Genomic DNA, 206,348 nt, shown 5'->3' with positions numbered 1-206,348 from the left:
CCTTTGTGCTTCGACTCTCAGCTTAAAATCACTTCCTCAGAGCAGCCTCCCAGATTTGGTCTGACTCATCCTTTGATGAAAACAGGTACTTTATGCTAGGTGACATTGTGTTAAACATTTTTTTTAATTTATCTAGAGAGAGAGAGGGCACCAGCGAGGGAAGGGCAGAGAGAGAGAATCCCAAGTAGGCTCTGCACTATCAGCACAGAACCGTGAGATCATGACCTGCGACTAAACCAAGAGTCGGACGCTTAACTGACTGAGCCACCCAGGTACCCTATACTAGGTGATGTTCTAAAGCACGTTAAACATATGAACCCACCTAATCCTCAATATTTTATGAGTAGGTTATACAGTAAAACCTTGGTTTGCAAGCATAATTCATTCAGGAAACATGTTTGTAATCCAAAGCATGTATCAAAGCAAATTTCAAGAACCACTGGCTCAGTTGTGATCATGTGACATTCAGTATCACATACTACTCACTCTTATTGCAAGACATCGCTCGTTTATCAAGTTAAAATTAGAAATGTTTGCTCGTCTTGCGGAACACTTGCAGAACAAGTTACTCACAATAAAAGGTTTTACGTAGGTGTCATTGTTGTACTAAGCCAAGACCCAGGAAGGTTATACAGCTAGTAAGTGGCAGACTTGAGATTCAAACCCAGATAATGGGGATCAGATGACTACAACTTATTACTTCTTTATAGCACTCCACCAGGGCTTGAAGTTCTGTATTGGCATCACCATTTTATGTGTGAGCCCTTTGAAGGCAGGGGCTCTGTCTGGCTAGTTCTGCAGTCTGGCAAATGGCCCACAATAAATACTAGTTAATAAATAAATGAATGAATCCCATGCTAAACAAAGGGGATGGCCGAAAAGACACAGTTCTGTCTAAGGACTAACTCTTATCCTTTTTTCAGACGCTAGCTCATATGACCCCCTCTTCCAGGAGGCTCTCCCTAAGACGCAGGCTTGGTCTGGTGCTTCCTCTAGGTTCTCACAGCCCCGTTGGGCCCTTCATCCAATCCCTGACCACCCTGGGTTGTCCCTGCCTGGTAACAGGTCTTTGTCTTCCATCAGAGTGTGAACCCCCTGAGGGCAGGGCCAGAGCTATCTCAGTCACTGTCGATGTCTCCAGCACAGGTCCAAGCACAAGGCAGGGTCTCAGGCAGTATTTTGCTTGAATGAACAATTGAACTATCAAGGAGGGTCTTCCCAGCTCTGCAATTCTTCTTTCCAGTTTGCCAGAGGGCCGGTGTTAGCAAGCCAACCACAGGAAGCAGGCTTCCCTGGGGGCAGCCGCCCCCTCACTGCCCTGCTAGCCTCCGCTCCAGGATAAATAAACAACCGAGTAAACAATTAGCTGACAGAGAGAGAAGTACCAACTGCTGGCCTGGGCCGCTGCCGAGATTTCCCAAGCATCTCCCAGAGGGGCTCCGAGGACTGGAACTCAGACCAGCCAGAGAGCCGGAGTAGGTACGAGGCAGGCGGAGCCTGGGGTTCTGGACCCCGCTCGTAGAGATACACAGCCAGAAAAATCCACTAAAGAGTTTTGCAAAGAGGTGAATGTGCTGGCGTATATTCTCTGTACATTCCTCAGAGTCTGAAAAAATCAGACAGAGGGTGGGGACCGGGTCTGCGCTTGACCAAGAAGTCAGTGAGCTCACAGCGCCTCCTACAAACCGAACAGAGGAAGCTGCCGCCGGCTGATGCCGCCGGGAGGACAGAGAGCCGTGAACTCTTCCGCCATTGGTCGGCAGGGCAGCCAATCACGAGGAAGGAACGGGAGGCGGGGATGCTCGGATCCCCGCTCGGATTCACTGCTGGATCCCGTCTCCAGGCCAGCGGTTGAAACGAATTGGTCACGCACTTAAAGGCTCATGGAAGGATGGATAATGAAAGAACCTCTCAATTTCTACAGACTTCAAAAATGGAAATATAACATAGATACGGAGAAGTCCACAAATCACAAGGGTACATACAGCTCCATGAGTAATTCACAAGGAACACACCCCCTGTGGGGCGTTTGGGTGGCTCAGTCCCTTGAGAGGCCAACTCCTGATTCCGGCTCAGGTCCTGATTTCGAGGTGGGTTAGAGTCCCGCGTCTCCGCTCATCACATTGCGGAACCTGCTTTGGATCCTCTGTCTCCCTCTCTCTGCCCCTCCTCTGCTCACGCTTGCTCTCTTTCTCAAAAATAAATAAACGTTAAAAAATGAAAACACACCCCTGTAACGTTCACCCAGGTAAACAGAATGTGACCAATCTCTCAGAAGCCTCCTGGTGACCCCTTCCAGTCACTCCCTCCCACGAGGAAAATCTTTATCCTGATTTCTATGGCCATAGATCAGTTTCGCCCGTTTTTACACTTTATAAAAACGGAATTATGCAACAAGTGGCCTCTTTTAATCAACCTTGTGAGATTCCTCCAGGATACTGTGTGTACTTATCGATCGTTCATTCTCAATGCTGTGTAGTATTCCACCATGTGGATGAAATACGATGTATGTAGCCATTCTATTGTCGTGAGCATCTAGGTAATTTCCACTTGGGGCTATTATGGGTAGTGCTGCTGTGACAGTCTAGAATACGTCTTTTGGTAAACATACATATTCATTCCTGCTAGGTATGTACCCAAATGAAATTGCTGGTTACAGGGCGGGCATGTACTCACCTTCCCCAAAGTGAATGTACCAATTTCCATCCCAGGAGTCAGGTGTAAGAATTTCAGCTGTCCCACCTTTTCCGTCTTTTTAATTTAATTGTGGCCATTCTAATGGTTGTTCAATCGTATCCTTTTTAGTCTTAATTTGTCTTCCTCAGTGATTTATGAGGTTGGGCGTCTTTTCATAGGTATAAAGTCCATTTGAATAGCATCTTTGGTGAAGTGCTGTTCAAATATTTTGCCCATACTTATATATTATATATATTATATATGTTATATAACATATATTATATATATATTATATAACATATATAATATATAACAATGGGCAAAATATGTTATATAATATATATTATATGTTATATAATGTATATTATGTTATATAATATATATTAAATGTTATATAATATATATTGTATGTTACATAATATATGTTATATTATATATTATATATTATATAATATATAAATCATATTGCCCACTGTTATATATTATTTTCTTTAATTATTTAAAATTATGCAATACTACATGAATTTCTTGTCCTTGCAAAAAAATTAAAATACTCTAGATTAGGGGCGCCTGCCTGGGTGGCTCAGTTAGTTGAACTTCAGACTTCAGCTCAAGTCTGATCTCATGGTTCATGAGTTCAAGACCTGCCTCAGGCTCTGTGTGGATGACTCAGAGCCCAGAGCCTGCTTTGTATTCTGTGTCTCCTTTTCTCTGCACTCCCCTCCCCCCCCCTTAAAAATAAAGAAATATTTTTTTAAAACCTCTAGATAAAATTCAGTTTCCATGGAGAATCTAAACCCATCCCACTTACCTCTCCAGAAATGTGTTTGTTTTGTTTTGTTTTCTCCCCCAGATCTCTCTACACGCTTACATGAACGTAGCATAGTATAGTGGCTTGAGGCATTGACTCTGGAGCTGGAATGCCTGGACTAGAATCTCAACCCCACCATTTACACTAGCTGTGTGACATTGGGCAAGTTACTCAACTTCTCCGTACCTCAATTTCCTCATCTTTAAAATGGAGTTGATAATATTAATACCTACTGCACGGGGTTCTTTTGAGGTTTCAATAAGCGAATCGCTTAGAAAAATACCTGGAACAGGGGTGCTTGGGTGGCTCTGTCAGTTAAGCGTCCAACTCTTGATCTCAGCCTAGGTCTTAATCTCAGGGCCATGAGATCAAGGGCTGGCTCTGTGCTGGGCATGAAGCCTGCTAAAAGAAAGAGAGAGAACTACTTTCTGTCTCTATACATTTGCCTGTTCCAGGTACGTCATGTAAGTGAAATCATACATTTGTCCATTTGTGTCTGGTTTATTTCACCCAGCATGATGGTTTCAAGTTTCCTCCACGTTGGTTGGGGGCATGTATCAGGATTTCATTCCTTTTTAAGGTTGAGTAATGTTTCAGTGTATATCTTACATCTTGTTTATCTATTCACCTGTTACTGGACATTTGGATTTGGGGCTATTGTGAATTGTGTTGCTAGGACCGTTGATGCACAGGTATTTGAACCCCCTTTTCAGTCATTTGGAATATCTACTTAGACATAAAGTTGCCGTGCCACGTAGTAATTCTACATTTAACTTTTTTGTGGAGCTGCAAAACTGCTTCCCACAGGGCCTGCACGATTTTACATGCGCAATGTGCGAGGGTTCCAGTTTTCCCACATCCTTGCCAACCCTTGTCATTATTGTTTTGGCGGTGGTTGTTTTCTTTTGTTTTTGATAATAGCCATCCTGATGGTGGTGAGGTGGTATCTCCCTGTGGTTTCCATTTGCATTTCTCTGAAGACTAGTGATGTTGAGCGGATTTTCCTATGCTTATTTGCCATTTGTCTCTCTTCTTTGGAGACATTACTCTGGATATCAGTCTCTTACCAGATAGGGGCTTTGCAAATGTTTTCTTCCATTCTATGGGTTGTCTTTTCACTGTCTTGACAGGGCCTTTTGGTGCACAAAAGTTTTTAATTTGGATGCTCAGCTTTTTTTTTTTTTTCTTCTTGTGTTGCTTATGCGTTTGGTATCAGATATCTCACATAACTTTTAAGAAGAAAAATGTGGGGGCGCCTGGGTGGTTCCATGGGTTAAGCGTCTGACTCTTGATCTCAGCTCAGATGATCTCAGGATCATGAGTTCAAGCCCCATGTTGGGCGTGGAGCCTATTAAAAAAACCCAAATGGTGGCAGACATTACCTTAGCCCAGTGACCAAACTCACCAAAAGATCAAACTCAAATGAGACAAACTAGCATCACACGCCCCTCATGGGATACTCTGAGAAGAAACAGGATCATTCCTGTCATATTTCTGCCCCAAAATGTCAAACCTGGATCGCATCATGAGGAAACAGCAGACAAACCCAAATTAAGGGACATTTTGCAATATAACTGAAGTGGACTCTTCAAACTGTTCATGTCTTGGGGTACCTGGATGGCTCAGTCATTTAAGCTTCTGACTCTTGATTTGGGCTCAGGTCATGATTTCTTGGTGGTGGGATCGAGCCCCGCCTTGGATTCCACATTGAGGGAGAAGCCTGCGTAAGATTCTCCCTCCTTCTTCCCCTGCCCCACCCCGTTCACTCTCTTTCTCTCTAAAATAAAATAAAATAAAATAAAATAAGGAATTTAAGAAACACAACAGCTGAACATAGGGGAAGGAAGGGAAAATAAGATAAAAGCCTGGAGACTGTGTCTCCGTCTCTCTCTCCCTGCCCCTCCCCTGCTCACACTTTGTCTCTCTCTGTCTCTCAAAACTAAATAAACATTAAAAACATTTTTTTTGAATCGCTCCAATACATACGTACATAGAGTAAATGGGGCACGATGTCAGCTAATCATGAATCTAGGCGAGTAAACACTGGAGTTCGTTGTCCTAATTTTACAACTTTTTTTTGTAGACATGAAAATCTTCTACACACAAAGCTGGCACAATGAATTTAAGATCAAATGGTACACTGTGGAGATACCTCTCCACAACATCCTTTGTGTCTCCAACAACGTGTCAATGCATACACGTTTCTCTCATTCCTTTTTTTTTCTTTTTTCTCTTTTTTTAATTTGAGAGGGAGAGGGAGAGACAGAGAGAATCTTAAGCAGACTCCAACTCCATGCAGAGCCCCACGTGGGGCTCAATCCCATGACCCTGGGATCATGACCCGAGCTGAACTCAAGCGTCTGATACGCAACCGACTGAGCCACCCAGGCGCCCCTCTGTCAACTTAACTACTGCCTAATATTTTGTTATGTAGCTGCACATAAACTAACTGACTTTTCCCCTCACGATGCATACTTTGACTCTTTCCAGTTTTTCCCCAGGGCAAGCATACCGTCATGATCTTGCAAAGGGAAGGATCATTTCAAAATCCATACGAGAGTGGAAGTGTTAGGATTGCTCCTTCTTTCCGTGTCTCTGGAATATCACCTTTAGACTCCAAACCACCCAGGCATGAGATTCCTGAAGGCACAGACAGAATCTGTTCCCCTGCAAACCGCACGAGGGACCCAGGCCAGAATCATCCAGCTGAACTCCCGAACTCCTGACCCACAGAAACTGTGTGAGATAAAATAATATTTACTGTTTCCTAGGTGATTTTAAAATTCATGGATACAATGTCCTTTTCCCCTGCCCGACCGTGAATGTCGTCAGAGTGGGGACAGTGTGTTTTTCTTGATAACTGTTCGTTCATTCATTCATTCATTCACTCACTCATTCATCCAGCAAATGTTTTTGGAACACCGGACTCATGCCAGGCACTCAGCTAAGCGCTAGACGTCAAGGCTGGGACTAAGGTGAGCCAGGCAAGGTGTCCAGGGAACAAACCTCAAGTAGGTGCTGACTTTCAGACTCTTGCAAGGGCAGGGTCATCACCTAAGAGTGAGTGCCTTTTTTTTTTTTAAGGTTTTATTTATTTATTTATTTATTTATTTATTTTATTTATTTTTGAGAGAGAGTGCGAACAGGGGAGGGGCAGAGAGAGAGGGAGACGGAGAATCCCAGGCAGGCTCCAGGCTGCCAGTGCAGAGCCCCACATGGGGCTCGAACTCAAGAACCCGACAGACCATTACCTCCGCTGAAATGGAGAGTCGGACGCTTAACTGACTGAGCCACCCAGGCACTCAAGAGTGCCTCTTTAATTTTATATCCTGGGCACCTTGCTTACCTTCTTTCAATCCCAACCTTCCTAGAGATACAGCAGTGCACCAGATAGAAATGATCCCTAACCTGTTCGTGCCAATGTGTTGGTGCTTCTGCTAATACCACGTTTTGAGTTTACATTGTTCTATGATATGTGTTTTTTAAAATATTTTTATTTCTTTTTGAGAGACAGAGCAAGGGCGGGGGGGGGGCAGGGAGGGACAGATCAGGGACTCCCAGAACCATGGTACTCAGGCTCCTCTTATGAGGGCTTGTGACAAATATTCAGAGGGGGGGATTTTAACATTACAATGAAACTGAGGTCACTGTTGAGCACTTTCTGATTCATCCGCACAGGCATCTCATCCACAAATGTTTCTTTCCCCAGTCCAGCAACTCCTTAGTTAATTTCCAAAAGATGAATTTGACAGTTAGGCGGAAGCTCTGGGAGCTTGCTGAGCTTAGGAGGTCAGTCCTGAGTTCAGGGAGTCAGAGGGTCTCACCACTGATACTATAAAAAATGAAACTTGGGGCACCAGGGTGGCTCAATTGGTTGAGCATCAGACTCTTGATTTTGGCTCAGGTCCTGATCTCATGGTTAGTGGGATCGAGTCCCTTGTCGGGCTCCATGAGAAGAGCATGGAGACTACTTGGGATTCTCTCTCACACCCTCTCTTTCTCAGTCCCCCTCCACTGCTCTCTCCCTCTCTCTATCTCTGGAATAAATAAATAAACATTAAAACAAAACAAAAAAGAAACCTAGAGGGGCACCTGGCCGGCTCAGTCGGTGGAACATGTGATGCTTGATCTTGGGGTTATGAGTTCGAGCCACAGGGTGGGTTTGGAGATTACTTAAAAATAAAATCTTAGGGGTGCCTGGGTGTCTCAGTCGCTTAAGCGTCTGGCTTCCGCTCAGGTCACGATCTCACGGCTCCTGAGTTTGAGCCCTAGGTGGGGCTCTGTGCTGACAGCTCAGAGCCTGGAGCCTGCTTCGGATTCTGTGTCTCCCTCTCTCTCTAATGCACCCCTGCTTGTGATCTGTCTCTGAAAAATGAATAAATGTTAAAAAAAAAAAATCAGGGGCGCCTGGGTGGCTCAGTCGGTTAAGCAGCTGACTTTGGCTCAGGTCATGATCTCGCGGTCCGTGAGTTCAAGTCCCACGTCGGGCTCTGTGCTGACAGCTCAGAGCCTAAAGCCTGTTTCGGATTCTGTGTCTCCCTCTCTCTGACCCTCCCCCGTTCATGCTCTGTCTCTCTCTGTCTCAAAAATAAATAAACGTTAAAAAAAAACATTAAAAAAAATCAAACCTAGGGGCACCTGGGTGGCTCAGTGGTCATGATCTTGCAGTTGGTGTGTTCGAGCCCCACATCAGGCCATGCACTACAGTGTGGAACCTGCTGGGGATTCTCTCTCTCTCTCTCTCTCTCTCTCTCTCTGCCCTTCCCCCCTTTCCCTCTCTCTTTCTGTCAAAGTAAATAAGTAAACTTAAAAAAAAAAATCAAACCTAGAGAATTTCGGTGACGGGAGAAGAGGACTTTGTAGGCAGGCAGGGTCTTCTACACAGGTCTGTGGAAGTGTTGTTTAAGGTAAAGGAAGAAAAGGAGCCAGCCTCAGGATGAATGCGGAAAGGCCCATGGGCAATAGCAAAGTACAGAGGAAAAGTTGCTGAGTTAGGAAAACATTTGGCCTATTTGAGATAACTGAAAGGAGACAACTGTACCTCTGGATAGGAAGTAAGAAGATCCTATTATCCTGTGGACGTTAACAATGAGCATTCGTGATGTCAGCTAGTATTTATTGAGCACTTACTATGTATCAAACACTGTGATAAGCGCTTCGGAAACTTATCGAAGATGTGAAACAACCCCGCCGAGGTGACCTCTTGATTACTCCTGTTTACACATGAAGAAATTGAGCTAAGAGGTGAAGTTGTTGTCCCAAAGTCACACAGCTAGTTAATGCAATGGCCGAATTTGCACACAGTCCTCTCAAAATCATTCTCTTAAACCCCTGTCAATCTCCCACAGGGAACCGCAATATATTTCAAAAAAAGCACTGGGTGAGCGCGGTCAGAGTCACATTTCGAGTTCCCACAGCGCAGTTTTTTCTCCTTCTTCTTTTTTTTTTTTTTTTCTGCCCCCAGACCCACAGATCAATTTCTTACTTAAAACTACTGTTTCCAGCATGCCCTTCTCGCCTTGGGAGGATAGGGAATGGAGGGAGGACTACCAGAACTACATTTCCCAGAATGCAACTCCCCGTTGCGGGCTGTCACGCAATTGTAGTCCTCGGAAGGGACCATCACCCGCAACTCCCAGCATGCATTCGGGGTCTGTACCGTGGGGTGGCAAAAGGACAGTCGCGCAGCATGTTGGGAAGGGGGACCAGCCCTTTTCCCAGGCTTGCAGCCTGGCCGGAGGAAGGCATTCTTGAGACTACGGTTCCCAGTGGGCTGTGCGCGAGAAGGCGGGCGCGTTCTTCTGCCGGAAGTCCGCTCTAGCCCTGGGACCCCGGACTGCTGCGGGAGCCGGAGCTGCCAAGTAGCCGCGGGACCGGGGCCGCTGGGGTCCGGACGGGGGTCGCCATGGTAACGGGGGCGCGCCCACCTTGGGGACGGGCGCGGGGTGGGTCCGCGTGCAGGTGTTTGAGGCTCGCTTGGGTGCTGACAAGCGTCCCCTGCCGCGGTGCGATGGTTTGGGCCGGGCGCGGGCTCTCGGGATTGGGGCCGATTGGAGGCCCGGGAAGGGGGCAACTGGGTGGTGATTCTCGGCGCGGAAGCGCACCGGGGGTCTCGAAGCTGGAGGACATTGGCGACCGAGTGCCAAGGGGAGAGGGCTGTGCGGGAGACACTGGAGATGGCGGGGGCGGGGGGTTGAAATGCGGAGGCGATTCGTGAAGCGGGACCTGGGAGGTGGGGAGAAGGAATGGGAGGTGGGAAGGGGGCGACCCAAGAGGAGGGATCTCTGGGAGTGTGGCAGGATAATTGGAGAAGAATGGAAACCTCTGGGACTGCTTCAGAAGGGGTCTTTAGAAGGCGGAAACTGACACTGAAGGAAGAGAGGGGCTGTTGAAACGGGAAGAGTACTGCTGACGAGAGAGAGGGAGAAAGAGAATGAGAGAATCTCAAGGGGAAGAGCCTGGGCGCTGGAGACGGGAAGTAGGCTGCTGTAGGGAATGGGGTCAGGGGAAGTGGGTTGCAAAGCAGAAGGCTTGGAGGTAGGGAGTGGGTATTAGAAACGGTTGGGGGGCAATGGAACAGGTCTTTCCAAGAAGAGGGGTCTTGGGTAGGGTTAGACATGCAAGGGTGAGAGATGTGAATGGAGTTTTTGGAGCAAGGACTGGGCATTGGATTTGGCTCCCCTCCCCCAGGATGGGTCTTTGGGCAGGGAGCTAGAAAACAAGATCAATGGAGGTGGGTGTCAGAACGAGGGAGTCTCCCCCATAAACAGGGTCCTTGGAGGCAACACGGACCTTTGGAACAGGGGAGGAGGCCTTGGCGTCAGAGAAGGGATGTCCCCAGTAAAAAGCCTTCTGAGGCCTAAAAGAGGGGATTGATCGAAACCCAGAAATTGGAAGTCAAAATGGAAGAGCTCCAGGGGATGGGGGCTCAGAGACAGGGAAGGTTGGGGGGCATCCAGAGGGAACATCAGAGGGGTGAGGGTGCAGGAGGGAAGGGACCTCTTAGGGCAGATTCCCAGAGGTGGAGAGATTCTAATACAGAAGAGGTGTGTGAGGGAATTTGGGGGTGAGCGGCAGGATTCTCCCTCAGCTCTTTTAGCTCTCTTCCCCCATATACCCTCTATATCTCTGGCTCTGCCCACAGGTTGTGGCTGCCTAGTGAGCCTCCCCCCAGCCAGGCCCAGGCCCTTTCCCTTTGTACCCAGGACCCCTGGCCTGCTAGGAAGTGGTTTTCCCTGGCTCAGCAGATGGGGTTCTTGGAAGGAGAGTGTAATATCCTGTTCCTGTCTGTCTTGATTGGTTGGGGGAAGGGGGACTATTGGAGAGTGAGGCTTAGGAAAGAGAGTGGACTCCCATGAACGGATAGAGGCTCCCGGAGCGTCAGCCAGGGTAAAGGGGTCCAGAGCAAAGCCTTTCGACTCCCAGGCGTGCTTTGTGGCTGTGAGACTTCTTTCTCTGAGCCTCAGTTTCTTCATCTATAAATGGGTATACGCATGCCTGTCTCAAACAGAACTGGGCCTAAAGGCGGGCTTCCTAGCTGGGTGAAGTTGGGCCTTGGTTTTCTTTTCTTTTCTTACTATTTTTTAACTGTTTATTTGGGGCGCCTGGGTAGACTCAGTCAGTTAAGCATCCGACTTCAGCTCAGGTCATGATCTCAAAGTCCGTGGGTTCAAGCACTGCGTCGGGCTGTGTGCTGACAGCTCTGGAGCCTGGAGCCTGCTTCTGATTCTGTGTTTCCCTCTCTCTGCCTCTTCCCCGCTGTCACTCTGTGTGTTTAAATAAACATTTAAAATTTTTTTAAATGTTTATTTATTTATTTTGAGAGACAGAGTGCGAGCAGGGGAGGGGCTGAGAGAGAGGAACAGAGAGAGAATCCCAAGCAGGCTCGACGCTCAGCGCGGAGCCCGACATGGGGCTCTGTTCCACGACCCCGGGATCCTGACCCAAGCTGAAAGCAAGAGTCGGACCCATAACCGACTGAGCCACCCAGGCGCCCCGGGCCTTGGTTTTCTTAAAGTTAAATGATGGTGAATTATAATATCACTAAGAACTAATACTTGTGTAACATTTAGTATGTTCCAGCCACTGTGCTGGGCCCCTGACATTTCTTAACCCTTGCGACTATCTTATGAGGGAGGTGCTCTCATTATGTCCATTATACAGAAGGAGAAACTGAGGCCCAGAGAGGCCAAGTTACTTGCCCATGGACACACAACCAGGAGTGCCAGGATTCGTTCAGGCTCTAGAGTCTGTGTTCTTAGCCACTTGGACAAATGCCTCTCAGCCATGATCACTAATCGTATCGAGGGCTGTACATATAACAGGTACTGTGCTAAGCACTTCTGGCATTAACTTGTTCACGTTTTCATAGTAGCCCTATGAGGGTTGACCTGGCTTTTCAGAATCACAAGAACGAATTTCCTAGCCCTCGCTGATGGTAATCAGAACTGACACAGCGCATAATCCTAACCAGGCACGGTGCTGGTCTAGATGCTTTTCATACACTGTTTACTTCCCATCGTACTTTATGAGGCCCTTTCCGGGTGGATAAACTGAGGCACCAAGGAGTTCCATGACTTGAGAAGTGGCAGATGCTTTGGAAAACAGTTCAGCAGTTCCTGAAAAAGTGAGACGCACATTAACACAAGATCCAGTGGTTCCCCCCTTAGGTATATACCCTAGAGAAATGAAAACATAACGTGCACATAAGAGCTTGCATGCAAATGGTCATAGCGGCCTTATTCATAATCACCCAAAAGTGGAAATAACCCAAATGCCCATCAACGGATGGGTGGGTCAGCAAAACGAGGTATAACCATGTGGTGGAATGCGATTCAGCCATAAAAAGAAATGAAGCCTGGGGGCGCCTGGGTGGCTCAGTCGGTTAAGCGTCTGATTTCAGCTCAGGTCATGATCTCATGGTCGTTGGGTTCTGCGTTGACAGCTCAGAGCCTGGAGCCTGCTTCGGATTCTGCGTTTCCCCCTCTCTCGACCCTCCCCAGCTCATGCTCTGTCTCTCCCTCTCAAAAATAAACATTAAAACAAATTTTTTTTTTTGAAAAGAAAAGAAGTGAAGCCTGACACATGCCTCCACGTGGGTGCGCTTTGAAAACATTGCCAAGGGACAGAAGCCAAACCAAGGGCCACATAGTTTCTGATTCTATTGACACGAAATGTCCAGAACAGGAAAATCTATAGAGATAGAAAGGTTCTTGTCTCCCAGCGGCCAGAAGGAGGGGAAGTGTCTGCTACACGGGTGGGGGTTTCTTTCTGGGGTGATGAAAATATTCTGGAATTAGAGACTAGTGATTTTTGCCCAATCATATGAATGCACTAAAAACCACTTGAACTGTATACATCTCGAATGGGTGAATTTTAGGTGGCGCAGTTGGTTAAGGTTCTGACTCTATGATCTCTAGCTGGTGACATCCAGCCTAGTGGCAGGCCCCACGCTGACAGCGCAGAACCTGCTTGGGATTCCCTCTCTCCTTCTCTCTGAGCTCTGTCTCATGTGTGCGCTCTGTCTCTCTCTCTCTCTCTCAAAAGAAAGAAACATATCTTTTAAGTGGGTGAAATTTAAGAAATTGGTAAGGAAAAAGAAAATAAAAGAGTGGGGTCTCCCGGATTCAGACCACAGAAGTCTGAAACTCAAAATATTTCCCGAGCGCATGCTATGTGCCGGCTCCTGAATTAAGCTTATAAACCTCTATCCCACCGAACACTGACGAGATGGCTCTTCCTTGGAAACTTACTTTGGCCGGTGGGGAGTCTGAGGCTGAGGGGGCGGATCCTTTGTCCAAGGTCAAACAGACAAAGATAGCGGAGCCTGGGCCTCAGGGCCAGGGAGTGGGAAAAGTCACTCCCTTGGGGTGTTGGGACCACCGGGCTCCGGGGAGCAGTTGAGACCCCAGAGGGCAGGCGGCAGGAGGCGTGGCCCCTGTCTACAGGCGTGGCCCGTGGGGATGGGCGGGGCTTTGGGGCGGGGCATCCTGGACCAGCCCTCTCTCCCCGCCACGCTCACTTCCGCTTTCTCCTGCTGTCCCCAGATCCGCTTCATCCTCATCCAGAACCGGGCGGGCAAGACGCGCCTGGCCAAGTGGTACATGCAGTTCGATGACGACGAGAAACAGAAGCTGATCGAGGAGGTGCACGCCGTGGTCACTGTCCGAGATGCCAAACATACCAACTTTGTGGAGGTGATGCTCCCCTGCCCCCCCCCCCCCCCATGCCTACCACACTGGCCTGCTTCCCTCCACCCGTCCTTCCTGCCCAGCCTCCTGCCCGACGCCTACAGGCAGGAACCCCTCGGGCCCTCTTTTCCTTCCCGCGTTCATTCCCTCAACACGCTTTGAGCTGGCGATCTTCCTTCTTTGCAAAGAACTTTTCATTGTGGGAAAAAATTTTTTTTTTAAGATTTTAGTTTTAGGTCATCCCTACACCCAACGTGGGGCTTGAACCCACAACCCCGAGACCAAGAGTCACACGCTCTACCAGGCGCCAGGGTCCCCACGTTGTGAAGATTTTCGAACATACAAATTAATACAGTGAGAAGGAAGTTGGTTGAAGATTCATACACCCACTATCCAGATTTCATCTGTATTAATATTTCACCCTTTGGCTCTACCTTTTTCTTTTGGCTGAAGGATTTTTTTTTTCTCGTGCCTTTTTAAAACTTCCTATAAAGGGGCGCCTGGGGTGGCCCAGATGGTTAAACGTCCGACTTTGGCTCAGGTCATGATCTCAGAGGTCCTGGGTTCGAGCCCCGCGTGGGGCTCTGTGCTGACAGCTCAGAGCCTGGAGCCTGCTTCAGATTCTGTATCTCCCTCTCTCTCTGCCTGTCCCCCATTCGTGCTCGCTTGCTCTCTCTCTCTCTCTCAAAGGTAAATAAACATTAAAAAGAAGCTTATTTTAAAAAATTACTATAAAAATGAGGGCGCCCAGGCACCTGGCTGGTTCAGTCAGTGGAGCACGTGACTCTTGATCTCAGGGTTGTGAGTTTAGCCCCACATTGGGTGTAGAGATTGCTTAAAAATAAAATCTTAAAAATGAAATAAAACTCTAGAAACACACACACACACAAGTAGAGACTAAGGTAGCGAACTATCCCTTGCTGTAGTGTTTGAAATTAAGTTACAGAGATGATGACTTTTCACTCCTAATTATCTCAGAAAATAAAGATGCTTCCTTACATTACCGCAATATCATTAGCCGACCTGATGAAAGTAATCATACTCCCTTATTTACTCTAATACCCAATCAATAGTTAAATGTCCCCCAGATTGTCGTAGCTGATTATTCAGAGCCAGTCAAGGATCTTGTATGGCTGTTTGTTGCTATGTCTCAGGTTCGTTCGTTCGTTCATTCATTCATTCATTCATTCGTTCATTTTAAGTAATCTCCATACCCAACAGGGGGCTTGAACTCATGACCCTGAGATCAAGAGTTGCAGGCTATACTGCCTGAACCAGCCCGGTGTCTTTAAATCAGGAAGGCTGTGTCTTTAATTCCCACGGCATCAGCCAGGCTGTAAGTTCAACACATTTAATGGGGGCCTACTGTATGCCGGGCACTGTTCCTTACTATTATTATTATTACGTTTATGTTTATTATTTTTGAGATAGAGCAGGGGAGAGGCTGAGAGAGGGGGAGACAGAGGCGCTGAAGCGGGCTCTGCGCTGACACCAGAGAGCCCAACGCGGGGCTCGAACTCACGAACTGTGAGATCATGACCTGAGCCGAAGTCGGACGCTTAACCAACCGAGCCACCCAGGCGCCTCCGCCGGGCACTGTTCTGGGTGCAGGAACTGAAAGATCCAAGTCCCCGCCCTGAGGGCACTGATGTTCTGGTCAGAGGGAGCCTGGTGACCAAGGTAGAGCCTGGCGGGTGGTGCTAGGTGCCGGGGAGCAAAAGCGTCATCTGCGGGAGGTGAAGTCCTGGCGTGTGTACAGCGGGGGTCGGAATGCAGGTGTCAGGGATTTAAGGAGGGAGTCTGGAAACGGTAGCATTGGAGCCAAGACCTGAAGGGGCTGAAGAAGTGGCAGGGGATGATATCTGAGAGGGAGGGAGCCCTCCCAACCCAGGGAGTAGCCAGTAAGGAGTAGCGAGCAAAGGCCCTGAGGCGGAACCTAGTGGGGCATTCCTGGGATAGCAAGAAAGCTAGCGGGTCTGAGGTGCTGTAAGGCAGGGAGGAGGGCCGATGAGGTCAAAGAGATAACAGGGACAGATCACCTGGGGCCTTGTGGGCCTCATAAGACTTGAGCTCTTACGAGTGAGTGCGGTGGCTGCTCAGGGAGGGTTTTGAGCAGAGAAGGGAGGTGGGCTAGCTCAGGAAAGAGCAGGTTGAGGGCAAAGGCCAGGAGTGAGGTGTCTGTTCACACCCCAGCGGAGAATCCAGGACGGAGTGATGAACCGGAGTTTGGGCAGGGTGTGGTGATCTGGAAGGTTCTGCACACTGCGGGCAAGGAAGGCCGAGAGGGACTTAGCGGGGTTGCGGGGGGTGGTGATGATCGACAGAGGGGAGCAAAGGAGAGAAGAGAGGCCACATGTAGAGGTGGGAGGTGAGGAGGCAGAGGAAAGCCAGGAGATTCGGGGTTCCCAGCAGCCTAGAGAAAAGGGTTTCCAGGAGGAGGACGAGATGGGGGGCCTTGCGGGGAGCGGGGTGACGGGGCGAGAGCCGGTGCAGCAGGTGCAGGATGGAAGGAGGGGGCGGATGCCCCGTCCCCTGCTGCCAGCATAGTGGGCCTCCTGCTCGGAGTGCTGAGGGACCAGGAGCAGGTCGGTGATGCCAGCTGGGCAGGCGAGAAGGTCACAAGGGGCCCTGACGCCCAGATCTTCGGTTCCTCCCAATGTAGGCCATTCATTCATTCATTTGTTCCTTTGTGCGTTTATTTCCCACTCTCTCCCACCACCACCCAGAGAGGGCAGGGCTGGGACGGAGCAGCCGGGTGGGAGGAGGGCGCCTGACTCAGCCTGAGGGTCAGGGAGGGGTTCCCGGGGGAGGGAATGCAGTGGGGAATAAGAGAGAATTGGTGGGGCGCCTGGGTGGCTCAGTCGGTTAAGCGTCCGACTTCAGCTCAGGTCACGATCTCGCGGTCCGTGAGTTCGAGCCCCGCGTCGGGCTCTGGGCTGATGGCTCAGAGCCTGGAGCCTGCTTCCGATTCTGTGTCTCCCTCTCTCTCTGCCCCTCCCCCGTTCATGCTCTGTCTCTCTCTGTCCCCAAAATAAATAAAAGTTAAAAATTTTTTTTTTAAAAAAAGAATTGGTCCCTCCCCCAACGAAGTGGGAAGGATCAGGGGTAGGAGACAATAAATACTGTCTCTCTCAGGAGACTGAGATCAGGGCAGGCTTCCTGGAGGAGGGGACTTGTGAGAGGAAAACCTAAGAATGAGTACCCAACGAGAAGGCCCAGGCCACCCAAACTTTCTTCCCCTCGTTTGTTCATGAATGCCTATTCCTTAGCACCTATATTAGATTCCTTTTGCTGTGGTAGCAAATCACTTTTTTCTTCTGGTTTATTTATTTATTTTGAGAGAGAGAGAGCGAGAGAGCGAGCACGCACACAAGTGAGGGAGGGTAGGTGAGAAGGAGAGACAGAATCCCAAGCAGGCTCCACGCCACCAGCGCCGAGCCCGATGTGCGGCTCGAACTCGCTGACTGTGAGATCATGACCTGAGCCGAGATCAAGAGTTGGGACACTTAACCGACTGAGCCACCCAGGCGCCCCTGTGGTAACAAATTACTAAACTTAGTGGCTCCAAACAACACAGATTCATTGTCTCAACAGTTCTTGAGGTCGGGCGTCCACAATGGGTCAGCAGGGGCTGAGTTCTCTCTGCGGGCTCCGGACTCCGGGGAGAGTCTGTTTCCTTGCCTTTCCCCACTTCTGGAGGCGGCCCGCGTTCCTCCGCACGGGGGGCCCCTTCTCCAGCTTCAAAGGCGGCAGCATAGCCTCTTGAACTCTCTCTCCCACCCACACTCTCCCGTCGTCTTCTTTCCCTTACAAGGATCCTTGTGGAATTGCTCTGGGCCCCGTCGGGATAATCCCAGATCTCCCCGTCTCAAGATCCTTAGCACACCTGCACAATCTCTTTTGCCATGTAAGGTCACCTATTCACGGATTCCAGGGATTAGGGCTTGGCCTTCTTCCCGTGCAGGGTGGTGCTGGGGACACGGCGGTGACAGCCCCAGCTCAGTCCAGTGAGGAGACAGACCTGCCCCCAGACAGTGACGCCTGGAGTGGTCAGGGTGGGGATGGGGGCCCCGTGGTGGGGGCAGTTCAGAGGGGGCCTGCCCCAGCCTGCGGGAAGAGACTCATCTGAGAGTATATAGCAGGAGAAGGCGTGAAGGTGTGGGGGGCCGGATCCCTGAGAGAGAGAGAGAGAGCACACAAGGTGCCCATGGGGAGGGGCAGAGGGAGAGAGAGAATTCCAAGCAGGCGCTCAGTGCAGAGCCTGACTTGGGGCTCGATCCCAGGACCCTGAGATCATGACCCGAGCCAAAATCAAGAGTCGACGCTCAACTGAGTGAGCCACCCAGCTTCCCCGAGAAGCCTTCAAATTTAAAACTGAGGCATAGGAACAAGCCGGGAGGGTGACAGTGGGAGACGGAGAGCTTTCAGAAAAAACAGAATGCTGGGCGCCTGGGTGGCTCAATCGGTGAATCGCCTTGATTCGACTCTTGATTTCTGTTCAGGTCATGATGTCAGGGTCCTGAGATTGAGCCCCACGCCTGCTTGGGATTCTCCCTCGCTCCCTGCCCCTCCCCAGCGCGCGCGCGCGCTCTCTCTCTCTCTCTCTCTCTCTCTCTCTCTAAGTAAACAAATAAACTTAAAAGAAAAAAGGAAAGGAAACATACTCAAAGTATAGAAATTAACAGAAGGATGAGCCCCGGGGGAGGAAAAAAAGAGGCATAAAAATCAGGGACTAATGTTTTGTAGTTTCCACCAGGTGGCGACAAAACATTCTAACGCCAGACCCAGAGCTGGGATTTTTCAGATATTGGCCAAAGACGTGCTTAGCAAACCCTGATGCCTATTTGTATCTCTCTCTCTCTCTCTCTCTCTCTCTCTCTTTTTTTTTTATTTTTTTTTAATTTTTTTAAAATGTTTTATTTATTTTTGAGACAGAGAGAGACAGAGCATGAACAGGGGAGGGGCAGAGAGAGAGAGGGAGACACAGAATCTGAAACAGGCTCCAGGCTCTGAGCTGTCAGCCCCAGAGCCCGACGCGGGGCTCGAACTCATGGACCGCGAGATCATGACCTGAGCCGAAGTCGGAGGCTTAACCGACCAAGCCACCCAGGCGCCTCTCTCTCTTTTTTTAAAACAAATTTTATTTACTTAGAGAGAGAGAGAGAGCGCGCGCGCACCATGCCAAAGGGGGAGAGGTAGAGAGGAGGAGAAGGAGAATCCCAGGAAGGCTCTGTACTGTCCGTGCAAAGCCCAGTGCGGGGCTCAAACCCACGCACCACGAGATCATGACCTGAGCCGAAGTCGGATGCTTAACCGAGCCCCCCAGGTGCCCCTGTATCTATCTCTTTATCTACTTTCCCAGTGCAGACCTCAGTGCAGGCGCCCCTTCCTCCAGGAAGCCCTCCTGGATCCCCAGGCTGGGGATGGCCGTGGATGAACCTCTGTGGGTTTGGGAGCCCCGCGAGGGGAGGGCCAGGCCTGTCTCTGTCACCACTGTGTCCCCGGCACAGGGCCAGACGCAGAGCAGGGCCTCAGGGACCGTGCGTGGGATAAAGGACAGAATTTTTTGGCTCCGCTCTGCCCAGCACGTTGGGTCCTGGGCACAGCTGGGCGCTGACAGGCTCTCTGCCCTGCAGTTCCGGAACTTCAAGATCATTTACCGACGCTACGCTGGCCTCTACTTCTGCATCTGCGTGGATGTCAATGACAACAACCTGGCCTACCTGGAGGCCATCCACAACTTCGTGGAGGTGCAGGGGCAGGCGGGGGGGGGGGGGGGGGTTGGCGGGGGAGCGGGTAGGGGCGCTGTGGCCCTCGGCCCGACTCCCCGGAACCACCCCTGGTCTCCCCTCAGGATGCCCAGACCGGGCGGGTGGGGGTGGGGGGCCTCCCTCTGCCCCTCCCTGCCCGTACAATTTCCTCTTTCTCCCTCTGCCTGTCTGTCTGTCTTGTCTGCCGTCTTTCGCTCTCCGATCATCCCTGCCCTTGACTTTCTGCCTCTGACCGTCTTTGTCACCGTGTCTTTCCTCCTCCCTGCCTCCCCCTTCCTCAGTTTCTCTGCGTGTCTCTCCCTGCCCGGCTCTTACCATCTCTGCCTCCTCCCCCAGGTCTTAAACGAGTATTTCCACAACGTCTGTGAGCTGGACCTGGTGTTCAATTTCTACAAGGTGGGCTTCCGGTCAGGAGGAGGGAGGAGGGCGGGCCGCCCGGTGCCTCTGCCCCTGTCCGTTTCCTGGCTCTCTGTCATCAGGGGTTCGGACCAGCACCTGTTGGGGGGTGGGGAGGCCTCCCTCACACCGGGGTCTCCCCCCCCCGCCCCGCCACCCCACCCCATCGACCTCCCTCCGCTCAGGTTTACACGGTCGTGGACGAGATGTTCCTGGCCGGCGAGATCCGTGAGACCAGCCAGACGAAGGTGCTGAAGCAGCTGCTGATGCTCCAGTCCCTGGAGTGAGGGCGCAGGCCCCCCACCCGCCCCGGTCCCCCGGCTCCCTGCTCGCCCCCTTGCCAGGCCCGGGCCACCAGGAAGGAGACTGCACGCCACCGCCTCCGGGCCCAGCCGTGGGTGGAGGCCACCTCGCGCCTTCCGGGTAGCCGTGCCCTTGTCGTGTGACGCTGTGAGTGCACGCGTGGAGCTCCCAATAAACCCATGGTCCCGCCCGGCCTGTGTCTCTGAGCCCTCGCCTGTGCGCCCTAGAAGCCGCAGGCACCGAGGGACGCCCCGCCACCCGTCGTCGGTCGGTCGGTCGGTCGACTAACACCCGACGGCCTGAGTGAGGCGGGTGCACCGGGTGCATTCCCGCCCGCCCGACCTGGAGGGGCGAGGGACTTAGACACTGAGCACTTGCTACTAAAATAGTAATACTCCTGCCAACATCTAACAGCACCAGGCGTCACCTTCCCTAATCCTCACAAGGTCATGAGGAAGGGACTGTTAGCATCCCCGCTTTCCAGGTGAGATCACTGAGGCTCGGGAAGGTCAAAAGACTTGCCCGCTAGTGTGGCTAAGCTGGGTTTGTTCTGAGCCCTGGCAGGTGGCTCCGGAATCTTTTTTTTTTTTTTTTTTTTTAATGTTTATTTTTGAGAAAGAGTGAGCGAGCGGGGAAAGGGCAGAGAGAGAGGGAGACGGAGGATCCAAAGCAGGCTCTGTGCTGAGAGCAGAGAGCAGAGAGCCAGATGTGGGGCTCGAACTCATGAACCGCAAAATCATGACCCGAGCCGAAGTCTGACGCCTGACCATCTGAGCGGCCCAGGCATCCTGGTTGATAAGAGTTCTGTTTTGCTTTTCTTTCTTTTTTTTTTTTAATTTTTTTTTTTAACATTTATTTATTTTTGAGACAGAGACAGAGCATGAGCAGAGGAGGCTCAGAGAGAGAGGGAGACACAGAATCCGAAATAGGTCCCAGGCTCTGAGCTGTCAGCCCAGAGCCCGACGCGGGGCTCGAACTCACGGACCGTGAGGTCAGGACCCGAGCCGAAGTCGGACGCCCAACCGACTGAGCCACCCAGGCGCCCCTGGTTTTGTCTTTTAAGTTTATTTATTTACTTGAGAGAGACTGAGACCGTGTGAGTAGGGGAGGGGCAGAGAGAGAGACTCCCAAGCAGGCTCCACACCGTCAGCACGGAGCCCGATGCGGGGCTCGAACCGTGAGATCACGACGGGAGCCCAAACCAAGAGTCGGATGCACACCCAGCCAGCTGTCACCCAGGCACCCCGGCGGTCGCTAATAGATTTTATCTCGCAGGGTTTGCTTGAGGGTGAAGTCAATCCTGAGAAAGTTGAGGGGGTGCGTGACATTAGGAAGCAAACGCTCACTGCACAGACCTGAAGTGCCCGCTGCGGGCCGGGCCCTGTCACAGACACCAGAGACGTCTGCGGAAGCAGACAATGAGCAGCCGGCCCGCAGAGGCGACTTTATAGATACAATCGTTACAACAGCGTGTTAGTTTCTCGCTGCTGGCCTAACGACTTTCCACGAACTCGGTGGCTTCAAACAACGGGGATTGGCGACTGACCACCGGAGGAGGGGTGAGGGTGGAGCGTGTGCAGCTGTCGAGGGGGTGCGAGGTGAGGCCCTCCCCGGGATGGGGAAAGAGCGGGTGGGAGGAATATGCTGAGGTTCTCGGGACATGGCGAGCGTGTGAGTTTCCTGCAGCCGCTGTAACCTACGACCACAAAGCAAGGTGGCGTGAAAGGAGAAATCAAGCCCCTCACAGTTCTGGGGGCCAGAAGTCTGAAATCAAGGTGTCAGCAGGGCCCTGCTCTCCCCGCCCCGCCCCCCCCCCACTGCCCCCGACACCCCAGGGTGGGGGGATCCTTCCTTGCCTCTTTCAGTTTCCCGTGGCTCCTGACATCCCCTGGGCGGGGACCACGTCCCTCCAGTCTCAGCCTCCATCGTCACGTGCTCTTCCCTCCGTGCCTGCACCTTCTCCTTTCCTTTCTCTTACAGGGACACTGGTCACCGGATTTAGGGTCCTCCAGGAATTACCCTATATGATAATATCTATTATATCTAATATATCTAATATATATTATCTATATGATCTTGGGGAGCCTGGGTGGCTCAGTCACTTGGGCATCTCGATTCTGGCTCAGGTCCTGATTTCGCAGTTCCCGGGATTTGTGCTCCGCTGACAGTGCGGAGCCTGCTTGGGATTCTCTCTCTCTGTCCCTCTGTCTTTGCCCCTCCCCTGCTCATTCTCTCTCTCTCTCTCTCTCTCTCTCTCTCTCTCTCTCTCTCAATAAATATGAAAAAGGGGATAATTTACATGATCTCATCTCAGGATCTTTTAACATAATGACATCGGCAAAGACCCTTTTTCTGAATAAGGTCATGTTCACAGGCTCCAGGACGTGGCATATCTGGGGAGGCGGGGTGGGGGACCATCCATCAGTAGAGTGGGTTTGAGATACCTTGGGTCATCCAGGAAAGGTGACCAGGAGGCCTTTGAACACGCAGACTCTAAGGCTCAGAGAGGGAAGGATGTAGGGAGCGTTCCCTAATTTGTGCATTCAACACCTGTTTCTTGGGCACCTACTATGTGCCAGTCACTGTTTAGCCCTGGGCGGATACCACAGCGAGCAGGACAGGTCACCTGAAGGCGATGGGGCAATGCATACATAAGCAAGTCCGTATCCACTATGTCACAAAGTGACGAGTGCAGCGGAGGCAAATAAAACAGGGAGAGGAGGCAGAGAAGCATGGCGGATGCCATTTCTGTTCGAGATGATGGTCCGGAAAGCCTCTCCGGAGGAGGTGACGCTGGAGCTGAGAGTGAGAGAGGGGAGGGAGTGAACCATGGGAGATTTTAGGGGACGACTGTCCCAAGCAGCGGGTACAGCAGGTGCAAAGGCCCTGGGGCAGAACACGCAAGGAAGCCAGCATGGCGGGAACAGCGTGGGCAGAGGGGAGAGTGGAGGTGATGTGTTCAGAAGATAGAGGGATTGTGGGACGGGAAGGGGACGGCAGATTGCAGCGAGTTGCACCAGCTGTGGTGAGGACACTGAGTTGAGATGAGAGCCACAGGAAGGATTGTTGGTGGTGGTTGGGAGGGCTTGGGGGGAAGGTGGTGACGGCTTTGTTGAGCTCGACCTCGCACTGCATGCAATTCCCCCACTTAAAACGTACAATTCAGAAGCTTTCAGGGTATTCGCAGGGGTGAGTTACATCACCACGATCACTGTTATTACTGAATTTATTATTATTTTTAATGTTTTATTTATTTTTGAGAGGAGGGACGGAGGAGGGGGAAACAGGAGATCTGAAGCGGGGTCTGGGCTGACAGCAGAGAGCCCGACGCGGGGCTCGAACTCACAAACTGTGAGATCACGACCCGAGCCGAGATGGGACACTCAACCCACTGAGCCACCCAGGCGCTTTCAACGTGTGAAAATCCTCATCACCCCCCAAAAGACACCCGTGCCCTCAATTGCTGGCACCCCGCAATCCAGCCACCACCTTCCCCCAGACCTGCTCACCCACCAACCTTCTTTCGGTCTCTGTGACTCTGCCCGTTCTGGACATTTCATAGAAACGGAGTCCTACCATCCGCGCTGCTCGCGAATGCTGAGCCAGGGAGGGACGGAGAACCCCTAGCTGGGATTTCAGGGAGCCGAGAGGCCAGTGAGGTGACTGGAAGAGTCTGGGCGACAGAGGCCGCTGGCAGGGGCCAGGGCAGGGGGCACCGCGACCAAAGTAAAGGGGGGGGGGTGGCGACACCGGATTCCGGACACGTTTTGAAGGCGGAGAGAGGCCTTGCTGACAGCGTGAGGTCAGCTGGGAGAGAAATCAAGGATCCCTCCCGATTTTGCAGCCCCGAGCGTCGGGGTCGCTGGGGCCTCCTTTTCCAGGAGCGCGAAGCCAGCGGGAAGAACACGTCTAGTTGGTGCGCTCGAGTGTCCACTCGAGCGGTGCTTGGTGGGTCTGCGGCTCAGGAGAGAGGACGTTTGGAAGTTGCTAGAATGCTGCAGGTATAGACAGCCACGAGGTCGCTGAGGTCGCCACGGTGGGGCGGGGGGGGGGGGAGTGAAAAAGAGGAAGAGGAGAGATCAGAGGGCAACAGAGAGGCTGACAGGCCAGTGCGTAGAAGGAAAGCCACCCAGCGCAGAGTCATCCAATCAAGGGGACCGGGGGGCTCAGGAGGAGAGAGTACCTGTGCCTTCCATACCGTTCAGATCACTGCACGATGGCCCTGTCAGGATGGCTCGCTTAGAAATACCTAATGTGGAGGAGGGGGGCGCGGCGCCTGGGGGACTCCGTCGGTGAAGCCTCCGACTTGGTTTGAGCTCAGGTCATGATCTCAGGGTTCGTGAGTTCGAGCCCCACATCGGGCTCCACCCTGGCCGCGCAGAGCCTGCTTGGGATTCTCTCTCTCTCCTTCTCTCTCTGCCCCTCCTGTGCTCTCTCGCTCTCTCTCTCTCTCTCAAAATAAATAAATAAACTTTTTGTAAAAACAGGTGAATTTTAGGATATGTGAATATACCTCAATTCCTAAAAGAAAGAAAGTGAAAAAAAAAGAAAAGCTGCTGAGTGGTCACATCAGAGAAGGGCAGAGAATCGGCCGCTGGATTTGGTAAAGTGGGGTCAGCGGGGACCAGAGCAGGGCTGGTGGAGCCCGATCCCTGGACCAATCAGAGCGGCTTCTGGACAGCCCAGGAAAGAACAGGACAAAAGCCCCTAGAAACCCCTGGGAGGAAGTGTTGCTCTAAAAGAAAACAGTGGCTGGGGAGGGATGTGAGATCAGGGAGATGGGGATTTTTTTTTAATGTTTATGTATTTATTTTTGAGAGAGAGAGAGCACAAGCAGCATAGGGGCAGAGAGAGAGAGGGAGACGCAGAATTCGAAGCAGGCTCCAGGCTCTGAGCTGTCAGCCCAGAGCCCGACATGGGGCTCGAACCCACGAACTGAGAGATCGTGACCTGAGGCGAAGTCTAATGCTTAAGCGACTGAGCCGCCCAGGTGCCCCAGGACTGGTGTCCTTTAAGAAGGGAAAATTTGGCCCCAGGGACAGACGGGCTCAGAAGAAAGACAAGTGAGGACACGGGAAGAAGACGGACACCCACAAGCCAAGGAGAAAGGCCTAGAACGGATTCTTCCTCCCAGCCCTCAGAAGGAACCAATCCTGCAACACTTCTGACCTCCTGTACCACGGGACAATAGACTTCTGCCATTTAAGCCACCCGGTCTGTGGGCCTTTCTTAAAACAGCCCCGGGAAACTAATCCATGTGGGAAAACAAAGCTACAAGAAAAGGCAAGAACCTTTTGAGCAGGAAGGAATACGAGGGCTTGCCTAACCAGAAATCAAGTTCATCATTATTTAGCCTCAGCCACTAAGAGACCAGGGTATTTGCGTAAGATTAGGCAAGCACATTACCAAAAAAAGAACAGACGGCTCAGAAACAGACCCACACATTCATGGAGATTTCATAAGAGACAGAAGGTTGCCTTTCAGATCACGGAGGAAGGATGTGGGTTATCCACATGGGGCTGTCTAGAAAAGACTGCATTGAAAGTAAAAACCTTTGGACATCAAAAGACACTGTAAACAAAATGAAAAGATGTGCCACAAGTTGTGGATGATAGTTGCAATCCATGTACCTGACAGAGGGATTCGTGTCCATAATATATAAAGAGCTCTTGACTAATCAATAAGAACAAGACAGGGGCGCCTGGGTGGCTCAGTGGGTTCAGCATCCGACTTCGGCTCAGGCCGGTGGGTTCGAGCCCCACATCGGGCTCTGGGCTGACGGCTCGGTGCCCAGAGCCTGCTTTGGATTCCGCGTCTCCCTCTCTCTCTGCCCCTCCCCGGCTTGCACTCTGTCTCTGCCTCTGTCTCTCTCTCTCAAAAATAAATACACATTAAAAAGTTAAACAAAAAAAAAGAACAAGACAAAACTGAATGAATAACCGTGCAAAAAGGGGAGGGGAAAACAGCCCCGGAAGTTCTGGAAGATGAGGAGAGGAGGCAGGTTATGAGATGGGAGATCTCTACCTCACACCATATACCAAACATCTGCGATGTAACCTATCTGTAGTTATCAGCCCCCTGGGTGAAGACGGGCCTGGCAGAAGGGGGCGGGAGCTTCATCGACCTGGCTGAGAGTGAATTCAAGGTAAAGACGGGAGAAATTCTTTCTTTCCGGCCTGGGCAAGGGAGAGGCCGGCCCAGGCCAGAGGGAAACAGGAGGTGGAAGACAAGGGTGGCTCTGTGCCCAGCACTTGCCTGAGTCTTGTCAAGGGTGGCCAGGGTCAGCCGTGCCTTTCCTTCCCCCGTGACGCCCGCCCTTGGCCGACCACATCCTCTCTAATCGCCCTAGCGCATGTCAGGCAGTTCCGGTGTGCAGCTCATGCTCAGTGGCTTGAGTCGCCTACTTTCTCGGGCGGCACAGACATCCTTCCAGACACGCGGGCTGGAAACTTTGAAGGGCCTCATGACTCACCTCTGCATCGCATGGCCCACATCCCAGCCAGCAGGAAGTCCTGTGGGTTTGACCTTCAGAATGTATCTGAAGCCTGACCCCCCACAGCCACCACCCCGGTCCCAGAGCCATTGTCCCTCACCTTAGCCATGGCGGTCACCTTCACCGGGGCAGAAGTTTCCTTACGCGACGGCAGAACCCTTTCGCAGGAAGTGCACGATGTCACTTGCTTCTCTGAATCCCTTCTGCGGGGCGCTTGGGTGGCTCAGTTGGTTGAACATCCGACTCTAGCTCAGGCCACGATCTCACGGTTCGTGAGTTCAAGCCCCTCGTCGGGCTTTGTGCTGACAGTGTGGAGCCTGCTTTGGATTCTCTGCCTCCTTCTCTCCTCTTGCAAAAAAGAAAAACAACGAAAAAAAAAATCACATAGGAATCCCTCCTGTGGCTCTTGCCTCACTCAGAAGGACCTAACGACGCTGCTGTCCCCTCTTTTGCCTCATTCCCCATCCTCTCTGCCCCTTGCACACTCTGTTCCATGCACACTGGCCTCTTTTGCCCCTTTGCTGTTCCCTGAGCTTATCAGACACAGTCCTGCCTCAGGGCCTTTGCACTTATTCTCTCTGCCTGGGACACAATTCCCCCAGATATTTGTGTGGCTCCTTCTCTCACCTTGTTCAGGTCTCTACTCTAATGTCACCTCCCCTGCCTGGCCTTCCTGACCTCACCACAGAAAATAGTTATCCTTGGGGCGCCTGGCTGGCTCACTCAGAAGAGCACGCGACTCTTGATCTCGGGGTTACGAGCTGGAGCCCCACGTTGGGCACAGAGATTACTTAAAAACAATCTTAGGCGCGCCTGGGTGGCTCAGTCAGTTGAGCGTCTGACTTCGGCTCAGGTCATGATCTCGCGGTCTGTGAGTTCGAGCCCCACATCGGGCTCTGTGCTGACAGCTCAGAGCCTGGAGCCTGCTTCGGGTTCTGTGTTCTCGCTCTCTCTCTCTGTCCCTCCTCTGCTCCTGCTCTGTCTCTCTCTCTCTCTCTCTCAAAAATAAACATAAAAAAATTTTTTTAATAAAAAAAATCTTAAAAACACACTCAATAATGATGCGTAGAAAACGCTCAAGAAATATTAAATGAGTGAACGAACAAATGAGTCCTCTCCCCAACCCCAAAAGGTAGGGGAGAGGACTATCCCATTTCACAGGTGAGGAGACTGAGGCCCAGAGAGGCAAAGTCACCTGCTGGAGGCCACCCAGTTTCCATCTGCTGAGTTCTTGCTGCAAGGAAGGCTCGGCGCTCGGCCCCCAACTTGAAGGTTCTCTGACGGGGTCTGATTGTCCCCTGCTGGGCAGGTGAGGGCCAAGTCACTTAGCTGGCGCACAGACCCGGGGAGCGGCAGACCTGGGATTCAAGCCTGTCTGGGGTCGGGGCCATCGTTTCCCCTGTGGCTGCCCGCGAGCCAGTGTGAGAGGCCGAGCGAGATAACTCGACACCCTGATTCCATTTGTTGTTGTTTCGAACGTTTGTTTTTCATCCTCAACGTACGGGTTAACCCTGTGCTCTCATACCCCACCCAGGGCCCTGGACTTATTTGGAAGCCAATCCCAGATGTCACCTCAAGCGGCCACACGTCCCTTGGTATCCAGGCAGCCTTGGTGTCGCCGAATCTTCAAACATTGAAAACCACGACATGACAGGGGTGTCCGGGGGGCTCAGTCGGTTGAGCGTCTGACTCTTGATTTTGACTCAGGTCATGATCTCACGGTTCGTGAGATCGAGCCCCCCTCCGGGCGGACAGCTCGGAGCCTGGAGCCTGCTTGAGATTCTCTGCCTCCCTCTCTGCCCCTCCCCCGCTTGTCCCCTCTCTCTTTGAGAGTGGGCTTGATTGATCCCATTACACTGAGTGCACAAAGCCACACACATCATGGAGTTGCCTGGGTGGCTCAGTCGGTTAAGCATCTGACTTTGGCTCAGGTCACGATCTCACAGTTCATGAGTTCGAGCCTTGCGTCGGGCTCTGTGCTGATAGCTCGGAGCCTGGAGCCTGCTTCCGATGCTGTGTCTCCCTGTCTCTCTGTCCCTCCCCCACTCGGGCTCTGTCTCTCTCTCTCAAAAATAAACAAACATAAAAAAGTTTTTTAATAAAAAAAAAAAAAGCCAGACACAGAAGACCAATGTATGATCCATTGACGTGAAATCTGCAGAAGCAGCAAATCTATAAAGACAGAAAATAGACTGGTGGTTTACCAGGGCTGGGAGGGATGGAGAGATTGGGGAGTGATGGCTAAGGGGTATGGTGGTTTTTTTTTTTTTTTTAATGTTTATTTATTTTTGAAAGAGAAAGAGAGAGAGAGAGAGAGACAGAGTGCATGGGGGAGGGGCAGAGAGAGAGGGAGACACAGAATCCGAAGCGGGCTCCAGGCTCCAAGCTGTCAGCACAGAGCCCGACGCGGGGCTCGAACCCACGAACTGGAGAACAGATTAGTGGTCACCAGGGGTTCAGAAGGAGGTCAGAGCAGAGAAAATGGGGGTGGCCACACCACGACAATGCGGGGTCGGTGAGGGAGACATTGTGATGGAATGCTCTGTATTCTGACCCGGTCAGTGTCAGGACATCCTGCTTGGGATACCGAGTCGATCTTTGTTATTTGTAGATTCCATACTTGCGAATGCAAATACGGAAACCCCCAAAGTCAATACTGGCGGCACTTTCCGGGTCATTCCCAGACATGCACAGAATGGAAAAAAATAAGTCAATAAATAAAAAACTCGAGTCGCCCAACACACATTCCCAGCTGAAGTTGAACGGGGCTACAGGTCTGTCTTCCCCTTGTAGCTCCCACGCTGCAAACAAGCATCCTTTTCACGGTCTATTTAAGTGCCACATTTTTTACATTTTTGTGCTTTCTGTTCGTGGTTTTCCCATTTAAAACAGCCCCCAAGAGTCGTGCTGTCCAGAGTCCCCACGCGCAAGAAGGCTGGGATATGCCTCACGGAGAAAACGTGGACGATATTTACGTGCGTTAGAAGAACTTCCCTCAGGTGTGAGTTACAGAGCTGTTGGCCTGAGTTCAAGGCCAAGGAATCCACAAGGGATATTATGTAAGGTGTTTTCAAACAGAAACACACAGAAAACAAAGTTACATATTGATGGTTTCGTGAACATGTTGTAACCAGAAGCTGGCCAGAGCCTAACTGTATGCAGCCCCCGCCCCCCCCTCCCCGCCAACCACCGTGATTCAGTATTCGCTAACTCAGCATTTGCGGCAACTTGACATAGCATGACTGCCGCGAATGAAGAGAATCAACTGTACTATAGTGTTTTTTTTTTTACATGTATTCACTTTTGAGAGAGAGAGAGCACACGTGAGTGGGGGGGAGGGGGCAGAGGGAGAGGGGGACAGAGGATCCTAAGCGGGCGCAGTGCTGGCAGCAGCGAGCCTGAAGAGGGGGCTCAAACTCAAGCCGCGAGATCAAGACCCAAGCCGAAGTCAGATGCTTAACTGAGCCCCCCAGGCGCCCCTCAGCTGTACGCCACTTTTATAAGATGTTCCCATTGGAGAAAACTCAGTAAAAGGCACAGAGGATCTCTCTGTATTTGATTTATTTCTTTAGCATTTTTTTTTAATTTTTAAATTTAATTTTTAAAAAAGTAATCTCTTTGCCTGATGTGGGGCTTGAATTCCTGATGCCAAGATCAAGAGTGCGATGCTCCAGTGACCGAGCCAGCCAGGCGCCCCTCTCTGTGTTGTTTTTATTTTTAGTTTCTTAATGTTTATTTGTTTTTGAGAGAGAGAGAGAGAGAGAGACGCGGGGCGGGGGGGGGGGGGGTGAGTGGGGGAGGGGCAGAGAGAGAGGGAGACACAGGATCCAAAGCAGGGCTCCAAGCTGTCAGCACAGAGCCCGAGGCGGGGCTCGAACTCACAGAAGGCGAGATCATGGCCTGAGCCAAAGTCGGACTTTTAACTGACTGAGCCGCCCAGGCGCCCTCTCTGCGTTGTTTTTTAAAACTGCAACGTGAATCTGTGGCGCCTGGGTGGCTCGGTCGGTTAAGCGTCTGAACTTTGGCTCAGGTCACGATCTCGCGGTTCGTGGGTTCGAGCCCCGCGTCGGGCTCTGTGCTGACAGTTCAAAGCCTGGAGCCTGTTTCGGATTCTGTGTCTCCCTCCCTCTCTGCCCCTCCCTCTCTGCCCCTCCCCCGCTTGCCCAAGCTCTCTTGCTCTCAAAAATAAACAAACATTAAAAATTAAAAAAAAAATTGTTAAATAAACAACAATAAAATAACGCGCTGTCCTGGAATCCTGAAAACAGCCTTTGTTATCACTAGACCACACACATACACACGCACTGTGATTTTGGAGATTTATTCGTTCTTTCAACAAACACTTCCTTTAAAAAAAATTAATGTTTATTTTTGAGAGAGAGAAAGAGCATGCACAGGGGAGGGGCAGAGAGAGAGGGAGACACAGGATTAGAAGCAGAATCCAGGCTCCGAGCCGTCAGCACCGAGCCCGACGCGGGGCTCGAACCCACGGACCGCGAGATCATGACCTGAGCCGAAGTCGGACGCCTCACCTAAGACTGAGCCACCCAGGCGCCCCTGAGATATGTATCGGCTGGTTCAGTTTCCTGCTCCGAAAATTATCTGTTCAAGTCCTTCGTCCGTGTTTCTCGGCCCCTCCCCCGCTCATGCCCTGTCTCTCTCAAGATAAATAAATACACTTGAAACAAAAAATAAATCAGTAGATGGAACCATCAGGAATGAACCTGGCCAAGCAACGTGATCTTTTGGAGCCTTGGTTTGCCCATGTGTCAAGCAGGGTCGAAGAGGTCGGAGGCATTGCACGAGCCCGCGCCCCGAATGGCTTTTAGGGCCGCGCGGGGCACATCGTCAGCCCCGAATAAATCTCAGCCACGAGTCACGGTAAGAGTTCAATCGCTACAGAAGTTCTTGTGACTGAGATTTGGCTTCCTCCCTTCTGCCTTCGCTGTCTGTCCCCCCCCCTCCCCACCCCGCCCAGATGTCGCAGCAATCCACGTTAAAACCTAGGTTGATCCCATCTCTTCTCTGCTCGAAACCCACCCCCCCCACCCCCCCACCCTCCCCCCCCCCCCCCCCCCCCCGGTGGCTCCCGTCTCAGAGCAAAAGCCAAGGTCTCACAAGGCCCCACGCCGTCTGTCACCCTGCCTAATGTCCCCATTGCATTTGCTGCTGCTGTTACCCTCACTTACTCTGTGAAACGCATTGGCTCCTTGAAACCTGGTCCTGATCTGAGCTCCCCCCCCCATCCCCCTTGCCAGAATCCTTCCTTTTCCCAGAATGCCCTTCCCACAATTCCAGGGGTCTGCTCAAATGTCATCTTGTCCAGGACTTCCCTAAACACCCCATTTCAAATTCCAAACTTTGGGGCTGCCTGGGTGGCTCAGTGGGTTAAGCGTCCGGCTCAGGTCATGATCTCTCGGTCCGTGAGTTCGAGCCCCACGTCGGGCTCTGTGCTGACGGCTCAGAGCCTGGAGCCTGCTTCGGATTCGGTGTCTCCCTCTCTCTCTGCCCCTCCCCTGCTCGAGCTCTGTCTCTCAAAAATAAACGTTAAAAATTTAAAAAAAAAAAAAAAAAAGACAAATTTGTTATCTTACGATTCCAGAGGTCTGAAATGAGTTTTACTGGGCTCGAATCAAGCTGTGTTCCTTCTGGAGACCCTAGGGATGTGTCTGTTTCCTTGCTTTCTCCAAACTTCTAGAAGCTTCCCATATCCCTTGGCCCTTGACCCTCTTTGCCTCACTCCTACCTCTGCCACTGTCATCACATCTCTCTCTCTCTCTCTCTCTGCCTCTCCTGAGCCTTCCTCTTTCCCTTATTAGGACCCTTGATGACATTCGATGCCCCCGGATGATCCGGGGTAATCTTCCCACTTCGAACTTTTTGGTGGAGTTATAGCCACAGACGCTCTTGCGCATAAGGTAACACGTTCGCAGATCCGGAGAACTAGAACGTGGACACCTTTGGGGGCCGTTATTCTGCCCTACCTTAATCACCTGGGTAATGGAATATATTCCTAAAGTTAATTTTGCCTATTTCTCCTTTTTTTTTTTTTTCACGTGGCTACTAGAAAAGTAAAAAATGACCCGGGTGACTTCCACGCTGCTTCTGTTGGACAGCTCTGTTTTCCGTGTTCTGCTAGACTCTATGTTATTTTTTCCCTCCCGTTAGGAAAATCTCCGAGAGACTGGGATTCCATTCTATTTACCACGAGGCCCCCGGGGCTAGCACAGTTAGTTCCTGGCACATAGTGGGCCCTCAATAGATATTTGCGGGGGGTCTACATATTATGGATGTTTTTCCTGATGACCTCAGACGCCCTTACTTCCACTCCCCTCCCCCCCTCAGCTTCCTCCTCCCCCTCTTCTCCCAAGAGCAGGGATCCAAGGTAGAAGAAGCCAGATTGGGCAGGGGAGGAGAGATTCGGAACAACCCTGGAAGGCTTCCTGGAGGAGGGAGTCAGGCCGGTAAAGGGCTTACAGATGATGACGCTCTCCCTCCAGAATGTGAGCCGGGCTGTTCCCACGGAGACGGGCGGCAGGTCCCACCCCTTGGCCCAAAGTGATGGAGCTATGGTTTGCCGTGACGACCTGATACCCTCAGGATGGCAAAGCTTGTTCCAGCCAGATGCCCTTTGGGTGGAATTAGAGTGATGTGGAATACAAATAGCAGCTCAGGAAAGGGCTGAGCTTTCTCGGTCAAAGCTCACAAATCACAGCGCAACACGTGCTGGCTGGCACAATCAATGGCAGACCCCCAGCTCCCCGGCCCGTGGTCCCCTGGCTTCTGTCACCCCTTCCTGTCCTAATTCTCCCGCAATTCCAAATGCACGGAGATGGCTGTTCCAGTGTGCTGGCTCTTCAGCGACTTGACCTCTTGTCCCCGAAAGACCTTGCCGTCAGCCCACCCTTCACCTCCCCCTCTGTCCTGTGACCAGAGGGGACACCTGTCACAGCCGACAACCACACACTTCCTCCACCATTTCAACTTTAAAAAAAAAATTTTTTTTTTTACTGTTCATTTTTGAGAGAGAGACAGAGCGTGAACGGGGGAGGGGCAGAGAGAGAGGGAGACGCGGGATCCAAAGCGGGTTCCAGGCTCTGAGCCGTCAGCACAGAGCCCGACGCGGGGCTCGAACTCACGAACCGGGTGATCGTGACCTGAGCCGAAGTGGGACGCTCAACTGACTGAGCCACCCAGGTGCCCCACTCCTAAGTTTTTTTAGATTGCAAAAGATACATGACATGGGGGCACCTGGGTGGCTCAGTCGGTAGAGCGAGCATCGACTCTTGATCTTGGGGTCGTGAGTTCAAGCCCCATGTTGGGTGTAGGCCTTACCTAAAAAAAAAAAAAAAGAAAAAATATGCATAACACAAACTTTATCATTTTAACCATTTAAAAGTGTAAAATTCAGGGCTTGGGTGGCTCAGTTGGCCAAGTATCTGACTCCTGATTTTTTTTTTAATTCTTTTTTTTCAACGTTTATTTTATTTTTGGGACAGAGAGAGACAGAGCATGAACGGGGGAGGGGCAGAGAGAGAGGGAGACACAGAATCGGAAATAGGCTCCAGGCTCTGAGCCATCAGCCCAGAGCCCAACGCGGGGCTCGAACTCTCGGACCGTGAGATCGTGACCTGGCTAAAGTCAGACGCTTAACCGACTGCGCCACCCAGGCGCCCCTGACTCCTGATTTTGTCTCAAGTCAGGATCCTAGGGTCGTGGGATGGTGCCCCATGTCAGGCTCCTTGCTGAGGGTAGAGCCTGCTTGGGATTCTCTCTCTCTCCCCCCCTCTCCCTTCTTGTGTTCTCTCATGTGCACTCTCTCTCAAAATAAATAAGTAAACATTTACAAAAAATAAAATAGGGGCGCCTGGGTGGCTCAGTCAGTTGAGCGGCCGACTTCGGCTCAGGTCATGATCTGGCGTTTCGTGGGTTCGAGCCCCGCATCAGGCTCTGTGCTGATGGCTCAGAGCCTGGAGCCTGCTTCGGATTCCGTGTCTCCCCCTCTCTCCCCCTCCCCCACTCATGCTCTGCCTCTCAAGAATAAATAAACATTAAAAACTTAATAAAAAAAAGTAAAATAAAAGGGTAAAATCCAGTGTCATTCAACGCATTCACAATGCTGTGCAACCATCACCACTATCTTTCGGTCTCTACAGACTTGTCTCTTCTGGATAGTTCATATAAATGGACCATACAATATTCATCCTCTGGCATCCGGCTTCCTTCACTTAGTGCGATGTTTCAAGGTTCATCCACCTCGTCGGAACTTCCTGTCATTCCCCCCCCCCCCCTGAGGTATTTTATTTGTACGTACGTATTACACCCTTCGAAAAAGACTGCCGGGACTCTCCCTCCTATACGTTGTTCTCCTCTTGGTCCGAGACACCAGCCGTGGTTTGTCAGTGCAAATAAAATCAGACTAATGGGACAGGTCTGGAAGCTTCAGAACAATTTTCCCAGCTCCGTGATCGCCAGTGACTTCCGTGTAATCGGGCTTCATCATCGCAATTAGACACTGGAAAATGACTCTGGAGCGTGGCCTAATAAGAACTTGGCAGATGCTTCCCTCGTCGGCATTGTTAACGCTCTGGAGCTCTCCAAAGCCTCCGCCAGGATGTTCACACCAGCCTGATGGAGGCGGGGAAAGACGGAGGGCGAATAATGTTCCATTGTGTGGACCTACGACATTTGGGTTATCTACTCATTCGTCGGTGGACTCGAGTTGTTTCCTAGACGGCTCAGACTCCTACGTCTCCTTTCTGCCCACTCTCAGTGGGGACATTGCTTTCTACGTCACTGAGAGAAGAGAACCCACCAGAGGAAAACCTTCCCAGACTCCTCCCCACCCATCTACCTCTTGCCTCCTCCCACGACTCGGTGTAGCAGTTATCGACTGCTGCGTAACAAAAAATCCCTCTATGATATTCATGGATTCTGTAGGTCAGGAATTTGAGCAAGGCACAGCGAGGACAGCGCGTCTCTGCGCCCCGATATCTGGGGCCTCGGCCGGCTAGAGTGGCAGACCTGGGAGGTAACTCCCGGCTGGGAGCTGGAAACAGCTGGAGGAATCTTCACTACGTCCGGGAGTTGGTGCCGGCAGCTGGTGGCCGGGACCTCAGCTGGGCTGACGGCTGCCATACCTTTATGGGACCTCCCGGCGTGGGCTCCTTGATCATCCGCAGAGCCAAGCGGCTGGGTTCCAGGAGCGGGCGCCCTAATGCAAGTGGGAAATACCTGGTCCTCGGAAGCCTGACCTCCACTCACTTTACTGGTCTGCGTAGACACGAAGGTTTGCCCAGTGTCAAGGGCGAGGGAACGTACCCTCACACAAAACACCCTCAGCGGGAGTGGGGGGGGGGGCGCCCGGGTGGCTCAGCCGGTTAAGCATCCGTCTCCTGGTTTGGGCTCAGGTCGTGATCTCAAGGTTCATGAGTTCGAGCCCCATGTCGGCCCCGCGCTGCCAGTGTAGAGCCTGCTTGGGATTCTCGCTCTCTCTTCCTGTCTCCCTGCCCCTCCCCCACTCGCGCTGTCTCTGTCTCTCTCAAAAGAAACACATACACTTAAAAGAAAAAAAAACACAGTGGGAGGCACGTCGAGGTCGCACTGTAAGAGCGTGTGGGATGGGAGAGACTGTTGTGTCTATCTTTGGCAAACGCCGTGGTCGCCCTTGAGCCGGGGGACCCTTCCTGTTTTGCCTAGATATGGACAACATTCCAGCCGGGCTCCTCTCTCTCCTCGGCTTCTCCTCTGGCATCTAGGAATCTAGATCACCCCCACCAGCACTCAAAACGGTTTGATCTTCTCTGACCTTTCTATTAAAAAAAAAAAAAAAATACTGATCCGAGCGCTCGGGTGGCTCAGTGGGCGAAGCGTCTGACTCTTGATTTCGGCTCAGGTCACGATCTCACGGTTCATGAGTTGGAGCCCCGCATCGGGCTCTCTGTCGGCAGTGCGGTCTACTTGGGATACTCTGCCTCTGTCTCTCTCTCTCTCTCTCTCTCTCTCTCTCTCTCTCTATCAAAAATAAATAAATAGGGGCGCCTGGGGGTTCAGTCAGGTAAGCGTCCAACTTCAGCTCAGGTCATGATCTCACGGTCGTGAGTTCGAGCCCCGCGTCGGGCTCTGTGCTGACCGCTCGGAGCCTGGAGCCTGCTTCGGATTCTGTGACTCCCTCTCTCTCTGCCCCTGCCCCGCTCACAGTCTCTCTCTCTCTCTCTTAAAAATAAATAAACATTAAAAAACATTTTTTAATAAATAAGTAAATGTTAAAAAATACGGACTCCCCAGCCCCCTCTATTATATCCTCAGCCCTTAGGACAGTGCCTGGCGCATAGTAGGCGCCTAGTGAATATCCTTTGAGCAACATTTTGAGTGAAACTGGTAATAAGAGTTGCCTCCGGGAAGGGGACCTGCGTGGGCAGCAGATATCGTTTAAAAGATTGTGAGCTGCCAGCACCAACCTGAAAGGTACTCCCCCACCTTTGAAAATCCTAAAAATGGAATACTTTCTCTTTAGGCCTCTCGAACCTTCTGAGTTACACAGTCTGACTACATCTTACCCATTGACATGAATAGATTGTATTATTTTTTTAATTTTATTTTTAATGCTTTTACTTTCGAGAGAGAGACAGACAGAGACAGAGCACGAGCAGAGGAGGGGGAGAGAGAGAGAAAGAGACACAGAATCGGAAGCAGGCTCCAGGCTCTGAGCTGTCAGCAGAGAGCCCAGCGTGGGGCTCGAACCCACGGACCGCGAGATCATGACCTGAGCCGAACCCGGACGCTCAACCAACTGAACCACCCAGGCGCCCCAATATTGTATTATTTTTAAAGATTAGCCCAGCATGGGGTGCCTGGCGGGGGGGGGGGGTGGGGGCTCCTTCGGTTAAGCGTCCAGCTTCGCCTCGGGTCTGATCGCGTGGTTGGAGAGTTCGAGCCCCACATCGAGCTCTGCACTGACAGTGCAGAGCCTGCCTGGGGTTCTCTCTGTCTCTCTCTCTCTCTCTCAAAATAAATAAACTGAAAAAGAAAAGAAAAAAAAAAAAAAAGATTCGCTCAGCCTCTGGCCCCAAATGAGTCAGCAACTGAAAATCGCGTGCTGTCACTGGGGTGGGACCCCCCGCCTTTCAACCCTGCCTTTCAACCCTGCCTTTCAACCCTGCCTTTCATTCTCCTTCCCCGAACACCGACGCCTGGGAATCTCTGTCTCCTCTGAGCCTCCCCACGCTGGCCCGGCCCAAGGGCAGCCCTAGAAGTGTTTGATCCGACCACTTCAGAGCCCTCACCTTGGACGGCAGCCCATCAGAGGCCACTGGCCTTGTTGGGAATCCTCCCCAGAGGAGCCTTTGAGGATGGGATGGAAGACAGTAGCCGGATGGGGCGCTCAGGAATGCACGCCTGGGTCAGGAAGAGGCAAGGCTGAGGGGAGACAGGGAGGCAGCCAAGGTCAGCCTCCCGGGGAGTTTACTGATGAAGTTTCTGGGTGAAGGTGGGGGGCGTGGGGTCCGGAGCTGATGGCCAAGAGAGGATTCCCGAAGACGTCTTTGGTGCAAACGGGATTTTATCAAGCCCTGGGGGCAGGACCCGTGGGCGGGGAGAGCTACTCTGGGGTCGTGGCAGGTAACTCATCCTATCCCCTCGGGTTGGGAGGGGATCAGGGATAGAGGAAGTCTCTCAGGTATTTCGGAAGCAAGGTTTCCAGGACTTTGAGGGGCTCGCCAGGTTAGGAAAACGTCATTGATTACCGTTTAGTAAGACCTCAGTCGCGAGACCCTTCAGATGTATATCAGGGGCCATAAACTGGGAGTATCTTGGGGGAGTGGACATAAAGGAAGTTTCCAAAGGCATTTTTCTACGTTCAAGTGACTCACGGGATCCTGGGGTGGGGGGTCAGGATCATGTTGAGCCAATGAGAAGGAAAAACCAGCATAATCAAAATTCCCTTGCCAGTTCCCGTATGGCTTCTGTCATCTCGCTTCCCTTCCTAGGCCAGCCAGCCGCCAGGAAGCAGAGCTTGGATTAGTCCCGCCCACCTGACCCAGAAGCTGAGCCTTTGGAGGTGACCACCAAGGCTCCCTTTTGCCCCCAGCGGAGTGTCATCATCGAGGCAGCCGAGCCCCTGGGGGGAGGTCACTCTGCCCGTGTCAGGGACGTGCCAATGGGCTGGAGGCAGTAAGGGGACGTAATTCTTCATTTGCCTTAGTTTCCCCCATCTCCGCGGCAAGCACTTAAACCCCTGTCCTTTGTTCGTGGGGAGCCCCGGGGGTGTCCAGGGAATATCACACGTATTCCACCTGGGGGAGGGGCTGCTGCTGGCCTGTGCTGTGCCCTCAGCTTGCTCCATGCGCCCTCGTCATTTACCGAGCAACTGCTGTGTACCCAGGTATGTGCTGGACAGGGCTGGGGACCCAGGGGTGATCAGTCCTACCCCGGGCATTGCAGGAGACAGGCCGATGACTAGAGAGTGACAAGCCTGGGTTGAACAGGATCGGGATGGGGGCACCTGATGCAGCCAAGGAGGGCTTCCCGGAGGAGGGGATGCTACCAAGCTCCTGACAGAGTCGATGACTCCCATGGAGACCTGCCTTTTCAGCTGCATCTGATGACACTTTCCCTCGTTCCCTTCAATCCAGCCACACTGGCCTGCTTCCTGATTCCTGAACTCTCTGAGCTCATTCCCAGCCTCTGGGCCATTGCGCTCGCTGTTCCCTCCGCCTGCTTCTCCCTTCCCACTTCCTCACCAGGAGGGCACCTTCTCAGTCAGATCGCAGACCAATTATTCTTACAGGATTTAACTTAAAACAAAAACAAAAACAAAAACAAAAACCCTGTTCCTACTTCCACGGACTCCCTTTTTTGTCTGCCGAGGCCTCCCTTCACCCCCCAGCTCCCTGATCCCTGGCCGGGTGCCTGACAAAGAGTTGACGCCTCTGAGATCATTGTCACGTGGAGGAAGGAAGCTGACATCTCCCTCTGGGGGTGCAACTCAGTCCGGTGCTCCTGCCCTTGTAGATGGGGTATGAAGGATTCAGAGTTGCTTTTGTTGTTTTAAAGGTTTATTTATTTTTGAGAGAGAGAGAGAGAGAGAGAGAGAGAGAGCAGGAGCAGGGGAGGGGCAGAGAGAGAGGGAGACACAGACTCCGAAGCAGGCTCCAGGCTCTGAGCTGTCGGCACAGAGCCTGATGCGGGGCTCGAACCCCCAAACCGCGAGATCGTGACCCGAGCCGAAGCCGGACGCTCAACCGACTGAGCCACCCAGGCGCCCCAAGGATTCGCAGCTTTGATCCCCTGGACAGTTGGAGGCGGTGGGTCTTATCGGGATCCTTTGGTGCGGGGACGGAGGTGGCCAAAGTGCCTTTTGGGGAGGCCGTGCGGCTGGCTTGCAGAGGCCAGGCCAAGAGGGCCGGGTCTGAGGGACAAGCCTCGCCTCCCAGCGCCCCTAAGGGCTTCGTGCAGAACATTCCGTGGCGGGACCTTCTGGAACAGGCGATGAGGGCTTGGCAGCCCTGTCCAGTCCCCGCTCTCGGGTCACTGCCCCAGCCTCCTCGCAGCCCACACTCACCCTCCTCCATCCCTGTTCCCCACAGCAGCCCGAGGCAGTACTTTTTATAGAACACTTGAAAAAAACGTTAATAGGTAATTAAAGGCACAGATCTCTAAAAGCACAGGAAGGGGATGCAGTGAAAGCCTTCCCTTCCCCCCTGGGGCCCCTCCGGGTGGGGGGGGGGCCCTGGGGCCACCAGTTTCTTGGGTTTTTTCCCAGAGATAGTCGATCATATGTAAGTAAGCACAGCTAGTGAAATGTTATGGAAGTAATTCACATGCTCCTGCCCCCCTTTTTTTTTAAATGTAAGGGTACATTCAGGGGCGCCTGGCTGGCTCAGTCGCTGGAGCTGGTGACTCTCGATCTTGGGGTTGTGAGTTCGAGCCCCACGTTGGTCGTAGAGCCTCCTTAAAAAAAAAAAAAAAAAGAATATATTCACTTATTCAACGCTTGCGTATTGAGCGCCTACTGTATGCCGGGTACCGTTCTAGGCACTGGGGCTCCAGCAGGAAAGGGAGTTGACATTCCAAGTGGGGAAGGCAGTAGATCAGGAGCTCACGGTTCCTGAGATCGAGCCCCCCCCCCCCCCGCCACACGGGGGATTCTCTTCCTCTCTCTGTGCCCCTCACGCGTGTTTGTGTGAGTATGCTTTTTCTCAAAATAAACCTCAGTACTCGATCTCAAGTAGCTATCTCTCAGTGGGCTGTGGGGTTATGAGGAAATTCGATCTCACCTGCCTTTCTTTCTGCCTTTGCTTCCCATATCCGTGGTTATCTGGGGGCAGGGGTGCAAACAGCGGCGGGAACAGCACGTGCAAAGGCCCTGAGGTAGGAGCCTGAAGCGTTCCACATCCGGAAAGGAGCCGCGAAGCTGAAGAGCGGGGCTCACTCTTCAGCGAGAAGAGTGAGGCCCAGACACAGCCTTGTAGCGACTTGTGCGAAAGTTGGCTTTCTCTTTCTCATCTGGGAGATGTCTCCCTGGTGTGCTGGGGCTGGCTTGTAACCGTCTGTGAGAGCTGATTGCCAAACTTTCGGGAATTTTGCAAGCCGGTCGTTAAACTCGGCCAGTTGCCGGAAATGAAATGACGTGCACTCGCAATGAAATAAATTACATTAAACACAAAGACGATCAGTGGTCAACATGTGTCGCTCCGTGACGAGGAGGCTAATGTCGGCGCCAGAGATTATTTATGTCTGTCTTGTCCACCCGGTAGAAACACTCCCCAACGTGTGGGCCATCGGTGTCTGTGGTTTTCTTTTAAGTAGGCTTCGCACCCAGCCTGGAGCCCCACCCGGGGCTTGAACTCACAAGCCTGAGATCAAGGCCTGAGCTGATATCCGGAGCTGGACGCTTAACCGGGGCTACTGTGTATTTCTTCCGATCTCCGCTTTCGACAAGGTCATATTAGAAACCGGTAACCTGCAAATCAGGGCTGTTTCCTCCCCCAAAGAGCCAGTGCTTAACTATTTACCAGCACGCCGTTGTAATGCAAAGAGATTAGGCTTTTTTTTTCTTTCTTTCCTGTAAAGCTGTGTGCTATTTTTTTTTAAATGTGTATTTATTTTTGAGAGAGAGAGACAGAGAGAGAGAGAGAGAGCAGGAGCAGAGGAGGGGCAGAGAGAGAGGGAGACACAGAATCCCAAGTGGGCTCCAGGCTCCGAGCCGTCAGCACAGGGCCCGACGCGGGGCTCGAACTCACGAAGCGTGAGATCATGACCTGAGCCGAAGCCGGACGCGTAACCGACCGAGTTACCTGTCACCCAGGTGCCCCTGCGGCTTAAAACTCTTGGATGGCTCTGGCTGCCTGATTCTCCCTTCGGCGTTGGGGCCTGTCCCTCTGTCTTGTGACAGGAAGGTTGTTGCATCACGACCCCACCGATGATGGGGTTTTGGGGTGATGGTGGGGTTCGGAGCCGACAGCCAAGACAGAATTCTTGAAGACGTCTTTGGTGCAAACAGGGGATTTTATTAAAGCCCGGGGACCGGACCCATGGGCGGGGAGAGCTACCCTGGGGTCGTGACAGGTAACTGATTCTATCCCCTCAGGTTGGGAGGGGATCAGGGATAGAGGAAGTCTCTCAGGTATTTCGGAAGCAAGGTTTCCAGGACTTTGAGGGGCTCGCCGGGTTAGGAAAACGTCATTGATTACCGTTTAGTAAAACCTCAGTCGTCTGACCCTTCAGATGGCCGTCAGGGGCCGTCAGCTGGGAGTATGATTGCCAACACATATCTTGGGGGAGTAGACATAAAGGAAGTTTCCAAAGGCATTTTTCTACGTTCAAGTGGACTCACGGGATCCTGGGCGGGGGGGGGGGGGGGGGGTCAGGATACTATTAAGCCAAGATTCTCTTTTGTCCCCCCCCGCAAAGTGTCCTCATCGAGGCAGCTGAGCTCCTAGCGGGAGGTCATTCTGCCCGGTTCAAGGATGTGCCAATGGGCTGGAGGCAGTAAGGGGATTTAACTCTTCATTTGCCTTAGTTTCCCAGGTCACCATGGCAAGCACTGAAACTCCTTTCGTTTGTTCTTGGGGAGCCCGGGGGTGTCCAGAGACTATCACACGGATCCCACCTGGGGACGGGAGGGGTACTCCTTGTATTTTGCCCTGAGCCTGCGTTATGCTCCCTCATGACCACGACCCCTTGTAAATCGCACATTCCAAGCCACCTTGATAACCTGCTGTCTGTCCCCTGAGATGGGCCGTGTTCCCACCCGCTCTTGTTTTCTGCCGCCTTCCCCTTCTCCGGGAGCTTACCCCCAGAGCCCTAGAGCCGACTGACTCTTACGGGATCCCTTCGGTCCCTTTCTACCGTCAGGGGCCTGAGATCCTTATTGCCTCCGTCTTCCGCAAAATCAGAAACGGGTCGGCCCGTCGGAGTGAAAAGTCGTCCAGTTGGCTGGCTTCAGGCGTAGCTGGCTTCAGGGGGCTCGAACGATGCCACGAGGCCCATCTCGACCCGTCAGTTCTGTTCTCTTCCACGCTGGCACCCTTTAGGGGTCCCCCCTCGTGGTCACAGGAGGCGAGGGGCTGGAGGCAGTGACAAGGTTCCCGGCAGTGAGAGGAGCCCGGTGTGGGGTGTGCCCGCCCCGGTGCTAGAACCCAGATCCTGGCGGAGCCCGGGAAACGATCCGTAGCTACCGATCGCTCTGCGGGCCTGACTCCCAAGACGGGAGGACTTCTTGCCCACTTGCGAAATTCCTCCGGCGAGAGGCTGAGGGGGAGCACCTGCCTCAGCTCTGGAGGTAGAAATCCCGCGTTCGGATCCTGCCTGTTCTTTGGCGTGATGAAAACAGGTTTGGAACCAGGTACTGCTGATGTCTACACCGTGAGTGTGTTCAACACCACTGGATTGTACTCTTTCGAATGATTAAAAGAGCCCAGGGGCGCCTGGTGGCTCAGTCAGTTAAGCGTCCGACTTCGGCTCAGGTCACGATCTCGCGGTCCGTGAGTTCGAGCCCCGCGTCGGGCTCTGTGCTAACAGCTCGGAGCCTGGAGCCTGTTTGGGATTCTGTGTCTTCCTCTCTCTCTGACCCTCCCCCGTTCATGCTCTGTCTCTCTCTGTCTCAAAAATAAATAAACGTTAAAAAAAAAAGAGTCCACATCATGTTATGTATATTTACACAATTTTTTTTTAACGTGTACTTATTTTTTGAGAGAGAGAGAGAGAGCGAGCGTGAGCAGGGGAGGGGCAGAAGGGAGACGCAGAATCCGAAGCAGGCTCCAGGCGGTCAGCTCGGGCCCGACGCGGGGCTCGAACCCCCAAGCTGTGCGATGGTGACCTGAGCCGAAGTCGGACGCTTAACTGACTAAGCCACCCAGGCGCCCCTCAGGTTATGTATATTTTACCACGGCGTGAAAAGTAAGAAGGCCAAAGATGCTAAGAATAATAATCAGATACAATATAAAGTAAAAGGAGAAGGAAAAAGGTCTCGGTGCGGCCACTCACCGGCTGCGTGAACCCTGGGTGGGGCCGGCCGCCTCTCTGTACCTCTGTCTACGGGACTGTCACAATAAGGGTAATTTTGGCGGCTTGTTGAGAGGCTCAAACAAAAAGCAGCTGTCCCGGAAGCACCCAGGATTTGGTAAGGGTTCAATGGTTGGTAATAATAACATCAAACTACGGGTTGCTAATTGAAAGAAGTCCAATGTCAAATTCACTGTCATGGTCTGGTCGGGCTGCTTTACCAAAATACCGCAGACCGGATGGCTCGTCAACGATAGAAATTTATCGGTCGCTGTTCTAGAGGCTGGAAGTCGGAGATCGGGGTGCCTGATGGCATGGCGTGGGCAGGTGGGGGCCCCATTCTGGTAACAGACTCGTCGCCTCGCCTGGCAGAAGGGGCGACGCTGCTTTTTGGAGCCTCTTTTTTTTTTTAATTTTTTTAAATTTTTTTTGAGAGAGAGAGAGAGAGAGGAGGGAGGTGCAGAGAGAGAGGGACGCGGAGAATCCCAAGCAGGCTCCACGCTGTCAGCACAGAGCCCAAACTGCAGGGCTCGAACTCGCAAACTGTGAGGTCATGACCTGAGCCGAAATCAAGAGTCGGACGCTCAGCCGACTGAGCCAGGCGCCCCTGGGGGGGGTTAGGGTTGCTACATATAAACTTGGGGGTGACACGCACACTCAGACCTTCGCGATCACATACTGTGCGGTTCCGTTTGTGCAAACGATCCCCAGAAGAGGCAAATCCACAGAAACAGAACGCGGATTACTGGTGTTGGCACCCGGGGGCAGGGATGGGGAGTCACTGGTTAATGGGCACGGGTTTCCTTGGCTGGGGGAGGTGACAAAAATGATTTGGAACTAGACAGAGGTGGTGGTCGCACAACACTGGCATTGTACCGAATGGCGCTGAATTGTTTGCTTGAAAACGGTTCATTTTCATGTTGTGTCAATTTCACCCCCCCAAAAAATTTTTTTAAATGTATGTTTATTTAAAAAATTCTATGTTTCTTTATTTTTGAGAGCGAGAGAGACAGAGTGTGAGCGGGGGGAGAGGCAGAGAGAGAGGGAGACATAGAATCCAAAGCAGGCTCCAGGCCATGAGCCATCAGCCCAGAGCCCTACGCGGGGCTCGAACACATGGACCGTGAGGTCGTGACCCGAGCCGAAGTCAGACGCTCAAGCTCAACCGACTGAGCCACCCAGGCGCCCCTTATTTATTTTTTTTTTAAATACATTTTTTTTTAACTTGGTGCCTTGGGGTAAAAGAATAAAATGGATGGAAGGTATCTTGATGTCCTTCTCAGACTTCTGTGGTTATTCTGGATGTTTGTGCCTTCCGCTCTTCCCGGCCTGATACCCCATCTCCATCCCCGCTGACGGCTTCTCTGCCTTGGCCAGTAATGCCCTGGGGGACTTTGTGACTCGGTTTCCTTGTCTGTACCATGAGGGGATCGGACCCACTGGTCTCTAATGGGCCTTCAAATGGTAACTAAGCGTTACTTGAGGTCAAGGTGGCAACATCTTTCACCGTCCTCCCTACCCCACAACTCCGGCGGGGGGGGGGGGACTTTGCCCAGAGCCTGTTAATCAGCACTCAGATGAACTCAGATGCCCCGTCATCTCAAGCTCAAGTGCAAATCCTGACCCCCCCCCCCTCAAAGCCAGGTCACTGGCCTCACACTCTTCTCAGAAGTAAAGCGGTGGCTCTTTGGACGTTTCTCCGGGGACCCAGCTGGCCAGCCGCACAGGTGGGGAGAGCACTTGATACTCAGGGACTGCCCTAGCCTCAGGGGGCTGGAGGTGACAAAAACTCCAGACTCACAACGTCCTGGTCCTTCGCACCGGCTGCCTTCGGAGATGACACCCACATAGTCACCGTGAACAGGCTGCATGATCATTTACCCTTTGAATTAGCTCCTGACGAGGCCATGTTCCTTTTTTTTTAATTTGTTTTTTTTTAATGTTTATTTTATTTTATTTTATTTTATTTTGTTTTTAATGCTTATTTATTTTGGAGACAGAGAGAGACACAGCATGAGCAGGGAAGGGGCAGAGAGAGAGGGAGACACAGAATGTGAAGCAGGCTCCAGGCTCTGAGCCGTCGGCACAGAGCCCGACGCGGGGCTCGAACTCACAAACTGTGAGATCGTGACCTGAGCCGAAGTCGGACGCTTAACCGACTGAGCCACCCAGGTGCCCCAATGTTTATTTTATTTTTGAGAGTGGGGGGGGAAGGGCAGAGAGAGAGGGAGACACAGAATCGGAAGCAGCCTCCAGGCTCCGAGCGGTCAGCACGGAGCCCGACGCGGGGCTCGAACCCCCAAGCTGTGAGATCATGACCTGAGCCGAAGTCGGCCGCCCAACCAAATGAGCCACCCAGGTGGCCCAAGGCCATGTTCCTTTGGATTCGCCTCAGACGCCCCCCGCCCCCAGGGGGGGTATGGCTTGGTGAACGTCTGACCAGGGATCTCTAAAGGGAAAAGCTCATAATCTGATATACTGATAGACTAATGTACCATATACTGACCTCTTATCACATGGCCAAGGCCTATCTTTTGCAGCCACCTGGTTTTATTTAATTCTCCTGCCACCCTGGGGGTAAATACGACTTTCATCTTGCTTCAGAGCTGAGGACATGAGGCTCAGAGGTAGAATCCCTCGCCCAAGGTCAGCTAAGAAGTGGGAGGGCCCCTGTCGCTGCCCCGTACCCTTGACCCCACACCCTTGACCGCTATCCTATCCTGACTCCCTGAAAGCATCCAGTGTCTTTCCATCCAGGTCACCCAAGCTCTGAGGCAGCGGTGGGGTCCCGGGGCAGGCCCGGGATTGGTGGTAGGGGGCAGCTGGCCTGGGAACCAGCTCCCAGGACCTTAACTGGGTGTGGGGAGAAGTTAGGAGGGCAGCACCCTCTCTCTGGGCCTTAAGGCCCAGAAACCCGAGAGTTACTGTTGCACCACAAGCCGCAGAGACCTGACAGCCTGCAGCTGGGCGGGGGCGGGGCAGAGCAGCCCAGACAAGCCGGCTCTTAAATACATAACTAGAAAGGTAGGAAGGGGAGGTCTGGGCGAGTCTCCAGGGTCCCAGGCCGCGGCTTCCCAGACAGGCCTGGATGCCTGAAGGCCCCGAGTCTTTTGGCTCCGATGTACCCAAGTGTCCTGCCTCCTTCCTTTCCTTCCCATTTCTGAAAGAGTCAGACCGCATTCCCAGAGCCCCTACTGTGCGCCCCGGCCCCGTGCAGGGCAATGTTGGGGACTCGGCGGTGAAGACACCCCCACCCTCCAGCCCAATGGAGGGGACAGATCTATCCCCAGTGACCATCCAGAGTGGGCAGGGCTGGGATGGGAGACTCGAGGGACTGGAGGAGCTTGGAGGGACATGTGACCCAGGCTGGGGGTCTGGAGGACACAGGGGATCCCTGGGTTGGCATGAGAAAATCTTGGCTGAAAGCAAAGAGACGTTTGTGTGAGAAAAAGATGGGAGACGATTGGGTAGGGGGCCGCAGACCAGTGTTTTTCAAAGTGTTTCCGACTTGGGGCGCCTGAGTGGCTCAGTCGGTAGAGCGTCTGACTTCAGCTCAGGTCACGATCACCCGGTTCGTGGGTTCGAGCCCCGCGTCGGGCTCTGTGCTGACGGCTCAGAGCCTGGAGCCTGCTTCGGATTCTGTGTCTCCCTCTCTCTCTGCCCCTCCCCTGCTTGCACTCTGTCTCTCTCTCTCTCTCTCTCAAAAATAAGTAAAACATTAAAAAAATTTTTCAGGGGCGCCTGGGTGGCTCAGTCGGTTAAGCGGCTGACTTCGGCTCAGGTCACGATCTCGCGGTCTGTGAGTTCAAGCCCCGCGTCGGGCTCTGTGCTGACAGCTCAGGGCCTGGAGCCTGCTTCGGATTCTGTGTCTCCCTCTCTCTGATCCTCCCCCGTTCATGCTCTGTCTCTGTCTCAAACATAAATAAACGTTAAAAAAAATTAAAAACAATTTTTTCCAAGTGTGTCCAATTTACCTCACTCGACGCACAACAGAATTCATATTTTATCGGCAACGCAGTATGTGTGTGAACAGGTGCGCGCCCACAGTTAAGTTAAAATACCAGGAAACCATAATTATTTTTACACATGCCCCGATTGACTGCTTGAGACGCACCGTTTTACGCCTAGTAGGTTAACAACTGAGGTTGGGAAATTACAGATCTGGAGGGGCGCCCGGGTGGCTCGGTCCCTTGAGCAGCCGACTTCGGCTCAGGTCAGGATTTCAAGTTGCTCGAGTTCGAGCCCTGCATGGGGCTCTCTGCTTTCAACACAGAGCCTTCTTCTGATCTTCTGTTCCCCCCCCCGCCCCTCCCCTGCTCACGCTCTCTCAAAAATAAATAACACATTAAAAGAAAGAAAGAAAGAAAGAAAGAAAATACAGATGTATAGACCGTGCTAAGAACCCCTAAGCACTCCCATCAAAGGAGTGCAATTCTAGAATCTTGAGGACCGGCCACTGATACTCTCCTTCTCTTCTTCTGGGGCTGTGGTAGGATTTTACTTCCTTCTGTTTTGCCTCAGGGCCGGGAATCTGTAGGTCAACATGCAACGGAAGCACGTGATGTGCTAAGACTCCCTGAGGACAGAGTGGAACCCCCTTGGCCACCGCTGTGACGCAGCAGGACCCCGCTGCCTTTAAACCGAATTAAATGAATGATTTTGACTAAAGTCTTTTTTTTAAAGACTTTGGTTTTTTTTTAATGTGTATGTATTCCTTTTGAGAGAGAGAGAGAGAGAGAGCAGGAGAAGAGAGAGAAAAGGAGAGGGAGAATCCCAAGCAGGCGCCCTGGTGTCAGCGCAGAGATGGGGCTCGATCTCATGAACCGTGAGAACCATGAGATCACGACCCGAGTCGAAATCAAGAGCCAGACGCTCAACCGACGGAGCCACCCAGGCGCCCCAGGACTTTATTTTACACCCCATGTGGGGTTCGGACTCATGACCCCGAGATCAAGAGTCGCATGGTCTTCCAACTGAGCCAGCCAGGCGCCCCCTCCGGGCCTCATTTCTTGGCAGTTTCCAAATGGAACTCTTCTTAGTTTCATAAATTCCTTACTTCCAGGTCTTTCTGCCCGGGCTGTGTCCTCTGCCCTTCCCCTTCCCCTCCTTCCTTCACTGGTCAGCTCTGACGTCCTTCACAGTTCAGCTCAGATGCCCCCTCGTCCAGGAAACTGTCCCTGGCCTCACTTCCCAGACTGAACTCAGAAAAAGTTTGCTGAACACATGAATGCAAATCTGAGGGAGGAGCAGAGGCCGCATCCCCTGGGGGCTCCCGATCACAGGTCTGAGGGAGGTGGCGGATGCCCCCCCCCCCCCCCCCCGAAGTCAACTCGGTCTCTCCAGCTGTCAGATACCCTGCCCTCTCACGGAGCCAAACAATACCCATTTCGCGGGCGGCAGACTGAGGCCAGGAAGGCCCTCCCTGCTCCGTGCGGTGCAGATGCCACACTGCTCTGCCCAGCGTCCTCCGGGCCCCTCTCACCTCCTTCCCGGAGCCCCAGGCCTTTTCTTTTCCAATGATGAAATTCCAGTCTGGGTGGGAGGCTTGGCGGAGGGGAAGGAAGGCTGGCTGGGACTAGTTGGTATACTTTTCTTTCCAAGCCTGAGGAGGGGAAGGGGTGGGGACGCTCCACTGGCCAATCCTGGACCAAACCCTCAAACCTTCCCCTCTTGGCCCAGACCCACCCCGTACTTCCCGAACGTTCGGGGCAACTTTGAGTTCCAGGGTCCCCTGAGTCCTGGAGACTCCTCCCCACCATCTTGCCTCCCCATCTGGCACCCCCACGCTTGAAATTCAAGAGCAGGGCCTGGGCGCAGCCTGGCCCTTGCCCGTGTTGCCCAACCAGCCTGGGCCACGTTTCCATCCCCAGGGCCCTGCTCACCAGGAGGGCTGCCAGAAGCTTCCCTGCCCCCCTCCCCCTCCCCCCCCCCCCCCCCAGCCTGGCCACCTGCAGCCGCCGCACCTGAAACCCAGCTGCCAGGTCCCAGCTGCTTCCTCTCAGGCTCTGTTTGCCCAGTTGCCCCGAGACCCAAATGCTTCTTGGGTGGGGAGCACCAGCCTGGGCATGTGTGTCCGAGGGAAGGTATAGAAAAAGCCCTTTTCCACTTTGGCCTTAGATAAAATGTTGATCTCAAGAGGTCATCCCAGCTTCGAATCCCATGAGGGCTGCAGCTGGCCGGCCACCGACCAGAGCACTTGGTAGACGTGACCTTGGTTGGTCCCTCCGTGAGCTCTGAGGCCAGACGCCGCCGCTGCTGTCTCTGTTTGGCAGCTGGGTGAGCCCCAGCGCTCATGCTGAACCACAAAGCCACGCTTTTGTCTCTGAAATCAGCCACTCGGGGCAGCTTCTGTGACACCCTGCAAGAGACCGTCACTGCATTCGAGACAGAGGCGGGTAAATACTTGTTTCCCCCCACAGAAGGTGCGGGGCCCGGTCCTCTGCACCTTCTCTCGCCCCTCGTGTTTTCCTCTTCAACAATATTTCTGGACACCGGATTTATTTCTGAAGCCTGCCCTCCACCCAGGTCCCCGTCTGTCTCGTCTTATTTGACGGCTCTTCTGTGTTCTGCTCTGTGGCTGTGGTTTGTTGACTGACTGAGGGAATGAATCGCTGGACAGACAGATGCCCAGCCGGAGAATTTGGACTTTGTCCCTAGGGAAGCCACTGGAGCCATTCAGAGGGTGGAGTGACTAAGTCAGGGCCACGCCTGGGAACATTCTGAGCTCTTCTCAAGTCTGGGGCTTTGCAGGTTCTGGTCCCTTTGCCCGGAATACCCTCTCCCTGGGCTTGGTCCAACTCTTTGCTATCCCAGGCGGGATGTCTCCTCCTCCGGGAAGCCTTCCCTGACCCCCGCGTTGGGTCAAGCATCCCTTCTGGGCTGCCCATCCCAGCCCTGCTCTCTCTGTCATCACCTTCTGGGGATGAGTGGTCTCCCCACTTGTCCTGTGAGTCCCCGCAGGACAGGGCCCTAGCGCCATCCATCACAGAGCCTGACATTGTGCTCAGAATAGATGATGGTCCCTCGACAGAAATGCCTCTGCTTACGGGAGGAGCCACGTGCAGGGGTAGCCATAGTGTCCCATGGGGGTTGAGGGCGCAGCCTAGGGTCAGAGACACCCGAGTTCAAATTCCCTGCCCAGGTAGGGGGTTTGGGCCACAGCAAACCCCATTCCTCCGTCTGCTCCCAAATCAGAAAAACTAGGGCTTGAAGTCTCAAGGATTAGTGGCGACAAGATAACGTCCGACAGCATTTCTAACGGGGCGGAAGCCTCTCTTCCTGCCGCCTCAGGGCTTTGCACCTGCCGGTAAGTGGTGGAGGCCGGATTCGAACCCATGCCTCGGTAGCTTTAGCGTACATCCTTTCTCGCGCACAGCCAAGCCCAGGAGCTGAGCAGGAGTTTGTTAAATGAAAATAACTTCAGCCTGTAAGAGTGAGAAGGGGGTGGGGGCTTTCTAAAGCAGTGGAGGAGGGAAGATTTGGGAACGCGGAGTGTCTGGGAAACACAGGTGGGAGGCCCGCAAGGCCACACGTGCCTGGGGTGGCACGTGCTTCAGAGCCTGGGCAGATCTCAGCTCAGCCTGGCCCCACTGACTGAGATCCTGCAGATGTGTTCTCAAAGACAGTTCTCAAAGCTCCTTCCCAAGTGGGTCTGGGTTTAGGGCTGGTGGTGACCAGGAGGGAGAACTCACCAGCAGCACCCGGAGCTGGTCGGAGCCCAAACCATATTTTTTAGGGCTCTAAAACAAATCAACAACAAAGAAAATTAAGCAAAATGAAGTTTAAAAAGTGAATGGATGAATGGATAGGGAGATAAGTGGATAGAAATAATATAGACGAGATACTGACATCTATGCCTATAATATAGACAATACACACGACAGAGAAATTTGATGAAATAATTGTAGATATGGATGTTCCCTGCAAGATACTTTCCCATTTTTTTGTATGTTTGACATTTCTCACAATAAAATGTGGGGGGAAATATTTGGTGAAAGCGTTTGTGAAATAATTAGCACATAAGAGTGGATTCTAATTTTTAACGAGTGAATTATGAATCGCATACCCAGGGGTGAGTGGATTACCACCCTAATATGGGAACTGCCGTTATTGATAAGCGTCGGGCTCTGAACTGGGAATATTTATTTTAAAACCGTGTTTTAAGATTTTATTTTTAGGTAATGTCTACACCCAACGTAGGGATCGAACCTACAACCCGGAGATCAAGAGTCGCAGGCAGGCTCCACCCACTGAGCCCGCCGGGCGCCCCGGGAACATTGTATTTGTTTTCCTTGTTAACATTATTGAATAAATAACTCCATCTAATTGAAATCTTAACGCCAGTCACGGGTGGGATGAGCTTTTCCTAATCTGCATTTTACATTCGAGGAATTTGAGCTGCCAGAGGCGACGAAAGACTGGACTCGGGCGGAGCCGTCGCAGCTGGGTTGAGCCACCTGCCGACCACTTGCACTTTCTAGAGACCCTCAAGCCAGGGAACTGTTGTCGGTTAACGGCCCCCACCTGCATCGCGATTCCTTTGGCGGGAAAAAAAAAAAAAAAAAGCCTCGCTCGTTAGGCCCCGCCCCAACAGGGCCCCGCTCCCGTCCCCGTCCCCCCCCCCCCCCCAGTGTCCCCGCCTCGATAGTGAGTTTGTTAGTCTGCCTTCTACGGTTGATTGGCCCCACTCTGGCCTCAGCCCCACCTCTCGCTCGCAGAATGAGCCATTAAATACTGCCGCCAATCGGCGCCCGCGGTTCGCTGCCCGCCTTCTCAAGCCTCGCCCCTGCCCTTAATTCTCGCAGCTTCCGCCGTGCGGGCTCAGAGCCACGCGGCGCGCCCGCGAGCTGCCCCCGGGATCGGTGGCCGTTACCTCCCAGGGTCCTGGACCGCAGCCTTCCGCACTCAGGGGCTTGGATCTCCCCTCCCAGACGCAAAAGCCTAGCTCCCCTCTTCCTGGAGCTCTTGTCTCCCGTCCCCCAGGTTCAAGCTTCCCAGCCTCCGTTTCCAGGACCCCGGCGCCCCGGATCCCTGCCTCCCGGATCGGCGCTACCGGGACGTGGCCTCTTGAGGACCTCTGCCACTTGGACGCCTTCAGCGTTCCAGAGCCCAAGACCCCCTGTCCCAGCCTGATACACTCCTGTATTCCCATCCCTAGGGCCGAGAAACCCAGGGGCTCCCAGCTTTCGGGCGCAGGACACAACCTGGGAGAGCAGAGGAGCCTCGGCGCCCAGCTTCGGGATCTCAGACACTCCAGCTTCCACGAGCCAAGGAACCCCGGCGCTGTGAACTCCCAGCTCCAAGGAACCCTCCAAAGTTCCGGCCTCCAGGCTGTGTTATAAAACTCTCCGTTCTAAGGAACGTCGGCGTTCCAGGAAGGAGCCCCCCAAGCGCTCGCAGCTTCCAGACGCCGCAGAACTCCGGGGGGCGTTCCAACATGGTGGCCGATCCCCCGCGCGGAGACCCCAAGGGGTTCGAGGCGGCCGAGCCTACCGGGAACGGTGCCCCGACGTTGCTCCCTAAAGAGGACCCCGACCCGGCAGGAGGCCGCTGCTGCGGTTCCCGGGAGCGGGTGCGCCGCTGCCTTCGCGCCAACCTGCTGGTGCTGCTGACGGTGGCGGCCGTGGTGGCAGGCGTGGCGCTGGGGCTGGGGGTCTCGGGGGCCGGTGGCGCGCTAGCGCTGGGCCCCGCGCGCCTGGCGGCCTTCGCCTTCCCCGGCGAGCTGCTGCTGCGCCTGCTGAAGATGATCATCCTGCCGCTGGTGGTGTGCAGCCTGATCGGCGGCGCCTCCAGCCTGGACTCGAGCGCGCTCGGCCGCCTGGGCGCCTGGGCGCTGCTCTTTTTCCTGGTCACCACGCTGCTGGCGTCCGCGCTCGGCGTGGGCTTGGCGCTGGCCCTGCGGCCGGGCGCCACCTTCGCCGCCATCAACGCCTCGGTCGGCGCCACGGGCGCCGAGGAAGAGGCCCCCAGCAAGGAAGTCCTCGATTCGTTCCTGGATCTTGTGAGGTCAGACCCCGCCCGCCCGGTGGAAGTCGTCGGGGGGGGGGGGGGCGGGGGCGGGGAAGCCACGTGGGGAGGGGACCCGAGTTAGGGATGGCCGGAGCGACCACGCGAACGCTAGAGGGTTTTGAGTCCTCCAGAGCCTGGACACCCCCCCCCCCCCCGCCCCAGGGCTGGATGGTGATGGTGTGGCCCTTTGAGGGTCAGAGTCCAGCGAGTGAGGACAGACCCCTGGGGAAGGAGGCTTCGAATGGGGGCGCCTGGGGACGTAAGTGGGGACGCTGCAAGACGGTGATAAGGCAAGGAAGTCTTGTAGAGGGAAGAAAGTAATGCTTGGGGAGTTTGTGGGGGAGGGAAGGGATACAGAGGCTTTTCTGTGAGGGGCGAGGATTCTGGGGGGACTTGGGAGGGGATTTGGGGGCGCTCAGGGCCTCAGGATTTGAGTCCAGAGTCAGAGAGCTTGTGACCCCCGAGGAGTTCATAGGGGACCTGAGGAGATCTGAGTGACCTGTGCCAGGCCCTCTTCCCAGTCCCAGGGCTCCCCCACATTATGTGTCATCCCCGTTACCCGGACACAGCCAGGTTTTTTTCTCAGCCTCCCTTCCCCGCCCGGGGCTGGGCCCTGGCCACTTCCCTTTGTACATCTTCCTGCTAAATCCTGCCACCTCCAAAGACTTTCCATTCCATTTCTTGCCCCCCCCCCCAACCAACACCAGGCGGCCCAGAAGCGGGGGCCAGCGGGACCGGTTAGAAAGAGAGCAGGCTCTTTGCCTTCTAGTCTCTGCTCCCCCCCCCCCACACGCCCCCCGCCCCATCCCAAGAATAGTTCTTCCCTTTTGAGGAGGGCAGACCCCTGGGTCCACATGGCCTTGCCTTTGGGACCTCCTGATTCAGTGTCTCCAGGTGGGTTGGGGACTTCCAGGAAGTGGGGGGGGGGGGGAGGAAATGATGAGTCACAGAACAGGGTTCTCCCAGCCTCTCGGGGGGTATCAGCGCAGGCTGAGATGAGACTCTGGGGCCGGCTTGGTGTCCCAAAGCTGTAGTGGATGGTCGTCTCCTGGCGGGGCGAGATTAGCTGGGTCCTGGCCCAGCCCTGCCAGGCCTGGGTGGATACGGGCCTCCCCGGCAAAGGGCACACCCACTCGAGGGCTGTTGATGTGTATGTGTACAGGCTCCCCCTGTGTGCCAAAATAGAAGTCACTCACACTTGGCCAGCCCCTCAGAGACTTTTCTGGAACGTCTCAGAACCACACAGCTTTCTGGCCAATTGACGCGGAGCTGGACACAGGCCCTCGGACACCCAGCCACAGCTGTGGCCTCTCTCACACTGACGCGTGGCCTTACACCGGCTGTCACCCGTGCGCTCACCCACGGTGTACTAACCTCCCTTTACACGCCCACTCGCGGATGCCACTGACCACAGCGGCGCATCGAGCGTCACCTAGGCACACACTCAAGAGCACATGCGCACCGACCCTATCCCGCGAGTCCGAACCCTCACCTCTGCCCCCGAGTTTCTCACGTGTTGACATGAGAAACTGTCTAGGGACCCACAGCAACCGCCGTTCCCCCACTCACGTGGTGAGGAGTGGTTGGGACCTTCCAGCCAGCTGTCTGGGTTCCCTTTACTGTTTTTATGTTTAAGTACTCTTGTTCTTAATGTTTATATATTTTTGAGAGAGAGAGAGAGAGACAGAGCGCGAGCAGGGGAGGGGCAGAGAGAGAGAGGAAGACACAGAATCCGAAGCAGGCTCCGGGCTCCGAGCTGGCAGCACAGAGCCCGGCAATGCGGGTCTCGAACTCCCGAACCACGAGATCATGACCTGAGCCGAAGTTGGCCGCTCAAGTGACTTGAGCCATCCAGGCGCCCCTACTTTTTTTATTTTTTTTTTATTTTTAGAGAGAGAGCGCGCGAGGGTGGGGGAGAGGGACAGAGGGAGAGCGATTGAGAGAGAGAGAGAATCTCAAGCTCAGTGCGGAGTCTCAGGGTGGGCTCAGTCTCACAAACCATGAGATCCAGACCTGAACGGAAATCAAGAGTCGGATGCTCAACCGACTGAGCCACCCAGGCGCCCCACGGTTCCCTTTTCTAGAAAATGGGGATGGCGGTGCGGATCCCTGAGCCAGGATTACACGAGTGGCTTTAGATCAAGCACTGCAGGGACTGTGGACGCTTCAGCCCTTCTTTTCTTCCCTCTCCGAGACGCAAGAGGGTCAGGGTCCCGCTGATCCCCTGACACGCCCAGTGGGGTTGAATGCGGGCTGCTGCGCACACACCGCCATCCCTTGTCACCCTCTCTCACTACCCGTTTTCCAATGCACCCCCGTCCCCTGCCTTTCTCAGCCCGGCCCCAGGGCTGCAGCGTTTCTCGGCCCTCCAGGAGGAAGTTGGCTGATGCAACACGCCCAGGGTATTAAGTTTGCTGCCCGGGGTGGAGCTGAGGCCCAGGTGACCCTGCCCCAGCCTGCCTTGGGAAGCCAGCATTCCTTACGGCCAGTCCACAATCCCTCGGGGCTGGCCGGCCACACCACGGGGGCCCTGGGAGGCCAGCTCAGACTCCCCACACCCTGGAAAAGTGTGCAGGCCAGGGCTCAACTCTGCCTGACCAAGCCTGGCTGGGGCCTGGGGGCCAGTGGGGCCTCCCGAGTTTTTTCCCATCGCAAGAGGCCAACCCAGCTCCTCAGACCCCCCCCCCCGCCCCGTAACCCCCCCTCCCGTGGAATTTAATAACACGCCTCCCCCTCCGTGTCTGTCTCTGCAGAAATATCTTCCCCTCCAACCTGGTGTCCGCAGCCTTCAGCTCAGTGAGTCCTTGGGGGTGTGTCCCGAGGGGTGGGGGGCGGGCAAGGAGGGGGAGAGCCAGTTGGAGCCCCTTGGTGCCAGCTCTACGGTGCTGCCTGGCCAAGGGCACATGCCCGCATATTTCTGAACGATCTCGCAGGGTCCTTGGGGAACCTCCGAAACCCATCCCGTGCCCCTCCTCGAGAAAGGAGCATGCGGGTTCTGAGCCCCTTCTGGGTTCTAATTCCAGCAGCGTGACCCCGGGCAACTGCCTTTTCCTCTCCGAGCCTCAGGTTTCCGCCTCTGGAAAATGGGCTCCTGATAAGAAAATCCTGCCTCGGGGCGGTTGCTGGCAGGGATGGAAGGAGATCATGTTTAGGGGGCGCTTAGGGCAGGACAGGGTGGGGGAGCCTCCATGGCCATGGATACTGACCGTTCCCAACCCCACCTGCAGTACAGTACCGTCTATGAAAGCAGATGGATCAACGGAACCAAGGTGAAGGTGAGAGCAGGGGAAGGGATGGGGGGAGGAAGGGGTGCATCCCTTGGCCCGTTGTTGTGGGTTTTCCATTTTGCCCCCACCCCGGCCTTTGTTTGTCCCCTGTCTTCAGACATCTGGTGGTATTTGTTTTACACTCTCTGCAGCCTCTCCCCCGTTTCTGTCTCTTCTGGTACCTTCGTTTGGCCCCCTCTTCTCCCTCCCTGGTCCGGGCTTCTCTTTTGCCCGAATCCCATCCTGCCCTGGGATGATCTGCCCCCAGAGCCCCCCTCTCCTACCTACCCTCCTCCACCTGGCAGCCAGAGTGGTCTTTCCAAAGCACAAACCTGACGCTGTCTCTCCCCTGCCTGCAGCCCCTTTGGGCTCCCTAGTGCCCTCAGAAGAAAGCCCAGGCTTCTGGCCACAATCCCGGAGACCCTGCAGAATCGGGCTTCTGCCCGGCCGCCCACCCAGCTTCCTGTTTTGGCTCTGCCCGGCCTATTCCAGCCCCAGTGGGTTTCTTTCTGCTCTTCGAATGCCCGAGCTGCTGCCCTTTCCAGACTGTTGCGCATTGTTTCCTCTCTCTAGAACCTTCTACTGCCGCTCTTGACCTGGTTCATCCTCCTATTCTCCAGATCTCTGCCCCTTCCTCCACGAAGCCCTCCCTGATCCCCCTCCCCCCAACCAAGCCGGCAACCCCTTCAATTCCCACACTACTTTGGGTTTCCCTATTCCAACCATCGTGGGTGGTCCCTGATGACAGGTCTGTTTCCCCAGGACCTGGACCGTGAGCCTTGGGAGGAAGGGACCCAAGGAGCCATCTTGTCTGTGCTGGGTCCCAGCAGTGCCCAGAACAGGCCCTTAGTGACTGTGCAGGTTGACTGAGTTTCCTCCTCCCTTTCTGATCTGTTCCTCACCCAAAGGTGCCCGTTGGGGATGAGGTAGATAGTATGAACATCCTGGGCCTGGTGGTATTTGCCATTATCTTTGGCGTGGCCCTGCAGAAGCTGGGGCCCGAGGGAGAGCTGCTTATCCGTTTCTTCAACTCCTTCAATGACGCCACCATGGTGCTGGTCTCCTGGATCATGTGGTAGGTGGGGGGAGTGGGGGCTGGGCATGTGGGATCGGGCAACCCTCCCTCTGTTGCTTGGAGCCGCCTGGCCTGGACCCGCACCCAGCGTTGACTGTCCCCTGGCTGTGTGACTTTGGGCAAGTGACTTACCCTCTCTGTGCCTCAGTTTCTTTATTATCACGTGAGGACAGTGCTGTATCCCATGGGAGCTAAGACTGACGGGGGCACCTTCCGGACCCTCCTGGAAAGTGACAAAATGGACGGCCAAGCCGTGGCCCCGGTTTAGCTAGTGCATCTCAGTTGCAGAGACTTAAATTGTGATCGAATGTGCAGGAGACGAGTGGCATGAGGTAAAGGTAAAGCACTTACAAAGTGGTTTCTTTTTTTTTTTTAATTATTTTGAGAGAGAGAGAGACTGAGCTTGCGTGTCTGCATACACGTGCTAGCACAAAAGTGGGACAGGGGCAGAGAGAGGGAGAGAGAGAATCCCAAGCAGGTCCTGTGCTGACAGCACAGAGCCTGACTCGGGGCTCGATCCCACGAACGGTGAGACCATGACCTGAGCCGAAATCAAGAGCCGGATGCTTAACCGACTGAGCCACCCAGGCGCCGCCCCCCCCCCCCCCGCCCCAAAATGTTTTAAAGGCCTAACACCTGCTGAGCATTTACTTAATGTTAGCTATGATTATTATTATTATCAGTTTTATTAAATGATCTCACATGTGCAGAGGCCTCTGGCTTCTACCTTCCCTGGATCGAGATCCAGGATCTCGAGATCGAGAAGGTGGGAAATCAGGAGAGGGAGCAGGATTGCTGCATTTTTAACAAATCCCTCCGCCCCCCGCTCCATCCTGATTCTGGTGCAGGCGACATTTAAGAGGCTGCACAACCTCGTAAACGCTCCTTGCCAGAGAGTCAGGGTGGTGGGTGGGTAAGAGCAGGCTCCAAGCCGCTTCCCACCCGCGTGCCCTCTAACAAGTTACTTACCTCGCTGTGTCTCGGTTTCCCCATCTGGACATTGGGATTGACAGTTCCAGGCACAAATGAGTTAAAACGTGTAAAGTCCTGGGGCGCCTGGGCGGCTCCGTCGGTTGAGCGTCCGACTTCGGCTCAGGTCATGATCTCACGGTCCGTGAGTTCGAGCCCCGCGTCAGGCTCTGTGCTGACAGCCCGGAGCCTGCTTCCGATTCTGTGTCTCCCTCTCTCTCTGCCCCTCTCTTGCTTGCGCTCTGTCTCCCTTGCTCTCAAAAATAAATAAACGTTAAACAAAACAAAAGAAAAACGTGTAAAGTCCTTGGGGCACTGCCTGACCTATAGTGTGCCTCTGATCAACACTAATCTTTATCAAGTACGTCACTTGTATAACTTGTGGGCACATCCCACAGGCCAGAGCTTGGGCATTTGGCCAAACCTAGCTTTACAGGTGGCTGGGAAATGCCTCCTTTCTTCTGTTACCAAAGAGGGGAAGGGGTTTGAGAGACAACAAGCCGCAGTGATCAGAGAGGCAGTCTTGGGAGGCTTCCTGGCTGGGAGGCACGAGCGCCCCTGGGATCTTTGCTCCAGGAAAGGGCGATAATAATTCCAGCAGAAGTTCATAGATCACTTATTGTGTACAAAAAGCTTTCAAGTCTTTTTACCTAGCACCTCATTAACGTCCGACATTCCTATGAGGCTGGTAGCATTAATGTCCCTGTTTGACGGACCTGTGAGATTTTAATTCAACCATAGCTTCAAAAGACTAAAAGAGGGGCTCCCTCGTGGGATTGCGGTAAAGATTCAACCACTTTATATCTATGGGTTGTTATTAAGACCTGAACCGCGGACTGTTTATATTGCATGGACGTGGGGAGAGATTGAATCGGTTTAAATCATCCTAGCTGCTATAACCACGAACCCAGAAAACGTAAATGCCTCACGCATGGGGTGGGGGGGCACGTGTTAAGTCCAAATCTGGTTGGCGATTGTACTTCGGCTGGCAATAGAGGCTCCCAGGCTTCTTTGATCTCCCTCTGCTCTATTCTCTTCCTTTTTTTTTTTTTTTTTTAATGTTTAGTTTTGGGAGAGAAAAAACGTGAGCCGGGGAGAGGCAGAGAGGGAGGGAAACGCCAGTCTCCGAAGCAGGCTCCAGGCCCTGAGCTGTCAGCCGCGAGCCCGATGTGGGGCTCGAACTCATGAACTGCGACATCATGACCTGAGCGGAAGTTGGGCGTGTAACTGACTGAGCCCCCTGCCCCCTGCCAGGCGCCCCTCCCCTCTGCCCTATTTTTTTTTTTTTCCCCCTCTGCCCTGTTTTTAAGGGGATGGAGCTTGGAGGATGGCAGGCAGGGAAGGTGCCCGAACTCAATCACACATGGATCTGGGTGTCTCCTGCCCGCGAGGGAGGTTGTGGTCCGGCTGCGCACTGAGCGCAAAGCCCGGCCCTGGGCGGGCACGTAGTCAGAGGCTGCAGTGGGTCTCCTGTGTAATTAGGTATGCCCCCGTGGGCATCTTGTTCCTGGTGGCTGGCAAGATCGTGGCAGTGGAGGACGTGGGGCTGCTCTTCACCAGTCTCGGCAAATACATCCTGTGCTGCCTGCTGGGCCACGCCATCCACGGGCTCCTGGTGCTGCCCCTCATCTACTTCCTCTTCACCCGCAAAAACCCCTACCGCTTCCTGTGGGGTATCGTGACACCGTTGGCCACTGCCTTCGGGACCTCTTCTAGGTATGGCCTTGGGGCAGACCAATGCAGGATTTTTAAGCTAAGGGGCCCTAAGTGGACATCAGCTTTCTGGAGACCCTTGAAATTTCGTATCTGGGGACGTTGGATCTGGGTACAGGGGCCATACTTTAGTAAGTTTCTCATAAGGTCCTGGAACCGTCCCCCCCCCCCCCCCCCCCCGCATTTGGAAAACCACTGACTGCTTAGAGATTTCTTCTTCCCTTCCTGAAAACCTCTCCTCCACAAGGCCTGGCCCTAGGGGACAGTGGTCTAGTGCTGCCCCCTGGATCCAACCTCTGGGAGCTCTTTCCACCCTTTTCTAGGTATTTTGTCCACCTGTCCCCTCAGAACCTGGCTGTCCCCACAGCAGCAGCCCCAAGGGAATAGTAATTCTTAGCCAAGGTCTATTATTGGTGGAGTGGGGGGGGGTGGGGGGGAAGTGTGCTAGACATGATAGAATTTAGGTTTCAATTTTTGTGTGTATTGTGAAGGAGAGCCGTCCACACCCTCCCAGGGGGTCGAGGCCTCACACAGGTTGGAATCCTGACATTCTACAGGATCCCCCCCCTGCCTCTGGCTCTGGGAAGAGAAGGGCCGAGAACTGCGGAAGGCTGGGGGTGGCGAGGCGCGGGGCTGGCGGGGGCGGGGTCTAGGCTGGCGGGGCGGAGCATGGGCTTGTGCTGATTGGCCAGCGCGGTCTGGGCGGGGCTTCGGCAGGGGGCGGGTCAAGTGCGCTAACTGACCTGCGGCCGCTCAGCTCCGCCACACTGCCGCTGATGATGAAGTGCGTGGAGGAGAGGAATGGTGTCGCCAAGCACATCAGCCGCTTCATCCTACCCATCGGTGCCACCGTCAACATGGATGGGGCGGCGCTCTTCCAGTGTGTGGCCGCAGTGTTCATCGCACAGCTCAACCAGCAACCCCTGGACTTTGTGAAGATCATCACCATCCTGTGAGTGTGGGTGGCTGCAGCTAGGACCCCGGACCCACTTGACCCCTCCCCCGAGAAGGGACAGAGGCCGGAGGGGGGCAGGGCTCCCGTGGCAGCTTCTCCCCCTACCGAGATCTTTCGCTGACCGCCCTTCTCTTCCCCCAGGGTCACCGCCACGGCGTCCAGCGTGGGGGCCGCGGGCATTCCGTCTGGAGGTGTTCTCACTCTGGCCATCATCCTGGAGGCAGTCAACCTGCCAGTTCACGACATCTCCTTGATCCTGGCTGTGGACTGGCTAGTGTAAGTGTGGGTTTGGGGCTTCAGGGGCCCAAGGGGTACCCTGGGAAAGGAGATGAACAAGAAGGTCATCGAGAGCCTCCGAGGAGGAGAGTAGAGCGAGGAAGGAGTTCCAGAGGAAAGGGGATGGCATCTTGAGCGTTCTAATCAGAAGGAAAGAAGGAATCTTTGAGGTTCTTTTTTTTTTTTTTTTCATGGTTATTTATTTATTTACTTCAGAGAGAGAGAGAGAGAGAATCCCAGGCAGGCCCCATGTTGTCAGTGCTGAGCCCCATGTGGGAATAGGCCAATCTGTAGACTGTGGGTTAGCAGTTGCCAGGGGCTAGAGGGAGGAGGGAATGGAGATAACTGTTTAATGGGTATAAGAGTGTCTTTAGAATGATGGAAACAGTCTGGAATGAAATAGATATGATGGTCGTACAACTCTGAATATGCGAAAAGCCACGGGATTGTATACTTTCAAAGGGTGAATTTTACCATATGTGAATTACAGCCCCATGTTTGAAAATGGCACACACCCCCACAAAGTATAAGGCGGCCAAAAGAGATCTTTAGGATTATGAGAAAGGCCTGAGGGAGAGCATAGTATTTCAGTGGGAAGAGGAGAGGTGGATGGGTCTTTTGAGGCCCCAAGAACTTTTTGAGGTTCTAGGAGGAGCAAATCTTGTGCTTTATTGGAAGAAGTATCATTTGGGGTCCCGAGAGGATGGAGGAGGAGATCTTTGGGGTTCTAAGGCAAAGAAAGTGTGATGGGGCGCTTAGATTTCATGGAAAAGAAGAGAGGTAGGGGGCTTCTTGGATCCCGGATGAAAAGGTCTTGGAGGCTCTAGGAGGAAGGGATATTTGGGAGGATAGAGCAATGAGTTGGATCTAGAAGCAGAACAGGGTTCCATGAAGGAGGGTGTGGCCAGGACCTCAAGATCTTGGGGGGGGGGGCGCCTGGGTGGGTCATTTGGTTGAGCATCCGACTCTTGATTTTGGCTCAACTCATGGTCTCCTGGTTCGTGGGTTCGAGCTCTGTTTCAGGCTCCACTCTGATAGTACGGAACCTGCTTGGGATTCTCGATCTCGGGGAAAAAAAAAAAAGATTCGGGAGGAGAGGTGGGAAGGTTGGGCCCTCCCCTCTCCCCTCCCCCCTCCCCCCTCCCACTCACTGCCCTATCCTGTTCTTCAGGGACCGATCCTGCACAGTCCTCAATGTGGAAGGTGATGCCTTTGGGGCGGGACTCCTCCAAAATTACATGGATCGTGCAGAGATGCGGAGTTCAGTGCCAGAGTTGATCCAAGTGAAGAGTGAGATGCCCCTGGCTCCACTGCCCGCCCCCACTGAGGAGGGGAACCCCCTCCTCAAACACCGCCTGGGATCTGCTGGGGATGCAGACCCCTGCGAGAAGGAGTCGGTTATGTAAACCCCATGGGGACTTTCCCTGCGCTGATGGGGGCACTCTGGACATTGGGATTGTGAACCGGGGTTCTGGAGGCCCTTCCTGCTGCACACTTAAGGGATCCAGGGTCCCAGCCTCTCTCCCTGACGTCAGATCTGGGAGGCCTCGATGCTGGGGTATAGGTGTGTGTGTGTGTGTGTGTGTGTATCTATCTCCCCAGATCTTCCCCAGTCCTCAATTCCTGTTTCCACCCAAAGTTAGGAAACATGATGGAGAAATAGTGTCTTTCTGGCCCCCTCATCTTAAGGCACAGGTCACCATGTGGATTTCTGCCCTCATTGAGAGGTAGGACATTCCAGTGGGTCGATGGCTATTTTGGTGGCTGTAGCTGTGTGTGTGTGTGTGTGTGTGTGTGTGTGTGTGTGTGTGTGTGTGTGTGTTTTGTGGCTCCATGGCACATCCCACCCTGTCCTCAGGCCCTCTGTTCCCTCCGCTGTAACAAACACTCCTGGGGACCCTGCCAGGGTGGGGGAGACTGAGGACAAATACTGCTGTCACTCCAAAGGACGTTTTTTAGCAATAAAACTATCAAGTGTATCTCCTCGGATGTTTCTAAGACCAAAAGCATGAGCCACACAGAAAAAAACCAAACGTGACAAGTCAGAATCCACTGAAATAAGATACCTGTTTGTCAAAAAACACCATTGAAGGGGCGCCCGGGTGGCTCAGTCGGTGAAGCGATCTCATAAATGTTCCGTGTCTCGACGCGGGTGATGCTCACACAGACGTATACATTTGGGGAAGTTCGCCTGCACACTTAAGATGCGCGCGATTTTACCCCACGTAATGCCATCTTGCAGCTGAAAATGTACAACTCACTCCTGGGAAGAGACTGACTTTCTGCTGTAGCCACTTACGGGTACTTCCCTGATACTTGAACTCTATCCAACAGAGGCAGTAATGACCTGCTCTCCGCCCCCCCCCCTTTTTTATTTAAACCAGAATTTGCTGTTTGAATAAAAAACCTGCTGTGCAAGTGTTTTTAAGTCCTGTTTTGAGTCTGGGATGTGGATGATGCCCAGTTGTGGCTCACTTGGTAACGATCCTGTCTTGTATGCTGCTGAAACGTGTTATACATTACTAATAATTATCTTCCCCCTTCCTAGGGCCCTGTGTAGGCTCCTGCCAGGTGCCCGGGAGGCACCACCAACCCAAGTCCAATTGTAGATGGTATCTTGGGGTATCTTTTGCATCTTTTCGTTGGTTTGTTTTTGTGTATTTAGTTCCATCGCGTGATCATTGCAGTGTGGAAGGAGAGTCTAATTCATATCTGATTCTGTGCAAAACTGTTGTGTATCACACACAAACATAACCACTAATGAGCTCATTAAGTGTTGAATAGTTAAGCAGTTGATACATTCAGTGCTTTCTATTAGGCTCAAATCCTTGGTGGGTGGTTATAAAAGTGTTGAAGGGTTTTAATGGTATTTGGGGAAGATGGTTGGGGTTGCTGGAAGGAGCTGGGAGGGCACGGTTTTCCCCACTTAAAATAATTGTTTGTCCTCAGTTTTTCCATTTGATGCTTTTTTGGGAATGGATTAGATTTAGATTATGACGGGTGCCTGTTTAAAGAGATACACACATGGGGCGCCTGGGTGGCGCAGTCGGTTAAGCATCCGACTTCAGCCAGGTCACGATCTCGTGGTCCGTAAGTTCGAGCCCCGCGTCGGGCTGTGTGCTGACAGCTCAGAGCCTGGAGCCTGTTTCCGATTCTGTGTCTCCCTCTCTCTCTGCCCCTCCCCCGTTCATGCTCTGTCTCTCTCTGTCCCCCCCCCCCAAAAAATAATAAATAAATGTTAAAGAGATACACACATGCATAGGTACTATATATACTGTATATGGAATATGTGTATATACGAGGAATACGTAACCCAGACAAGCCCAACAGAATGGTATTCCCCTTTTCCTCTATTCCATTTTTTTTTAAATTATTTTTGAGAGAGTGTGAGTAGGGGAGGAGCATAGAGAGGGAGGGGGGACAGAGGATCCGCAGCGGGCTCCATGCTGACAGCAGCCAGCCCGATGCGGGGCTCGAACTCATGAACCATGAGATCATGACCCGAGCGGAAGTCGGATGCTTAACCAACGGAGCCACCCAGGCACCTCTTTCTATTCCATTTTTTAAGATTTGCTGGGCACATGCCACTACTTTGCTGATCTGGGTCAGGAACCATTTCAGGCCTCCTCAGTGTGGACGGGTGCTCCAGACCTGTTTCCCACTACAACGTGCCCACCACCTTAGTCCTGTTCACCAGTGTATGCTCGGCACAGCGTGGGGACTGGCACAGAGTAGGTACTCGATAAACATTTGCAGAATGAATGAATTGGGCTCCAGCTACAGAGCCGCCTGGCTAGAAGAGGCTGTTAGGCTAGCTCAGATCCTGCTTTTTGCTACCTGCCAGCTGTGTGACCTTGTGTAAGCACTAGGGAGTCTCACCCTCTGGTGACAATGGCTCTGTTATGTGTGTGCCTCACCCAAAGGCCACTAGTGAAGTTTACATAAGAGCAGAAGGCAAAGCGCACGTGAGGCCACCTTCTGGGGCCCGGCTCCCACCTCCCGCTCCCTTCCTCCATTGCCAGATCCACCCCTGTTTTGGGGGACACCCCTCTTGCTCCTTTGAAGAAGCCTGGCTTGGGAGGAAGTACTCCGGCTAGCCCTGCACTAGGCTTGGACCTGCGTCCTAGGCTCATAGTCACAGGATGGGGGTGGGGGACTGGCAGACACAGGGTGATGACAGCTTTGTCTCTCCTAGCGACAACGTTTCTAGGGCGGTTGGACTTTTGTAGGGGGGAGGGGTCAACCTTATTAAGGTATAACTTGCATCCCATAAAGTGCATCTGCTAAAGTAGGTAATTGGATGGGGGGGGGGGCGCCTGGGTGGCTCAGTCGTTTGGGCGGCCGACTTGACTCCAGCTCAGGTCATGATCTCACAGTCTGTGAGTTCGAGCCCTGCGTCGGGCTCTGGGCTGACGGCTCTGAGCCTGGAGCCTGCTGCAGCTTCTGTGTCTCTCTCTCTGCCCCTCCCCCACTCGCTCTCTCTCAAAAATGAATAAACGTTAGAGAATTTAAAGAATAAAGCAAGTAATTGGATGAGTTTTTTTTTTTTTTCAACATTTATTTATTTTTGGGACAGAGAGAGACAGAGCATGAACAGGGGAGGGGTAGAGAGAGAGGGAGACACAGAATTGGAAACAGGCTCCAGGCTCTGAGCCATCAGCCCAGAGCCCGACACGGGGCTCCAACTCACGGACCGCGAGATCGTGACCTGGCTGAAGTCGGAGGCTTAACTGACTGCGCCACCCAGGTGCCCCAGCAATTGCATGAGTTTTGACAAGATACATACGTTAGTGAAACCCACCACATTCAAGATATACGATTCTCCCACCGCCCCCAGATTTCCTGCTGCTCCTTTGGGTCACTAAGGATTAGTTTGTCTCTTCTAGAATTTCACATTGGTGGAATTATATAGTATGTTGCCTTTTGCGCCCTGCTTCTCTTACTTTGCATCGTGCCTTTGAGATTTTAGTCATGTTTTTGCACAGACCAGTTTATTCCTTTTTGTGTTTAACCACCAAAGAGTATTCTGCTCTCCACCCTTCACGTTTGTTTATCCATTCACCTGTAATGGACACTGGGTGGTTTCCAGCTTGGGGCTAATGTATATAAAGGTGCATTTGTACATGGCTCTTTGCCTGCTCTCCACTTTCCATAGCAAATATTTTGCAATGCCCACGAAGGGTACACAAATATTTGCTGCTCGGTAAAGGGAGCGGACCATCCAACAGCATTTAAGACAGGGGGCCCCATTCCCTCCATCTATGCCCAGTGTTAACCCCTTGGTTGCCGGGGTCAGAGAGATCCAGGGAGTCCCCACGTCCAGCCGGGGGAGTGATAATACGGGGGCGCGGGGGGGGGGGGCTCATGGCAGTGGTCGTTTAGCAACAGGTTGAATCTATAATCTGATATTTTCATGTTTGAACCACCCTGAGGGCCACACCAGCGCATGTGATGGCTTGACTATCAGCTCTGGGAAAACCCTCTTGGCTCTGCTGAAATGGAATGAAATGAAATAGATAATATAACTCATCTGCGCATGACTTTATTTAAGTTTACTTTAGTTACCTCTATACCCAGTGTGGGGCTCAATCTCATGACCCTGAGAGCAAGAGTCACATGCTCTTTTGACGGAGCCCGCCAGGCGCCCCCTGCACATGATTTTAAAAACAATCTCTTAGGGGCGCCTGGGTGGCTCAGTCGGTTAAGCATGTGACTCTTGATTTTTGGCTCAGGTCCTGATCTCACAGTTCAGGGGTTCGAGCCCCACCTTGGTCAACACAGAGTCTGCTCGGGATTCTCTCTCTCCCTCTCTGCCCCCCCCCCCACTTGTGGTTGCACTCTCAAAATAAACTTAAAAAAAACCCCACACAACCCCCCCATCTCTCTATTGCCCTAAATGTAACAAAAAAGAAATAAAACGATAATTTATAACAGGAATTTTAATACGAAAATCTGTGGGGCAGAAGCGAGAACCCAAGGAGGTGGCTGGAAACACACGCTATTGGTGTTTGATTATCAAGAGCCATGTAGACCATGATTTTCAGAAATTGTTGACAATCCTTGGCCAGGTTTTGAACAAAACACCATACAAACTTGCCTCATTTAGGACCTATCAAAACCTTACAAAAAGGACTTTGTGTTTGCATGAATAGAGAGTTCGGTTCTGGGCTCAGATAATTTTTTTAATTAAATTTTAATGTTTATTTTTGAGAGAGAGAGAGAGAGACAAGAGTGGGAGTGGGGTACGGGCAGAGAGAGAGGGAGACACAGAGTCCGAAGCAGACTCCAGGCTCTGAACTGTCAGCACAGAGCCCGACGCGGGGCTTGAACTCACAGACCGCGAGATCATGACCTGAGCCTAAGTTGGATGCTTAACCGACTGAGCCACCCAGCTGCCCCTTTTGATTTCTAAACTTTATTTACTTTTTACTTATTTAAGTAATCCCTGCACCCGAGGTGGGGCTTGAACTCACGATCCAGAGATCAAGAGTTGCATGCTCTTCTGACTGAGCCAGCCGGACCACCCTGGGCTCCGACGATTCTTAACCAGGGTTTTCTGAGTGAGGCTAAAATTTGGTTAGTAGACATTGGTATGAATGTGCTGGTTTTTACAATACCGAAACATCTCTGTTCTAGCTAAAAGAGAAAGCATTAAACTCAGTAATACACATCCTCATATAAACTCCTTAATTCAAGTTAGTTGCTGCAGCAGGTTTTCTGCCAAATTATTACTTAATCGATAATAAAGACAGCGAATGCACAGAGCTGTCACACAGTATTAGAGAGGCTACAAAAGATTTTAGTGTAATTGCTGATAGTTCAAGAACAGTGAGGAGAGGAGAAAACACCAAAACGCCGTGGATAATGCCAAGAGAAATGATCTATTGAGACCCCAAGTCACCTGATGAAACTGAGCTCAGTGAGAAGTTGCCAGAAGCACTCGTTGTGGTTCCCTTATCAAATCACAGCTAAGGCAGGGTTACTTTATATATATTTTATATAATAAATAAATAAATAAGCGATATATATATTCATAAATATATACGAATATATATATGTATATATAGCTGTGTCACGAAATCACACCAACAATTTCTAAATAAGTTTCTAAATAAAACAAAATCATTGCAACAATTAAGAACGATGTGAGCTTCAGCTTATGTTCCTGGCAAACAACTTAAAGAAATATGTATACAGAGAGGGATCGTTTCCATTCTTTAGAGAATCAAAAAGAAATATTTAAATAGATGGATGCATATACTAACTTATATATTAATTTATATTACTGTACCTGTTACAAAAGGTTTTGGACATCACACATCCTTCACGAATGCCCTGTGGGGCATTTCAAAACCGCACGTGACAAGGGACGATGTTTTATTAGGTGGAGACGCCCTGCATATTATGGGACGTCTCCATCCCTGGGCCGTGGCTCTGGAGAGCCAAGAGCACCCCGTGATCACCCCAAATCATCCCCGTATGTTTCCCAAACGCTCCACAGAAACCCAACAGTCTCGGGGCCATTTGCGGGTTCAGTGGCTAAAAACAGAGGCTGTGTTCTAAGAAGTCAGGCTTTGGACATCTGAGTCTCAGGAGACTGGGACAAATTCGCATGCGTCTTCCCTCTTGCTGGCCTGTGAGGTCTCCTCCTCCAAGGGCTTCATGTGTCTGCAATGACACCGATCCCCCACACCCGACCTATAGGTTCAGGGAGGCCGTGACTTGCCTAAGATGACCAGGAAAATAAGTGGCCAAGCCAGGAGCCAACCCCAGCCTTGATTCCTGACCCCTTTACCACTCAAGTGCCACCCAGCACCCAGTCACCTCCATTTCTTAGGTGCAAAGCAGAGTTTCGGAGACGCAGAGCGGTACCACAGAGAGGGGCATAGTATCCAACTTCTGTGTGGGCTCCAGACTGACTGCCTGGGTTCAAGTCCCTGCTCGGTCACTTCCCAAGCTGTCTGACCTTGGGCAAATGGCTTTACCATTCTAGCCTCAGTTTGCTCCCCTGTGAAATGGAAATAATAGCAGCTCTCACCTCAGGACCTGGGGGTGAGACATAAATCAGTGAATCTGTGTGAAATACTGAGAAGGATGCCTGGCACACGGTATGTGCTGAGTAACGTGAGTTATGACGACTGTTTATCCGGCCTTGCAGTGGGCTAACAGGTGCAGAGAGCTGAAATAATGAGGTAACACCGTTAACATGGAGTGGGGCCGGCATCCAGGACCCGGTTCTTAACCATAGCTGCAGCTCAGGGCTCCGAGCCTGTTCCCTCCTCTGGAAGAGGAGGTCAAGAGCAGCATGCACCTCCCGGGGCCCTCGAAGGGCGATAGTTATCCGGTCCTGCAAGACACTGGGGATTAGAGAGGCCTGAGACTCAGGAGTCAGGAAAGCTACAGAACAACGGAGGGGACAGGCTTACCGGCGCCTTGGCCCCACAGCAGGACAACGGCGCCCCCTGGTGGCGGAAGCAGCCCCAGCAACCAAGTGCCCCACGGACTGTGAGCTGGACAGAGGGCGCTCATTGAATCCCGGAAGAAACTGAGGCACAGAGAAGCTGGGACAGTCGCCCAGGCCCACCTAAGTCGCAAGTGGTAGAGCTGGGGTTTTGGTCGCGGCAGTCCAGCTCAGAACCCACACGCTTTCCTCTTTACAAAATGTGTCCGTGCTCTGAATAAAGCCCACGCTCTCGTTAATCTTGGGCAGCGTAGGTCTTCGACGTCCGGGCCTGTGCTGGGCCTTGCAGGACAGCTGGGCATCCCCGGCCCGCCCACCAAACGCCAGCGGCGCCGAAGCAAAGGCCAGCTCCCCGCGCATGAGCGTTCTTCTCCCGACCCCAAGAGCGGCCGCTGGAGCCTCAGCCGCTTCCCGCCAAACTCAGGAGTGAGGGGTTGGGGTACTCCGGGTTCTCGATGACCCCGGGGCCGAACTTGAGCTCCAGGAAGCGACGGTAGTTGTTAGGCGCCTGCGCCACGAAGCCAGCGAAGGGCAGGGGCACGAGAGGCTGCAGGAAGTGTTCGGGGAACTCGACATCCTGCCGGTGGTCCAGCCACGTGTCCTTGGTCATGACCCCGTTGCGGGGGTAGAAAGGCCACAGGTCCACGTGCAGATGGTTGCTCTCGCTGTACTGCACGCGGAAGAAGTCGCCCTCTACGGCCTTCTCCCACACGAAGCCGCGCTCGTCCACCACCGAGCCCGCCTCGGCGCCGCGCAGCTGCTCGCAGTTGCCCACGTCCTCCAGGTAGATGCCCAGGTCCACGTCGTAGTCCCACGGGATGATGTCCCCGTGGCGGGCGGCCCCCAGCAGCGAGCCGCCCTCCAGCCAGTAGCGCACGCCCGCCGCCTCCAGCACGCCCACCACGTAGCGGGCGGTCTCGCGCAGCGCGCGCAGGCAGCACGGCGGCGTCCAGCGCTGCTCGTACAGGTAGGCCGGCGTGTCGCCCACCACCGTCCCGAAGCAGCGCGGCGTCTCCTTGCTGCAGCCGAACCACTCGAGCCGCCCGCCCTCCCCGCTCACCAGGCGGATGCCCAGCGCGCGCAGCAGCGCCGCCCGCCGCGCGCGCCCCTCGCGCTCCGCCTTCCAGCGCGCGTGGGCCGTGGCCAGCGGGGGCAGGCGCGCCGCGCCGAACGGCAGGTCCAGCAGCCGCACGGCCCAGCCGCGGAGGGCCGTCTGCAGGAAGAGGCCGGTGCCCACCGGCCGGGCCAGGGGCGCCGACAGGTTGAAGAGGTCGCGGGAGCGCAGGAGCACCACGGCGTCTCCGTCCAGGGCGTCGCAGCGGGGCGCGGACGGGGCGGGGCCGTAGCGGGCGGTCCACTCGCGCAGGCTGACGTTCAGGGCCAAGCAGCGGGCGGGGTTGGCGGAGGCGACGGGGGCGGCCACCAGGCGTGCACCTCCGGCCCGGAGCGCCTCCACCATGTGCTCCAGCTGGCCCGGTACCTCGGCCCTAGCCCCGTCGGGCACCAGGGCCACGAATTCGGTGGCTACATAGGTCTCGGGGCGCGAGGCGGCGGCGGGCCGGTCCAGGGCGGGCTGGAGTAGCGCCAGACGAACGTTGGGAACCCGGGGCAGGGCCAGGGGTGGGTAGGGGAGCGTGTCGGCGGCCACCACCACCGGCTGGGCCGCGTCCTGTTGCAGGAAGGAGTCCACCAGCTCTGGCACCGCGTTGTCGAAGGCCTCGAACTCGCGCACCAGGACGGTGACGCGGGGGCCGGCGGCAGCTCCACGGCGGGGACCCCGGGCCCGGGAGTTCCTGGGCTGGTGCTGTAGCCACGAGACATAGAAGAGGACCAGGAGGTTGAGAGTGATGGCGGCTGCCAGGACAGCCTGGCAGCGGGTGAGCCGCATGGGGCCAAAGTCGGGCCCTAGCTGGGCCTCCAGGGCATCCTGGGGAGGGAGAATGAAAGGGGAGGCTGGAGCTGGTTGTCAGAAACCTCCTACCAGACCTCCTTAATCCTCAGCATTGCCCTTCTCTCCCAGCCCTTTCTCTATGTAGTGTCAGCTCTGACTTGCCCTCCTCCAGGAAGCCCTCTCTGACTTCCCATCCACCTCCCTCTGGGCTCCTTCAGCTCCTTGGGTTCTCCCACCCTAGTCCACCACTCTCCGTCATTACTGCGTGGGGGCAGGTCTGCATCCTCCCACTGGATTGTGAGACCCATGAGGGCCGGCCCTGAGCTGGTCTCCATCACTGCTGGGTCCCACGTTCCACCCAGCACAGGACCTGGTGCTTAGCAAGTTTTTATCAAGTGATTCACCTTCCCTTCTTCCTTGTTCAATCCCACCTATTCCTTATCCTTTTCTTTGTCGACTTCTCATTCTGTTTTGGGTTCGATTAGAAATGCCCAACTCTATCCCCGAGCCCAGGCTGCACCTTCTGCTCCACCGTTCCCTCCTCCAGGAAGCCCCTCCTGATCTCTCTCTCCTGTCCCTCTCACACCCTGTCCGGGCTGCAGGTGGGGAGGGGAGGCTGCAGCATGGGCACCGAGCCCCTCCCCCACAGTCCCCTTCTCACTTCCTCAACTCCTGTGCCATCTGGTCATCTGATGGTCGGCCAGATTGGTTTGGTTTTGCAAGAAAAGCTAGAAATGTTTTCTTAAATCAGAATTATCCCAGTTTTTAATACTGCCTACTCATTAAATTAAACAACCACCACGGACTGGATCACACTCCTAGAAACATAGGGGCGCCTGCCTGGCCCAGTCCATTCAGCATCAGACTCTTGATTTCGGCTCAGGTCATGATCTCACGGTTCATGGGCTCGAGTCCCACCTCCGGCTCTGTGCTGTCAGCACAGAGCCTGCTTGGGGTTCTGTCTCTTCTCTCTCTCTCTCTGCCCCTCCTCCGTGCTCGCTCTCTCTCAAAATAAATAAACTTAACAAACAAACAAATTCCTGGAGCCAGAAAGTAGAAAGGTGGTTGCCAGGGGCTGTGAGGAGGGTGAAATGGAGTTGTTTAATGGGTATAGATTTCCAGTTTTGCAAGATTGAGGAAGTTCTGGAAACTGCACAATAATGTCGAATATATACAACACTATTGAACTACGCGCTTAAGAATTGTTTAGATGAGGGGTGCCTGGGTGGCTCAGTCGGTTAAGCGTCTGACTTCGGCTCGGGTGTCGAGCTCTGTGCTGACAGCTCAGAGCCCGGAGCCTGCTTCGGATTCTGTGTCTCCGTCTTTCTCTGCCCCTCCCTTGCTCATGCTCATGCTCTGTCTCTCAAAAATAAATGTAAAAAATGAAAAAAAATTTGTTTAGATGATAAATTTTGCTTTGTGTATTTTATTACAACTCAAAAAAAATTTTTTTAATGTTTAGTTTTGAGAGAGAGCGCGAACAGGGGAGGGGCAGAGAGAGAGGGAGACATAGAATCTGAATCAGGCTCCGGGCTCTGAGCTGTCCGCACAGAGCCCGCCATGGGGTTCCAACTCAGGAATGGTGAGATCGTGACCTGAGCCGAAGTCGGATGCTTCACCGACTGAGCCACCCAGGCGCCCCCACAACTAAAATTTTTTTAAATGTTGGTTTGTTGAGAGAGCATGAGCAGGGAAGGGACAAAGACAGACAATCCCAAGCAGGCTCTTGCTGTCAGCACAGAGCCTGACAGGGGGCTTGAACTCAAGAACCATGAGATCACGACCTGAGCCGAAATCAAGAGTCAGCCGCTTAACAGGGAGTCACCCAGTTCCCCCTAGAATTTTTTTTTTTTTTTTTTTTTTTTTTTTTTTTTTTTAAGGGGAGTGGGACAGCCCAAAAGAGGCTGGGGAGGTAGGGGACGCCCACTCTTCATTCATTGGCCGCACTCCTAAGCAACCTCCAGGTGGCGCTGCCTCCCTGTGCCCCGCACAACTTTGAAGCTCTGGCTGGTCTCTGGCACAGGAGTAGATACTCAGAATGTTTTTCCATGAGGGATTTCCATGGGTTTCTACTCCTCCCGGGAAGGGTGACATCAGAGATCCAGCTAATCTTCCCACCCACCTAAATACTTCTGACCAAAGCTCCCCCTTGGGCCCGGGTCCACCCAGATCCCCCCTCAGCCTCCCCGGTCTCCTTTTTTTTTTTTTTTTTAATGTTTTTATTTATTTTTGAGAGGGAGCGAGCATGTGTGAGGCAGAGGAGGGGCAGAGAGAGGGAGACTGAGGATCTGAAGAGGGCTCTGTACTGACAGCAGAGAGCCTGATGTGGGGCTTGAACCCTCAAATGCAAGATCATGACCTGAGCTCAACTGACTGAGCCACCCAGGCACCCCTCCCTGGTCTCCTGACTAAATCCCCTCCTCGTGGCAGCCAGAGAGGTTTTCATAAAGCACAAACCTGACCTCTCCCTCCCTGGTCCGAACCTGCCATGGCTCTTCGGTAACCCGAGGAGAAAGTTTAAGTTTCTTACAACATCCCGCGAGCCCTTGGGTGACCTGTCCCTTGCTGGCCCACCGGGTCCAGCCCCGTCTCCTGCCATGTGTCAGACTCTGTGCCTAAGCCACCTTGGACTTCGCCTCAAACAGATCTTATTTCTAAGCCTTTGGACATTCTGTTCCTTCTGCTTCTCCTCCCAAACACCCCTCCTCCCCGTGCCTCTTTTCTCCTGGAGAACACCTACTTACGCTTTAGGCCTCGGCTCTGATGGCTCCTCTCCCAGGAAGCCCTCCCCGAACCCCAGGCTGGGTCAGAAGTCCTCCCTGGGCCCCCCATGCCCCAAGTTCCTGAAGCCAAACTCTGCACTATGTGGCCTGAGTCTTCCTGCCTCTTCCCACTCTATCTCCTACCAGGAATAGGCTCCTATCTCTCTTCACCCATCCCAGGCCTGTTTCCCCTTCTCTGACCCGCCTCGGCTGACACTTAAGAATCCAAGTTGCACTTTAAGAGCAACTTTTATTTTTATGTTTATTTTTTGATAGAGAGGGGGGGTGGATCTGAAGTGCGCTCTGCACTGATGGCAGAGAACCTGATGTGGGGCTTGAACTCACAAACTCTGAGATCGTGACCTGAGCCGAAGTCGGACACTTAATTGACTGAGCCACCGAGGCGCCCTAACAACTTAAGTTTTAGAACCTTGGAATTGCCTTCTGGATCTTAGATTGATTCTTCCTTCCTTCAGTCCTTCCCTCTGTTTGTGGAACTCCTACAATGTGCCAGGCACTGTTTGAGGCACTGGGGACACAGCAGTGGACACATGGCACACAAAGACAGACAGCAACCCTGACCTCACATTACTGGGGGGGGGGGGGGGGAGGAGACTTCGGAACCACAGACTCTTTGGGGTCTTAAAAATCTTAGACGCTTAGAGCGTATGTACATAGAAGCACAGGAGAGATCACGGATAGTTTCGGAACCTTCTGAAGATTCTAAAAAGAGACCATCATCCTGCCGTGTCCGCATCTCCCAACAGTCTGTTCCCCACTCAGCGCCCAGAGGCATCCTGTTAAAACTCAAATTAGATCCCGTCCTGCGTCTGCTCAGACCCTTCTGTGGCCCACAACTCACTCAAGGGAAAAGCCGAGTCTTTACCGGGGCCCCCTGGGCTCTGTCTAATCCTCCACCCCCTCCCACTCTTAGCTCCAGACGCGCTGCCCGCCGAACACCAGCGTTCAAATACATCCGGGACACCACGGCCAAAGATCAGCGGCTCCTTCTGCCCGGAAGCTCATCCCCAGGTCTCCACATGGCTCCTCCCTCCTGGCCTTCAGGCCTCTCCTCAAATGTCACCTGTCCAGTGAGCCCTCTCTTTGGCTTTTCTTTCTCAAAATGCATCTCCCCGTCACCCACGTATTTCGTGCGCCCCACCCATCCCTGCGTTTTCTCCCCTCATCGTTATCACGTAGATTTCACTTATTATTTTGTTCCCTGATGTATACTCAGGGCACAGCTCAGTGCCTGACACATAGCAGGTGCTTAATAAATTTGTGTGGCACCAGTGACTGAGTCTAGGTGTTCAGATGGGGAACGTGGGGCTCAGAGATAGAAACCATGGAGAACTCAGGTCTCTACTTCTCAGGCCCTGGCTATTGGAATGCTCTGTCTGGCTGACTCTAGGCCCCAAGATGCCCAGCCGGACAGAGGACAGAAATGGGGTCCTCAGAGACCAGTGAGTATGACAGTCAGACGAGCAAGCGAAGGCACCAGAGAATAAAGAGAAAGGAATCATCCAGCCCCCTGACTAGGTTGCTCTTGGCTTCCCCAACTATGAGGGCTCAAATCTCCTTTATCGAGGCAAAGTGGATGAAATGATGATTTTGAAGGTGCGAATGTTCTCTCTCTGAATCCCATCAGGATGACGCTATCAACGATTCTAGCCAATCGTGATACGCCAGACCCCTTTCTAAGCACTTTACACATAGGAACTTGTTTGCTCTTCAAGTTCTGATCACATTTAGAGATGAGAAAACTGCAGCACAGAGAAGTGAAGTCACTCGTTCAAGGTCACACAGCTGGCAGATGGTGGACCCAGATGTGACTCCCAAACCTGGCGAGTTTTGTCCAGTTTATTGTTTTCAACCAATAAACTCTGCTATCCCTCTTGAGTCCACTCAAGACAGCCCAGCTCTCTGTCCACCCTCAGCGAACATTCTGCAGGTGCTTTCAAAGCTGAATATGGCGTATTCCGTACTTCAACCCATCAACTCTTCTGGGGACTCGGGAAGGTGGAGGCAGTCATTGGGCGGGCCCTCCAGAGGTGAGCAGACAAAAACCACACTCACAACTTACAGATAGGTCAGGAGACCAGCAGGGGGTGTGGCAGAGGAAAGAGGGTCAGGGAAGGAGAGGACAGTTAAGAGGAGACTTTGTGTCTCTCCATGTCCCATCAAACAAGGGTCAGTGGATCCAGATTCCCTTCAGGCCTAGGTTCACCCGGCCTGAGCTCTGATCTGGACTGAGTCTTAGCTGCTGCATCTGCGGGGTGCGAATGTGGCAGGTGAAGAAAATGAGCGATGTGTAGGAACGGCTTTGGGGAGAAGGGCGATTTCCACCTGAGTGCTGGTGACACTGTGGGACTTCTTACCTCCTAGGCTGCTGTGGGAGCTCCCGGTGGGCGGTTCCAGACCAGCTCAAATGCACTGCTGAGGGGACAAGGACCAGAAAACCCCAAATCAGCCAATTTTGCACAAGAGAATTTTGCACATCTTACCTACAGAAGTGGCAGCGAGAAGGTCAGAGAATCCTTTTTCTTGAAGTTCCATAAGCTCAGGCACCACCTGGAGTGTCTCAGGAGTGGGTGGGAAGGGTGTCAGTTACCACAGCGACCTATAACCATCCCTTTCTTATGAATGTGTCCAGAGAGGTGGGGCTAGAAGTGACCAGAGCTGTTACCATGACAACGCCTTCCCTAGACACACTCCATCCTGAGACACAATCCTAAAACATCCCCTGCCTTGGTGGGCCTGGTTCCTAGGGTCCCTGGAAGAGGGCGGGGGGGGGGGGGGGTGGGTGGGGAAGGGTGGGAGGTGGGGCTGCTCTTGTTACCATAGTAACCAGGGCTTGCCCTTGCCCGTCTCCACCTCCTGGTCCAGGCCCTGTAACCATAGCAACTAGCCCTCCGCAGAGCATCTTCTCCTCTAAATAAAAACACCTGGTTGGTTTGGGCCACAGGCCTCCCACAACGAGAAAGAGGGGGGATCCGGTTACCATGGTAATGCCAGCTGGGCGGCTAGGGGGAGGGGTTGGGAAAGAGGTGTTCTCTCAGCAGTCAGTGTCCTTGGGGCTGGGGTCCTTGCTACCTGAGTGCTAGGTGAGGTTGCCATAGTAACCGAATGAGGGTGGGGGCAGAAGGACCACCAGGGGCTTAGGTTACCTTAGCAACCTTCCCCAAGTCCAGTGACAGGGCAGGTTTGGGACTTCATAACCACAAAGGGGGAGGCTTCCAGACCGCGGAAGGGTTACCATGACTACTGACCCCGGCCAGGAATCAGAGAGGATGGGGCCATCGCAGAAATCACCCTTGGTGGTCGCCCTTTCTCTCTGACACTGTTTGTCCAGGAGAGTGGCATTTGGGTCTGGAGGGGGTTAGAATCTTTCTTTGGGGCGAAGGGGCAGGAAACGGCCCCTCCCAAAGTCCCGCTTTTCCTAGGGGCGACCCTAGTGCTGGGCCTGGGTCTCCTGAGCTTTCCTCGAGGTGCGTGCTTCCGTCCCGCCCCCTCCCGCCCACCCGCGCGCGCGCGCGCGCGCGCGCTTTCGGGGTCGACCCGGGTGGGCGAGGCGCGCGCCGGGCCTCGTTCCCATCACCGGCCCCCCCGGCCCCCGCCAAGCGCGCGCGCGGGCGGTGCGCGCGGGGGGGCGGGGGGGGGTACGGCCGCGCAGGCGCGCGAGGCACAGCGGGCGCGCGGGCCGGCCCCGGGGCCTCCATGATGGAGGAGCGAGCGGCCGCCGCGGTCGCCGCCGCCGCCTCCTCCTGCCGCCCGCTCGGCTCCGGCGCGGGCCCCGGCCCGACGGGGGCGGCCCCGGCCTCTGCCGCTGCCCCGGGGCCCGGCCCGGCCGGTAAGGGAGGCGGCGGCGGAGGCAGCCCGGGGCCTTCAGCGGGGCCCGAGCCCCTGAGCCTGCCCGGGATCCTGCACTTTATCCAGCACGAGTGGGCGCGCTTCGAAGCGGAGAAGGCCCGCTGGGAGGCCGAGCGCGCCGAGCTGCAGGTGAGCGCCGCCCCGGGACCCCCGACCCCCCGCCCGGCCCGGCCCGGCCTCACCCGCCGCCGCCGCCGCCGCCATCTTGGAGCAATGGCCGCCGGGACGGCCGGGGGGGGGGCGGGAGGGGACCGCGACCGGCCCGGAGACCGAGAGAGGGGCCGTCCGAGGCTCCTGAGGCACCCGACGGCTCGAGGCGGGAGGGGGCGGGAGAGCCCGACCGGGGCCGGCCGAGAGGAGGCGCGCAGGGCATCGGACCCGGCTGCGAGTGGGAGTGGGAGCGAGCGGACCGGCAGACGGGTTCCCGGGAGAGGGGCCTCGGGCCCTGAGGGGAGCCCAGGAGAACTCAGCGGAGGGTGGTGGGAGGAGTTGGGGGGGGGGTTCTTGTTGGGAGTGAGCGGAAGCCCGAAGGGTGCCCCGGGGTTCCCACCCCCGTCCCCGACCAGGTGAGGGTTGGAGGTGGAGCCTGATGGGGTTTAGAGGGGAGAGAGCGGAGGTCGGGGGGGGGGGGGGGGGGGACTTGGGAGCCGTCGAGGGCCAGAGTGGAACGAGCGGGGGACCGGCCTGCGTAGGAAGAGGAAGTCAGGGAGCCTGGGACGGGGTGTGTTTCGGATTGTTTGGACGGTGGAGGCGAAACGAAAAGACGGCTGTATGAGGACTCGGGATGAGAGGAGAGCCTCGAGGGGTCCAGGAGGAAGATGTGTGCCCTTCCCTTTCAGGAGGGAACTTTGGGGAGGCCTGGCCTGTGTGGCTGAACAGTGCAGGGAGGCGTCCCCGGGGACAGAAGCATGGACAGGGCCAGGACTTGCTAGGCGCCTGTATGGAAGAGCTGCGGAGCGGAAACTCTAGTTTTGGGAGTGAGTGGGTGTGGGGGAGGGGGCGGGAGGAGGGGGGATTTGAGACGGGAGGTGTGTGCAGATGTCAGGTGGAGAACCCTGGACTGGAGTGCGCTGGCGTCCAACGTGGAGATAAGGGGACCTGGGATGGGGACAGGGAGGAGGAATCCAGGGGCACCTGGAAGATGGCAGGGGGAGCATTTTGCAGAGCAGGTAGACAGCATAGAAGAAGCATCTTAGAAGGACCCCGGGAGGAGATATGTTTGTGGAAGTTTCCGGGAGAGGACCCCATGGTTTGTGGAGTAGTTTGGGAGAGGAGTGTGCCCAGGGATGATGTTTGGGAGAGCTTGAGGAATTGGCCTGGGTTACGTGACCTTGAGAAGTGCGGGTCCGCTTGCTGAGCGCTCCGCAGAGCAGAGCTGGGGCGTCAGAGTTGTGAGGATATGAAGGGATCCGGGGATGGGCAGCAAGGATTCTGAGGGTTCCTGGGCTGGGGTATAATTAGCAGGAGCTGGTCCCAATTCTAGCAGCCCATCTCTCTCCTTCCGGCTCACTGTTTTCCTGTCCAGTTGATGTGGGGACCCAAATAACTGATTAGAATTTTGTCCAGAGGAAGAATAAAGAGAGCGTTCCGCAAGTCTCCCACCCCTAGGGAGGGATCTTAGCTGTGTGGTAGCTGGGGCTCGGCACTGAGGTGGGAGAGGAACCCTTATGTAAGCACCCCTCACTTTTGCGTTCGATTCGCAGTTTCCGGAGCTCTTCCCCAGCGTACATCTCTCATCAGATCTCAATACCCCATTATGTAGACAGGGCCAGTGTCATTGCCCTCATTCAGCTTGTTGCTGAAACTGATGCCAGCCGCTGTTTAGTGAGCACATAGGAGGGGCCAGGCCTGTATGAAGCACTTTAGCTAGAGACATGGTATCGTTTAATCCTTGCAGCATTCAGCAAGGGTAAGTAATAGCATTCCCCCCACCACCCTGCCGTTGGAGAAAAGAATCCCAAAAGGAAAGGGAGGCTCTAGGACAGTCAGAGATTGATCTAGGATCACAGCCTGTGGGTAGAAGGGCTGGTCTATGGGCTTTTAAAAGCACATGCTCTATACCTCTCTGCTGTCCAGTACAGATGAGGAAACTGTTCCCAGGAAGCCCAGTGGCCTCCTCAGGATCATCCAAACAGTCATAGGCAGACCCGGGATTGCATTTTGGTCTCTGGGACCGCATGCCGGTGCACCCTACAGCACCCACCCTACCACTGTCCCGTATTTGTGATGAACGAGAGAAGAGTTATGTTTATTCCCTCCCTCAGTGGCTCTTGGCAGGAACTCACGAACAGGACCCAGTTAGGCTCTCCCAGGTCTAGGCTGCGGCGTTAACTTACTTTGTATTTTTGTTTGCTGTTCGTTCCGTCCCGTTAATAAAAGCGCACAGATCTCAGGAGTGTTTGCGTGTGTGTATATGCACGTATATAAGTGTGTACTTACGAGTGAGAGGGAAAATTCCCCCTCTTGTCCCTTCCCTGCTCTCCCCTGAAACTGTTACTGCTGTAAAAGTAGTTCAGCTCTGCCCTGTGTGATATGCAAGGTCTGTTATACGTATCATTTTGTGACTTTTTGCACAGTCTCTGTGTCTTGATGTTCCTTTCCTATCAGCACAGAGAGCTCTCTTGTTACTTTTGATAACTACATTGGGCTGGATGTTTGCACCATTCCTCCTTTAGATGACCTTGTGGACAGATTTTAGCCTGTTTCCAGTTTTTCCTTCAGAAACGGTGGCGGTGACTATCTTTGCAGGGCAGGTGGATGGGATGATAGAATAGATACGCTTATGAGACGGTGATGGGTTCTGCCAGGTTACCCGGCGGTCACACCCCCAATAGCAGCACCTTTTTCTGCATACCTGTGCCCAGAATACTTACCGCTTGCTTACAGAAGTGTGACTTCTCCCTCCCGTGAGGTCCTTTAAGGCCTGTGCTGTGTCAGACTTTTGCGAGGAGCCCTGAATGCCTTTTCTCCAAATAGCTGAGCTACAGCTGCTCCTGGCACAGGACCTGCTGAGCGTCAGTGTGCGCTAGACGAGGCAGCCCCTCGTGTGGTCCTGCCAGGAGGTACCTAAGGATTGGAGCAGGGAGGTGGCACGGATGTGGTCTGACGATACGCAGGACTTTGTCAGGTGGGGGATTCTGAGAGGCAGGCAGCCCGGTTCCTGCCCTTCAGAAACTTCCAGGCTAACAGAGGAGGCGCGTGTGCACAGGAGGCTGCAGAGAACCGTGTACACGTTCACACGCAAGCTGGGTACTTGATGGGGTGCCTCTGCTTGAAGCACAGTGGTCGTTTCAAGAAAGCATAAAATATTTTAACGAAAACGTAAGTTGAAGTCGCAAATATTTGTGTTTTGTAGATCATGTGTGTTGCGAATTTAGGGTAAATCAACTCAGGGTAAAGTAAGCACGAGAGGTCACACACAAACCCTATCGCTTATCGACCCATGGCACCTCTGGGGAGGGGAGCTGCTTGAGGACAGGAGGAACCTCTCGGGGGACTCTCAGCTGGATGCCCACTTAGGAGCAGCGAGGGCGAGTAGTGGTGAGTGTGGCAGCAGGGAAGGTGTGGAACTGGCCACTCCCCACTTCCAGCCTCACTAGGGGCTCCGATGGATGGGGGGGGGGGGGGGTGCGTCCTCCCTGCGAGGAGCCCGTGCAGCTTGGGAAGGAGGAGTGCAGGAGACACAGGGCTCGGTGGGTCCAGAAGGGGAGCACACGGGACTGGGGGCTGGGACAGGAAGCCCAGCACCAGCTCCTGGGAGGATTGAGATGCTGAGGCTCCCGGGAAGCCTTTCCGCGCTGCCTGGCTGGAAAGGGGGAGCAGCAGCAGGAGAGGTGGCGGCTGAGTTTGGGCACGGATCTGGGGTGGGGGAGGGGGTGTGCTAACAGTCGGGCCAGAGGGAGTGGCAGCGGGTGGATGTGGTGGGTAGAGAAACTTCCAGATCCTGGGCTTACGTGCCAGCCTACCATGGCACTCAGGTCAGACAGACAGCACGGGCTGCCGGCATTTTCAGAGGTAGGAGGGACTGGCCCCTGACGCTTCCCCTTTCCATGGGATTCTGTTGAGTTGGTTCGGGGCTTCAACCACATGTTTGGGGTTCTCTCTCTCCTCCCTCTGCCAGAGGAACCGGGGAAGGGACAGCGGAGCAGAGTGGGCTGAGCCAGGTTCTTGCACCATAATTAGGAGAAGGGAGATGGGGACTTGACGTGGTGGTAACAAGGAGATACAGGGGCCGGGCTGAGCATGTGTGAGGGTCTGGCACGTTCTTGACTTCCCTTTCTCCCCCACAGACTGAGGTCACCTGTGTCATCAGTCCTGCCTCCTTAGCACCTCAGATCCAGTAACCCAGCGCCCCCATCTAGACTGAGCCACTGTCGTTTCTCCGTGGCGTTTCTGGGACTGCCTCCTGTGACTGGCCTTCAGTGGTGTGGGCATGCCCCTCCCCCCAGGCCATCAGTTCCCCGTAGTTCAGCTGAAATTATCTTTGTAACATGCACGGATCCCATCTCTCCCTTGTTTGAAACCTTTCCATGGCTTCCCCTGTGCTCTTAGGACAACCTTCGAACCCTGATTTGGTCTGCGGTCCTTTCTCGGGCCTACAAGCCTCTCTGCCTTTCTTCGTGAACCCTGTAGCACATTCTGATGTGGCCACACCGGCCTCAATTTATGACCCCACCGGCGGAATACGAGTGTGCCTGTCTCCCGGTTCTTGGCCAGTCCAGGCATTACTTAGCATGTACGTGCTCAGTTCTCAGCTAACCTGACGGAGAGACCTGGTCCCTAGAGCAGGACAGAGGTGACACTTGGCTTGTGGGCACGGATCTTGTCTCTACCCTCTTCCAGCAGCCACTCTACTCCCCTGGCTGACTTCTGACAGCCTTTGGGTCTTGGCTGAACTGTGCATCTTGACTCCAGAAACGGGCTGGGCGTCCCTTGTCCCATAACACCCTTTGCTTCCTCACCGTGGCCGTAGTCAAATCGTGTGTTGGTTGTCGATGCTCCTGCCTGTCTCCTGTGCTGCACTGAGAGCTCTGTGGGGCCAGGAACCACTCAGACGAATGCCTCATGCAGGACCTGGCTGTCACAGGCTGTCACAGGTGCTGGATGTTGGAATGAATGGAGGCTCTCAGCTGGCTGTACTGGCCCTGGGAACCAGAACACTCGCTGTGGAAGCCACAGAGGGTAGGGAGGACGGTGAGGAGGTAACTCAGAGCTTGTGTTTGGCGATCGACCTTTTCTTCTCCACCTCTCTCCCCCACCTTCTAAAATAGACGGGACAGGGTAGACTCGGGTGACTGAGAAGATACACAAAGGACAGACATTTCAGACTTCCAACATGGTGATCACACGAGAGTCCGCCTGTCTAGCCTTAGATATTTACGTACGTATGTGTTGATTTAACGTTTGTTTATTTTTGAGAGAGACAGAGTGTGAGCAGGAGAGGGGTGGAGAGAGGGAGACACAGACTCTGAAGCAGGCTCCAGGCTCTGAGCTGTCAGCACAGAGCCTGATGTGGGGCCCGAACCCATGAACCGTGAGATCATGACCTGAGCCGGAGTTGGATGCTCAATAGACTGAGCCACCCAGGCGCCCCTGTGTTAATTTAAAACGTAGAGCGAAAACAATGTTCACAAGGGCGGGGTGGGGAGTCCCATTCCTTCAATGGACGGAGGATTTTTTCCCCCCATAGTGTACCTGGTGGCATATGGCGATCTGTTTGTTATTTGTCCCCTCCCCTGTGTAACACACGTCTCATCTTGTTTAGTGCTGTTCTCTGTCTGTAGCTGTATCCGATACTTAGGTGGAGCTCAGTAAGTATTGGTGTCAACGGGTGAACACGTGAAACCTTTGTTTTATGTCAATGCTCATATATCCTTTTTTGTTCTCTCAAAAAGAAGCCTACGTTGCACTTATAGCTGTAGGCTAGCTACATCCCTGGAAGTGGACCTGTCAGGACAAAGGGAATGTGCGTTTGACATTTTTATAAACATGGCCAAATTGCCCTCCAGGAAGGGTGCGTCGATTTATGACCCCACCAGCGGAATATGAGCGTGCCTGTTTCCCTGGTTCTCAGCCAGTGCCAGGCATTACTTAGCACCTGCTCAGTTCTCAGCTAACCTGAGGGAAAGACCTGGTCCCTGGAGCACGACAGAGGCGATAGTTGGCTTGTGGGCACGGGCTGTGCTGCACTGCCAAGTGCACAGGGCAGATAGGTCATGGCCCTTGGAGCCCCAAGGAGAGGGAGAGCCGTGGGGGGCGGGCATCCGAGAGGCTACTGAAACTTACAGTCCTGGAGCAGGGCTTTGAGAATGGTCATGGCCTGGAAGAGGGGTCTGTGGCCAGACCCGGGGCTTCTGGTGGAGTCACTGAAGTCCTCCAGCAAGCACGTGGTGTTTGGGGAACGGCTGCAGAGACGACGCAGCCGCCTGTGGGGCAGGAGGCCTGTAAGCCACAGACCTCTCCGCTCAATGGGGCTTGGGTCTCAGAGGGCTCTTCACTCCCTTAAGGAGCTGGGCCCATTTCAGCGTTGCGGAAGAACGGACAGGGAGAATAAAAATAATAGGTAGGAGCTGGCATTTATTAGCCCTTCTTCTGTGCTAGGCCTCGGACTGAGAAGAACTTAACACATGAGGGGCAGGCACTCTCGTGAGCCCCATTTTCTAGAAGGGGAAATGGAGGCTCAGAGAAGGCCGGTGACCTGCCTAAGATCATGCAGCAAGTAAGTGGCCGAGCCCGGCCTGGAGCTCAGGCTGTCCCAGCCTGTCACAGTGGAGCACTTGGGGAGAAGCCAGGGTTGAGCCCTGCTCTCAGGGCTTTGGCACAGGACTTCTGGAACATGGTCAGGGGCCAGGATCCTGCCTCGAAGGCCGTTGGCCCAGTGTCTCCAAAAGACCTGTTGACAGACCAGAGCAGACTGGGGTAGCCCATGCCAGCAGACGGTGTGAAGTGGTTGGCAGGGGCCCTGGGTCATGTCTGTGGCATGTCTCGCTCACCCTGGGCAGACTCCGGTGGGACGCGTGGTCCCCACGGTGGGGGTTGGGTGGTAAAGCTTTTGCATTGGAGCGGGAGCTGAGCTGAGCCACCCACTCTTGTCCCTAAGCTCCAGAAGTAGCTTCCTACGCCTCCCAGAGACAGATGCTCTGGTAGAAATAGTGAGACGCCACCTCCACCAGCACTGTAGGGGACAGCACCTGCCTTAGGGTGGGGGAGAAGGAGCCGAGGGCTCCTCATGCCTACCTCCCCCGCCTTCGTCCCCGGTCCGGCTTCTCCCCAAAAGCCAGGGGCCACGTTAGGCCCGAGCTGGCCCCATTTTAATTGCAAGGGTTAAAGACTCCTCCTCAGCTCTTTCACGGTGGGTCACATGGCAGGGGACTCTGGAAACAGATCCAGCATGCCCTGTCGCTGCTCCATTGAACCCTGGCTCGGGGCCTTCACGCCTGAGGAAGTGGCTGCTGCATGTCATTGTGGGGGTAGGGGCTGGCGCTGACTGTCCCTGCGTGAGCGAGGGACGCACATCAGTGAGCCTGAGCCCTGCTGCCTTCCCGTTCCCTCCTATCCCTGCAGGCTCAGGTAGCCTTCCTCCAGGGAGAAAGGAAAGGGCAAGAGAACCTCAAGACAGACCTGGTGCGACGGATCAAGATGTTGGAGTATGCCCTGAAGCAGGAAAGGTGAGCCCTGCTGCCCTGGAATCCTGCCTTCTGAAGTCAGGCCCGGATGGAGGCTCAGGAGGCCGGCCGCATGCCTTCCGGCTGAGGGAGGTTTGGAGCCTGGCATTCTCTTCCCCGTCGCCCACCGCCGTGTGGTTCCAGTGGGGGGGACAGAAGAGGGCGCCGTAGGTGGAGTTCAGGATAACGGCTGCTAACAGTTTTCATAGTGGCGGCGGCCCCTGCCGAATGCTCACCGCCTCGTTCCCCTTCCTCCCGCCTAATGGGTCCAGGTGAGGCTTCCAGAGGGTGAGGACTTCTTCGGGGTCTCCTGGAGCCGGGGTAGCTCCCCAGTCTGCCTGACTCCAAAGAGTGGGTCCCTCTCAACGCCACGTGTGGTGCCTCTCCCGCCAGCGCTGCTTCCTGAAGGCCGGGGTGGGGGCGGTAGGAGAGTGGGCTGGGGGGACCCTGGAATCTGGGCGCCTGAGGTGAGTGCTGGCCCAGTCCACTGTTCTGCATCTGTCCTCCAGGAATCGTTTTGCTCTTTTAGGGCCAAGTATCACAAGTTGAAGTTCGGGACAGACCTGAACCAGGGGGAGAAGAAGCCAGAACTGGCAGAACAAGGTACCCACCGTCAGATCCACCCTCCTTGCGCCCCCCCCCCCCCCCCCTGTTCCCAACAACCCTGAACGTGACGTTGTGGCGCAGAGTGGGGTCGCCTCTTTCTTACTTCGCTCCACAGGAAGCAGACTTGGCCGAGTGGGGGGCTGGGGAGGGCTTGAACCTCACTCTCAGCGCCCCTCTTCGTGGGCTGCTCTGCAGGGCCCCAGAGTGGGGAGGGTGGTGGATAGTGAGGTGGAGAGTGAGGAAGGCCTGTCCTGCCTGCCATCCCTCCATGAAACCGACAGACAGCGTCCCTAATGTTCTAAGCTCCCTGGAAGAGGGCTCTGTTCACCAACAGGTAAGGAGGGCAGGTGTGCCAGGTAGAGGGACGCGTGTACAGAAGCACGACGATGTGGAGGAGGGTATGTTAGGGGACAGGGAGTTACTGGGTGAGACTGGAACAAGTGGTGTGGGGGTAGTGGAGGCGACCAGCTGGGCGACCCAGCAAGGCCTTCAGTGCCGCGTGAACAGCGATGCCGTTACTTATGTCAGACCCCTCCTACGAGGACAGGAGCTCCACAGGGCAGGGGTCTTGGTCACTGATGTCACCCGGGTGCCCAGTCAGGAGCTTGGTTGATGCCGAGTGAGTAGTTAATAAAATAAACAGACGGTCTCATTTAATCCTCATAAGGATCCCGAAAGGTAGGTGCTACCGTTATTAACTGATTTTCTCAGAAGAGGAAACCGAGGCTCAGAGATGTAAAGCAGCCTGCTCAGTGGCACACAGCCGGAACATGGCAGAACCGGATTTGAAGTACAGAGCCTGCTCTGTATACGCTCTCCGAACAGGATCGGATTCCTGTGTAGGAAAATAACAAGGAGAGTAGAGGGCGTGAGGGGAGAGGGTAGTAGGTTTCAGACGCCGTCAAGTAGGGACTCGATAGGACCTGTGACAGTGACCTGATAGTGACTCGTTAGGGCTTGAGGATGAGGAAGGGGGAGGAGGTGATGGGTACGTGGCAGCACCCCAAGACAACCTGCCTCCTTTGTCTCCACTCTCCAGTTTCCAATGGCCCCATGGAGTCGGTCACCCTGGAGAACAGCCCGCTGGTGTGGAAGGAGGGGCGCCAGCTTCTCCGACAGTGAGTGCAGGGCAGGGGTGCCGGGCTGGGGTAGGCAGAGGCACGTGTTTGGCTTGGGAGATCAACTTGAAGACTCCACAGTCCTTCCTGTCCCCGCCGGGTGGTTGGAGGACATCGAACTGTCCTTGCTGGATCCTTGCTGGCCTGTCGTGCTGTGGGTGGAGGCTGGCCTGGAGGGAAGACTTGGCTGCAGGAGGCAGACATGGGGGACCTTTGCTCTTGAGAAGTGACCCCAGAGGCCTCTGGCTTTTAAAAAAGGGGGTATTGTATTGTTAAAGAGGTTTGTGTTTTTTTATTTTTGTGATTTGAAGAAGTGACTTTTTTTTAGGTTTCTTTATTTTGAGAGAGAGAGAAAGAGAGCATAGGAGAGACAGAGAGAGAGGAGGAGAGAGAGGATCCCAATCTGTCAGAGCAGAACCCGATGCAGGGCTCGAACTCATGGACTGTGAGATCATGACCTGAGCCGAAACAGTCGGATGCCTAACCGGCTGTGCCATCCAGGCACCCCATGTCCCTGATTTCCTTAAGCTAAATATCTGGAAGCACATTGCTAGCTTCCAGTGTGTGCAGGCAGTCACAGCAGAATGGTTGTAACACGCAGCACCTGCCAGGCGCCTGTTATGTGCCTGGCGCTGTGCTGAATGTCGCGCTCACGTTGATTCCTTGCGAGACTTCCTGTGCGGTAAGCTCCTAGAGTTCCCCTAAAGGCATGGGTGCGGAGAGGGCGTGTGTTTGCATAAGACGACAGCGCCATCAAGTGGAGGGTCCGAGGTGATCTTGGGGGTCCACCCCCAGAGCCCAGCTTCTTCACCACTGTGCTTTCCTGCCTCTCCCCTGTGGGGGTAGAGGGGACCTCGGACACAGGCAGGCACTCTAGATGACACGGCAGGTAAAGGCAGGTGTGCTCCAGTGTGTGAGGGGCAGTCTCGGGGGTCCCCAAGGGACAAGGTCATGGTGAACATAAAAGGCTTCTTGAGGAGCCACCAGAGGACCAGCGAGGGACTCTTGTATCTTTTAAAGCCACAGATACCCACAATTGATTTTTCCCCCTATTTTTAACTTTTAGACTAGTCCCAGCTAGTTTCCATTTTTTTTAATTACAGAAGTAATAAAAACTAATTTGTAGAAGTGAGTAGAGTAAGTGGTAAAGGTTTATTTCACATCTCGAATCCCTTGTTCTGAAGGTTGAAAGTCACTGCTATTGAGTTTAGTGTGTCTGTCTCTTTCCAGGCCTTGTGGGGGGGCATACTTCAAATGTGTTTGTGTGTGATCTTATACTCTTGCACACATTGACACTTTTGTTGTTGTTGTTTGTTTATTTTTGAGAGAGAGACACAGAGCGTGAGCAGGGCAAGGGCAGAGAGAGGGAGACACAGACTCCGAAGCAGGCTCCAGGCTCCGAGCTGTCAGCCCAGAGCCCGACACGGGACTCGAACTCACGAACCATGAGATTATGACCTGAGCCGAAGTCGGACGCTCAACTGACTGAGCCACCCAGGCGCCCCTAACGTTTATTTATTTATTTGGAGAGAGGGAGAGAGAGAGAGATGGAGCAGCAGAGGGGCACAGGGAGAGGGAGCCCGAGAATCCCAAGCAGGCTCCACACTGTCAGTTCAGAGCCTGGCTCATGGCTTGATCTCGTGAACCGTGAGGTCCTGGCCTGAGCCAAAGTCGGGACACTTAACTGAGCCACCCAGGCGCCCCAACACTTTTTTTTTTTTTTTTTAAACTGAATTATACGGATCACATAACTTATTTGGTGAAACCGTTTACTGTGGCCGTCTTGGCACTCTGCCTCCTTTATTTTCTGCCTAGCGTCCCCATCAGTCATTTGCGGCCATGGTCCTCTGCAGTGGACATGTTGCTTGGCCCCTGCATTTTGGCTCTTATGTACAACATCCTGGCAAGCATCTGTGTGGCTGCATTATGCTTGTGTATAAAGGCTTCTCCTGGAAGTAGACTTGAAAGTGAAACAGCGGGGCCAGGGTATGCTTATTTAAAATACTGTGCCGGGGCGCCCGTGTGGTGCAGTACGTTGAACATCCAACACTTGATCTCGGCTCAGGTCATGATCTCACGGTTCTTGAGTTTGAGCCCCACATCGGGTTCTGCACTGATGGCGTGGAGCCTGCTTGGGATTCTGTCTCTCCCTCTCTGCCCCTCCCCTGCTTGTATGTGTGTGTTCCATCTCTCTCTCTCTCTCCCTCTCTCTCAAAATAAACCTAAAAAAAAGGAAATCTAAAATACTGGTGTAGAGGCGCCTGGGGGGCTCAGTCGGTTGAGCATCCGACTTCGGTTCAGGTCACGATCTCACAGTCCATGGGTTTGGAGCCCCACGTTGGGCTCTGTGCTGACAGCTCAGAATGAACCTGCTTTGGATTCTGTGTCTCCCTCTCTCTGCCCTCCCCCACTTACACTCTGCCTCTCTCAAAAATAAATTTAAACGTTAAAAATTTTTTTAATTAAAGAAATACCGGTGTGTAGTCTTTATTATTTTTTTCTTAACATTTATTTATTTTTGAGAGACAGAGTGGGAGTGGGAGAGGGGCAGAGAGAGAGAGGGAGACACAGAATCCGAAGCAGGCCCCAGGCTCCGGGCTGTCAGCACAGAGCCCAAGGCCGGGCTCGAACCCACGAACCATGAGATCGTGACCTGACCTCAGGTTGGACGCTGAACCGAATGAGCCACTCAGGCGCCCCCTGATGTGTCGTCTTAAGTTGCTTCTCCAAAAAGGCTGTCCCGCTTTGCAGCAGCCCCCAGAGAAGCCAGGAGACCCCTGACCCACGCCAGTGCTGTCTCCCTGCAGGTACCTGGAGGAGGTGGGCTATACGGACACCATCCTGGACATGCGGTCCAAACGCGTGCGGTCCCTACTAGGTCGCTCATTGGAGCTCAACGGGGCCGTGGAGCCCAGCGAAGGTGGCTCCAGGGCCACGCCAGGCCCTGGGGGGCTCAGCGGGGGTGAGTCGCTGCTGGTGAAACAGATCGAAGAGCAGATCAAAAGGTGAGCCCTTGGTGAGGCCTGGCAGGTCTGTTCCTCTGTGTCCCCTCCTCCTGATGAAGGCCGATGTCAGAAAAGCCAACGGTGCTCCCTGGTGCTCTGGTGGCCACTTCCTTCCTGGAGGGTATTGTGGGTCCGTTTGCTCCAGAGCCTTCAGTGCCTTCATTGTGGGATCCCTGGATTCTCTTCTGGGTCCCCCTGCACATACTCCCGTGGTGTCATCTTCGTGCCGATTCGCGTCACGGCTCACGTCCGGCACGGCGCTTCTTCTGAGGCTCAGGCCTTAAACCGCCCAGCACGTGGGGCAGCAGCTGAAGGCAGAGCCTGGGTGGCACCCCCAGCCCCCGGTGGGGAGCAAAATACACGGCCACCGCCCTGGGGAGCTCTCACTTGTTCGTCGTCTCACTGGTAGTTGTTCCTCAGCATCAGTGACTTAACGTTTGGTGGCGTTCAGCGCTGTGCAGAAGGGGAAGAAGGAAGAGTGATAGGCAGTGGCCCTGCTTTGAATGGGCGGCGGGGGGGCCTCTTCGCGGGGTGACATCTGGGCAGAGAACCGCAGGAGATGGAGTAAGCCGCCCACGGGAACAGCGACCGTCAGGGTCCCGAGACTTGGCGTGTTGAGGAACCCGCGGCCGGGCCTGTGTGGCTGCAGGGAGTGAGCATGTGGGGCTGTGGTCTGTGGTGAGGTTGAAATCTCAGGAGTGGGATGAAATGGGGCTGTACCGGCCACGATAGAGAGTTTGGATTCTTCTCTACGGGTTGGGTTGTGGGAAGCCCGTGGTTTCGAGCGGGGGTGTGACACAATCTGGTGTGCTGGTCGGCTTCGAGGAGGAAGGGCTGGAGGGCAGGAGCGGGAGTGCGGCTGGGAGCCTCCTGCGGTGTCCTGGCGAGGAGCGGAGGGCGCGCCAAGCGGCCAGCCTCTCCGTGGGTTTTCTTTTGGAAGGAGTGGATGTCGGGGAGGGGAGGGAAACCAGGGGGTGGCTCCGGGGTTCGGGCCAAGCAACGGGAGCCGCGTTGGCTGCGACAGGGGAGACGAGTGGAAGGAGCGTCGAGGGGGCCATCAAGGGCGGGCAGAGTCCGCGGCCGGGCGGCCCCCAGTGCAGGTGACGCGTGGCCAGCCTGGAGCTCGGGTGGGGGTGGTGGGGGCCGGACTCCGAACTCCCCTCTAGTTCACCGGCATGCGGCCGGGGTTGGCAGGCTAGAGGCAGCAGCCGAGGAGGCTGGGCCGGTGCAGCCGTGTTGCCGAAGGAAACCCCAGAGATGCTCTGCTGGGAGGCCGCACACCATGCGGCCAGGACGCGGTGCCGGATTTGGCAGCCCGGAGGGAAGATCTGTCCTCCAGGCAGTGACCGAGGACCTGGGCAGTTGGCAGGAACTCTCCGGAGCATTGGCCCCGTGGCCATAAAGGAGGATGTTTGTGTTTATCTGAACTTTGAATCCCACCCACTTTTCTGCCCTGGAGTCGGGTTTGGGCAAATAACCCTTTTGTTAAAACCCGTTATCCGCTTGGAGGCATCAGACGGTTGGCCAGGAGTGGAAATGGGAGGCCATCTGTCAGTCGGGAGGGTGCAGGTGCGTTGATGGTTGGGTCGCCCATGGGGCCCCGGGCGTTTTCAGAGTGACCGGTTCCTCTTTCCCGCCGGGCGCGTCTGCCGCTTGCCTGATCCGTGCCTGTGGTTTGCCTGGGCCGAGGGAACAGGGGCTGCTGAGTCAGCGACACTTCCTCGGCCCACTCTCCTGACCCGGCACGTGAAGGTGTCGGGGTGGGGTGAGTGTCTGTTGGTCAGAGGCTGCGATTGGAGCCCCGTGTGTGATCATGGTGGTTTCAGCCCCCTTGAGCGCCGGGGCCAGGCTCTGGCCACCTCTGAGCTTTGCCACCTGGCGGGACTAATGCCCCCCCTGCCCCCCTGTCGTGGGCAGGAACGCGGCAGGCAAAGATGGCAAAGAGCGCCTGAGCGGCTCGGTGCTGGAGCAGATCCCCTTCCTGCAGAGCTGTGAGGACGAGGACAGTGACGAGGACGACGAGTTGGACAGTGTGCAGCACAAGAAACAGCGGGTGAAGGTGCGCCCCCCGCCCCATCCCCTCCCCCGGGAGGGCCCCCCTGCTTTGTGTGCCGGCGGCACAGTGCCCCCGTGGGTGCTCTTGGGGCCGTGTCTCTGGCCACGCCCCTGCCTCGGTAACCTGTCGGGCCCTCGTCTTCCCCCACCCGTCTCCTCCCATCCTTTCTTCAGCTCCGAGAGGCTTCAACTCTCCAGACTGGGCCAGCCACACGCTGCCCTCTCCGCGCGCTCTGTCCCTTGGGCTAGTCTGACCTCCATCACCCACACCGCGTGGCTCTCTGTCTTCTCCCTCGATAGACTGTGAGCGCTACCAGGCGGGGACTTAGTGTGCTCGCAAGCGTGTGTCCTCCCGCTCTTCTCTTCCCAGCCCCCAGCCCCCGGCGTGGATGGCCGCTGCGGTCAGCCCGGGGCCAGGTTGGGGCATCCGTGGGGGCCTTGGTAGTTTTGAGCGTCCATCCTGCCCTTGCATCGAGACCGAGGCCCAGGGGCACCCCCCGCAGGCCAGAGTCCAGATCTCAGCTTGGCTTCAAGATAATGGCCCTCGCCCCATTTGACCCCTGCGCCTCGACTGCCAGAGCCACCGTGTTCCTGCCGTTTCAGTGGCACCGTCCCCAGGCATGATGTGGGCTCACCTCACCTGTCCAGTAAAAAAAAAAACCTTGCTTTGGGCCTGTGCGGACCTAGCTCTGCTCTAGCAGCGGCGACATGGAGAGAGAGGTCCGGTCCCTGGCGTGGGGAGCCGGCAGCCCTGTGCCAAGGGACGTGCTGCCATGCGGGCTGCACGAAGGGGGCCTGTGTGGGGCCTTCCCATCAGAGCCCTTCTCTGCCTCCTTCAGCCTCACCTTAGCGCCCCTCCTCTGCCGCCCCTCCACGCCACCTTCTCTGACCTCTCACCGGCCCTTCCTCCCCTTCCCTCGGCAGGGTCGGAGCCATCTGGACCCGGACCGCTCTGGGTCCTCCCTGTCTGGTGTCCCCACGTCTGTGTGGGACCACGTCTGTCCTTGCCGCAGCTCTGTCTCCAGGGTCCCCGGTGCGGCTCAGCACAGGGTCCCGCCTAGCGTAGGCGCTTGGGGAACGCACAGAGCCAGGACGCTGGAGCTGGGTTCCAGGAGAATCAGGATGTCTCCGAGGCTGGGGCCTCTGATCCTGTTCGTGGTCTCTCCTGTGCCTCTTGGGATTTTCACTCCTTTTTCAGCTCTTACCTCATCCTCCTCTGGGAGGCCTGCCCGCTCCTCTCTGCTCCTCCCAGCAGAGATCATCGCTGACTTACACTCCCTCGGGCTTTTGTGTCTGTCCCCGCACTTGTCCCGCGGGCCCTGCGGGGGAGGCTCATCAGACAGGGGTGTCGCGCCTCCCCGGGCCCGCTCTCTCACCCAGGAGACCTTTAGTGACCAGACTGTTCTTCCAAAGATCTCTAAGGCTCCCGCAGCGGCCACTGGCCTGGCTGTGTGCCTTCGGGCATGTGATTCTCTTTGTCTTGGCGGCAGTTTCGGGGGCTCACCGTCTCTGTCTCTGGGCTGTTGAGGATTTCTTTAACGTGAATTCGTGCCTGTGGAGTCCTTGGCTACGCTGGGGCTGGCCACACCCGGTGCTCGGTGGTGGCAGTATTCGCAGCGCTGGGCACGGTGGGCAGAACAGAACTGCACGGGACACCTGTGTCATGGGCCCTGGAGAACGCCTGTTTACGCTTCCATGCTTCTCAGAGCCCTGGCCCCACCGGGGCCTCTCTGGGCACGCTGGCCAATCCTTGAGGGAAGGAGGAGGAGGTCGCCGCGTCCCGTCCCTCTGGTCCTCCCACACAGGCCAGTGGCTGGCGCCTTACGGACGCCTGAGCGATTGTGACTCCATGGATTCATAGCCTGCTGTGCCGGCTTGGAGTGCTGGGCCTGCGTGGGGGCGGGGGGGGGGGGGGTCAGCCACACCCTCGAGGAGCCTGCGGTCTGACTGAGGCTGGCCTTGTGAGTGCCCGGACTTGGTCCAGTCCGGGGACACTTGGGAGGGAGAGGATTCCCCGAAAGGGGTGGTGTTTGAGGCCGGTGGTCGCCAGAGTCCCCGTGCCGGGCCGGGGTGTGCTCTGACACCAGCACCTAGAGCAGAAGTCAGAGAGAGACCCGAACTGTCGCTGAAAATCCTGGAACCCCCCGGAGTCGTTTCAGGCAGCCGTGGGGGTTGCGCGCACACAGCCCCCGGACGGCACTTTGTGTACGACGTGGTGACGCGGGCACCGCAGGAGGGTGAAGGATCGGATGCGGGTGTCCCTGTGGAAGGCCGGGCCACGTGGGGAAACGCGGGCGCCGTGCTGCTCCGAAGTCCCACATCTGGGATGGGGTCCAAGCTTGCGGAGGGAGGAACACGAGAGGGTTTGGTCGTGACCGTGCAGAAGACCTCGCCTGCCTGGCATCCTGCTCCTCCGGGCGGGGGGACGGTGCTGTGCGCTCTCGGTCCAAGGTGGCGCGCGCTATGGAGCCTCAGCCCACCCAGCAAGATGGAAGGGAGACTCGGAGGGCCCTCGGTGATCTTCCGGTCCAGAGCCGCCTCAGCGTCTCGAGAACGGCTTGGACCGGGGACCTGGGATGCGGGGCTTCGCTGCTCAGCCTCGGTTTCCTCATCTGTAGTATGGGAATAAGCACAGCGATGCCAACTCTTCACAAGGTTGTGAAGTCACACGGGTGAAGCTCGCTTGGTGCGCTGAAGAACGCGTAGAGGCTGGCACGGAGTTCGATAAGCCTTTGCCACCGTCACCCCCGCGCGTCCATGCCACTTGAATCGTGCATCTCCGCACACTCGCTTACACACGTAGGCACATACGTCTCTCCCCTTTGCTCTGCGGCGGCCTTTGCTGTCTGCCTCTCCCCACCCCCTCCATACAGGCTTGCGGAAGGGGAGGGTGGGGCCTGTGAGGCGATCACAGGTCGGGGGGCAGGGCTGGGGTGGCCGGGAGGAGGAAGAGACTTGCGAGCTGTGGGGCCCTGAAGGCTGCCAGCAGGGGGAGCGCTGCCACCAAAGCGCGTCCTGGCCCGGCCCCCCCCCCCCCCCCTCCCGGGAAGGGCACGAGGGGAGGGAGGTGGAGCTGTGTCCGGTGTGGGACTCTTCCAGGCAGGGCCAGCTGGTTCCTGGAGGCGCGGCGGGCCTGGGCTTGGGCTCGCGCTGCGGGCGGGAGCCTCCTGACCCGTCTGGTTTCCTCCATGCCCAGCTGCCCTCCAAGGCCCTGGTGCCTGAAATGGAGGACGAGGACGAGGAGGATGACTCTGAAGATGCCATCAACGAGTTCGATTTCTTGGGCTCGGGAGAGGATGGGGAGGGCTCTCCGGACCCTCGACGATGTGCCGCAGAGGGGACCCACCACGAGTTGGGTAAGCTGAGGGTTTTCTGGCCAGCCGTCCTCACCAGGCGAGGTAGGGGCACACGCGGCCGCCCACAGCTGCTTCCTGCCCCAGGGTCTCCACCGGACGGATACGCTTCCTGAGAGGAGGGTGGCTGAGGAGAGCAGGAGCCCCACACCGTGGTGGCCGGGCCCTCACCCCTTCCCTGGAAAATCCCTGTGGGGACGCAGGCGGGCCCAGCTCTTCCCGGAATGGGGCCTCTGGCCCTCCGCGCAAGCGTCTAGTTCTTGGACCTCGGGGAGGGAACAGGACGAGGACCTGGCAGGCAGAGGCAGGCAGGGCAGGGCTGCATTCTCCTGTTCTGTGACCCCGAGCCACGAGGCCCTTGGCCGTCACACAGGATGGCGGGGGACTGAGTTCCCTGCAAGGCTGGCATCACAGAGCACCCTAGCTCAGTGCGCCTCCTCTGCCTGACCCCACTCCCACTTCGAGCCCTGGCGCTCCCTGGTCAGGACTTTCCGGCTACCTCACGTTGGCAGGAGAGGCCTCCAGTGGCTAAGGTGAACCGGAACACGGGCTCCAGCCCCGTGCTTTGTCCCTGCAGAAAGCCGGCGGGTCAAACTCCAGGGAATTTTGGCCGACCTTCGGGATGTGGATGGGCTGCCCCCTAAAGTGACGGGTCCCCCTCCTGGCACACCCCAGCCCCGGCCACACGAAGGTAAGCGGCCCCTCCCCCCCCGGCCCAGTTCCCTGGGGCCCATAGCAGAGGGGGGCTGCAGAGCTAAGCCCAGGGCTTCTGTGTCCTCAGGGTCGAAGCCTGGCCTCTAGTCTGCAGCCTCCCTGTCCCAAAAGTTTGTCTGTCTGTCTGTCTCCCTCTTTTTTTGTCTGTCCTTCCCTGTCTGTCTGTCTGTCTCTCCCTGTCTCTTTCTTTCCAGCTGTGATTCTTGATCTCGTCCTCTCCCTGTCTCTGACTCCTTATCTCCCCCTCTGCCTCTTTCTGTCTTTCTTTCTCTCTCCCTGCCCCTCTCCGCCCCTTCCCTCCCCTCCCCCTACCAGGTTCCTTTGGCTTCTCCTCAGACGTTTTCATCATGGACACTATCGGGGGCGGGGAGGTGAGCCTGGGGGACTTGGCAGATCTCACCGTCACCAACGACAACGACCTCAGCTGTGATGTAAGTTCTTGGGGTGCCCTACCCCCCACAGGCCCTCATTGGGCATCCCGCACTGTGCCCACTCTTGCTGAGCTCTGACCGGGTGCCTGGCCTGCGCTGGGTCCCTTAGCGGGAGGACGCTGTGAGGTCATTCAGCAGCTCGCCTGTTGTACAGAGGGGCGCGGACATGTACTCGGCACGGGGCTTGACAGGGTCGCCGAGGCACAGGGTCTGGAAGACACCTCGGCCCCTGCCATCTCCTGTAGGCAGTGCTCCCTCCCACCCCTGGCCTACGTGCCCCTCACATCCAGGCCCCGGATGGGCTGGCGGCAGGGCAGGACGGCATCAGAAGGGGAAGGGGGCTCTGGGTTGGCACAGCGTGGGGAAGCGGACTTGTGCAGGAGATAGGAATTGAGCTGAACTTGACAGCCAGAAACCAAAAAACCAGGCGTGGATGGGGCCTGGTAGGCAGGCGGGCCGGGGTGACAGGGAGGCCTTTAGGGCCGGTGTTCTGAGCTCCAGACCCACAGATGGGCCTCTGGCCCTCTGGTCTCTGCATTGGGTGCACGTGCACATTTCCCCCAGGAACGTTCACCACAGCTTTTAGCAGGATCTCGAGCGGTTGGTTCCCCAGCAGGGTTGTGGGCCCTGCTGTGAGATGCCAGGAAGGGGGGCCGAAGTAGAGGCTTCGAGCAGGCGTGTGTGCCTGTGAGGGGGTAACCACACAGTGGCGGAGCCTCTGGCCCTAAAGAACGAGGGCATTGGTGACAGCTGCGGTGGGGACCTTTGGGGATAGAGCCCAGACCAAGGGCTTTATCAGCTGTGGAGCCCGTGTTGGGGCAGGACATGGCATCTCGCCTGACAGTCTGCTCATCCTCCTTCCCGATGGGCTGCCCCTGGGTCCCCCGCTCAGAGAGTGACACCACCATCCACCAGGGCACCTGCAGGGTCTCTGGGACTCCCCCAGCGACCTGTTGATTCTGCTCCCCAGTCTCTCCCTTCTGTGCATACCTGTCCCCATTTCCACTCCCCAGCATGTGGTCTCTGTGCCCTCTCTTTGCCTGAGAGGCTTCTCTCAGGGCCCCTTGGCCCCTGCAGCCACTCGTATCTTCCTACATCCAATCCGTGTCATTTCCCTGCTCTAAACCCTTCCAGGGCTCCCTGTTTCGCTTAGGATGAGCTACGGGTTCCTAGAAGTGGCTCCAGCCCCAGCTCCTGCCACTCTCTCCCTTGCTTTCTACAACCCAGGCCTCCCCTCAGGCTCTAGACCTGGCCTGCAGCCTCAGGGACTTTGTTCATGCAGTGTCCTCCCTCAGTCCCCTCCCCTGATCTGGTTAAGTCCTGCTCTCTTGACACCTTAGGAAAGCCACACTGACCCCCCGCAGAGGCAGTCAGGCTGCTCGGGTACTCAGAGCTCAGGGACCTGGCACCGCGGGGCAAACTGACTCGACTGCTTTCCCGAAGCCCCCTCTGTGGGTCTGGTTGGGGAAGGGACCGGTCCTTGGCCTCCTGGATGTCAGTCCGTGTCTGCGGGACCGTGGGGACGCTGAGGCACCTCCCCCTACCCCAGCTCTCTGACAGCAAAGATGCCTTTAAGAAGACGTGGAACCCCAAGTTCACCCTGCGCTCACACTACGACGGCGTGCGCTCCCTGGCTTTCCACCACAGCCAGGCCGCCCTGCTCACCGCCTCTGAGGACGGCACGCTCAAGCTCTGGAACCTGCAGAAAGCTGTCACGGCCAAGAAGTGAGGGCGGCAACCCCGGGTTGGGGGGAGCGGAGGGGAGGGGCTCTCAGTGACATCCGGCTCCTCTGCCTCCCCCAGGAACGCCGCGCTGGATGTGGAGCCTATCCACGCCTTCCGGGCTCACAGGTGGGGAAGCGCTCCCACAGGCGGTCTGGCCCCGGCCCTCTGCACACACACCCCCTTGCTCCCGGTGCTCTGCAGACACGGCGCTCCCACGGCCGGTTCTGGGCGCAGCCTTCGGAGGAGGAGATGGGTGTGGGGAGCTAGGGGCAGGCCGGTCCGGGGGCACCACCGGAGCCCCGGAGGCCGGATTCCTTTTGGCCGTCCTCGAAAAATCTAGCAGAGGACCTCAAGATCCCATGGAGGGGGCCGGAGGAGGGCTGAGGCTGAGTTTTTCATTTCTCCTTCGCCACTTTCGTACCTTTCAGGGGCCCTGTGTTGGCAGTAGCCATGGGCAGCAACAGCGAGTACTGCTACAGCGGCGGGGCCGACGCCCGCATCCACAGCTGGAAGATTCCGGACCTCAACGTGGACCCCTATGACGGCTACGGTGAGGACGGCTCCCTCCTCTGGTTCCCACCCCCCTTGTCCACCGGAGCCTCTTCGTTCCCTCAGTGCCCACCCGTGCCTAGTGATGCAGGGCCTGGGGGGCGGCGGCGGGCGGGGGGCGCACCGTGTGCCCCCAGCCCGGGTGAGCCTGGAGCCTCGTGTTCAGCCTGTGACGGGGGTCAGATGGGCTGAGGCAGGAAAGAGGTGGCGTTGGGGGGCCGCTTCCTAGAGGAGCTGGCAGGTGAGCAGACTCGGAATCCACACCGGGGCCGGGGACCGGCCCATGCAGGGGCTTGGTAGGCCCTGCCGGTGTCTTCCTGTGGCCGAGTGCAGGCAGTCGGTGAGAAGTGGAGCAGGTGACAGGGGACAAGTTAGTTGGGCCAGGCTGTAGGAAGTCTGCACTTGATCCTTGGCACCCCTTTAAGAGTTAAGTGGAAAAGTGACCGCACTGCTACTTATTGTACGTCCCCCTCCTTCTGATGCCTCTTCCGATAACTTTCTTGGTCGCACGCGTGGCTCTTTACTGCTTTGTGGTGGTGGAGTTTAGAGGTCTGTGTCTTCCCAAGAACAGTCCCACCCCGTAAAAGGTCAAGGGTCAGTCCCAGGTAGTCTGTGCTCTGGGCCATGCGAGCTGCCACACGTTGGGGGTCAGCAGGGCCTGACCAGAGCACGCCGTGTGGACTTGAGTGACGGGGGAGGCAGAGGTGGGAAGGATCAGAGGGCTTTAGAGAGACTGGGCAGGGCTTGTGCCCTGGGGGCGAGGAGCCAAGGCAGGCAGAGTGGGGCACGACTCACGAGTCCCAAGCTGCAGAGGGTCTTGGGGCCACAGAGCCACCATTGTTCCTTCACCAAGGAGGACCAATGCTCCTTCACCATTGTTCCCCTTCACCAAGTCCTAAAACTTGTGTATTGAGCGCTCATTCTGTGCCAGGCACTATGGTGGGCCCTGCGGGCGTGGCAAGGGAATCCCTGCCCTCTGGAGCTTCTGTTCAGAGCCAGTGGTCAGAGTGTGCGCGGCCGCTGCAGCGGGTTCCAGCGGTGACAGCTCCGAGGGCAGGAGGAGTCTGGGTAGAGCTGGGTGAATGGGCGGCTAAGCCGGGCAGCCTGGCTCTCAGCAGGGGTCGGTGCCCTGGAGCTGTCTGGGGTGGGGCCGCTGGCCCTGACCTAGCTTGTTTCCTTCCTCCGCTGGGTCTAGACCCGAGTGTGCTGAGCCACGTGCTGGAGGGCCACGGGGACGCTGTATGGGGCCTAGCCTTCAGCCCCACCTCCCAGCGCCTGGCCTCCTGCTCTGCTGACGGCACCATCCGCATCTGGGACCCGAGCAGCAGCAGCCCAACCTGCCTCTGTACCTTCCTCACAGCCAGCGGTGAGTCGGGGGAGCAGGGCTGGGCGCGGGGTGGGCGTGGGAACACGTCACAGAGGAACATGCCTCCCCACGAGGGGCCCAGGCTTCCCAAGTCCCGTCCCGCAGCCCCAGGGCAGGACCAGGTCTGTTAAGCAGCCCTCCCTTCCCTGTGCCCTCAGATCATGGGATCCCCACCTCAGTGGCCTTCACCAGCACCGAGCCCGCCCACATCGTGGCCTCCTTCCGCTCTGGCGACACCGTCTTGTACGACCTGGAGGCTGGCAGTGCCCTCCTCTCGTTGGAATCCCGGGGGAACAGTGGTAAGAGGGGCCTTAGGGACAGGGGCTGGTATCTGAATGCCTCCAGGGCCCCGGTTCCTCCTGTGGCTCTGCTGAGCCGGTGTCTCATCAGCAGAAGATGTCTCCCCTACCCCCTCGGGGGCTCTGGGTAGGAAGGAGATAAGGTCCCAGCAGCTGCCTGGCTCTCGGGAGGGCTGAGGGGACAGAGATCATCAGGAACTCGCCCGCCAAGCCTCGTGGCAGAATGCATGGCCTTTATGGGTGGCTCGAACCCATCCTGTGGCACCCCAGGCGTCTTACGGATGAAGCACTGTGGCCCAGGGAAGGGAGAGGCCTGGGAGCCCAGGCCCCCGGCCAGCTGAGCAGACAGCAGGGCCGTGGAGCCGTGGTTCTCTTCCTCTGGTCTTTGTCCTGGTCTCCCTGATTTCCCCGACATCCTTCCCTCTCCTCCTCTCCTTCCAGGCCCAACCCAGATCAACCAGGTGGTGAGTCACCCAAACCAGCCCCTCACCATCACCGCCCACGACGACAGAGGCATCCGCTTCCTGGACAGCCGGACAGGTGAGGCCCAGCCTTCCTGGTCCCCGCTCACTCGTGCTCACGGTGTCCCGTCGGGACCTTGACCTTCCCCGCCAAGGGAAAGTAACCTGCCGCCCACCCTCTCTCCTCTCAGGGAAATCCGTGCACTCTATGGTTGCCCACCTGGACGCGGTCACCTGCCTAGCCGTGGACCCCAACGGCGTGTTCCTGATGTCGGGAAGTAAGTGGGGACTCTCCTGGCTCCTAAGGAGCAAGGGTGTGTAGGAGCCGAAGAGGAAGAGACGCGGGCACTGGTCACGAGGGCGTATTCTGGGGCCCCCTCTCGCAGGGGGGCAGGGGCAGGGAGCCTCCCGGCAGAGACCGCGCACGCTCAGCCCACTGGAAGCTTTTGCGTGCGTCTTCCCGCTTCATCCAGATCATGCTGTCGGCAGGGTATGTTATACCCGCGTGCAGATGCGGAAACGGGCTCGTGGAGGTTCCGTGATTTCGTCGAGCGTGGTGGGTTGGCTGCAGGAACAAGTCCGAGTGTGTCTGGCTCTCAGTCCCCACAGGATTGTTAGCATTTGGAGCCACGTGCTCTGTGGATAAGGGCACTGGGGCCCGGCCACCACGGGGCTGTGCCTCAGAAGGATGAGGTGCAACATGGGCAGACGGGGAAGGGAGGTGAAGCGTGTGCCGGGCCATCAGGAGTGCCATGGGCGAGGGGCCTCCTTCCGCTCACCTCTGCTCCCCATTGTCAGAGTATGTGGGAGGTTGCAAGCGAGCACACAGAGGGCGTGGGAGAGCACGTGGACGGGCCTGGTCCCATCGTGGCTGGGTCTTTGCCTGGTGACGGTAGCAGCTGTGCCTGCAAGTGCCGGTAGAGGGGGTGGTCAGGGAGGTCAAGCCCAGGGCAAAGAGGATTTGGGACAGGGCCCAGGTCCTCCGTATATAAGGGACACATGGAGCCAGCCTCCGCCACAGCCAGCCTGGTCCTTCGGACGCAGAATTCGGGCCGTCTCTGAAGGCGGCTCTTGCCCCAGGGCCCGGCCCTGTCCGCTCCACCCTCTCTGGCCTCCTCTCCATGCTCCTGCTCAGGCTGCTGCAGCCGTACCCGCCTCTTGCCCGTCCCCTGGCCACCCCTGCTGTTCCTCCGCGTACCCCCGTGGCCCTTCTGTCATCACGGTGACCAGCTTGTGCCGGTGCTGCTGTCCGCCTGGCATTGCTCCTCCTGTTTTCTCATTTACCGGGGGCCACGTTGGAACGTCAACAGCACTGGGTGGGCAGCTTTGCCCAGGACGTTCACTGTGTCCCCGGGGCCTGGTACGCAGGTGCCCGGTGAACACTTGGTAACTAATGGGTGGACGGCCACCTGGGATAAAAGCATTCTCCTTTGGGCTGGGCGTCAGGAGGTGGCCGGCAGAGGTGGGGGACAAGAGGATGGAGACCCCCCCCCCCCATTGTTGAGGCTCCTCCAGTGGGGGAGGTTCGGGGAAGCCGGGGTACCTGCTGGGGGACAGTGCTCTCTGCTCCCACACCTGCGCAGGCCATGACTGCTCCCTGCGTCTGTGGAGCCTGGACAACAAAACGTGCGTGCAGGAGATCACGGCCCACCGCAAGAAGCACGAGGAGGCCATCCACGCTGTCGCGTGCCACCCCAGCAAGGCCCTCATTGCCAGCGCAGGCGCCGACGCCCTGGCCAAGGTCTTCGTATGATGCCCACCTGGCCCCGCCCCGGCCTCCACCTCGGCTGGGGAGCGGGGCCAGGCAGGTGGGACTGAGGTGAGAGGCCGGACAGGAGGGAGGCTTGGACTGGGGGGGCTTCTAGAAACCCTCTGCATCCTCACCCCTGACGGGAGGGACCTCAGATGTATCCCTTTGCCTGGCACTTCAGGAGGGGGCCACGTTCCCAAGGTGGAAAGCCCTGGGCGTCGAGAGAGGGGACGGAGGTGGCCCGACCTCTCGTACCCGAGGTGTCATGCTCCAGTCTCCCCTCCCTTCTGTCTCCCTCAGGCGACTCCCAGCCTCGGCGGAGGCCCGGAGGCCCGGCCTCTTCCCGCCTGCCTTGGAACCTGGTGGTGCTAATGCCCCTTTCCCTGGGAGGCCATCCCCCATAGCCTCCCCTTCCCCAAGCATCCTGGGGGGCAGCCTCCTTCAGGACTTACCCTCCCGGACGTCCTCGAGGAGTTTCCTCTCTGCACCCGGACACCCAGTCCTGGTATCTGAGCTGCTTTCTTGGGTGCAGCACAGCCAGGGCTGGGTGTCCTTGGGGATCAGCTTTTCCAAGACGCCAGAAGGTGCCAGGTTCTCTCTTTGAACCCCCGATCCCCCCTCCTTCTTCCCAGACCTGGGTGGTAGCTGTGCCGGGAAGAGCCCCAGGCGCCCCCACTCTGGGTCCCCTGGGAAGCCATGGCACCAGCTGGACCCTGGTCCTCCTCAGCGGGGAGCGCCCGGCCTGGTCCACCCCAGAAGCTAGCCCCAGTCCACCACCCTCTCCTCCAGTTCCCTCAACACAGCTTTCCAGACACTACCCAACGCCTCCAGGGCCAGTAACTGCCTGGGGATCAGGTGATGCCCTCGGGGGAGGTGCCCACCCCTTTCCCCTCCCTCCCCCAGCCCCCACGGGGTCACCCATGGGGAGAGGTGGCCTTCTCTCACCCCTCCCTGGGGCATGGAGGCTGGAGGGGGTCCCCCTGGTCCCCCACAACTCCCTGTATATCTGTATAAATAAATGGGATTTTAATGGAGCCCCGCCCCCACCCATGTTGTTATCACTGTGTGATAGTCTGTGTCTCCTCTCCTGGCCCTCCACTCTCTTCCTCTATTTATTTCACTCTTTTTTTGGGTTCCACCCTGAGCCCTCGGGCCCCCTTCAAGGTTCCTGTTTATAAGCCCCGTCCCCTCTGCCCTGGACTTGGATGTGAAACTTGTCTCAATAAACCCTTTGGAGTAAGATGGGTGGCGGTGCTGACTGTTGAGGGGGCTCAGGGGACCGGGGACTTCAGGAGAGGGTAATGGGTTCTGCCTGGGCTGGGTGGAGCTCAGGGAGGGGATGATGGGTTGGGGTTTTGTGGTAGGGTTGGGGGGGGGGGTGCCAGAGAGGGGCCCAGGGTTTGGGCGGGTTGTGGGTGGAGGGCCGGAAATGGGGGCACAGGACCGAATCTCCCCGGGCCCCTCCTTTCTGTTCCTGAGCACACTCCTTCCCCAGGGGCCTCAGCAGCAGCCTGGGGGCAGAGCCCTGAGAAACATGACATGATGTGACAGCCCCCATGTGTGATGGGTGGTAGGAGGCCAGAGGGCTCATCCTGAGTACTTAACTCCCCACCTCGCCTGTCCTCCCCACGTGGGCCTGGGCTTACTAGAGCCTCAGCCACCATGGAGGGTGAAGGGAGAGCTCCCGCCATGCGGGGAGGAGCCCTGAGGAGTCCCTTCCCCTCACCAAGGTGGTCAGACCCAAGTGGTCAGGTATGCACCCAGTGGGAACCAGATGCCACGCCAAGTTCCTCACGTGCTATTTCACTGGGTCCTCACGACACCCTCCAAAAGTGGGATCGTTAGACCAAGCTACAGAAAACGGGGTGCAGGCGGGGGGCTGCTCAGGGCCTCCAGAAGGTCATCAGAATTTGTACCCAGTCCTGTGGGACTCCCTCTGGACACCCCTGGCCCTCGGCATGGTCTGTACAACGTGCCCGATGCTAAGGCCCACCCCCCGGGTTGTCAAGGGCTGTGCCCCAGTGCCCACAGTAGGACCTGGCTCCTGTCGGGGCCCTAGGAACGCTTGAAGAAGGATGCAGGTTGGCAGATGGCCATCAGGGGACACTGACAGGAGCCTAACTGTGAGCTCCACGTGGCCTTGTTCACCCCTCATCCCTCTGGGCTCTGAGCAGCTTCCCCAGGTGGTGGTTTGGGTTTTCACTCCAGCCTCAGACTTCCTTCCTTCCCCAGCCCCAGCCGGCCTAGCCCCCGGATGTGGTGGCAGTCGCTACTGTACCGACGACCTCAGCTGCCCCTAGCAGCCCTTTACCAGGAAGGGGGGCCCGTCTCAAGGCCCCCAGCCCCAGCCAGCCCTGCTGGTCTGGAACCCAGGCGGGCAGGTGGCCCATCTCTACTGGGATGTCTTTGGAGCTCAAAGCCAGGCCTTGAACCTTCAGTGAAGGGGATGGGGGCGGTAGCAGCTTCAGTGGTGATCTCGGACAAGTCGTAATGCCCCATGGGGGGGTTCTGTTTCCTGAATGTAAACTAATGGCAGCCACTCTTATTAGCTGGGGAAGAGAAATCGAGTCTGAATTGCTCCTGAACAGGCTGGAGGAACTGTTTTAGGACAAGCTTGGCACGTAGTAGGCCGGCATTCGATGCTTCCCGAGACGACTGACTGAATGAACATACTCTACTTAACCCCTGAGTGCTCGAGGTGCCTACCCCTTTATTTGTGCAAATTACAGTGATGGCCACCACCTACTGAACCTCAGCTGTGTGCCAGGCGCCATCATACAACCTCATTAATCCCCACAAAGACCCTCTGGGGTCAGTCCTATCACTGTCCCATCTAACAGAGGGAGAAACAGGCCCAGAGAGGGGAAGCCACTCACCTAAAGGCACACAGACACATGCACAGTTCCCCCAGGAGAACAAACTGTTCTCCCTCTATGAGGTGGGGGTGGGGGTGTTGTCTTCCCCGGTTGCTATGGCCCTTTCAGGCACCCCGCCCCCCCAACTCCCGGTCTGTGGCTCTCCACTCCTGAGGGCTGGGGCGGAGTGGCGAGCTGATTAAAGGAAACTACACCCCTTCTCTGTCGGCCCTGGGTCTGACTCTCCCTGCACAGATAATCCAGCTCCAGCCCCTCCAGGTTTCTCCATGCACCTTGCCAAGATTTCCAGAGACAGACATGAGTCAAGGTCCTTCTGCCCATCTGGAGACCTCTGCCTTCCCATCTGTGTAGCGGGCTTGAGGGGGGGAGGGATCTCTACAGCACCCCCTCTCCTGGGCGGGGTGGGGTCGGGGTGGGGAGGACGACGATCTGAGAAGAGGCAGACCGAGTTCAGAGATCCCGGAGCGGGCTGGATCTGACACCAGTTTCCCACCCTTTCCCCTGCGGTGGGCGCCGGATGCCGGCCAGGCTAGACGGGCCCCCTTCCTTAAAGGGCCAGGCGCCTCCTCAGCCCGGGCCCCCGCGACCTGTGGCGGGGATGAGGGTGCCTCGCCCCTCCTCTCCAACTCTGGGAATAGTTAACTTTCTACACTTGGGTGTGTTGGGGGGTAGGAATCGGTCCCGGATCCCTGCCCTGCCCTGCATCTCGCACCCCAGACTCCCGGACCCAGGAGGGGCAGGTGACGCCCCCACTCGGAGGTGCGGGGCCCGCCCTCTCCTTCCGCCCCCGGCCCCTCGACAGGCTCCGCCCATCTCGACGTCACCGAGGCCCGCGCGGATTGGCCGACTGCGCCATCGCTCCGGACACTTCCTCCTGGGCCGCAGCCGCAGAGTTAAACTTTGGAGGGGGAAAAAGAGCCACCGGCGCCCGGCGCCGGGCGACCCTCCCTTGCCCCCCCCCCCGCCCCCTCCACCGCCGCTGGGAACGCCCCCTTCTCCACGGCCCCCGACCGAACTTTTCTCCAACTTCTGAGACCCGTGAGATTCCCTCCTTAGTACCCCGGCCCTCAGGATCCCTCTGCCCATCCCTGGGCCCGTCGGATCCCTGGGATCCACGCGATCCCCGACTCAGAGACTCCTGTCCTCCACCCCCAGGGTCTGGTGAATCCCCTCGGGCCCCCTTCTTAATTGGATCCTCTTCTTAGAGCCATTGGATTCTGCGATCCTACCCCACCCCCCACCCCCTCCGCCCGCTCTCTTCTCAAGCCTTTCTCTCCCCAAGGGGCCTCTGGATCCTGGGCTCTCCTGATCCCTGAGATCCCGACCTGCTGGATTTTCTTGATTTCTTAGAATCTCTCAATCTCTGGGTGCCTCAAACCATTAGATCTCTCCTTTATGATTCCCGGGCGTCTGATCCACTGGATCACACTTCTCTAATTTCCCAGGGTCCCGCCATCCTCGAGGGCCCTCAACCTGCTAGCCCCGGGATCCCCGCACTCCCGCTACCAGCTTACGAGCTCCCTTGGATCCAGTGGCCCGGGGTCCCCGGACTCCTTCAGCCGGATCCCGGGTGGGCGCCGGGCGGCCGGTCCCGGGCCTCTCCCCTATGGCCGCCCCCCCCTCCCATCTCGCCGGGCTCCCAGGCTCTCCCGGGCCTGGGTCTCCTCCGCCCCCCGGCGGCTTGGAGTTGCAGTCGCCGCCACCGCAGCTGGCCCAGATCCCAGCCCCGAGCTCCGGGGTCTCCTTCCACATCCAGATCGGGCTGACCCGCGAGTTTGTGCTGCTGCCCACCGCCTCCGAGCTGGCCCATGTGAAGCAGCTGGCTTGCTCCATCGTGGACCAGAAGGTGAGGGTGCAGCGTCTCTCCTCCAGCTTGGGGAGAGGTCTGCAGGGGGGCGGGGCGCTGCCAGAGGTGGCCTGGAGCCCGGCATAGGGGAGGGAGAAGAAGGACGATGAAACTTTGGGCGACTGGGAGGTGGGGGTGGGGCATTTAGCCCCCCCCGTTGCCTCCTCACCCCACTCTCCTTTTGAGGGAGGCCAGGGCAGGGGTGGGGTGCTCCAAAGGTCTCCCCAAGTTGCGTGTCCCTGTATGTTGTTTTCTGCAGCCAGCAGGGAGGAAGGGAGAGGCCAGCTAGGTGTAGAAGTGGGAAGGAAGGGGCCGGTGGGGTGAGCAGATGGGGGACCTCCGCATTCAAGCCCATCCCGGACCTCCCATTTGGTGGAAACAGTAGAAATCCAAGCCGCACTGGCTGTGGCTATCGGGTGACACGTGTGGGTGTGGGCGCTTGCACTAGCTGCCGTGGGGTAAGTGAGGTCTCAGAGCCCAATCTCTGCCCTCCCCCAGGCCTAAGATGTGTGTGGTGGGGCCAGCACCTCTTTGGAACCCCCAGAAGCTCTGGGGACTCTGTCCCCACTCCTCAGGTCTGATGCCGGCCTATTGAAACAGGCCTTCCCCAAACCCAGCCTTACCTCGGTGAGAAGCTGGGGATCACGGGCTGAGAGGGAATCAGGTGGCACTCAATGCGTGAATTCTAGAACGTCAAAAGTTAGGATAGTGGGATTCTCTGTTGTTGGAGTTCGAGACTGTAAAAATGTTAGAATATTAGATTCCTGGGCTGCTGGAATCCTAGACTGTGAACATGTTAGACTTTTGGAATGCTGGGTTGTTGCAATCCTAATGGTAAAATATTCAAACACTAGAATCCTCGTGTATTAGATTTCTAGAACATGAAAATACCAGACCGTGCTACTCTGGGGTGGCGAAATCCTCAAACATAGAATATGTTTGAACCTGAGATAGATGTATATAATACTACCATGTGAGCATGTTGGAATCCCAAAATGTCCACGTTCCAGAATCTTCTCAGACCCCTGATAATGAATTCTTTGGGCTTCCGAGAAACCTCAGGAACTGAGCCAACTCCCCCATTTTACAGACAAGACAACTGACACCTAGAGAAAGCCCCCTCTCCCCCCCCCGCCCCCCCCCCTCGCCTATCCGACCAAGCAGTCAGGGCCTAGGCCCTGTCACCTGAACCCTCTCCCAGCAGACAAGAACACATGGGGCTTCCTTCACCCTCCACCCAATCCCCAAACCCAGAGGCCTAGTTTTCACACCCAACTCAGCGGCTCTGTGAGAAAACTGGGTGGGGGGTGGGGTAGGCTGGAGGGCAGATTGCCCCCTGGGGGTAATTTGTCAGGGGGCGCTCACATCTTCTGCCTACTCCCTCAGGCCTCACCCCCGTTTTGTTGTGCCTTCTCTGTCCAGGTGTGGCACGTCCCTTCCCTTCTTTCCAGCTGCCCCACCTGGGCTGTTTCACTTTCTGTTCTACCAGGGTTCATTTCCTGTCCACCCCCCCCTCCCCCCAGCAACCAACCAGCCCAAGCTAGGGACTGGGACACCTGGGTCCTTTGGGCATTGGGTGGGGGGGCACCCTCCCTACCTCCAGCTCCCTTGAGCCCTAGCCTTCCTGCCCCCCCCCCCGCACCCCCCAGATGTCCTAAATCCCCTTCTTCTAGCTGGCCCCACCCTAGTGCTGGGCTTGGAGCCAGGTAACAGGGACAATAGATCCAGGAAGGAAGCTGGGGAGGCGGGGAGAGTAAAGGAGCGGGTGTTCGCTTAGCCCCTCACCACACACACCCGCCCCCCTGGAAAATTCTAGATGCCCACGCTCCCAGAGCCACTCTGCCTCCCACCCTAGTTTCTTTGTCCGGCCACCAAACTCTGTCAGCGGTGCTGTCTCCCAGCACACCTGGGGCCCTGGCACCCCGCCCGCCTGAGCTTCGAGCTGCACCAGGGAGGGAGCAGGCAGGAAGCTAGGGCTGCGGGGTCTCTGTTTCCGGGGGAAGCAGCCAGCCCTGCCCTGGGAGCATTCCAGACCGCCCGCTGAAGGCAGCTCGGGGAGCCTTTCTCGGTCACCGCCTCCCTCTCCCGCCCCTCAGTTCCCCGAGTGTGGCTTCTACGGCCTTTACGACAAGATCCTTCTCTTCAAACATGACCCCACGTCGGCCAACCTCTTGCAGCTGGTGCGCTCAGTTGGAGACATCCAGGAGGGCGACCTGGTGGAGGTGGTGCTGTCCGGTGAGCGGTGGAGGCCCCCCTATGGGCGCAGCCTGTAGCTGGGGGTGGGGACGGGCAGCAGTGTGTGTGTGTGTGTGTGTGTGTGTGTGTGTGTGTGTGTGTGTGTAGAGGGGGGAACGGATAGAGGTGAGACGGGACATCTGGAGGAGGGAAAGGGAGAGGTGGGCCCAGAAACCTGCTTCTTAAAGTGGGGGCCAGTGGTTCGAAGCCCTGGTTGCAAATTAGAGTCCCCTCCAGAGCTTTTACAAACCACGGCCTGGGAAGGAGTAAATATATTGTGCGGCTACCCCAGCAACATCAGTGAATCTCACACTTCCTAATGGCGAAAGCTGAAAGATGCTAGACATCAGACTACGTATGTTATCATTTCCTTGAGGAAGCACCGAGAAGGATGCGATCGCTATACGGTGTTAGGAGGGAGGAACGTGGGTGCCTCCGGAGAAGATAGAGTGTGGGCCAGGAGGGAGATTTCTGGGGACTGATTCCAACTTCCATTATTTATCAAGATGTTGGTGACGGGGTGTGTGCAGTTTGACCATTCACTGAGCCGTGCACTTGAGATGTGACCTTGTCTATCCGTGCCTCCCCCCACCCCGCCCCGTGAAATGCTAAATGGAATCAGACTCTGCGAGGCTAGAGGTAGTGTGGGCACCTGTATTTTCAGCCGGAACTTAGCTACCCACTAGCCGTTCGCATTAAACAACGAATTTTTTTAATGTTTATTTATTTTTGAGAGACACAGAGCATGAGCGGAGAGGGGCAGGGAGAGAGGGAGACACAGAATCCGAAGTAGGCTCGGGGCTCCCGACGCGGGGCTCGAAGTCACGAACCTTGAGATCGTGACCTGTGCCGAAGTCATACCCTTAACCCACTGAGCCACCCAGGCGCCCCATCCTGAGTCCATTTCTTACTACCTCCTCTAGTCCATGAGGCTGTCACCTCCTGCCCAGACTGTTGGAGTAGCTCATAAGTCAGATCATGACACTTTGCTGCTCAGAATCCTCCCATGGCTCCCCATTGCCCTTGGAATAAAATGCGTACTCTCCTAAAATGGTCTTAAGGGTGTCCATGATCTGGCCCCTGCCAATTCCCCAAATTCATCTGTTACACTGTCCTCACTTTTCTTTGATCTGGCGGAGCTGGCCTGTTCTCTGTCCCTTGAGCAAGCCAAGCTGTCCCCGTCTCTGGGTCTGTGCACTTGTCCTCTGTGCCTCCCTCCCTGCCCTGTCTTCTCACAGCTACCTCCTTCTTGTTATTTGGATCTGAGCTTAAGTGCCATTTCTTCCAGTGTCTGAAATTCCCTTGTTTATTTGTGTGTGAATGTTTTTTGCCTGTCTCCCCGAAAAATGTCAGCTCCCCGAGAGTGGGGTGTAAATCTGTCTTGTTCATAGCTTTACCCTGAGTATGTAAATGGTGCTTGGCACAAAGAAGAGAGTCCCCTTTCTGTCACACAATAACAAGGAAAATAGCTCAATATTAGACTGAATTTCGGGAGTGGGGCAGGGTAGGAAAGAGAATGAGAGTTAGTTTAAAAATGAACCTTTAGGGGCGCCTGGGTGGGTCAGTCGGTTAAGCATCCGACTTTGGCTCAGGTCATGATCTCTCAGTTCATGAGTTCAAGCCCCGTGTTGGGGCTCTGTGCTGACAGCTCGGAGCCTGGAGCCTGCTTCGGATTCTGTGTCTCCCTCTCTCTCTGCCTTCTGCATTCCTCCCCCACTTGCACTGTGTCTCTCTCAAAAATAAACATTAAAAAAATTAAAAAATAAATACATAAATAAAAAATAAAAATGAAACTTTAAAAATAAAAGCTAATGGGGTGCCTGGGTGGCTCAGTTGGGTAAACATCCGACTTCAGCTCAGGCCATGATCTCAAAGTTCATGAGTTCGAGCCCCACGTCGGGCTCCATGCTGATGGTACAGAGCCTGCTTGGGATTCTCTCTCTCCCTCTCCCTCCCTCTCCCTCCCTCTCTCTCTCTCTCTCCCTGCCCCCATGCCCCTTCCCCTCACTTGCTCCCTCTCTCTCTCTCAAAATAAATTAATAAACTTAAAAAAATCATTCTAGGGGCGCCTGGGTGGCGCAGTCGGTTAAGCGTCCGACTTCAGCCAGGTCATGATCTCGTGGTCCAGGAGTTCGAGCCCCGCGTCAGGCTCTGGGCTGATGGCTCAGAGCCTGGAGCCTGTTTCCGATTCTGTGTCTCCCTCTCTGTCTGCCCCTCCCCCGTTCATGCTCTGTCTCTCTCTGTCCCAAAAATAAATAAACGTTGAAAAAAAATTAAAAAAAAATCATTCTAAAATAAAATGATTTATTCTAACCATTCTAGCCGTTCTTGAGCAACTTTCTATGTGGTCTGTTTAAAGAGCACTGTTTAAAATTTTTTTTTAATTTAAAAAACTTAAGGGGCCCCTGGGTGGCTCAGTCAGTTAAGCGTCCAACTCTTGATTTCAGCTCAGGTCTTAATCTCAGGGTTGTGAGTTCAAGCCCCTACTTAAAAAAAAAGAAAAATTTTTGTTAACTTAAAAAAAAAATACGGTGTGCTTGACTGACTCAGTCAGTAAAACATGTGACTCTTGATCTCAGGGTTGTGGGTTCGAGCCCCACATTGGGTGTAGAGATTACTTAAAAACAAAATCCTAAATAATAATAATAAAAGAACAGTGTTTTCAATGCTTTCCATATATTCATTTAGCCCTTAAGAAAGAATTTATAAACAGGGCACCTGGGTGGCTCAGTCGGTTAAGTGTAAAACTCTTGATTTTGCCTTAGGTCATGATCTCACGGTTTTGTGAGTTCGAGCCCCAAGTTGGGCTCTGGGCCGACTCTGCAGAGCCTGCTTGGGATTCTCTCTCTCTCCCTCTCCCTCTCCTCCCCCTCCCAGCTCACGCTCTCTCTCTCTCTCTGTCTCTCTCAAAAGAAATAAATAAACAAAAAATTATTTAAAAATGAATCTATAAAGAATACTATTATGATACTGGGCATGTTCTTTCTAAGACACCTGCGTGGTTCCTACCCTTGCTTCCTTTGCAGGCCTTCCTCAATCACCTGTTTAACATTGGACCACTTACACCTTCCCTATCTCCCTTTCCTGCTTAATTTTTCTCCTAAGCCCTTATTGAGTTCTGGCCTGCTGTATGTGTGTGTGTATGTGTGTGTGTGTGTGTGTGTGTGTGTGTGTGTGTGTGTATACATATATATATATATATAGAGAGAGAGAGAGAGAGTAGTTGTAACTTATTTCTGGGATATAGATATTGTATAAACATATATACATAATTTGCTATATATATATACACGCATATATATGTATACATATATATATACACATATATATGTATACATATATATATTTATATACACATATATATGTATACATATATATATATTTATATACACATATATATGTATACATATATATATTTATATACACATATATATGTGTATATACACATATATATGTGTGTATATATATATATATATATATATATATATATATATTTATATGTAATTTTATGCTAGGGAAAACCAGAGCCCGCAACTCATGTTGGTCCTCAATAAATATTTGTCCCGTTATTGAGATAGGAAACAATTGCTTGACAGTTTGTTTTTTTTTTTAATTATTTGAGTATAGTTGGCACAAGCTGTATACTTTATTAGTTACACAGTTCAGCGAGGAAGTAAGTACAGTGCTAAAAGCATGAACTTTGGAGCTGCACTGGCCTGGGTTCGATTTCAAGTTCCACAGTTTGCAAGCTGTGTGACCTTGGGCAAGTTGTTTCACCTCTCTGTGCTGCCATCTTCTCATCTGGAAAATGGGGACAATGGCAGGATGTATCTCTAGGGCTCTTGAGACAACTGAATTCATTATTTTATTTTATTTTATTTTATTTTATTTTATTTTATTTTAAGTTTATTTATTTATTTTGATAGAGAGGGAGAGAGTACCAGCAGGAGAGGGCAGAGAGAGAGGGAGAGAGAATCCCAAGCAGGCTCCCCACTGTCAGCACAGAGCCCTAGGCACGACCCGGTGAGATCATGACCTGAGCCAAAGTCAAGAGTCTCAACCGACCGAGCCCCCCAGGTGCCCCTGAATTTGTTAGTATTTTAAAATACTTGGCGCAGTGCCTGGCACAAAGTAACTGCTAGATTGGGTGATTGTTAAATAGGAATATTTATATTTTCTTTATTTGGGGGGTCTGCCCCCGCTTACTAGAGGCTAGGAAGGGAGTTTGTTTTGTTCTATGTGGTGTCCCTAGCACCTAGGACAATACTCAGTAAATGTTTGTTGGATTTCCATTTTAAAGTTTATTTATTTATTTTAATTTATTTTGAGAGAGAGAGAGCAAGCGGGGAAGGGGCAGAGAGAGAGAGAGAGAGACAGCATTCCAAACAGGCCCGGGGCTCTCAGCCCAGAGTCCCAGTGCGGGGCTCTAACTCACGAACTGTGAAATCTCGACCTGACCGGAAATCGAAGAGTCCGAAGCTTAAACAACTGAGCCACCTGGGCGCTCCTGTTGGATTTCCCTTTTAAAGATGAGGACATTGAGATACATAGGTATTTGTTTTTTCTCTTGAGGCTCGAGCTCTATCCTAGACCAAGTAGATCGCAGACTCTGAGGATGAGACTTAGGCATCTGTACTTTTAAATTTGATTTAAAAATGTTTCACTGTGAAATATTCGTAACATAAATTTACTGTGTTAACCATTTGTGCGTCTCCTGTTCAGTAGTGTTAGTTACATTCACGCTTCCCTGCAACAGTCTCCAGGAGTGTTTTCATCTTGCAAAACTGAATCTCTGTATCCACTCAACGACTCCCCAGTCCCTGGCATAGGTGTGTGCCTCGGTGGTGAAACTGGGATTTGAACCCAGGTAGAGTGTAGTATGCGAGTAAATGAATGAAGGCAGGCAAGATTGAAGCCTTGCAGCCGGGAGGACTGTGAGAAACCCAGGACCCTACAGCCTCCGCTGCCCGGGCTCAACCTTCCGCCTCCCCCTGCTGCCTGCAGCTTCGGCCACCTTCGAGGACTTCCAGATCCGCCCCCACGCCCTCACCGTTCACTCCTACCGAGCGCCTGCCTTCTGCGATCACTGCGGGGAGATGCTCTTCGGCCTTGTGCGCCAGGGCCTCAAGTGTGATGGTGAGGGGAGAGGGGCTGGAGGCGGGGCCAAGGGGTAGGGGGCGGGCAGGAGGGTGGGGCTGGGGTGGGTTCAGGTGTAGGAGGCGGGGCTCGGGGGCAGAGGCAAGGGCCGGGAGGCACCGCATGGGGGAGGAACAGGAGGTGGGGTGGGAGGCGGGGCTTGGGCGAGGGGCGGGGTCTGGGGTGGGGCTCAGCTCCGGAGGAGGAGCCTGAGAGGTGGAGCTCCGAGGGAGAGGTAAAAGGGGGAGGAGCGTGGGAGAGGAAAAGGGGAATGTGCGCGCGGGGAAGAAGGCGGAGCCTGCAACTGGGATGGACCAGAGAAACAGCCAGTAGGAGGTACATATTAAGGGATATTTGGAAGGAATTCCTGTAAGGGAATTGTAAGCCCCTGTCAGGGGGAGTCTGGCTAAGCAACTCTGAAATCCATAGGGCAGCCGGTCAGGAAGGGCAGGCAGAAGCTGAAACTGCTGTTCACTGGCAGAATTTCTTCATCTGAGAAATCTCACTTCTGCTTTTCAAACCTTTCTACGGGGGGAAACGGGCCCACCCAGCCTAACTAGGACACTCTCCCTCACTTCAAGCCATCCGATTGCCGACTTGATTCACATCCACCAAACACCTTTACAGGCAGTCCCTACATTTCGTGTCTGAATTACCGAGGATGCTAACCTAGCCAATTTGACACAGGCACCTGACCATCAGAGTCCAGTCCTTATTGACTTGGCACCTCAGTGGGCCAGGGCTGTCATAACCAAATACCACAGGCCGACTGGCTTAAACAACACTAACTCAGAGTTCCAGAGGCGGGGAAGTTTAAGATCAAGCTTCGGACAGGGTTTGGTGCCTGGTGAGGACCTTTTCCTGGCTTGCAGATGGCTGCTATCTTGCCGTGTGCTCACATGGCGTGTGGAGAGACAACAACTTCTGAAAGGTCTTCCTTTTATAAAAGACCCCAATTGCGTCAGATCAGGGCCCCACCTTTATGGCCTCATTTAATGTTAGTTATCTCCTTAAAGGCCCATCTCCAAATACAGTCACATTGCGAGTTAGGGCATCATCCTATGAGATTGGAGGGGCGGACACATGTTCAGTCTACAACAAGCACCCATGCACATGTCTTTAATTTTATCATACTTAAAAAAATAAATAAATAAAGGAACACACAGTGTTCCTTTAGCCCAAATGTCTCAAGGTTAAGCCCGAGTGTCAAGTTCCGCGGGTCCACTCTTCCTATCTTTGATGCTTCTGAGGGAGAGCGTTGAGATCTCACCCCGCCTGCAGATGAAGGTCACACACCCGCCTTGACTCTACACACAGCAGCGGAAGACCATCCGTTGGAAGACCGTCTGCCCCGCCATTGTTTGTTGAATGTGAGCCTCCATTAGAGGCGTGTTTTCCGATATTCCGTCATCCAAGGATCTCCAGCTTTGCGGCTGTCATGCTCAAATGGAAATCTAGAGTCTGGAACACCAGATGACCTACAGAATGGACCAGAGTTGTTACCATGCAGCCCTAAATAGAATTGTGGCGTTTAAGGACTCTTCGGATAAGAGCCATATCAGGCCTGCAGAGAACTGGTTCTGTGCGTTCAGAGCTGCTGTCAATATTGCTCTCATGCACACACCGTATCCAATCCTTTTTTTTTTTTTAAGCTTTTTTATTTATTTTGAGGACACCATATCCAATTCTTGACGTCTTGGCATCTGGAAGGTTTCTTTAACGTTTATTTTTGAGAGAGAGTGCCCACGCGGGCGCTCACACACACAGTCGTGTGTGGGGAAGGAGCAGAGACACAGGGAGAGAGAGAATCCCAATCGACGCGGGGCTCGAGCCCACAAACTACGAGATCAGCTCAGCTACCGGCCTAGAAGGTTCTGGGCCAGGTAAAGAACCAGGAGCAGGTGAGGCGCTCCTGTCAGACTTGACACCTTCCGATGAGGGTTTGATTCTACCTTGATACTCACACACGGAATCACGGATGAAACTCTGAAGTTCCAATGAAGGACATGAGTGAATAAAGGTCAACGCTGGAAAGTGTTTCCCTGTACACAACGGCCATTTGCCATCCTGAAGCTTTTCTGGTAGCACCACCTTTGGGAAAGCCCATGACCGCCAGGCTGTCAGAAGACGGGCTTCACAAAGCGTTCCCCGAGGAGCTTCCAAAGGCGGGAGGAACATTCTCCACTCCAGAACAGAGCGCCGTCTTGGAATCATTTGGAGTCACTGGAGGTGTACTAGAGTAAGGGTTCGGGAAGCCTCTTAGGAAAACAAGCTGAGTCTGTCCAGGCTTTCATGGACGAGGATTTTTATTTATTTTTATTAAAATTTTTTGTCTTTGAGAGAGAGTTGGGGGGGGGGGGTTGCAGAGGAAGAGACACAGAATCCGGATCAGGCTCCAGGCTCTGGGCTATCAGCCCCCCCCCCCCCCCGCCCCTCGTGGCTTGAACCCATGAACCTCCAGAACCTCCAGATCACGACCTGAGCGGAAGCCCCGAGCTTAACGGACCTGAGCCCCCCAGGCCCTCCTGCTGTTCAGTCTTCTGCTTCCTTATCCTGTAACTTATATCCAACACAGTGCTTGCTCTGGCAACGAGCATCCGCGAGTTGGAGCGATACGGAGACGAGGAGCGTGGTCCCCGCGCGAGGATGACAGGCACATTCGTGAATGTTCCGTATGAAAAAAGGGATGAGGGGATAGAAGGAAGAGAACAAAATATTGGCGTCCGCATAGGTCGGAATAAGGAAGACACAGTCCTTGCTCGTGCACTCTTCGTTTGTGCCGCTGGTCACGTGGTTGTGGCCCCCTTCTTCCGCGACCCAATCCACATGTCCTCAGCGAGCACCTCACTCGCTCCTGGTTCTTTGCCTGGTCCAGAACCTTCTAGGCCAGTAGCAGTTCTACCTGAATTGAGTCCTTGTAACTTTTCATTGGCTTTAATGGCACTACCAGGGAGCCCTCCTGAGAGATCTACTGTATTTCCGATCCACGGAAAAGGAAAGGGGGGGCGGGGGGCAGAGCGTTAGAGCCCAGGCCTGGTGGAAGCCTGTCTCTGATCGTCTGGCGCCCCCCGCAGGCTGCGGACTGAACTACCACAAGCGCTGCGCCTTCAGCATCCCCAACAACTGCAGCGGGGCCCGCAAGCGCCGCCTGTCGTCCACGTCTCTGGCCAGTGGCCATTCCGTGCGCCTCAGCACCTCTGAGTCCCTGCCCTGCATGGCCGATGAGCTGGTGAGGGGCTGGGGAGTGGGCGGGCCGGTGGCGGTGGCCTGGGCGGGTGACAGGGCCCAGGCACTAATGCGTCCCTCCCGTCTTGCTGACCGATAGAGCCGGAGTACCACCGAGCTCCTGCCTCGCCGGCCCCCGTCCTCCTCCTCCTCCTCTTCTGCCTCCTCCTACACGGGACGCCCGATCGAGCTAGACAAGATGCTGCTCTCCAAGGTCAAGGTGCCGCACACATTCCTCATCCACAGCTACACCCGGCCCACCGTCTGCCAGGCTTGCAAGAAGCTCCTCAAAGGCCTCTTTCGCCAGGGCCTGCAGTGCAAAGGTCAGCGGGGCCCCCGCGGGGAGACAGACGGGGTCAGGGGTCAGACGCCCCCCTCCCGCCCCACCTCCCACTCGACACATACATACACTGGCTTAGCAGCTTAGGGGTTCTCTCCCCTGGGCTCCCAGCAGGCCATAAGAATCCCACTATTCTGGGGGTGCCTGGCTGGCTCAGGCGGTAGGGCACATGACTCTTGACCTCGGGGTTGTGAGTTCGAGGCCCGTGTTGGGTGTGGAGATTACTTAAAAATAAAATCTTAAAAAAAAAAAAATGGGGCAGCTGGGTGGCTCAGCCGGTTAAGCTCCTGACTTCAGCTCGGGTCCTGATCTCACAGCTGGTAAGTTCAAACCCCGAGTCAGGCTCTGTGCTGATAGCTCAGAGCCTGGAAATTTAGCTTTATAAAGCCACTTAGCATGGAATTAAAAAAAATTTTTTTTAATGTTTATTTATTTTTGAGAGACAGCAAGAGTGGGGGAGGGGCAGAGAGAGAGACACACACACGCACAGAATCCGAAGTAGGCTCCAGACTCTGAGCTGTCAACACAGAGCCCGACGTGGGGCTGGAATTCATCAACCATGAGATCATGACTTGAGCTGAAAGTTGGCCGCTTAACTGACTGAGCCACCCAGGTGCCCCGCATGGAATTCTCAAATTGCAGATCTTGAGAATTCTAGAACCATGGAATGTTGGAAGCATAGGCTTCAGGAATTCTGGGCTGTAGGACTCAGCAAAAAGAACCACAGAAACTTTAGGTTCGTAAAGCCTAGAACTACCAAGTTATAGATTCTCAGAATACGGGAACTTTACAACCATCGGATTTGAGAATAATGGAAGCCTAAAAGTATCGCATGGGAAGCATGGGATCCTAGAGTCCTAGAAATCTAGAACACGGAACTTTGAATTCTAGAATCTAGAAAATCAGCGATCTAGATCCATAAAAACTTAGAGCTGTCCAATTCTAGGATTCATTGGAACAAAAAAATTACAAAATCTTAGCTGCACACAGCTAAAGAACAATAAGAACATTAAGGTTTAGAATCTTAGGTGTATGGGATCCTGGAACCTTGGAATCATCAGATTCTGGAGTCTTCGCAGTCCAGAACTGTAGAGTCACTGCATTCTAGAATTTATGTATAGAAAACCCTAAAACCTTGGACATCAAGGAGGCTCGGTAGTCTAGAATCATAGAACTGTAGAATTGTAGATGTGTCAAGTTCTAGAAACTTGCGTGTCAAAATCTGGAGTCTTAGAAATCTAGAATTGAAAGAAGGAAGGAAAGAAAGAAAGGGAGGGAGGGAGGAAGGAAGGAAGGGAGGAAGGAAGGAAGGATCATCCAGCCCAAAATATCCTTAGTGCCAGAGGCTGGGAAACCCTTTCCTGAGTGTTCAAAGTCCAGAATCATGGAATGGTAGACCCTATTACATTCTGGAATTTCAGAAGGAAACCGGCTCAAAGAGGGATAGCCAGAGAAGGTTCGGCTGGGTTTCCTGCCCCAAACAGTGCGCGGAGCATCTTTTGGGTCTGGGGGATAGGAGTCAAGATTCAGCCCTTACAGGTGACCTCTCTTTCCCCTGCCACCTGTCCGCTTGTTCCCTGTCCTCATACCAGACTGCAAGTTTAACTGTCACAAACGCTGCGCCACCCGCGTCCCGAACGACTGTTTGGGGGAGGCACTCATCAACGGAGGTGAGAGGCTGTGGGCTGGGCGGGAAGGGGGTGGGGGCAGGGCCGGGCGGAGGCCCCTCTGATGCCCCTGTGCCCCTAGATGTGCCGATGGACGAGGCCACCGACTACAGCGAGGCTGACAAGAGCTCCCTCATGGATGAATCCGACGACTCCGGGGTCATCCCGGGCTCCCACTCGGAAAATGCCCTCCACGCCAGCGAAGAGGAGGAAGGCGAGGGAGGCGAGGCCCAGAGGTACCCAGCGCACCCTCGGGGGAAGGCCCTTCCTCTCGCTAGAATGGGTTGGCATCACCCTGTAAATCTGCTAGGCACCCACACCTTTATTTTTCAACGTTACCTTTTCTCTCGAATAACGTGTATTGAAAACAAAGTTTTCACACACACGTCTTTTCATTCAGGTTGCATTTCCGTTCAAAAGGCAGAGTGTCAAACCCTCCCGCCTCCCAGCTGCTTAGCCCCGCTCCCTGAGGATTGCCCCTGGGATCGGCCGCTGGCGGGTCCTTCCAGAAACAGTCTGTGTTGCAAAGGGACAGTGCAAAGAATGAGAACACTGGGGTCTGGAACCAGACTGCTGTGTGGCCCTTAGGCAGGAGACGACCCTCCCTAGGGCCTCAGTTGGGGATAAATTAGTACGTACCTTTGGGGACTATCGTAAGGAGAAAATCAGCGGATACAAACAAAGTGCCTAAAATAGTGCCTGGCACCCAGTAAGGGTTAAAAATGTTGGCTCTTCTTGGGGCGCCGGGGTGGCTTGTTTCAGGTCACCATCTCGCTGTTCATGAGTTTGAGCCCCGAAGCCGCACGTCGGGCTCTGTGCTCACAGTGTGGGAACTGGCTTGGGATTCTCTCTCTCTGCCCCCTTCCTCTGCTCACGTGCTCTCTCTCTCTCTCTCTCTCTCTCTCTCAAAATAAATAAACTTTAAAGTTAGCTCTTCTCAGAGAGAAAACTAGCCATTTTCTTTTAACCACTTTGGCCTCAGATTGACTGGTACGGCCTGCACAAGCCCCTTCCCCTTTTGGTGCCTCAGTCTTCCCATCTGTAAAATGGGGAAGGGGAGAACCATCCCCAGGGACCCGACAGGCAGTGGCTTTCTTCTGGCATGGGAGCTCTAAAAAATAATACTAAGTTGCTCGACTGTACATTTTTTTAAATTTTAATTAATGAATGTATTTGTTTATTTATTCTGAGAGAGAGATTGTGAGAGAGAGAAAAAAAAAGCGCGAGTGGGGGAGAGGCAGAGAGAGAGAGGGAGAGAGAGAATTTCAAGCAGGCTCCGCCCGGCCGGTGGCAGAGCCCGATGCGGGGCTCGAACCCACAAACTGTGAGATCGTGACCTGACCCAAAAATCAAGAGGCAGAGGCTTAACCAACTGAGCCACCGAGGCGCCCCTAATTATACATTTTAAAATTATAAAAGGAATTCATATTTATCCTAGACGTTATTTATTTATTTATTTATTTATTTATTTATTTATTTATTTTTAATTTTGTTAATGTTTATTTACTTTTGAGAGAGAGAGAGAGAGACAGAGGGTGAGCCGGGGAGGTACAGAGAGAGAGGGAAACACAGAATCGGAAGCAGGCTCCAGGCTCTGAGCCGTCAGCACAGAGCCCGACGCGGGGCTGGAACCCAGAACTGCAGATTCATGACCTGAGCCCAAGTCGGACGCCTAATCAACTGAGCCACCCAGGCGCCCCATGGACTATCTATATCTATTCATATATATATTGGACTCTATGCTCGGCTCTTGAGGGCAAGGATATTTGTGGGTTTTCCAGGTGCCTAGGCCGGGGCCTGGCTTCATACATGGGTGTGGAACCCCTGTGGGCCTAGGAGAGCAGGAAGGCGGCGGGGTTCCAGAAGCACGGGGCGCCAGAGGCTGCGAGCGCCAGGGCTAGGTCGGAGATCCATCACTTACCTGCCAGTCACGTCTGTGACTGTGCCTTTGTTTCCTCCTGGGGCGATGAAGGCACCTGTCTCGCGGGGTGATTTTCGGATTCCGTTAGATCATGCAGGTCAAGTGCTTGCTGGCTTTTAAATGGGATTTTAAAGAATTCTCTCCAGGGGGGAGAGAGGGTGGGGGGGGGGTGATCCCTTCCGGAGCCTGGGGAAAGATATTTGCATTTCCGTGTCTCTTTACTTTTAATCTCATCTTAAATTTTTTTTTCAATGTCTATTTTTGAGAGAGAGAGCGTGAGCGGGGGAGGGGCGCGCGCGCGCGCGCGCGCGCACACACACACACACACACACACACACACACACACAGAATTCAAAGCAGACTCAAGGCTCTGAGCTGTCAAGCGTGGCTTGAACTCACAGACTAGGAGATCATGACCTGAGCCAAAGCCAGATGCTCAACCAACAGAGCCACCCAGGTGCCCCTAGTCTCATCTTTTAAATGTTTTCACTCTTTTGCATATGTTTTAGAATAATATTTATATGCTATTACTAATGCATTGCATTCATACAGTAATGCACATATAAATAGGAGTAACCTGTGGATTGAAACTGTCAGCGAGGGAAGCATTTGTTCTTGAACTAAATCCTTCCCATAAGGACCACGAGAATCACTGTCCCCACTTCTAGGCTAGAAGATTGAGCCTCAGTGGCTTTGGCCAATAATGAGTAAGGGAAAGGAGCTGTGACGTCACCCCACAGGGCTGGGGCGGCATAAAGGTGGTGCAGATGGTCAGCCACTTCCACAGTGCGTCGGTAAACATTTAATGAGCACCTACTGGGTTCTGGACTCCCAAGCATTACAGCAGTGAACCAAGCCTGTAAAACTCTCCAGCCTCATAGAGCGGACACTCTAGTTGGGGAGACCGGTAATAAACAGACATATCCATAGCCTCAGGTATCGATAACTGCTATCAAAAGGAAATAAAAATAAAGCAAAGAGAGGGGGCAGAGAATGAAGACGTGTTGTTTTAGTTTGGGTCACTAAAGGAGGCCTCTCTGAGGAGGTGACATTTGAAGAGATCTGAAGGAGGGGAGGAAGGGAGCCATGTGAATGATAGCTGGTGGAAGAGCCTACCAAGCAAAGGGAACAGCAAGTGCAAAGGCCCTGAGGTAGCGTCAAGCATGTTCCAGGAACAGCACAGAGCTTGGTGTGGCTGGAGCAGGGATGGGGTGGGAGACCAGGCCAGAGCGGGGGATTGGTATGCAGGTCACAATGGCTGAAGAGAGTTTCTTACTGGTGCCACCTGACCCAAGCTGCCTGGAAGCTCAAATTCTCTTTCTGCCAGGTCTTTCCTGGGAGTGTTGAGCAACAGAATAACGGCATCAGAGTTGGATCTTGATGGACTTGGGCCGCGTGGGGGTGTCGGGAGAGGCAGCCCGTTTCACAGATGAGGAAACCAAGTCTCAGGCAAAGGGAAGTGCCAGGGCCACCCGAATCCTGATTTAGTGCAGGGCTCAAGGGGTTGTTGGTTCTGGAGTCGAGCGTGTCTCTTAATCTCTCTCGGCCTTCGTTTTCCCTCTGTAGTAATAACATGGGCACAGATGAGGGCAAATGAGGCACAGAGAGGTTGAGTCACTTGCCCAGTGTTACACAGCTGTCTCCACAATCACCGGGCTCATTTTGGAGGCTCACTGTGTGCCGAGCACTGTGCTCAACTCCTTAAAAGGGTTTTCACTTCTCACAACAACCCCTTCGGGCGGAGAAACTGAGGCACATAGAGCTTGGGTGATACGCCGGGCAGCCTGACTTCCGAAGCCAGCCTTTTAATGTGGCCCTCTCAAGAGTTCCCTTCCTCGTTAAGGGAAACCTGGAAACCACCGAAGCGTGGCCCCCAACTCCCAACTCCTGCCGGCCCAAAGATGTGCCCCGCCGTCCCAGGTGCTCATGGGTATTTTCCACTGGTAACATCTCGCCTCTTCCTCTCCCCTCCCCCTCAGCTCCTTGGGGTATATCCCTCTAATGAGGGTAGTGCAGTCGGTGCGACACACGACACGGAAATCCAGCACCACCCTGCGCGAGGGTTGGGTGGTTCATTACAGCAACAAGGACACGCTGGTGAGTGGGCGGGGTGGGGCGGAGCTAGAGTTGGGGGAGGGGCAAGATTCGCTGGAGGGGGCGGGGCTGGATGGGTTGTGGTGGGCGGAGCCAAGGTGGAGGCGGGGCTAGACCAGAGGGATGGTTCTGAGGGAGGGAGGAGGGGCCCTGGGAGTCAGGGAAGAGGCGGGGCTAAGGACAAGGTTGGGAGGGCATGGGATCGGGAACCGGGAAGCTGGAGTTAGGGGCGGGGGCGAGAAGGGTTAAGGTTATAGAGGGCGGGATGGGGGGAGGGGGTGCTGGGCCGGGCTAGAAGCATAACTAGAGGTAATTAAGGGGGGGGTGTGATAATAGAGTGGTACCAGGTAGGGCGAAGTTGGAAGGGAGGGAACGGGAGGGCTTATAGTGGGGGGCAGGCAGGAGACAGGGGTGGGGCAGGGTTAGGGGCAGAGGAGCCAGGCTGGAGGCTGACCTAAAGTTAGAGAGGGGTTATGGGGCGGGGCAAAGTGGGGTGGAGCCGAAGCTAAGGAGGGAGAGGAGAGATCAATCTGAGAAGGGGATGAGGTGGGGGTGGGGCCGGAGCTAGAAATGGGCGGGGCCTTGCGGGAGGTGGAGCTAGAGTTAGAGTGCGTCCCCAGAGGCGGAAGGGGTGGGGCCTGCGGGGGCGGGGCTAGGGCTAGGGGCGGGGTTTGGCCCCGGGAAGGGCTGGAGCCCCAGGCGCGCCCAGGGCGCCCCACCTCACCCTCTGGGGCACCTCTCCCAACAGAGGAAGCGGCATTATTGGCGCCTGGACTGCAAGTGCATCACGCTCTTCCAGAACAACACGACCAACAGATACTACAAGGTGGCCCAGCTCCCCCAGACCTCCTCCACTCCTCTCCCAGTTGCCTGCCGGCTTGCTTGTCATCAGCAAATGGGCCCCGCTCGGCCCCACCACTTTCCAGCGGGGGACCCCGGGTGGCTTACCTCACTCTCTGCGCCTCACGTCTCGCACCTCAAAGACTAGTCCTCGTCGCAGGGCTGCTGCCCCGAATTCAAAGATAACCGACGAGAAGCAGTTAGCTGGGGGCCTGGCATGTGTTGAGGTCCCCGTTATCATCATTACTTTATAAGGAATTAGTGGATTATTTAGTAGTATTCCTCACCACCTCCCGTGGCTGCCTTGGGCTCCAGGCAGTCTCCTCGCTGCGTCCTTGCTTCTGCCCTTGCCCCCACAGTCTTGGTGCTCCCTTGCTCTAAACCCTTCCATGGCTCCCCAGAGCCCTGGAGACAAAACCCGGGTTCCTCCCTGTGGCCCTTGAGGCCCCTCATGGCCTAGCCATAGCCTGATGTCCTTCATTTACTCTCATTTACAACTACTGTGTGCTGTGCACCATGCATGTGATGGGAATCGAATACGTCCCTTGAAAACAAGCCTTTTCCCACCTCAGGGCCTTTGCACATGCTCTTAACACCATCTGCCACCGGCTGGCCTCTTCTTACCTTTCTGATCTCTGCTTCATGTAACTTCTGCCGGGAGGCTTTTCCTGACTCCTCTGCAGTTCGGGCCCTTCCCACTGACCCTGGATTCTGTGTGCTCTTCTGAGTAAGTGCGGAGCCCCAGGGTCCGCCTGGCCTCCTCACTGGTGCTGGTTGTGTGTCCTGCCAGGAAATTCCACTGTCAGAAATCCTCACCGTGGAGCCCGCCCAGAACTTCAGCCTTGTGCCACCGGGCACCAACCCCCACTGCTTCGAGATTGTCACTGCCAATGTCACCTACTTTGTTGGCGAGACGCCCGGTGGGGCCCCAGGGGGCCCCAGTGGGCAGGGGGCCGAGGCCGCCCGGGGCTGGGAAACGGCCATCCGCCAGGCCTTGATGCCCGTCATCCTCCAGGATGCGCCCAGCACCCCGGGCCACACACCCCACAGTAAGTCCCCACCCTGGGCCCTGAGCGGATGGATCTGGGGGGGCTGGTGTGGGGTCCCAGGGAAGGGAAGAGCGAGGAAGAAGGCAGGGAATGGCACAGTGGAGAATGTGGCTTCTGGACTCAGCTGGCCTGGGTCCAAATCTCCATTAAGCCCGGACCCAGCGTGTGGCCTTGGACAGGTCACTTCCCTTGTCTGAATCTTGTCCCAGGTGGTGACAACTCCTCCAGATTGTGCGTTCAGACTATTTAATTCATGAATTTGCTGAGTGTCTTCTCTGTGCCCATCCTGTGCTGGACAGTACTGGGGACATAGCTGTGACCAAAACAGCCCAGGGCCTGCCCTCACCTGCTCAGAGTCCAGTAAGGGAGACAGACTTGTCCCCAGACAGTGACGACCCAGAGTGGGGGGGGCCCGGACAGGGGAGCCAGAGGGCTGTTGGGAGCTCAGAGGGGATGGTTAATCCAGCCTGGGTATCTAGGAGGGCTTCCTGGAGGTGGCAACATCTGAGTTGAGCCATGGAAGCTGAGGAGGGGTGAAAGAGGGGCAAACAAATGGGAAATATTTCAAGCTGGGGGAAAACATGATCAGAAAGTCCAAGGCTCCTGCCTTCTGGAGCTCAATCCAGAGTGAGTGACAGACACCGATCAGATCATCCTGTGTGAATGACCAGTGTGATGTAGAATGTGCTCTGGGGTAATGTGACATGGCCTCAGGAGGCATTTGAGCTGAGACTGAGTGTTGAGGAGGATTGAACTAAGTCCAGAGGCAGGGACACACATTCCTGGCAAAGGGGACAGAAAATGCAAGGCAGGAGCTAGGAGGGAACCTGCTGTATCCGAGGCCCAGCAAGGAGGCCAGGGTGTCGGGAGCACACATCATGGTGGGGGTTGAAGTCAAAGAAATAAATGATGGCCCGGTGCCTGTTAGGCCATTGAAGTGTCTTGGGCTTGCTCCTGAGGGCCCTGGGGAGCCATGGCGGGGTTTTGAGCAGGGGGAGGGCAGGCTCAGGTTGGTGCTTCAGCAAGCTCCCTCTGGAGGCTGGATAGGAGAGAGCAGAACAGGGGCAGAGAGACCGTGGAGGAGGATGAAGGGCCAGGCCTGGAATGGGGAGGGGATAGATGTTCAAATGGCAGAAGGATCAGAACTTTGGAAATGTCTGGCTCTGATTGGGTGGTCGGGTGGCGAGCTTAGGGGGAAGATGTTGGAATCAGCGTGTGCCTTCCCGCCGAGCCTCAGTTTCCTCCTCTGTAAGGTGGGATCGGCACGCTTCCCTGGGCACTGAGCTCATGGGGTGCAGTGCTTGGCGAAATCATCTGTGACGTCACTTCTTGAGCCCCCCCACCCCAGTATATATCTCGTTTACTTCTCCCCCGGCCCTATGAGGGAGCACCTGATGTCATCCCCATTCTCTAGATGTGGAAACTGAGGTTCATAACGGACAAGTCAGCAGCCTGCAGCTGCGCTGGATTCCCTGGATTCAAATCCGGGTGGAGTTATGGGTGAAGATATTCTTGAGCCTGGGGTCAACCCACCTCCACCTCTCCCCTCTCCCCTCTCCCCTCTCCGTAGGACAAGCTTCTCTGAGCATCTCCGTGTCTAACAGCCAGATCCAAGAGAATGTGGTGAGACCCTGCCCCCACCCCATGGTCCCAAGGATGGCCTCTGCCTCCCACACAGCCTCCCAGCCCTCTTGCCCTTCCCAGTCTCTTCGATGCCCTGTCTCCATTGGCACTCCTGACCCTCCCTGTCCCCACCTTACAGGACATCGCCACCGTCTACCAGATTTTCCCTGATGAGGTGCTGGGCTCAGGGCAGTTTGGAGTGGTCTATGGAGGTACGGATGCTTCCGAGCTCATCCAGAGGGGATCTTGGGGGGGTTCTAGGCTCCAGACCTTCCTATCTGATTGACCACATGCTCACCTCCTGTTCTGGTTGACTTTAGAAGGTTAGATCCTCTTGGCGGATGGTCACAGACTCTCCTTTTCTTACTGGGAAAAGCCAATGGACTTCTTCCTGTTATTACTAAGGAGAGCAAATTCTGCCCTTCGGCCACAGAGCTAGTTCCGAGATTCTGATTGGTTATAAATCTAATTTACCGCCTCAGAACTCTGTCTTTTAACTTCTTCATTATGCCTTTGTCCCCCAAGGCCCCCCACCCCTCACATCTCTCCTGGGGACCCCACAGAGCCACCTTGATGACCTTCTGTCCACCTTTGTTCAACTATGCCTGTGCCTCTGTGGCGGGTGGGGGGTGGGTGGGTGTGGGTCTTGCCAGGACTGGAAGGTCTTGCTCCCCTCACCCCCCACCTCCCCTACCCCCAGGAAAGCACCGGAAGACAGGCCGGGACGTGGCAGTAAAGGTCATCGACAAACTGCGTTTCCCCACCAAGCAGGAAAGCCAGCTGCGGAATGAAGTGGCCATTCTGCAGGTGACCACCGGGCTCCGGAACCCAGCTCTGCCCCCACCTAGGAGGGACCTTCCCTTCCTACTTCCTCCTTTCAGGGACTAACCCAGGCTGCGGGGGTGGTCAGGGAAGGCTTACTGGAGGAGGGAATATGCGTATGGAGACTGAAGGGATGGGAAGGTGTTCTGAGCAGAAGTCCTCTAGGAATTTGAAGTCCAAGGTTGCTAGATGGTTTATGTGTGGGGAGGTGGTGGGAGATGAGGCCAGGGAAGAGGGTGGGGCCACACCCTGTGGATTTTCTCCTGAGGGTACTGGGGAACCATGGAAAGATTTTGAGCAAGGAAGGGGCATGGGTGAGTGTATACTTTGGGAAGTTCCCTCTGGCTGCTGCTGGAGGATGGGACCAGAGTCTGGAGTTCCGGGAGGAGGCTGGGTGGGGACCTCGGTGGGAGAAATGAGGTTAGGCCAGGCAGGGCTGTGGGGAAGAAGGCAAAGGATTTAAAAAAAAATTTTTTTTAATGTTTATTTATTTGTGAGAGACAGAGAGACAGAGACAGACAGAGTGTGAGCGGGGGAAGGGCAGAGAGCGAGGGAGACACAGAATCCGAAGCGGGCTCCGGGCTCCCGGGCTCCGGGCTCCGAGCCGTTTGGCACAGAGCCCAATGTGGGGCTCGAACTCACAAACCATGAGATCATGACCTGAGCCAAAGTCGGATGCTTAACCAACTGAGCCGCCCAGGTGCCCTGAGAGGGCAAAGGATTTAAAAGACAGACCTTCCCTCCCCAACCCTGGACCTTCAACAGAACTTCAAGATTTAGATCCTTCTAGATACCTGGTGGTGCGGGGATGTGCTTCTGTCTGGGCCTGTGGGAAGCCCCTTCCCCCACCCCCCGGAAAGGAGCTGCTCACCCCCCAGGGACATTTTTAAAAAATATTTATTTATTTTGAGAGAGAGAGAGAGAGAGAGAGAGAGAGAGAGAATCCCAAGCAGCCTCCACAAGGCTAGCATGGAGCTGGACGTGGGGCGCCACGCAGGGCTTGAACCCACGAACCATGAGATCACGACCTGAGCTGAAATCAAAAGTCGGACGCTTGACAGACTGAGCCCCCCGGGCGCCCGGGGACATCCTTCTTATTTGTCGTCTTGTCTGGAAGCCACGGAAGCATGGCTTGCCTCTCGGGTCCCAAGTTCGTGGGCCACCGAGACCCTGACGACCACCCTACCCCCCACCCCACCCCCAGAGTCTGCGGCACCCGGGGATCGTGAACCTGGACTGCATGTTTGAGACGCCTGAGAAGGTGTTCGTGGTAATGGAGAAGCTGCATGGGGACATGCTCGAGATGATCCTCTCCAGCGAGAAGGGCCGGCTGCCCGAGCGCCTCACCAAGTTCCTCATCACCCAGGTGCGCCCCCTCCCCTGCCCCCGCCCCCCTCTGCCCAGCTCCCCACCCGCCCTGTGCTCAGACCCCGCAGACACTCCCCGCGTGGGAGTCGCGATCGCGGATAATAAACAATATACTAATAGAGTAATAATAGCAACAATAGAAAAAAAAAATAAACCAACTGAGCCACCCAGGTGCCCCAGAATGATAGTTTTATTTTTACTTATTTATTTTTAAAAATTTTTTAAGTGTTTTATTTGTTTTTGAGAGAGAGAGAGAGAGAGAGAGAGAGAGATTGTGAGCGGGTGAGGGGCAGAGAGAGAAGGAGACACAGAATCCGAAGCAGGTCCCAGGCTCCGAGCTGTCAGCACACAACCCGATCCGGGGCTGGAACTCCCGAACACTGAGATCATGACCTGAGCGGAGTCGGACGCTTAACCGACTGAGCCACCCAGGCGCCCCAGAATGATACTTTTAAAATAATAATAGAGTCATAATAGACTGTGGATTAATGAAAGAGGAATAACAATAGAAAGGTAAAAATAATAGACTAGTAGTCATACTAGTTATTAGTGTAGACAAATAATAAATAATGTTTATATTTTGGATTACTTTATATAATGCGGCTCCCCAGGCCTGACAATATTCATGTAGACAAAGGGAACGGGAGAGAGTCCTTTCGGTGGGGAGCTCATTCATTCATTACATTGTTCAACAGACACTCCCTGGGCCTCAGCTCTGTTCCCGCCCTGTGGAGGGGACAGTGCTGGCCACACAGCTAGATCAAGATAGCCCAGCCCTGGACAGTGATCACCCAGAATGGGCAGGGCTGGGATGGGGGACGCTAATAACAGTGATAAATAATGCAGTCGCTAACCTTTATTGAGCACTTACTGTGTGCCAGGCAGTGTTTTTAACTCATTTTACCTCCATAGCGACCTTTGGGGCAATGGCTGTTGTCACACCCATTTTCCGGTTGAGAAACGTGAGGCACAGAGACTTGAAGTAACTTGCCCGGGGTCACACAGCTGGTGGGATTTGAACGTAGGGTCTATGCTTTTAACTAGTAATGTCCAACTAATTGGTGTTATCTGTGCCTCTCTGCCTCTTACTTTCTTCACTGTAATAGTACTTCTGGAAGGCTATTTTATTTCAGTACGTAGTTACCGAACTGCCTTTTTTTTCTGAGCTGTATCCTGTGGCGGATATCGCCAAAATCCCTAGTTGCTGAGCACTTAGGTTGTTTTCACTTTTCCACCATTACAAATAACCTCCTGTGACTATCTGTCTACAAACGTTGCTGGGCTCTGGTGGGAGAATTTGCATAGAATGCGTTTCAGATAATGGACTCCTGAGTCCAGGGGAATGTGCTTTAGAATTTTTTTAACATGCTGCCCAGTTACTCTCTGAACTCCCTTTCAGTCTTTGCTCTCAACAACAATTTGAGGGTGTCTACTTTGTCCTTGCTAACTCTGGATAAAATAATCACCACTCTCATAGGTGGAAAAACACTTCATGTAGCTTCATTTGGCAGCTTAAAAATTATGGGTCAGGTGGAGCATACTTTCCTATGTTTATTGGCCTGTGTTTTATATACCCTTTGCCCATTTTTCAGTTGGATTGATCTTATTGAATTGTAAGAGCTCTTTGCATATGACGGACACTGGATCTTTGTCACTTGTGTTGTTCAATTTTTTTTTTTTTAATCCCAGTATTTGTTTTCCTTTCCCTTTCATTCATGGCTTTTATTTGCCATTAAGAGTTTAACTTTTGCAATGTTAAATGTTGCCTTTCAAGGTTTCTGGGTTTTACAGCCTTCCTAGGAAGGCCTGCTCACGGCTGGTCCCTCACCTGATTCTAGGGCTTCTTCTCTTGGTTGCAAAATCCCCTGTGCTGTGCTTCCTTTATACAGACCCAGCACCCTCGCTCTCCCCAGCACTGTGTCTTTGTTAGGGTGGCTTGTGGGGTGTGGACAGAAGCCTACTGGGGCGGGTTTATCCAGACTCCATGTGGAGAGAGGGAACTGCCTGCCCTCAGCAACTGGTTGCTTTCTCTTTCTGGTCTCCCATCTTTTCTTCTCTTTGTCTGTGCTTCTCTCTCTCTGTCTCTCTCTCTCTCTCTGCAGATGTCTGCCTTCCGCCTCTTGTCTGCTCTACCCCAAGTCCTGTGCTAAGCCCTTTACTCACGGGCTTGCTTAGGCTTCACAACTGCCTTCCAAGGTAGGTATTACTCTAATCCCCATCTTACAGATGAGGACACTGAGGTGGAGAGAGGGCCCATGTCCTGCCCGTAACAACAGCAATAGCCAACATAGTGCTTGCTCTGTGCCAGATACTGCCCTAGGGACTTTTTATTTTATTTTTTTAAGATTTTACTTTTATGTAATCTCCACAACCAGCGTGAGGCTCGAACTCACAGCCCTGAGATCAAGAGTCACTCACTCCAGGGGTGCCTGGGTGGCTCAGTCGGTTAAGCTTCCAACTTCGGCTCAGGTCATGATCTCACGGTCCGTGAGTTCGAGCCCCGCGTCGGGCTCTCTGCTGACAGCTTGGGGCCTGGAGCCTGCTTCGGATTCTGTGTCCCCCTCTCTCTCTGCCCCTCCCCTGCTCATGCTCTGTGTGTCTCTCTCTCTCAAAAATAAACAAACATTAAAAAAAAAAAAGTCGCCCTCCGCTAACTGAGCCAGCCAGGCGCCCCTGTCCTAAGCACCTTTTATGCGCCAACCCATTTAAACTTCAACAGCAACCCCTGAGGATGGGTACTTTTGTTACCCCCATTTTACAGATGGGAAAACTGAGACCCGGAGAGTTAAAGTGGCTTGCCCAAGGCCACAAGCTAGTAAGTGTAGAGCCAGATTTTCCACCTAGGTAGGCTGGCTCTAGCATTTGATATAAAATGTAGATCATATTGGTATTTGTATTGTTTCATTATATATTATATATATATTTAATATTTGTTTATTTTTGAGAGACAGTGTGAGTTGGGGTGGGGTGGGGGACAGAGAGGGGGATATAAAATCCGAAGCAGGCTCTAGGCTCTGAGCTGTCAGCACAGAGCCTGATGCGGGGCTTGAACTCACAACCCATGAGATCATGACCTGAGCCGAAGTCAGAGGCTCCACCAACAGAGCCACCCAGGCACCCCAATATTATGTGTATATATATTATAGTATATATATTATATATATACTATACTATATATAATATATATACTATACTATATATAATATATATACTATACTATATATAATATATATACTATACTATATATAGTATATACATATATACACTATATATACTATATATATACTATATATAGTATAGTATATATACTATATATATATACTATATATAGTATATATACTATATATATACTATACTATACTATATATATATAGTATACTATACTATATAGTATATAGTATAGTATATATACTATAGTATATATACTATATATATATAGTATATATACTATAGTATATATACTATATATATATAGTATATATACTATAGTATATAGTATATAGTATAGTATATATACTATATATATAGTATACTATATAATATATATACTATATATGCTATATATAGTATATACATATATATGTATATATACTATATATATAGTATATACATATATACACTATATGTATATACTATATATATACACTATATATATAGTGTATATATACTATATATATATACTATATATATAGTATAGTATATATACTATACTATACTATATATATACTATATATATATACTATACATATATATACATATATGTATATATAATATATATACTATACTATATATATACTATATATACTTTATATATTATATATAATATATGTATATTATATATACTATATATAGTATATTATATATTATATATAGTATATACTATATATAATATATACTATATATAATATATATTATATATATATAGTGGATGAAAAATACTTTTTAAAAAATGGGGTCACATAATAGTACTTCCTTCAAGGCTGCTACTTTATTAATAGCATCCCCCCCCCACACACCTTTTATAAGTAAACTCCAGGCCCAAAGGAAGGCCTGAGCTCATGACCTCAGAGATCGCAAGTCATGTGCTCTACTGGCTGAGCCAGCCAGGAGCCTCATTAATAGTTCTTTTTTGTCAGGAGCTTATCACATGCCAGAGGATCTCAGGATGTTCCTGAACCCACTGCTCCGGCTGAGCCTTTCTAGAATTATCCAACTCCTAGCTCGGATGTAATGGTTTTGGGATTCTGAGATTCTCATTTGGAGCTCCAATGCCCCCTGCCCCCCGTCCTGGGGAGACATCTTCAGGGGTGCAGAGAGAGGCATGGATGGGGTTTGGAGGGCTGGCCGCTGAAGTCAGAATCTGAGGCAGGGACCTTTCTATGTTCCTTACGGGCCCCATCTCCTCCCCTCAGATCCTGGTGGCCTTGAGACACCTTCACTTCAAGAACATCGTCCACTGTGATTTGAAACCAGAAAACGTGTTGCTGGCATCCGCTGACCCATTTCCTCAGGTCAGTTACGTCCCAGCTTGATTTGGGGAAGTCCAGCGAACACTGGAGGCTGGTGGGGGTTGTATGAGTAGGCCAACTGGACACAGAGACTCAAGATAACAGTGGCTTAAATAAAATAGAGGATGTTTCTCACTCATGTAGCGTCCAGCATAAGCATTTTGAGGCTGAAACAGCAGCTTCTTAGTGTCAGGTATTCGGCTCCGGCTGTCTTGTTCTGGCCTCTCTGTGATGTTGTTAGTCTTCAAGGGTCATGATGGTCCCTATCATGTGAAAAGGTAATAGGGAGAAGGAGGAAAGAAACAAGGTGGAGGAAATGGGCACACCCCCTTCCTTTTGGAGCCTTCTAGCATCCCATTGGCCAGGTCTTGATCATGTGGTCATGGCTGGCTGCAAGGGAGGCTGGGAAATGTAGTCTTTATTCTGCATGGCTCTGTGGGCAATTACTTTCAAGATTTTTATTTTATTTTTATGTTTTACTTTATATTTGAGAGAGAGAGAGAAAGAGAGAGAGTTTGAGCAGGGGAGGGGCAGAGAGACAGACAGAATCCAAAGCAGGCTCCGAGCTGTCAGCACAGAGCCCGAGGTGAGGCTCAAACTCACGACCCACGAGATCATGATCTGAGCCGAAGTCGGGCACTTAACCGACTGAGCCACCCAGGCACTGGTGACATTAACTTTAAAGATTTTATTTACTTACTTACTTACTTACTTACTTACTACTTACTTACTTACTTATAGAGTGTGCAAGCAGGAGGTGGGGGACAGAGAGAGAGGGAGAGAGAGAACCCCAAGCAGGCTATCCACTGCCAGTGCAGAGCCCAACACGAGCCTTGAACTCACGAACCGTGAGATTGTGACCTGCGCTGAGATCAAGAGTCGGATGCTCACCCAACTGAGCTACCCAGGTGCCCCAAGTTATCTCTACTCCCAAAGTGGGGCTCGAACCCACAACCCTGAGATCAAGAGTCACATGCTCCACTGACTGAGCCAGCCAGGCTCAGTATAAAATGTAATAATGTATTACATTTTATCCCAGTATATTCAAATATTATCATTTCAATGTGTAATCAACATAAAAATTATTAATGAAATATTCTTTCTTTCCATACCAAGTTTCAAGATCTGGTGTGTGTTTAACACCTAGAGCACATCTCAATTCAGATATGAAATTTTTATCAGAAATATTTGATTTGGGAAAAAAATAAATATTTGATTTTGCGCTTAGATTTCATAAAATTAGCGGTTGGAAAAGTAGATTGACCTATCCAAGTGGTTCCAAGCATATTTAAAAGCTGTCCAATAACTAAGTCTAGAATCTTTTTTTCTAATAGTAAAAGAGGATATTATTCTCATTAACATTTATTTTGGAAGGGTAAAAGATTTTGACTCCCAGTGGAAACAACTTATGTCAACCCCATAGTTTCCTTCTGCTTCCAGAAGTTCAGTGTTAGTGGCAGCCTGGGATGTAACACAGGATCAGTTTTTACACGTAAAACTGTAGGAAATTTAATGAAAATTAAATAAAAACTAGTTTGTCAATTGCACTTGTCATATCCAAGGGCTCGGTGGCCACCGTATGGGTCAGTGCAAGTTACAGAGAGAAGAACAAATGTTGATCATATTGTCACGATAATGTCATATCTGTAATGAGTTCTCTGACATGGTTCTGTGAGCTCACATAACTATGTAGCCCACTGGAGGGTCAGAGAAAAACTCTCTGAAGAAAGAGTAAGAGTCTATTTTTTTTTTGGATGGACAAGTATTCCAGGCAGGGGGAACAGTCTGTGCAAAGGCCCTGTAGCGAGTTTTTTTTTTTTTTTTAACAGCTTTATCAAGATACAATTTACACATGATACAATTCACTGATTCAGATATACAATTTGGGGGTGGCTGGGTGGCTCAGTTGGTTAAGTGTCTGGCTCTTGATTTCAGCTCAGGGCACGATCTCATGGTTCGTGAGTTTGAACCCCACATCAGGCTCTGTGCTGACGGTGTGGAGCCTGCTTGAGATTCTCTCTCTCTCTCTCTCTCTCTCTCTCTCTCTCTCCCTCCCTCCCTCCCTCTCTCTACCCCTCCCTCCTTCTCTCTCGCTCTCTTAAATAAATAAATAAACTTAAAAAAAAAACCCAAAGTATACAATTCAGTGGGTTTTAGTGTATTCACAGAGTTCTGCAGCCCATTTTAGAACATGTCATCACCCCCAAAACAGACCCCGTACCCCTTAGCCATCATCCCCCAATCCCACCACCCTTCATCCCAACCATGAATTTACTTTCTGTAGATTTGCCTGTTCTGGGCGTTTTGCATAAACAGAATATCCAACGCTAGATAGGCCCTTTGTGTCTGGCTTCTCTCACTTAGATGTTTTCAGAGCTCGTTTATGTCGCCGCGTGGCTCGCTACTCCCAAGTAATATTCCATTGTAACATCTGCAGAAAAGGGTGGATCGTTGAAATGGAAAAGGATCTCAGGACAGGGTGGCCTGGCTGTCACATCGAGTCAGTGGTTGGGCTGTGGCTGATTCCGAGGGCAGGCAACAGAGGCTTGGGGCTCCAAGGGTCTTGGACTCTGGAGAACCATAGTGAGCCATAGAAAAGATTTTGAGCAGGGGAGGAACAATACATGAACAGAGATGGCAGCATAGAAAGGGTGCTGCCTATGAACTGATGGGAAGGAGGGCAGGACCTTGAACCCAGGTGTGGCTGGCTCCACAGACTGTCCGTGACCCTAGACTGCCTCCACCATCAAGGGAAAGTTGGGCGAACACCTGTTGCTGTCTGCTGGCTTTGACGGTCAGCAGTTCACGTGCGGGTGTCCCATTGAATCCCCAGGGAAGCTGGAGAGGAAGCTGCTGTTAACATCCTCGATACACATGACCTCGCTGGGGCTGGGACGAGTTGGGTCCTGCCCCTGAGATCTTGAAACTCACATTGAACTAGACGCTGCTCCCAGCACTTTGCATGTATTTATTCTTTCAATCCATACAACCACCCTTTAAGGTGGGGATTTTTAGGATCCCCGTTGTGCAAAAGAGGAAACAGAGGCACGAGGTAGTTAAGAGACCTGCTCAGTGTGGCGGAAGCCTAGGAGCAGGTGGCATTTATTAGGCGCTCACGGCATACGGGGGATTTATTACCCTATGCGCCTTAGATGGATACACTCACGTAATCCTCATGGCGGCCCTTTGAGGTCGGCGGGTTTGATCCTCCTCCTCCTACAGATGAGGAAACCGAAGCACAGAGAGAGGAAGTCACTTGCCCAAGGTCACTTGACTAGTGGGAGGAGAGGCTTGGATCTGAACCAGCATTCAGTTTTGTCTGGAATGCCACGGAGGGGCGTGGTGGTGGGGACCCTGGGTGGGGTGCAGCCTTAACACTCCTTCAGACCCTCCACCCCACGCCCTCTGCAGGTGAAGCTGTGCGACTTCGGCTTCGCGCGCATCATCGGCGAGAAGTCGTTCCGGCGCTCGGTGGTGGGCACGCCTGCCTACCTGGCGCCCGAGGTGCTGCTCAACCAGGGCTACAACCGCTCCCTGGACATGTGGTCGGTGGGCGTGATCATGTACGTCAGCCTCAGTGGCACGTTCCCCTTCAACGAGGATGAGGACATCAAAGACCAGATCCAGAACGCCGCCTTCATGTACCCAGCCTGCCCCTGGAGCTGCATCTCCTCCGGAGGTGGGCGGAGGCGAGGGGCGGAGGGCGCGGAGGGGGCGGGGCCGGAGGGGCGGGGCCGCAGAAGAGGTGGAGCCCTGAAACAACTATGGGGTGGGGCCTAGCGACGGGTGGGGCCACGGGGAGGGCGGTCCTTTAAAAGGTGAGGTGCCCTGGACCTGGAACCTTGGGGCGGGGACTCAGGGGTTTGTGTGGAACCCGTCAGGCCTGGTTCCTAGTTCACAGGAAACGAAGTGTTCCAGAAGCAGGGGACAGACGGCGCCTTGGGGCCTGAGCGAGGTTTGGCTGGTCTAGGGCGGGACCAGGAGAGGGACCGCTGGACCTGAGGAAACCAAACAGCTGGAGGCTTTGGGGTTATGACCCCGGAAGGGTTAGCCTTGCAAAAGCAGTGGCTCCGGAGGGCAGCTCATTTGCTGGGTGCCGGGCTGACTTGGGCCTGGGGCCAAGGGGGCAGGTCCAGCGATGGAGGGGATTGGTTTAGGGGCGTGGCGAGAGGAGGGGCAGGGCCATGGAGGGTTTCTGAAGCTGTCCAGAAGGACCTGTCCTGGGACCAAAGTCACCTGAACCTAGAAGCGGGTGGGAATGGGGGGCGCATAGTGAGGGGAGCCAGGCCTGAGACGGACAGTGGGATTCGGGGGCTTCAGCGTTGTGGCCGGGTAGTGACACTTGGTCTTGTGACTTGGGCCCCAGGAGGCTTGTAACTTTGGGGCCCCAGCCAGGTGTGGGGACGCGCCTACGGCGGGGCTAAGATACTGGGGCACGTGAGGGGGTTGTAAGAACAAGGGGGCAGGTCCCAGAGCCGGGGAGCTAAGGAAGACAGAGTATGCGAGGGGGGCTAAGAAGACAATCACTATTCAGAACAGTTTATGCAACAACTACCTGCTGAGTGCCTACTATGTGCCCAGCACTGACTGTCCTAGGTTCTGGGAATACTGGGATGAATAGGAGAGAAGGGATCACGTGAGGAGAAGGTTGTGAAGAGAAGGTTGTGGAGGAAGGAAGGGCCCTAGAGGGATGTGGCCTCATGGAGCAGGCAGGGCGGGGGCCGGGGAGGGGTGCCGTGGGGGTCAGTGCAGAAAAAGGCGGCAGTGGTGGGCCTGAGACAGGTAAGCACGAAGTGATAAGAATGTGCATTCTCGAGCGCTAGAGTAATACTGGGGGGTCCTCAGCGTGGTCTTTTGGGACCCACTCAGAAGTCTCAGTAAGAGTGAATCTGGTGTGGATGGCCATGTGTGAGGGAGGCCGTGTGGGTAAGGCCTGTACTCAGAGGGGTTCACACAGTGAGGCCTTGTTCTTCAAGGCTTCTGATCAAGGAGACAGCCTTGGACAAGTGATGGCTTGTCTTGAGTGCCTGGCACTTCCCAATTCTCCATTTCCTAAAAGACAGGCCGGTCTCTGGGCCTTCTGCAGGAAACCGCTGGCTGACTACCGTCGAATAAGTTTGTTTTATTTTCATTTTACTTTTGTGCGCCTGGCAAGTGATCTTTGGATTTTCATTGACCAGGGTGATGTAATATTTTCATTTTTACCTTGAAAAATGAATTTTTAAAAAGTGAAGTGATGTGAAACCGAATGCTGTCGATTTTTGTTTAAATACCCCCATGGCTCAAATTTTTAAATATACAGAATGGGAGGGGGGGCGCCTGGGTGGCTCAGCCGGTTGAGCCTCCGACTTTGGCTCAGGTCATGATCTCGCGGTTCGTGAGTTCGAACCCCGAGGTCGGGCTCTGTGCTGACAGCTCAGAGCCTGGAGCCTGCTTCGGATTCTGTGTCTTTCTCTCTCTCTGCTCCTCCCCCCTCTCAAAAATAAATATTAAATATACAGAAGGATCTATAGTGAAAATTCTCAGTCCTTTGTTATTCTTCCCAAAGACCATGGCTATTACAAGTCTTTTTACAAGTCTGGGTGGCTCAGTCAGTTAAGCGTCGACTCTTGATTTGGGCTCAGGTCATGATCTCCTGGTTCGTGGGATCGAGCCCCTCGTTGGGCTCTGTGCTGACAGCGTGGAGGCTGCTTGGGATTCTCTCTCTTCATCTCTCTGCCCCTCCCCTGCTCACACTCTCTTTCCCCCTCTCAAAATAAATACACAAACATTTTTTAAAAAGTTATAGGGGCACCTGGGTGGCGCAGTTGGTTAAGTGTCCAACTCTTGATTTTGGCTCAAATCAGGATCTCACGGTTCGTGAGTTTGAGCCCTGAGTCAGGCCCCATGCTGAGAGTGCAGAGCCTGCTTGGGATCCTCTCTCTCTCCCTCTCTTACCTTGCCTCTCTCTCTCAAAATAGATAAATCCAAACTTTTATTTTAAAAAAAGTTATAAAAATAGTGCAAGAAAATATGTGGATCTATATTCTTTTATTTCCCCCTTTTACGCAGATGGCAGCTTACTGGTTTTCAATTTGCATTGTCCACTTCACAGTATATCTTGGACAAATGGTTTGGCTTAAACAAAAATATATATTTTTAAAAATTTTGTTTCAATCCAAGTTAGTTAACATATAGTATAATAATGGTCTCAGGAGTAAAATTTAGTGATTCATCACTTACATAGAGCACCCAGGGCTCATCCCAACAAGTGTCCACCTTAATGCCCATCGCCCATTTAGCCCACTGCCCCACCCCCTCCCCTCCAGCAACCCTCAGTTTGTTCTCTGTATTTAGGAGTCTCTCATAATTTGCCTCTCTCTCTCTCTCTCTCTCTCTCTCTCTCTTTTTAATGTTTTATTTGAGAAAGAGAGACAGAGTGCAAGTGGGGGAAGGGCAGAGAGAGGGAGACACAGAATCGGAAGCAGGCTTCAGGCTCTGAGCCATCAGCCCAGAGCCCGACGCGGGGCTCGAACTCACAAGCCGGGAGATACGACCTGAGCCAAAGCCGGATGCTTAACCGACGGAGCCATCCAGGCGCCCCCCTCCCTCTGTGTTTTTATCTTGTTTTTCCTTCCCTTCCCCTATGTTCATCTGTTTTGCTTCTTAAATTCCACATGTGAGTGAAATCATATGATATTTATCTTTCTCCGACTTATTTCACTTAGCGTAATACACTCTTCCACCCAGTTGTTGCAAATGGCCAGATTTCGTGCCACTGTATATGCTTAAAGAAAAATATTAAGCGAGGAGTAGTACAGGTGTTCCTGTATGCACCTCTGTATGACAAAGCTTATGAAGGTGACCTAGAAATGGGGAAACTGAGGGAGAGTCTTGGTGAAGAGATGTAGGAGCTAGTGTGTGTGCAACGTCGGAAGGGGGGGGGGGCAAAATGGTAATTTAATGAGGAAACGGGTGGGTGAGCGAGTGGTGCAGGTGAGGCTTCAAAGCCACCGGGGCCATGCAGAGGGAAGGCCCCGGATGGTAGGCACGCAGGCTGGAGTGGCCTGTTGGAGGGGAGGGGCGGCCCCTCAGCGCGCAGGACTTGAACTGTCTCCTTCCCGTGCAGCCATTGACCTCATCAACAACCTGCTGCAGGTGAAGATGCGCAAGCGCTACAGCGTGGACAAATCTCTCAGTCACCCCTGGTTACAGGTGATGCAGGGGGCGGGGCTGAGAGCGAAGGGGGTGGGAGGTCCTATTGGCTGGGCTGGGGTAAGGGGAGGAACCAGATGGCTTATTGGCTGTGCGGGTGGTGAGGGATGCAGGTACATTTTCCGTGGCTCGCGAACGTGGCTGAGGTTCCCATTGGCTGGGCTGTAGAAGGAGGTGGAGCTGAATTTCTATTGGCTGGGCGGGTTGTGGAGGGCGTGGCTTCACCTTCCCTGGTACCCGGCCCGTCCCCCGCGGGGTGGATAAGGTGCGGGCGCTGTGTGCTCTGTGCCTGCTAACCTTTGGTCTCCGGGGCCCAGGAGTACCAGACGTGGCTGGACCTCCGAGAGCTGGAGGGGAAGATGGGCGAGCGGTACATCACGCACGAGAGTGACGACGCGCGCTGGGAGCAGTTCGTGGCCGAGCACCCGCTGCCCGGGCCCGGCCTGCCCGCCGATGGGGACTTCGGTGGGGCCCTCCCGCCGCAGGACCACGACATGCAGGGGCTGGCCGAGCGCATCAGCGTCCTCTGAGGCCCCGTGCCCCCCGCCCTGGCTGCCCCATGATGCTGCCCTCCCGTCCCCGGAGAGCTGCCCTCCCGCACCATCTCATGGAACTGTTCCATCTAAGGAGAAGCGGCTTCCTGCCCAAACCGGATGGCGCACGCCCCGGGGGAGGAGCACGGCGGGTGTCCGTGGAGGGGTGTAGTTATTTGCAACGTGAACTCCCCAGCAATTAAAACGAACTCATCTCTGGCCCCATGGCCTGAGTCTCTGGCCACACCGCACTCTCGTATCATGAGTCTGTTGTTCACGGAGCTGGAGTTCACCCGGAAAGAGGATATTTCCTAAAAGTGGGTGGGGTGCGGGAGGGATGGGAGAGGTGGCGGCGAGGGGGCTGGAAGCTGGAGGACTTTTGGAAGAAGGAGCAACAGGGGTGGGAAACCTGGAGGGAGGACTGCCAGGAGGGAAGTCTGGAAGGGGGAAGAAGGTACGGAGGGGAGCAGAAGGAGGATGGGGAAGCGAAAAGCAGGAAGAGTTCGAAAAGGAAGGAGTAAGCCCGGAGGGGAGGATGGATGCAGCCCGACTGGAGGCTCGGAGGGTCTGGAGCAAAGTAACCCCATGGCTTGTTTGATCCACTGTTTTGGTTGGGGACATTACTACTAATCACAACCACTGATAAGAACAATGCAGTTAGCGCAAGTCTGGTCCGGAGTAGAAACCTGATGCGCAACATTTAGTATTTTCTTTTAAACCGATGCGGTGACTTCTCTACGCACAGAATGTGTTCATTCACTGGGTCATCCATCTGTCACACTGTGGTGGGTGATGCTGGGGACACAGTGGTGACTGAGACTGCCCAGGCTCTGCCCTCAGGGGGTTCGCCATCCAGCGGAGAGAGAGACCCGTCCCAGGACAGTGAAGACCCAGAGTGGGTATGGCTGGGTGAGTCTCAAGCGAGCCTCGGGGTCGGGAAGGCCGGTCTTCTGAGCTAACTTCTCAAGCTTCATCCCGGTCCTGAGATTGTAGGCAGAGGGAACATCGCTCCACCTTTGACCCCTGCCCTCCAGCTCCTCATTGTCACCCAGACTATGTTTTTAATGTTTATTTATTTTTGAGAGGGAGAGAGAGAGAGAGAGAGAGAGCACCAGGGGGAGAGGGGCAGAGAGCCAGGTGACAGAGGATCCGAAGCGACTCCACAGTGACAGCATAGAGCCAGATGAGGGCTCGAACTCACAAACTGTGAGATCATGGCCTGAGCCGAAGTCAAGAATCAGACACTTAACCGACTGAGCCATCCAGGCTCAGTTTGTTTGTTTGTTTGTTTGTTTAATTTAAATTTTAGCTAGCATAGAGTGCGATATTGATTTCAGGAGTAGAAATTCAGTGATTCATCCCTTACATAAAACACCCAGTGCTCAGCACAAATGCCCTCATTAGTACCCATCACCCATCTGGCCCATCTCCCACCCACCTCCCTCTGTCAACTCGTGATTTGTTCTCTACAGCTAAGAGTCTCTTGTGGTTTGTTTCCCTCTCTTCTCTTCATCCATCAATGGACATTTGGACTCTTTCCATAGTTTGGCTACTGTTGATAATCCAGAGCGATGGCTCTTTGATTTAAAGAAGTTCATTGGGCACCTGGGTGGTTCAGTCGGTTAAGCGTCTGGCTTCAGCTCAGGTCATGATCTCACAGTTCACAAGTTCGAGCCCCCACGTCGGGCTCCGTGCCGACAGCTCAGAGCCTGGAGCCTGCTTTGGATTCTGTGTCTCTCTCTTTCTCTCTCTGTCCCTCCCCCACTCGTACTCTGTCTCTTTCTCAAAAATAAATGAAACATTTAAAAAATTGGGGCGCCTGGGTGGCGCAGTCGGTTAAGCGTCCGACTTCAGCCAGGTCACGATCTCGCGGTCCGGGAGTTCGAGCCCCGCGTCAGGCTCTGGGCTGATGGCTCAGAGCCTGGAGCCTGTTTCCGATTCTGTGTCTCCCTCTCTCTCTGCCCCTCCCCCGTTCATGCTCTGTCTCTCTCTGTCCCAAAAATAAATAAAAACGTTGACAAAAATTAAAAAATTAAAAAAAAAAAAAAGCTCAGATGAGGGGGGCACCTGGGTGGCTCAGTTGGCTAAGTGCCTGACTCTTGATTCTGGCTCAGGTCATGATCTCATGGCTCCTAGGTTCGAGCCCCGCCTCAGGCTCCGTGCTGACAGCATGAAGTCTGCTTGGGATTCTCTCCTTCTGTCTCCACCCCTCCCCCACTCACACACACTTTCTCTCAAAATAAATAGAAACTTAAAAAAAAAAAAAGAAGTTCAGATGAATCTCAATGAGAATCTCCAGATAAATGAGAATATCTTTGAGGTATAATTCGAGCTGATAATATTGGAGAGTGTCTCTTGGATTCCATCTCGAATGCTTCTCCCTCTAAAACTGATTGGTCTGGGGCGCCTGGGTGGCTCAGTCGGTTAAACAAGTGGCCAACTTCGGCTCAGGTCATGATCTCGCAGTCTGTGAGTTCGAGCCCCGCATCGGGCTCTGTGCTGACAGCTCAGAGCCTGGAGCCTGTTTCAGATTCTGTGTCTCTTTCTCTTTGACCCTCCCCCGTTCATGCTCTATCTCTCTCTGTCTCCAAAATAAATAAACGTTAAAAAAAATTTTTTTAAATAAAAATAAAACTGATTGGTCCAAGGTCCAGGAGGGTAGACAACAGATAGACAAATCCATCCCCAATGACAGACCCACGTTGGGAAATATACAGAATGCCTACTCAGGCCTGATCCTGGATAATCCCACTGCTTCGATCTTGGCCACTAGTTTTGTTAAGTTTGAGGCCAGAAATTAGAGAGACGATCAAAAACATGATGTGAGGGACGCCTGGCTGGCTCAGTCCAAAGAGCATCGAGAGCAATTCTTGATCTCAGGGTTGTCAGTTCAAGGCCCACGTTGGGCGTAGAGATTACTTAAATGAATAAAGAAATAAAAACTTAAAAAAAAAAAAACCATCACATGAGCTGGAGAAATACCTTGATTGCAGAATTCCATGAGGTTAGTCCAACATCAATCATGAGGATGCCGGGGCACATCAAAGCAAAGCCATACAGTGTTACTTAAGGCCCCACACCTTGAATTTGAAAAAAAAAAAAAAAAGCCCATTCTGTCAGGGCCATTGGATACTACCAACCCTGATCTTTTTTTTTTTTAATTTTTTTTTAACGTTTATTTATTTTTGAGACAGAGAGAGACAGAGCACGAACGGGGGGAGGGGGGGTAAGAGAGAGGGAGACACAGAATCTGAAACAGGCTCCAGGCTCTGAACTGTCAGCACAGAGCCCGACGCGGGGCTCAAACCCACAGACCGTGAGATCATGACCTGAGCCGAAGTCGGCCTCTTAACCGACTGAGCCACCCAGGCGCCCCCTACCAACCCTGATCTTGATAGAGGTGCTTGTAGGGACTGTAAAGAAAAGGGACACCAAATTCGAGGGTTAAGATTTAGTCTCCCCAAGGATCCCCTTCTGACAGGCTTTCTCCGTGTCCATAAATACCCCTCAAGACTTTGGCACATGGCTAGGCCAAGACCTGTAGGCCATAAATAAGAGTCAAACCTGGGTCGCTGCGAGTTCCCAATCCGAACACTGTCTCTGCCTCTCTATACCTTCCGGCACCACCCAGCTTACCTTACGAACGCCTCGTCTGTCTACACATTCTTTCATTTCCCTCTACGTCCAGATTCTCCATCTTTTTGTTCTCACCCGGGAAAGTCCACAATGCACAGGGACAGGAGTGCCTCAAGAGGTCACGGAAACCCCCTCTTCCTTTCCGGGGACCCTGAATGCTCATTTGAGGGGTGTGGTTCCCCTTGCCATACCCACCCCCCCCAAATCCAATATGTGGATGATCCCCCCACTCGGCTCACTCACTGACACTCAACACGTACCCCCCAGAGACACAAGGTGTCTAGGGACGCATTGCCACGACGTTAAGCCACAAGCACCCGACTTCCACATCCGAAGGCTAACGGTAGCCACAGGAGGAATTTATCCCATCGTTCGTGGCATCTCGACCCAAGACTAAAACGCAACTCCAGTGGTTTCTGAGGCTGTGATGGGTTGAAGTGTGTCCCCTCCCCCGACCCCAGAAAGATAGGTTGAAGTCTTATCCCCCCGTCCGTCAGCATGTAACCTGATTTGGAAATAGGATGGGTTGCAGGCAGATTGACCCCTCAAAGACTCCTTCTAACTCACCGCCTGGTTGTGACAGTAACCTCTCCCTATCCCTAGCATCGATGAGTCAGGATTTCTGGGCTCCTTCGCATCCTGCCCCTTCATGGGACTCCGTCTCAGACCATAACAACTCTAACGGCAGGAACCACCTCCCCACTGCACTCACCCAGATTTTCCAGCTATCAAAACACTACCGACCCCGAGTCAACCAGGGCCACTCATAATTTCTCTTGGCAACAAGCGGCATCACCCCTCCTGTGACTCATTTCATGGCCCCGGTCCCGTCCCTACATCTTCTCCTTGGTGTCCCAGCTTCAATCAGCATTTATTGGCTGAGCCCCTCAGCTAAATGAGACAATTATTTCCATGAGTCTTGGATTGCCCCCCGTGAGGCGTGCCTTGTGTGTGAGGATTTTGCAGACTGGTACCTACCTACCAGCCCGACTGGCTTCTGTTATCTTGCCAATCCTGTGAGTCCTTTTCAGAGTTTCGATCCCCCTTCAGTCTATTCATGTCTAACCTTCACTCTTTCTTCTCTCCACCCCTCACCGAATTCCCCACAAATGTAGGAGACCAGCCACATCCTGCGAAGGCTGAAAGTCACCCTACAGACACAGGGTCTAGGATGACTGCGACCCCCTTTCTCATTAGCATCAGAGGAGTCAAATGCTTAGCAGTAAGCCCCGAGGATTTAATAGGGCCTCCACCCATGTTTGGGCAACTTTTGCGCCCAGGTCCGGGGCTTCCGAGGGAGGGCCTTGTATGTTACAGTTGGAAGTTTCTGCTGCATGTTCATTTCCAGGGACTCCTCAGACATCTCATCATCAATGGGAACATCAAGAGGCCAACGAGGTGGGGACGCCTGGGTGGCTCAGTTGGTTGAGCATCTGACTCTTGATTTCAGCTCAACTCATGATCTCATGGTTCATGAGATCGAGCCCTGGGTCGGGCTCTACGTTGATAGTGCGGAGCCTGATTGGGATTCTCTCTCTCTCTCTCTCCCTCTCTCTCTCTCTCTCTGCCCCTCCTTTACCTACACGTGCATGCCCCCTGCTCTCTAGATAAACAGACTTAAAAAGGTGGAGGGGCAATGAGGTTATCTGCAGAATTGTGACCACTGTTCTGACTCCATCAACCAAGGATCTCTCTGTACCTCCTTCTTGCAACCCTGTCAGCTGGCTGCCCTCGGGCCTCAAATCTTGGTTTTACCCCCTTATTCAACCATTAATAATTCTCTTTTTTATTTATTTTCCTAGGAATACCCATCTTTGAATGCCCAGTGACCAAATCCTAAATCAGTTTCAGATCCAGCATCTTATGCAAGAAATGGTTCAACTGGCTTTGCACAAACAGCAGAGATGGAAAACCAATCCTGACATCACCCCAGACACTAACTACTGAGAAAATCTTGTTTGCGACTGAGCTCCCTAGATCCACCTATCATGAATCTCGATCATCTCCCCACTGTTGGAAAATTAAGGCAGTTAAAGGACAGTCTAGGTCTGTCTTAAACAAGAGGGGGATTGACTATAGTTTGTCTCTACTAAAGTCCAAGCTCATTGGGACTCACGAGATTATTTCGTACTTATTTATCAGACCCTTCTGTGGCTCTTTCTACATAGAAGGCTCTAGACAAATATCTCGCTCAATCCTCAGAATGACTCTATCTGGTAGATAATGTTATGACCCCCATCATACAGATGAGGAGACCGAGGCACAGATGTTAACCAAGTTTCTCAAAGTCACACAGCTAGAAAGGGGCAGGGCTGGGGCTCACACGCCCTTCCCCTCCCCCTAGTCTGGTTCCAGAATCTTAGCTCTCAAGAGTACCACCGCCTCTCCAGCTTACGACCAGAATGCATTCTGGTGCAGGAGGGTCCTAGAAGAGGGAGGTTCTCATATGATCTTCTGGGCCCTGGCCTTTAGGGAGTCAAGGTCTGTCTGAGAAATGGGTATGAACACTGGAGCTAGATCTTGAAGGTTGTAGGGGGACACACTCGGCGTAGTGACACAGGCTGGCCGCCTGAGGGGGCGCCAGCCCGGCTCGCGGAGCCAGGGGAGCCAGAGGGAACCTTGGAAACCAAAGTCAGGCTCAGACTCTTAGGACCACAGAACGTCGAGAACAGAGCATCTTAGAATGCTGAGAACAAAGCCTCTTAGAACGTAGAACAAAGGCTCCTGGAATCGTAGAATGGTGAACGCAATATCCCATACGATCTGGGAGACAAAAGACGCTTAGATTCTGTTCTGGTCGAATTATAGAATCTTCCACCCAGGCTGGTCTTCTAATTCCAGAATTTGGGATGTCATCGATCTCAGACTCTTAGTTAGAAGTTAAGACTGTCTACATAATTTGGGAAGCCTGCTGCAAGATGAAAATGCGGAGCCCCTTGTTCAAAAAATAAGAATTTCAAGACAGGAACAGCCGAATATTAAACCAAGCACAGGGCCCTCCTAAGCTGGTCACACGCCGGTGAAGCCGGTCCCGCTTAGAAGCATCATTTTATGGGAGGATGCCGGTCTTAGCCAGCCTGGTCCTCTGGTTATACAGCTGAGTGTCTGGGAAGGCTTCGTGGAAGAGGAGGCAAAATCGGGGCTCGACTCAATAACCCTGTCCGCCCCCTGCACAGCTTCAGCAGCTTAGGGTTGCTAGGGGTGGGGGGGAGAGGAGCAGCTGCCAAACTGTCACGTGGACCCATTCCCTATTTATAGATCACCCCTTCCCCTCTCGCGGGACAGTCCAATGGTAGCCTGAGCTCGCCCGCAAGGGGGCGGAACCAGCTGCGGGACCCGGGAGGCACGGACCAATGACATTGAAGCAAGGGCGGACTTGTTTCATTGTGACGCGAGAGGGGGCGTGACCAGGCCCCAAAGGCTGGCAAGCGGTGGGGCGTGGCGAGGCCGCCCAGAAGCAAAGCGAGTAGGCAGCTGCGAGCATGCGTCGCGTCGCGGGGCGCGGGTGCACCGCCGAGCAGCTTCGTAAAGGAGCGTAGCAGCCAATAGGCGACGGTTGCTCTGTCGCCGGGGGCGTGGCCATGCAGATAAGGCGCGGGTGGGCGGCCCAATGGGCGGGCGCCTATGCAGATGAGACGGTGACAGCCGGGCCAGCGGGCGGGCGGGCAGGCGGGCTGTTGGGGCGGGGAGGTGGGACCCGGAGAGGGGTGGCCGTGGGGCCCGGCCGGGCTGGGGTGGGGGGCCGCAGCCATGATCCGGGCCTTCTCGTTCCCGGTGAGCCCCGAGCGGGGCCGGCTGCGGGGCTGGCTGGAGGGCAGCCTGGCCGGGCTCTGCGAGTTGCACTGGCTCCGGGAGAGGCAGGAGTACCGCGTGCAGCAGGCGCTGCGGCTGGCCCAGCCCGGAATGGGGGGCGCCGAGGCCGAGGACGAGGAGGACGCCGATGAGGACGAAGATGCGGCGGCGGCGCGCCGGGCCGCAGCGGCCCTGGAGGAGCAGCTGGTGAGGGGCCGCCTGTCCGTCCATCCCTCCGCCCCCGTGTGTGTCTATCTGTCTGTCTGTCTCGGTTGGATGCTCAGACACCCGTTGCGGTGGGGGAGGGGGAGAGGACAGGGGGTGGGGCTGGAGACCCAGGAGTATGGGCGGCGGGCGGGATCTGGCCTCCTCAACCCCAAACTGGGGAAGGTGGTGGTGGTGGTGGGGGGGGGGACTGCATCGCCTCCGCTGGGGCCTCGTGAAATGCACAGACCCTCTCCCCAAAGAAAATTCTTCTAGGCGCTAAGTATGTGTCAAGCCTGGGCCGAGTATTTGGTATGCGTTGTCTTCTTGAAGCTTGGGGGAGAGGAGGGTGATAGTCCTCATTCTGCAGAGAAAGAAGCTGAGGTTCAGAGATGGCAAGTGACTCACCCAAGGTCACACAGCCGGGATCCAAACATGCCCCGCTCTGGCCCCGCTACCAGGGCTCCATCTTCCCTAGGTCCCGATGTGCTTGGAGATCTCCGGAGGGGGCGGGGTGGGGGGGGAGGGGATCCTCGGGCTTCCTGAGGGAGGGACCACTGCTGAGAGGAAGCTTGCAGTCCCTGAGGACCCCGCGGTCATCTTTACTCTCTGGTGACACTTTCCCTCCTTTCCTACCTGGTCCCAGCCTTGGTTAATCCCAGAAGAGGCAGGTTGAGGCAGCGTGGGGGCCCGACTTCTGAACTCCCCGAGTGCTCTCATGGTGGAAAATGAGGCAGAGGTCTCCAGAAGGACTTAAGGAGCACCACCCCTCTCTCCTTCTCTGTCATTTGTTCATTCTCCTGACCTCTTCCTGGATTCCCCTCACTCTCTCTCCCTATTGCCACATCCCTGTGACTTTCAGTGTCTGTTTCTATCTTTCTTAACCCTCTGTGCCTATCGCTGTCTCCCCAGGCTTCCATTGCATTTCTGCACCTCTCTGTTCCGGCCCCAAGTCCCTGTCCCCACCTCTCTCTTCCCCTCCCCCCCCCCCCCCCCCAGCCTGCCAGGCCCCAGACCCTGGCTCTCCCCTTGCAGATCCCATCCCCAAGCCTGTGTGTGGTCAGAGCTTCCCGTTTGGGGAAACCTGAGCCGGGGTGGCGGGGGAGGGGGCTCTCCCTGCTGCTGACCTCCATTGCCCCCGCCCCAGATGGGGAATGGGGAGGGGGTCTGCAGCCAGACTCCGGGGCTGCACGCACAGCCCCTCCCCCGACTGGGAGCGGGACCCTGCACATTCTTCTCTCGAAACAGAAACAGCTGTGGGAGGCCCCACCCCCTCCCAAAGTTGGAGACGCCTTGTGGGGGCCTTCACCCCGCTCCCCCCCCCCCACCCTAAGCTGGCTGGGCTTGGGAAGGCACCTCCCACCCTACGAGGAGAGGGAGAAAGCACGGGGATGGGCAGGCTGTGTCCTTCCTTCCTGTCCCTCAGTCTCGCCCTCTCTCTGCCTCAGTCTCCTCTCTCTGTCCTTCAGCTTCCCCATCCCTGCCCCTAAGTCTCCCCCCTTCTCCGCCCCTCTGCCTAACCCCCCCCCCCCGGAGGTGGTAGTGGAGAGGCCTCTTTCCCCCACACTCTCCAGGCAAAGCTCCGTCCCAGCGTCAGGGAGGAGGCGGTGGCAGGCAGCGGGAGAGAGACAGCGGCACCGAGGGAGGAACAGAGAAACGCTAAATATAAACTCCTCTGCCGTTGGGGGTTCCTGGGTCCTTCTGAGGAGGGTGTGGGTACCTCCTCTGATCCCTGAGCCTCTGTCTTAGGATACTTCCCCCTCCCACCCCCCCCTTATGCCCCCCTCCCCTGCCCCAGGAATACACTCCCTTTGAAGCAACAGAGATTGAAGCCAGACTTGATTAGTTTCTAATAGGAATGGTGGGGGGTGCAGGTGAAGACGAGGGATATTCAGAGAAAAGAGGCAAGAATCCTGGATGGGGGTGGGGTGGGGGTTCTGTTCTCTCCCACCAAGAGAAAGGGTCCCCTTCCAGCAAGAAGGACTTAAGTTAGACTTGCAGAAGGACTTCCTAATAGAGATGAAGGGAATTGGACGAGCAGTGGGGGGTGGGGTGGGGACAAAGGTCTGGAAACGCTTGGGCAAAGGGGTCTCCAGAGGTCGTAACCCCATGCATGTTAACCCTCCCTGGATGGCGGACGGTCCCCTGGCAGAAGGGTTTGCAAAAAAAAAAAAAAAAAAAAAAAAAAAGGATGAGGGGCATTGTGGGTACACAGGGAGCTAGATTCAGGCCAACATCCTTCTGGTTTTTTAAAGAGTTATCATTGCTTCGCACCTGGAAGGGATGGGGGTCAAACTTACAAACAGTGAGAGTGTGTAGACTAGGGTGGTGTTGGAGGGTCCAGGTGCGGGGCAAGGGGAGACCTCTCCTGTCTGTCCCCCTTAACTCCTTCTGGGAACCGACATGACACGGGCAGAACTTCACCCCCCCCCCCCAAATCAATCGTTTCATCTTTATTTTTAATTACACGAGTGAAACATGACTTTCTATTTTCCTTGTTGAGACACTCAGCACTTTGGGGGCGCCTGGGTGGCTCAGTCAGTTGAGCGCCCGACTTCAGCCCAGGTCACCATCTCCAGGTTCGTGAGTTCGAGCCCCGCGACGGGCTCTGTGCTGAACGGCTCAGAGCCTGGAGCCTGCTTCGGATTGTGTCTGTCTCCCTCTCTGTCTGCCCCTCCCCTGCTCGTGCTCGCTCTCTCTCTCTCTCTCAAAAATAAGTAAATAGTAAAAAAAGAAAAAGAAATTCAGAGCTTTCGTGTAATAATCAAAGCTAGCATTTATTAAGAGCTTAAAAGAAACTGCTATTTTAGTTCATTTAATCCTTATGACACCCCATAAGAGAGGGAGTTGAATGCCATGTTGCAGAGGAGGAAACCAGGGCCCAGAGAGGGGAAGTAACTTGTTCCAGGTCTCCTCGGAATCGACACTGTTGTCACCTTGGTGTGAGTCCCTCCAGACGTCTTCCACAGCTTACATACCAAGAAGTGTAGTGTTTTGCTTTGCTTTTTAATTTTTATTGTATTAAAAAATCTTTTAAAAATTTATTTACAGAGAGAGAGCGCGCGTGTATGGGTTAGGGGCAGAGAGAGAAAGAGAAAATCTCAAGCCGGCTCTGCGCTGTCAGCCGGAGAGCCCGACACAGGGCTCGAACTCACAAACCGCAAGATCGTGACCTGGGCCAAGATCAAGAGTCGGATGCTTAACCGACTGAGCCACCCAGGCGCCCGATGCTTTGCTTTCTCACAAATTTCGGTCTCTTGGGTGAGGTCCTTGGGGGGACAATGCCAGTGGTTCTCAAGGTGTGGCTGCTGGACTAGCAGGATGGGGGGGGGGGGCACTTGCAAGATATGCAAATGGGGCTCCAGCCTGGAAGCTCTGGAAGCTCTGGAGGCGGGACCCAGTAATTTAGGCGCGAACAATGCCCTTCAGGTAATTCTGACTCACGCTGGTGCTATGCCCTTTCCTTTTCCGCCTGGAAGCTCTATGTGAGTGATGCCTGTATACACATATGGCTTCCTTCCGTTTTGACAGCTGCATAGTATTCTGCTGTATACGTTCATCCCTTCAGCAAACATCTCCTGAGCGCCTACTCTGTGCCAGGCACTGTGCTATGCACTGGGCTTGGGGTGGGGGTGTGGGGGGGGGGAGTGGGGGAAGGACGCTTTGGCCAACAAAACAGACAAAACGCTCTGCCTTCCAGGAACGACATTTAGTGAGCAGACAAAAAACAAATGACAACCCAATGTATCATTCTGAGCCAGGAGGTCATGTGGGGGTGGGGGTGGGGGTGGGGAATGAAAGCAGGGCAACAGGGTGCAGAATGACTGGGGAGCTATTTTGGAAAGACTGGTCAGAGGAGGGATCATGTAAAGCGAAGATCTGAACCGAGCAAGGGAGGGAGCCAGGGGGAAATTCAGGGGAAACACATCTTACAGAGGTAGGAGCTGGCCAGGCGCAAGGCGTGCTGGGGAGGGGGGGGGGCGGACAGCAAGGAGGCCAGTGTGGCTACGAGGCTACGGCAGAGTGAGCAAGGGGGCGATTAGTAGGGGGGACATGACGTGGGGTACGTGGGCGCTCCGGGAACGCTTCTAGCCACCCCTGATATGACACAGTTGGGCTGCCCTCTTGGGTTCTGCTCAAAGATGACGCCACCCTGAGCATCTCTGCACGGCCCAGGGCAGGAGCCCAAAGTGGACCGATCTGTTGACTTTGCTCCTATAAACAAGCCCAGAAGGGGGCTTCTGTTCTGGGGGCGGGGGAGGGAGGGGTGAGGACGGGGGCCCAGGAGAGCCGCCGCTGGAGTAGGAAGCTGGGAGAGGGAGGGGGGGGGGCGTCTGCGGGGGAGCCGGCCCGTCTTTCTGCCCTAAATAGGCAGGGCTGGGCGCCTGGCCTCCCAGCTCCTCCCCCCTCCCTGCCTCCCGCCCGCCGTCCAGACAAGCCGCTTTTGTCTGAGGGTCAACCGTCGGCCCGCGGCTGCCGCCACCTCTGGCCTCACCCAGACCCATGTGGGACTCTTCCTGGATCTGTTTTCCAAAATGGGGTTAAGCCCTAGTGTCTCAGAGGCCCCATCTGTGTTGTTTCAGCCCCACCCCCTTCCCTAATGACGGCCGCTCCGCTAAAAGGGTTTTCACCTTCATTCATTCATCCCTGCTAAGAAATGATCATTTCCTGCAGCAAGAAGGATCCGGGATAGACTCAACAGAAATTTCTCCTGGGGATGAGGGGCGATGGGAGACACGGGGGGGGGGGGGTAGGAGGGGGTTGAGGCTTCTGGGTAGGAATGAAGCAAGGGCAGGTGGAAGATGCCGTCCCCCAGGCAAGCGAACCTGCTGGGGCTTATTGCTGTAGTACCAAGGCTACACTCACAGAAGGACTTTCCAGTAGGTGTTGGGGGGCGGGGGAGTGGTTCTTCCCAAGAGAAGGAGCAAAGGACTTAGCATGAGTCGGGGTCTGCCTATTGTATCCATATGAGGGAAAGAATCGGTCTGCAGCAGGAAGGACTTAAGGAAGCCTTGCAGAAGGACCTTCTGCTGCCAATAAGGGGCGGGGGGGGGGGGAGACGGGAGCATCCAAGAAGAGAAGGTCAAGGACTGGAGAAGGTGGACCCCATGGCCAAGGGATCTGCTAGGTAGCAGCGAATTGCCCTTCCAGCTGGACCACCTGAGCTTAGGCTCAAAGAGGGACATCCTAATAGGTGTTAAGGGGCCACGAGCACAAATGGAGGGAACACCTGATAGGGAGCAGGCCTTCTGAAGCTTAGCACACCCAAGAGACGGTGATGTCACTGCAGCACGAACGACTTGAGTTAGACCATCGGAAGGACTTCTATTGGGCTGAAGGGACAGAGAACTTGAGGGGGGAGATCCTGGGGCTTGGGTGCTTTTACCCTTTCGAAATCAGAGCCTCATTGTCAAAGCGAAACCCTATCCATGGTCTGGGAAGATGTGGGGGGCTCCTTGGCAGAGGTTGGGGGCGCATTCTGCTTTCCTCATGCCCTCAGGAGGCCTTGCCTGGGCTCATCTGGGACCTGGGCCAGCAGCTGGGAGATCTGAGCCTGGAGTCTGGGGGCCTGGAACAGGAGAGCGGGCGCAGCTCAGGTAAGAAGGGCGTGCCTGGGACGCCCCCATCTTTCCTCCTGCCCCTACCTCTCAGGGTACCTCTTGGTCTCTTCCTTCCCCCACCCCTGGCTTCCCCACCCAGGCCCCTGATGATCTCTCCTCTTCTCCTTGGAATCCAGGCTTCTATGAAGACCCCAGTTCCACGGGGGGTCCAGACTCACCACCCTCTACCTTCTGTGGGGACAGTGGCTTCTCTGGATCCGGCTCCTATGGACGCCTGGGTCCCGCTGAACCCCGGGGCATCTATGCCAGCGAGAGGCCCAAGTCCCTAGGTAAGGTGGGTGGGGTTGGGGCCCTGAGAACCAGGGAATGGACAGTAGGAGAGTGGTTTTGAGCCCAAGCTTCTGAGTCAGACTGACCTGGATTCGAATTCTGGCTGTGACATTCCCCTTTCGTGTGGTTTTGAGCCTGTTGCTTCTTTCGGGGCCTCCGTGTCTCCCTCGGTTACAGTGGGATTGATAACAGCACCTACGTTGTAGGGAAGTTTTGCGTATTCAGGGAGCCTCAGCCCTAATTGCGATTAGACTTGGCACCCACAGTAGCCACTCGGGAAACAGGAACTGCTGTTGTCCATTTATACAAGTAAGTTTCTGAGCCCCTACTATGTGCCGGCGTAGCCCTATCCTCGTGGTGAGGGATGCAGTCGTGGCGGGGGTGGGGGGGGGGGTGGGGGAAGACCCCTGTCCTCAAGAAGCTGACTTTCCAGTGGGAGAGACAGATAATAAACAAGATAAGTCAGATATAGACAGACAGAGAAGAAAGTTAGGGGAAGGGGACCAGGGAGGGCGTCCTCTTTGGAATCGGCGAGGCAGTTGCCATTTTAGAAGACGCGGCCCCGGGGAAGATGTCACTGAGACTGTGACATTTGAGTGGCGTCCTAAAATAAGTGAGGCAGCGGGCCAAACAGATATCCTCAGGGAAGAGTGTTCCAGGTAGCGGGCACGGAAAGGGCAAAGGCCGTGAGGCTGGAACGTGACTGGCAGGTGCAACCAGGAAGCCAATGTAGCCGGAGACCTAAAATTACAGAGGAGAGGCGTCAGAGATGGAGGTCAGAGAGGCAGGGGCGGGACAGACCATTCAGGGTCTTGTGAAGATTTGGTTATGAACCTGGTATGAGGGAAGGGGGGGGGGAGAGCAGGGTTTTTGATGACAGTGGAGGAGGAGGGGTAGGCAACTTGACCCTCCTAGGCTCACCTTAGAAGGGGCTTCGAGAGTCTCTCCACTCTCTTCCTTTTTTTTTTTTTTTTTTTTTTTGCCTCCCTCCCCAGGAGACGCCAGTCCTAGTGCTCCAGAGGCGGTGAGCGCTCGGGCAGCCGTGCCGCGATCGTACTCGGCGCCCTACCCGACGGCAGCGGGCTCCGCGGGCCCGGAGGCCTGCTCCTCCGCGGAGCGGCGGGCCCGCGCGGGGCCCTTCCTGACGCCCAGCCCCCTGCACGCCGTGGCGCTGCGCAGCCCGCGGCCCTGCGTCCGGCCTCCTGCGGACTCGCCGGACGCCCCCGGCACGGGGCGGCCCCTGGACGGCTACATCTCGGCGCTCCTGCGCAGGCGCCGCCGCCGGGGGGCGGGCCAGCCCCGGACCAGTCCCGGGGGCGCGGACGGGGGCCCGCGGCGCCAGAACAGCGTGCGCCAGAGGCCGCCCGACGTGTCCCCGCCCCCCGGAGGCGCGCGGCCCGCGCCCGAGCCCCCAGTGGAGCGCGCGGGGGGCCGTCCCGCCAGCCCGGCGCCTTTGGGGCGCGCCTGGGCCTCGCCGTGGGAGTCGGAGACGGCGCCCGAGCCCGCCGCGCCGCCCGCCGCTCCCTCGCCCCCCGACAGCCCGGCCGAGGGTCGCCTGGTGAAGGCGCAGTACATCCCGGGCGCGCAGGCCGCCACCCGCGGCCTCCCCGGCCGCGCGGCGCGCCGCAAAGCGCCACCACTGACCCGTGGCCGCAGCGTGGAGCAGTCCCCACCCCGGGAGCGTCCCCGGGCCGCCGGCCGCCGCGGACGCGTGACGGAGGCCTCGGGCCGCCGGGGCTCGCCCAGGGCTCGCAAGGCCGCGCGCTCCCAGTCTGAGACCAGCCTGTTGGGCCGCGCGGCCGCGGTGCCTCCGGGGCCCCCCAAGTACCCCACGGCCGAACGGGAAGAGCCCCGGCCGCCGAGGCCCCGTCGCGGCCCTGCGCCCACGCTCGCGGCGCAGGCCGCGGGGTCCTGCCGCCGCTGGCGCTCCACGGCGGAGATCGACGCTGCGGACGGACGCCGCGGCCGTCCCCGAGCCCCGACAGCCCGCGGCCCGGGGCCCGGCCCATCCCCGTCAGCTCCGCAGCGCCGTCTTCTCTATGGCTGCGCGGGCAGCGACTCTGAGTGCTCTGCGGGGCGCCTGGGGCCCCTTGGGCGCCGGGGTCCCACCGGCGGCGTCGGCGGCGGCTATGGGGAGAGTGAATCGAGCGCCAGCGAGGGGGAGTCGCCTGCCTTCAGCTCCGCATCCAGCGACTCAGACGGCAGCGGTGGCCTGGTGTGGCCGCAGCAGCTGGTGGCAGCCACCGCAGCCTCTGGGGCAGGGGGTGGTGCAGGTGGAGGGGCACCCGCGGGCCCCGCCAAAGTGTTTGTGAAGATCAAGGCTTCCCACGCACTCAAGAAAAAGATACTGCGTTTCCGTTCGGGTTCTCTCAAGGTCATGACTACAGTGTGAGTTTGGCGGTTTGCTCGGGCTCCCCCTTCATGGCCTCTGCACCACCACACTCCCAATCACTGACCCTTCCATACCTCCCTTCCAAAGACCACCATTTTCTCTGCTTCCAAAGACCCTTCCTCACTGCCCCCATCCACTGCAGTCTTGGTTGAAAAGGCTCCCCCTCCACCATAGGGAGGAATGGGGGAGGAGCCCTGTTTGACCCAGTTCAGCTGCTGGCTCTGCAGCCCTTGGGCATGAAAGTTCCCTTTGTCTGGGCCTCACTTTCCTCATCTGTACTATGGGTGTAATATGGTATGCGGAAGGGGTAATTCAGTTCGAATTTCCCCATTTTAGTTTAGACACTTAGTCCGTTTGTTCACGTTCACCACTGTCACTGAACCCTCTTATTCCTCCTTTCCATGCCCAGATCTGGTGTCTCTCCCCCCCCCCCCCCATTCACAAAGTGCCCCCATCCATGTCCCTGGATTCTTAAGCTATCCCCTTGGCACCGTGGTCAGAGACGCTGTGTCTGACCCAGGTGGTGCCTGCAGAGTGCCCTGGGAAAGGAAGGAGCACTGACTTTGGGGTTTTGAGGGTCAGTTAGGAGGTGGTAGCACCTGGAAAGAAGGACTCTTTCGCCTCTATCCCGGGACAGTTATGGAGGACTAGGAGGTAGAAGAGGAGAAGGAAGATGGTTTCTATCTCATGCCCCCCCCCTTTTCTCCCCCCTCCCAAAGGGAGTGGGGAGAGCCCAGGATGACCCTCAGCTGTTCCAATCCAGTATTTTTTTTCTTTTTTAAAATTACTGTATTTATTATGACGATGGTGACTCCCCAGTGCACAGGGGGGCCAGATTCTGTGTTTCTCTAACCTCTTTGTAAATAAATGCACACTGTTCCATACGTGGTGGACTCTCCTTCTGTGGTAAAATGGCTTTCCTTTGGACTCACGTTTAGTGAGCAGCTACTATTTGCTTTGAACATAGGGGTCTAGAGCCAGGTGGCAGATCTCAGGGTGGGTCTCAACCTGATTTTCCTACCATGGGGCTGTTTTACCACAATGAATCTGACCTTTGATTGAGTTGCGTTTGGTCACAAACATGGTTTCATAAAAATATAAGTGAAGGGCCAACCCAAATTTCTTTTCTCAAAAGTCATCATAGTCAGTTTGATGTGTATCCTTGAATGTTTCCCTTTATGTGTTTGCATACATATGTGAATTTAAGTAACTATATAAATATATAACTATATTATACATATATACCATGTATATGTACATATATACATATATAAATTGAACCATATATTTGCCTTATTTATCACTTTTATTCTATTATTATTATTATTATTATTTTCATTTGGTGGTGTTAAGTCATCTGTGTCCAAAGATTTCTTTATGGGAAGGATTTTAATTAAGAATTAGATATTGGGGGGGGGGGCACCCGGGTGGCTCAGTCGGTTGAGCGTCCAACTCTTAATTTTGACTCAGGTCATGATCCTAGGGTCCTGGGATAGAGTCCTGCGTTGGGCTTCATGCTGAGCCTGGAGCCTGCTTGGGGTTCTCTCCCTCTCCCTCTCTCTCTTTCTCTCTCTCAAAAAAACCAAAAACAAAAAAACAAAACAAAAAACAAATCGGTTTCTTTGATGGTTATGGTACTATTTAACTTTTCTATTTCTTCCTGTGTCAGTTTTACTAAGTTGTATTCTTCTAGGAAATTGTCCATTTCATCTCAATTTAGATGACATTTTCCTATCGTATAATGATTGTTTTTTAAAGATTTTATTTATTTTATTATTTTTAATTTTTTTGAGAGAGAGAGTGTGTGAGTGAGCAAGGGGCAGAGAGAGAGGGAAAGAGAGAGAGTGTGGAGCCCGAAGTGGGGCTCAAGCTCACCTGAAGCAGGGCTCGAGCTCACCCAAAATGGGGCCGGAACTCACAAACCCTGAGATCATGACCTGAGCAGAAGTCAGATGCTTAACCCACTGCACCACCCAGGCGCTCTAAGATTTTATTTTTAATTAATCTCTACACCCCACATGAGGCTTGAACTTACAACTCCAAGATCAAGAGTTGCATGCTCTACCGACTGAGGCAGCCGGGTGCCCCCCTCACTGTATTATTATTATTAGCTGCATAAGAGTCCACTGTGGGATTGTCAGCTCTCCCAATTATTTTGCTGTTAGGGACCTTGCTGCAGGAATGTCCTTGTACATACCTCTATGTGCATATATGTATGTATTTCTGTAGGCTTCACTCCTAGAAATAGAATTGTTTGGTCATTAATGTACACTCATTTAAAAACTTTTAATTGAGGGACGCCTGTGTGGCTCAGCTGGTTGAGCATCCGACTTCGGCTCAGGTCACGATCTCATGGTTTGTGAGTTCGAGCCCCTCGTCGGTCGGGCTCTGTGCTGACCGCTCAGAGCCTGCAGCCTGCTTCGGATTCTGTGTCCCTCTCTCGCTCATGCTCTGTCTCTCTCTCTCAATAATTAAAAAAAAAAAAATTAAAAACTTTTAATTGACATTGCCACACTTCCTCCCACTAAAAGCGCCCTCAGCTGATATTTTCATTTCTTTTTTTTTAACCTTTTGTGATTTTATTTTTTTTAAGTTTTTAATTATTTATTTATTTATTTATTTATTTATTTTTTGAGAGAGAGAGACAGAGTGCTGGTGGGGGAGGAAAGGAGAGGGAGGGAGACACAGAATCTGAAGCAGGCTCCAGGCTCTGAGCTGTCAGCACAGAGCCCGACGTGGGGCTTGAACTCATGAGCTGTGAGATCATGACCTGAGCCAAAGTCGGACGTTCAACGGACTGAGCCACCCAGGCGCCCCTCCCATGTTCTGTTTTAATTAGCATGTCTCTCTCCTGTTCCCTTGAGGCAACACATACTTTGGTATATTCATTGGCCCACTTGTAATTCAGTGAATTGCCTGTTCATACTCTTCGCCCATATTTCTATTGGATAAGTTCAATAATCATACCCATTTCATGGATGGATAACTAGAAGTTTGGGGAGGGGCCATTACTTACCCTGATCACACAGCAAGGAGGAGGGAGTTAGGGCTAGAACCCATCCCCCACCTGACCCCACAGTCAGGTGGAGAATGGTATTTGTTCTGCTTTGACTTTGTGTCTAGATGGGGGGTCCACCTCTCGGTAGCTTTGAACTCTGAGAGAGCAGGAGACCAGGCCAGCTGTGCTCACCTGCATGTCCACTGCCCACGGAGGCACTGGGGAAAGAGCAAGGAACAAAACAGAAAAAAAGCTTCCTTCCTTGTGGAGTTTCCATTCTAGAAGGTGGGTGGGCAGTGTGTGTGTATGTATAAACAAGTATTTCTTTTTGCATACCAATGAATAAAAGTCATTTTTAAAAGTTTGCCAAGGGGCGCCTGGGTGGCGCAGTCGGTGAAGCGGCTGACTTTGGCTCAGGTCATGATCTCATGGTCCGTGGGTTCGAGCCCTGCGTCAGGCTCTGTGCTGTCAGTTCAGAGCCTGGAACCTCCTTTGGATTCTGTGTCTCCCCCTCTCTCTGCCCCTCCCCCACTCGCACTCCGTCTCTATCAAAAAATGAATAAACGTTAAAGAAAAAAAAATTTAATAAATAGTTAAGTAAAATAAAAGTTGGCCAAGGGATGCCTGGGGGGCGCAGTCGGTTAAGCATCTCACTCTTGATCTTGGTTCAGGTCATGATCTCACGGTTTGTGAGTTCAAGCCCAGCATCGGCTTCTGCACTGATGGTGTGGAGCCTCCTTAGGATTCTGTCTTTCTCTCTACCCCTCCCCTGCTTGTGCTCTCTCTCTCTCTCTCTGAAAAATAAATAAATGTTAAAAAAAATTAAAAAAAAACAAAAAACAAACAAAAAAACCCCACCCCAAACAAAAAATAACAGCTGACTGTGAAATTGAGCATTTATTGCATGCCAGACTCTATTCTCAGTGACTCAATCCTCACAGCCTCGAGGGTATATTAGAGAGATGACTTATGGATACTAGTATGCCCATTTCACAGATGGAGAAACCGAAGCACAGAGATGTTAAGTAACCTACGTGAGGCTGATAAGTAGCAAAGCCAGAATGGAAGTTCAGGTTGCCTGAGAGTCTAGGCTCTTAAGCGCTGTCCGACATAGCCTATATGGATTCTCTCTAGAAGGCTACAAAAGGAACCACGTACAGGCGCGGGAGCTGGGGGGCGGAGGGGCGTTGACATAACAAATAAATAAATTCTGTAATTTGCTAAAGGTGACAAGGATTATGGGGGAGAACTGAGCAGAGCTATGAGGAAATTGGGTGGGGTGAGGGAGCAGAGATGTTTGTGATTTTAAGTAGAGTCATCTGGACGGTCTCACTGAGAAGGGGACATTTGGACAGAGATCTGAAGGAGGTGGGGGAAGTGAGGCATGCGAATAGCATGGGTGAGGGACAAAAGGGTGGGAGCAGCCGGAGTGGGGGGCAGAGAATCGTAGTGTCTACCGCATTGTGTGGGGCCTCATGGGCCATGGTGAGGATTTGGGTTTTTACTTGGAGGGAGGTGGGAGCCATGGGAGAAGTCTGAGCACAAGAGGGACTTAGGGTTTTTTTTGGGGGGGGGTGAAAGGGTTAACAGCTCTATTGAGATATAAGTCACATATCTGGGCGCCTGGGTATCTCAGTCGGTTAAGCTTCTGACTCTTGATCTCAACTCAGGTCTTGATCTCAGGGTTGTGAGTTCAAGCCCCCAGCTGGGCTCCACGCTGGGCCTGAATCCTACTCAACAAATAAAAAAGTCAAGGGGCACCTGGGTGGCCCAACTCTTGGTTTCAGCTCAGGTCATGATCTCTCAGTTCTTGAGTTCGAGCCCCGCGTGGGGCTCTGGGCTGATGGCATGGAGCCTGCTTGGGATTCTTCTCTCTCTTTCTCTCTCAAAATAAATAAACATTTTTTAAAACGTTGAGATACAATTCACAGACCATAGCATTCACCCAAATCGAGTTCAGTGGCTTCTAGTGCGTTCACAGAGTTGTACAACTCTCCCCACAATCAATTGAAGAATATTTCCATCCCAATAAGAATATTTGCATCCAGTATCTCCAGCCCCTGACAACCACTAACCTACTCTCTCTGTCTCTGTATTTTGGCCCATTCTGGACATTCCATACAAAGGGAATCATGCTATAAGTGACCTTTTGTGGCCGACCTCTTTCACTCCGCATGATGTTTGCAAAGTTCATCCACATGGGAGCACGTACCCACGGCTTCATTTCTTTTTTACCGCCGAATGATCGTCCATTGTCTGGACGGACACACCACATTGAGCTTTTCCGCGCCTCGGCGGATGGACATTTGGGTTGTTTCCACTTTGGGGCTATTATGACCAAAGCCGCCGGGAAACATTCAGGTCCAAGTGTTTGTCTGGAGGTATGTGTTCATTTCTTTTACGTAGATACCTAGGGACTGAATTGCTGGGTCCTACGGTGACTCTTTAGCCTGTTAGAAAACTGCCAGGCTGTTTCCTACCCTGGCTGTGCCGTTTACCTTCCCACCTCCTCGCCAACACGGGCTATTATCTGGGGGCTCCCTTTCAAACAGGGTCCCTCTGGCTGCTCTGTGGGGCCCCGGATGAGGGAAGCCAGCGAGGAACTGTGGCTGGACCAGAGTGCCAGCCGCAGAGGAGGCGACAAGAGACTGCAAGCCGGAGTTCATGGCAGTCGTTACCAGATCAGTCGTGGGGCGTGAGGGAGGCAGGGCAGGGGAAGAATGACCCCAAAGATTTACTATCAGCTGGCTGAGCCTGCAGTAGGAGGGGGTTCGGCGGATGGGGCTCAGTGTTGGACGCGTCGAGTGCGAGACACCCGCGGACACCCAGCCGGGAATATACAGTGGGCCATTGGGTATGGGACGCTAGAACCACTCCTGGCGTTCACGGCCCATTTCTTGAATAATTAAAGTCAAAGCGGAAGCCGAATCCAGGGTCTCAGTTTCCCCCTCCGGAAAATGGGCACAATAGCACCACTGACTGCTAGGCTCTCACGAGGCCGGGGCGACTCCTGGGCAGCACAAGGCGGGCTTGCACGTCTGAAAACTGAAGGTACACGTCGGGTGGAAAGACGGCTGGGGGCTGCAGCTCCGGCGAGAAAGGGAGGGCATTTAGGTACGGTTCGAGCAGCGTCCGTCCGTCCGTCTCCCCCCCCCCCCCCGCCCCCCGGCGTCTGGCCGCCGTCAGAAAGCAGGATAGGAGATTGGGTCGTCACCCTGGCTTCCCCCACTCTCAGCTGGGTTTCCTCCTTGGGGGCGGCCGGGGCCAAAGTCGCTGATGGAAACCAGCTGCGGGAGGCGCAGAGGCTCGGCGCACGCCCAGGCCCCTCCCCGGCGCCGGCAGACCCCGCAGAGGGGGGAGGACGAGGGCGCCCTGGCTCCCCTCCCCCCTTCCGCAGCCGGGCCCGGGGCCCTGGCACGTCCGGCGCGCCTGATGCTTTCCAGATGTGAGCCCGGTTCCCTTCCCCCACCTGGCCCTGTGGCTTCTGCGGGGTGGCGGGGGGAAGCGGGGAGTCAGGGTCGGATACCCTCAGATCACCGGCACCCGGGCGGTGTCCCCTCCCCGCTCGGCTCGCGTCCCCATCCAGTCGGCCAAAACCGCGTAGGGAAGGGCTGACGGCGAGGAGAAGCTCCCTCCAGGGCCTCCCCCTGCTCCCCCAACGCCCGCCCCTTGGGGCGCGCCTCAGCCAGCCCACGCCCCTCCTGGCCCGCCCCCCCCCCGGACGCGCCCCTTGGGGGGAACCCCGCCCCTGACCACGCCCCCCGGATCGCCCCTAGGCCACGCCCCCGGGGCGCGCCCCGCAAGCCCCACCTCCGCCACCGTCCCCGGCGGGAGGCTTGGTCTGCGAGTTGGTGTCTCCGTGCGCTTCTGTGCGTGTCTCTCGGGTGTCTGTGTTTCTCGGTCCTTGTCTCGGCCTCTCCATTTCTGTCTGTGTGTCTCTCCTCTACCCTGCATGTCTCTGTCTCTCTGTCTTTGCGATCCTCGGCCTGTCTCTGTCTCACCTAGTCCCTAGGTCTCTATCTCTCCAAATTTGTCTCTGCGTCCCCGTCTCTCTCGGCCTCTCCCTGCATCTCTCTCTCCTTCTCTTTGAATTTCTCCTGTCCCAGTGCGTCTTCAGTTCTCTCCCTCTGGCCTCCAGCCCCGCCACCCTGCTGTGTCCCGGCGTCCCTCCCAGGTCTGCGTCCCCCGCCGGCCCCGCGGGGACGCCCTGCCCTCCCAATTTCCACCTCCGCCTACGGCTTTGGTGTCGGCGGGCCGCGGGCGCCCCCGTGTGGCCATCGGGGGCTGTCACGAGAGGCCCGAGGGTTGGGTATGGGCGCCCCCAGGGGTGTGACCAGTGCAAGACAGAGACCCTGTGGGTGCCCCTGATGACCCCGGGAAACGGCGTGGGACGCCAAGAGACTGTGTGAGCGTGTACTATCGCGAGCTTGTGACGTTGTGTGTGTGGCTGTGTGACCTGGTGACATTTTGTGACAACCAGAAATAGTGTGTCTGTGAAACCATGTGTTAGGCAGAGAGGCTGTGTGCGACTGAGTGTGTGACATGAGAGGTCGTGACACGCAGGTGGCTGTGTGGGACGCCGTGAGGCTGGATGTGCCTGCGACACCATTTGGGGGACTGTGACATCAGGAGGCTGGATGTGACAGCGAGAGGTTGTAGGGCACAGAGTGCAACATGGGGAGGACACGAGGGCTGTGGGGGTCACAGGGTGACAGGGTGAATGAGTGTGACACACCAGAGGTGGCGTGAGAAGGCAGCGTGACGGGCCCCGGGCAATGGGTGTGACAGAGGGACCACGTGAGTGTGACCGTGTGTGTCAGCCACGCTGGTCAACTGTGAGAAACTGACGATGTGCGACACACGGCAGGTGGGACAGCGAGACACTGTCACGGTGTTGGGACAGCGCGTGAGGCAGCGCGCCACTGTGCGGGGCACTCGGAGATGACAACACGAGAGAGACCTTGTGCGTGTGTGTCCCTAACATACTGGGTGACGGTGAAAGCGCGGGCGAAGTTGCCACCGGGTGTGAACAAGACAGACAGAAGTTCCAACTGCGTGTCAAGGTGTGTGACGTCTTGAGAGATGGCGTGTGACGCGGCCGAGCTGTGTGTGCCCATCTGAGACAGCGTGTCTGGCTGCGGCGCGTGAGGAGGCATCGGTGATGCTGGGCCACACGAGGAGAGACGGGGAGCCCCCGTGTGTGGCGCTGGGCGGAGGGGGAGGGGCCGCGACTGTGACGAGCGAGCGCGGGTCAGTCGTGAGACTGTGTGGCCCCCGCCGCCGCCGCGCGCGGGACAGAGCGTGCACGTCGATCTGAGGGACCGCGAGGGTGAGCCTGTGTGCTGGGAGGGGTGGTCTGTGGCGGGACGACGCAGGTGGCCGGCGGGACGGGGTGGGAGAGCACGTGTGCTGGAGGGGCCGCGCGGGACCCGCATCCGAGGTCTGGGGGACATCGGGACGAGTGCAGGGCGTGGGGCAGGCACCCTTGAACACTGTCTTTCCCTGCGAGTGAGCGTGTGCGTGCGTGTTTGAGAGGGACAGAGGCAGAGGCAGAGATGGAGAGGGGGACGGACAGAGAGAGGGGACCCAAAGAAACAGACCCGAGGCGGTGGGGGGGGGGGGCGGGACAGCGGTGGTGGCAGCAAGGAGGAGGCGGGCCCTCAGGGGCTGCGCCTCGGGGAGGGGGCGGGGCTGACGGCTGACTAGGGAGCGGGGGGGGGGGGGCGGGGGGGGAGGGGGACCCAGACTCGGTCTCCCAGGCTCTGCCACCTGCCTGCCATCCCGGCCCTGAGCAGCAACAGGTAGGAGGCTCCGGTCTCACCCCACGGCGGATCCCTGTGCCCCATCGCAGCCGCCATCTGTCCCCCTAGGAATGAATGAATGAGTGAATGAATGACTTCCCATGTCTGCGTCTTCACCAGCCTGTCTCTCCCCAGCCCCTCCATCCCCCTCTCTCTGTCCCCCTGTCCCCTCTCTCCTCTGTCCCTTTATCCACCCCCCCACGCCTCTCTCTGCCCCTCTATCATTGTGCCTTCCTCTGTCCTTCCATGTGCCCCTCCCTCTATCCTTTCCCACCCCCTCTCTCCACCCCTCCTGGACCCTCCACCTCCCCTTCTCTGTCCCTGCCCTGTCCCTTCATCCCCTCTGTCCCCCCTGGATCACTCTGTCTTTTTTCTTTTTTTTTTTGACCCCTCTCCTTGTCCCCCCTCCCCCCACATCGCTTCATCCCCCCACCTCTCTCTCCCGGGCCCAGTCTCTTTATTTCTTCGGTGCCTCGGTCTTTCTGTCACTCTGTGGCTCCCTCTGCCCCTCCATGTGTCCCTCTCTCCATCCTCTCTGCCCCTCTCCCAGTCATGGCCGAGTTGCCCGCCGCACCCCACCCCCAGCCCTCTGTTGGGCGGCTAATGAGCAGAGGCGCCTTTGAGGTGGCCAGGCCGGGCGTGGGGGAGCTCCCCAAGGGGGCCGGAGGGGGCAGCTGCTGCCAAGGCCCTAATGAGGCCCCCTCTGCGCCCTTCCCGCCGCGATCTTAATTCCTTGTTCTCCCTGAGCCGCCGCTAATTGGCCTGGGGAGGGCCCCCCTCCTGGCTCATGCTCTGTCCCCGGGGGCTGAGGACACCTGGATCCCCATCCAGCACCTGTGGCCCTGTTCTTCGGTCCCTCCCTCCACCTGCCAGGCAGCCTTATCACTGGACTTCCCTCCGGCCTTCCCTCGCCCGTCTTTGTCCTTCCCTCCATCTAGGTACCCCGTCTCTGCACCCCTCCATCCCTCCTCTGGCCCCTCTGGCCCACCCTTGGCCTGCCTCTTGGTCGCCCATCTGTAGGTCCCTTCATTCCTCCTCTTTTCTCTGGCTTCCTGTCCCTCCCTCCACCTCCGGGCACCCCGTTCGTACGCTCTTCCATCCACACCCCTGTCGCCGGGTCCCACTACCGCTGCCACCCCTACCTGGGGACCCCGGCTTGTCCTAACCTACCCCGTCAGCCCCTACTCCCGCCCGGCGTTTAAACTCTTCCCCGCCCTTAGCCATGTCCAACAACATGGCCAAGATCGCGGAGGCCCGCAAGACGGTGGAACAGCTGAAGCTGGAGGTGAACATCGATCGCATGAAGGTGCGGGGTGGGCTTGGGGAGGCCGGAGGGAGCTGCGGGGCTGGAGGCCGGACCCCGCGCTGTTGGAGGCGGGGCCCGCGGGAAGACCCTCTCCGGAACTGGGCGGGACCCGGGGGGCGGGGCCGGGAAGGGCCGGGGCGGGACCGGGGCTGGGAAGGGGCGGGACCGGGGCTGGGAAGGGGCGGGGCCGGGGCTGGGAAGGGGCGGGGCGGGCGGGGGCGGGGCCTTGGGCGGAGAACAGGCTGCGCCCCGGCGTCCGCAGGTGTCGCAGGCGGCGGCCGAGCTCCTGGCCTTCTGCGAGACGCACGCCAAAGACGACCCGCTGGTGACGCCGGTCCCCGCCGCAGAGAACCCCTTCCGCGACAAGCGCCTCTTTTGCGTCCTGCTCTGAGTCTTCGCGACAGCTTACCCCCTCCCTCGCCAAAGAGTGAATCCAATAAACGTGGCGGCTGTGGTGGTACCTGTGCTTTGGGGGAAACTGAGGCACGCACAGAGCTTGGGGCCATCACGGGGGACCCTGTCCCTCCACGGCCCTCCTGAGTGTGTTTGGAGTGTGTTGGGGGTGAGGATGTGTGGCGTGGGGAGGGGGTTGTGGATGGGGAGGGTGTACCGGAGGAAGTGAGCACCCTGGACTCTGACCTGCACTGGGCCCTCCGCGACCCTGAACTTATTTAATCATCCCCACAGTCCCAGAAGGCAGCTGGCTACTTGCATAGTATCCATTTTGCAGGGGAGGAAACTGAGCCAAAGGAGGTCCCCTCACTCCAAGTTACACAGCTGGGAGGTAATGAGGGGTAGACTGTGGCCTCCAGCGCTGAACCCCCGAACCCCTGAGCTGGCCCCTGTCCTCTCCAGGAGCCCCCGTGCCCACCCCTCCTTTCCCTCTCCCTGAATGACTCCACCCCCTGCCACGGGCTTACCTCTGTCTGTAGCACTGACCTCTGTTCATTCATTTGTCCCGTTCATTCTTCCAAGCCCTCCCTGAAGACCTACCTACCTTCTCTGTGACCAGCCCTGTTCTGGGTGAAGCCGGGGACATAGTTGGGACCGAGACAGCCCTTGGGGTTTGCCCTCTTGAGGCTCAGAATCCAATAGGAGACCCAGACGTGTCCCTAGATAGTCATGACCCAGACAGGGCAGGGCTGGGGTCGGGGAGCTCCGAGGGAGCGCTTGACTCAGCTTGGGCGCCGGGGAGGGCTTCCTGGAGGAGGGCACATCTGAGCTGGGACATGGTGGTAATAACACTTGGGGACCCAGAGGAGAGAGAAGCGTGGCTGGAGGGAGAGGAGACAAATTGAGGTGTGACGTTCCTCCCTTCGGTGGTTATTTTCTTTGTTCTGGGGACACAGGGCTGCCTCAGTCACAGTTCCTGCCCTGTGTTTCTCACTTCACACATTGGTGGCCCACAGGACATTTATAGCCTGCAGATATATATATATATATATATATATTTTTTTTTTTTTTTTTTTTTTGGTTCTCTACTTTTGGCCTACATAACGTTTAAAAATGTTCTTGACTTGGTTGCCAAATTGAAAAATAGGAGTACTTCACATAAAAGTCCTTATTTCTGGCTTCTCCCAAATCGGAAGTTCTGGTGACCTCAGGCCTGCCTAAGCCCTCGGGGTGACCCGGAGGCTGGGGGATGGGACCCGGGCTTCGTGGTTCACCAGAGTCTCCGTCCCTGTCCTACCGTCTCCTGGTTAAGGCGGCCGAGTCCCAGGGGGTTCTTACCGCGGCGTGAAGAGAGTGGGAAATGTCTTCAATGTCGAAAATGAGGAGACGCAGACCGCAGACCCGGTGAGGTGGCTGGAGGGCCACTGAGTTAGAGACCCCCCCCCCCCAGGGTCCTCACAGACTTCCTCTTCTCTCCAGAGGAACACCTGTGCTCCCCAGCTTGGGGCTAACGGGGTGGAGGGGGGGTTGCTGGACCCCTAGACCTGGATGGAGCCCCCTCACTGGGCCTCCCCTCCCTAGAGGGGGCCATGCGTGCTTCTGGCGAGCGCTCCATTATTCACATCGGATTGGGGTCCCCTGGGCCCCAACTCCGAGCTTCCTGCTGGATCGAGGCAGAAGCTTCTGTAATTACATCTCCCTCCTGCCTCCCACCTCTCAGCCGGCTCCAGCCCCGGTTGCATCATGTCTGTGGGAGCCCCGGGGGAGACTGGGGACAGAGAGAGCCAAGGATGAGCTGGGGAGGAGGGATGCCGGGAGGGAAGTCGCCAGAGGATTCTGGAATTTCTCAGACCCGGCATCCTTGCCTCTTAGAACCTGAAAGGCGAAGGAATCTCCAATTGCAGGACCTCAGAGGGCCGGCATGCTGGAGTCTTTCAACCCCGGGGGGGGCCAGAATCCTCTTCCCCTGTCCGGCTAGGATCCAGAGCTCTGCACCTCACGAGTGTAAGGATCTCTTGAGCCTAGACTGTTGAGATTTTTAGACCCTTTCAGCTTTGAAATCTTGGGGCTGTATAGCGGAGATCCCTTCTTCTGACTTCCTGACCCCGTGTGGGGAAGGGAGGGCGAGCAGGAAGGGAGGTCTACCTGGAGGAGGCGGGGGAGGCCGGATGAGCCGGACAGAGCAGGTCCCGGGTGACTAGCATCTATGTGTGCAAATCTGGATAATCTTGTTAGCGGGTATGACTTGGGAGCACGGGCTTCTGGTGACCCGCTGCTCTATCCGGCCAGCCCCAGCTGTGAGGTCAGCTCTGCGGTCAGAGCCAGGCCAAGAGGCAGAGAGGTGACCGCCTGGGGAAGTGATTGCAGTCAGCAGTCCCCTCCCTCTTCACCCCCAACCCCGAGGGCTGCCCCTGCCAGGCTGTCTTCCCTCTGTACCCCACAGGCCCTGAGCAGCGCTTGGTTCTGCTGAAGGGGTCTGGGGGCGGGGTGGCCCCAGCCACAACTGTGACCATCACTTCCTGGAGTCCTGTTTCTGAGGCCCCAACCTCACTTGATTGTTGGATAACCCCTTCCCCCCCCCCCCCAAAGACCCGGTTTATCCCTATGTTTCAGACGTGGCATCAGGCACAGGGCGGTGACATCACCTGGCCAGTGGGGGCTTGAGGTGGGAGTGGGGGCCGACGGATGAGCTCTTCCAGAAGCGACTGGAGGTGTCAGGAGGGGGCTTGCAGGACGGAAATGAGGGGCGCACCCCCCGCGCCCCGCAAAGGCAGGGCAGGGACGACAGGGGAGAGCCCCCTGGAGCAGGGGTGAGAGGCAGAGTCTGGCGGGTAGGCAAGGGCCCATTTGCGGTGCAGGAAAGGGCGGTGGGCAGAGGAAAAGGGCCTCTGACTGAAGGTGTTGGGACCTGCCGATGAGGGACAGGTCAGGATGGGCACACAGCGGCTCCTTGCAGCGGCCAGAGGGCACAGGAGGACAGGTAGGCTTGGCAAGTGTCAGAGCTGACGCGGCTGTGCTCACTCCTGTCTGTGTGTGGGGCGGGGAGGGGTACAGGGTGGGTCCATCCTTCTCCCTTCTCCCAGGGCAAGGTCAGGAGGCTGGGAGCCAAGAGAGGGTTGGGCCCAGGGCAAGGGTGGGGGGACGTGAGTTCTGCCACAAGGCAGATGCGGCCCAGGCAGGCAGCCGGAGGCCTTGGCCAACAAGCAGGGGTGGGGGAGACCTGGGGGGGGGGGGCAGATGACTCAGGGGAGGGCCTGCCGGTCCAGGCTCCAGCTCTGACCTTCCTCTCCCTCCCCTGTCCCCTTGCTGCACACCGAGGGGGGCCGTGGACAGCGCCCTGCCTCGGAGCCCCTCTGGGGCCCTCCCCCTGGGCACACAGTTAAACGGGTGGGAGTCTGTGGAAGGAATAACAACCGCCAGCAGCTACCTGAGGGCTGCCTGGAGGCGGGTGGGGTGGCTTCTGCCCTCACTGTCCACACCACGCCCCCAGCAAGCGCGAGGCAGCCACTCGAGGAAGGAGGACATCAGGGCTGAGCTAGACCAAGTCGTTGTCCCGAGTCACACAGCAAGTGGCTGGCGGGTGGCGGAGGGGGGTGCTTCCAGAACCCGTGTCTTCCCAAGGCGCCGGGCAGCAAACCTTCCCTTGCAAACCGACGCGGGAGACACAGCCACGAAGAGGCCCACAGGCCCGCGGTACCCAGGCGCCGACACCCTCAACAAGACGGTCAACAGGCACCAATGGGCGAGTGGACCTTCGAGGAAAGGGACGCCAGAGTGCACACACACACACACACTCACAGCGCTCTTCCAAGGCTCACCCGGGTGACACTAATCCCACACAGACCCGCACATGAAAGTCACACGTCCACCACGGTCCCTGGCACACCCCGCCCCCAGGTGCCCACCCCCCCCACCCCCCCCTGCCCAGGTTCTGTGCCGGCCGGCGCCAGCTGTCCCTGGGCTGTCCTGTCCTCTCCTCTGCCCCTCTGTCCGCGGTCCTTCTGGGGACGCCTGAGTCGCGTTCGACCAGTGCGAGAGGGAGGAGGCTGACTCACCCACCGGGGGCGGCTCCTTCCCACGGTTCCCCCGCCCGTGGAAGCCGCCCGCCCCCTCATAGCACAGCTGGGGCGACCTTTCACCCCAAGGCACCTGCAGGAAGAGGAACCCTTTGTGGCCCTTGCTGTGGGCGTGGCCCCAGCTGGGCAGGATGTCAGGGTTCCCGGAAAGTAAGTGGAAGTGTGTCCAGCACTGACATTGGCCCCGGGACTCCCGGCCCCCAGTGGCACAGGTGGATAAACTGAGGCCTGGAGAGGGGGCAGGGTGTGTGAGGCCTCAATGGGCATGGGAGCAGAGTGGACTTCCTGAATGCTTCACATCCCCAGTGGGGACAGGAAGCCAGTGGGAGGGAGCCTCCAGGAACCGGAGCTACCCCCCCCCCCCAACTCCCCTGATGCTTCGACAGGACAGAAGCCTGCCAGGCATCATCTTTCATTAATATGATACAACTTCCTGAGTTCCCTCTGGTCTGTCTGGGGACCGCAGAGCATGGGGCGGTGGCAGGTTGGGGGGGGGGGACCACATAGCTAGGAGGCCTGAGGCCCATACACAGGGGCGCCCCCCCGCTCAGAGCCCCTGCTATGGCTGAAGCTGAGGCCGGAAGCCGGGATGCCAGCTGGGCACGGGCGATAGGGAGAGGGGGAGAAGGGGTGTGGGGGTTGTGGTCACTGAGGGGCCTGGGTACAGAGAGGGGAAGTCTGCAGCTACCCAGTGTCCGGCCCTGGAGACCGGGAGCATCCCTCCTGGCCTTGGACATAAGCCAACACGGGCACAGGCTCTCTCCTTGTGACAAAGGGGGCTCTGGGATGGGCCACTGGCCGCGGTTGGCCGCCAGGCCCGTGAAGCTGGTGTTAGTGGTGGGATGGGGACAGGACAGTCAGTTAGTTAGTGGTGGGATGGGGACAGGAGCTCAGGGCAAATGGAGTTTGTCGTCCCTCTACTCAAACGGGCCTCCCCTAAGGGGTATCCGACAGGGTCTCGGGCCCTTAGGGGCGGGGAGGCTGAATGGGGAGCCGTTGACTCAGTGGGAACCAGGACCAGTGACCGGCTGTGCTGGCAGCTGGGACACGCAGGCTGACCACACTGGCCCGAGGGCGGCGGTGGCCGGGGGTGTGTTTGGGGTGTGGGAGAGAACCATGTGACAGTGATGTTGGAGTCTTGGACTGCTGTCTGTGGCCAGAATTATTCCTGGAAGTCAAGGTCACCAGAGCTTGGCCTAAGGGCCTGGGATTGCTGGAGCAAGAAGCCGGAGGGTGGGAGGGCGCTCCCCTTTGGTGCTCTTGGAAGCCCTGGGTACCCCCCCAACCCCCCGCTCCCCACCCCCGACGGCGGGGACACCAAGTCCCAAGTCCCTCGAATCCCTCTTCCCAGACTCAGCTGGCTGGGTGAGTTTGCAAGTTGGGATGGGCTCCAGGGACTGGCATTTTTTCCTCTGGCTCGGCCACCTCCTTCCCCAGCCTTCTGGAAGGAGCGAATTGTGTCCGGGGAACAGAGATCGCAGTAATGCCTGTAAAACACTACATCGGGGAGGAATTTCCTGGTCATTTCTCAATCCCTGGGCAATGTCCTAACCCCGGGGCCCGGAGCCCAGAATGGATCCCAGAGGCCACCCCCAGACGGCCTCTCGGACCGGTCAGCTGTGCCCCTTAGGTCTTGTCCCGGTGTGCCCCCGAGTGTGACATTCAGTGGTCCCCACGCGGGGCCACCAGGGAAGGGAGAAGAGCAGAGAGAGACCCTCCTGTGAGGAAGTGGCAGGTGGCTCAGTGAGGGCACCTGGACCGGGCAGGGGAGATGGAGGGAGCCCGAGGTTGGGGAGGGGTGCCTCTAGAGCAAGCAGGGGAGGGGAAGGCGGGGCAGAGGGAGGAAATGAAAAAGCCGGGGCCAGGCGAGGAGGGAGGGAGGGAGGAGGAGGGAAGCAGGGAGAAGCTGACACACACAGACCAACACAGACAGACACAGACCTCGGCTGACAGGAGGGCGGGGGACAGAGGAGGCACTGAGAGAGAAGGCAGACAGAGGTGCGGTGAGGAGGGGAGAGAGAGGGAGAGGCAGAGGCAGAGAAGGGGTGGGCAAGGGAGAGGACAGAACCGGGAGAGGGAAGGGGGAAAGACAGGGAGAGAGAGGAGAGAGGCAGACAGACCGACGGGTGGACCTTGGGGTTGACCATGGGGAGGGCGGTGGGCATCTGAGTGGGGCTTGGGGGGGCAGACCCGGCTCCCCCTCACCCCCCCCACCCCCTCGGGACCCCTCTAGTCCAGGAGGCAGGGGGGATGGCGGATTCGTGCAGGAACCTCACCTACGTGCGGGACTCGGTGGGCCCAGCCACCAGCACCCTGATGTTCGTGGCGGGCGTGGTGGGCAACGGGCTGGCACTAGGCATCTTGGGGGCGCGGCGACGGTCACGCCCCTCGGCCTTCACCGTGCTGGTCACCGGACTGGCCGTCACCGACCTGCTGGGCACTTGCTTCCTGAGCCCCGCGGTGTTCGTGACCTACGCCCGCAACAGCTCGCTGCTGGGCCTGGCCCGGGGCCGCCCCACGCTCTGCGACACCTTCGCCTTCGCCATGACCTTCTTCGGCCTGGCCTCCACGCTCATCCTCTTCGCCATGGCCGTGGAGCGCTGCCTGGCGCTCAGCCACCCCTACGTCTACGCCCAGCTGGACGGGCCGCGCTGCGCCCGCCTCGCCCTGCCTGCCGTCTACGCCTTCTGCACCTTCTTCTGTTCGCTGCCCCTGCTGGGCCTGGGCCAACATCAGCAGTACTGCCCGGGGAGCTGGTGCTTCATCCGGATGCGCGCCACGGAGCCGGGCGGCTGCGCCTTCTCGCTGGCCTACGCCAGCCTCGTGGCCCTGCTGGTGGCCGCCATCGTCCTCTGCAACAGCTCCGTCACCCTGAGCCTCTGCCGCATGTATCGCCGGCAGAGGCGCCACCAGGGCTCGCTGGTGCCCGGGCCCCGGGCGGGAGAGGACGAGGTTGACCACCTGATTCTGCTGGCTCTCATGACGGGCATCATGGCCGTGTGCTCCCTGCCTCTCACGGTGAGTCCTCTCCGCAGCTGGAGGGGGAGGGGGAGGGCGGCACCCGGCTCTGTCCTCCAGCGGTTGCGCCCGTTTCACGGATGGGGACACTGAGACCCCCCGACGAGGCCGGAGGCTTTGTCCGTGGCCAAGCAACTCCCAGCTTTCCGGAGAAGTCTGTGCCCCCCCACCCCGTGCTTCTGCCCTATTGGACCCCTGCTGACCCCTGGTCTCCCAGCCTTGCACATCTCTGGCACCCCTCCAAACATACCCCAACCTTCCCCTACCCCCGCGGTGATGACAAGATCCACCGTTCATTGCGCGCTTGCTCTGGGTCCACCCTGTGCTCTGCGGTTTACAAATTCTCTCCGGAATAATCTTCAAATGACCCGTTGCACCCATTCCACAAGCACTTAGCAAGGAACGGAACAAAGTTCCTGTCCCGTCGCTATTTTTACCGGTGGAGGGTCATGTGTCTTGCCCACATTCACAGAGAGCCAGGTCTGGACCCCAGATTCCAGGGTCTGCTTCCCCCCGCCCCCCGGCCCTTCCCACCCTAGCCCCACTCTCCCGGCCTCGCCCCTTCCCTGCAGAACCCCTGCCTGCTTCTCTGGGGAACTGGAACGTGGCAAGGCCACCTGGTCATCCGGCCCTGTATTCTGGGCTTCGGCTTCTCTTTCTGTAAAATGCGAGGGCTGGGCTAGATTTGGGGGCCGTCCAACCTTAGGGGGCGGGGGTTACGGACAACTCAGAGGCTGGAAGGTGTGGACACACACACACACACACACACACACACACGCAGGGGCTACGGACCCGGGACACACCCACACAACCCCAGCTCTGTCCCTCTAGGCTGGTACTTTCCTGGGACTTTCTCTCCCTCTGCGCCCCGGATGCATTTCTCACTTAGGTTACATCTTATCTTATTTCCTTCCTTTTCTAAAGGGCGCCCCTCCCTCATTCCTGCCAGCGACCCAAGTGGAAGGCGGGGCGTGAGGGCGGGGGCGTGGGGGAGGGTGGGGGGTTCACGGGTGCTTCTTAATGCCCTCGCCCTGTCCCCAGGTCCGAGGCTTCACCCAGGCCATCGCCCCGGACAGCAGCGAGGTGGGGGACCTCCTGGCCTTCCGGTTCAACGCCTTCAACCCCATCCTCGACCCCTGGGTCTTCATCCTCTTCCGCAAGGCTGTCTTCCAGAGGCTCAGGACCTGGTTGTGCTGCCTGTGCCCCAGGCCTGCCCACGGCGACTCGCAGACACCCCTCTCCCGGCCCGCCTCGGGGAGGAAGGACTCAAGGGCCCCCACTGCTCTTGGGGGGAAGGAGGAGAGATGGGTGCCCCTGTCAGCCTGGGGCGAGGGGCGGGGGGGACGCTTACCCCAGGCACAGCGATCCGCCAGCACCACGGGAACGTCATCCAAAGAGGGGTCGGCGGCAGCCTGCTCCCTCTGCTGACCTGGCTGCCGCGATCTCCTGCCCTGTGTCCCGGAAGCAGGAGCCGGACACACAGGGGCGACACGGCTGCTGGTGGATAAGCGGGGATGAGTTTCGGGGGTCCTTGTCTGCTGGAATCTCGACCCCCTGAATGCGGGGGGTGATCAGCTGCTATTCCCCTATGTCTCCTTCTTCAGGGTGGCCACGGCAGGCTCTGGGAGAAGAGGGAGGGACAGAGGGGACGTTTGTCCTGGAACACAAAAAGAACAGGTCTCTCAAAATAACTGGGGGCCTGGCCGGCCCGCTCTGGTCCTCGCTTGCCCATCTATCTCACTGTCTAAATATTTAGAGGGCGGGAAAGTTCCCAGAAGCTTCTGTGCACTCAGGTCTGCTCTGGTTCAGGTTCTGGCTCTGATCCTCATCCCTTCGGGGTGCTTGGCTGGCCCGCCCCCAAACCCCAGGGGACATCCCTGCCCTCTCCCAGGCCACTCCAAAAGCCACCCTCTCTGCTGCCTGATGAGAACCAGAGATTCTTGGACAAGCTCCCTGCCTCCCCTCACTCCTGATTTCCCATCAGACGTGGAAGAGATGGGGCGGGGGGGGGGGGGACCGGAGGAAGGAGAGATTGTCATATGCTAGGTGGCACTCCGGACACGTGCCTGGGAAGCTGCATGGCTTGGTGGCCTGCGAGATGTGGACTGCGGGGGCGGGAGCCCGGGTGCCGGCGGAGACGAGGGCGGCCCGAAGACAAAGGCACGGGAGTTACAGATCCCAGGGACCACCCGGGCACAGGGACGCAGACCCAAGTCCCTGTGCCTGTCCCTGAGTAAACAGCCGCCTGCTTACTTACAAAGCCTGACCTCAGCTCATGTGTCCTCGGAGCCCTCGCAAAAATGTCATTGATTCATTCCACAAATAGCGGGCACTGACTCTGCAGGTATTGGAGACCCTAGACCAGTCTCTGCCCCGCCCCGGGACTCCGCTGGGGTGATCGCCAGCCTTCTGGCTTCTGGCTTCATGGCCTTCGCCTGCTCACAGAGAGGCGGGGGGGGGGGGGTGCACCCTCTCTCCAGCCTGCTCTTATTGGAGCCTTTCCACAGAAGCTGGAGTCAAGGCCCAGAGAGGGCAATCGCCAGCCTTGGGTCACACAGCGAGGAGGAAGCACAGTCTAAGGGTGCAGTTGATCTTTCTATCTCCGGAACCCAGCTCGCTTGGCTGGTGGCGGTGCCTCCCTGGGCCCTGGCTTCCTTGTGTGCAGAAGGGCGATGATAACGTAGTATTCAGTTCACAGGGCTGTGCTCAGGATGACCCCGTTCCCCCTGGAAAGCAGCGTAGCACAGTGCTTTCCTGGAACAAATACCCCAAGACGCGTTACTGTTACTGCCATCCTTGTCGCTGCTATTGTTGTCTGTGGCTTGAAACGTGGGTTGAGAAAAAGCAACACTTTGCTTCCGTTGTTTCCCCATTTCTTTTTTTTTTGTTTGTTTTTTTTCCCCAGCCACTATGATTTGAATCACATTACCGGAGCAAAAGGGGTGTCTGGGAGAGTTAAAAAATAGGTCCAGACGATCGTCTTTAATGGCCATGGGCTTCCTTTTGGGGTGATCAAAACGTTCTGGAACTAGGTAGCGCCGATGGTTGTACAACACTGAAAATATACTAAACGTCTCTGAATTGTACGCGTCAAAATGGTACATTTTATGTTATGGGCATTTACCACCATAAAAAAAAATGCTAAACAAAATGCTAACGTGATGCTAAAAAATGCTAAAAAAAATCGAGCGTGTGTAGAAACTTTTATGACAGTCTTGCCAGAGTGACCTCTTGGTTGAATTTAATAATCAAAAACTTGACTTGTACAAAAACCAAACGGGGGGGCCAAGAAACATCAGGTGGGCTGGCTTTTGTCGCCAAACCTGGCCCGGCCTCAGTGAGAACCCACCCAAACGGCCCTTGGAGGGCGGTGGAGAAAGGATGGGGTGGGGGGTGGAGGGATTGCAGAGGCCCATTTTGGGTTGGAGGCCAGGGAAAGGGGGCCTGCCTGTCCAGGCAAGACCCCCAGGGGGCGCCCGTCTCCTCTCTCTGTGCTGTCTCGGAAAGTGGGTCAGTTCTATCTGGCCTCTTAGGGCTCCCTCAATGGCAGCACAGGGCTGGGCAGTTGAACCCACAGCTTCCAAGCCTGAGGTGGGTGCTATTGTCATTCCCATTTTTCAGATTTGGCTTAAAGGGAAGTGAAGATTAAATACCTAAGAAGGCTTTTTTTTTTTAATGTTCATTTTGAGGTGGGGGAGGGGCAGAGAGTGACGGAGAGAGAATCCCAAGCAGGCTCTGAGCTGGCGGTCATCGCAGAGCCCAAGGTGGGGCTCGATCCCACCAACCGTGAGATCATGATCTGAACCGAAATCAAGAGTCGGACGGCACCCCTTGGGGCTGGTTTTCTGCTGGTTTTTAACCACCAGGCCTGACTTCTCAAGAATCTGTCCTCGCTCTGCATCCCACTGTTTAATCGCCGACCCCATCACCTCATCTTCCAGGCCAGGGGTTTTCAAGCATTCCTCGCCCCAGCTCCCAGCAGCCCCTCCGGGATGATTTGGAAACTCCTCTCCTAGCTGGTGTCCTGACCCCTGACTGCCGGTGTATTCTCTTTCACAGTCCCCAGCCGAGCGAGCGGTCATTCCCCTGCTTGCCAAGCTCCGAGGGCTCCCTCTGGTGGCGGCCAAGGGACAGCTCCCTCCCTGTCTTCTCAGCCACAGCAGACAACCAAGGTTTCCCCGAGAGCCTGCGCAAGACCTATGTGGCCTCCACCCCTTTGTTTATTGAGCTCACCCTTCCTGGAACAGTGTGTCCCCTTTTCCAACCCTCAAAAGCACCCTGGCCCTTCAGGTCCTGCTTAAACTATTCCTTCTCCTTTTTTCTTCTTAAAAATTTTGTTTTTAAGTAATCCCTACACCCAAAGTGGGGTTTGAACTCACAACCCCGAGATCAAGAGTTGCACGTTCCACCAACCGAGCCAGCCAGGCGCCCCACTCCTCTTCCCAGAAGACTCACTCACTCCTATCTCAGCACTCTCGGCACTTTGGGGGCAGGTCGAGACTGTGGTGCTGGGGACACGGCAGTGACAGAGACAGCCCTGGCCCTGTTCTCCTGGGGCCCATAGTCCAGAGTGGGCGGGGCTGAGAGATGGGGGGTGGGGTGCAGTCTACGGGGACACCAGGGAGGGCTTCTTGGAGGAGGGGGTGGCTGAGTGGGACCTGAGGATTGCCAGAAAGTGAGCCCGGGAAAGAGGAATGTTTCTGTCCTCAAGGTGCTGTCTCTGGCCTCAGCCTCCTGCTCATCATTAACTCACCAGATTCCCTGGAGCCCCCTGGGTGGGGGGAGGGGGCCCAAGGCTGCTCTGTGCCTGCTGGGGATATAGCAGTGACGGGACACTACCTTGGCCCCATCTCACTCACTTCCCAATTGGATGACATCACAGAACTAAGCCTCACGCTAAGCAGAAAAGATACAAACTTGCAAGCTGGGATGTGCTGAGAGCACAGCACAGGCATCTGGGAGAGCAGAGCCGAGGGGCCTGCGTAGGGTGGAGTGGGTGTCAGGAAGCGAAGGAGACTTTGTTCGTTTATAACTTCATTTTAGTCGTTTTGGACTTCCTCTGGGAAGGCACTCGGCCTGGCCCACAGATGGGACTGGCGCGCGCGCGCACACACACACACACACACACACACACACTGGTCTCCACCAGGGGCAACTCCGGGGCTTTCTACAGCCATTGCCCCACCTGCTGGTCACACTGGGGATGACACTTAGTGGTCCCAGTGGCCACTACCCGGGGGGGGGGGGGGGGGGGGGGGGAGAGTGAGGGGGCCCTGGGTGGGCGCCCCCCGGGTCACCTCAGCTAGTCACCTTCAAAGGACAGGTTTGAGCTGGCCTGGCAGACCTGCGAGTCTGAACTGGAAATGATTCCCATTCCAAGCATCTCTCTACTCGGGGCTGGAGTCAGCTCCCTCAGTGCCTGCCTGGTGTCCATTAGAAGCTCCGAGTGCCGTCTACGTGTCTTTGATTAATAAAAAATGGGAAGGCGAAGTCATGATTATTTAATAACGCAGCCTGTCTGGGAGTAAAAGTCTTTCAAAACATAGGGCCCAAGGGGGAAAAACAATGACAGGCGGTAGAGCAGGGCAGGCAGTGCGAGGCGAGGCGGTGGTTAAAAGCATTGGGTGTTTGGGAATCCGAATGATCTGGGGTTTAGGGACCCGGTTCGGCCACGTCCAAGAAGTGTGGTGCAGGAGGCTTCACCCGCCCGGGGCCCTCCAGATTTTGATCATTATTTTAGGGCCAGATGCCCAGGCGCAGAGCATGGGCACCCCAACTGGGTGCGGAGTCTCGTTCGGACTCAATCTCGCCCGTGCGCCAATTAAATGAGATGTGTCTAGAAAGTGGTTGGCACAGCCTTCTGAAGTCGGTGGGTTTTTTTTCTTTAAATATATTTTTTAGATGTTTACTTTTGAGAGAGAGCATGAGCAGGGGAGGGGCAGAGGGAGAAGGAGAGAGAAGTGGACTCACTCGAAGCGGGGCTCGAACTCCTGAACCGTGAGATCATGACCTGAGCTGAAGGCGGACGCTCAACTGACTGAGCCACCCAGGCACCCCTATTTTTTTTTAAATACCAGTTTTGTTTATTTTTTTGAGAGAGAGAGGGCACAACTGAGCGGGAGGCAGAGAGAGAGAGAGAGCAAGAGGGAGAGAGAAGCGGGTCTCGAACTCGTGAACCATGAGATCATGACCCGAGTCGAAGTCAGATGCTTAACCAACTAAGCCGCCCAGGCGCTCTGAAGTGGATGTTTTTATGATCTCCCTTTTACGGGATCATTACTATTTTCCATTTTGCAGAATGGTAAACTGAGGCCCACAGGTTATCAGGTAGGAAGTGGCACAGACGGACTGACCTTGAGGTTTGGCGAGCCCGCGGACTCACTGTAGCGAGAGCTCATACGGCTTGGAGCCCAGTTCCGTGGGTCACCAGAACTTGTCTTCCTCTCAACTGTGAGACCAGAATTTTCCACAGGTGTCCTGGCAGCTAAGAGGGCAGCTGCCCTCTTGGGGGTGGGGGTGGGGGGGGCAGGCTCTCATCCGTCACACTCCACCTTCTCCACTGCGCCAGAAGGCAAACCACAGCCAGAGGGTAGAAAAAGGGGGCCCAGAAGCTGGGGCTCTGGAAGAATGGCCTGCTGCTCCCGACTCGCGCACCCGCGGCGCTGGGCTCTGGCGACTGGCCCACGGCGGGAAGGCCCAGCCCTGGCCTGATGTCTCTGCCACCAGGAAGGCCCCCGAGGTTGGGCTCCGCTGCTGGCCTTCTCTAACCTCCCAAGGCCAGGGATGGGGCAGCGAAAAGTAGGTTTTTTTTAAAATTCCACTCCATTCAGTCCCTGTTTCCCTCCTGCCAGGTGGAGGAGGTGGAGTGTGGGCGGGTCAGAAGTCAGACCCTGTCCGTTAACGGTTCATCCCCTGCACCCCCGGGAACGGGGAGCAGGTGGGATTTGCAGTCGGGGGCGGGGCTCATGTTTTGCGGAGAGGATGGTTCCACGCCTCCCCTACGGAACCACCGGACCCCAGCCCTTGTTTCCTCGTACCCCTGTGTCGTTTGGGGCTCGTTTCAAATCTCGTCCCGCGCGCTCCTGCCCTCTCGCCCTCTCCCAGTGAATGTCACCTCTTCCCCAGAGCACCCTGAGAACCCCCCAGCTGGGCCTCAGCCAGCTTGCTGTTGCCAGCTTGGGTCTGCCTCCTTGCTGTTCCCTGGGACGGCCTCCCTCCCAGTGTGAGCGCTCATCCTTCGGGTCTGGGTCTCGGCTCGATGGGATGAGATGCTCTCATGGCCCGAACTGGCCTCAGGCCTTCCCTGGCCTCATCTTGGGCCAGGATACAGGGGTCGGTGCACCCCCATCACTATGGTGAGCGCGCAAAGTTGACGGGCCCCACGGCCGGATCAGTATCCCGCCCTCAACGACCCGGACCCGTGAAATCTGGCTGGGATCAGAACTCCAGCTCAGAGGTCCCCTCTCGGCAGCCAGTGACAAGGACGAAGCTCTTGAGTGAGCATGGAGGAAAGGCTCTTCCAGGGCAGGGCTGCAGGGCCCACGCAGGGAGCAGGCCCAGAAACAGAGGCGAGACGGGAAGACCCAAGTCAGGTAGTCACTGTATTTTATTGGAAAACATTGATATATATTTTTCTTCACAGCTTGAACTGAACACAATATTGCCCGGTTTAAAAAAAAAAAAACAAAAAACAAAACAAACAAACCAAAACCTAAACCAAAACACTCCGAAAACGTCCACAGCTTCACGCCTACCTGCCCTTAACCCTCAGCTCTTGGCTGGGTCTCCCACTACGCCCCGTCCCTCCCCTCCCCTCCTCAGAGGCTGAGAGCCAGAGGGTGGGTGAGGAGATTCTCAAAGCTGGGCAGGTCCCAAGAAAAGCCACTTGAACGACCTGGGGGCGGGGTGTGTGTGTGGGGGGGGGAGGGGGGGGCAAGATGAACTGAACAGAAAAAGGAAAAGAAGAATCCAGACGACCGAACTGCCCACATTGACTTACTTGTCCCAGAGGCGAAAATCAGAAGCAAGGTCACGGATCATGCTCTCCGCTGGGGGAGTGTGGGGGCAGGCAGGCGGGCGAAGGGAGAGAGGGCACAGAGACAGCACGGATGTTAAGGAGCCAACCAAGTCACCACGGAGAAGCAGGAGGGGCCGGCTGGCCAGTCCTCCGGGCAGCTAGCCGACAACACCGTTTTATTGCAGGTATGTTCTCTCGAGAGCGTGGTGGGGCTCGCCTTCCCTCTCCCCACCCTTCGGCTAGCCCGGCAGGGTCTTTGACAGAATTAGTTTTAAGGGGCATAAAGAAAAAAAGAAAGAAAGAAAAAAGAAAACCAAACCCAAAGGATAACCTGTACATTACAAAGCAACATCCCCACATCCGTTCCAGCGAGGGGACCTCGGTGCGGGCGGGCGGGCGCCTCATGGCGGAGTGGCATGGGACGTTAGCACCAGGTATTTACAGAACAGCCGGAGATCGCTTTCGAAACCCGGGTGTGGACAACCTGCAGAGCGGCCCGGCCGAGCGGCCCCCACCCAGCCCAACCTCAGGAAGTCGATCAGATGGTTTCAGAACAGCAGCCGGTGGGATCTGAGTGTGGTCCGCTCCGTCCGTCCCCTTCGGCGAGTCGGCCCCCTCGACTGGTAAAAGAACGCTGGCTTCCAGGACTCCCTTGCCCCTCGACCCCCTCCTGGGCCACAGCCAGTCAATACCACAACTCCTCAACTCCCCCCAAGTCCTTCTGGAACGCCTCTCTCGGCACCCCTGCCCCAAAAGGCTGCCGGGATGTGCACACGGAATCACGGGGCTGGTTGCATGCAACAGTAAAAGGCATGCTCTTCTGTCCGGGTGAGGCCTCGTCCCCTCCCTAGCAGGTCCCGGGACGGGGCTGGCAGCCACCCGGCACCCAAAATAAGATGACACACGAAAGGAAACAAACCAAAACGGAGGAGAGCCACCCGGGCTGGAGGAGGAGGGCAGAGGCTCCCCTCAGGGGAATGGGGCTTCGTCTTATGAACGCATCAGGCCTCAGAAGATGTGAACGGAAGTGGGGAGGGAGAAAGGAAGGGACGGTGGGCACGGGAGGGAGGAGGCTCAAGGAGGGAGAAAGAGCAATCATGCAGCTTGGGACAAATCTTTTGTTGCTTTATCAGATTCTCAGTCAATCGACTGGTGTTTGCTAGAACCGGGGAACGCAGGGGAGTGTTGAAGAGAGCGCGCGCGCGAGAAGAGAGAGATCACGAGAGTGGGCATCACCAGCTGCCCGGGGGCCTTCACTTGGCCGTCATCATCTGTACAAACTCTGTGGAGTGAAACGGAGAGCGGGGGGTCAGCTGGTGAGCGCGGCCAGGCCGGCAGCCCTCCCGGGCGCCAGGGGCCTGGGGCTTGTTCCCGAAGCCGCGCCTCGCGGCCGCTCCGGAGCGAGCACCTGGCGTCAGCTCACCTTCATAGTTGACCTGACCGTCCCCGTCGATGTCGGCCTCTCTGATCATCTCGTCCACCTCCTCGTCGGTCAGCTTCTCGCCCAGGTTCGTCATTACATGACGGAGCTCGGCAGCGCTGATGTAGCCGTTGCCATCCTGGGTGTGGGGACGGGGAAGGGCCCCGAACCTGAGGCTCCGACGGGGGGTGGGCCCAGGGGGAGAGGCAGCAGGACGGGGACCGGCAGGCACCCATGCTCAGCAGGGGAAGGGGGGCCTCCCAAGGCCGCATGGCAAGCCGGCACCGGGACTCGTGCCTCGTGGAAGTGGTGACCCGGGGCCCCAGCCACCCGTCTCTCCGCCGGATCCCAGAGCCACTCCGGCAAAGGACCGCTTACCTTGTCGAAGACGCGGAAAGCCTCTCGGATCTCCTCCTCGCTGTCTGTGTCCTTCATCTTTCTGGCCATCATGGTCAGGAACTCCGGGAAGTCAATGGTCCCGTTCCCTGGAAGCGGGGAGAAGGGAGTCAGGAGTGCTCTTGGCCTGGACCCTGGGAGGCCACACCAGAGCCCCGGCAGCGGCGGCACCCGCTCATCCGTCACCCCTAGGAAGGTGCCCCAGAGTGGGGCCGTCCGCCCGCGCCACGGGGCTCACCATCCGCGTCCACCTCGTTGATCATGTCCTGCAGCTCTGCTTCGGTGGGGTTCTGTCCCAGGGACCTCATCACCGTCCCCAACTCCTTGGTGGTGATAGTGCCGTCTCCATCCTTGTCGAAGAGGGAGAAGGCCTCCTTGAACTCTGGGGTATGAGAGGGAACGAAGCAGAGGTCAAGGACCACAGGGAAAACTCTCCGTGGACGAAGGCCAAGGGAGTCCGTCCTACCTGAAGAAGTCAGAGCGAGACTTCTAGTCCGAGCCCCTCGCTTCGGGGCTCAGGGCAGACCCCTTCCTTCAGTCAACATTTATTGAGCACCTACTTTGTACCCGGTGGAGCTACCCGTTCCGCCAACCTAGCTTAGAATTCTCTTAGAGAATTCTACAGTTCTTGTTGGTCCCTGGCTTCAGCCTCTCCCTCAGATGATGAAACGGACTAAAGTCACAGAGTGGACAAGAGCCAAGAGAACTCTCTATCTGAACTAGGCCGGCCAAGGCCAACCGGCTGGGAAGGGAAGGGGAGGCTGCAAAATGCCTTTGCCCGGCCCCGCGTCCCTCCCGACTGGTACCGCGGGCCCGGTTCCCTGGGCCGGCGCCACCGGCTCCCCGAGGAGGAGCGAGTGGCCACGTGTGACGCGGTGAGGGGGTGGCCGGCAGCGGGGCGCGGCCGACGGACGGACGGCGCGTGGGGCGGGCGGAGGATGGAAGGAGAGGGGCCGGCTGCCAAGCGGGATGGAGAGCTAGTGGCGCTGAGTGGGAAGGCCACAGCTGGGGACGCATCAGGAGCGGGGACAGAAGCACGCGGCTGCTGCCCTCCCACCGGGCCCATTTTGGCACCTGGGGCTCCCTAGGGAACAGATGCCTGGCAGCCTATTCCCAGAGGGTGTGGGCCGGGGTGACGTGGGGGACAGTTTGCTAATGGGGACGGGGTGGAGAGCGTGCTGTTTGTGTCACACAAGGGCAGAGCTGGGGCGTGGGTGGCAGGTGCCGCGAGAGCCACACGTACAGCCGAGAGAGAAGCTGTGTCCCCCAGCCTCCGGGCCACCGGGAGACGAGCCTCCCCAGGGAGACCGGGGAGGCCGGTCCCAGCGCCAAGGCCTTGCCGTTGCTGTGGAGGGCAGGGGGCGGGTCGTGGGGGCTCCCTGAGCTCACGATCACCCAACAGGGCGGTTCCCCAGCTCTCCTTGGTGGGTCTCCACAGCCACTGGGGGCCATTTCCAAACTGAAAGTGTGACCGACTGTGGGCTGGCGGGGGGAGGGAGGAGACGAAGGCAGGTCGACTCCGGCCTCCTCCCACTTCCGACATGGGGCATTCAGTACTCATCACGCGGCCCGCCGGACCTGACAGCACAGCTGGGGTCTGGGGAGCTGCAGGGGCCCATTCCGTGAGCCCCTCCCCTGTGTCTACTTCGTGCTGGCCCGCGGTCGTGGACATGAACCGAGAGGTGCTTTCTGTCCTCGGCAGTGCAGTCTTGGGAGAGGGAGACTGAGCGACCCACTCAATCACACAGAAGTTCCTGCAGTGGTGACCTTTCTGGGCTTTGGGGCCAGGTAGGTGGCCACAAAAATGAAGGAGATGGGATCCCAGGATTTCTTTTGGCTTCCCGGGAGATGTACGACCATTCGCTTATTCATTTATTTGGCCAACAAAACGTACGGAGCACTGGCTATGTGCTGGGCACTGAAGATACAGAACGCCCCCCCCCCCCAAAAGCCCCCAATTCAAGTTGCTCACACCTAGTGACTAGAGACACAGCAGGTAAAGATATAAAACAGTTTCAGACAGTGAGAAGAGCTACGAGGGGAGCGCCTGGAGTGACGTGCTGGGAAGCAAAGGAAGGTGATCTGAGACCGGGAGTTAGGGGAGGCCTCTCCAAGATGACATCTGAGCGGAGGCCCAAAGGATGAGGAGGGGCGAGGGGAAGCCGTTTCTGGCAGAGGGGAGTGCGGAGCGCAGGCGAGCGCAGAGGTGGGAGTGACGAGCCATCTCCTGGGTGGCTCCTAAAGTGGGACGGGAGCTCTGCAGCCCCTGAGGGAGGCTCGCCTTCGCCTTCGGAGCCCAACTGGAGCCCAACTGGCAGGAGCTGGGACGGACGGAGGGGTTCGCCCTGAAGCCACGGGTTAACAAAGGCCCCCTGGATGACTCCAGCTCGGGAGAGGAACACAGACGTGGCATCTCAGGACCACGGGGGCCGGTGTAATCGGGGTGCGGTGCGCAAGTATCCACAGTTCCCCACGCTCGAAGCACAAGGCACGGCATTAAGCGACGTAGGGAACACACGAGCATGTCTGTCGGGTGCTACTCCTGGCCGGGCGCCCGAAGGCCTTCCCGGGGCAGGACGAGGGGGAGGAGGGGAGGGGAGCTCACCTGCGATCTGCTCCTCGGTCAGCTGGTCAGCCTGGAAAGTCAAGGAGGAGAAAGTCAGTCACTGGGCCAGCCAGTCGCAGTCTTGCCGGCTCCGCCCAGCCCCCTCTGGTGAGGCCAGTTCCCCAGGCCGGCCCACGCCAGCCCACGCACCCAGGCACCTCGGCAAAGGAGGCACGTGCCTGACGGGGCCCAAAGGAGAGCCGGGGTCTGGGAGAAAGTCTGGTGATTCAGGAAGCTGGGGCCTGAAGTGGCCTGGAAACCCAGGCTGCCCGACAAGGGCCCTGAGTAGGCTGCCCAGACCCAAGGGCTTCCGGTCTCGACCTAGCGTGCCTCGGGGCCACAGCGGCTGGGGGGCCCCAGAGGCTGAGTGAAGGGAGCAGTTGCCCTGGAGGCCCGACTGTGCAGCTCTAGAAGGCTCCACACTGAAACAGGCCAGCCCTTGGGTAGGACAGAGGGAAGATGTCTGGGCTCTTCGCTAGTTTCTGTGTCACCTATTTGGAGGTGCCAGGTCTGAGCACAGTGGACCCAACTGGCAAAAATTCTCCTAACTGGTGGTGCTGAACGGCTCTGAGTACTTGACAGAACCCCAGCCGGGCCAGAGGCGGCAGCTGTGCGTCCCTGGCCTGTCCTGTGCTCTGTTCCATTTCTTCTGAAGGGGCAGGAGGGGCAAATGTTGGGGAGGGGACTGCGGCGGCAGGCACAGCACCACCGGCAAAGGCTGGAGGACTGAAGTCAGCTTCCCCGGCTTCGCTGCAGTTTTTAACCCTTTCTAGTCCCGGCCACCCTGGGGACCGGCCAGTCGGTGGCAGGCAGCCCTTGCTGCATGCGGGGTTTGGGGGTGGGGCAGAGGAGAGGCCGGACCGGCTTCTGCACTGGTGTGCTGGGAATCAGCCAGGCCGGGGGACCTTCTGGACGAGGAGCTGGGGGGGGGGGGGGAGGGGGGGAGGGGGGGAGCCGGAGTCCCAACATTTAGCTCCAGGCGGCCAATACCCGAATTCTCCCTGGTTTTGGTGAATGCTGCCGACAAGGTGCCACCGGGCCTGGTGCCCAGGCGGCTGCCCCCTCCTTTGCTTCCACCATCAGGGGGAAGGGGCTCCGCGTCCACAGCATGGCTCTCGCCGTGAGGCTGGACGCCCTCAAAACTGATGCGAACTATATGCACGGTGCTTCCAGAGCTTCCACCGGAAGCTAGCCACGACCCTCCCACCCCCACCCTGTCCCAAACACTAAGAACTGGTCACGTTAGAATTGGTCTGAGATGTCCCCTTTCCTTTCTTTTTTCTTTTAGATCTAAGGGAAGAGGAACTTGAGGCCAAGCCCCAAACAGGCGGAATGGGAGGGGGAAGCACAGTGATGATGAAAGAGAAAGAGACGGCTGAGGGAGGAGGGAGGAAAGAAGGTGGAGAAGGAAAAACACCACACGTGCACATTCTAGAAAAGTCCGAAGTCTAAAGGGAAGGCGAGGAGGACGACCGGAGGGACGCTTCTGTACCGCCTTCAAAAAAGACTCGGGGCTGCTGGGCTCCTAAAATGCTGGCCCGGCAGCCCCAGCCCCCGAGCCCCCTGCTCGGCCCGCTTCCCTTGGCTCCCATGGGCAGAGAAGCCCGGTCCTGACACCCGAGGAAGCTGCCGGGGGGAAAGTGAGAAGAGAGGATGGGCTTCTGGTTACCGAGGGCCAGGCAATGCCAGGGGAGAGGGAAGAGAGAGAGGAGGGCCGAGTAACAGTCCGGGGAGGAGGGCTGCCGTCCTACCGGCACCTCTCTCCCCCCTGGCCCCGGATGGGGAGAGCCGGCCCAATCCGGGGCCTTCCCACCCCTACTGCACCACTCTGCCTTTGGGCAGCACCGTCGGGGGCTGGGACAGGTTGACCGGAATGCCCGGAAGGGGCTCCGCAGGCCTGTGTCTGCCACTGCCCCCCCACCCCCCCCACCCCCCCGCCCAGCTGGACGGTCCAGATGAGGTATGCCACGCGGGGTTCCGGGGCCGCTGCAAATAGGCGCGGCTCTGCCTGTAGAGCCTGTCAGACGCTCTCCCTCCCCGCACTAGGAGACCCTCTCCCCTGCCTGGTGAAGGAAAGGTCCCAGCTCCCGAGCTCTCGATCTCAAAGCATGGTTACTGGCCAGAAGACCGATCACCCAAGAAATTATCATCACCGGGCGGGCGGAGGTGGGGGGGGGGGCCCTCCTCGGGGTTTCTTCCCTTTCCAAAATCTGAAGATTTTAAGCTTTCACAAAAAGTGTCTCCAAGATCACCCAGCCGGTCTACTGCTTCCTTAGCCCTCATCCTAGGCTCCGGCCAGGGGCTGGACGAGGGAAAAAAAAAAAAAACAACCCTTGGGGTGGGGGAGGGAAGAGGGTATTATTTCTCTGCCCTGACCCAGCCCCCAGCCAACGCCAGGGAGCAGTGTTAGATGAGATCAGAAACCAAGGCCAGGGCCCCTCACCCGGGCCAAGGTGGAGCCACAGCGCTCAGGCCAAAGTCCAAGGCCGGTTCACAGGGACTTGTCCCACCCATACCTTGCTGATTACAAACGGGAAGAGAAACCAGCTGGGGCCAAAGCTCAGGTCCCATCCGGGACGTGGGGGGCCTCCTGGCACCTGCCGGCGCTTCTTCGGGGCCCCTCTAGCAAGTCCTGCCGGGGGAAATCGGGGTAATGGCAAGAGGAGCCACCGGGTCTGTGTCAGCAAGTATGAGACCTGATACAAGCAGCGGCTGCTTGCTCTCCCCAGCCTTGCCAGGGAGGATGGCTGTGCACGGTTCCGAAGCTGAGCCTGGGGGGGCTGTGGGTGTTGTGGGTGGCAGGGCGCAGGAAAGAGCTCGTCTGCTGGTTTTCTCTCAAAGCCCTAGCTGTGTGAATTCACAGAAGCGCTCGGGGAGGCCCCTGGGCGGAACAAGCGGCCTTCAGGCCGAAGAAGGGGTCCCTCTGGAGGTCCGCTCGCTCGGTTCCAGCTCTGCAGCCCCCCCCCCCCCCCCAGGCCCCAGGAACAGGCGTCCGATTGTCACCGACGCCACACTGTACTGCACTGTCATTTGGCACAAGTGAGGAGAGCAGCACAGGGAGCCGGAGACCGTAAGAAAACCGGGGCTCCTGTTTGGAAAAGGCCGCCCTCTTGGTCCGAAAGGGGCAGCGAGGGGGTGAGATTCTACGCTTACAAGGCTGGCTCATTTGGTGCATCCCAAACTTTGATCCCCCCACCCCCATTTCATGCGGCTTCAGTACGCAATAAGGGGCCTGAACAACTCCGCCCACCTGCTCCCACTGCTGGGGCGCCTCCTGCCCAGCCCCATTCTTCCTGGGGAAGGGGGACCGTATGGCCACTCCCTTTGGCCTCTGCAGCCCCCTCCCCATCTACACGGAACAGTCTTTGTCCTGGTCTTTCCCTGGAGACTTCCAGGGCGCTAGCCACATCCACCTCCAAATCTAGGCCCACCTTGGCTGTCTTTCATCTTCTCTAACAACCCCCACCCCCACCCCCAGGCCTCCTTTCACCTCACCTCCCACCACCGGAGCCAGAGTCCTCTCCCACCCCCACCTTCTGCTGGACCCAACACAACACTCAGCCCCAGCCCCCTCCCAAGAACACCAACCTCCCCAGTTCAACAGCCTCAACCCACTAGTAACCTCAGAGCCCTTTCTGGCCGCCCCCCAAATCAACCACGAGGCCTCCTGCTCCCCCACCACTGGCAGGCACCGGCCTCGCCATTCCCTCTTAACCACCTCGCCGACCCCAATCCTTTTCAGTCCCCGCAGGCTTCCAGAGCATCTTCTAACCTCCACTGCCACCCACCGCAGGCTCTTCCTCCCCTAAGCTTGCACCTCGCCCTCCTCCTCCTTCCTCTGCAATGCCGGTCTTTGGAGAACCATCCCCCCCCCCCCCCTCCAGGGTCTGATCTGCAGAAGTCACCCCCATCCCTGCCCCTCTCCCCCACCCAGGTCCAGCTACACACGGCCCCCTCTCGGGAGCTCCCCGGCAGCCTGGCCTTCCTCTGATCTCCCTTCCCTGCATCCTTTTAGGACCCAAAGTCTTCATTAGGGCCTCGACACCCCCTCCTTCCCCAGCCAGTGTTTCTTACCTCGCCCCCTATGGGGTCCCAACACCCCACCTCAGAGACCAAACGCCCCACTCTGGCTCCAAACGCCCTTTCTGGGTCCAAACGCCCCCTCTGAGGGTCCAGATGTCCCATCCCGGGTTCAAACGTCCCCTTTGAGAGCTCGGGTGCCCATTTTGGGGTCTCAACACCCCAGCTGGTATTAAAAGTCGCTTTTCAAGCCCCAACCCCCCTTCTGGGATCCAAATGTCCCGCTCTGGGTTTGAACGTCCCCCGGGCCGAAGGGGGTCCAGAGGCGCTCGCCGGGGCCCCAACACTCCCCGTTCTGGGTCCCTTCGCCCCTTCGGGAGTCCTGCCCGCCGTGCCCGCCTCAGAGCCCCAGCCTGGGCGGTCTCCCAGCCTCACTCACCATGGCGAGGCCGGGGTGTCCGGAGCGCGGGGATCAAGGTTCCTCCGGCGGCGGCAGCAGCTGCAGCAGCTCGAGCTCCGCCGCGCGTCCGCGCCTCCACACTCACTGCCCGCAGCGCGCGCCGCCGCCGCCACCTCCCGCCCCAACGGTCCTTCAACGGCCGCCGCGCGCGCGCGCGCCCCGCCTCGCTCGGCCCCGCCCCGCCCTGCCCGCGCGCCGTCGCACTGCGGCTCCCACGGATCCCTCCGCGCTCCGCTCCGCACCGACGGGCCCGCGGATCCCTCGCGCCCACCCCGCGCAGGGCCGGGCTTTGCCTCCAGCCGCGCGCGCGCGCGCGCGGGCACGCGCCTCCGCCGCGGGACTACTTTCCGTGGCCGCGCGCCCCGCCCCCTGGGGCCCTTCCACTCGCCTCTCCGGCGGAGGGGCACCGCTCGGCGGCGCGTGATGCGTCCCTGTGTGAGCCGCGCCGCTATTGGGTCCGGTACATGGCGGAAATGAGAGCGCGGCGCCGATTGGTCCGGCCTGCCCTGCAATGCGTCAAACTGGGGCGAGCCACTGCACGGTCGTGGTGGGGAAGCCTGAAATGTGTGGCTGCGGGCAGCCGTGAGGTGTAATGAGGCGAAGGGGGAGACTGTGTGGCTATTAGAGACGCAAGTATATTGTCCTGGTGGTCAGGGAATGGTAAAAGGGCTGGCGAAAGATGCAGAAGGCCTATCTCGGCCCTCCCCTCTAACAGGGGAAAGATGGTGCAATCCAAAATGCTGGGGTCTGGAAGCCCGCCCCCAACTGGGCCCTGCTGGCTGGCGGGGTCTTCAAGGTTGTGCTCGCGAGGGTTCCGCCTGTCGCGGCTGGTGTCTGCGCCCTGAGACACACCCCGCAGGTGTGCGGGACCCTTGTCCCCGCGTCACGCGTGATCAGCTCAGAGTCTAGGAAACTGCGGCCGTCAGAGGACAGCCTCTGGGAACAGGACATTCATTCATTGACTTAACGAGCACGAATGGGGCACGTGCTGTATGCAGCGACCTGTGTTGGGCTGGGCTGGGGAGACCATAGGTCCCAACCATTCTCCTTCTATCTCCTAGACCCACCCGAGTCTTGCACTTCTCCAAGGTTCCAACCATAGGAGGAAAGAGGATGCAAATATTAGCTGAAAACTGTTTACTGGAACTCCAAAACAACCTTGTTTAGGAGCTGCCGGTTTTTAATGTGTCCCGCCCCTCATACCCCCACGATTGGCTGAGGAATGGACAAGGAAGTCAAGCTGGGCCAATCATTATGTCCCGCCTGGAACCGACTGTAGGCGGAATCAATGAGAGTCTTTCCCTGGGTTTTTGGGTGCAGACTGGGGGGGCAAGAAGCCTTTTCGTTATGGGGGCGCCTGGCTGATTCCATTGGTAGAGCATGTGACTCATGATCTTGGGGTTGAAGTTCGATCTCCACATTGGGCGTAGAGATTACTTAAAAATAAAATCTAAAAAACAAACAAACAAAAAACCCACAACAAAAACCCCACCTTTTCCTTATGGGTGGTGAGGCTTTGAAGGAATAGGTCCAGTGCTGGCTGTGGCCATCTTCCCACTGCTGGAGGAGAAAATAAAGTTGACACCAGGGAGAAGCAAACAAGAGATGGGGTGAGAGTACTGTTGGTTTTTACTTCCCTGGTTCCAGGACTCTTGAAACCAACTGCATACCGTCATGTCGGAATTTTGATCACATGAGCTATTAAAATTTCCCTTTGTCCCAAACCAGTTAGAATTTTTGTCACTTGTAACCAAAGAATTCCTGATGGATATAATGTAGGCTAAACTCGGTCTTGGTCGTCAGCACTGGCCCTGAAGTAGAAAGCCAAGGACCCCAGTCAACATTTACTGAGCAAATAAACAAAATGAAGGCAAGTTCATGCTCTCTCCTTCCCTCTCTTTTTCTTAGCTCTGAATTTCTACCAGGCTAGTAACATCTTTGAGCACTTACTCTGTTCCATGCACTGTTCCAAGCACTCTGTGTGCTTTAGCCCATTTAGTTCTCACAGCCTCTCTAGGGGTTTGTGCCTTCCATTTCTGCATTTGATGAACCTGTTCTGTTGCCACTGGAATTAGATGAGACCAGAGAGGTCTGAAGGCTTGACCAAGAACAGAATTGAAGTACTTTGTCCGTGATCACACAGGAGAAGGTAGAGTCAGGATGCGAACCCAAGCAATTTGACTGAAAAGCCCACACTCCTTTAAAAAAAAAAAAACAAACTTATTTATTTATTCATTCATTTGTTCATTTTGAGAGATACTTTTTTCTCGTCATTAAAATTCCTTTTATTTTTCCTCCAGTGAAATTTAAGTATTCCCAGAGTCCTGAATCAATGATTTCTTCTCAGTTTTCCAACAGCTGTGATTTATCTTCTTTTGGTCTGTTCAGTGGAAAGTGAACTATCGGAAGTAGGACCCTCAGTGTAGAGCCCGATGTGGGGCTTGAACCCACAAACTGTGAGATCATGACCTAAGCCGGAGTTGGACACTCCACCGACTGCGCCACCGAAAGCCCACCCTCTGAAACACCACCTCACCACCAGTGGGAGAGATCGTATTTGTCTTCGATTCCCCTTTCTCCCTAACTTCCTGGAGCACAGCCCATCCTTCCATCCCCAGTGCCAGACTTCTCCTGAAGATGGAAATAATCGGGACGCCTAGGTGGCTCAGTTGGTTGAGTGTCCACCTCTTGGTTTGGGCTCAGGTGATGATCCCAGGGTTGTGGGATCGAGCCCTGTGTCAGGGCTTGGAATTCTCTCTTTCTACCTCTGCCCCTTCCCTGCTCATACATATACATATGCGCACACACACACACACACACACACACACACACACACACTCTCTCTCTCTCTCTCTCTCTCTCTCTCAAAAAACAAAAGACAGAAATAAGCTTCTGTATCGCTTAAGCCACCCTTAGTTTGATCACTTTGTTATACCAGCCAAACATACGCTTGAAGAAGCTAAATCATCTCCATATCGCCTTGTTTGCCACCCTTGGTAACTGTCCTTGCTTTGGTGGAAGCTGACTCTTAAGATGCCCACAGTGGTTCAGACATAAGCCAATCAGCAGGTCCGACTTCCTTGCCTTTGATTGGTTCAGAGCCCCCCCCCCCCGTGTGTGTGTGTGTGTGGTATAATTTACATTCAGTGATGTGGCACAGATCTGAAGTTCAGTGAGTTTTGACAATTGCATATGCCCGAGTAACCGCTACTCAAGACAAACTATAGAACATTTCCATCACCCCAGAATTTAACTCCCCTGTGGCCCTTTCCTGTCAATTCCTGTCCCCTGCGGGCAACTACCGTTCTGGCTTCTGTCATCAGAGGTTATTTTTGCCTGTTTTAGAGTTTTATAGAAATGGACTCGCGTAGGGCGCCTGAGTGGCTCAGTGGGTTAAGCATCTGACTTTGGATCAGGTCATGATCTCATGGTTCGTGAGTTTGAGCCCCACTTTGGGTGAGCATGAGCCCCACATGGGGTGATGCGGGGTGAAGCCCTGCTTCTCTCTCTTTCTGCCCCTCATGGGATTCTCTCTCTCTCTCTCTCTCTCTCTCTCCCTCTCTCCCTTGCTCACTTGTGTCCTCTGTCTCTCTCTCGAAAAACAAACAAAGAAAACAAATGAACAGCGGCGCCTGGGTGGCTCAGTCGGTCGGGCGTCCAACTTTGGCTCAGGTAATGATCCCCTGGTTTGTGGGTTCGAGCCCCGCGTGGGGCTCTGTGCTGACAGCTCAGAGCCTGGAGCCTGCTTCAGATTCTGTGTCTTCCTCTCTCTCTGCCCCTTCCCCGCTGATGTTCTGTCTCTGTCACTGTCTCTGTCTCTGTCTCTCTCTCTCTCAAAAATAAATAAACATTAAAAAAATAAAATGAGGTTTTCTTTTACTGACTTTTACACCAGGTCCAGTGGACCCATGCCACAATCTGGTGACCCAGTTATTTTTTTCATCTCACCTCCCTGTTCTCTGCCCCTTGCTCTCTCTGTTCCAGCCACACTGGCCTCTGCTGTTCTCAAACATTTGTGTCTGGCTCCTGCCTTAGGGCTGTAGCATTATTTCCTCTTCTTAAATATTCTCCTCACAAGAGCCAAATGGTGTAACTTTTCCTTAGCTTCAAGTCTTTTTTAAAAATTTCGAAAAATGTTTATTTTTGAGAGAGAGAGAGAGAGAGAGAGCGCGCGAGCATGAGTGGGGGAGGGGCAGAGAGAGAGGGAGACACAGAATCTGAAACAGGCTCCAGGCTGTCAGCACAGAGCCCGAAGCGGGGCTTGAACCCACTTCAAACCGTGAGATCATGACCTGAGCCGAAGCTGGACGCTCAACCGACTGAGCCACCAGGCGCCCCAGCTTCAAGTCTTTGTTCAAATGACACATTTTCGGGTCACTTGGCTGGCTCAGTTGGTAGAGCCTGAGACTACACTCTTCGTGGGAGTCTGTGTTGATAGAATCATTGTCGTGAGTGTATTAGTTTATTTTTTTTAATGTTTATTTATTTTTGGGAGAGGGAGAGAGAGAGAGGAGAAAGTAGGAGCAGGGGAGGGACAGAGAGAGAGGGACACACAGAATCGGAAGCAGGCTCCAGGCTCTGAGCTGTTAACACAGAGCCCGATGTGGGGCTTGAACTCATGAACTGTGAGATCATGACCTAAGCTAAAGCCAGATGTTTTTAATTTTTTTTTAAGTTTATTTACTGTGAGAGAGACAATGACAGCATGAGTGGGGAGGGGAAGAGAGAGAGAGAGAGAGAGAGAGAGAGAGAGAGAGAGAGTGTAAGCCCAAGCAGGCTCCACACCGTCAGTGCAGAGCTCAATGTGGGGCTCGAACCCATGAACTGTGAGATCGTGACCTGAGCCTAAACGAAACCGAGACTTGGACGCTTAGCCAAATGAGCCACCCAGGTGCCGCTGGTGGATTGCATTTTAATTTTATCGAGTTCAAGGTATTTTTAAATTTCCCTTGTAATTTCTTCTTTGATCGCTAGATTGCCTATTATTGTGTGTAGTTTCCAAATATCTGGGGTTTCCCCATGCTTCTTGTTATCGATTTCTAAATTAACTCCGTTGTGATTGGAGAACATACTCTTCAATCCTTTGAACTTTCTTGAGGCTTGTTTTTACGGGCCGCCAATAGGTGGTATATATTGGGCAATTGGAAAGAATGTGGTTGTTATGCGGAGTATTCTATAAATGTCTATTAGGCAAAATTGGGTAATAGTGTTGCTCAGGTCTTCTATGTCTTTACTGCTTCCCCTCCCCCCCCCACTTGTTCTAGCATTTACTGAGGAGGCAGTGTTAACACTTCTAACTGTGATTGTGGATTTGTCTATACCCCCCTCCTCCCAGACCTGTTGAATTTTGCTTCGTGTATTTTGAAGCTTTGTTATTTGGTACATCTACGTTTCTGATTGTTCCCGACAAATGGTGTCATAATTACGAAGTGACTCTCTTTATTTATTTATGTTTTTTGTAATGTTTCTTGTTCTGAGGTCTACTTGGTCTGATCTCAATATAAACACTCCACGTTCTTATATTTTCTTTATATTTTTTGTTTGCATGATATATCTTCTCTACCTTTTTGCTTAAACAATTTTTTAAAGTTTGTTTATTTTGAGGGAGAGAGAGAGACAGAGAAAGCGAGAGAACGAGTGTGGTAGGGGCAAAGAGAGGGAGAGAGAACTCCAAGCAGGCTCTGTGCTGACAGTGCAGAGGCCGACGTGGGGCTCGAACTCATGAACTGTGAGATCATAACCTGAGCTGAGATCCAGAGTTGGATGCTTAATCAACTGAGCCACTCAGGTGTCCCTCTACCCTTTTACTTTATTTTTTATTTTTAAATGTTTATTCATTTTTGAGACATAAGAGAGAGACATAGTGCAAGCAGGGGTGGGGCAGAAAGAGAGGGAGACACAGGTCCCAAAGCAGGCTCCAGGCTTTGAGCTGCCAGCACAGAGCCCAACGCGGGGCTCGAACCCACAAACTGCGAGATCATGACCTGAGTGGAAGTGGGACGCTTAACCAACTGAACCACCCAGGCGTCCCTCTACCCTTTTGTTTTTGATGTGACTCTATCTTTATATTTAGAGTGTGTTTCTTGTGGACAGCATAGAGTTGGGTCTTGGGTTTTTTTGTTTTGTTTTGTTTTGTTTTGTTTTGTTTTGTTTGTTTTTTGTTTTTTTATCCAGCCTGGCAATCTCTGTATTTTAATCCGAGTGTTTGGCTCGTTTATATTTAATGTGATTAATCATATGGTTTGAAGTTTACCATTTGCTGTGCACTTTCTATTTGAAATCTGCTATTTGTTCCTATTTTCTTATCTTCTTTTAGGTTAATTGTGTATGTTTATTATTCCATTCTTTCCTCTGTACTTATAAAAACTGTATTTTAGGATAGTTTTAGATTATAGAAAAGTTGTAAAGAGTACAGAGAGTTCCATATACCCCACACCCAATTTCCCTTATTATTGATTTTACATTTGTCACAAGTAGTGAACCAATACTGATACGTTATCATTAACCCAAATCCAGTTTTTGGTGTTTATCTAAGGTCCTTTTTCTGTTCCAGGACCACACCACTTTTACTCATCATATCATTAGCCTCCTCCAGACTATGGCAATGTCTCAGACTTTCTTTGATTACCTTCACCAAGGTTTTGATTACCTTGACAGTTTTGAGGAGTACCGGTCAGGTCTTCTGCAGAATCTCCCTCTACTGTTATTTATCTGGTGTTTTTCTCATTATGGGATTGGGATTATGGTCATTCTCATCACATCACAGGAAGGGTAGATGACTTACCACTATTGACGTTAACCTCGATGAGCACCTGGCTGACATAGTTGTGCATCAGATGTTTCCACTGTAGACTTACTGTTGTTTCCCCTCCCTCCCCAGATGTGCTCTTCAGAAGGAAGTCACTGCACGGTCTACGCCTAAGAAGTAGAGAGTTCTGTTCCATCTCCTTGAGACGGTAATATCTACATACATTTTTTGAATATACGGTCCACACGAGAAATCTGTATATTCTCCCCTATTTGTTTACTTATTCAATCACTTTATATATACCGCTATGGAGTTGTGGATATTTATTTTATGTTATAGCTTATAATACAACACTACATCGTTTATTTTGTTGCTCAAATTTTTCCAGCTTTGACTAGTGGGAGCTCTTTCAGTTGCCTCCTGTGTCTCTTTGGCTTCCCCTCACTGTGTGTGTGGCCGGGGGGGTGGGGGGGGTGGGTACTTCTTTACTTTCTGGCACTATAAGATATCCCAAGCTCATTTTGTACATTTCTTGCTGCAGTCCTAGAATTAGCCATTTCTCCAAGGAACCTCCTTTTATTGGAGAATGTTAGAAACCAAGATTTTGGCTCTGAGTGTGCTCATTGCTATTGATGATTGTTTTTCTAATTCTACCTCTCTGCATTATGTTTTAGTGATTTGCTCCATGTATCTCTCAGTGATCACAATTGGTCACTTGTCTGCCATTGTTGTATCATACTAGGTTTTCATTAAAAAAGTATCTCACTGGAAATGCAAACTGGTGCAGCCACTCTGGAAAACAGTATGGAGGTTCCTTAAAAAATTAAAAATAGAACTACCCTAGGACCCAGCCATTGCACTACTAGGCATTTACCCAAGGGATACAGGGATGCTGTTTCAAAGGGACACACGCATCCCCATTTTTATAGCAGCACTATTGACAATAGCCAAAGTATGGAAAGAGCCCAAATGTCCATCGATGGATGAAGGGATAAAGAAGATGTGGTGTATATATATATATATATATATATATATACACACACACACACACACACACACACACACACACACACAATGGAGTATTACTCGGCAGTCAAAAAGAATGAAATCTTGCCATTTGCAACTACATGGATGGAACTGGAGGGTATTATGCTAAGTGAAATTAGTCAGTCAGAGAAAGACACATATCCTAGGACTTCACTCATATGAGGACTTTAAGAGACAAAACAGATGAACATAAGGGAGGGAAAACAAAAATAATATAAAAACAGGGAGGTGGACCAGAAATAACAGACTCATAAATATGGAGAACAGAGGGTTATTGGAGGGGGTGTGGGAGGGAGGATGGGCTAAATGGGGAAGGGGCACTAAGGAATCTACTCCTGAAATCATTGTTGCACTATATGCTAACTAGTTTGGATGTAAATTAAAAAAAATAAAATTTAAAAAAATTTAAAAAAACAGGGAGTGGGACAAAACATAAGAGACTCTTAAATATGGAGAACAAACAGAGGGTTCCTGGAGGGATTGTGGGAGAATGGGCTAAATGGGTAAGGGGCATTTAGAAATCTACTCCTGAAATCCTTGTTGCACTGTATATTAACTAACTTGGATGTAAATTAAAAAAAGCAAATAAAGGGAAAAAGGGAAAAAAATGTAACATCCAAATGTTTTCTAAGACGTTACCAAGCTACTGTATTCACATAATTTTCTTCCTGAATGATACACACTGGCTTCATTTTATTGTATTCTTTTTTATTTTTATTTTTTTTAATTTTTTTAACGTTTATTTATTTTTGAGACAGAGAGAGACAGAGCATGAACGGGGGAGGAGCAGAGAGAGAGGGAGACACAGAATCGGAAGCAGGCTCCAGGCTCTGAGCCATCAGCCCAGAGCCCGACGCGGGGCTCGAACTCACGGACCGTGAGATCGTGACCTGAGCTGAAGTCGGACGCTTAACCAACTGAGCCACCCAGGCGCCCCAATTGTATTCTTTTTTAAATACTGTTTTATTAAGCTTAATATATTTATCCAACAAGGGGAGGAAAAATGAAACTAGGAGGTTTCTGGAAACATCTGAAATACTGTCTCCTATATATTGAGAGATAATTCACATTTGCTCATCAAGACCAATGGATTTTTATAGTATTCCGACTTGAGGAAATAGAGATTTCTGATGAATAATAGCAAATAAAACAACAACATTGAACAACAACAACAACAAAGTATCTCACATAATAGAAGGTCAGGAGGCAGGGTCAGCCCAGGACTGGTTCAGTAGTTCAATGATGTAACCAAGGCCTCAGACTCTTTTTCTGCTTCTTGTCCGCCATCCTCAATATTCTCTATTTTCAGGCTCTTTGCTTTATGGTTGCAAGGTGGCTGCCATAGCTCCAGACATGACTTCCCAAGGCAGTAATCCAAGTCAGGATGAAAAGGAGTAGGGCTCTTCTGTTTCTTTTTATCAGAGAAGTTAAACCTCGCCCCAAATCCCTTCAAGTTTCACTGGCCTCTAGTGGGTCACATGATCACCCCTCAACCAATCACTAGCAAACAGGAACAAGGCTCAGGCCAATCCCGGTTCGCCTTTTGGGGCAAGGCTCACCTCCCTGGAGCACATTGTTACTTAGCACCTGGACAAAACTGAGGTTGGCTTAGCAAGAGAGAGGGGTGTGGTGGGGGAAAGTCCTGCCACGTGGAAACGTCTAGATCTTTTCTTTGAACATCCTGGGGGCAAAAGAGGAGAGTTAAGTTGTCCATCACGTGGAAACTTAATCCCCTTCTCTGCACATTTCTATTCTTTCTCCCAAAGCAGTGTCCTCAATCAAACCTCAGCTTTCTTCTGTAATGCCTTCTAGTCATTTCCAGAAGCTCGCCCATCTCTAGCATGGCTACTGACGTCATCCGGGGCTGGTGGCTTGGCCCTGCCATCCCCCACGTGTGGCTTCCCTGTCTGCATCCAAATGGCTGCTATGGCTCTCATGGCTTCCCCGCTGGCAGAAAGGAGAAAATGAGGAAGAAGGGCGCTCACTGTTGTCACTAAGAAGATGCACCTGTTACAGTAAGCGATGTGAGCTATTCTAAGAAATAAGTCCCCCAAATCTCAGTGGCTTTGACACCGTGAAAGTGTGTAAACCTTACTAATGTGGCAGTGTCTAATGGGGCAGTTCCTTCTTAAAAACAAAAAAATTTTTAATGTTTTTATTTATTTTTGAGACAGAGAGAGACAGAGGATGAGCAGGGGAGGGGCAGAGAGAGAGGGAGACACAGAATCGGAAACAGGCTCCAGGCTCTGAGCTGCCAGCACAGAACTCAACGCGGGGCTTGAACTCACGGACTGTGAGATCATGACCTGAGCTGAAGTCGGACGATTAAGCCACCTGGCTGCCCCACATGGAACGTTTTCTGAATCATTTGAGAATAAGTGTCAGACCTCATGCTGCTTTACCTCTAGACACTTAAATGTGAATTTCCTAAGAACAAAGACATTCACCTACAAAACCACAGTACAATAATCAAAATCAGAAAATCTTACACTGATAACAATTATCAGGCCTATTCAAAGTTTACCGATTGTCTCAATCCGTCCTTATAGCAAAAACAAAAACAAAAACAAAAACAAACCAAAAAACCCACAAAAAACACAAAAACAAAAAACCTTTCCCCTCCCTCCCTCCCTTCCTCCCTCCCCTTTCCTTCCTTCCTTTCTCTCTCTCTCTTTTCTTTCTTTCTTTCTTTCTTTCTCTCTCTCTTCCCCCTTCCTTCCTCCCTTCCTTCCTTCCTTCCTTCCTCCCTCCCTTCCTTCCTTCCTTCCTTCCTTCCTTCCTTCCTCTCTTCCTTCCTTCCTTCCTTCCTTCCTTCCTTTGTTTTTCTTTCTCTCTCTTTTTCTTTCTTCCTTCCTTCCTTACTCTCTTTCCCCCTTCCTTCCTTCCTTCCTTCCTTCCTTCCTTTTCCTTCCTTCCTTCCTTCCTTCCTTCCTTCCTTCCTTCCTTTTCTTTCTTTCTTTCTTTCTTTCTTTCTTTCTTTCTTTCTTTCTTTCTTTCTTTCTTTCTTTCTCTTCCTTTCTCCAGCCAGGATCACATATTCCAGTTAACGGTCATATTGCTTTAGTTTGGAACAGTTCCTCGATCTTTCTTTGTGTTTTTTTTTTTAAAGAAATTGACATTTTTGAAAATTTTATGTCAGTTACTTTATAGAATGTCCATCAGTTTGGGTTTGTCTGACATTTTCTCATGACTAGATTCAGGTTATACATTAAAAGAATGATTATCATAGAAATAACTCTTTGTCCTTGGTGTGTCTTATCAGGAGGCAGATGATGTCTGGTTTGTCCTGTTACTGGCGATGGTGAGGTTTGTCACTGTAAAGTTACTCTTTTCTCCTTTTGTAATTAATGAGCAATTTGTGGGGAGATACTCCAATACGGTCTAAATATCAGTTCTCACCAAACCTCTAGCGACTAACTTAAAATTAAAAAAAAAAAATTAACGTTTATTTATTTTTGAGACAGAGAGAGACAGAGCATGAGTGGGGGAGGGGCAGAGAGAGAGGGAGACACAGAATCGGGAACAGGCTCCAGGCTCTGAGCCATCTGCCCAGAGCCTGACGCGGGGCTCGAACTCACGGACCGCGAGATCGTGACCCGAGCTGAAGTCGGACGCTTAACCGACCGAGCCACCCAGGCGTCCCTAAATTTTTTTTAAAATATTTATTTATTTTTGGGAGACAGAGAGACAGAGTGCAAGCAGGGGAGGGGCGGAGAGAGAGGGAGACACAGAATCCGAAGCAGGTCCCAGGCTCTGAGCTGTCAGAGCCCAACTCGGGACTTGAACTCACAAACCGTGAGATCGTGACCTGAGCCAAAGTCGAACGCTTAACGGACTGAACCACCCAGGCGCCCCATCCAGCTCCTGACTTTAGATGACTTCGTTTTTCGCACAGACTGCTACCCCAGAACCATCCAGTGTGAGCCCCAGGGCGCTCAGATGTAGAGAGCTCTTCAAAGTCAAGGCCGTCATTAGCGCCTTTCTGTCTTTAAGTAAATTGTAACCCTCACCATATCTTTCTCACCCAGAAACGTAGGACAACCTAATCTCAATCCCGTCATGACGCCACTGGCAGAGGCTACGTTCACCAAAGATGTCTCCAGGGTCCCCCCTGCACGTCTGCGACCATCAGACTGAAGCGCATGAGACCATTTGCTTAGATTTCTGCTTCCCTGCCATTCCTTTCTAGAAAGGCTGTCCCAGACACCAGCTCTCTGGAGCGCCTGGCTTTGGACTCCGTGAGCTCATCGCGGGTTCCACCTTGGGGCGTGTGCTGTTCTGGGTCGCACGTCGTTTCATCCGTTCGCACTGCGCCACCTCCAGCTTGTGGGCAGTTCTGACGGGGACAGGGACCGTGAGCCTGG

The 206,348-nt window shown here is 54.9% G+C and overlaps 9 protein-coding genes and 1 long non-coding RNA gene across 26 annotated transcripts; 7 read left to right on the top strand and 3 right to left on the bottom strand.

Annotated features, from left to right (window-relative positions):
* The first annotated feature begins 9,184 nt into the window (after positions 1-9,184).
* On the top strand, positions 9,185-20,340 carry AP2S1 (adaptor related protein complex 2 subunit sigma 1). 2 transcript variants are annotated; one of them, XM_027037887.2, is made up of 5 exons: positions 9,222-9,395; positions 13,534-13,683; positions 19,314-19,427; positions 19,785-19,844; positions 20,030-20,340. In XM_027037887.2, the coding sequence occupies exons 1-5, from the start codon at positions 9,393-9,395 to the stop codon at positions 20,129-20,131; spliced, it is 429 nt and encodes a 142-aa protein (XP_026893688.1). In that variant the 5' UTR covers positions 9,222-9,392; the 3' UTR covers positions 20,132-20,340. The 2 variants fall into 2 exon arrangements, with proteins under 2 accessions (XP_026893689.1, XP_026893688.1); XM_027037888.2 differs by lacking the exon at positions 19,314-19,427 and having other exon boundaries at positions 9,185-9,395.
* A 32,606-nt stretch (positions 20,341-52,946) lies between these two features.
* Positions 52,947-64,386, top strand: SLC1A5 (solute carrier family 1 member 5). Of its 4 annotated transcripts, none has more exons than XR_008293614.1 (9): positions 52,949-54,150; positions 56,907-56,949; positions 57,381-57,428; positions 58,328-58,494; positions 60,946-61,179; positions 61,934-62,128; positions 62,273-62,407; positions 63,579-63,965; positions 64,178-64,386. XR_008293614.1 is itself a non-coding variant. In XM_027037881.2 (8 exons), exons 1-8 carry the CDS (start codon positions 53,582-53,584, stop codon positions 63,811-63,813), a joined length of 1,626 nt encoding a protein of 541 aa, XP_026893682.1. In that variant the 5' UTR covers positions 52,949-53,581; the 3' UTR covers positions 63,814-63,993. The 4 variants fall into 4 exon arrangements, 2 of the variants coding, with proteins under 2 accessions (XP_026893684.1, XP_026893682.1); XR_008293615.1 differs by having other exon boundaries at positions 63,579-63,971; XM_027037881.2 differs by lacking the exon at positions 64,178-64,386 and having other exon boundaries at positions 63,579-63,993.
* A 5,573-nt stretch (positions 64,387-69,959) lies between these two features.
* FKRP (fukutin related protein) lies at positions 69,960-79,628 on the bottom strand. 3 transcript variants are annotated; one of them, XM_027037886.2, is made up of 3 exons: positions 79,574-79,628; positions 77,900-77,957; positions 69,960-72,795 (listed from the first exon to the last, which is right to left on the bottom strand). In XM_027037886.2, the coding sequence occupies exon 3, from the start codon at positions 72,754-72,756 to the stop codon at positions 71,269-71,271; it is 1,488 nt and encodes a 495-aa protein (XP_026893687.1). In that variant the 5' UTR covers positions 72,757-72,795; positions 77,900-77,957; positions 79,574-79,628; the 3' UTR covers positions 69,960-71,268. The 3 variants fall into 3 exon arrangements, with proteins under 3 accessions (XP_026893687.1, XP_053067018.1, XP_026893686.1); XM_053211043.1 differs by having other exon boundaries at positions 77,900-77,954; positions 79,574-79,611; XM_027037885.2 differs by lacking the exon at positions 79,574-79,628 and having other exon boundaries at positions 77,900-78,324.
* Positions 79,220-105,392, top strand: STRN4 (striatin 4). Of its 7 annotated transcripts, XM_053211039.1 has the most exons (19): positions 79,404-79,520; positions 85,992-86,109; positions 86,955-87,058; positions 87,585-87,658; positions 88,701-88,779; positions 91,587-91,784; positions 93,702-93,843; positions 97,036-97,195; positions 97,749-97,883; positions 98,222-98,337; positions 99,887-100,062; positions 100,141-100,188; positions 100,491-100,612; positions 101,807-101,977; positions 102,136-102,276; positions 102,718-102,816; positions 102,929-103,015; positions 104,321-104,556; positions 104,788-105,392. In XM_053211039.1, the coding sequence occupies exons 2-18, from the start codon at positions 86,101-86,103 to the stop codon at positions 104,488-104,490; spliced, it is 2,031 nt and encodes a 676-aa protein (XP_053067014.1). In that variant the 5' UTR covers positions 79,404-79,520; positions 85,992-86,100; the 3' UTR covers positions 104,491-104,556; positions 104,788-105,392. The 7 variants fall into 7 exon arrangements, with proteins under 7 accessions (XP_053067012.1, XP_053067011.1, XP_053067013.1 ...); XM_053211037.1 differs by lacking the exon at positions 85,992-86,109 and having other exon boundaries at positions 79,220-79,520; positions 98,243-98,337; XM_053211036.1 differs by lacking the exon at positions 85,992-86,109 and having other exon boundaries at positions 79,220-79,520.
* Positions 105,393-108,846: 3,454 nt separating this feature from the next.
* Positions 108,847-144,015, top strand: PRKD2 (protein kinase D2). 2 transcript variants are annotated; one of them, XM_027037876.2, is made up of 18 exons: positions 108,847-109,209; positions 111,306-111,444; positions 116,449-116,580; positions 119,655-119,809; positions 119,906-120,128; positions 121,738-121,815; positions 121,895-122,048; positions 125,713-125,830; positions 126,576-126,653; positions 127,458-127,716; positions 129,287-129,339; positions 129,479-129,551; positions 130,040-130,146; positions 131,366-131,527; positions 135,942-136,040; positions 139,449-139,716; positions 143,146-143,231; positions 143,549-144,015. In XM_027037876.2, the coding sequence occupies exons 1-18, from the start codon at positions 108,970-108,972 to the stop codon at positions 143,759-143,761; spliced, it is 2,637 nt and encodes an 878-aa protein (XP_026893677.1). In that variant the 5' UTR covers positions 108,847-108,969; the 3' UTR covers positions 143,762-144,015. The 2 variants fall into 2 exon arrangements, with proteins under 2 accessions (XP_026893677.1, XP_026893679.1); XM_027037878.2 differs by lacking the exon at positions 111,306-111,444 and having other exon boundaries at positions 109,089-109,209.
* A 6,823-nt stretch (positions 144,016-150,838) lies between these two features.
* Positions 150,839-160,563, top strand: DACT3 (dishevelled binding antagonist of beta catenin 3). The gene is made up of 4 exons (XM_027037875.2): positions 150,839-151,399; positions 156,897-156,993; positions 157,134-157,286; positions 158,283-160,563. The coding sequence occupies exons 1-4, from the start codon at positions 151,151-151,153 to the stop codon at positions 159,677-159,679; spliced, it is 1,896 nt and encodes a 631-aa protein (XP_026893676.1). The 5' UTR covers positions 150,839-151,150; the 3' UTR covers positions 159,680-160,563.
* Positions 160,564-164,798: 4,235 nt separating this feature from the next.
* Positions 164,799-170,243, top strand: GNG8 (G protein subunit gamma 8). 3 transcript variants are annotated; one of them, XM_027037871.2, is made up of 3 exons: positions 164,799-165,058; positions 169,699-169,784; positions 170,047-170,243. In XM_027037871.2, the coding sequence occupies exons 2-3, from the start codon at positions 169,701-169,703 to the stop codon at positions 170,173-170,175; spliced, it is 213 nt and encodes a 70-aa protein (XP_026893672.1). In that variant the 5' UTR covers positions 164,799-165,058; positions 169,699-169,700; the 3' UTR covers positions 170,176-170,243. The 3 variants fall into 3 exon arrangements, with proteins under 3 accessions (XP_026893672.1, XP_053066323.1, XP_026893673.1); XM_053210348.1 differs by lacking the exon at positions 164,799-165,058 and adding an exon at positions 166,453-167,740; XM_027037872.2 differs by lacking the exon at positions 164,799-165,058 and adding an exon at positions 167,812-168,006.
* LOC128313212 (uncharacterized) lies at positions 170,193-174,053 on the bottom strand. 2 transcript variants are annotated; one of them, XR_008293579.1, is made up of 4 exons: positions 173,605-174,052; positions 172,823-173,204; positions 172,323-172,526; positions 170,193-172,052 (listed from the first exon to the last, which is right to left on the bottom strand). It is a non-coding gene; the product is annotated as an uncharacterized LOC128313212 (long non-coding RNA). The 2 variants fall into 2 exon arrangements; XR_008293578.1 differs by having other exon boundaries at positions 172,323-173,204; positions 173,605-174,053.
* Positions 174,054-176,155: 2,102 nt separating this feature from the next.
* Positions 176,156-179,733, top strand: PTGIR (prostaglandin I2 receptor). The gene is made up of 2 exons (XM_027037868.2): positions 176,156-177,271; positions 178,313-179,733. The coding sequence occupies exons 1-2, from the start codon at positions 176,504-176,506 to the stop codon at positions 178,697-178,699; spliced, it is 1,155 nt and encodes a 384-aa protein (XP_026893669.1). The 5' UTR covers positions 176,156-176,503; the 3' UTR covers positions 178,700-179,733.
* Positions 179,734-184,859: 5,126 nt separating this feature from the next.
* CALM3 (calmodulin 3) lies at positions 184,860-194,332 on the bottom strand. Its single transcript, XM_027037867.2, has 6 exons — positions 194,169-194,332; positions 189,710-189,740; positions 187,343-187,486; positions 187,087-187,193; positions 186,712-186,847; positions 184,860-186,570 (listed from the first exon to the last, which is right to left on the bottom strand). The coding sequence occupies exons 1-6, from the start codon at positions 194,169-194,171 to the stop codon at positions 186,542-186,544; spliced, it is 450 nt and encodes a 149-aa protein (XP_026893668.1). The 5' UTR covers positions 194,172-194,332; the 3' UTR covers positions 184,860-186,541.
* Between the last annotated feature and the right edge of the window lie 12,016 nt (positions 194,333-206,348).

The sequence above is a fragment of the Acinonyx jubatus genome, chromosome E2 (genome assembly GCF_027475565.1).
Source record: "Acinonyx jubatus isolate Ajub_Pintada_27869175 chromosome E2, VMU_Ajub_asm_v1.0, whole genome shotgun sequence".
NCBI lineage: Eukaryota > Metazoa > Chordata > Mammalia > Carnivora > Felidae > Acinonyx > Acinonyx jubatus.
Note: the sequence above shows the minus strand (reverse complement) of the source record. Positions and strands in the feature narration are given on the sequence as shown.

Excerpts from the sequence above, each read along its gene's own strand:
- AP2S1 (XM_027037887.2), top strand. Across the intron at positions 19,428-19,784 it reads CCATCCACAACTTCGTGGAG|GTCTTAAACGAGTATTTCCA; the intron begins GTGCAGGGGCAG and ends CTCCTCCCCCAG. Across the intron at positions 19,845-20,029 it reads TGGTGTTCAATTTCTACAAG|GTTTACACGGTCGTGGACGA; the intron begins GTGGGCTTCCGG and ends CCCTCCGCTCAG.
- SLC1A5 (XM_027037881.2), top strand. The coding sequence starts at position 53,582 with ATGGTGGCCGATCCCCCGCGCGGAGACCCCAAGGGGTTCGAGGCGGCC. Across the intron at positions 58,495-60,945 it reads CTGGTCTCCTGGATCATGTG|GTATGCCCCCGTGGGCATCT; the intron begins GTAGGTGGGGGG and ends CTGTGTAATTAG. Across the intron at positions 62,408-63,578 it reads CTGGCTGTGGACTGGCTAGT|GGACCGATCCTGCACAGTCC; the intron begins GTAAGTGTGGGT and ends CCTGTTCTTCAG.
- FKRP (XM_027037886.2), bottom strand. The coding sequence starts at position 72,756 with ATGCGGCTCACCCGCTGCCAGGCTGTCCTGGCAGCCGCCATCACTCTC.
- STRN4 (XM_053211036.1), top strand. The coding sequence starts at position 79,239 with ATGATGGAGGAGCGAGCGGCCGCCGCGGTCGCCGCCGCCGCCTCCTCC. Across the intron at positions 98,338-99,886 it reads ACAACGACCTCAGCTGTGAT|CTCTCTGACAGCAAAGATGC; the intron begins GTAAGTTCTTGG and ends CCCCTACCCCAG. Across the intron at positions 100,613-101,806 it reads GGACCCCTATGACGGCTACG|ACCCGAGTGTGCTGAGCCAC; the intron begins GTGAGGACGGCT and ends CGCTGGGTCTAG.
- PRKD2 (XM_027037876.2), top strand. The coding sequence starts at position 108,970 with ATGGCCGCCCCCCCCTCCCATCTCGCCGGGCTCCCAGGCTCTCCCGGG. Across the intron at positions 127,717-129,286 it reads CCCGGGCCACACACCCCACA|GACAAGCTTCTCTGAGCATC; the intron begins GTAAGTCCCCAC and ends CCCTCTCCGTAG. Across the intron at positions 136,041-139,448 it reads CCGCTGACCCATTTCCTCAG|GTGAAGCTGTGCGACTTCGG; the intron begins GTCAGTTACGTC and ends CGCCCTCTGCAG.
- DACT3 (XM_027037875.2), top strand. The coding sequence starts at position 151,151 with ATGATCCGGGCCTTCTCGTTCCCGGTGAGCCCCGAGCGGGGCCGGCTG. Across the intron at positions 151,400-156,896 it reads CGGCCCTGGAGGAGCAGCTG|GAGGCCTTGCCTGGGCTCAT; the intron begins GTGAGGGGCCGC and ends TCATGCCCTCAG. Across the intron at positions 157,287-158,282 it reads CGAGAGGCCCAAGTCCCTAG|GAGACGCCAGTCCTAGTGCT; the intron begins GTAAGGTGGGTG and ends CTCCCTCCCCAG.
- GNG8 (XM_027037871.2), top strand. The coding sequence starts at position 169,701 with ATGTCCAACAACATGGCCAAGATCGCGGAGGCCCGCAAGACGGTGGAA. Across the intron at positions 169,785-170,046 it reads TGAACATCGATCGCATGAAG|GTGTCGCAGGCGGCGGCCGA; the intron begins GTGCGGGGTGGG and ends CGGCGTCCGCAG.
- PTGIR (XM_027037868.2), top strand. The coding sequence starts at position 176,504 with ATGGCGGATTCGTGCAGGAACCTCACCTACGTGCGGGACTCGGTGGGC. Across the intron at positions 177,272-178,312 it reads TGTGCTCCCTGCCTCTCACG|GTCCGAGGCTTCACCCAGGC; the intron begins GTGAGTCCTCTC and ends CCCTGTCCCCAG.
- CALM3 (XM_027037867.2), bottom strand. Across the intron at positions 187,194-187,342 it reads CAACGAGGTGGACGCGGATG|GGAACGGGACCATTGACTTC; the intron begins GTGAGCCCCGTG and ends CCCCGCTTCCAG. Across the intron at positions 186,848-187,086 it reads CTTTCCGCGTCTTCGACAAG|GATGGCAACGGCTACATCAG; the intron begins GTAAGCGGTCCT and ends CCCCACACCCAG.